This window comes from Carcharhinus amblyrhynchos, chromosome 23 (genome assembly GCF_965287045.1).
Source record: "Carcharhinus amblyrhynchos chromosome 23, sCarAmb.v2.hapA, whole genome shotgun sequence".
Taxonomy (NCBI): domain Eukaryota; kingdom Metazoa; phylum Chordata; class Chondrichthyes; order Carcharhiniformes; family Carcharhinidae; genus Carcharhinus; species Carcharhinus amblyrhynchos.
In genome coordinates this window covers 7002210-7290567 of record NC_137346.1, presented here as the reverse complement: position 1 = coordinate 7290567, position 288358 = coordinate 7002210, and the positions used below count along the sequence as shown (strand labels likewise).

General features: G+C 43.8%; 6 protein-coding genes, 6 non-coding genes and 1 pseudogene across 14 annotated transcripts in view; 10 read left to right on the top strand and 3 right to left on the bottom strand.

Annotated features, from left to right (window-relative positions):
• The window catches only part of ppm1e (protein phosphatase, Mg2+/Mn2+ dependent, 1E), a 92064-nt gene extending 85247 nt beyond the window's left edge, over positions 1 to 6817 (bottom strand). Inside the window, exon 1 of the mRNA XM_080210339.1 lies at positions 6568 to 6817. Coding sequence (XP_080066465.1) covers positions 6568 to 6749 — 182 coding nt within the window. The 5' untranslated portion in view covers positions 6750 to 6817. The remainder of the gene's footprint in view (positions 1 to 6567) is intronic.
• An 8617-nt stretch (positions 6818 to 15434) lies between these two features.
• On the bottom strand, positions 15435 to 45444 carry rad51c (RAD51 paralog C). The gene is made up of 9 exons (XM_080210810.1): positions 45275 to 45444; positions 39858 to 40116; positions 36648 to 36814; positions 31791 to 31924; positions 23307 to 23438; positions 22545 to 22611; positions 20460 to 20520; positions 18077 to 18137; positions 15435 to 17549 (listed from the first exon to the last, which is right to left on the bottom strand). The coding sequence occupies exons 1-9, from the start codon at positions 45390 to 45392 to the stop codon at positions 17442 to 17444; spliced, it is 1107 nt and encodes a 368-aa protein (XP_080066936.1). The 5' UTR covers positions 45393 to 45444; the 3' UTR covers positions 15435 to 17441.
• Positions 45445 to 62446: 17002 nt separating this feature from the next.
• trnah-gug (transfer RNA histidin (anticodon GUG)) lies at positions 62447 to 62518 on the top strand. The gene has a single exon. It is a non-coding gene; the product is annotated as a tRNA-His (tRNA).
• Positions 62519 to 76209: 13691 nt separating this feature from the next.
• Positions 76210 to 199910, top strand: tex14 (testis expressed 14, intercellular bridge forming factor). Its single transcript, XM_080211048.1, has 30 exons — positions 76210 to 76355; positions 76517 to 76629; positions 102207 to 102321; positions 103162 to 103327; positions 106368 to 106507; positions 110723 to 110804; positions 116292 to 116422; positions 117401 to 117514; positions 125933 to 126056; positions 127182 to 127360; positions 128665 to 128816; positions 130879 to 131069; positions 131402 to 131606; positions 138348 to 139600; positions 140338 to 140447; positions 143789 to 143940; positions 150630 to 150938; positions 152663 to 152775; positions 156172 to 156312; positions 157953 to 158052; positions 165708 to 165804; positions 168794 to 168886; positions 176680 to 176813; positions 178063 to 178271; positions 180946 to 181042; positions 190072 to 190272; positions 196633 to 196813; positions 197743 to 197862; positions 198593 to 198711; positions 199551 to 199910. The coding sequence occupies exons 1-30, from the start codon at positions 76210 to 76212 to the stop codon at positions 199706 to 199708; spliced, it is 5445 nt and encodes a 1814-aa protein (XP_080067174.1). The 3' UTR covers positions 199709 to 199910.
• Positions 77748 to 77966, top strand: LOC145357620 (small nucleolar RNA U3). Its single transcript, XR_013889317.1, has one exon. It is a non-coding gene; the product is annotated as a small nucleolar RNA U3 (small nucleolar RNA).
• Positions 78707 to 78923, top strand: LOC145357676 (small nucleolar RNA U3). The gene has a single exon (XR_013889359.1). It is a non-coding gene; the product is annotated as a small nucleolar RNA U3 (small nucleolar RNA).
• Positions 86526 to 86739, top strand: LOC145357624 (small nucleolar RNA U3). The gene has a single exon (XR_013889319.1). It is a non-coding gene; the product is annotated as a small nucleolar RNA U3 (small nucleolar RNA).
• On the top strand, positions 88554 to 88762 carry LOC145357623 (small nucleolar RNA U3). Its single transcript, XR_013889318.1, has one exon. It is a non-coding gene; the product is annotated as a small nucleolar RNA U3 (small nucleolar RNA).
• Positions 96389 to 96592, top strand: LOC145357622 (small nucleolar RNA U3; annotated as a pseudogene).
• On the top strand, positions 96754 to 96952 carry LOC145357668 (U2 spliceosomal RNA). Its single transcript, XR_013889355.1, has one exon. It is a non-coding gene; the product is annotated as a U2 spliceosomal RNA (small nuclear RNA).
• Positions 199911 to 199969: 59 nt separating the features above from the next.
• Positions 199970 to 237194, bottom strand: ska2 (spindle and kinetochore associated complex subunit 2). 3 transcript variants are annotated; one of them, XM_080210373.1, is made up of 8 exons: positions 237093 to 237132; positions 235317 to 235538; positions 209438 to 209527; positions 208251 to 208427; positions 207141 to 207233; positions 206376 to 206415; positions 204203 to 204332; positions 199970 to 202376 (listed from the first exon to the last, which is right to left on the bottom strand). In XM_080210373.1, exons 2-8 carry the CDS (start codon positions 235419 to 235421, stop codon positions 202244 to 202246), a joined length of 768 nt encoding a protein of 255 aa, XP_080066499.1. In that variant the 5' UTR covers positions 235422 to 235538; positions 237093 to 237132; the 3' UTR covers positions 199970 to 202243. The 3 variants fall into 3 exon arrangements, with proteins under 3 accessions (XP_080066499.1, XP_080066500.1, XP_080066501.1); XM_080210374.1 differs by having other exon boundaries at positions 207150 to 207233; XM_080210375.1 differs by lacking the exon at positions 235317 to 235538 and having other exon boundaries at positions 237093 to 237194.
• Positions 237195 to 239871: 2677 nt separating this feature from the next.
• Positions 239872 to 264094, top strand: prr11 (proline rich 11). Its single transcript, XM_080210849.1, has 10 exons — positions 239872 to 240023; positions 241625 to 241778; positions 244831 to 244962; positions 249997 to 250239; positions 252484 to 252582; positions 252658 to 252756; positions 254143 to 254249; positions 259159 to 259221; positions 261135 to 261228; positions 263980 to 264094. Exons 1-10 carry the CDS (start codon positions 239872 to 239874, stop codon positions 264049 to 264051), a joined length of 1215 nt encoding a protein of 404 aa, XP_080066975.1. The 3' UTR covers positions 264052 to 264094.
• Positions 264095 to 268960: 4866 nt separating this feature from the next.
• On the top strand, positions 268961 to 287084 carry smg8 (SMG8 nonsense mediated mRNA decay factor). Its single transcript, XM_080210546.1, has 4 exons — positions 268961 to 270795; positions 273848 to 273993; positions 278528 to 279412; positions 284599 to 287084. Exons 1-4 carry the CDS (start codon positions 269280 to 269282, stop codon positions 284794 to 284796), a joined length of 2745 nt encoding a protein of 914 aa, XP_080066672.1. The 5' UTR covers positions 268961 to 269279; the 3' UTR covers positions 284797 to 287084.
• The last annotated feature ends 1274 nt before the right edge of the window (positions 287085 to 288358 follow it).

Sequence of the window (288358 nt, the reverse complement as noted above, 5' to 3'; positions counted from 1 at the left end):
GCCCGTCAGCACCCCTCGCATGGCTCAGCCTCACACTGCCCTCTAGCACTCAGAGGGAGAAGTGCAGCAGGGTGCTGGCTGGGACACTACCAGATATATTAGGGAGGGGTATTGGAGGATGTTCCGAATGGGAATATACCCCAACATGAGATGAAATTTGTTACTTTGGAAAGGTAGGTGCTGTCCAAGAGGTGCACCGACATATCTGAAAAATATCACCGTGTGAATTTACAGAATCCCATCCAACAAGTGAAGGCGAGTCATGGCACTGAGAACAACTGATTGCTGAGTGAACAGCGTGTCCTTGAAGTCAGGGACAGCTCAGAGACAGATCATTTAGCCTGTCTGCTCTGTACCTGTGTTTATGCTCCATACCAACCTCCTTATTGTGTCCCGTTAGCAACAAGTCCCATTCTTTGCTTCATCCTGTGTTTATCCAATTTCCCCTAATGGATCACTCTTGCACAATCCCTAGTGGATCCTTTTTTGCACTTTTGCCAGAGTCCTTCTGCCTGTTTATAACATGGAGATCGCAGCAGCACGCTGTGTGAAACACTGCAGGGTCATATTGTTACACGTTGCACAATTATCAGGCAAACATACAAGTTAGGAGCAGGCTTAGGCCATTCAGCCCCTTGAGCTAGCTCCACATTCAATAAGGTCGATCCGATTGTGGCCTCAGTGGCACTTCCTTTCCCAGCCCTTTCACTCCCTGGTCAATCAAGAATCCCTCCCGTTCAGTTTTTTAAATATTCAGTGAACCTGCCTCCACCACTCTCTGGGGAGGACAATCCTGAGAAAAACTTCTTTTAAATGGGAGAAGTTCAACTCTGGCCTCGGGTCGCTGTCTGTGTGGAGTCTGCACATTCTCCCCGTGCCTGTGTGGGTTTCCTCCCGCAGTCCAAAGATGTGCGAGTTAGGTTTGTTGGCCGTGCTGAATTGCCCCATAATGTCAGGGGGATTAGCAGGGTAAATACATGGGGTTAGGGAGGTAAGGCCTGGGTGGGATTGTGGTTGGTGGAGACTCAATGGGCTGAGTGGCCTCCTTCTGCCCTGTAGGGTTTCTATGAAAGACCTGTTATTTTTAAGCTGTGTCCCCCTAGTTCTACTCATTCCCACGAGGGGAAAGACGTGTTCAGCATTCACCCAGCTCAAGTCAGGATTTTACAGGTTTCAATGAGATCGCCTCTCATTCTTCTAAACTCCAATGGAAACAGGCCCAGTCTGAACAAACTTTCCTCATCAGATATCCTCTTCAGTCAAATGAACCCAGACCTTAATTGAGCATTATCTTTGCACATTTTCATCTTATTTTTGTTTTTTTCTCGCTTTTGCTTTCACGTTCATCATTCTGCCATTCACACCTCCGTTTCCTCTCTCCAGGGAGAAGGCTGAGTGAGGTTTATAAAATTACACAGGGGTTTGTAAGGAGAGACAGAGAGATCATTTTTCCACGTGTGATTGGGGGAAGGGTGGGGAGGGAACCCAAACTAGGTAGCGGTATTATCACTGCATTAGTAACCCAGAGACCCTGGGTAGTGTTTCGGGGGTCTGGGTCTGAATCCCACCAGGACAAATGATGAAATTTGATTTCAATGAAAGTCTGGAATTAAGAGTCTAATAACGAACATGAAACCATTGTCGATTGTTGTAAAAACCCATCTGGTCCTTTAGGGAAGGAAATCTGCCGCCTTTACCCGGTCTGGTCTACATGTGACTCCAAAGCCACAGCAAAGTGGTTGACTCTCAACTGCCCTCAGGGATGGGCAATAAATGCTGACCCAGCCAACACCCACATCCCACGAACAAATAAATTTTAAAAAACTAGACATCCTCTGTTTCTTTCCTTGCGTCGCCATTCTCTTTGGTTCTGTACCACCAACTCTTTTGTTATTTAATGTGTTATTTATCTGAACTTGTATTTTAATTTCTCCTATCTTCCACAGACCTTTCCCTTTGCTTTTTCTGTAACACCACCTCCCCTCCACCACCCCACACCCCCCCAGCCCCCACCCAGAGATTGCTCGGAACTCAGTATATTTCTAACTCTTTGCAGTTCCGATGGTTTGGGTGGCACTATGGTTAGCACAACCAGGGCCCTGGGTTCAATTCCACCCGTGGGTCGCTGACTGTGTGGAGTTTGGACTCGAAACGTCAGCTCTTTTCTCTCCCTCCAAACGCTGCCAGACCTGCTGAGATTTTCCAGCGTTTTCTCTTTTGGTTTCAACTTAATGCGAGGTAGGTCCATTCAAAAGTCCGATGGCAGCAGGGAAGAAGCTGTTCTTCAGTCGGTTGCTACGTGACCTCAGAAGGTCATTGACTAAAACATTGACTCTGTTTCTCTGTCAACAGATGCTGCCTGAATTTCTGAGTATTTGCATCATTTTCTATTTTTCTTGTTCCAACAATGAACAGCTTCTTGGATTTCTGATCAGTATAAACTTTGATGGCCTGCTGAGTGTTTTAATACCAGAATAGTGCAGCACAGTGGTTCGATTCCCGGCCTCGGGTCACTGTCTGTGCGGAGTCTGCACATTCTCCCCATGTCTGCGTGGGTTTCCTCCAGTTTCTCCCCACAGTTCAAAGATGTGAAGATTACGTGCATTGGCCATGCTAAATTGCCCCTTAGTGTCAGGGGGACTAGCTGGGGAAATGCATGAGGTTGGAGGGATAGGGCTCGGGTGGGTTTGTGCAGTCTCAATGGGCTGAATGGCCTCTTTCTGCACTGTAGGGATTCTATGACTGTAGGGCAAAAGAGGCTCCTCGCAGCAAGCTGCCCACCTCGAGGACAGGGTCATACAGTTACCACAACACAACACCCTGGATGCTGGAAATACTCAGCAGGTCAGACAGCAACTGTGGAGAGAGAAACAGAGTTAGTGTTTCATCAGAACTGGAAGAAGGTCACAGACCTGAAACATTAACTCTTGTTTCTCTCTCCACAGACGCTGCCTGACCTGCTGAGTATCATTTCAGCATCATCCTGCTAAGGGATTCAGGGGACAGTTAAATTAAAGCCACCATCAGCCGTGACCTTACTCAAAGATGCAGCAGGCTTGATGGGCCAAATGGCCTTATTTAATTATTTGTTCAAGGGAGCTGGATTTATTGCCCATCTCTGAATGGCCATTTCAGAGGGGCACTTAAGACTCAACTACATTGCTGTGGATCTGGTGTCACATGTAGGCCAGACTGGGTAAGGACGGCAGATTTCCTTCCCTAAAGGAGCAAGATGGGTTTTTATGACAATCGATAATGGTTTTACAGTCATCATTAGACTTTTAATTCCAGCATTTTTTTTATTGAATTCAAATTTCACTGTGGCACAATGGTTAGTACTGCTGCCTCACAGCACCAGGGACCCGGTTTGATTCTGCCCTTGGGTCACATCTGCGTGGAGTTTGCAAATTCTCCTCGTTTGGATGGGTTTCCTCCCACAGTCCAAAGATGTGCAGATTAGATAGATTAGCCATGCTAAATTGCCTCTTAGTCAGGGGGATTAGCAGGGTAAATACATGGGGCTACGGGAATAGGGGCTGGGATTGTGGTTGATGCAGATTCTATTCACCAAAAGGCCTCCTTCTGCACTGTAGGGATTCTAGAATCCCTAAATGGCCATTTCAGAGGGGCATTTAAGAGTCAACCACATTGCTGTGGGTCTGGAGTCACACGCAGGCCAGACCAGGTAAGGATGGCAGATTTCCTTCCCTGAAGGAGCAAGATGGGTTTTTATGACAATCAAAAATGGTTTTGTGGTCATCATTAGATTTTTAATTCCAGCATTTTTAAAAAAACTGAATTCAAATTTCACCAGTGGGATTTGAACCCAGGTCCTGAGAGCATTGAATGGGGTCTCTGGATTACTAGCTCAATGACAATACCACTACACCACTGCCATCAGCTGCCCAGCTCCAGCTCCTATTTCTTATGTTCTGTGATACTCCTGAGAAAATAGGCTCTCAAAGATTGCCAAGGCTACAGTTGGTTACAGTAGAGAGATTGGTGTGGTGGCAATATCTACTCGACTAGTAATCCATGGCAACGGGTAGAATTTAAACTCAGTTAATAAATCTGGAATATAAAGCCAGTCTCAGTAATGGTGACCATGGCAACTATCATTGTACAAACCCGGCTGATTCATTCAATGTCTGTTAGGGAAGGAAATCTGCTGTCCTTACCCGGCCTGGCTCACACATGACTCCAGAGCCACAGCAACCAGACTAAATCTTAAATAGGAACCTTAAGCAGAATGGCACAATAGTTGGCACTGCTGCCTCTCAGCACCAGGGACCCGGGTTCGATTCTTGGCTTGGATCACTGTCTGTGTGGAGTCTACACGTTCTCCCCGTGTCTGCACGGGTTTCCTCTGGGTGTTGCGGTTTCCTCCCACGGTCCGAAAAATGTGCTGGTTAGGTGGCATTGGCTGTGCTAAATTCTCCCTCAGTGTACCCAAACAGGTGCCAGAGTGTGGTGACTAGGGGATTTTCACAGTAACTTCATTGCAGTGTTAATGTAAGCCTACTTGTGACACTGATAACTAAACTAAATGGCCGAGCGAGACACGAAGTTCTGGGGTTATGGGCAACAAATGTTGACCTTGAAGGAGGAAATAAAATCCTGAGCCTGGATTCAGGTCACTGCATTTTTAGTCCATAGTGATATATGATTTTCCATATGGAAGAGTGGCAGATCACTCTGCAGGTAAGACAGGTGTTGGGGCTATGTTTGGGAGGAAGGGAGACAGGGTGTGTGTGTATGAATATATAGAGAGATTGAAACTAGGGGGAAAGGGGTTGAGGGTCCAGGAATAACTATCAGTCCACACTGCCTCCAACACGGTGTCCCAAATTCCGAACCTGTAACTGTCCATTCTGACCTTTTACATCAATCAATAAATCCAGCCCCACTCTCAACAACCCTGTCTTCAAGGCGCTAATAACCGGGTCCCTGCAATTTCCTGTGTCACCTTCAAAATCATTTCCACACTTCTAACTTTTGGCGTGCCCTGTTTTTTTTTGAAAAAGATCCAAAATTTGAATTTAACAGAACAGGAGCTCGCAGAGCGAGGGGTTTGGCGATAAGAATTTGAAGGATTGGAATTAAGCGACTCGGAGGGCTGAGGCTGGGTGTTTCTGTTTTAAAAATTAAATGCAAAAAAAAGTCATTAAATTTGCATTTAAAAAGCAGCGATGGTGTTCTTTATTTCAAAATGGTAAATGAATTCGTTACCTGGCAGCCTGTCCAATCCTGCCCTCCCAGAGGGAGAGAGATTGATCTGAGACTGGGGAGGGAGGGTGCACACAGAACACAAGATAAACCCCTTAACCGGGGAGAAGAAATAGTGCCATCTGCGCCCTTCCCTTTGGGAGACATGGAGAGCAGGAATTCTCTGTCTCTGTCTCTCTCTAGGACAGAGGGGGGGGCAACAATCCCCAGGTAACCGGAGCCTGTAACCAATGCACCCCCTCCCTCCTCCAGGCCAAGTGCACGGGTACAGAACCGGTCAGGTTACAAACATTACTTATTCATTCCACTTTCTCGCCAGCGGACGTCCCTCCACTCTGTCAGACTGAGGGACTCAAGTACACAGGGAAACTTCGAGTGAAAGGGAGTTAACCACTGAGACATCTAATATATAAAAATAAAACAAAAGGAGAACCATTCTAACATTACACAAAAAAAAGGAAGAACAAATCAGATACCATGCCCCTCGCTGCCTTATTTTGCTTGAAAAGCCAACTGCACACATTGGATAAAAGCGACACATCTCCCCCCTTCCCCAGCACAGAGCAGGTTAGCTGAGCTGGAATTCTAACCGCACTGAAACACTGTACAAAGGAATAAGAACAGCCCAGAGAGAGAAATTCTACCATCCAACTTTCAGAACAGTAACCTGCAACTTTTCCTGTATCCTCACAGAGTTGCTGTGTGTGAGGGCTGGGGGGAGCTAGGTGGGAATTTAAAAAAAAAATAGCCTGGGGTTTCTGCTCAGCCCCGGGATGTCTTAGAGAGCTAAGAGTAGATTAATCGGTCATTTCTCCAGCTCAGGTCAGCCCTGATCCTTTCTGATCTAACACTCCAGATAAGCCTCGATAAATGCAGACAATGTCTTTACCCTGGCTTGTCTTTATTTCTTCCCCCCCCCCCTCCTCCTCTTTGCATCTGGCAACTTACAGACTCGTTTTTACAACCCTCTCCCATCCTTTTATACATGAAAGGACACGCGAGGCAGCTCTCAATGTCAAACTCCCCTGCCCATGACATCCAGTCCAGACTCTGTGAGGCTGCACATCACCCCTGGAAACAGATCATTTCAAAAAAAATAATAAGACCTTGGGATTTAAAAACAAAAAATTCTCAGGATGCTTCCATGTGTCTCTGTTAAGAGTCACCGATTTAAAGCTCCCAGTCACTCTGCTTCCCCACAGGAATAAAGACATCTCCAGCCCAGTCTGAGTGGGTTCTCAGCACTTTGCACCTTGCTCTGTCTGTCTGGTCACTTTGCTGAGGTTGACACTTGGTTTAGGCAGGGAGTGGGGGGAGAGAGAAGAAGCCCGGCTACTTAACTATCTGCAGAGATGCTGGAGGCACAGGTCCAGGCACTCGCCCTCCACCTCCTCCTCGGTGATGTGGTTGGAGACGGGCCGGAGGGGCAGCGGCTCCTCCTCGCCGAAGGGTCCCCGGAACTCCCGCAGCAGCAGCTCCAGGAAGCGGCGGAAGGCTTTCTCCTCGCTGGCCGAAGCTGCCATCCCCGCTTCGCATTCCCGGCCGGAGGAGCGGATCCGGAGCGGCAGACAGAGACGGAGAGAGCGAGCCGGGGCTGGGGAGGGAGGGAGGGAGGAGCAGCGCCGCCCGCTGCCAGCAGGGGGAGGGAGGGAGCCCGGCGGCGTGCGCGCCCCCGCGCACACAATGGGCGCGCGACACCCCCCCCAATCGCACCCGGGCACGCGCGGCGCCTCCCAATAATCCACCCCCTGCGCGCGCACGGGCTTTTATTACAGCGCGCGCGCATTGTTAGTGACATGCGCGTGCACTTATAATAAATGCGCGTTCGTGTGTTATTGATTTGCGCGTGCATGTAATCCTCTATTGATTTTAAAGTTTATTTATTGTTGTCACAAGTTGGCTTACATTAACACTGCAATGAAGTTACTGTGAGAATCCCCTAGTCGCCACACTCCGGCTCCTGTTCGGGTACACTGAAGGAGAATTTAGCACGGCCAATGCATCTAAACCAGCACATCTTTCCCACTATGGGAGGAAACCTGAGCACCCGGAAGAAATCCACGCAGACACGGGGAGAACGAGCAAACTCCACACAGACAGTGACCCAAACCGAGAATCGAACCCAGGTCCCTGGTGCTGTGAGGCAGCAGTGCTAATCACCGGATTGCAATGGTAGAGTTAGATGAGGGAAGTAGGAAGGGAACAGAAACACAGACTGATCGGACCGAATGGCCTTTTTCTGTGTCGCATATTCCATGTATTCCCACGTAGCACAATACAGGCATTCCCCACCCAACACGAAACCATGCGGTCTCCCGTAGGAGGAAATAAAAACAGGTAACAACCCAGGACCAATTGCCGGAAGAAAATCTGGGATCTTCCTCTCTGAGCCATCTAAACAATAAAGAGTGCACGTTATTTTTCATTGATGTGTGTGTGTGTGTGTACATTTGTTTTATTGATATGTGTGTGCCCATTGGGAGAAATGGAGAGTTTTTAAGGAGTTCCAGAGTTTAGCCCCCAGACAGCTGACAGATCATGATGACGGCCCAGTGCATACATGGAGTACCCACTGAGGGAAAAGGAGCAAACACATCTTTATATAACATCTGATCGCACCTTTAGGACATCACAACTAATGGATCACTCTTAATTATACTTAGGTGTCAGCCTTGACTCAGTTAGTCACACTCTCACTTCTGAGTCAGACGATTATGGATTCAGGCCCCACTCCCGCAGCCTCGAATCTAAGCAAACACTTTAGTTCAGTACTGAAGGAGTGCTGCATTGTTGGAGGTGCTGTCACTGAGTTATAAAAAGCCTTCATTAATAAAAGGGCAACTTGTGGGGGCGGCACAGTAGCTGTAGTCACAGCACCAAGAACCTGAATTCAATTCCAGCCTTGATTCACTGTCTGACCAGAGTCAGCACATTCCCCTCGTGTCTGTGTGGGTTTCCTCCGGGTGTTCCGGTTTCCTCCCAAAGATGTGTGGGTTCGGTTGATTGGCCATCCTAAATTGCACCTTAGCATCAAGGGATTAGCAGGAGTCATGGAGAGGGCCTGGGTGGGATCGTTGTTGGTGCAGGCTTGATGGGCTGAATGGCCTCCTTCTGCACTGTAGGATTCTATGATGCTATGAATCACAATCTCAGGATTTACAAAAAAACCCATCTTTATATCCCTTTTGAGGTATAGTCTCTGTTTGTAAAATGTCAGAAACGCAGTGACCAATGAGGACAGCAAGATCCCACAAACTGCAATAGACTTGTGAGACTTTTTGTTCCACAATGTGGGTTCATGGTTCATTGAGATAGGAGCTGAATTAGGCAGTCGGCCCATTGGATCCACTCCACCATTCGATCATGGCTGATGTGCTCTTCATCCCCATTTTCCTGCCTTCTCTCCATAACCTTTCAACCCATTACTGATTAAAAATCTGTGTAACTCCTTAAATTTACTCACTGTCCCAGCATCCACTGCACTTTCGGATAGTGAATTCCACAGATTCACAATCCTTTGGGAAAAGTAGTTTCTCTCAACTCTGTTTTAAATTTGCTCCCCCTTATCCTAAGACTTTAACCTCTCATCCTAGAATGCCCCTCAAGAGGAAGCATCCGCTCCACATCTACTTTATCCATACCTTTTATCATCTTACATACCTCAATTTGATCTCCTGTCTCCAGGGTTGAGAGGGAGATGTTAGCCCAGACACCAAAGAGATACTCACTAAGATAAAAGCAAAGTACTACAGATGCTGGAATCTGAAACAAAATCAGAAAATGCTGGAAAATCTCAGTAGGTCTGACAGCATCTGTGGAGAGAGAATAAACAAAGATCTGATGAAGGGTCATCTAAACTTGAAACTCTATTCTCTCCCCAAAGCTGCTGTCAGACCCGCTGAGATTTTCCAGCATTTTCTGTTTTTTGTTGTATGAAAATCCTTCTGCCTGGTTCAATGGTTCAGGGGTAGCATGGAGGCACATTGCTGCCTCACAGCACCAGGGCTCTGGGTTCGATTCCTGGCCTTAGGTGACTGTCTGTGCGGAGTTTGCACATTGAGGGGTGACTTGATAAAAGTCTACAAGATTATGAGGGAGATGGACAGAATGGATAGTTGGAAGCTTTTTCCCAGGGTGGAAGAGTCAATTACTAAGGGCGTAGGTTTAAAGTGCGAGGGACAAGGTTTAAAAGAGATAAATGAGGCAGATTTTTTTTTTACACAGAGTGGTAGGTGCCTGGAGCTTGTTGTCGGAGGAGGTAATGGAAGCGGATACAGCAGCGACTTTTAAGGGGCATCTTGACAAGTACATGAATGAGATGGGAATAGAGGGATATGGTCTCCGGAAGGGTAGGGGGTTTTAGTTAAGTTGGGCAGCATGATTGGTGCAGGGTTGGAGGGCCAAAGGGCCTGTTCCTGTACTGTAATTTTCTTTGATCTCCCAGTGTCAGCATGGATTTCCTCTGGGTGCTCCAGTTTCCTCCCACAGTCTAAAGGTGTGCAGGTTAGGTTGATTGGTTATGCTAAATTGTCCCTTAGTGTCAGAGGGACTAGCAGGGTAAATCTGTGGGGTTGTGGGGATAAGGCCTGGGTGGTATTGTTGTTGGTGTGGGCTCAATGGGACAAATGGCCTCCTTCTGCACTGTAGGGATTCTATGAGTGTCAAAGATCTCTTAGTACCTCATCCCTGTGGTGAACTGGCCACTGTTCTTCCTTCAAGCTCCATCTGGAATAGACTCACTTTGCACGGTATTGCCGGTACAGAATAGCTGTCCTGTTTGCCTGCACTGCAATAACCTCTGTAATGGCAACATGATGTTTCAAGGTATTTTCATCTTGTGGTTAAAAACACACCATGTTGAAATGTGATTGGCAGTTGCAGGTTTTGGATTCAACCCAGCTGTAACCTGTGGCGGTCAGGAGGAAGGCAGCTCCATGTGGGAACGTGAAAACTGAATGTAAACATTTGTTAAGGGTGTTGCAACGTGTTTCCAAATGCCTTCACGCCATTGTTTTACCACGGTTAATTGAAATAGTGGTAATTTGATCACAGTGAAATTGCCTGAGATATACTGATGACAGCCTGAATGGAGTCGGTGACTGTTAATCTTCAGTCAGCAAGGAGCTGTCTGCTCACGCAACCATTATTCTAACAGGGTCAGACCAGGGAGATTCAGAAAGGATGTTCCCAATGGTGGGGGAGTCCAGAACTAGGGAGTCATAGTTTGAGGATAAGGGGTAAACCTTTTAGAACTGAGGTGAGGAGAAATTTCTTCACTCAGAGGGTAATGAATGTGTGGAATTCACTACCACAGAAAGTAGCTGAGGCCAAAACATTGCGTGATTTCAAGAAGAAATTAGATATAGCTCTTGGGGCTAAAGGGATCTGGGGATTGGGGGGGGGGGGGGGGGGTAGCAGGATATTGAATCCTCGAAGGGCTGAATGGTCTACTCTGGCTTCTAGTTCTATGTTCCTATGTTAATTCCCTCATGAGGCTAAACAGTTTTAAAGTTTAGAGTCTATTTATTGTCACAAGTAGGCTTACACTGCAATCAAGTTACTGTGAAAATCCTTGAATTGCCACAGTCCGCCACCTGTTCAGGTGCACTGAGGGAGAATTTAGCACGGCCAGTGTACCTAACTAGCACATCTTTCCGACTGTGGGAGAAAACCGGAGTACCCAGAGGAAACCCACGCAGACACAGGGAGAACGTGCAGTTTCCATATAGACAGTGACCCAAGCTGGGAATCAAACCCAGGTCCCTGGTGCTGTGAGGCAGCAGTGCTAACCACTGTGCCAACCCAGGCAGAAGTGCAGCTATCGCCACACACAGTTTCTCTATAACAGTGACTGCGCCGAAAAATTGCTTAGCTGGCTGGAAAATGCTTCGGGAGATCCCTAAAGGTGCTATACAAATGCAATATCTTTTGTAATTAAAAGCACAAGATGGTGGAAATACTCTGCAAATCAGGCAGCTTGTGTGGAGAGACAAACAGAGTTAACACTTCAGGTCAATGATCCTTCACCAGATTACCATCTGTACCCTTACCTACACCCTCAAGCAACAATAACTGTTTATATCCGTGACAATATACAAAAAGCCAGAAAGGCACCCATCACCTGCTTCAAGCGAGTTTCAATTTTTCCTTCAGTGCTCCATATAATCTCCCATTCCACAAATAGTCCCCTCTTTTCCTTAGTCTATTTTTTACTTCCACACATGGCACAATCCAGCAATTGCACTGAACCACACAAGGTTCTGAATGAGCTTGATAAGGTGGGAGCTGAGAGATTGTATCCTTGGGCCAAGAAGCCTAAAACACTCGGGGGGATGGGGTATGGTCTCAGGATAAGGGGCCAATCATTTCAGGCTGAGATGAAATTATCTCACTCAAAGGGTTGTGAAGCTTACAATCTTTCTAATGCAGAAGGAGGCCATTTGGTCCATTGAGCCTACACCAACTCTCCAAAAGAGCTTCTTACCCAGACACCTTCCCCCATCCCCATAACCCTGCACATGTACCATGGCCAATCCCCCTAACCTGCACATCTATGGGAGAAAATCAGAACACCCGGAAGAAACCTATGAGGAGAACTCCACACAGTCACCCAAGGCCAAATCAAACGCACGTCCCTGGTGCTGTGAAATGCTCCGTCGTTAAATACATTTACGTCTGGGACATTTGTGGTGTCTCAGGGACAAGGGGAGCGGAGATGACATGATCACATTGAATAGCGGAGTGATCTCGATGGGTTATACAAAATCATTTAAACTAGAAGCAAGAGTAGGCCATTCGGCCCAGCTGTGCCATTCATTATGATCATGGCCAATCATCTAATTCAATGTCCGATTTACCCCTGCTCCTATTTCTTGTGTTCTTAGGGGAGGGAAAGAAGGACTTGCATTTATATAACATTTCCATGACCATCAGATGTCTCACTGTTTTACAGCCAATGAAGTACATTTTGATGTGAAGTGTAGTCACTGCTATAGTGGAGGAAACACAGAGGCCAATTTTCACACAGCAAATAAACAGCAATATGGTAATAACCAGACCATCTGTTTTTGAGATGTTGAGGGATAATTCCCCGCCTGCCAGGGCATATTTTATATATAACTAAACAGGGAGATTGGGTCCCTTTTGCAGTCCCCCCATGAAAAGCCAGCAGCTCCGATAGTGCAGAACTCCCTCCGTATCCCACCGGAGTGGCAGCCTCGATTTTTGTAGCATCTTTAATGGAGGAAAAAAGAACATTGAGGATTTTGGGGTGGCACGGTGGTTAGTACTGCTGCCTCTCAGTACTAGGAACCCAGGTTCGATTCCCGGCTTGGGTCACTGTCTGTGTGAAGTCTGCAAGCTCTCCCCGTGAGCGCATGGCTTTCCTCCGGGTACTCCAGTTTCCTCCCACACTCCAAAGGTGTGCGGGTTAGGTGGACTGGCCATGATAAGTTGCTCCATAGTTAGGGTAAATGAATGGGATTATGGGGAATGGGCCTGGTGGAATTGTGGTTGATGGGCCCAATGGCCTCCTTCAGCACTACAGGGATTCTTGATAAAGTGGTACCTTACTCCAGCTGATGTCTAATAAGTTGTGTGTTTAATTTTTGGGTACCATACTTCAGAAGGATATCAAGGAAGGTGTAGAGATTTACTATTATGGAATAACAAGAGTGAGGGACTTCATACAATCCTACAGTGCAGGAGGAGCCATTCACGCCATCAAGTCTTCACTGACCACAATCCCACCCAGTCCCAATCCCCATGCATTTACCCTAGCTAGTACTCCTGACACTAAGGGGCAATTTAGCATGGCCAATCAGCCTAACCCGCACATCTTTGGACTGTGGGAAGAAACCGGAGCACCCAAAGGAAACCCACACAGACACTGGGAGAACATACAAACTCCACACAGACAGTGACTCAAGGCTGGGACTTGAACCTGTTTTCCTGGTGCTGTGAGGCAACAGTGCTAACCACTGTGCCGTCCCAGAGTTCAGAGATTAAAGAAGCTGGGGTTGTTCTCCTTATACCTGACATTCAAAGGGAATTCAACAGATGTGTTCCAAGACTCTGTCATTATTCTGAAGAGCAAATGAGGAGAAACCAGCTCCATTCACAGGAGCGCTAGGAGACAGATTTAAGGGAATTGACAACAATGGTTAGCGCTGCTGCCTCGGTGCCAGGCACCCGAGTTCGATTCCCAACTCGGGTCACTGTCTATGTGGAGTTTGTACATTCTCCCGTGTCTGCGTGGGTTTCCTCCAGGTGCTCCGGTTTCTTCCCACAGGCTAGGTTATTTTGGCTATGCTAAATTCTCCATGTACCCAAACAGGTGCCAAATTGTGGCGACTAGGGGATTTTCACAGTAACTTCATTGCCATGGTAATATAAGCCTTACATATGACGAACAAAATAAAACAAAATAAATAAATAGGGCCAGAGGAGAAGAACTGGACAGTTTATTTCACACAATGGGTTGCTTTGCTCTGGATCGCATTATCTGCTGGAAGCAAACTCACTTTCCAAAAGGTAATTGGATAAATATTTGAAAAAGGAAACTTTTATGTTATGGGGAAGGTGTGGAGTGAATCGGATAACACTCTCAGGAAAAAAAAGGTCACGTACCAACCGACTCAAGAACAGCTTCTTCCCTGCTGCTGTCAGGCTTTTGAATGGAACTACCTTGCATTAAGTTGATCTTTCTGTACACTCTAGCTATGACTGTAACACTACATTCTGCAGTCCCTCTTTTCTTTCTCTATGAACAGCATGCTATGTATAGCACACAAGAAACATTACTTTTCACTGTGTGCTAATACATGTGACAATAATAAATCAAATCAAATATCAAAAGGTCAGTAGAGGACAGAATGGCTTCCATCTGTGCTATAAGATTCTACTACACAGCAGGCAGCAGCACATTCTTCAAGTACATTTGTTTCAAATAGCTTCAGGTTTATGACACAGCACTGATGACTAAGAGCGGATGTCGTGTTAGTTTTGATTTATTTTTCATGGATTCTTAAATCCAATTTGTTCAGGGTTGCACCACAGGCAAGGCTTCATCAACAGACTGCGTTCCACAGCTGCAGCATTTGTCTCTCTGCCTCGTGTCTGACACAGGTCCCATCTCCTGAAGCAAAGTTCAGGCCTTTTATTTTCCTCTCCTTCCAGCCAGCCAGGAACAGAGCAAACTGAGAGTGATCTTCATCATTGGCTCTGCATTTAGTCTTTAGTCTCGCAGCCAGTACACAGGACGAGGTGCGTTCTGTGAAAGCAGCGCTCTCGCCTGAGTCACCAAGCTCAGGGATCAAGCACCACTAGAGACTAGAGGACATACTCCATTCCATACTGGAGTGTTATCCTCTCAGAGATATTAATCCAAAACCCTGTCTGTGCGGTCAGGTGGATGTAAAAGATCCCACTGCACTGGTCAATGGAAGAGCGGGGGAGTTCTCCCAAGTGCCCTGAACCCTATTGACCTCGTAGACAACATAAAGTAATTAATCTAATCATCTATCTTGTTGTTGCTAATGGATGCTGTTATGTATCAGTCTCATTACAGCACTAAAACAGAGATAAAACATGGTTCTCTACCGGCTTTGGGATTTCTTTGGGGCAGCATGCTGCCACAGTGGTTAGCATTGCCAGGGATCTCGGTTCGATTCCCACCTCGGGTCACTGTCTATGTGGAGTCTGCACGTTCTCCCTGTGTCTGCGTGGGTTTCCTCCGGGTGCTCCAGTTTCCTCCCACAGTCCAAAAGTGCGTGGGTTAGTTTGATTGGACATGCTAAATTGGTCCTTAGTGTCCTGGGATGCTAGAGGGATTAGCTGGATAACTAAGCCGGGGTAGGGCCTGAGTGGGACTGTTGTCGGTGCAAACTCGATGGGCCGAATGGCCCACTTACTGTGCTGTTGGGTTTTTATGTTTGAGTTTGTCATAGGCGCTACCCAAATGAACGTTCTTTCCACATTTGAAACAGTCAGCTCCGCATTAGAGTCTAGCCTTTGAGGACTCTGCTATGGCCTTAGCGTGTGTATTATCCAGATTTTGGGAGGGATTTTTCCGGCCCGGGAACCGTAGCAGACGGGCGGGGGGAAACTGTGCAAAGGTCTGTTGACCTCGGATGGGATTCAGGCGAGTGTAGCGGGAAAATCCTACCCTCCACGTGTTGTCAGATGTGGACACACACACACACACACACACACACACACACACACACACAGTGACATTTAGAAATGGAATGGGTGGGAGAACCTGAGTGTTGAAACTGATCCGATTGGAGCAGAACATTCAACCCAGTGAGATTCCCTGACAGCAAGAGAGGGGGAAAGCAAGATACCGTACATGCTGGAAATTGGAAATCAGAACAAGAAATACTGGAGAAACCCAGCGGGTCTGGCAGCGTCTGTGGAGAGAGAAACAGTCAAAGGGGCGAATTCAACAGCCCCGTCCGCCAGGGGAATCGGAGTGGGTGAAAGGTAGACCGTGGAAAAGTAGGTCAACCTCAGGCGGGATTTTCCGGTTTCAGGGCTAGGGTGGCTGGAAAATCCCACCCAACGTTGAGTCCAATATGACTCCTCTTCAAAGCTGTGACATCCAGACTGGGAATGTGAACTCTGTTCCTCTCTCCCCAGATGCTGCCAGACCCGTCAAGCTTTCTCAGCTTTTCAGTTTCATAGCCCACGGATTTTACAACCTCAGGACGTTCCCAAAATACTTTACAGCCAATACTTTTGGAGTCGCTGTTATAATGCAAGCAAAGTGACAGCTAGCTCCCGTAAACCAGGTGAGAATGACCCAGATCAGGGACCTTCTAATCCAGCAGACAGGCCAGACGGTGGTGGGAATTTACCGGCACACCCGGCATTCACCACAGGTCTCGGGAAGGATTGTACGAACCTCAGGCGAACATGTTGGTAAAATTCTGCCCTGCGCCTCATCCAAAAGACAACACCTCCTACAGTGAAGCTCTCCCTCAGTACTGCACCGTGAACGTCAGCCTGGATTTTTGCCCAAGTCCCTGGACAAGTAATCAGAGTGATTGGATAAGTTTATATCAGGCTGGTAAAAGCAAAATACTGTGGACGCTGGAATCTGAAACAGAAAATGCTGGAAAATCTCAGTGGGGCTGACAACATAGAAAGATTTATAGAAACCTTACAATGCAGAAGGAGGCCATTCAGCCCATCAAGGCAGCACTCTCAACAATCTCACCCAGGCCCTATCCCTGTAACCCCACATATTTACCCCTCTAATCAACGCATCCTGGGACACTAAGGGTCAATTTAGCAAGGCTGATCTAACCTGCACGTCTTTGGACTGTGGGAGGAAACCGGAGCACCTGGAGGAAACCCACACAGACATGGGGAGAATGTGCAAACTCCACACTGACAAGCCAGGAATTGAACCCAGGTCTCTAGAACTGTGAGGCTGCAGTGCTAACTGCTGTGCCACCTACATCTGTGAGAAGAGAATAGAGTCAATGTTTCAAAAATAGATGACCCTTGAAGAGGGGGGAGGGGGTGAGAGGTCATGATGGGGAGGAGTAAAGGGGCTCTATTTTCTGCCCACAGGTGCTGTCAGACTTGCTGAGATTTTCCAGCATTTTCTGTTATGTTTATATCAGGCTGGGTGGGGGATTGATGGTTACAAATACTTTTACCTAAAATGAGGCAGGACAGGAGAAGAAATTGAACATTCATTGTGCAGAATATCAACAGTTAGAATCCAGCGAGTAACAAGTGTGAAAATTTCTCAGATTTGGTGAGGTTTAGGAATCAAGTATTACAGCCAATTACATCATTGTAACGACAAGTCCTTTCCAAACACAATAAAGGCCAGGGATGGGGTTGGAGACTGAAATGGTTCACAGATTAACTACTCTGAACAGGAACATCCTGGTTTCATTGCCATTCACTGATCCTCAACTCCCCCCAGCCACCCGGCTGAGATAGAGAACTCAGCGATGAAGCCACTGGGAGGTGGCTCCCAACTCCTTGGAAAAATCACTTTCGATTTTCCGTTCCAACTGGATTCCCATAACCTACTGGAAAATTATCAGAGTTCACAAGGACAGATCCAGTGGGAACCCAAATCCAGCCACACGATTGGATCATCCTGCATCCAATCATCAGCTTGCCATACTGAGTTTGCAATGGGTCTCTGATTGAAATGGGGCAACTTCCTGCCCCTCCTGCAGACCCCCCCCTCACTGTCCCTCTTCATCCTCCGTTCTCGGACGTTTGCGTGGATTGTCCCCAAATACGGGCGAGGTTGAAGGTGCATCTGAGGGTTGGACATCCCGAAAACCAAGAGACTGAAAACGAAGCAATGGGGAGAAGACAGCAGCGATTACATAAACTCAACAACAGGACTGAGCACCTTTAAACAACAAAAACTGGTTATCCAATCAACAGCACCTTCGGGATCATGTTCCATCTCTCTTTCCATCCACACTATCAACTTTCACCCTGTTGAGCCATCTCACCCCCTCTCTCTTCCCCTCATTGCAACTCTCAGCCCTCATCCCCTCCCCCCGACATCACAACCTCTCACCCATCTCCCCCATCGCAACCGCCTCCCTCCCAATTGCAACCACTCACTACCTACCCCCGACACCACAATCTCTCACCCCTTCCCCCACTCCCCCAATTTAAACCCATTACATTGACTAATCACTCCTCCAGCCACTAATACTACCCCGGAACTGGGAGTACTTGATGATGTTTGATGGACTGTTCTCCATCTCTCGGCACTGACACACCCGTGGCTAAATGTGCGTGAAAGAAAAATTAGAATCTAACGTTCTGATACAATTTTTTGAAATGCAGTCACAACACTCACGGTTATCTGGTACGGTACAGTCGCTTCTTTCTGACTTGGAGACTTGTAGAGGGAGGCAAACCTAGAGGGACGGAGGGAGAGAGAAGCTGGGAGAAAGGGCTTTGAAAATGCAGCTGATCACATGCCAGGCACATACACGTTACTAGTGAATGGGCAATGCCACAGTCCTGACCTCAGTAAGAAGGACTGGATGGGAGAGGCAGAACACTATGGTGGGTTTCATTCACACGCTCCCAGTCAACCCCCAGCCCCTGATTCCCTCCATGTTGGAGGCTAAAATCTTCTAATTTTCAACTTTTAATTTTGGAGGGAGCACTGACATCTCGGTGTCAAACAGTGAGCTGAAGAGAGTGGAACTTACAGCAAACAGAGTCCATTTAAACAGGGTCACTGTTTAACCACAGCAAAAAAAAAACAGCACGCAATCAGAACTACAGCAATGTCTCTCGATAAAGGCAGGGTGAATTCACTTGCAAAATGCAGTAGCTGGAAGATAGTTACACAGTACAAATTCAGTGTATGAAATCAAACCCAATCCCTCATAGCAAGTGATTGATGGGGATCATTCGGTCTCTGAATAGAATCGTAGAATCCCTACAGTGCAGAAGGAGGCCATTCAGCCCATCAAGCCTGCACTGACAACAATCCCACCAGGCCCTATCCCAGTAACCCCACACATTTACTCTGCTAATCCCCCTGACACTAAGGGACAATTGAGCATGGCTAATCAACCTAACCCACACATCCTTGGATTGTGGGAAGAAATCGGAGCACCTGGAGGAAACCCACAGACATGGGGAGAATGTGCAAACTTCGCACAGACAGTGACCCGAGGCCAGAATTGAACCTGGGTCCCTAGCACTGTGAGGCAGCAGTGCTAATCACTGTGCCACCTCGAGGTGGTCCCTTTATCTTTGACCGGAACAAATGGAGCTTTTAAGATCAAGATCAAGAGATTTTTAAAAAATTGGATGAAGGGAATCAAGGAGCCTTGAAGCAAAGGCAGCCTGGATTTGAGCTGCAGATCAGACATGTTCTAACTGAATGCAGAACAGGCTTGAGGGGCTGAATGGCCACCTCCTGTTCTGAAGCAATTAAATTCAGCCAAGTTAATTGATTTGAATATAAAAAGTGGGACCATCAGGATCTTTTGATTAATACACAGCTCTCTGCTCAAAATAATTTCAGTGGTGTACCAGTAACATCGGAGCCAAAGATAACCCCCGTCCCCTCCGCCACCACCACAAAACTGTCCAAACTGGGGTGGGTCAGTTGAAAATTTTAAAATGATAGATTTTTATTGGGTTGTAAGGGATACAGAATCAAGGTAACCAAATGGAATTAAGATACAAATCAAACTGAATAGCCTCCTCCCATTCCAATAGAATAAAAAGCATTGTGATGATAAACAGTTAGCTTCAAATCTAACTCTCATGGAGAGATCGCTTTCATAGAATAGAATTTCATAGAATCCATACAGTGCAGAAGGAGGCCATTTGGCCCATCAAGTCTGCATTGACCACAACTCCACCCAGGCCTTATCCCCATAACCTCATGCATTTACCCTATCTGGTGCCCCCTTACACTAAGGGGCAATTTAGCACAGCCAATCCACCTAACCCGCACATCTTTGGACTGTGGGAGGAAACCAGAGCACCTGGAGGAAATCCACGCAGACACAGGGAAAATGTGCAAATTCCACACACAGTGACCCAAGCCAGGACTCGAACCGGGTCCCTGGTGCTGTGAGGCAGCAGTGCTAACCACCATGCTGCCCACTGAGTAATGTCAGATACTCTATTTTTTCATGGGATGTGGGCATTGCTGGCAAGGCCAACATTTATTTCCCATCCCTAGCTGCCCTTGAACTCAGTGGCTTGTTGGGTCATTTCAGAGGGCAGTTAGTGGCGCTGGAGTCACCTGTAGGCCAGACCAGATAAGGATGGCAGACCTCCTTCCCTAAAGGAAGGACATTAGTGAACCAGATGGTGTCTTTACAACAATCAATGATAGTTTCACAGTCACCATTACTGAGACTGGATTTCAATTCCAGTTTTATTAACAGCACTGTGAGTGTACCTACACCACATGGACTGCTGCAATTCAAGAAGGCAACTCACCACCACCTTCTCGCCGGTAACTAGGAATGGGCAATAAATGCTGGCCTAGCCAGTGATGTGCGCCTCCCACAAATGAATGTAAAAATAGCCATTATTGAAAATATTCGCTGAGGCTTGACACTTAGATGTTGCGTGGTGCACTTGGGAGCTACAGTGTGATAAACCAAGGATGATAAATAATCTCCATCTACATTGTAGGAAATGGTTGCACATAACCTCTTAACCAGCTGCCCCCTGTACAACACAGACCTCTAACATCTTACCTCAGCTTGCCCTCCCAGCGGAGAATTAAGCGGATGGTGGCTGCATGACCCCAGCTTTCACCTGGTTCAAAACAAAAAACCATTTAGTTGTATTGACAACAGGAGAGACTCTCTCCACAACAGAGATACCAACCTTAGATTGCAGGACCTCTTTATTGAACACATTCATAAGTGTGATTGAGCTTCAGGTCACTTATCACTTTAAATCTTTCCCCCACTCCAACTCTGTCCTTGGCCTCTAACACTGTTCCATTGGGTCACTGTCTGTATGGAGTCTGCACTTTCTCCCCGTGTCTGTGTGTGTTTCCTTCGGCTGCTCCGCTTTTCTCCCTCACGCCAAAGATGTATGGGTTAGGTGGATTGGCTGTGCTAAATTGACTGTTAGTGTCCTGGGATGTGCAGGTCCGAGGGAAAGGGTTCCTTTGTATGAAAGGATGTTGCTTCCAGCAAGTGTAAATAAGCCATTTGAAATTTGGCAGATGGAATATAATGCAGGAAAATATGAAGTTATGCACTTCGGTAGGAAGAGGAAAGGAGCTATGTTATTTAAATGGAGAAAGACTGCAGAAAGCTGCGACTCAAGAGGGATCTGGAGGTCCTTGCGCATAAATCATTAACAGCCAGGTTGCAAGTTCAGTGGATAATAGGGAAGGCCAATGGAATGTTGGCCTTCATTTCAAAAGGAGTGGAGTGTAAAAATAGGGAAGTCTTGCAAAAACTATACAAGATTAAAGAGAGGGAAAACATTAGCAGGGTCAGCAGAAAAGGGCAAGGAGGGGGATCAATAGTTAGTACAGACATGGCCAAATGGCCACCTCTGTTGTACTGTGCTCTGATCAGCATCACCTGTGATGTGATGATTCTGGGCCTGTGTGTGTTTGAAAGAGATGTTCAAAAGCACGAGGGGTCTGGACAGAGCAGACAGGGAGAAACTATTCCCGCTCGTGAAAGGATTGGGAATGAGAGGGCACAGATTTAGAGTAATTAGCTAAAGGAGCAAAAACAACACGGGAAAAACACAATGTTCACACAGCAAGTGGTTCGAATCTGGAAGTGCTGTCTGAGGGAGGGGGGTGTGCGTTCAATCGAGGAATTCAAGAGAGAATTGGGCTGTGATCTAAGGAGGAAAGAAAGTGCAGGGCTATGGGGAGAAAGCAGGAGAATGGCATTAAGAGAATTGCTCATTGGGAGAGCCTGTGCTGACATGAGCTGAATGGCCACCTTCTGCACTTTAATAATTTGGTGACTGAAGAATAAATATTGGTTGGGGAACTGGGGAGAACTTCTTTTCTCTTCTTTGAAATAGTGCCATGGAATTTTGTCCTTCCACCCAAGGGGGAAATGAGACTCCATTCAATAACAGTACCTCTGACAGTACAACTCTCCCACAGTGCTGCATTGGAGCATCATCCTGGAATTTTGCACTCAAGCCCTGAAAACAGGACTTGAACTCAGAACCTTGTGACTCACGGACGAGAGTGCAACCATCTGAGACAGAGAAGAAGGAAAGACTGTTTCTCCTTAAATAAACCCACTTGCTAACTTTTACTGATGCACCACAGAAAGCATTCTTTTTGGTTGGATCACAGCTTGGTATGCTCAAGACTGCAAGGAACTACAAAGGGGTGTGAATGTAGCCCAATCCATCACGCAATCCAGCCTGCCATCCACTGACTCCGTCTACACTTCCCGCCGCCTCGGAAAAGCAGTCAGCATAATTACACACCCAGGGCATTTTCTCTTTCACCTTTTCCCATTGGGAAAAAGATACAAAAGTCTGAGGTCACGTACCAACCGACTCAAGAACAGCTTCTTCCCTGCTGCTGTCAGCCTTTTGAATGGGCCTAACTTGCATTAAGTTGCTCTTTCTCTGCACCCTACCTATGACTGAAACAATACCTTCTGCATTCTCTTGTTTCCTTCTCTATGAATGGTATGCTTTGTCTGTGTAGCATGCAAGAAACAATACTTATCACCATACGTTCATACATGTGACAATAATAAATCAAATCAAATGAAAACTACCCCAAGACTCAGCAATAGCAAGTAGCCGGGATAAAGTAAGCAGTGAATCTCAGCCCTCACCTAGTGCAGGGACCAGTGCGGACTGTGTATGTCCAAACCGGGTGGTCATTTGGTTGGTCAACACGACCTGAAAGAAGAGAGGCTCACTGTTAATGCTGATCCAGAACATCCAGAAAGTAGCAGTGTTTGTATCAGAGACAAACAACAGCCTTTAAAACCACTTTTGCCACTGGCATTAACAGGTCATTGGAACCCAATCATTAAATTACTGGTTATTCCATCAGACTAATGCCAAAGTCAACATTTTCACGTCAAAACACATCACTCACTGCGGAGAAGAGGAATGCAGAGTCCAGTTCCCAGGCTGAATGGGGCGGGGGGGGGGGGGGTTTGGAAACAGGGGCCAGCTTTTTATTTTTAAAGTTTATTTGTCAGTGCCACAGGTGAGCTTACATTAACACTGCAATGAAGTTGCTGTGAAAATCCCCTAGTCACCATTCTCTGGCACCTGTTCAGGTACACGGAGGAAGAATTTAGCATGGCTAATGCAACTAACCAGCACATCTTTCAGAGTGTGGGAGGAAACCGGAGCACCCGGAGGAAACGCACGCAGACATGGGGAGAATGTGCAGACTCAATACAGACAGTGACCTAAGCCAGGAATTGAACCTGGGTCCCTGGCACTATGAGGTTTACGTGATCATTCCCAGTCTGTGACGGCGGGAGGGTTAGAACAAAGAACAGCACAGCACAGCAAACAGGCCCTTCAGCCCGACAAGCCCGCACCGCCCATTTTAACACTCGAGGCTGGTTTGTACTTACCGCCACGCTGTGCTGGTTGGCCAAGCTGATGAGTTGCTGGGCCAGTCCGTTCAGCAGCCGTGTCCGCAGTGACAGGTCCTCCAGGCTGTGGCGGAATGGGAAGGCAATGCTGTCAATCACCACAATCCTCACCTGGGGAAAATAAAACACACAGGGAATGGACATCAGGTCAACAACAGCCAGGAAAAGAACAGTTTCCAATACCAACCCCCCCTCGAACACACTGAATCTGGGCTACAGCACCATAGGAGACAATCACCCTCCAGTGCTGTCTAAACCTCTCCAAGGCCTCCAATTTTTATTCATTTGTGGGACATGGGCATCGCCGGCCGGCCAGCATTTATTGCCCATCCCTAGTTGCCCGAGGAGAGCAGTTGAAAGCCAACCACATTGCTGTGGATCTGGAGTCACATGTAGGCCACACCGCTTGAGTACAGCACATTTCCTTCCCTAAAGGACATAGTGAACCAGATGGGTTGATTCACTTTGGTAAGAATAACAGGAGTACAGAATATAGGGCTAATGGAAGGACTCTTAGTAGTGTGGACGAGCAGAGGGATCTCAGGGTACATGTGCATAGCTCCCTGAAAGTTGGCACCCAGGTTGATAAGGTTGTTAAGAAGGTGTACGGTGTGTTAGCTTTTATGGGTATAGGGATTGAATTTCGGAGCCGTGAGGTCATGTTACAACTGTACAAAACTCTGGTGCGGCCGCACTTGGAGTACTGCGTACAGTTCTGGTCACCGCATTATGAGAAAGAAGTGGAGGCATTGGAAAGGGTGCAGAGGAGGTTTACCAGGATGTTGCCTGGTATGGTGGGAAGGTCTTATGAGGAAAGGCTGAGGGACTTGCGGTTATTTTCATTGGAGAGAAGAAGGTTACGAGGTGACCTGACTGAGGCATACAAGATGATCAAAGGATTGGATAGGGTGGACAGTGAGAGCCTTTTACCTCAGATGGTGATGGCTAACACAAGGGGACATAGCTTTAAATTAAGGGGTGGTAATTATAGGACAGATGTCAGAGGTAGGTTCTTTACTCAGAGGGTGGCAAGGTCGTGGAATGCCCTGCCTGCAGCAGTTGTGGAATCGCCAACTTTAAGGGCGTTCAAATGGTCAGTGGATAGGCATATGGATAACATTGGAATAGTTTAGGTTAGAGGGTCATTAGATTGGCCCTCGATGTTGCGCCAGCCAGTGGAACCAAAGGGCCTGTACTGCGCTGTAATGTTCTAACAATTGTTTCAGTAGATTCTTAATTCCAGATATTTTTTATTGAAATCGAATTCCATCATCTGCCGTGGTGGGATTCAAATCCAGGTCTCCAGAACATTAGCTGAGTTTCTGGATTAATAGTCTAGCAATAATACCACTAGGCCATCACCTCACCACAATTTCCCTGGGTCACTTCACTGTGGATCACCAACACTCTGCAGGATCACCACCCTGGAGGTCCCAGGAGTTGAAGAGTAACCTCCTGGACTCTCTCAATAGCAACCTCAGAGACACAATGATTATGGATCAACAAATCATTTCTGTGTCAGGATAATGTGTGACTTTCAGAGAATCCCTTCAGAAGGAGGCCATTCAGCCCATCAATTCTGCACCAACTCTCTGACAGAGTATTTTACCCAGGTCCTATTTCCCCAACTTATACCCATAACTATCCCTAACCCACCTAACCAGCACATCTTTGGAGTGTGGGAAGAGACCAGAGCACCCAGAGGAAACCCACATGGACATGGGGAGAATGTGCAAACAGCACCCAGATACCCAAGGCCGGAATTGAACCCAAGTCTTTGATGCTGTGAGGCTGGAGATAATATACATCTCTAACGCTCACTCCACTCACATTGTCTGTGCCACCATAGACCTGGAAGGGAATTTGCATTTTCCTCCAATTTGGGCCCTGTCATTCCTTCGCTCCCAAGACTGTGCGAAGTCTGGCGACTGTGCCTTCAACAGCCTGGGCCCCATATTCTGGAATTCCTTGCCTACGTTCCTCCAGCTTTGTCTCCTCCAGCCTTGACTGATAGCCAAGTTCCGCACACGTGAGGACGGCCTCAACCGGGATCTTGGGTTCACGTCAATGTTGTAGTAGAGAATTTCTTGTTTTCCGAGCTATGATATTAAAACTTAACAAAGTTTGCTTTGAAAGAAAACAACTAGCCTTTATTATCACAAAACTGCATGTAGTATATGGCAGAATCTTGGAAACAGAGAGCAGTCCCTACAAACTGCTGATTCTATCCCAAGACTGCGCCAACTACAAGGATCAGTTCAATAGTTACACCTTTTTCTTATCAGCTTACATGGCCTCAGAAGTTCAATTACTAATACAAGCAGTAGTACATCATTAATTGTATTATGATCCGGTGACCTCCAAGACCCCTCTGTCTCATCAATAATATCATTATCTTTTCCTTTGAAGGTACAGAAAGGTTCTGCGATCTCCAACCATATCTTGTTTTCTGATGTAATAGAAGGTTCTGTGACTGACCTTATCCTATTTTGCATATGTAGTCCCAGGGTATGTGGAGTCAACCGTATCAAGACAGACTGAGGTCAGGCATTTGGCCTTCTCTGGTGTTAGTCATGTCTTAGGCTATGTGAAGTCAGTTTTCCTCTGTACCAAATACTTGACCAATTTTCCCATCATGCAACTGTTTCATTCATACACTGTCACAGTCATACTATCTGTAACCCCCACAACTTGCCTGGACTTGCAAAATCTCACTAACTGTCCTGGCTGGAGACAATACACATCTCTAACACTCTCTCCACTCACATTGTCTGTACCTTTAAGACTTGATTACATGTAAAGACTTGCATTCCAATCATTATTTTGTAAATTGAGTTTGCGCCTTTATATGGTCTGTTTGTGAGCTTACCCGATGAAGGAGCAGTGCTCTGAAAGCTGGTGGCTTGTGCTACCAAATAAACCTGTTAGACTTTAACCTGGTGTTGTGAGACTTCTTACTGTGTTCCTCCTTCAAGATCCATCTCTGAGCAAGCTTTTGGTCATCTGTCCTCAATATCACTTTATCTGGCTGGGTATCAAACTCTGATAACACTTCTGTGAAGCTCCTTTTCCTGATGTTGAAGGTGCTACATAAATGCAATTTTCTTACTACTTAGAAAGGCGAAGGCAGGCATTTTTAACAGGCAACTCAAACATGAGATCATCACAACAGCACCAATTCCAACCCTATTCAACATGCACAGATATGAACATACAACTCAGGAACAGGAGTGGACTATATGACTGCTAGCCTGCTCTGCCATTTATCATAAACAACTATAGGATGCCTACAGTGCAGAAGAGGCCACTTGGCCCATCAAGTCTGCACCAAATCTGTCAGAGCACCTTATCCAGGCCCTCTCCCCTGCCCTTTCTCTGCGACCCCACACATTTACCATGACCAATCCATCTAACCTACTCATCTTGTGACGCTAAGGGGCAATTTAGCACAGCCAATCAATCTGCCCCGCAGATCTTTGGAGTATGGGAGGAAGCCCACACAGACATGGGGTGAAGGAGCAGACTCCACACAGACAGCGACCCAAGCCGGGAATTGAACCTGGGTCCTTGGCGCTGTGGGCCAGCAGTGCTGACCACTGTGCCACCTGGTGGATCCAATTGTGGCTTTATTGCTACTTTCCTGTTTACCATCACCCCCCCCATACCCTGTCAATCACAAATCTATGTATATTCAGGCTAACTGAATATTAACTGTGGGCAGCTAATGGACAAAACAGGGGATCTACTTGAGCCATTATGACTAAACTCAGCTTGAAGCTGTGGTTATTGGTTGTGCAGGTGTAAGCTTGTAATATGTAACGCTGTCAATAAATATGGAAGTGTGCAAAGATTGGCTCCTGATCTATCCTTCACCAGCTGTCTGTCTGGAAATGACAGCAATCCACTCACAGAATTACAGAGATGTTACAGCACAGAAGGAGGCCATTTGACTCATTGTGTCTGTACCAGCTGTCTGAAGAGTAATTCACCTCGTGCCATTCTCCTGCCCTCTCCCTGTAACCCCGCACATTCTCCCTCTTCAGATCCCAATTTTTTCCCCCTCCCAAATGCCTGGATTGAACCAGCCTCTGCCACACTCTTAGACAGTGCGCTCCAGACCTCAAGTCACTCGCTGCGTAAAAAGTATGTATTTTTTAAAATGATTAATTTGTGAGACATGGCCATTGCTGGCTGGGCCAGCATTTACTGTCCACCCCTTGTTGTCCTTGAGCTGAGCGTTTCGCTCGACTATTTCAGAGGGCAGTTGAGTCAACCACATTGCTGTGGCTCTGGAGTCACAAGTAGGCCAGGTCAGGTAAGGACGGCAGATTTCCTTCCCTAAAGTGAATCAGAAGGTGATAATGTGACTAATTGGAAGATGAGGTGCTGCTCCGGTCCAGTTTGCGTTGGGGCATCGTTGGAGCATCACAGCAGGCCAGGGACGGACATGTGAGCAAAGTGCTGAGTTAAGACGGAAAGTAACGGCAAGGTTGGGGTCAGAGCGAAAGTTTTCCGCAAAGTGGTCGCCCAGTCTGCATTTAGTCTCCCCGATGTATGGGAGGTGGTGGCATTGGGAGCAGTGAACACAACAGGCCAAAACTGGAGGAGGTGCAAGTGAATATACAAGATGTAATCCAACACATTTCTCCCTCTCTTTAGCTCTGAAAGGTTCCTACAGTCTTGGGATATTAACTCTGTTTCTGTCTCCACAGATGCTGCTGGGTTTTCTAGCATCTTCTGTTTTTATTTATTATTATTGAAATGCTCACTGCTGTGATAACTCAGATCAGCGTTGCTCTAACTTTATTTGGCAAACAGTGATGTAATTTTTAATCAGAAAAGCTCTCAGTATTATTCATCTCCAGCTCTCCAACTCAAACTAATCTTGGCTGCAGTTCATTGCTCCATCTAGTGGGCTTCCTGAGAAATTCAGAGTATTGTGCATAGTTTTGACCACAGAATCCCAACAGTGCAGAAGGAGGCCATTCAGCCCATCAAGTCTGCACCAACCACAATCCCACTCAGGCCCTATTCCTGTAACCCCACATATTTACCCTGTTAATCCCCTGACTCTGGGGTAGAATTTAGCATGGACAATCAACCTAACCCACAAATCTTTGGATTGTGGGAGGAAACCAGAGCACCCAGAGGAAACCCATGCAGACGTGGGAGAACGTGCAAACTCCAGAGAGTGACCCAAGGCTGGAATCGAACCCTGGCTCTCTGGCGCTGTGAGGCAGCAGTGCATTGGGAGTAGTGAATACAACAGACCTTCAACAGGTCATCTTACTTAAGGAAGGAGATAAATGTTTACGTTTATTTATTAGTCACAAGTAGATTCACCTTAACACCATACAGACAGTGACCCAAGCTGAGAATCGAACCCGGGTCCCTGACGCTGGGGGGCAGCAGTGCTAACCACTGTGCCACCAATGCTTGCTTTGGAGGCAGTCTAGAGAGGGTTCTTGGGCCGATTCCTGGGATGAAGGGGCTATTCTCATGAAGGGAGCAGGTTGGGTCTGTGCTCAATGGAGTTTAGAAGCAGGGAAGGATGATCTTATTGAAACATAAGATTCAGAGGATCCTGACAGGGTGGATACTGAGAGAATGCTCCTCGTGAGAACCAGGGGGCAGAGTTTCAGAATAAGAGAACAGGGGAGGAGGAGAAGGAATTTATTTGCCAGAGAATTGTTAGTCTGTGTGCTTCTCTCCCGCAGGAAGCAGTGTGGCTGGGACATTGGACATACTCGAGGCTGATTTCAGTTGATAAGGAGGATATACAAGCTGAACAGGCAAAAGGCTGAAATCCCAGTTAAAGCTACAATCACACACACACACACACACTCCTACAGTGCAGAAGAGGCCCTTCAGCCCATCTAGTCTGCACCAATGCATGGAAGACCCTGACCTGTCCACCCAATCCTACTTGCCAGCACTTAGTCCATAGCCTTGAATGTTGTGATCCACTAACTTTTCATCCAGGTACTTTTTAAAAGGATGTGAGGCATTCCGCCTCCACCACCTTCCCAGGCAGCGCATTCCAGACCACCACCCCCCTCTGGGTAGGAAGGTTTTTCCTCAAATCCCACCTAAACCTCCCACCCCTCACTTGTGTCCCCTCGTAACTGACCCTTCAACTAAAGGAAACAGCTGCTCCTTATCCACTCTGTCCACGCCGCTCAATCAGTTCGCCACCTCAGGCTTCTCTGCTCCAGAGAAAACAACCCAAGCCTACCCAACCTCTTCATAATCTAAATGTTCCATCCCAGGCAACATCCTGGTGAATCTCCTCTGCACCCCCTCCAATCAGACCAGCCATGAACTCACTGAATGGTGGAGCAGGCCTGAAGATTAGGACCCGTGCTCCTAACTCTTATATTCTTAATCCCCTGCTCCACCTGGAGCTGCCCAAAGCCTGATATCCGCTCACCTTTTCCTCATTTAGACCCCGACAGATCTTTCCAGCGCTTCCTATGGATTTCCCTTTAGGGGTCTTGTTTTTAATTGATACCATTGCATATTGGGATCCCTAAGTAGCAGGACACTATGGGTTGTTGGTGAAAGATTTGGGAATCTTTCAAAACATTAAAAACCAGTAAATGGGTGGGAAGGGGTTACTGAAAGATCAGCCTTGATTTGCAATGGGCCGAATTATAAAAGGGAGGGTCTGAGTCCATCTGGAGCGCTGAAACATCGGACGATTTATGACACAGGAGGTGACCATTCAGCCTCTCCTGCCCCCTGCTGGTTGGAAAGGAGTTATCCAGTCTTGTTCCACCTCTCAGTACTGGGTCCACAGCACCTCCTCCTCCAGATACCACGCTCTTAGAGCTGTGGTGGGCAATCTGTGGCCTGGAGGGGAAGGGGGGGTCACGCGTGGCCACACTCCACTGATTTCCATCCGTGTCGTTTTTTTCTTTCCCCCCTACCAGTCTGAATGAAGTGATTAGAACGTAAAGCAAGGGTGAGTGAAGTGAGCTGTGTGCTGATTGTTGTGCTCACAACATTGACTGTGAGAGCTGTGCACGACGGCATAATGGTTAGCACGGCTGTCTCACAGCACTGGAGACCTGGGTTCGATTCCCAGCTTGGATCACTGTCTGTGTGGAACCTGCACGTTCTCCCCGTATCCGCAGGGGTTTCCTCCGGGTGCCTCAGTTTCCTCCCACAATCCAAAAGATGTGGCAACTAGGGGAATTTCACTGTAACTTCATTGCAGTGTTAATGTAAGCCTTACTTGTGACTAATAAATAACCTTTACTCTGCGTCCAAAACATATATATTTATTTTGTTTTTATCATTTGAAGTTGACGATTCTATAACCTGAAGGTTTAAGCATTTTCTTTATAAGTTATGAAATATTTGGCATGTATTAAATGTATTTAATCTTATTCACGGGCTCATAGTTAATGAACAAGCCCAGTTTCAATCTTGCTGCCCACTGAGATGAAGGAGGGCCTCTCATACAGGCCAATCACCAGTCTAGGTTGCCCATCACTACCTTACAGGGTGTTGGTGACCGTGGACTTCCATTGGATTGGTCCATGATCATGTTTGGTGAGATGCTGCTGTGGGTTTTCTGTTGCCTTCCGCTGTACAGCTGACCAGAAAACTCCTACTCGTACTGTCAGGTGTATTGGGAGGATTTACAGGCTGAGAATCCAGCCGTTTGGCCACATTATGAACGCACCTTCCGCGCTCATCACGTTCCAGAGCAGGACTTAATCCCAAAGCTTCTGGCCCAGAGGTTGGCAGGTTACCCACTGCACCATCAGACCTCCCTGTTACAGCACCATGATGTATATTGAAGACAACTCTGTTCAGCTTTGGGGACCATTCTGGTGAATCTTTTGAGTTCTCTAAAGCATCCACATCCTTCCCGTGGAATGGATAATGTACTATGATTAAGGCTGAACCCAGTGTATTACACACAGGGTTATCATAACGGGTGCTGCAGGGAGTGAAATACAAATCCAACTTCTATTGAAAAGCTGGGCCAGCTGAAAAATAATTTCTTCTACATTTTCCTGAACTGTGTTTAAATTGGCCAATAATTGGCTTGCATAGAAGCCCCAAGGATGCTGTGTTCTATAGTGTACTCCCCGCTTAAGGGCTCACAACTTTCATTATTCCCTTAAAGGATGTCCTTTCCTTGGAGATTGAACGTTCTCCTAGCCTGCGATCTCCACCACCCTAGCCGATACACAAGGACAATTAATCAAATCAAAATTCCACCAGTTCCCCTCCAAATCATGCACCATCCTGACTGATGTCACCATCCCATCACTGCCGCTGGATCAAAATCTTGGAATCATTCTTCTAACTGCAGTGTGGGTGTACCTACACCACATGGGTTGCAGTGACTCGAGTTAATGGTTCACCGCCACCTTTGAGGGCCACCAGCCCAGTCTGAACTGAACAGAGGCGGAAAGGGTCAAAGCACAGGCCCGGGCCAAGACATACCTTACGATGTTCTGCTAGGAAGTCAGCCAGCAAGTGGGCCTGGGCCAGCAGCTCCACGTAGTCATGGCAACGGAAGTAGTAGATACGAGAAAGGATGCTAGAGACGGAGAAGGCCAGCGCTGCCTCAAGCTGAACTGCAAGAGAGATGGACAACCTTCAATGAGAGAGAGAGAGCGCGCAAGTGGGGGGGGGGGGGGGGGGGGGGTGGGCGGGCACGAGAGAGAGAGAGAGAGAGAGAGAGAGAGAGAGAGAGAGAGAGAGACGCAGGGGCAGAGACAAAGACAAAAGAGAGCAGGCATCAGAGAGAATTAGAAAATCACACACAGGAACAGGGAGAGGCCATTCAGTCCGACATTACCCCTCAATCTCCTAGCATGGATCTGACGGTGCTATTCCCTTGCTTATTTAAACTTTTCGAAACAAACTTATTAAATGAAAATAAAAAAGGAAAATTCACAAGCAAATGTCCAGCTTTGCTCAGAATGCCGAGTTATGTTGCATTTTGCTTCCAGGGTCTGTGCGTCACAACAGCATTTTAAACATTTATGCAGAATTCTTCACTTTCTATCTGGACTCCTCACACCAGAGCCATCGATTTTCCAATCAGCTCTGCCAATTGTCTTAATCATCTCAGTTCGATCACCCCTTAACCTTCAGTACTCATGGGAAAAGTCAGATTTCTTCAAATTAACAACTAAATGGCTGAGGAATTGCTGCTTGTGGCACCTGCTGTTTGTTAAGTCCCAAAACAGTCAGCAAGAAATGCAGATGTTGTCCTTGTCAATTAATCATTTTGAACCCAATATTATTCTTGCAATTGCCCCGTTACACCCCCTGCGGGGAGCGGGATGCACAGCGGGATAATTCAAATAAAGCTGCATCCCTGGCATGGAGCACCAGGTGAAGGGAGCTCCAGTCAGAATCTCCCATCCTGTGAACATCCCACTTATAGTCCCACAGGACAAGACTCCTCACCTGGAGAGTCGCGGTGGCAGTGGTGAGCACGGCCACCTCAGCACCAGGGACCCGCGCTGGTTAGGCACATTGGCCATGCTAAATTCTGCCTCAGTGTACCCGAACAGAGTACACTGACCAGGGAATTTTCACAGAAACTTCATGGCAGTGTTAATGTAAGCCTACTTGTGACTAATAAATAAACTGAATCATCAGCGCCCTCCTGGATCTCCTCGCTATACAAATGCAAGATTTTTTTCTGCCCCATTTCATAGATTCATGCAGCACAGAGGGAGGCCATTCAGCCCATTGTTGCCCATGTCAAATCTTTAAAAGAGCTACCTGATGAGTCTATTTAATGTTTTAAGTTTCCTTTGTGACTGATTTTTGGTTCGAGCTGTTCTCTCTTCTTTTGGGGAGCTGCCCCTTTTAATTTGTCCTTATGTTAATTTGAGTTAGTGTATTAAGTTGGTACCTTAAAAGACCTACCCAATTAATCATGTTACCTAAAGCATGGACAGTGACCAAATGTCCTTGGCTGTAAGACTGTATGAATCATTTTTCTTCTTTCTCCTCCCCTGCTGATGAAATGTCAGGCACCCACGCAGTGTACTCAAGAGGGTACGAATTCAGAACATAGGAAAGAGGGGCAGGAATCCAGCATTTGATGTCTCGAGTCTGTTCAGTTATTCAATTCTATCATGGTTAATCTTCTGATTCAACTACAGTTTTGCACATGCTCCCCATATCCCTTGGTTTCCTGAACGACTAAATATCTATTTATCGCAGTCTTAAATGTATTTCACAATGGAGCATCCACAATCCTCTGGGGTAGAAAATTCCAATGATTCCCAACTCTGAGTGAAGAAACTTCTCCTCATCCCAGTCTGAAATGATCTGCCCGTTATCCTGAGACTGCCCCACCTGTGTTTTACATTTCCCGGCCAGGGGAAGCAATCTCTACCCTCTCAAGCTCTTCAGAATCTACGAGTGGAACAGTGTCTCACAGCGCCAGGGTCCCTGGTTCAATTCCAGCCTCGGGTGACTGTGTGGAATCTGCACATTCTGCCCGTGTCTGCGTGGGTTTCCTCCAGGTGCTCCAGTTTCTTCCCACACTCCAAAGATGTGCAAGATGTCTAGATCACCAAAAACCTGTCCTGCACTCCCCCATGCCGACAGTATAGTTAAGAAAGCCCCACCAACGTCTCTACTTTCTCAGAAGACTAAGGAAATTTGGCATGTCAGCTATGACTCTCATGTACTTTTACAGATGCACCATAGAAAGCATTCTTTCTGGTTGTATCACAGCTTGGTATGGCTCCTGCTCCGCCCAAGACTGCAAGAAACTACAAAGGGCATGAATGTAGCCAAATCCATCAGACAAATCAGCCTCCCATCCATCGACACTACCTACACTTCCCGCTGCCTCGGAAAAGCAGCCAGCATAATTAAGGACCCCACGCAAACCAGGCATTCTGTCTTCCACTTTCTTCCATCAGGAAAAAAATACAAAAATCTGAGGTCAAGTACAAACCGACTCAAGAACAGTGTCTTCCCTGCTGCCAGACTTTTCAAAAGAACCTACCTTTCTCTGCACGCAAGCTATGATTGGACATTCTACAACCTCTCTTTTCTCTATGATTGGTACGCTTTGTCTGTATGGTGTTCCAGAAGCAATACTTCTCATAGAATCCTACAGTGCAAAAGGAGGCCATTCAGCCCATTGGGTCTGCACTGACCACAATCCCACCCAGGCCCTATCCCCATAATCCCATGCATTCACTCTGTCTAGTCCCCTCATACCAAGGGACAATTTAGCACGGTCAATCCAACTAACCCACATATCTTTGGACTGTGGGAGGAAAATGGAGCACTCAGAGGAAACCCATGCAGACATGGGGAGAACGTGAAAATTCCGCACAGACAGTGATCCAAGCCGGGAGTCAAACTCTGGACCCTGGTGCTGTGAGGCAGCAGTGCTAACCACTGTGCCACCATATCAATAACAAATCAAATCAAAAAAGGTTGGGTGGATTGGTCATGTTAAGTGTACAGGGGTGCGGGGATGGGCGGGCCTGGGTAAGATGTTAATTTGTATAGTTAGTGCAGAGTCGATGGGCCAAATGGCCTCCTTCTGCACTGTAGGGATTCTATGGTTGTTCAGTGTTAGCTCTCTAAACAAACAGTCTTTGATAATAGAAAATATCTTGGTGTCGTTGCCAAACCTCACCCGTTCTGCTTCTTAAACTGTCAATGTATTTCCCCTCCGCTACTCTCACTTCTCCCAGATGTTTTCACTTCTCTCTCTGAAGAAGTATGCGCTCAGAGATTTGATGTTGTCCCTTGGTAATGATCATCTGCTAAAGTTTTTCCCGTGCGTCTGCTTTCCGCAAAACCTCCTCATTAGTCATGTGTGTTGTCCAACTAAAATCAAGCCCCTCCCCACCACCCATTGCCTTTTATTTACCTTTTGGTGCCTTGCTCATAATTACCTTCGTCTTAACTGTGATACAGCTGTGACTTCCCCTCGTTTTGCATGATAATAGGAGCTGCATTTATATAGCATCTTTCACAACCCCAGAACATCCCAAGGAAGTAGGTCACATCCAATAAAGTATATTTCTTTAAACAGCGCGTCCACTTTATGCGTAGCGAGATCCAAATAAATACCAGATGGTGCGTTTTTGACCATGTTGCTATAAGATACCTATCGGTCCAGATCTTCACGCCTTTGCCTTGTATTATCATTTAGGATCTTTGACAGAGGATGGAGGAATGGGTCTCAGTTGACCATCTCAATTTAAAGACAGTGCAGCACTCCCTCAATACTGCAAAGGGAGCATCAGGCTAAATTTCACATCTCTATGATGGGAGACTTGAACCTATCAAAGATTATAGAATCCTTACAGTGCAGAAGGAGGCCATTCAGCCCATCGAGCCTACACCAACAACAATCCCATCCCGGCTCTATCCCTGTAACCTCACGTATTTACCCTGCAATTTAGCATGGCCAGTTAACCTACCCTTCACGTCTTTGGAGTGTCGGAGGAAAACTGGAGCACCCAGAGGACACAGACACGGAAAGAATGTGCAAACTCCATGCAGACAGTGACCCAAGGCCAGAATTGAACCCAGGTCCCTGTGAGGCAGCAGTGCTAGCCATTGTGTCGTTTTCTTGACTCAGAGGCGACAGTCATAGCCGTCAGTCTCAGGGGAAAGTCCAGCTCAGTCCTCACCAAGGCTGACAGAATCCCACTACATAGAGAGACACCATAGTTAAGAAAACCCACCAACGCCTCTACTTTCTCAGAAAACTAAGGAAATTTAGCATGTTAGCTATGCTTGCACCAACTTTTATAGATGCATCATAGAAAGCATTCTTTTTGGTTGTATCATAACTTGGTACGGCTCCTGCTCTGCCCAAGACTGCAAGGAACTACAAAAGTTGTGAATGTAGCCCAATCCATCACGCAAACCAGCCTCCCATTCATTGACTCTGTCCACACTTCCTGCTGCCTCAGCGAAGCAGAGAGCATGATTAAGGACCCCATGCACCCTGGATATTCTCCCTTCCGCCTCTTTCCGTTGGGAAAAAGATACAAAAGTCTGAGGTCACATACCAACCAACTCAAGAACAGCTTCGTCCCTGCTGCCGTCAGACTTTTGAATGGACCTATCCTGAACTAAGTCGCTCTTTCTATAGCTATGGCTGTAACACTACATTCTGCACTCTCTCCTTTCCTTTTCTACGAATGGTAGATTTAGTTAGTATAGCACGCAAGAAACAGTACTTTTCACTGTATGTTAATACATGTGACAATAATAAATCAAGTCAAAGAGAGCACCTCAGGCCCAACTCTTGATTTGCCTAATGAATAGTTGCAGCCTGCTGACCCGGCCTACCTTCATCCTGGCTGGCCTCAGCGATTAGGTGACAATGGTGCACGGCAGCATGAGCAACGTCCACGACTCGGTCCACGATAAAACTGCCCTCAGTGTCGATGTACACAGACTCACCGTCAAGGCCACCAAAGCACTCCGGGATTTGTGTGTCCACAACCAGCTGGATACTGGGCAACATGGAAAAATAAAACCAGGGCCTCGATTGATTGAGCAACTGTAAATACAGCGTTATGATCTCTGTAGAGATTGATAATGTTTTTAAAAAATTCAAACTCTAGCTAATAGCTGAATAAATGACATCAAAAATTTTGAAAAAATCTTTACTGTAACAAATGACTAATAAGCATGATTAACCAAACATCATTTTCTTTTTGCTGGCAACCTATACTGAATCAAGATTTTAAAAAAATTGTAACAAATAACTAAAAAGCACTATTAACAAAACTGCTTTTTTTTGCTGGCAATTTATACTTTAAATCAAAACTTTAAAAAAACTTTTGCTATAACAAAATGATTAAAAAACACCATTTTCTTCTTGTTGGCAACTTGTATTTTAATCCACAGAAATAAATGTTTCTTTATACTGATTCCACATCACGTGCCTCATGGAACTTGTAGTAAACATTTCACAGTTTCTCTCAGTTTCCGATGGATTGCTTGTTTTTTTACTTTCCCAGCCAGATCACTTCCAATCCCAGAACTGACTTCCACTCAGTTTTACACTGCAGATTCCTCTGCTGAGGAGCAGTGGAGGATCTTTAAGGAGATCTTTCTTGGTGCTCAGCAGAAATTTATTCCGATGGTTAAAAAGGACAGTAGGAGGAGAGGTAATAAGCCGTGGATAATGAAGGAGGTGAAGGAAAGTGTTAAATTAAAAGCGGAGGAATTTAGAGTAGCTAAGAGCAGTGGGCGAGAAGAGGATTGGGAAAGGTTTAAATGTCAACAAAGATTGACAAAAAAGTTGATAAAGGAGGGTAGAAGAAGCTATGAAGCTGGGCTAGCGCTTAATATAAAAAAGGATAGCAAGAGTTTTTATAAATATATAAAAAGGAAGAGGCTGGCTAGGGTGAACGTTGGTCCCTTAGAGGATGAGAAAGGGGACCTAGTGGTAGGGGATGGGGATATGGCTAAGGTCTTGAATAACTTTTTTGTTTCTGTCTTCACGGAGGAGGACGTGAATAATTTGCCGGGTGTTAGCGATGGAAAGGTGGTAGGACTGGAGGGTCTTAATGACATTACTGTTACTAGAGAGGTGGTGCTCGACAGACTGGAGGGGCTGATTGTGGACAAGTCCCCAGGACCGGATGGAATGCATCCGAGGGTTCTGAAAGAAATGGCGGAGGTGATAGTGGATGCCTTGGTGGTTATTTTCCAGACGTCGCTGGATTCCGGGGAAGTGCCGGAAGATTGGAAAACGGCTAATGTTACGCCGTTGTTTAAGAAGGGTGCCAGGCAAAAGGCGGGGAATTATAGGCCGGTTAGTTTAACGTCTGTGGTAGGTAAAATGTTAGAATCAGTCATTAAGGAGGAAATTGCGAGGCATCTTGAAGGGAATTGCTTGATAGGGCGGACGCAACACGGTTTCATTAAAGGGAAGTCGTGTCTGACAAATTTACTGGAGTTCTATGAGGATGTGTCTAGGGCGGTGGATAGAGGAGAGCCGGTGGATGTGGTCTTTCTGGATTTTCAGAAGGCGTTTGATAAGGTACCTCACAAGAGGTTACTGCAGAAGGTCAGAGGACATGGAGTTGGGGGTAGGGTGTTAGCGTGGATAGAGGATTGGTTGTCAAATAGGAGGCAGAGAGTGGGGGTCAATGGGTGCTATTCGGATTGGCGGTTGGTGACTAGTGGGGTGCCCCAGGGGTCGGTGCTGGGGCCTCAGCTATTTACCATTTATATAGATGATCTGGAGGAGGGAACCGAGTGTAGGGTGTCGAAATTTGCTGATGACACCAAGATTGGGGGAAAGGCAAATTGTGCGGAGGGTGTGGAAAGTCTGCAGAAGGATCTAGATAGGCTGGGCGAATGGGCCAGGAAATGGCAAATGGAATTTAATGTTGGCAAGTGTGAGGTGGTCCACTTTGGTAGGAAGAATGGTAGGAAGGACTATTACTTACGGGGCGAAAAACTGCAGCAGGCGACGGTGCAGAGGGACCTCGGGGTCCTTGTGCATGAGTCGCAAAAACCCAGCCTGCAGGTGCAGCAGGTGGTCGGGAAGGCGAATGGGATGCTGGCCTTCATAGCGAGGGCGATTGAATATAAAAGTAGGGAGGTCTTGCTGCAGCTGTATAGGGCATTGGTGAGGCCGCAGCTGGAGTACTGTGTGCAGTTTTGGGCGCCGCACCTGCGCAAGGATATTTTGGCCTTGGAGGGAGTGCAGAGGAGGTTTACTAGGCTGATTCCGGAGTTGAGCTATGAGGAGAGGCTGAATAAACTAGGCTTGTACTCGTTAGAGTTTAGAAGAATGAGGGGAGATCTCATTGAGACGTATAAGATGATGAATGGGATGGATAGGATAGAGGTGGAGAGACTCTTCCCGCTCAAAAAAGACAGTAGGACTAGGGGGCACAGCCTCAAGATAAAGGGGGGGCGGTTTAGAACGGAGTTGAGGAGGAACTTCTTCACTCAAAGGGTGGTGAATCTCTGGAATTCTCTGCCCGTTGAAGTGGTGGAGGCTGCCTCGCTAAATATTTTTAAGACGCGGGTTGATGGGTTTTTGATAAGAGAGGGGATTAAGGGTTATGGGGAGAGGGCGGGAAAGTGGAACTGAGCCACGACAGATCAGCCATGATCTTATTGAATGGCGGGGCAGGCTCGAAGGGCCAGATGGCCTACTCCTGCTCCTATTTCTTATGTTCTTATGTTCTCCTAGCTTCAACCGAGGTGAATCTTCCAGCCTCCCTTAAATTCTCACAAACTTGGTCTTTAATCTGTGTGACCTCTTGCCCACATTCTGCATGTTTAACAATAGAATCAGCATTTTCTAAGAGTTCAGGATTGCCTGAATTTGTCCCCTGCTTTCTACCTCCCAGACTGGTGGTGTAGATCGCAGAAGAGAAAAAAATTGCCAACTGTAATATTCATAGATTTATAAGAAAGCCTGTAACCTGATCTCACTTTTTAAATTTATTAAGTGGGCCTTCTGAGTCTCAGGTCTGGGACGTGGCCGCATTACTAGAATGGGGCTAACAAGTGGAGAGTGGGTCTTACCTTAGCTGGGTTTTCCCAACACCTGGAGCACCGCAGATTTCCACAATTTTGCCGATGGGCACCCCTCCTCCAAGGATTTCGTCCAGAGCGGAGCAGAAGGTGATAACAGAGCCTTGAGCGTGCTCCTGCTCCAGCAGTTCCAGGGCTGTGTACTTCCGAACAGGCGACAACCCCGCACTCTGTTGGGATTCCCCTCCGGAGGCCTCCCTCCGCACAATCTGTAGGACTTCCAATGCCTCCTCATTGGAGATGCCCAGCTCTAAATAGGGATGTAAAAGGATACACATTCAAACCATTAAAACAGGATTGATGTGAGGAAATGTCTTTCCCCATGTGAGGGGTGACTCTCATTGTGGAACAGGCTATAGAAGGCAACAATCCCGCAATCATACAATGCTGCATTCAGAGACGTTAAAACATTTCTGACGGATAAAGCAGATGGATAGATATCTTGCAATTTCAAGCGTTGATGCAGATTATTGCACATTTTCAGCTAGCACCAACATCGATTGCCCCAGAGACAATATCCTAACTTCCTTTTAAGGAAAATCTACCTGATGTTAAGAAAATTATTTATTAGTGCCGTAAGTAGGCTTACATTAACACTGCAATGAAGTTACTGTGAAAATCCCCTAGTCGCCACACTCTGGTGCCTGTTCAGATACACTGAGGGAGAATTTAGCATGGCCAATCCACCTAACCAGCACGTCTTCCGGATTGTGGGAGGAAACCGGACCAACCAGAGGAAACCCATGCAGGCACAGGGAGAATGTGCAAACCCAGCACAGACAGGGACCCAAAGCCTGAATTGTAGTTTCAAGTTTATTTGTTAGTATCACATTAGGCTTACATTCACACTGCGATGAAGTTATTGTGAAAATCGCTGAGTCGCCACACTCCAGTGTCTGTTCAGGTACACTGAAGGAGAATTTAGCACCTAACCAGCACGTCTTTCAGACTGTGGGAGGAAACCCATGTAGACCCAGGGAGAATGCGCAGACTCCGCACAGAGAGAGATTCAAGCTGGGAATTGAACCCGGGTCTCCAGCGCTGTGAAGCAGTAGTGCTAACTGATTTGATCAAAGCGTGGAAGATAAATCTATTCCTCTTTCCCTTTCCATCACTGTAGCTCCTCAGCCACTGGCCACCCTCCTGGGCCTGACCCAATGGATTCCTCATTCGTCATTGTGAATTCATCAGGCTCTGCGACCTGGGAAGGCATCACAAACTCACAAGCTCATCTTCACCCAACCTGCCAACAATCTACAGTCGGGGAGGGGGGGATGGTTTGGACTTACCTAAGTCCAAAGAGCTCAGCTGTGTGTCCACTGTAGGAAGATAATAGCCAATTATCCCGACTAAAACAACAACCTGTCTTTCTATAATAGAAGCAAAATACTGCAGGTGCTGGAATCTCAAACAAAAATAGAGAATGCTGGAAAATCTCAGCATCTGTAGGGAGGGTATTTTCCAGGCAAGCCAAGTAAACAAACTCAAATTACATTCAGACAAAGAAAAAGGGGGCGACTCTCCAAAAGGAGGGGGAATGGCCTGAACAGAAACAAAAAGTACAAAGGAAACTTAAGACAGGTCAAATCAAAATGTGATTGTCGGGGTCTATAAGGCACCTCAGCCCCTGCGGTGCCCAACGGACACGGAAGGCCTTGACTGTGCCCGTGGACACGGCGTGCTCCCTCTCCAGGGACACCTGGCCGCGAACGTAGGCGCAGTAGCGGGGCAGACAGTCGGGACAGACGGCCCCCCCGATCGCCCGCTGCCTGGACCTGCTGATGGCGCGTCTCGCCAGGCCCAGGTTCACGAGGAGATCGGCATCCTGACCCTCCCCTCTCCGCACTGGGTGTCCGTAGATAGAAACAATTAACATTTCAAGTTGTTTGATTATTTGTCAGAATGAAAAGAGAAAATGTAATGGATATTATACTGTATATGAGGGTAAATACACTATATGAGAGGGTAAAGACACTGGGTATTATACTGTATAAAAGCGTAAATGATCAGATATTATACTGTGTATGAAAGGTTAAATGTATTAGATATTATACTGTACAAGAGAAGATAAATGCACTGAATATTATTTTGTATGAGAGGGTAAACATATTGGATATTATGCTGTACAAGAGACAGTAAATACATTGGATGTTATACTGTATAAGAGAAGAGGTGGTGCGCGACAGACTGGAGGGGCTGATTGTGGACAAGTCCCCAGGACCGGATGGAATGCATCCGAGGGTTCTGAAAGAAATGGCGGAGGTTATAGCGGATGCCTTGGTGGTTATTTTCCAGACGTCGCTGGATTCCGGGGAAGTGCCGGAAGATTGGAAAACGGCTAATGTTACGCCGTTGTTTAAGAAGGGTGCCAGGCAAAAGGCGGGGAATTATAGGCCGGTTAGTTTAACGTCTGTGGTAGGTAAAATGTTAGAATCAGTCATTAAGGAGGAAATTGCGAGGCATCTTGAAGGGAATTGCTTGATAGGGCAGATGCAACACGGTTTCATTAAAGGGAAGTCGTGTCTGACAAATTTACTGGAGTTCTATGAGGATGTGTCTAGGGCGGTGGATAGAGGAGAGCCGGTGGATGTGGTCTTTCTGGATTTTCAGAAGGCGTTTGATAAGGTACCTCACAAGAGGTTACTGCAGAAGGTCAGAGGACATGGAGTTGGGGGTAGGGTGTTAGCGTGGATAGAGGATTGGTTGTCAAATAGGAGGCAGAGAGTGGGGGTCAATGGGTGCTATTCGGATTGGCGGTTGGTGACTAGTGGGGTGCCCCAGGGGTCGGTGCTGGGGCCTCAGCTATTTACCATTTATATAGATGATCTGGAGGAGGGAACCGAGTGCAGGGTGTCGAAATTTGCTGATGACACCAAGATTGGGGGAAAGGCAAATTGTGTGGAGGGTGTGGAGAGTCTGCAGAAGGATCTAGATAGGCTGGGCGAATGGGCCAGGAAATGGCAAATGGAATTTAATGTTGGCAAGTGTGAGGTGGTCCACTTTGGTAGGAATAATGGTAGGAAGGACTATTACTTACGTGGCGAAAAACTGCAGCAGGCGACGGTGCAGAGGGACCTCGGGGTCCTTGTGCATGAGTCGCAAAAACCCAGCCTGCAGGTGCAGCAGGTGGTCAGGAAGGCGAATGGGATGCTGGCCTTCATAGCGAGGGGGATTGAATATAAAAGTAGGGAGGTCTTGCTGCAGCTGTATAGGGCATTGGTGAGGCCGCAGCTGGAGTACTGTGTGCAGTTTTGGGCGCCGCACCTGCGCAAGGATATTTTGGCCTTGGAGGGAGTGCAGAGGAGGTTTACTAGGCTGATACCGGAGTTGAGGGGGTTGAGCTATGAGGAGAGGCTGAATAAACTAGGCTTGTACTCGTTAGAGTTTAGAAGAATGAGGGGAGATCTCATTGAGACGTATAAGATGATGAATGGGATGGATAGGATAGAGGTGGAGAGACTCTTCCCGCTCAAAAAAGACAGTAGGACTAGGGGGCACAGCCTCAAGATAAAGGGGGGGCGGTTTAGAACGGAGTTGAGGAGGAACTTCTTCACTCAAAGGGTGGTGAATCTCTGGAATTCTCTGCCCGTTGAAGTGGTGGAGGCTGCCTCGCTAAATATTTTTAAGACGCGGGTTGATGGGTTTTTGATAAGAGAGGGGATTAAGGGTTATGGGGAGAGGGCGGGAAAGTGGAACTGAGCCACGACAGATCAGCCATGATCTTATTGAATGGCGGGGCAGGCTCGAAGGGCCAGATGGCCTACTCCTGCTCCTATTTCTTATGTTCTTATGTTCTAAAATGTATTGGATATTACACTGTATAAAACAGGTGGAAGAGTGATTTTTGAGAACTGGGAGGGATTACAATGAAGATGCAGCAAGCTTAAAAACAAGAGACATGTTGTCCAGATGGGGAGGTGAGAGCCACTGCATTGAGGCACAAAGTGTATGGAATATTAAAAAAAAGGAATTGAGATAGAGGAGAAAGGTCAATTTCTAAAGTTGTTGAATTCTCCTGCTGCCTCGGCAAAGCATCCAGCATAATTAAGGATCCCATGTACTCCGGACACACTCTCTTCCACCTGTTTCGGTCAGGAAAACGATACAAAAGTTTCAGGTCACATACCAACTGACTCAAGGATAGCTTCTTCCCTGCTGCTGTCAGACTTTTGACTGAACCTGCCTTGCATTAAGTTGATCTTTCTCTGCACCCTAGCTATGACTGTAACACTACATTCTGCACTCTCTCACCTCCTTCTCTATGAACAGTATGTTTTGTCTGCATAGCGCACAAGAAGCAATACTTTTCACTCTATGTGTGACTTGTGATAATAATAAATCAAAGCTGAGTCCTGAATGCTGTAGATCGGAAGACGAGATGCTGTTTCTCCAGCTTCTGTTGGGTTTCACTAGAACATTGCAACAGGCCAAAGATGAACAAGTGGGTCTGAAAGCAATATGCATAATTGCAATAACAAACAACAGGAAGTTGGAGTCGTGCTTGTGGACCGAGTGATGATATTCCACACAGCTGTCATCCAGTCTGCGTTCAGTCTCCCCTTTGTAGAGGAGACCGCACTTGTAATTCTATAATGCCTTTAACAAAGGTGTTTCACAGGAGCGTTCTCATCCCAGGCCACATAAGGAGACATTAGGCCAGGTCACCAAATGCCTTGGGCAGCAAAGTAGGTAGAGAATTGGAGCAGTGTGGGGACAGTATTCCAGCAGTGCCCCATTGTGAGAGAGTTAGTTACAGTAGCAGCACCCCCTTGTCAGAGTGTTACAGTAGCAGCACCCCCTTGTCAGAGTGTTACAGTAGCAGCACCCCCTTGTCAGAGTGTTACAGTAGCAGCACCCCCTTGTCAGAGTGTTACAGTAGCAGCACCCCCTTGTCAGAGTGTTACAGTAGCAGCACCCCCTTGTCAGAGTGTTACAGTAGCAGCACCCCCTTGTCAGAGTGTTACAGTAGCAGCACCCTATTAGAGAACTGGGGCAGCACAGTGGCTCACCCTGTTGCCTCACAGTGCCAGGGACCTGGGTTCAAATCCCAGCTTGGGTCACTGTGCAGAATCTGCACATTCCCCACATGTCTCTGTGGTTTTCATCCAGGTGCTCCATTTGCTTCCACAATCCAAAGATGTGCAGGTTAGGTGGATTGGCTGCGCTAGATTGCCCCTTAAGTGTCAGGGGGACTATCTAGGGCAAACACATGGGGATAGGGCCTGGGTGGGACTGTGGTTGGTGCAGGCTCGATGGGCCGTATGGCCTCCTTCTGTACCGTAGGATTCTATGATCTATGGCGGTAGTGCCCTCTTTTGTCCGTGAGTTACGGTAGAGCCCTATATGGGGCATTGCGGCGGCTCCCGCTTTAGGGGCTTTACGGCTCCCTCCCCCCTCTCTCTCTTTACCTTTGCTGAGTTGAGTCGCTTTCAGGCCGCTCACATCCCCGGCGCTCTGGAAACCGCAGCCCAGCAGCTTGATCCTGATCCCGGGGGGCAGCGGGAAGCTGCCCAGGTCCCGCTGCATCTCCCCCGCCCGCGGGCCCTCAGCGGCCGGAGAGCCCGGGCCTCACGGCCAAACACCCTGACCGCAGGCCCCCGGAACCCCCCTCACTATCCTCCCTCACCCCTCACTATCCTCCCTCACCCCTCACTATCCTCCCTCATCCCTTACCCCTTACCCCTCCCTCAGGCAGAGATAAGCCGCACTCTGCGCCTCACTCCGCGCTCACACCCAAACTCCCGCCAGTTCTCCGCCGCCTGCAGCGCTCTTAAAGGCGCAGCACAGCAGCCACTTAAAGGGGCAGCACACAACCTAGGGGACAATTTTTTTTACTCCATTCTTAAAAGTTACAAAGTCAATGCTCAGAACGAACTGGGCAAAGCCCAAATCCATTCACAAAAGCAAAATTACTGCCGACACCGGAACCTGAAACAAAAGCAAGAAAATGCTGGAAAATCTCAGCAGGTCTGAAAACATCTCACGGAATCCCTACAATGCAAAAGGAGCCCATTGAGTCTGCACTGACCACAATCCCACCCAGCCCCTATCCCCACATGTTTTACCCTATTAATCCCTCTAACATATACATCCTGGGATACTAAGGGTTAATTTATCATGATCATTCCAGCTGATCTGCCTTTGAACTGTGGGGAGGAAACCAGAGAACGTGCAAACTCCACACAGTCAGTATCCCCCACTGAGAATTGAACCCAGGTCCCTGGAGCTGTGAGGCAGCCATGCTAACCACTCTGCCACCATGCCACCCATCTAAAACATTTCTTGTCCCAATGCAAAAACCCCTTCCCCTCCCCCACTGGGCCACCTGTCACTTGTTCTTAAGTTTTGTTTTCAGTCAGCATTGATCTTTATTCTCCCATTAACACGTTCTGATATCGTACCTTTATGTAACTACTAGCACCTTCTGCCATCAACACTTCATTATGGCCTACGCAGCTTTGTTGCAATCTCCCCTACCTCTTAACAATCACAGACCTCTTACTCTGCTCCACCCTCTCTTACACACTATATAATCTCTTTAATTCTGAAGAAGAGTCATGCAGACTCAAAATTTTAAGTCAATTTTCTGTCACCATAGATGCTGCCAGACCCACTGAGTTTTTCCAGCATTTTCTGTTTTTGTCCCTTTTGAATATCTCAATCATCCTTTCACGAAGCTCGTTCCAGACCCTAACCATCCCCTGGGTGAAAGCTCTGTTCCTCACATCATGACAGCTTTTGCCCATTACATTGAATCTATGCCTCTCATTCTTGATGTTCTCTTGAGAGGGAACAACTTCTCACAATTTACCCTGTCCATAACCCTCAGCATCTTAGAATCACAGAATCCCTACAGTACAGAAGGAAGCTCATCGAGTCTGTGTCAACCACAACCCACCCCAGGCCCTATTCCTGTAACCCTTATCCTGCTAAGCCCCCTGACACTAGGGTCAATTTAGCATGATCAGTCCACCTAACTCACACATCTTTGGAGTGTGAAAGGAAACTGGAGAATGCAGATGTAAGTGGACCTTTCTGAAGGTGTTCCCCTGGGGTGCTCTGTACTTGTTGAACCTCATTCAACCAATACATAGACTGCAAATTTAGGGGTAATTTAGCATGGCCAATCCATTTATCCTGCACATTTTTGGAGTGTGGGAGGAAACCAGAGCACCCAGAGGAAACCCATGCAGACACAGGGAGAATGTGCAAACTCCACACAGACAGTGACCCAAGGCTGGAATCGAATCCAGGTTTCTGACGGTGCTACCATGCTGCCCCTAATAGGTTGAATTGAATATAGATTGAATTCTTGATACTCTGAACTCAAGGGTGCTAACACTGAACCAAGTTGACACCACTAACATTGGTCACTGGATTCACTTAACAGCATTGTATGTTATTACAATTCCTGCCTCGGGTCAGTGTCTGTGTGGAGTTTGCACATTCTCCCCATGTCTGCATGGGTTTCCTCCAGGTGCTCCACTTTCCTCCCACACTCCAAAGATGTGCAGGTTAGGTGGATTGGTCACGCTAAATTGCCCTTTAGTACCAGGGGGATTAACAGGGTAAATACATGGGGTTACAGGGATAGGGAGGGATTGTTGTCGGTGTCGACTCGATGGGCCGAATGATCTCCTGCATTGTGGGATTCTACGATTCTGATTCTATTCTATTCTAAGGCTTGAACACAAATCCTATATTGACACTTCAGTGCAATACAGGAGCAGTGATGCATTGTCAAAGTGAGTATAAGAATTAGGAGTAGGAGTTGACCATTCAGCCCCTCCAGTCTGTTCTATCATTCAATGGCTGATCTTCTGCTTCCATTCTACTTTGCTGCCTGCTCCTCATATCCTTTGATTTTCTGAAAGACCAAATATCTCAGCCTCGGATATACACAGCAATGGAGCATCCACAGACCTCTGGGGTAGAGAATTCCAAAGCTTCCCATCCCTTTGAGTGAAGAAATGTCTCCTCCTAAATGTACGATCCCTTATCCTGAGACTATAGCCCCATGATCCAGATTCCCCAGCCAGGGGGAAAACGACAAAGCATAGAATACCTTGTTACCCAATATACTTAGCCTCTCATCATAGATCAATCCCTCTCATCCCAAGAAGTAACCTTGCACAGAGAAGAGATGCTAAACTGTCTGCCTCGCCATGTATTTTGCAGATGTTGTGACACTGTTTGAAGGAGAACAAGCTGTTTTTCCTGAATAAATTTATCTCTCAACCACCATGAGAGAGACAATGCGATTAATTGGGCATTGTCTAATTGCTGTTTGTGGGATCTTGCTGTGCAGAAATTGTGTGCGACATTTTCCTCAGCAGTAGCACATTTCTAGAGTATAAAAGATACTGAGGCTCTGATTGAATTTCAAGTTCAGTTTGAGGGTGAGATAGTTTGGCATAAGCCTAGTGTCTTAAACTTAAAACAAAAGCAATGACGAGATTATGAAGACAGAGTTAGCTACAGTGGAACGGGGAAATAGGTTCGAAGGTAAGATGGTACAGACCCCGTAGTAGATACTTAAGGAGCTATTTCATAATTTTAAACCAAGATATAAGGAAGCCTCTTCACATCTTTCCTTAGCATTGTAACTGTATATCATTATAACCCTCCATTCCCTTCTTCCTCTCATGCTTGTCCAGCTTCCTCTTAAATGCATCTAAACTGTTCATTTTGACCACTCCCTCCGATGACCAGCTCCACAACCTCACCACTCTGCCTGAAGAAGGCTTCTTCTGAATTCCCCGTTGGAGTATGGTGAAGTAGCAGTGCTTGAAGCAGCCGCAGGGGGTGCTGCCGGTGGAGGCGGGTTAAGTGGCAGAGCTTGAAGCAGCCGCAGGGGGTGCTGCAGGTGGAGGCTGGTTAAGTAGCAGTGCTTGAAGCAGCCGCAGGGGGTGCTGCCGGCGGAGGTTGGTTTAGAGGCAGCTGCCAGGGGAGCTGTAGCTGGAGGCTGGTTGAGGAGAAGTGCTGGAGGCGGGACTGCTGCTGGAGTATGGTTAAGGAGCAGTGCTGGAGGCAGCCGCAGAGGGAGCTGTTGCTGGAGACTGGTTAAGGAGACGTGCTGGAGGCAGCCGTAAGAGGGAGCTGCCACTCGAGGTGCCGGAACGCGTGTTCTTCTCCGACGACGCTAAACTTTCCACTAAATAACCCACGATATTGAGATTGAAATCCCTAAATTGTGGCCGCGGGTGAAAAGCGAAGAGAGAGGTAAACTGACACAGCTCAGCAAACTGTTTACCGGCATTCTCCAAAATCAAACACTTCCCAAAACCCCGACTGACCGTTAGAGATTCCCAACATGGCGGCGGGGGAGGGGGGTCATATTGAACAAAAAAAAAGGTGCAGCAGAGGAACAGGCCTTCCGCCTCTCCAAGCCTGTACCATTCATGATGCCCCATCTAAACTAAAGAAAAGACCCTCTGCCCTTACTCGGTCTCTATCCCTCTATTCCTTCCCTATTCATGTACCCATTCAGATGTCTCTTAAATGTTGCTACGGTGGAGTTCCACCACCTCCTCTGGCAGTGCGTTCCAGACAAGTTTAATCCAGACCAGTGCAAAGTGGTGCATTTTGGAGTTTCAGATTTAAGTGTAAATTGTAAATGGTAGGACCCATCAGAATATCAACGTATAGAGGGATCTGGGCATACAGGCCCACAGTTCTCTAGAAGTGGCAGCACAGGTGGCCAAGGTGATGAAGAAAGCACCTTCCCCCATACATCTCCCTTAGACTTTCCCCCTCTCACCTTGAACCTGTGGCCCCTTGTAATTGCCACTTCCACCCTTGGAACAAGTCTCTGACTATCCACCCTCCCATAATTTTGTAGACCTCTATCAGATCTCTCCTCAGTCCCTGTCTTTCCAGTGTAAACAATCCTAGTTTTTTTCAACCTCTTCTCATAGTCAACACCCTCAAAACCAGGCAACATCCTGGTGAACCCTCTTTGCAGTCTGTCCAAAGCTTTCACGTCCTTCTGGTAGTATGGTGACTAGAACTGCATGCAGTATTCAAAATGGGGCCTAACCAAGATTTTATATAGCTGCAACATAATTTGCAAACTCTAGTACTCAGTACTCCAGCTGATGAAGGCAAGTGTCCAGTTGCTTTCTTCATCAGCTTGATCACCTGTGTTGCCACTTTTAAAGAACTGTGGACCTGCACACCCAGATCCCTCTGTATGCTAATGTTCCTAAGGCTTCTGGCATTTACTGTATAATTCACACCAAAATTTGATCCTCCAAAATTTATCACTTTGCATTTGTCCAGATTAAACTTCATCTGTCATTCCTTGGAGGTCATGATGTAGAGATGCCGGTGTTGGACTAGGGTAAACACAATAAGAAGTCTCACAACACCAGGTTAAAATCCAGCCAGTTTATTTGATATCTTGTGGGATTACTATCAAATAAACTGGTTGGACTTTAACCTGATGTTGTGAGACTTCTTACTGTGTTTCTTGGAGGCCCAAGTCTCCAATTTAACTATTTTCTGTTGTATCCTCTGACAATCCCTGGCACTATCAGCAACCCCACCAAACTTTGTGTCTTCTGCAAACTTACTAATCAGACCACCTACATTTCCCTCCTGATCGTTTATATATCGCAAACAACAAAGGTCCCAGCACTGATCCCTGTGGAACACTAGTAGCTATAGATCACCATTCTGAAAACACCTTTCCACCACTACTCTCTGTCTTCTGTGACCAAGCCAGTTCTGAATCCATCTAGCCAGCCCACTCTGAATCCCAAGTGTTAGTTTTTGTACCAGTCTGCCAAGTGGGACCTTGTCAAACTCCTTACTATATAAACCATATAAACTACATCCACAGCCATTGCTTTGTCAATTTTCTTTGTCACCTCTTCAAAAGACTCAATCAAGTTGGTGAGACAGACCTTCCCTGTACAAAACCAGGCTGTCTGTTACTGTTTTCTCCCAAATGTGCATATATCCTGTCCCTCTATCTTCTCCAAAAGTTTCCCCACCAGTGACATGGTCCCACATGTCAGGCTCACCAGCCTATAATTTCCTGGATTATCCCTACTTTTCTTAAACAAGGGAACAACATTGGCTATTCTCCATTCTTCTGGAACATTGCTTGTGGTCAAAGAGGATGTGAAGAAATATTTTAAGGCTCCAGCTATTCTCTTGCCTCCTGCAGTAACCTGGGATAGATCCCATCCAGCCCTGGGGACCTGACTACCTAAATGCAATTTAGGATACCCAATACTTCCTCCTTTGATATATTGACATTCTCTAGAACGTTCACACACCTAGCACTGAACACAACATCCGTCATGTCCTTCTTGTTGAATACTGATACAAAGTACTCATTAAGGATCTTCCCCACTTCCTGTGGCTCCACACATAACTTCCCTCCATGGTCCTTGGTGAGCAGATTTGGGGTTATTTTGTGGGGGTTGGGGTGGGTGTGCATGGAAAGAGACCCTGGACTAGGAAATGGAGACCTGGGAAGGGCTGTGTTGTCTAGGTCAAGGTCAGGGTCGCAAGACTCTGAGGTGGGAGTGATGTGAATGATTTTGGAGAGGGGAGGAGATAAGCCAGGAGGGCAGAAGGATGGGTTAAGGGTTGGAGAAATCATTAAAAACTATTGTCAGTTCCTCCTTTGCAGGGCCTCAGTAGGTTTTGGGTTCTAGCCAATTTGTATCAGTCTCAGGTTCTTGATCTGGGTGTTCTGATGATTTTGGATTTCCCTCACAATGAGGTGCTGTGAAGAGCCTTAAAAAATCAGGCTCATGGCATTGAAACTGATAAGGATTGAATTATCAGGGCTGTGAGTTAGAGCTCTTCCACTCTGCATTCTGCTATTTAACACCCTTCAATACTGAATCATAGAATAGTTAGAACACCAAGGGAGGTCATTCAGCCCATTATGTCTGTGCCGACTCTCCACATATAAACATTAGGAATAGATCACTGGGCCCCTTGAACTTGCTGCACCATCCAATAAGATGATAGCTGATCTGTTTGTAACCTCCATGCTACACTTTCACTTACCCCTGACAACCTTCTGTAGAAGTGTCAATGGACTTGTGTTTCTCTCTCAGTAGGTGATGCCAGACCTGCTGAGTTTATCCAGCATTTTCTGTTTTTCTAACCTTTCACCCTCTTGCTTATCAATAATCTATCTAGCTCTGCCTTAAAGATATTCAAAGACTCTGCTGCCATTGCCTTTGAGGAAGAGAATTCCAAAAACGAGAAAAATCTGCTTTGTCTTAAATGGGTAATCTCTTATTTTTAAATAGTGGTCCTTGGTCCTACATTTAGCCACAAGAGGAAAGATCGTTTCTACATCCACCCTGTCAAGACTCTTTGCGATATTTTACAATCTAGTCACTTCTTATTCTCTAAACTCCCAATGGCTACAAGCACAAACTGTACGGACTTTCTACAATAAGTCTGGAGGCAGAAGTCCCTTCGCAAAAATCCCTTTATTTACAAACTCTAACAGCAATTCACAGAGTGCTAGCAGTTAGCCATCTAACTCTGGGGGTGCTAGAGGAACTGACACTCCCAGTTAAATGCAAGGCAAAGACTCCTTGATTGGCCCATCGATTGGATCCTTAATTATGGAGTTCATATTCCAATAGGCCAACCTCAATGGCCTGATTGAAGTCTTTACACTTTCCTCATAAGGCAACGTGCCTATTCCAGGTATTAAACTATTAAACTTCTCAACTGCTTCAACTCATTTACATCCTGCCTTAAATAAGGAGACTGATAGTGTACACAGTACTCCAGATGTGGTCTACCAACCACCTGCATAACTGAAGCGTAACCTCCTTAATTTTGAGCTCAATTCTCCTTGCAATAATTGATAACGTTCTAGTAGCTTTACTAATTATTCTTGTATTTGCATACTAACTTTGGTAATTTGTGCATTAGGACACTCAGATCCTCTGCATCTCAGACCTCTGCAATTTCTCATCATATAGATAATATATTTTTTATTCTTCCTGCCAAAATGGACATTTTCGTGTTTTCCCACATTTTCAATTTGTGAGATCTTTGCCCACTCACTTAACCTTATCTGTCTATATCCTTTAGTAACCTCCTTATGTCCTCTTCACAGCTTACCTTGTGTTACCAGCAAATATAGCAATCATACATTTGGTCCCTTCATCCAATCATTTATATAAAAAGTAAAATGTTGTGGCCCCAGCATCAATCCCTGTGGACACCACTTGTTGTATCGTGCCAACCAGAAAGAACTCCATTTATGTTTATTCATACATGTGTTTCTTATTAGCTAGTGTGTTCTTTGCTGTCGGGGAACACTTCAGTGGTCATGAGCATTTGGCGTCTGATCTTCGGATTAGCGTTCTCCAAGGCGGCCTTCACAACACATGAATGACAACGCCGAATTGCTGAGCAGAGACTGATAGCCAATTTCCGCACACATGAGAATGGCCTCAACCGGGATCTTGGGTTCCTGTCACACTATCTGTAACCCCCACAACTTGCCTGGGCTTACAGAATCTCACTAACTATCCTGGCTGGAGACAACACACATCTCTTTAACCTGTGCTTAACCCTCTCTCCACTCACATTGTCTGTACCTTTAAGACTTGATTACCTGTAAAGACTCGCATTCCAACCATTATCTTATAAATTGAGTTTGTGTCTATATATACCCTGTTTGCGAACACAACTGCTTACTCACCTGAACAAGGAGCGACACTCCAAAAACTTGTGCTACCAAATAAATCTATTGGACTTTAACCTGGTGCTGTGAGACTTCTTACTGTGCTTGCCCCAGTCCAACATTGGCATCTCCACATTCTATTAGCTAGCCAACTTTCTATCCATTCCAGCATGTTACTTTCTACATCATGAGCTTTTCTGCAATAACCTTTGATACAGAACCTTATCAAATGCATCCATCAGTTTCCCTTTACCCACAGTACATGTGACTCCTTCACATACCGCCAGTAAATTGACTAAACATGATTTCTCTTTCACAAAACCATGTTGGCTCAGCCTGATTGTTTTAAGCTTTACTAAACACCCAACCAGTGTGTCTTTAGCAATAGCCTCTAACATTTTCCTTATGACAGATGTTAAGCTAACTGGCCTGTAGTTTCCTGCCTTCTGTTTGCCTTCCTTTCTAAATAAAGGAGCTATTTTCCAATCTAATGGAACCTTCCCCAAACCTAGTGAGTTTTGGAAAATTAAAACTAATGCATCATTGGCCACTTTTAAGACACTGGAATGAAATCCATCAGGACCCATGGACTTGTCAGCTCACCATCCGAACAATAAGTACTACAGGATGAATGTAATTTTCCTGAGTTCCTCTCTCTCTCATTTCCTGATTTACAGCTATTTCTGGGATGTTACTTGTATCCTGTATAGTGAAGACTGACGCACGATACTGGTTCAACGTTCTGCCATCTCCTTATTTCCCATTATTAATTCCCAGAATGAAATTCCATAGGACCAATACTCACTTAGTTATTTTTTAAAATATCGATAGGAACTCTTACCATCTGTCTATACATTTCTAGCTAGCTTTCTCTTGCACTCTAATTTTCCCCTCTTCATTAATCTTTTAGTCATTCTTTGCTTTTTTTATATTCTGTCCAATCTTCTGACCTGCCATCTATCTTTGTGCAATTATAGGCTTTTTATTTAAATTTAATACTATTTTTAACTTGCATGACCAACTCAGTTCATCCAACTTGCCTTTTCTCTGTAACTCTTTTTTTCTGTTTGGATAACTATACATTTTCCTTTTGAAAGCCAGAGCTAAGTCTACCTCCATCACATTCTCAGGCATTGTATTCCAGATCGTAACCACTGTCATGATCCCAGTTGGTGATATAACTGGGTGGGAAGATCCCTGAATAGAACCCTGACTCAAAAAGACCTTTACTTTTTTTCAGAAAACATGGAGGAAGCATTATAGGACTGCTAATTTGTTTCAACAACATGAAAAAAAATTATTAAACATAAAAAGTTAAATTACGACACAATAGTCCTTTCCACCCCCTTTACTTTCACAAATACACACAGATTTTAAGGTTAATATAGATTACAAAATATATCTTAAGTTACATTAGCCTCAGCAACACAAAGTCCCTTTAAACACAGAAGTTAACAGCGGTCAAATACACTCTCTTTTCTTAAGCCAAATGAACTTCTATTGATTCCTCCTCAAAATCCCTCCAGATGATTGTCACATGAAAATTTCCAAATTCCACTCCCAAAAAAATACACAGTGAAATCTTCTTTAGCAACAATGCTTTCCATCAGCTGTTTGCATTCCAAACGTTTTCCGAATTGCTCTTTCAAACAAAGCTTTCGCTACACTTCTAAAAATAACCAGCATCTAGGTTTACAATTCTTCGCTCAGGATTTCTTTGTCTTGACTGTTCTATGAACAGTTCACAATAGTTTTAATTTTCGATTTCCACACTCTATTGAAATTGCATCAGACTTTTGGATTTACCTATGAAGTCTGCTTTCCTACTTAAACTCTGGTAATCTTGCTGTCTTTTTCACTCACAACACTTTGTCTGCTTTTCCTGTGAGTCTTCTTCTGAACAATATCTTGTTTAACTTCTGGGTCTCTGTTCCCTTAATTTCAGTCTTCCTAAGATATTGTTCCTGCCCCATTTCCCTGGTTATCTTGACTATATCTGATTCTTTGGGAAATTTGTCTCTTTGCAGCCTCCTTTGTCCTGTCCAGCTTATCTTTTTCTGGCAGAGGTGAGAGATGTTAACTCCACGGGATCCTATCTTCAATTTCAAATGAATTCAGTTAAAAACTAAAACTCAAGAATCTTCCAACCCTAAAAGAGCCCCCAGTTGCTAAGCAGCGGTCACATACTTCTGCTAGCATATTTACTTTTCACATTGTAACCTTCTCTAAGCACAATAGAAGCACAGGTAAGCAAACCGTCACATATACAAACACCTTTGTCCAGCATGAATCTTAACTACTCCTCCACAGAAATATTCAATCAAATCCACTTAAATCCCATAAAACTTTGTTTTCTTAACACCACTCCCTGCATAAAAGTGTTGTTCCTCATGTCACCATTGGTTATTTTGCTACTCAGTTTGAATTGGTGTTGTTGGGTTCTACACTCTTCCACTAAAGTTTGTCCAGGTCTTCATGATTTTGAACAACTCTATCAAATTGTCTCTCAACCTTCTCTTCAAGGAGAACAATCCCACCTTCTTCAGTTTATCCATGTAACTGAAATCCCTCACCCCTGTAATACTCATGATTCCTTTCTGCACTCTTTCTAAAGCCTTCATATCCTTCCTCAAGTGTGGTGCCCAGAATTGTACACAATACTCCAACTGAGGATGGAACAGTGCCCATTTTAACTTGCTTGTTTTTCATAGAGTCATGAAATCTCTACAGTGCAGGAAGAGGCATTCAGCCCATCAAGCCTGCATCAACAAAAAAACCACCCAGACCCTATCCCCCACATATTTACTCTTACAATCACTCTGGCACTAACGGGCAATTGAGCATGGCCAAACAACCTAACCCGCACATCTTTGGAGTGTGGGAGGAAAGCAGAGCACCCGGAGGAAACCCACAATGGCACAGAGGAAGATGTGTTACTGATCTACTTTCAATATTAAATACATCTATAAAGTAAAATGCTGTGCTTTTTTTATACTTTTGTATAAGAATTTGAGATTTCAGATATTACTGTGAACTAAGATTATACTGAGTTTCTACTTTTTGTTGACTTCTCTTAGGATGTCTCATCTGGTCCCGCTCCCTGTGCCCTGCCCTGTACAACTTGGCACAGTGAAAGCTGATACATCAGGGTCGCAGTTACATCAATTTGTTAGGGAGGGCAACCACACCAAAGTGAAAAAAGTTCTAAAGAAAGGTGGGAATCTTGCATTTGAGGAATCTGTATTAAGGTTAGGCTTGGACTTTGGATTTACTGTATAACTTTAGTGAATTTATTACTTTTATTAAGAAAGGCATAGACTTTCTCTGTAATTATGCTGTCTCTGTAATTATTTTCACATGTCCCCACACCTAACAGTGCTGAACAATTCGCATATAAAACAATGATCATGGAATCATAAAATACAATTTCACAAAAAAGCACTGTTTGCCCATTAAGTTGCACTAATGTTATTCTATTGTTAATTATTGTTAACTTGGTATGAAGTCATTTTACTCCTTGACCACAACCTTTAAAATTTCTCCTTGTCAAGCAGGAAAACTAGTTTCCTTTTGAAATAAATTCTGTGCTTCACCTCAATTATAGATGATGCAAAATAAAAGTTGATATGTTTTGTCAGTTATTTGTCCTTTGCAACATTTTAAGCAGTCAAGCTCCCTAGTAGTTTGTTGGTAAAGTCAGTGTAACTAAATTATACAGGCCCAAAAATTGTTGATTGAATCCTGTTTGATCTGAATTAACTGAGTGCAAAAGAGAGTATACAATTGACTTTGACACCCAGGGGTAGGGAGGGGGAAAATAAACAGGATCCCTGCTGTTGATTGCTACCTTGCTGGGAAGCAACACATTGCACACAAGTGGTTCCTTTAATCTGCTTCTGTTGGCATCACAAACTAACATCTATATTCCACCAACACTTGTTTTAGAATGTGGCTAATAATGTAATATTGATCAGGTAATATATTTTTGTGATTGAGGGATAGACATTGGCCAGGACACCAAGGATAGCTCTTTTTTGAAATAGCACCGTGGTATCTTTCACATGCACCTGAAGGGTAGCTGGAATCTTAGCTTAACATCTCATCCAAAAACAGCACTGCCAACAATGCAGTGCTCCCTCAAGTACTGCACTGGAGTGGCAGCTCCGATTTTATGTGTTGAGATTTCAACTAAGAACCTTGTGGTTCAGAGACAAGAGTGCTCCAACTGAGCCACACGTGACTAGAGGGAGCAAAACTTGAACTCCTCTTGGGAAGTAAGGAAGGACAGGTGACAGAAATGTTAGTGAGGGATCACTTTGGGGCCAGTGACCATGATTCTATTAGTTTTAAGATAACTGTGGAGAATGATAGGTCTGGCCCAAAATTCTAAATTGGGGCAAGGTCAGTTTTGATGATATCAGGCAAGAACTTCCAGAAGTTATTTGGGGGAGTCTGTGGGAAGGCAAAGGGACGCCTGATAAATGGTAGACTTTCACAACTGTATTAACTGGAATTCAGGATAAGCACATTCCCCTTAGAGTGAAGGGCAAGGCTGGTAGAAATAGGGAACTCTGGATGACTCGGGATATTGAGGCCTGGTCAAGAAGAAGAAGGAGGCACATGTCATGCATAGGCAGCTGGGATCAAGTGAATCCCTTCAAGAGTATGGGGGTCTGGAGTAGTGTTAAGAGAGAAATCAGGAGGGCAAAGAGGGGACATGAGATTATTTTGGCAGATAAGCCAAAGGAGAATCCAAATACATAAAGGCCAAAAGAGTAGGGAGAGAGTAGGGCTGCTTAAGAATCAACTAGATCATCTATGCAGATCCACAAGAGATGGGTGAGATCCTAAATGAATATTTCTCATCAGTATTTACTGTTGAGAAGAGCATGGATGTTCGGGAACTTGGGGAAATAAATAGTGATGTCTTAAGGAATGTACGTATTACAGGGAAGGACATGCTGGAAGTCTTAAAGCACATCAAGGTAGATAAATCCCCAGGACCTGATGAAGTGTATCCCAGGACACTGGGGGAGGCTGGGGAGGAAATTGTGGGTCCCCTGGCAGAAACATTTGAATCATCGATGGTCACAGATGAGGTGCCTGAAGATTGGAGGGTGGCAAATGTTATGCCTTTGTTTAAAAGGGGTTGCAGGAAAAAGCCTGGGAACTACAGGCCGGTGAGCCTCATGTCTGTGGTGGGTAAGTTGTTGGAAGGTATTTTGAGAGACAGGGTCTACAGACAATTAGAGACGCAAGGACTGATTAGCCACAGTCAGCATAGCTTTGTGAGTGGAAAATCGTATCTCAGAAATTTGATTGAGTTTTTTGAACAGGTAACCAAGAAGGTAGATGAGGGCAGTGCAGTTGACGTTGTCTACATGGACTTCAGCAAGACCTTTGACAAGTTACCGCATGATAGGTTGTTGCATAGGGTTAAATCTCACGGGATCCAGGGTGATATAGCTAAATGGATACAAAATTGGCTTGATGATAGAAACCAGAGCGTGGTTATGGAGGGTTGTTTTTCAAACTGGAGACCTGTGACCAGCGGTGTGCCTCAGGAATTGGTGCTGGGTCCACTATTATTTGTCATTTATATTAATGATTTGGATGAGAATATAGGAGACATGGTTAATAAGTTTGTAGATGACACCAAAATTGGTGGCATAGTGGACAGTGAAGAAGGTTGTCTCGGATTGCAACAGGATCTTAATCAATTGGGTCAGTGGGCTGATGAATGGCAGATGGAATTTAATTTAGATAAATGTGAGATGATACATTTTAGTAGATTGAATCAGGGAAGAACTTATTCAGTTAATGATAGGGCATTGAGGAGAGTTACAGAGCAAAGAGATCTAGTTCCTTGAAATTGGAGTCACAGTGGACAGGGTGGTGAAGAAGACATTCAGCGCGCTTGATTTTATTGGTCAGAACATTGAATACAGGAGTTGGGATATCTTGTTGAAGTTGTACAAGGGATTGGTAAGGCCATACTTGGAATACTGTGTACAGTTCTGGTCACGCTATTGTAGAAAGGATATTATTAAATTAGAAAGAGTGCAGAAAAGATTTACTAGGATGCTACCAGGACTTGATGGTTTGAGTTATAAGGAGAGGCTGGATAGACTGGGATTTTTTTCTCTGGAGCGTAGAAGGCTGAGGGGTGATCTTATAGAGGTCTATAAAACAATGAGAGGCATAGATCAGCTAGATAGTCAACATCTTTTCCGAAAGATAGGGGAATCTAAAACTAGAGGATATAGGATTAAGGTGAGAGGGGAGAGATACAAAAGGGCCCAGAGAGACAATTTTTTCTCACAGCGGGTGGTGAGTATCTGGAACAAGCAGCCAGAGGCAGTAGTAGATGCAGTTACAATTTTGTCTTTTGAAAAGCATTTAGATAGTTACATGGGTAAGATGGGTATAGAAAGATATGAGGCAAATGCGGCAATTGGGACTAGCTTAGGTGTTTGAAAAAAGGCGACATAGACAAGTTGAGCCAAAGGGTCTGTTTCCATGCTGTAAACCTCTGTGACTCTATGATGAGGCAAAGGAGTTCTGGGAAGGAGCATGGGATTTAGGTGGCTAAAGATACAGCTGTAAAAGTTGGGCACAAGGGTATGGGTGCTTAAAAGGCCAGAGAGAAATAGGAGGTTCAGGAATGTGATGGGTTGGGGGGTGAGGGTGTGTGGTTTGGTTATAGTGCAGGAAGAAATTACATGGAAAGGGAAAGGTGAGGGCATGCAGAATTTAAACATAAAAATGAACACTTAAATTGGTGGCATTAGAGCCAATATGGGAAAATGTGAAATTATCGAGGTTGGGAGGAGACAGATTAATGGCCATAATGACTCCACTTGACTAGAGAGTGAGTGTTTATGGACTGTGTCTGTGGAGCCATTGCAGCCACAAATGATCCCATTACTTCTAAATCTCAACAAGTGGCAATTGGAAGGTGTGCATTGACTTTAGGATCCAGCCATATATACAGTCAAAAATAGCATTGATCTATCTCCTTGAGACTTCGGCTGAGTGTCTCTTTTGAGTCAGTTTTATGGTCAGTAATAAACACATGGCTTTTGGAATCTGGGTCTAGGCTGTGTGAGTTCAGCTTGTTAATTAGCATCACACTGCCATGTTACAGATGGGGAACTGACTTTATTAAATTGCTGGTGTTATAGAGTGTTGTAATAAGCATCTTCCTATTTGAATGTATATATTGATGTCTTTAGCAGGAATGAGTATGAGTGAGCGGTATCATTGGTAGCGTGGGCTTCCATCGGTTTAGTCTTACCTTGAGGGACCTGTGTAACTAGCTGCCTCTAGCTCTGAGTCCATGCTGTACTGTATTTCGATGTCTTTATAAGTAAAAGAAGAATGAATCTCACAATGCATTTTTACTACCTTTTGTAGCCAAGTTACCATGGCTGGTTTCTCTCAGAATGAAATGTCTGTGTAGATAACCATTTTATTATAACTGTTTCCTGTAATATATATAATGTACTTATGCAGTTATACCATTGTAACAGAACTGACCCAAACAGCAGTAAAACAAGTTCTTCCAGTAACAGCAGCACCATCACTGATAAATAACAATACCTGCTTGAAATTGGAGTGCTGTTACTTATTGAACATAAGAACATAAGAAATAGGAATGATTTATTTAGCCCTTCTCTGACTGCTGCAGAATATTCACTTAATTGTTGTAATATCATGAATTAAGCAATATTGTTCAGTTTGATCTGAATTTCTAAACATTCTTAATAACATGCAACATTTGATTGTTTTTTTTCTCATTAAAGAGGCAGACAGTAAAGTCCCAGATTGAATCCTAGAGTATTACTCTAACCAATATTCTTGACTTAACTGGAAGTCTCTCTGAGCTCAATGAGTTGTACTGATCATGTTATATCGTAGGTTGTTCTAATGGCAATTTACAAAGCTGCCAGTTTATTACACTTTTATGTAAACGAATCCTTTCCTTATTTCGCGTACAATTTAGCAGCAACTCGTTTTTTCCAGTATACCAGCAGCCTTGGGCTCTGCTACTGAATACAAAACTGTGACAGCACCGGCAGGAAACCACTCCAACTTGGTCACAAAAGTACAATAAATTCTGAACAAGGAGGAGCCAAAGAGAAGGCAAGGATATTCATCCTGCCTGTTTGAGTGGGGTTATGATGTGGTATGCCGGCGTTGGACTGGCGTTGAGTGGGGTTACACAGAGCAAGGAGAAAATAAATTGTCAAATAATTAGAGGTTTCACTAAACTCGGTTTTTGAAAATTGTTCTAGTTAGAGGGTGACAATTTAAAGATGAAGTAATTTTCGGTGGGTCTGACATACAGGTTCTTGAAACATCTCAGGACATGTTTTAGTTTCATTAAGTTGAACATTTAAGCTCCCCAAAGCCATGATTGTGTGTTTCAATGTTTGCAATAATCCCATAAATCGAATGCTTAATTTTATTTCAGTGGGATGCAATCCCTTCAAGTGACAATTGCTTGCATGAATCGCCCAAGCTAAGCCTGTTTCGAACATGCATTGCTCTTAGCAGCGAGATCAGCAACACCGAATCTGACTTGCGTTTTGTTGCGAGTGCGGGATGACTGCATGACCCTGGAGAAAGTGTCTCAATCCGGCTGCTTACATTACCTCCCGCGTTTCTGTATTGCGGAGCAGCTCTCTGCAAAATGGAAACGATGTCTCATTCGGAAAGTGGCCATTTCAAACTAAATGCCAAAGCAGGAAGTTTCAGATGAGAATTCTGTCAACAACACTGAATTTTTATTGTTGGTTGGGCTGTGCTTAGGAAGGATATCACAATCACGTTATGAAACTTCCTGTTTGCTGTATTTGAGGCTGATTTTCAGCCGAGTGTCCAACGGCCCATGTAGCACGCCGTGATCGTATAGTGGTTAGTACTCTGCGTTGTGGCCGCAGCAACCTCGGTTCGAATCCGAGTCACGGCATTGCGGGTAAGCAATGACACGGCAATGGGTCTTTGTTTTATTTATTTGTCATTGAAGCATTAAATATTTCAATATTAAATTAGGTTTTCAATTCCAAGATTTATTGCAAACGTATTTAATTTATTACAGGCATAAAAATATGCCCAGGTTTGTTCCAGGGTGCGAGTATTCATTCTGCCTTTTAATTTCTGCTCCACTGCAAGACTTACCTAGTGCTGAGGTCTAATACTGTAGTAGTCATTATTTATGTCAGCATTGAACATAGGAGTTGAAAGCATTTGGTAAGATCGCGGCTGATCTGATTGTGGTCTCAACAGTATATTCCCAATACCTTAAAAATATTTAATATTTGTCCTAGGAAGGTATAATTTCTTCGATTGACGCCAATACCGTGATTTATACAGGTTTACCCAGACTTCCTGGCTGTTGTCCTCATTGCCTCATTTTCGCAAAAAATATACTTTATTGTTAAAATATCTGCAAGAACATTACACACATTTCAAAATGGCCATCACACAATCACTATGACTGGAAGATCTTAGACACTGCCCTTCCCCGATTGCACCTCAGCAGTGGATGCTGCAAGCTTTAGTGCACCACACCACGTAGTCCTGGACTTTGGAACATGCCAATCTGCCACATTTGGTCCGGGACAACTCCTTGCATTGGAAGACTGACAAGTTTCAGGCAAATTAAAAATCATCTTTCACTGAGTTGACGCTGTGTGTCTCTGGGAACAGCCCAGAGCAAGAGTCATGCGTCTTGGAGCTGATTGGGATGAACCTCAATAAAAATCACCTCATCTGTCTCCAGACTTTCTTTGCAAAGTCACATTCCACAAGGAGTTGGACAACAGTCTCTTCCCCACCACAGTCAGTCACCTTGAGGGCAACGTTCAGATGAGGTGAGACTCCAGGACCGAAATCCTCTGGTCATTCAAGCCCTGTTGCCACTGCCTGTGAGGAGGGAGAATTTGTCTCTCAACCAAATCTCTGTTCACTGCAGAGGGATGAGGGAATCCTGGCTCTGAATGAAGTCAGAGAATCTGGCCCTGGGTGTGTAGGAAGGATGTCTCAGGGAGGGCCTTTCTTATCACTAGCCAAGCTAGGTCTTGGTGCTTGTTTGAAAGTTCTGGCGATGAGACGTTCTGACAAGTGACTGTGACAGTCTGCTCAGGGAACCACCCGACAGGATCCACCATCTCTTTTCCCCAAAGGGCCTCTAACATTATATGCAGGTTACTGCCTGACAGACTGTCAAAAGATTATTGTTAAAACCTAGCATGCTTTAATTGCTCCTTCAGCTTCAATTATGACATCAGTTAAATTCCTTTCTTGCTTCATCTTAATTTATATCTCTGTTAGCATCTAAAGTGCTCTGGATTTGCTAGCCCTGCCTTTCCCCATCATGGGAATATAATGTTTTGCCTTTCACAACTTCCTTGTTTGGGTTTTTACTTAGCAGCACTTTGTACTTGGTGCCAACATTGCATGAGCTGCATTTGTTTATCCGCGTTTTCTACTCCTTGTCTCTTGATTCCACAGGGAGTCGGCAGCAATAATGCAGCAGAGACTGGAATTGGTTGCAACTGATGTGTAGCCCGAATGAAGGAATGAACCAGAATTGTCTGATTCTTGCTGCAATAATAGCTCTGTTCATTTTGAAATCTTCACCGATGTATTACTCAGAGGTTCTCCCAAAGTAGAGTAACTGTGCAAATCAATGCTGCCCTCGCATGGTTGGAACCTATATGATCAACATAAGGAAAAACTTTTTCATACAGAGGATGGTGAGAATCTGGAAAGCGCTGCCTAAAAGATTGGCAGAAAAGCATGATTAATATTCACAAATTCACTGTTTGTGAGATTTTGAAGGAATGTAACTCTTGTAAATGGCAGTACCATCACTGAATTATCTCATAGAATCTTGTGGTGCAGAAGGAGGCTATTCAGCCCATCGGGTCTGCACTGACCACAGTCCCACCTAGGCCCTACCTCCATAACCCCATGCACCTACCCTAGCTAGTCCCCCTGGTAATAAGGGGCAATTTAGCATGGCCAATCCACCTCACCCACACATTTTTGGACTGTGAGAGGAAACCGGGGCACCCAGAGGAAACGGGCAGCATGGTAGCACAGTGGTTAGGACTGTTGTTTCACAGCTCCAGAGACGTGGGTTCGATTCCTGGTTTAGGTCACTGTCTGTGTGGAATTTGCACATTCTCCTCGTGTCTGTATGGGTTTCCTCTGGGTGCTCCGGTTTCCTCCCACAGTCCAAAGATGTGCAGGTTAGGTTGATTGGCCATGCTAAAATTGCCCCTTAGTGTCCTGAGATGCGTGGATTAGCAGGTAAATATGTGGGGATAGGGCCTGGGTAGGATTGTGGTTGGTGCAAACTCGATGGGCCAAATGGCCTCTTTCTGCACTGTAGGGTTTCTATGATTCTACGAAACGCATACAGATATGAGGAGAACATGCAAACTCCACACAGACAGTGACCCAAGCTGGGAATCGAACTCAGCTAACCACTGTGCTGCCCAACTTTATAGTCCATTTGTCAGTTGCAGTCTTGTCTCCCAACCTTTGATTCTAATGTATCTGAGTAAGAATCATTCTTATCCCACTGAAATTATCATTTCCCTCCTCGGACTGTTGGGGAGGATCAAGTGTATGTCCTGAGTTGTGAGTTTTCATGGAGTGTTGCTGGATGTTGATGTGGATTTTTGAGTGACATGGACAATGAGAAAGACGGAGAAGAAAACAATATTTGAGCTCTCCTGCTCCTGGTGATTTTTCATGCTGGTTTAAATAGAAATTGATGCCCCATTTGTTGAACGTGGACTACAGAATTCTAGTCAAGGTCATCATCAATCGGGTTAAGTTTGCTTTGGATAGGTGATCCACCCTGATCAGACCTGTGCTGTACCAGGCAGGAAGATCTCTGACAGCCTCTCGCAACTCAGGGATATAATTTTCTAATTTGCAATGTAGGAGAGAGAAACACCTGCCTCATCAGCCTGGATTGGATCCGTGCTGGACCACACGATCCACCCTGACCAGTCCTACAGTCCCGGGCCGTTCAATCCACGACAACATCCATCTGGTCCAGGACCTGATCCATCATTCCCAGAGGGCTGGTCTGTTGAGCACCTTCTTGTCCTTAGATCAGGAGAAGGCGTTCGATAGAGTGGAGCACGAGTATTTACTTGGAACTCTGCGGGCATTCAGGTTTGGGACGCATTTCGTCGCCCGGATCCGACTACTGTACTCTGCCACTGAGTGTCTAATTAAGTTTAACGGGCCACTGAGGGCGCCCCTCCACTTTGAGAGAGGAGTACGGCAGAGTTGCCCCTTGTCCGGCCAGCTGTATTCCATATACGTGGAGCCATTCCTGCGCTTCTTGCAGAGGAGATTGTCGGGTTTGACTGCACGGCCTGGACTTAGGGGTCAACTTACACCGATGACATGCTCCTCATGTTCACTGACCCGGCTGACCTGCGGAGCATGCGAGAATGCCAGCGGTGTACTCCGCTGCATCCAGTCCAAAGATGTGCGGGCTAGGTTGATTGGCCATGCTAAGAAATTGCCCCTTAGTGTCCAGGGATGCGTAGGTTAGAGGGATTAGTGGGTATAATATGTAGGGATATGGGGGTAGGGCCTGGGTGGGATTGTGTTTGGTGCAGACTCAATAGGCTGAAGGGCCTGTTTCTGCACTGTAGGGTTCTATTATTCTATCCACTAGTCACCAACCGCCAATCCGAATAGCACCCATTAACCCCCACTCTCTGTCTCCTATTTGACAATCAATCCTCTATTCACGCTAACACCCTACCCCCAACTCCATGCCCCCTTACCTTCTGCAATAACCTCTTATGAGGTACCTTGTCAAACGCCTTCTGAAAATCAAGAAAGACCACATCCACCGGCTCTCCTCTATCCACCGCCCTAGACACATCCTCATAGAACTCCAATAAATTTGTCAGACACGACTTCCCCTTAACGAAACCTTGCTGCGTCTGCTCTATCAAGCAGTTCCCCTCAAGATGCCTCGCTATTTCCTCCTTGATGACGGATTCTAACATTTTACCCACAACAGACGTTAAACTAACCGGCCTATAATTCCCTGCCTTTTGCCTGGCACCCTTCTTAAACAACGGCGTAACATTAGCCGCTTTCCAATCTTCCGGCACTTCCCTGGAATCCAGCAATGTTTGGAAAATAACCACCAAGGCATCCACTATCACCTCCGCCATTTCTTTCAGAACCCTCGGATGCATTCCATCCAGTCCTGGGGACTTGTCCACAATCAGTCCCTCCAGTCTGTCGAGCACCGCCTCTCTAGTAACAATAATGTCATTGAGACCCTCCAGTCCTACCACCTTTCCTTTGCTAACATCCAGCAAATTATTCACGTCTTCCTCCGCGAAGACCGAAACAAAAAAGTTATTCAAGACCTCAGCCATTTCCCCATCCCCTACCACTAAGTATTACTTATGGGGCGAAAAACTGCAGCAGGCGACAGTGCAAAGGGACCTCGGGGTCCTTGTGCATGAGTCGCAAAAACCCAGCCTGCAGGTGCAGCAGGTGGTCAGGAAGGCAAATGGGATGTTGGCCTTCATAGCGAGGGGGATTGAATATAAAAGCAGGGAGGTCTTGCTGCAGCTGTATAGGGCATTGGTGAGGCCGCAGCTGGAGTACTGTGTGCAGTTTTGGTCGCCGTACTTACGCAAGGATATTTTGGCCTTGGAGGGAATGCAGAGGCGGTTTACTAGGCTGATACCGGAGTTGAGGGGGTTGAGCTATGAGGAGAGGCTGAATAAACTAGGCTTGTACTCGTTAGAGTTTAGAAGAATGAGGGGAGATCTCATTGAGACGTATAAGATGATGAATGGGATGGATAGGATAGAGGTGGAGAGGCTCTTCCCACTCAGAAAGGACAGTAGGACTAGGGGGCACAGCCTCAAGATAAAGGGGGGGGCGGTTTAGAATGGAGTTGAGGAGGAACTTCTTCACTCAAAGGGTGGTGAATCTCTGGAATTCTCTGTCCGTTGAGGTGGTGGAGGCTGCCTCGCTAAATATTTTTAAGACGCGGGTTGATGGGTTTTTGATAAGCGAGGGGGTTATGGGTTGTGGGGAGAGGGCGGGAATGTGGAACTGAGACATGACAGATCAGCCATGATCTTATTGAATGGCAGGGCAGGCTCGAAGGGCTGGATGGCCTACTCCTGCTCCTATTTCTTATGTTCTTATGTTCTTATGATCCTCTGCCAGGATGAACTGGGTCAAGTGTTCCGGTCTCCTGGCCGGTCCTTGGGAGAAGAACCCCCTTCCGGAAGAACTCAGGCCTTTCACCTGGAGCAGGACCAACCTCCTCTACCTGGGGGTCCATCTCTGCCCAGCCGAGGAATCCTGGCCAGAGAACTGGTGGGAGCTGAAGGCCAAAGTTTCCGCCCATCTAGGTCGCTGGACAGGACTGCTCCGAGTGCTGTCCTACAGGGCACGAGTTCTCGTCATAAACCAGCTGGTCACCCCCATGTTGTGATACCGGCTGGTCGCTTTGACCCCTCCCCCTGGCTTTGTCACAAACATGCACAAGACCCTCGTGCTGTTCTTATGAGACCGTCGACTGCACTGGGTCTCTGCCGAGGTTCTGCATCTCCCGCTTGAGGAGGGCGGCCAAGGTCTGGTGTGCCTCTGCATGCAGGTAGTGACCTTCTGCCTCCAGACCCTGCAGAGATACCTTTACATCGAGCCTCCTCCACGATGGCATGCCCAGGCGACGTATTTCTTCCGCCAGTTGCACAGCCTCAACTACAACGCGCAGCTCCTGCATATCAGTCTGGGGCGTATTCCGTCCTCGTTGTGGGAGTTGCCCATCTTTTACCAGGACCTTCTCACGATCTGGAACATGGTCGCCTCGCGATGCAGCTCTCCCCCATCAGGAGTAGTGGCTATTGTGCGAGAGTCGCTGCTCAGGAATCCGCACCTCCAGCTTTACAGTTTTAGGTGGCTGGCAGAATGGAGGGCTGTGGGTGCCGGGGTGACCAGGATCGGGGACGTGCTGGATGGAGGGGGAGCAGGCTGGAAGAGCCCCTATATGCTGGCTGAGCATGCGGGGGTGGCCGTCTGGCGCGTAGCCAAAGCCATCCAAGACCTTATGACGGTCGTGCTCGACCCTGAGTGCGCATGTGGGTCGAGGCGGCATATGCGTGCGGTGGGATCCTGTCCGACTGTTCCCCTGTTCGGACAGAATTCCACATTGGCCCGAAGTCTAGACGCCGCCACCCCCCCCCCGGGTCACAGCGGTGCCGTACAACCGTAGGTTTTTCCGGTTCACGGGCTCCTGAGACTGCCCTTTCTGTGGCCTCGTGGAGTCCGTGGACCATGTCTATGTTTCGTGTTATAGATTGCACACCCTTTTTGATTTTCTCAAACCCCTTTTATTGATGTTTTGTTTGCACTTCAGTCCCACGCTCCTGATCTACGAACACCTAGTGCAGAGAGGGGAGGGTCGGGATGCTGACCTCCTCATGAACCTGCTCCTGGGCCTGGCGAGACATGCCATCAATAGGTCCAGGCAGCGGGCGATCGGGGGGGCCGTCCATTCTGACTGTCTGCCGCTCTACTGCGGCTACGTTTATGGCCACGTGTCCCTGGAGAGGGAGCATGTGGTGTCCACGGGCACAGTTGACGCCTTCCACGCCCGCTGGGCACCGCAGGGGCTGAGGTGCGTTATGGACCCCGACAATCACATTTTGATTTGATGTGTCTTAAGTTTCCTTTGTACTGTTTTTGTTCAGGCTGTTCCCTTCCTTTTGGGGAGCTGCCGCTTTTACTTTGTCTTAATTTAATTTGAGTTTGTCTTCTTGGTTTGACCTAAAAGACCCTGGATCAGTAAAGCATATCCACTTTGTCAAGTGGATCTGCTCTCCAAAATGGGGTTTGGGGAGGGAATCCGCAATTGGATTCAGCTGCTCTACACAAACATCAGCAGCAGAGTTTTAATCAATGGGTGGGAATCAGAAAGCTTTCAGATCAAATCTGATGCCAGACAGGGCTGCCCTCTCTCTGTCCTTTTTGTGTGTTGCGAAGGACTTCTTGCCATGTAGATCAAGAAGGATTTGGGCATCAGTGGAGTGACAGTGTCAGGCAGTGAAGGGACACAGGTCAACGCCTCTCTACATGGACGACATCGCCATCTTCCGCTTGAATCTGATGTCAGTGCACAGGCTAATGAATTTCTGCAACCAGTTCAAACTGGCCTCGGGAGCCAAGGTAAATCATGGCAAGGGCAAGGCCATGTTCTTTTGAAACTGAACTGACCAATCCTTTGTTCCCTTCACCATCAGGTCAGATTACCTGAAGGGACTGGGGATATAGTTCGGAGCAGCTGGGCATGTCAAAAACTGGGAGGAGCATATTGGCAAGATAAAGCAGAAGCTGGGAATGTGGAGCAATGCTCCCTCTCCACTGTGGGTAAGAACTTGGTCGTCAGGTGTGAGGTACTCATGCTGTTGTTGTACGTGGTGCAAGTCTGACCCATTCCCTGATCCTGTGCTACAGCTGTTACCCAAGCCACCTTCATCTGGAGATCAAAGATAAATCGCGTCAGGAGGGACACCATGCACAAATATCTAGATAAGGGAGGGAGAAATGTACCCAACGTCACCCTCATCCTGGTAGTTAACTTTGCGTCTTGCTGCATCAAGCTGTGCATAGACCCTCGGTATGCAGAAACCAAATGTCACTATGTACTGAGGTCCCACCTGTCCCCACTGTTGTGAAGGATGGGTTTGGACACAGTGCTGCGGAACATTCCAAGTAGTTGGACCATGTCGCATAAACTGTTCCTCATAGAAAGTTTGTTCAGATGAACACCTTTGACCACAAGTCCATCAAGCAATGGGTTACACTTAATGTCCTTGAAGCCCTAAGGGAAAAGATGATGGATTATGTCACTTGGTTTCCCAAGCAAACTGTCAGCATCATCTGACAGAATGCCTCATCGCTAGAACTTTCAAATAAGCACCAAGATCTAGCTTGGCTGATGGTGCGAAGGGCACTCCTTTCAGATCCTTCGTTCGTACCAAAGTCTCTGCTCCACTGCATGCTGCCAACTCGGTGAAAGACGCTCTTTGATCTGCTTGAAACTTGTTGCTCTTCCAGTGCAAAGAATTGATCTCGACTGAGTGTTGCTGACGGGCACATACCAAGCTCCAGAACTATGTGCTGAGGGATGCACTCAAGCCTAGCGGTCCTGCTGCCAAGGCACAATGGGGAAAGGCCACTGTGTAAGGCCTTTAAGCTAACGTATGCTGAGTGGCTGATGACTGTGTAAAACCCCCTGGACAGTGTGCTTAATTCTAATTGTACGTAAGTATATTGAAGCACCTCAGAGTGCCACATGACGATGTATATAGTTCAATCAGAATTGTACTCTGTAATGAAAATATTGGCATTTTTGAAATGTTCTCATTACTGAGTTGAAGCATCTCAGCGTGCATCTTGATCTCTGAAGAAAATGTGAATCTCGCTGCACTTCCTGTTATCACAATCTGAAATGTCTTGTAATGTTTCTTTCAGATATTATGAATAAAGTATATTTTTGCAAAAAAAAAGTTGTTTTTTTCCTCAGTTAATTATTCTTACTCTGGATTATTCCTTGCCCTTTTGAGAATAACTGGAGACCTTTTCTTTAAACTCACGCCTCACAGAGAATGAGAAGTTTTTGGTTTTATTAATAGGTCTACTGGCAGGTCTCTGAATGGACAAGAAGTCAGTTAGTATGTTGGTCTTTATTGCAAAAGGATTTGTGTACTGGATTAAAGAATTCTTGCTGCCAGTATCTAGAGTCTTGGTAAGACCACTGTTAGATTATTGCACAGTTTTGATCTCCTTGCTTAAGGAGGGACATGCTTGGCATGGAGGGAGTGCAGCAAATGTTCACAGGTTGGATCCCTGGGATGGATTAGACATAATCTCATTGAAACATATAATATTCTTACACAGCTCAACAAGAAGGATGCAAGGTAGAACCAGAGGATACAGTCTCAGAATAAGAGGTAGGCTATTTAGGACTGTGATAAGGTGGAATTTCTTCACTCAGTGGTAAGTCTGTGAAATCTACCCCAGAGGGCTGTAGAGGCTCAGTTATTGAGTACATTCAAGACAGATTGATAGATATCAAGGGATATGGGCAGAGTGCAGGAAAGTAGCTCTTAGTTGGAAGATCAGCCATGATCTTTTGAATGGCAGAATAGGTTTGAGGGACTGAATAGCCCACTCTTGCTTCTAGTTCTTATGTTCCTATATGGAGTGTCCTACTGACTTTCCAATACCTTCCTGACTGGCTTCCCGTCTTCCACTCTGCATCACCTTGAGCACATCAAAAACTTTCCTAATTTGCAACAAGTCTCATTCAGCCCTGTGCCCACTGATTTATATTGATAATTGGTCCAGTTTTAATTATAAAATGAATATCCTTGTGTTGACAGGGGTTTCCTCTTGAGACAATGTATTGCTAAGCTTAAGCTAAATACAGAGACTCTGTAACTCAGTGTACTGATTTTAAGATGTGACTACTGACCAATCGATCGAATGGGAGAATGATATGAAGTAGCCCAGCACTCAAGGTATAGAATGTGGGTAGCCAGCATCGCTCTGAAAACAATGCCACCATGAGAGCAATTATACATTTTCAAAATCATATTTCCCACCTTTCTAATGGCCTAATCCAATAAACATTAATACAGTCTTGTCGTAAATATCACTGTCACTAACTCCAGCCAATAACAATATACATCCTGACCTCATGGGATCTGGTTTGTCCTTAATTATGGATGTTACCTCCCTTCTGTTGCCCAGTTACACAGGGTGCTGGACAGCGAGATGGGAGAATGATTCTCACAGACTCAAATCCATGTAACTCTCGTCTGACCCTGAGAAATTTCTTATGTCTGCCTTGTACCTGTGTTATCAGCTTGGAGTGTATAGTTGTATTCAACCAACTGGCATCGGTAGCTATCTTGTTCCCAACAACTGCTGATAAAGTGGCCGCATTCAGTAGAACCGTAGTCCCACAGAATGCAGGCCCTATCTGCTATCTCATCCTATCAAACCTTGCTGCTGGCTGAAGTTTTACAAAATGTACTCTAAAAGCAAACTGCATCCATGTTATAAATTTAAAATACCTGTTTTTTTCCCAAAAATATACTTTATTCATAAAAATCTCAAATAAACTATTGCAAATGTACATGACTTTGAATTGCAAACAGTGCAGAATCAAACCATTTTTACAGATTTATACAAATTACAGTCATTACATTTCAATACTTAAAGCTATATAGATGCCTCAATAAATTACTGTGTGCCGTTATTGCTCAGATTGGCACACAGTCACACAGATCGAGGGTATTCTGCAGCTCCCGGGCTCTCGGTCTGCCTCCGTTAAAAGGTCTTACAGTGTGGACTTTCCCCATTGTGCCTTCATGGCGGCTGCCCCAAGCTTCAGCGAGTCCCTCAGCACGTAGTCCTGGACCTTGGAATGTGCCAGTCTGCAACACTCGGTCGAGGACAGTTCTTTCAGCTGGAAGATCAGCAAGTTTCAGGCGGACCTTCACTGAGTTGATGACCTTCCAGCAGCAGTTGATATTTGTCTCGGTGTGCGTCCCCAGAAACAGCCCGTAGAGCACTGTGTCACCGAGCTGCTCGGGACGAACCTTGACAAATACCACTGCATCTCACTCCAGACCTTCTTTGCAAAGGCATATTCCACAAGGAGGTGCGCGACTGTCTCATCAGCCCTGCAGCTGCTTCGAGGGCAGCATGCGGTGCTGTTGAGACCTCGAACGTGCATAAAGGATCTGCCGGGGAGTGCCCTTCTCACCGCCAGGCAAGCCAGATCTTGGTGCTTGTTTGTCAGTTCTGGTGAGGAGGCATTCTGCCAGATGACACTGACCGTCTGCTCAGGGAACCATCCAACAGGATCCGTCATCTCCTTTTCTCTTAGGGCCCTAAGGATGTTACACACTGATCACTGCTTAATCACCATGTGGTCAAAGGTGTATTTGCAGAAAAATTTTTCCACGAAGGTCAGGTGCTGCAGTACAATCTAACTACTTGGAGTGTTCTACAGCAGTGTGACCAGACCCATCCTTCACAACGCTTGGGAGAAATACTTGTTATTCAGTTAGAGCTATCTTCTATAATGATAGCTTTTGTCAGCACTCTCTGTAGTCTAAGATCATTCACTCTTAAGTCAGTATTGTGTTAGTGTTTTTAAACCCATGATTATGTGTTTTCTATTAGCCTAATACAGCCCCCCTACATCATATTGGTCTTAATTGCATTAATTCATTTCTCCTCCAGCCTTAGAAACCACAGAGATTGCTGCACTTCTCCAATTCTTTTGAAATTCCCAATTTTGACTCCAGCCAATAACAATACACATCCTGACCTCATGGGATCTGATCTGTCCTTAATTATGGATGTTACCTCCCTCCCGTTGCCCAGTTACACAGGCCGCTGGACAGTGAGATGGAAGAATGATTCTCACAGACTCAAACCCACGTGACTGCCATTCACACCCATGCCTTCAGCTGCTCAGGTCTTAATCTCTGGATTTCCCTCCCTAAACCTCCCTGTCTGTCAACCTCATTTTAATCTTTTAAGACATTCCTTAAAGCTTACTTCTTTGACCAATCTTTTGGTGACTTGCCTGAATGTGTCTTGATGTCAAACTATGTTTGCTAACAATTCTGTGAAGAGTCTTGGAGTGTTTTAGTACAATATAAGGCTGCTATATAAATGCAAGTTGTTATTGGGAATAGAGAGAGTGAAAAAAGACAAAAGGGCATATGGGCAGTCATTTGGTTAGGTCTGCGAAAGAAATCCAACCTGGTAAGCCAATCTCAAAGCAGCAGCCAGTAAGAATCAGAAGTCAGACTGAGCTAATAGAGATCTGAGATGTATTTTCTGTTACTTTTCTTGCTCATGAGGAAGGTTCTGTAGTTGGTTGAATCAAGGCATCATGTCATCACACCAAAAATTCTTTAAAATCGCTAAAACAAAGCAGAATCAACAAATTATATTTCACCATATTTCATCAAAGGGCTTTAGTACACCTTTAAGGAGAATATAGATGATATGATTATCCAACTCAAATCACATTTACTCCCTTGGTACCTGTAGGGGGAGAGAGAAGCATTTAAGTTTCAGACCGATTATTCATATCCAGTCATTGACTGGAAACATTCCTCCAAATATCGGTAGGGTGAAACCATGATCAAGCAGGTGATGAGGCTGGCCCATTGCACTTTGGGCCTGCTGACACCTGAGATAGTGGTTTGCCCAGGTTAGGGTAGAATACTTCGATTACTTCAAGGTAGCCGCAAAGTTAAACTAATGTGTCATCTGATGCAATTTCTTACAGCCATCTCGGCCTTTTGGCTTTGGTGAAGCATTAGATCAAGCCCGGGAGAGGGTGCAATGCTTCATCTTGTCATTTGGATCTTGTTTGTCCCTCTCGTGGGGACCATGATTTGGATTCAGTTTAAATTTGAGTTTTTGGATGGAATAAAAATGTTAAAAATTCTCTCTCCTAGTGTTATCTTACACAGAGAGATCAAAAATATTGTGATTGTTCTCACGATGGCAGGGAAGATTTTGGGAATATTTAATACGTTCTTCAAAATTCTGAAAAATTTTGAAACAGTAAATAAGGCAAAACTATTTAAATTGGCAAATTGAATGGTGACTGGAAGCTGGGGTGAAGATGAGAATTTTTTTCAAGCAGTGAGTTATAATGAACTAGGATGTAATCCCTGAATGGCTAGGGGAAGTACCTTCAATAGTAACTTTTAAGAAATTAGTTTGGAAGCATTACTTCAATCATTTGGTTTATTTACAAAATTCAGCCATTTCAAGGATATATAAAAAAGTATTCTGTGAGTTAATCAATCTTAACTAAATTAAACAGATTTATTTTGTTTAATGTTCAAAATGTTCATAACATATAGGAGCAGAATTAGGCCATTTGGCCCATCGAGTCCACTCTGCCATTTGATCCTGGCTGATATGCTCCTCATCCCCATTTTCCTCCCTTCTCCCCAGAACCCTTCAATGCATTACCAATTAAAAATCTGTCTAACTCCTCCTTAAATTTACTCTCTATTCCAGTTTCCACCACACTTTGGTGGTGTTCTACAGATTCACAAATTCACAAATTCTACAGATTCACAATCCTTTGGGAGAAGTAGTTTCCCCTCAATTCTGTTTTAAATTTGCTAATGTTGACTTAGTTTATTGATCACGTCGTTGTTTGGTGTGCAGAACAGGAAATTCAATAATCAAACATAATATTTAATTTTACATTTTTTAAAAATATTGTGTTTAGTAAATGGGATGTAGTATATCTGGAATATTGGGTTAACTTTACTTTAGACAGCTGAGGGAATTTCAATACTTACTTACATTTCAATGTTTTTCCTGGCATCATTTTTATTCTACGTTCCTCTCCTGAGATAGTGATTAACATTGATTTGATTGATGGTTTTGTGATGCTCATGATGTGGACATGCGGGCGTTGGACTGGGGTAAGCACAGTAAGAAGACTCATAACACCAAGTTAAAGTCCAGCAGGTTTATTGGGTAGCACAATTTCGTAGAACTATTTATGATGTTCGGCAGCCTCCAATGTGGATCCTCAGTAATTGCTGTCTGGAGAGTTTGTGTGATGTAGCCACACGGCAGAGTGATAAGCGCAATAGGAGAACAGCTCCTGGAGAGCAGGAAAAGATTCGGGCTTCCTCTGCACAGAAACCAGATGCCGATAGTAATTGGTAACTGAATGCAAGCAGAGGGGGAACAGATAGCTGGTATATCCGGATCGTGTTAGAAGTGGCTACTGTTCAGTAACGTGAGATAATGTAGCTGGCATAACAACAGTAGACGTATAGTTAATTAATAACTTAGTTGGACGTATTGTTTCATTTGACGCCAGTTTTCGTCGCTGCATCTCCGTAGCCTATGTAGCACGCCGTGATCGTATAGTGGTTAGTACTCTGCGTTGTGGCCGCAGCAACCTCGGTTCGAATCCGAGTCACGGCATTGCGGGTAAGCAATGACACGGCAATAGGCTCTAACTTTTTTCATTAATACGAATCGCTAGCAGCATTTGCACACAATTTTAATTAATTCAAATTTAACTCCTTTCCTCTGTGGGCATGGGAGAGAAATCATCTTTCAAACAAATGCAAAATGACTTAGAATGTAAACGGGACATGCTGGAAGCTTTCTGTGACCGGACTTATTTTAACCAGTTTTCTCTCCACAGTCCAACCGCAATCTGTGGAGAGAAAAACAGTTCGTGTTAGGGGGTCACATAGGTTGCCAGACCCTCTGACTGTTTCCTGCAACTTATGCTTTAAATCATTCTTAAAATTCAGGTTCCAGGTAGGTTCAAAGCAACAATAGTAGAATGTGTGTGTTACATGCTGGCCCCACACTGAGCTAAAGTTCCTGTGTGCTGTCTGAGTAACATGCCTAGGTCGACATTCTGCGACGTTTAACTCACTTTATAAATGTCATTCAGGCAAATTTAGTGAAGTAATAATTTACTCATAATTCATTGAAATTTTTTATTGTGACCTTGCCAGGCGGTAGACTGAATTCCCAAATGTGTGGAAGCAGCCTAATTGTTGCACCTGACCTCCAGGAGGTAGGAAAGGGATGATTAATTCCTTAAATGGTCAAGCTATTAAAAGTGTTCCACGCTTTCACACTCAATTCACATCCTTCAGACAACATATTGTTGTGTGAAAATGAGAGTTAAGATCATTTTGCATTAGTTCATGTGCGATCGAGTGGGGTAAGACAGATTGTAAGAGCGCTCTTGGTGCTCTCCCCGAACTCTGAGGGCACTGCGTGTTTCCAATATGAAATGCCTCCAGCGATGGAGTGGTGATTGGGAGCATTCTCAGCTCCGCCCCCGCTCATACTCTCAGTTCTGATTGCACGAACAAAGTGTTATTCAGATTAGGAATTCAATTTCAATATTGTTTGTGTTTGTTTCTCGTCTCTTATACTCTTTTTGGTCCATCTCCTTGTGGAAAACTGTCACTGCAGATTAGATTGATTGAAAATCGTTAGATATAATATGGACAGGAATTAGACAGGCGCACTGTGATGTGCGTCTCTCGCATTGCCAAGCCAGATTGCGGCGCTTTATCAGTAAGACTATACTTTTAGGGATCATTTCTATAGTTTTTTCCTAGAGAAATGTTTGTCTAAATTGCTTGGTCTCATAAACCATGAGGAGGATTTATAGTGTTCTCTTCTGAGCAGGAAGCTGGTATTAAGTATTGCTTTTAGCAACTGCTTAATATCTTTGATGAGTGTTCCTTTTCTCTCTCTTGTAGAGTGATGGAGGAAGAGAACACAGTCTGAGTGGTTTGTGTATAAATTAACAATAGAAAAGTTGGGCTTTTTATTGGAGGTGTGTTGCCTCCTTTTGTAGTAATTTAGAATGACCCTACAGACAGAGGTCACTTGATCCATCAAGCTTGCAAGGGCAGCACAGCAGCAAGGACATGGCTTGGGTCGCTGTCTGTGTGGAGTTTGCACCTTCTCCATGTGTCTGGGTGGGTTTCCTCCGGGTGCTCCAATTTCCTCTGAAGGACGTGCTGGTTGGACGCAGTGGCCATGCTGGGTTCCCCCTCAGTTGTGCCTGGGTGCTCGACGGAGCATGGCAACTGGGGGATTTTCACAGTAACTTCATTGCAATTCAATCCTACTTGTGACACTAATAAATAAACTTGAAAATATATCCATGGACAGGGATTCTTTAAAAAAAGAGAGCATATGAGCGGTGTTGTCCTCAAACTGTCGCCAATATAGCTATGGTGTCGTGATTGGGAGCATTCTCAGCTGAACAGTACAGCTCCGCCCCACTCACACCCATAGTTCTGATTGCACGAACAAAGTGTTATTCAGATTAGGAATTCAATTTTAATATTGTTTGTGTTTGTTTCTCTTCTCTTATATTCTTTTTGGTCCATCCCCTTGTGGAAAACTGTGACTGCAGATTAGGTTGATTGAAAATCGTTGAGATATAATATGGACAGGAATTAGACAGGCGCACTGTGATGTGTGTCTCTGGCATTGCCAAGCCAGATTGTGGCACTTTATCAGTAAGACTATACTTTTAGGGATCATTTCTATAGTTTTTTCCTAGAGAAATGTTTGTCTAAATTGCTTGGTCTCATAAACCATGAGGAGGATTTATAGTGTTCTCTTCTGAGCAGGAAGCTGGTATTAAGTGTTGCTTTTAGCAACTGCTTAATGTCTTTGATGAGTGTTCCTTCTCTCTCTTGTAGAGTGATGGAGGAAGAGAACACAGTCTGAGTGGTTTGTGTATAAGTTAACAAAAGGAAGATTGATTTTGGTCTTTTGTGTGTGTGGGAAGTTATAGCACAGGAAGTGGTTGTGTCAGAGCTACTTCTGAAGCATATGTCTATTTTAATTGTGCTTTCCGGTATTTAGTCTGTAGCCTTGTATGCACTGGCTTTTCAAGTACTTAAAAGTAGTCAGGGTTCCAATTTGTTATTGTCATGTGTATTAGTATAGAGTGAAAAGTATTGTTTCTCATGCACTATACAGGCAGAGCATACCATTCATAGAGAAGGAAACCAGAGAGTGCAGAATGTAGTATTGCAATCATAGCCAGGGTGTAGAGAAAGATAAGCTTAGTGCGAGGCACAATCATTTCTATAGTGTTTTCCCAGAGAAATGTGTTTCTGAAGTGTGTGGTCTCCCAAACCATGAGGAGGATTTGTCGTGTTCTCTTCTGAGTGGTTTGTCTATAAATTAACAAAAGAAAGCTTATTGTAAACTCAAGTCTAAGCACACTAAGAGGTGTGGCCCATTATGTCTTTGCTAGCTCTTATATACCTATCCAAATTGGATTTTCCAGCTCTTTTGTTCCGCAATCTTGTATGTTGTGACATTTCAAAGCGCTATCTAAATGCTTCTTAACTGTTCAGAGGGTTCCCACCTCTGTCTCTCTTTCAGACTGAGTTCCAGATTCCCATCAACTTCTGGCTGAAAATTATTTTTCTTTAATCCCTCTAAATTTGCTGCCCTTTACCTTAAATCTATACTCCCTTGTTATTGACTTTCTCTACATTGGGGAAAAGTTCCTTCATGTCTAGCCACTCTGTGTCCATCATAATTTTGTACACTTCAGTCATGTCCACCTCAGTTTCCCTCGCTCTAAAGCAAACAACCCAGCCTAGCCAATCTCTCTTCATTGCTGAGATGTCCCAGCCCAGGCAACAACATCCTGGTGAATCTCCTCTGCACCCTCTCTGTGTAATTACATCTTTCCTATACTGCCAGTCTAATTATAGCCAGGTCATTGAGTGTCTTTAACACAGTAAGTGAGATTTTATAAGTTCAGGCAAGTTATACTGTCCTGTCTGGAGACAATACACATCTCTTTAGCCTGTGCCTGATGTGATCTGCACGCACATTGTCTGCATTTTTAAGACTTGAATGGCAGGTGAGCTGTAAAGACTCACATTCTAATCAGTATTCTGTAAACTACGTGTGCCTTTTATATGCTCTGTTTGAGACCAGAACTCTCCACTCACCTGACAAAGGGGCAAACCCCGAAAGCTTGTGGGTTTACTATCAAATAAACCAGTTGGACTTTAACCTGGTGTTGTGAGACTTCTTACTGTGTTCTAATCACAAACAGGGCATATAAAGACACAGACTCAATTTATAGAATAATGATTGGAATGCGAGTCTTTTCAGCTAATCAAGTCTTAAAGGTACAGACAATGTGATTGGAGAGAGCGTTAAGCACAGGTGTATTGTCTCTAGACAAGACAGTTAGTGAAATTATGCAAGTCCAGGCAAGTCGTCTGGGTTACAGGTAGTGTGACATGAACCCACGATCCCAGTTGAGGCCATCCTCATGTGTGCGGAACTTGGCTATCAGTCTCTGCTCAGCTGTCGTGTGTCATGAAGGCCGCCTTGGAAAACGCTTATCCGAAGATCAGAATCCCAATCAGAATGCCCGTGACCGCTGAAGTGTTCCCCAACAGGAAGAGAACAGTCTTGCCTGGTGATTGTCGAGCGGTGTTCATTCATATATTGTTGTAGCGTCTGCATGGTTTCTCCAATGTACCATGTCTCGGGACATTCTTTCCTGCAGTGTATCAGGTACACAACGTTGGCCAAGTTGCAAGAGTATGTACTGTGTAACTGGTGGATGGTATTCTCACATGAGATGGTGGCATCCGTGTTGATGATCTGGCACATTTACAGAGGTTGCTGTGATGGGGTTGTGTGGTGTTGTGGTCACTGTTCTCCTGAAGGGTGGGTAGTTTGCTGCAGACAATGATCTGTTTGAGATTGTGCAGTTGTTTGAAGGCAAGAAATGGGGGTGTGGGGATGGCCTTGGCAAGACGTTCGTCTTCATCTTGAACATCTCGCCAAGGCCATCCCCACTTCTTGCCTTCAAACAACCGCATAACCTCAAACAGACCATTGTCCTCTGTCTACCTTTTAGCCTTCCTACCCACTCTACTCAGGCCAAATCTGTCCTCATGCCAATGTAATTTCCTTTGTTTAATCCCAGAACCCTGGTATAGGACTCCACTTTCTCAACCGCAAACGGTATTTTGAATTCTGTAATGCTGTGGTCACTACTGCCTAGAGGATCCTTAACTATAAGGTCAGCAAATAATCCCTTCTCATTCCTCAATACCACATCCAGAGTAGTAGTGTATTTTTTTCCCTTAATTGTGCTAGCTGCTTTTCAGAGGCAGTGGGAAGTGTCACTGGGAGCTGGTGTGGGGAAATCCCTGATTCTGGGACTGCTGATCCACGTGGTTAGCAGGTACAGGTCAGTTTCAGGTCGGGTGTCTATTAAGGATCGCCAAATTTGTAAGAGATTGAATTAAAGGATGATGTTAAGTGCAGACCAGTGCTTGATGGACTTGTGGCCAATGGTGTTTTAGGGAAATTGTATAGAAACCCCTTGGTCTGTGTGATTCACATTGAATGCATGTAGTGAATATTACATGTATCACAATTGTATGGAAGTATTTCAGGATGCAACTTGATCTATAAGAGCATAAGAACATAAGAAATGTGAGCAGGAGTAGGCCATCTAGCCCTTCGAGCCTGCCCCGCCATTCAATAAGATCAAGGCTGATTTGTTTGCTGGAGCAGACGAGTGAAGGAGCAGAGAGAGAGCTAAGATTTTACCTGTTAAAAACCTGTTTAAAATAAGTTTAAAGCACTTTGTTCTTTGTAGAACTGTTTAAAGCATTTATTTATTGTATTTACTGCTTTAAGAATTCTGAGGGAGTGGTTAGAAGGCAGTTGTGGGCCATCAGCTTTAAATCAGTGCCACGTTTAAAAGGAGGCCTGGTGTAGACAGCGGGCAGCGTCTGAGCGGGCAGTGGAGTGAGTGGGAAGCAGAGTGAGCTATTAGGGCTTAATATCAAAAAGGGCTTGAAGGAAAAAAGGCCAGGTGAGTTCGTTTGAAAAACAAGGGAAAAAAAACAACAAAAAAATTTTTTTTCAAAACTACTACAGGGAATAATGGAGGGGCATGTGATGTGTGGTTTCTGTATGATGTGGGAACTGGTGGACCCCAGGGTCCATCCCAGTGACCATGTCTGCAGTAAGTGCAGGTTGCTGGAGGAGCTCCAGCTCAGGGTAAATGAGCTGGCCTCTGAGCTACAGATGCTGAGGCTCATCAGGGGGAGAGAGGGTGCCATTGTCAATGGGGTGCAAGTGACATCCACCCCCCCCTAGACTGGCTAACTCTAAGGGTCAGGGACAAGAGGGGGCTGCTGGGAGGAGGAAGGGGGGTGAGGAGCGGAGGCCTCAGCCTCTTAATCTGCATAACAGGTTTGAGGTTCTTGCTTCCAGGCTGGACGAGAACGAGGCAGGTGAGGTTGGTGAGCAAACTGCACACGGTACAGTGCTGCAGCAGGACATAGGCAAAGAGAGGGGGAAAAGGAACGTAGTAGTGATTGGGGATAGTGGGGTGAAGGGTATTGACACTGTCCTTTGTCACAATGACAAAGCGCACAGAAGGGTGTGTTGTCTGCCTGGTGCTCGGGTACGGGATGTCGCATCTGGGCTGCAGAGGAACCTGGAGTGGGAGGGTGAGAATCCGGTCGTTGTGGTACATGTGGGTGCCAGCGACGTAAGCAAAATGCAGACTGAGGATCTGGGGAGGGAGTATGAAAAGCTGGGAATGGAATTAAAAAGTAGAACCGACAAGGTGGTCATCTCTGGGCTACTACCTGAACTGAGTGCAGACGGGTGTAGGGTTGACAGGATTAAGGAAGTGAATGGGTGGCTCAGGGATTGGTGTGGGAGGAATGGGTTTGAATTTATGGGGCATTGGCACCAGTATTGGGGTAGGTGGGACCTGTTTGGGCGGGATGGGGTTGGTCTGAACCGTGCTGGGACCAGAGTGCTGGCGAATCGAGTAAAGAGGACTGTAGACAGGGCTTTAAACTAATTGGGGGGGGGGGGGGGGGGGGGGGGGGGGTGCGCGAGGGTAGGTGATGTTACGAGGTCTAAAGTTAAGGAGAGGGTACAGGTAAGGGAAGAGGCCGAGGATGTCCCAATAATAGAGGGAGTAGGGGGCGTGAGTATGGTTGGTGGCGTTACGGCAAATAGGGTCCAGGTGAAGGCTGGGATGAAAGCGCTTTATCTGAATGCACGAAGCATTCGGAATAAAGTGGATGAGCTGGTGGCGCAGATCGACACAAATGGATACGATCCGGTGGCCATTACAGAGACGTGGCTGCAGGGTGACAGGGACTGGGAGCTGAATGTACAGGGCTATCAAGTGTTTAGGAAGGATAGGCAGGAGGGAAAGGGGGGGGGGCGTAGCTCTGCTGATTAAGGATAGCATCACGGTGGTAGCAAGGGATGATATTGGAGCCAAGGAGCAGAGGGTGGAATCGTTGTGGGTGGAGATTAGGAACAGCAAAGGGAGGAAGACGCTGGTGGGTGTCATCTATAGGCCCCCGAATAATGATCTGGAGGTGGGGCGGGCTGTTAACGCGCAAATAAGTGCGGCGTGCAGGAATGGGACGGCCGTAGTTATGGGGGATTTCAATCTGCATATTGATTGGTCGACCCATGTTGGACGCGGGGGGCTTGAGGAAGAGTTCTTGGAATGCTGCCAGGATAGTTTCCTCGAACAGTGTGTGTTGGAGCCGACGAGGGAGCAAGCTATCTTGGATCTGGTGCTATGTAATGAGGCGGGTAGAATTAGGGACCTTGTGGTGAAGGATCCTCTTGGGGAGAGTGATCATTGTATGGTGGAGTTTCTGGTGCAGATGGAGGAGGAGAAAGTGGGTTCCCGGACACGCGTCCTCTGTTTGAATAGAGGGGAGTACGGTAGGATGAGAGAAGAATTGGCGAATGTGGATTGGGGGAGCGCGTTGGAGGGAGGGTCTGCTGAGGAGCAGTGGAGGATCTTTAAGGAGATCTTTCTTGGTGCTCAGCGGAAATTTATTCCGATGGTCAAAAAGGATAGTAGGAAGAGAGGTAATAAGCCGTGGATAACGAAGGAGGTGAAGGAAAGTGTTAAATTAAAAGCGGAGGAATTTAGAGTAGCTAAGAGTAGTGGGCGAGATCAGGATTGGGAGAAGTTTAAATGTCAACAAAGATTGACAAAGAAGTTGATAAAGAAGGATAGGAGAAACTATGAAGCTGGGCTAGCGCTCAATATAAAAAAGGATAGCAAGAGTTTTTATAAATATATAAAAAGGAAGAGGCTGGCTAGGGTGAACGTTGGTCCTTTAGAGGATGAGAAAGGGGACCTAGTGGTAGGGGATGAGGATATGGCTAAGGTATTGAATAACTTTTTTGTTTCTGTCTTCACGGAGGAGGACGTGAATAATTTGCCGGGTGTTAGCGATGGAAAGGTGGTAGGACTGGAGGGTCTTAATGACATTACTGTTACTAGAGAGGCGGTGCTCGACAGACTGGAGGGGCTGATTGTGGACAAGTCCCCAGGACCGGATGGAATGCTTCCGAGGGTTCTGAAAGAAATGGCGGAGGTGATAGTGGATGCCTTGGTGGTTATTTTCCAGACGTCGCTGGATTCCGGGGAAGTGCCGGATGATTGGAAAACGGCTAATGTTACGCCGTTGTTTAAGAAGGGTGCCAGGCAAAAGGCGGGGAATTATAGGCCGGTTAGTTTAACGTCTGTGGTGGGTAAAATGTTAGAATCTGTCATTAAGGAGGAAATTGCGAGGCATCTTGAAGGGAATTGCTTGATAGAGCAGACGCAGCACGGTTTCATTAAAGGGAAGTCGTGTCTGACAAATTTACTGGAGTTCTATGAGGATGTGTCTAGGGCGGTGGATAGAGGAGAGCCGGTGGATGTGGTCTTTCTAGATTTTCAGAAGGCGTTTGACAAAGTACCTCACAAGAGGTTATTGCAGAAGGTCGAGGGACATGGAGTTGGGGGGAGGGTGTTAGCGTGGATAGAGGATTGGTTGTCAAAGAGGAGGCAGAGAGTGGGGGTCAACGGGTGCTATTCGGATTGGCGGATGGTGACTAGTGGGGTGCCCCAGGGGTCGGTGCTGGGGCCTCAGCTTTTTACCATTTATATAGATGATCTGGAGGAGGGAACCGAATGTAGGGTGTCGAAATTTGCTGATGACACCAAGATAGGGGGAACGGCAAATTGTGCGGAGGGTGTGGAGAGTCTGCAGAAGGATCTAGATAGGCTGGGCGAATGGGCCAGGAAATGGCAAATGGAATTTAATGTTGGCAAGTGTGAGGTGGTCCACTTTGGTAGGAAGAATGGTAGGAAGGACTATTACTTACGGGGTGAAAAACTGCAGCAGGCGACGGTGCAGAGGGACCTCGGGGTCCTTGTGCATGAGTCGCAAAAACCCAGCTTGCAGGTGCAGCAGGTGGTCAGGAAGGCGAATGGGATGCTGGCCTTCATAGCGAGGGGGATTGAATATAAAAGTAGGGAGGTCTTGCTGCAGCTGTATAGGGCATTGGTGAGGCCGCAGCTGGAGTACTGTGTGCAGTTTTGGGCACCGCACCTGCGCAAAGATATTTTGGCCTTGGAGGGAGTGCAGAGGAGGTTTACTAGGTTGATACCGGAGTTGAGGGGGTTGAGCTATGAGGAGAGGCTGAATAAACTAGGCTTGTACTCGTTAGAGTTTAGAAGAATGAGGGGAGATCTCATTGAGACGTATAAGATGATGAATGGGATGGATAGGGTAGAGGTGGAGAGACTCTTCCCGCTCAAAAAAGACAATAGGACTAGGGGGCACAGCCTCAAGATAAAAGGGGGGCAGTTTAGAACGGAGTTGAGGAGGAACTTCTTCACTCAAAGGGTGGTGAATCTCTGGAATTCTCTGCCCGTTGAAGTGGTGGAGGCTGCCTCGCTAAATATTTTTAAGACGCAGGTTGATGGGTTTTTGATAAGAGAGGGGATTAAGGGTTATGGGGAGAAAGCGGGAAAGTGGAACTGAGCAGCGACAGATCAGCCATGATCTTATTGAATGGCGGGGCAGGCTCGAAGGGCTGGATGGCCTACTCCTGCTCCTATTTCTTATGTTCTTATGTTCTTATGAAGTGGATCAGTTCCACTTTCCCGCTTTCTCCCCATAACCCTTAATTCCCTTGTCTATCAGAAACCTATCTACCCGTGATTTAAATGTTCTGCTATCCTTCCTAAGTGGGAAGAATCTCTCTACCTTTACCTATCTATCCCCTTCATTATCTTATATGTCTCTATAAGATCCCCCCTCAGCCTTCTAAACTCCAACGAGTACAGACCGAGATCTATGTAGATAATTTAAATATCTCTGTACCATTTATAATCATTTTGAAATATCTTTAATGTTTTTTTGACAGTATTGAAGCGCCTGAATGCAACATGATGTATGTTGGGAACCTGAATATTATTGCACTTTGTGTGATGGTCATTTTGAAATGTTTGTAATATTCTTCCAGATATTTTCCGAATAAAGTGTATTTTTGCAAAAAAAAGTGTTTGGAGTGTGCAGTCTCATTAGCTGTGAGGAGGATTTATAGTGTTCTCTTCTGTGCAGGAAGCTAACATTGAGTGTTGCGTTTAGCAGCTGCTCTGTGTCATTGATGAGTGTTCTTTCCTCTGTTGTAGGGAGCTGGAGGAAGAGTTTTATAACTTGCTATTTGTTGTGTACTTGGTTGTCTGCCTTGTGGTATTATCAAAGTTTTTAACAAGGGTTTTTGTTACTGGCCATTTCTGAAAAATGTTATGCAGATAAAATTAACAGTGCCATTGAAATTAATGTGGAGGAATGAAAAGAAAGAGCGAATTTACTTTCATATTGGCACTGGCCATGATCGCTATTGCTGGTTTGGAACAGGTATACCTTCATGACATCAGGTCAAAAACTTTGTACAAATGTACTCTATACTCTCTTCCTATTGGCCTCAAAATAAGGGGGAGCAGATTTAGGTCTGAGTTGAAGAAGAATTTCTTCACCCAAAGGGTTGTCAATCCGTGGAATTCCCTGCTCAGTGAAGCAGTTGAAGCTACCTCATTGAATGTTTTTAAGGCAAGGACATAGATTTTTGAACAGTAAATGAATTAAGGGTTCTGGTGAGTGGGCGGGTAAGTGGAGCTGAATCCACAAAAAGATCAGCCATGATATTATTGAATGGTGGAGGGGGTTTGAGGGGCTGGATGGCCTACTCCTGCTCCTGGTTCTTATGTTCTAAATCAGCCTGTGACAACCCTGCAAGGAGTTTCTGTTTTTGTGAAAGTAGGATAGCTTAAAACAAAAGTTATCTTGATTCTTAGAGACCCAGTGCCAAAATGTGGAACAGTTTAATTTTTTTTCAAAAATGAACTTTATATAATTACAAAAATACGCACAGATCCAATACAAAAAAAGCAGTAGGTGTTCTATGCAGTTTATGAATACAGCTCCAGGCACCCTAAGATGCATTACGACAGTGATCACAATTCAAAAAATTACTTAATTGGCTGTAAAGTATTTTGAGATGACATGCTGTTATAAAAGGTGCTATCTAAATGCACGTTTTTCTTCTTTCATAGTGATGGCATTATCCCAAAATGTGCACTTTGCTCACTTTTACCAACCCAGCTCTTCAGGTATCTACAGTTGTATTTCCCCGTTATTATTTGACTTCTGATTGAGGAATAGAACAGGAAGAGGTCTCATGACAATTTTGTCAATGAGGCATATATTAAACTGATTGATATGCTTGCTGCTTAATGAAAATTTTTAACTTGTTGATGTTACTTTTGTGGGGAATTTTTTTAATATATTTGTTTGAATCAGAGAATCATAGAATGGTTACAAGCAGAGAAGGAGGACATGAGTGAATGAAATTTCACAAAGAAGCCTCGTGAATTGACTGATCAATTGCTGTTGCCATGACAAGTGTTGTGAATTTTATTTCATTTTCTAATTTAGTTTGCCTTTTCACAGGTCTGTGTTGGACCTCTGAAGAAACAATTCAGCTAGTATATTTTAAAATTCACCTAGTGTTTTGGATTAAAGTTATCAATTAAATACTAGACAGCAATATAAGCAATTAGAGACCCTGTCCTGCCTGATGTGCGGCTCTGACAAGGAGAATTAAGATTTAAGATCACAAAGTCCATAAGAAATAGGGACAGGAGTGGGCCGTTCAGCTCCTTGAGCCTGCTCCGCCATTCAGTCGGATCATGGCTGATCTACATTCCTCACATCCACTTTCCTGCCCTTTTCCCATTAGCCTTGATTCCCTTACTGATAAATAATCTATCTATCACAGCCTCAAATATACACAAGGACTGCTCCTCTGTGAAAAGGAGTTCCAAAGATTCAGATCCCTCTAAGAGAAGAAATTCCTCCTCATTGCAGTCTTAAATTGGTGCCTCTTTTTTCTACAACTATTCCTTCTGGTCCTGGACTCTCCCATGGGGGTAAACATCCTCTCAGCATTTACCCTGTCAAGCACAGTTGGCTCAGGCTATAGCTTTTGGGATTGCTTCTATGATTGTTTTCTTGGGAAATGTGTTTCTTGAGGGCTTGGTCTCATTAACATGAGAGGGACTGATGTGTTCTCTTCTGAGCAGGAAGCAGACAATTGCTTTAGGTAAATGCTCTCTACTGTTGATGAATGTTCTTTCTTTCTCTCGGAAGGAGTTGGAGAAAGAGGACACCATCTGAGTAGTTAGTCATTGAAACTCCTAAAATAATTTTCCTGTATGCTTTAATTGCTTTTAGTATGGGAAGTATGAAAGCAGGCTTTTTCCCAGGGAGGAGAAAGAGGATAGCTTTTGAGTGGTGTACGTTGTAATTGAAGTAGTGCTAATTTGGAGTCAAAGACCTTTGAACAGTAACTGAATGCTTCAATTGGCAATCTCTATCCAGTTTAACTAATGAATGTTTTTGCTTTGTCTTGCCTTTGTTTCCTACACCAATGTGCCATGAATTCAGATGAAAAACTTAATCATTGACAATAGTTTTGTTGTGAGGACATGAGTGAATGAAATTTCACAAAGAAGCCTCATGAATTGACTGATCAATTGCTGTTGCCATGACAAGTGTTCTGAATTTTATTTCATTTTCTAATTTAGTGTGCCTTTTCACAGGTCTGATGAATTACTTTCCAAACTAGGGGCCAGGCCTCACAAATAATATTATTCAATTCATTGTATCTGTGACCTATTTCCTCCTCTTTCAGACATCAAAGTCACTCTTTTCACTTCCTTAACATCTGCCATCATGCCTTTATCGTCTCATTTCCAGAATTCTCTTGAACTGTTTTTCCACTAAATGGTTGTTACAGCCAACATTAGAATCATAATCTGAAGGAGATTATTTGTCTCATTGTTCCTGTGTTGGCTCTTTGAAAGAGCTATCCAGTTGGTCCCCTTCCCTTGCCCTCTCCCCATAGCAACTTATACTCCTTCAACTATTTATCCAAGATTCTTTTGAAAGTTATTATTGAATCCACTTCACCATCATTTTAAGCAGTTTCGTAATTGTTTTTCCTTATTTAGTCTATCAAAACTCTTCATGATTTTGAACATTTCTAGCAAATTCCATTTATTCTTCTTTGGTCTAAGGAGAACAGCCTCACATTCTCAGCTCTCCACATAACTGAAGTCCTATTCCCATACCATCCTAGTAAATTTCCTCTGCACCCTCTGAGGCATTGACTTTTTTTCCACCAAAATATAATTTACATATAGGATAAAAATTCAACTTCTGTCCATATGGCATGTTCCCCTCCAACATACCCCAATACAATTGATATTTACTGTCTACACTGTATGTCAGACTTAACAGCTTCACGACAAAGAGATCTAAGAGTACATGTTCATAGCTCCTTGAAAGTGGAGTCACAGGTAGACAGAGTGGTGAAAAAGGCATTCAGCTTGGTTTCATCAATCAAAATGTTGAATACAGGAGTTGGGACATCTTGCTGAAGTTGTACAAGACATTGGTAAGGCCGCACTTGGAATACTGTGTGCAGGTCTGGTCACCCTATTATAGAAAGGATATTATTAAACTAGAAAGATTGCAGAAAAGATTTACTGGGATGCTACTGGGACTGGATGGTTTGAGTTATAAGGAGAGGCTGGATAGACTGGAACTTTTTTCTCTGGAGCATGGGAGGCTGAGGCATGATCTTATAGAGGTCTATAAAATAACGAGGGGCACAGATCAGCTAGGTAGTCAATTTCTTTTCCCAAAGGTAGGGGAGTCAAAAACGAGAGGGCATAGGTTTAAGCTGAGAGGGGAGAGATATAAAAGTGTCCAGAAGGGCAGTTTTTTCACACAGAGGGTGGTGAGTGTCTGAACAAGCTGCCACAGTTAGTTCTAGAGGCAGGTACAATTTTGTCTTCTAAAAAGTATTTCGATAGTTACATGGATAAAATGGGTATAGAGGGATATGGGCCAAATGTAGGCAATTGGGATTAGCTTATGGGTTTAAGAAAAAGGCGGCATTGACAAGTTGGGCCAAAGGTCCTGTTTCCATGCTGTAAACCTCTATGACGCTATGACTCTAGGCCAAAACATTTTAAATTGAATATTACAGAAAATGTAATGGGATTCAACTTTTCTTTGTACAGCACGTTCCACACTTAGGTACCACAATACAGTTTCAATACTTGTGATATTCATGATGTAAATTCCTTGTTTTATTGCATCCCTCAGGGATAGACACCAAGACAAACATCAGCTGCAGCTGGAGGATCCTCAGCTCAGTGAAAGATGCCCTTTGCTCAGCCCCAAACCTGTTGGTCTTCCAGTGCAAAGAATTGTTCCTAACCAAGTGTTGCAGACTGGCATTTGTGTCATTGGACTGCATTGAAAATTAACAACCATCTTCCGATTGCTAAGAAATCAGGGCTTGTTGAGTTCAATGAGTAACAACCAGTTGCTCTTATTGATGGTCACCAAGTGTTTGGAGTGTCTGGAGTCAAAGTGAACTTTAGTTGCTCTTGCTCCCCTCCATGTATTAATCAGTTACCATTTGTCTCTCTGCTTCATAAGTAAATGCACAATGCTGTTCTAACCTTGGTCCATTTGGTTCAATGCCACATGAATAGATTAGGCTCACAATACCTTTGTTTATTTCTCTTCAGCTTTTAAAAAAATGCAACTGTTCAAGCTTATTGAGAAATTTTTAAAAAATTGATGTCACTCTCACTTTCCTTCACAACAGGACCCAATGGGTGTTCGTTTCCAGAATCTTCTTAGAGCCCATGTTAATGAAGACTGAATCACCGCTGTACTTTTACCTTTGCTTTTCATTCTCTAAACAATGACATTAGATCAGAGCACAGCACACAAGAATCCTGATGTATGTGGATTATATGGTACTTGTGGGTGTTAAAAGGAATAACAAATTACAGGAACATGGTGAAGAAGTTCATAAAATGGTACAATAATAAACTCTACTGAATAATAAAAAGACAAAAGAACTAATTATAGACTATAGGTAGGGAAAAGCCAGTTAATGATATTGTTACCATGAAAAGTCATAATGAGAACATTGAAACAGTTACCAGCTACAAGTACCTAGGAATCAAAGTTGTGTGATGGGCTGGGGATTGTGATAGGGTGGAGTTCACTCAGTTCAACAATTCACACCAAATACAAAATAAATGAATGTTATTTAAAAATCTTGAGATTCTCAGCAAAACAGAAAAGGGAATAACACCTAGCTCTTTTTTGAGCCTAACTTTACACACAATATAGGCCAAATGGCCTACTCCTGCTTCTATTTTCTATGTATATTTCTATTTAAACCTGGATGGCTAATTTATTTCCCAGGGAAAATTCAAAACATATTCAATAGTGACAGTCTTTCAGTTAGGGCAAGGCAGAGGCGAGGTCAAAATACAGACGAAAAGGTCAGATTACTAGAGTGGGTTCTCATACAGGCCAAAGTTCAGTCCAAATCAAGATGTCTTACAGTCCAAGATCAGCAACAAAACACAATTATGCATACAGCAAATTCTACACTCGCCAAGGCACAATTCATGCCTTCATCAAAATAACCTCTACCTTTTTATAGGATTCAGTGCCCTGTTTGTACAGTCTAGCAAGACTACACAGTTATTCCTCGTTACATAAGAACATAAGAAATAGGAGCAGGAGTAGGCCATCTGGCCCTTCGAGCCTGCCCCGCCATTCAATAAGATCATGGCTGATCTGTCGTGGCTCAGTTCCACTTTCCCGCCCTCTCCCCATAACCCTTAATCCCCTCTCTTATCAAAAACCCATCAACCCGCTTCTTAAAAATATTTAGCGAGGCAGCCTCCACCACTTCAACGGGCAGAGAATTCCAGAGATTCACCACCCTTTGAGTGAAGAAGTTCCTCCTCAACTCCGTTCTAAACCGCCCCCCCCTTTATCTTGAGGCTGTGCCCCCTAGTCCTACTGTCTTTTTTGAGCGGGAAGAGTCTCTCCACCTCTATCCTATCCATCCCATTCATCATCTTATACGTCTCAATGAGATCTCCCCTCATTCTTCTAAACTCTAACGAGTACAAGCCTAGTTTATTCAGCCTCTCCTCATAGCTCAACCCCCTCAACTCCGGTATCAGCCTAGTAAACCTCCTCTGCACTCACTAATATCCAGTAGGGGTTTTCCATCAGTCTGCCACGTGACTTCTGGGTTGCCTTTCTGTAAGAAGTCGCACAACACCAGGTTAAAGTCCAACCGGTTTATTTGATAGTAAACCCACAAGCTTTCGAGGTTTGCCCCTTCGTCAGCTGAGTGGAAAGTTCTGGTCTCAAACAGAGCGTATAAAAGGCACACATAGTTTACAGAATACTGATTAGAATGCGAGTCTTTACAGCTAACCTGTTTTTCAAGTCTTAAAGATGCAGACAATATGAGTGGAGATAGCATTAGGCATAGGATAAAGATGCTATCTCCACTCACATTGTCTGTATCTTTAAGACTTGAATAGCAGGTTAGCTGTAAAGACTGGCATTCTAATCAGTATTCCACAAAGAGGTGTGCGACTATCTCATCAGTCCCGCAGCTGCTTCGAGGGCAGCACGCTGTGATGTTGAGACCTCGAGCATGCATGAAGGATCTGATGGGGAGTGCCCTTCTCACCACCAGCCAAGCCAGATCTTGGTACTAGTTTGTGAGTTCTGGTGATGAGGCATTCTGCCAGATGACACTGACAGTCTACTCAGTGAATCATCCCACAGAATCCGCCATCTCTTTTCTCTCAGGGCCTCGAGGACATTATGCACTGACCGCTGCTTGATTGCCATGTGGTCACAGGAGTGTTTGCGGAAAAATTTCTCCATGAAGGACAGGTGCTGCGGTACGGTCCAATTACTTGGAGCATTCCGCAGTGTTACCAGACCCATCTCCCGCAACACTTGGGAGAGGTAGAACCTCAAAAAGTAGTGGCACTTGCTGTTAGTGTACTGAAGATCTACGCAAAGCTTGATGCAGCTGCACACAAAGGTGGCCATCAGGATAAGGGCAGCGTTGGGAGCATTTTTTCCTTTGTTCTCTGGAGATTTGTGCATCGCTTCCCTCCAGATGCGATACATCTTTGATCTCCAGATAAATTTGAAGATGGCCTGGGTCACTGCTGCTGCACAGGATTTGGGGATAGGCCACACCTGCGCCACGTTCAACAACACAGACAGCACCTCGCATCGGATCACTAGGTTTTTTCTGGTGACACCGATTATTTTTGCAAAACAATGAGGAGATGTTACAGAGGTGGAAACAGGTTGTCTTACTGATGATACAGATATGTGGTTGGAAACTCATCTCGGGGTCATATATGACACCAAGTTTGCAGTCTGATTCACACTGACAAGAAGTTGGTTGCTGCATTTTGTGAAGAGTACATAATGACACAGTCTGCATGTTGTGAGTGACACATATGTTAAGTTTTGATTGGTGGATTGAATGTATTATGCCAATCAAACTTAACAAATGTAATGGCTTCAATGTTCCATTTTGAAAAATAATTTGTTTTTATATCTTAGGTGTATAATTGTAGATGAATTAATTAGCATGTCTTTCAGAATGTGGGAGGAAACCAGAGCACCCGGAGGAAACCTATGCAGACGGGGGAGAACGTGCAAACTCCACACAGACAGTGACCCAAACTGGGAATCGAACCCAGGTCCTGGTGCTGTGAGGAAGCTGTGCTAACCACTGTGCCACCTTCAGGACCTTGGGATTTACTCAAAAGGATTTTGATTTTCTGAGGTAGTATAATCATGCATGTCCTTTGGCTAGCGTATCTGAACACTGTTTCCTCCAATTCAGCGTATCACTAGTTCCTTATCACCATACTCTCCAATTTCTTAAGAGTATTCCCTACCAAGATGGCCACAGGCAAGATGTGGAGATACCGGCATTGGACTGGGGTAAACACAGTAAGAAGTCTCACAACACCAGGTTAAAGTCCAACCGGTTTATTTGATAGTAAACCCACAAGCTTTCGGGTTTTGCTCCTTTGGCAGATGAGTGGAGAGTTCTGGTCTCAAACAGAGCATATAAAGGGCACACACAGTTTACAGAATACTCATTAGAGTGCGAGTCTTTACAGCTAACCTGCTAGTCAAGTCTTAAAGGTACAGACAATGGAGTGGAGATAGCATCTTTATCCTATGCCTAATGCTATCTCCGCTCACATTGTCTGCATCTTTAAGACTTGAATAACAGGTTAGCTGTAAAGTCCCAAGCTTCAGCGCGTCCCTCAGCACATAGTCCTGGAAAGGCCACACTATAAGACCTGTTAACGGAGGCAGACCGAGGGCCCGGGAACTGCAGAATACCCTCGACCTGCGTAACTGTGTGCCAATCTGAGCAATAACGGCACACAGTAATTTATTGAGGCATGTATATAGTTTTAAGTATTGAAATGTAATGATTGTAAATTTGTATAAATTTGTAAAAATGTTTTGATTCTGCACTGTTTGTAATTCAAAGCCATGTATATTTGCAATAGTTTTGTTTTGAGAATTTTATGAATAAAGTATATTTTTGGAATTAAAAAAATGCTGTTGTATGTCAGGAATGCACACCAAGACAAATATCAACTGCTGCTGGAAGGTCATCAACTCGGTGAAGGACGCACTTTAGTCTGCCTGAAACTTGCTGATCTTCCAGCTGAAAGAACTGTCCTCGACCGAATGTTGCAGTCTAGCACATTCCAAGGTCCAGGACTACGTGCTGAGGGACGCGCTGAAGCTTGGAGCAGCAGCCGCAAAGGCACAAAGGGGAAAGGCCACACTGTAAGGCCTTTTAACGGAGGCAGACTGAGGGCCCGGGAACTGCAGAATACCCTTGGCCTGCGTAACTGTGTGCCAGTCTGAGCAATAATGGCACACAGTAATTTTTGAGGCATGTATATAGTTTTAAGTTTTGAAATGTTATGACTGTAATTTGTATAGAACTGTAAGAAGTTTTAATCCTGCGCTGTTTGCAATTCAAAGACACGTAGATTTGCAATGGTCTATTTAAGATTTTTATGAGTAAAGTATATTTTTGGAAAAAAGGTGGTTCGGGAAAGGCCACACTATAAGGCCTTTTAATGCAGGCAGACCAAGGGCCTGGGAACTGCAGAATACCCTCGGCCTGCGTAACTGTGTGCCAATCTGAGAAATAACGGCACACAGTAAATTTTGAGGCATGTATATAGTTTTAAGTTTTGAAATGTAATGACTGTAATTTGTATAGGGCTGTAAAAATGTTTTTATTCTGCACTGTTCGCCATTTATAGACATGTAGGTTTGCAATGGTTTAATTGAGATTTTTATGAATAAAGTAAGTTTTCCTAGAGAAATGCCTCAAATTTTACTGTGTGCTGTTATTTCTCAGATTGGCACACAGTTACGTAGGCCAAGGGTGTTTTGCAGTTCCCGGGCCCTCGGTCTGCCTCCATTAAAAGGCCTTATAGTGTGGCCTTTCCCCATTGTGCCTTTGCGGCGGCTGCCCCAAGCTTCAGCGCGTCCCTCAGCACGGAGTCCTTGACCTTGGAATGTGCCGGTCTGCAACACTCGGTCGAGGACAGTTCTTTCAACTGGAAGATCAGCAAGTTTCAGGCGGACTAAAGTGCATCCTTCACTGAGTTGTTGACCCTCCAGCAGCGGTTGATATTTGTCTTGGTGTGTGTCCCCGGAGACAGCCCGTAGAGCACAGAGTCCTTAGACACCGAGCTGCTTGGGACGAACCTCGACAAATACCACTGCATCTCACTCCAGACCTTCTTTGCAAAGGCACATTCTACAAAGAGGTGTGCGACCGTCTCGTCAGCCCTGCAGCCACTTCAAGGGCAGCGTGCGGTGATGTTGAGACCTCGAGCGTGCATAAAGGATCTGACGGGGTGTGTTTCTAAAGTGTGTGGTCTCACAATCCATGAGGAGGGTTAATAGTGTTCTCTTCTGAGCGGGAAGCTGGCATTGATTGCTGCTTTTAGCAACTGCTTAGTGTCATTGATGAGTGTTCCTTCTCTCTCTTGTAGAGAGCTGGAGGAAGAGAACACAGTCTGAGTGGTTTCTCTATAAATTAACAAAGGAAAGTTGAGTTTTATTTATGGGTTTTACTGGCTAGTGTTTGTTACCCATTCCTAGTTACCTGAGGACAGTTCAAAGCCAATTGCATTGCTGTGACTCTGGAGTCATCTGTAGGCCAATCAGGGAAGGATGGCAGATTTCCTTCGCTTCTCGGCCTCTTGGCTAAGATCAAGTGTAGTATTGACATGCTGTACTTGATTGAAGTCACTGTGTTGCACTTTAGCTTCATTTGAAGCAGTTTTTAAAAGCAGCATCTTGGCCTTTTGGCTAAGATGCAAATGAGATTAAGCCTTGGAAGAGGTGCAATTCCTACTCCAATCAGCTTGGATCATGTAGATCAAGCCCTGTCTTGTCAGCTTGGATTGGGAATGTCTCAACTTGTTGACACTCTGAGTTGGACTTGATTTGATTGAATTCGAATTAAAAAAACTGCTCAGAGTCATTGATGAGCGTTCCTTCTCTCTCTTGTAGAGAGCTGGAGGAAGAGAACACTGTCTGAGTGGTTTGTCTTTAAAATTTTGTTTTGTTGGGATACACTCAAAATGTTAACTCTGGCCTTCATTTTCATTCTATTCTTGCAAGTGGGATCTACTGATCATGACACATGCTGTGGGTGTCTTGGTATCAGGGGGTATATAGAATGGAAAACCTGGTTGACAGTGCTGGGATCAAATGATCCTGTTGCAAATGACTGAAGCCATAGAAGCCCAACAGTACAGATGGGGGCCATTCGGCCCATCAAGTCTGCATTGACTCTCCAAAAGAGCATCTTACCCAGGTCAGCACAGCCCTGCCCCATTCCCCTAACCCTCGCATTTACCATGGCTAATCCATCTAACCCACAATATATGATAGGATTTTTCAAAAATCTGGTAACAGCAAGGAAGAAGCTATTCATGAGTCTTGTTACGTGTCTTCAGGCTTTTGTATCTTTTTCCTGACGGAAGAAGGTGGAAGAGAGTATATTTGAGTTGTGGGGTCGTTGATTATGCTGTCTGCTTTCCAGAGGCAGCAGGAAGTATAGACAGAGTCTATTGGTGGGAGGCTGATTTGTGTGATGGACTGGGCTACATTTATAATCCTTTGTAGTTTCTTGCGGTCTTTGTCAGAGCAGGAGCCAAACCAAGCTGTTGTACAATTGGATTGGATACTGTCAGTGATGCATCTGTAAAAATTGGTGAGAGTTGTAGCGGACATGCCAAATTCTCTTAGCCTTCTGTGAAAGTAGAGGTGAACTTTCTTAACTATAACATTAGTGTGGAGGGACCAGGACAGGTTGTTTGTGATCTGAACATCTAGAAAATGATGCTCTTGACCATCTTCACTTCATCACCATTAATGTAGACAGGGGCATATCCTCCACTATGTTTCCTGAAGTCAGTGACCATCTGCTTCATTTTATTGACATTGAGGGAGAGAACACCTAGATAACAAGGACACCTATGTCAGACTCCTATTTATTGACTACAGCTCAGCCTTCAACACTATTATTTCCATGACACATCTCCAAACTCCGTGGCCTGGGCCTCACCATTTCTCTGCAATTGGATCCTGAACTTCTTAACTCACAGACCACAATCAGTAAGGATAGGCGACAACACCTCCTCCACGATCGTCCTCAACATTGGTGCTCCACAAGGTTGTGTTCACAGCCCCGTACTATACTCCTAATACACGTATGACTGTGCCGCCAAATTCCCCTCCAATCTGATTTTCAAGCTTGCTGACAACACCACTGTAGTGGGTCGAATCTCAAACAATGACGAGGCAGGAATGAGATAGAGAATCTGGTGAACTGGTGCGGCAACAATAATCACTCCCTCAATGTCACCAATACAAAGGAGATTGTCATCGACTTCAGGAAACATAAAGGAGAACATGCCTCTGTCTACATCAATGAGCACGAAGTAGAAAGGGTCGAGAGCTTCAAGTTTTTAGGTGTCTAGATCACCAACGACCTGTGCCCCCATGCCGACACTATAGTTAAGAAAGCCCACCAATGCCTCTACTTTCTCAGGAGACTAAGGAAATTTGACATGTCAGCTACGACCCTCGTCAACTTTTACAGATGCACCATAGAAAGCATTCTTTCTGGTTGTATCACTGCTTGGTATGGCTCCTGCTGTGCCCAAGACTGCAAAGAACCTGAAAAGGTTGTGAATGTAGCCCAATCCATCATGCTAACCAGCCTCCGATCTATTTACTCTTTCTACACTTTCCGCTGCCTCAGCAAAGCAGCCAGCATAATTAAGGACCCCACTCACCCTGGACATTCTCTCTTCCACTTCTTCCTTTCGGAAAAAGATACGAAAGTCTGAGGTCACGTACCAACCGATGCAAGAGCAGCTTCTTCCCTGCTGTTGTCAGACTTTTGAATGGACTTACCTTGCATAAGTTGATCTTTCTGTACACCGTAGCTATGACTGTAACACTGCATTCTGCACTCTCTCATTTCCTTCTCTTTGAATGGTATGTTCTGTCTGTGTAGCACACAAAAACAATACTTTTCACTGTATGTTAATACATGTGACAATAATACATCAAATCAAATCAAAGATTATTGCCATTGAACCAGTTCACCAGATTCTCTGTCTCTTCCTTGTATTCCATCTTGTCATTGTTTGAGATTTGACCCACTGTGGTAGTGTCATCAGTAAACTTGAAAATGGAGTTGGAGTAGAATTTAACCACACGGTTATTAGTGTATAAAAAGAGTATTTTAAGGGCTGAGGACACAGCCTTGCGGGGCACTGGTGTTGAGGATAATTGTTGAAGAGCTGTTGACACCTATCCTTGCTGCTTGCTGTTTATGGGTTAGGAAATCGAAGATCCAGTTACAGAATGAGGAGCTGAGCCTTGGGCCATGGAGTGTGGAGATGAGTTTTGTCAGAATAATGATGTTGAAGGCTGGGCTGTAATCAACACATAGGAATCTGATATAAGTGTCCTTGTTATTTAGGTGTTCCAGGGTTGAGCGCAGGGCCAGGGAGATGACATCTGCTGTGGACCTGTTGCAGTGATAAGTGAACTGTAAACAATCTGGAAGATTGGATTTGATGTGTGCCATGACTAATCTTCCGAAGCACTTCATAATGATGGGTGTCAGAGCCACCAGGCAGTGGCTATAAGATATGCTGCCTAGCTTTTCTTTGGTACTAGGATGATGGTCATTTTCTTGAAGCAGATAGGAACCTCAGCTTGAAGTAATGAGAGGTTAAAGATGTCTGTGAATACCCCACTAGTTGGTCTACACAGGATCTAACTGGTTGGCCATGGACACCATCCAAGCAGTCACATTCTGTGGGTTAACTTTCAAGAAGGCCATTCTGATGTCTGTGATGGTAACCCCAGACACCAGTGCAGTCAAGGATGTCAGAGCGGATAACAACATCTCACTGACCCTGAGCTCATAGAGTGCATTTAGTTCATCAGGGAGTGATGCATTGTTGTCAGCGATTCTAGTCATCATCACCTTGTAGCGTGCCGTATTGTGTGGAGCTTGCCACAATTGATGGGAGTCTGTGTGGCTAGCCTGGAACTCTAGCTTGCTCCAGTACTGTCTCTTGACATCTCTGATGGTTCTCTATAGATCATATCTGGATTTCAGAGTCACCTGACTTGAATGCTTCAGACTTGGATTTCAATAGGCTGTGGATATCCCTGTCATCCATGGTGTCCTGTTGGGAAACGCATGGATTAGCTTCTTTGGTACACAGTCTTCTACACATTTACTAATGAGGTCTATTACTGTAGTGGTGCACTCATTTAGGCTGGTTGCTGAATTCTTGAATATTGACCAGTTCACCAACTCTTAAGAGATCATCTGTTGCCTCAGATCAACATTGCATGACTTTCTTTCTCGGATTCTCCAGTTTCAGTTGTTGCTTAAAAGCCAGGAGCAAGAGTTCAGCCTTGTGGTCTGATTTGCCAAAGTGTGGACGAGGGATAGAGCGGTAGGCATATTTGATGTTTGTATAGCAGTGATGAAGGATGTTTGGGCCTCTGGTGTGAGAGGAGATGGATTGATGGTATCTTCGTAGGACACTCTTGAGACTCTCTAGGGCACTCTTGGGAGGAACTGGAGCACCCAAAGGAAACTCAGTCACACAAGGGGAGTAAGTACAAACTCCACACAGTCACCCTAACCCAGATCTCTACAGATACTGCCAGATATGCTGAGTTTAACCAGCACTTTCTGTTTTTATTTCATAACTGGTTCATTATAGGTGTACAGTATCCTGCACTTTTGCACCCAGCAGTAACAATAATAATAATGATTATACAGGACATAAATCTAGTCAGGGAACAATAATCTTTTTTCAAACATACATTTTCATTCATAAAATTTGTAAAACTGTTTTGCCATCTGACATGTTAATAGACAGCAGATCCTTTCATGTTGAGCTGTAAACAAGCCAAGTAAATTGCCCAGAAGTGAAGGATGGCCAGGTGAGCTGTGCTCAGCTGTGGAGCGCTATATTTGACCCCATAACACATGTCCCTCATAGAAACATCATCAACTGCAATTTACTCAAACAGCGGCATGTACGGAAGTCCTGTAGGAACAGGAAATGGTGGATCGTATCTAAAGACTGCCTTAACAAACTGTCAAAGTAACTTAGCATCCTGCCTTATCTCCAGAGTCATGGAACAATGTGGATGTGACATGGCTGATCCTTCGTGCGTGCTCGCGACTGGAACATGCGTGTGCAAAAAGTGTTTGGAGAGAGATGCGTGTTTCTTCACCAAAGTTCATTCAATACAACTATATGACACAAGGTTCCATGGAAGGTTCCAGGAATGCTAACCAAGAAAAACATGAATTGCCACTCAAAGGCTATCATAAAATTGACAAAAACAGCCTTTCTGCCTGCATTAAACTTACCAATTACTTAGAGCATGTAGCTGTCTAAGCATTATGACATACATTATAGATTTCATGTACAGTGAATTCTTCATCTCAGCCAGCCTTGTGGGCAAAGTGTGAGCAGGAGTTTAATCAGAGCATGAACTAACTTCTACAATTCTTACTTATTCCCTAGTTGCTGTTTTCTGAGCTTGTGTTGAATTGTTGTTTCTGTAGTGCAACTATCTACCAGTTGTTCAAAAGTGTCCATTCTGAAAGGTGCTGTTACATCCAATAGAATGGTATCTTCTAATAGTCAAGTACCGAGCATTATTGAAGGTGATTATTGATAAATCCTTCCTGTGACTGCTGTACAGTTGGACTTATAATGAGGGAAAAGAGTGCTTGTGGAAGACAGTGAACAACACTGCCACTGCCTGCGTATACATTGCCAAAACGAACATGGCACCTGATCAGGACCAATAATTTATTGATGTTTTAGTTGTTTTGTTGAATATATCTCACAATTTTCCCCATCTTTATTTCATTCTCTGGAAAATGGACAGCCTTTTTTAGGGGGTCAGTAGAGTGGGCTGTTGGCCATCTGATATCAATGATTGCGAATTATATTCTCTTATTGTCAGATTTGCAGATAATGTAGTACACAGTATTGCTCTGGAACTAAATTATAAATTAAGTGAAACTTCATAACAGTTTGGCATGGACTAATTTCAGTTTTGTGTTTCCAGGTGCTGCTGTAGACACTAGAAATAGCTTGGGACAGACTCCACTTTTTATAGCTGCATTGCTGGATCTTGTCAAAGTTGTTGATGTTTTATTGGAGTTTGGAGCAAACCCTAACCAGTAAGTATCTTAGCTGAGTGCTGCAAACATGAAAACAAAAGCACCCTTTTATTTGTACAGCAGTTTTAACATGGAAAATAATGTAAATGGCTTTAAAGAGCATGAGGACATGTACAAGGGAAAAGATGCTCAGATATAATGGGAGAGTTGGAAGAGGTAACTAGGCCTGGTCAAAAAGAGCGGTTTTGAGAGGATTTTTAATTGTGGAGAGAAATAAATTGAGAGGTAGAGGATGCTTGGGAGGGAATTCCAGACAGCAGGGCCACAGTGGCTGAAGTCTCAGCCCATCAAAAGCCAAGTGAGATGAGGAATGATTGATAAGGCCAGCTTTGGAGATTGAAGAGTGGAAGAGAGAGGGTGAAATGAGACCATGGAGGGATTTTGCAGATGAATATAAAGATTTTAAATTGTGTGCAGTGTGGGACAGGTGATCTGTGTAGGTTAGTAAGGGTAGGAGTGATGGGCAAGTGGACAGTTTTAGAGATTGCATGACCGGGCTACATGGAAAGCACTTTGAATGTTGCTGAATGAATTCATTACTTTGATTAGTTAATCTAAAGGAATTCGTTAATTTGATTGGTTAATCTAAAGGTGCCCATCCAGATTCAATCCTTAAAAAACAATGTATTGCTCAGTTAATGCATTCCAGATAAATGCTACTCAAGTTCAGTCAATTATTTAAGCAGATAACCAGTTTAAAAAAGCTCCAAGGCTGTTTAACAATCTGTTTTTGGATATTCAAGATCCTAATGGGGATTTACTAGCAACTTGACATTTGCTTTGGTGAACTAACACCTGTGGACTGATCTGTCTTTTTAAAAAATAATTCATTCTGTCTAGTCGTTGTGAAGATCGGAGTACTCCAGTGCATGCAGCAGCCTTTTCATGCAATCAGTGGATTCTCAGTAAATTACTGGATGCTGGGGGTGATCTACGTCTGAATGATAAAGATGGAAGAATACCTCGTACCTGGGCCAAGTCAGCCAGCAAGGAACACAGTGTTCGGGTATGAAGCAATAGAGCTGAATTTAACTGGTTTGTTGGTATTTAGGTAGTAGTTTAGAAGCACCTTTTGCAGTCCTTACCCACACAATGAGCCCTGTTCTTGGATCAGTTGATTGAGGTCCAGGGGCATTTTGCCACAGCAAGAGAACAGAAAGGTTAAGGAGTAATACAAGTTGTATATCACCTAACAGCCGGCTACATAGTAACGTTAGCAGAGACAAGGGCCAGAATTTTCAAGCTCTGATGTGCTGGGACCAACCTGGGGAAACTTGACAACCCAGCCAAACATTCACTGACTTTGGGTAGGACTGGCGATCACAGAGAGGGTGGGGCCAGAAAACCCCATCCAAGACTTCCTACTTGCCTGACCAGCGAATATTGGGTGGTATTGGAAAATGTGAGAGAGGTGAAAATATATTTTTTCAAAAGGGAATGATTTTTTTCTCCTTGCAAATTTCCTAACCGTGATTCCTGAGGGCAGCAAGTTATGCTGGGTGACCACTAATAGTTGCCCATGGATATTATTCATGTCTGAGACTTGACACTTAAAGCACATTTGTCAGCCTTGGCTCAGTGGTAGCACTCTCACTTCTAACTCAGAAGATTGTGGGTTCAAATATCACTCCATCAGCATAATCTGAATTGTTACTTTAGTATAATACTGGAAGTCCTGCATTGTCAAAAATACCATCTTTCAGATGAGGCATTAAACCAAGGTCCTACCTTTCCTCACAGGTGGACTTAAAAGATTCCATGGCAACATTTTAAGAAGACCAGTCCTGGTCAACATTTATCCCTCAACCAACATTGCTGAAAGAGATTATCTGGTCATTTATCACATTGTTGTTTGTGGGACCTTGCTGTCGCACATATTGGCTGTCACTTATGTCTGCATTATTACAACAATCTATACTTACTTCATAAGTATTTCCTTAACTGTGAAACATTTTTGGGCATTCTGAGATCATAACAGACAGGCCATAGCTTCCAGTTTGTTCCTTTTTTCTTCAATTATAGGGCCCTAACTTGCCCTCACGTGATGCCTGCAGATATTCATTTCCAATAAATGGTGATAAAGGGCAGGAACTTTGATTGGTGTTCCCTCCTTAACGTTGGCTTTGAATCTTATTGGAGTGCTATCATGCCTAGAGTAGCTAAATCAGAACACTATAAATTAGTACCTACAATCTTCCTGGCTGTTGTGGCTTAGCACTTAATAAATAGGAACTACTATCTAAACAAAACAAATGAAAATGAAACAAACTTCAATGAAACGGGCAGACAATTTCTGCTTCCCTGTTTTAGGTGTAGTTAGGAATCCAAATAATAATTTCTTTTTTAGATACAACGCCATTGATCGGTCAGGGTACTACATCTGGAGTTAAGAATCTACTGATGACCATGAAACCATTGTTGATTGTCGTAAAAACCCATCTCTTCCTTTAGGGAAGAAGATCTGCCGTCCCTTCCCTGGTCTGGCCTACATGTGACTCCAGAGCCACAGCAATGTGATTGACTCTCAGCTGCCCTCCAAGGACAACAAGGGATGGGCAGTAAATACTGGCCAGCCAGCAGCACCCATGTCCCACTAATGAATTTTTAAAAATTAGCATTGTAATAAAATGCTGATGCATGCTGAGGCATGTTCTCTGCCATCCTTTCAGTGGACTTATTCTGTAATGGGGAAGAGACAGTTGTCAGGTGAGATCATTTTTAGGTCGCTTGTGGAGCCTGCTAAGGATTGAGTAGTTAAATGCCTATATTTGTTGTTTTGCTTCCCGCACCTAGTGGTGCACAAGGCAGACATTCATCTGTTCCCATAGCAAAGTTGTTTTCCCTGGAACAGATCAGTAGCCTATCACTTGAAGCTTATAGCCTGATGAGCATGATTCTGCATCAAACAGAACTGATGATGAATCTCCCACTCTTATCATCTGTGATCCGTGTGTTGGAAGGACTTTGTAAGATGATACTTAACCAGTTGGCTGTGTAATGAACACACCTTCCTGTCCGGGATGAGACTCAAACTGGAGCTACTAGCTTAGAGGCAAGATGCTCTACCCACTGGCTACTGGCTTAGAGGCAAGAGGATCTACCCATTCTACCCACTACCCCATCCACCTGACGAAGGAAGAGCCAGTTCTGAAAACTAGTGGCATTTGCTACAATTAAACCTGTTGGACTTTAACCTGGTGTTCTGAGACTTCTTACTGTCACAGGACCTCCACATAGATGCCTATGAGCCCATATTAAATGATGTGACATGTTTTGATTTATTTTATTTCTGTGTTTTAAAGTCTAAGTTTTGTTCATGCAGCCTGATTGCACTTAAGATTTACACACTAGACTCAATTTAAAGTAGTCAAAGCTAAAAAACAGATATAATAATGACATTTTAAAAACTGGCATAACCATGCATTTTTAACTTAGAGGGAAATACAATTTTCCTCATCTCATTTGGGATTGAGTGAGAAAAATGTATTGCTGTCATGGGAGGATGTTTCCACTAGTAGTAAAAAATTGGAACCGGAGGGCACAATCTCAGGCTGAAGGGACGATCCTTTAAACAGAGATGAGGAGGAATTTCTTCAGCCAGAGAGTGGTGAAGCTGTGGAACTCTGTGCCGCAGAAGGCTATGGAGGCCAGGTCATTGAGTGTCTTTAAGACAGAGATGGATACGTTCTTGATTAATAAGGGGATCAGGAGTTGTGGGGGAAAGGCAGGAGAATGGGGATGAGAAAAATATCAGCCATGATTGAATGGCAGAGCAGACTTAATAGGCCAAGTGGCCTAATTCTGCTCCTATGTCTTATGGTCTGTCGAGGCTATGCTTAACTGATCTCTAGGCAGCCCAAGTAAATTCTACCTCCCTTCGCAGCTGTCTCTGTCTTAAGTGAAAACAGCAGCAATGATTTTTTTTGTATGTGATGATTGTATAAATAGTATTGTCTGAGGGCAGTATTGTAGTTACAAAGTATTCCACACGAGTTACTATTCTTTCTTATTAACTTGTAATTTTCTCAAATAATGCTGTATTGCAGATCCTGGAGTTCATGCAAAGGTGCGCTTCACACATGCAAGGGATCACCCAACAGGTTGGCTGTAGCAACTCACGTCAAGTTGGCTGTTCATCACAAGCCCTAATACGGAACCCTTCCATACTTCACAAAATCACCCCTGGGTGAGAGCTTTCTGCCTTTTCTAATTGTAAAATTTTAAACATGCCCAGCAGGCAGTGGTATACTGAATGACCAGGGAAAGCTGAAGTTGGTGATTTGTGTAATTTGAACAGAATGCCAGTTCACCAGCTTGATCAAACAGACACCAAGGTAGATTCTACAACTCAATGCATGGTCCTCATAAAAAAGAGGCAGCATGGTGGCACAGTGGTTAGCACGGCGCTGGGACCCAGGTTCAATTCCGGCTTTCGGTCACTGTCTGTGTGGCTGTGCACATTCTCCCAGTGACTATTTGGGTTTCCTCCGGGTGCTCCGGTTTCTTTCCACAGTCCAAAGATGTGCAGGTTAAGTGGAAAGGCCATGCTAAATTGACCTGGTGTCAGGGGGATTAGCAGGCTAAATGTTTGAGGTTACAGGAATAGGGCCCGGCTGGGATTGTGCTAGGTACAGACTCAATGGGCCAAATGGCCTCCTTCTGTACTGTAGGGATTCTATGAACATTCTAGAAACACACATTGGGATTGAGTTTTGCCTTCAGTTCAAGGGTAATAATCTGTCAGGTGGGGCATCCGATTCCCCTTATGGAACTTGTCTAATTTTCATTTGACTGAAATATGTAGAACGAAAATCAAGTGGACTCTAAAGCCATGCGATCATCTCCACCAGATTACTGTCCAGTAATCAACATCTGTAAGAAAAATCAAAAATTTCTGTTCATAAAGACTTATCCTCGCTTCACAGTTAGTGGATTACATTTTGAAGTGCAGTCACAGCTCTAATGCAAGTAAATACAACAGCTAATTTACACATAACAAGATATCACAAAGAACAAAGAGATAAATGAGCTGATAAGCTATTTTTGGAAGGATTTGTTTGTGGGATAAATATTGGCCAGGACAGCAGGCGTACTTCTTAGTTGATACCATTAGATATTTTATGTCCAACCATGAAGGTAAAATTAGTTTGATGTCTTTTTTTGAAGTTTATTGATTAGTCACAAATAGGCTTACATCAACACTGCAATGAAGTTACTTTGAAAAAGGAATTCACCTCTGACATTGCAGTATTCAATCAGTGTGGGCTGAAGTGTTAGCCTAGATTATGTACTCAGGCAGCATGGTGGCACAGTGGTTAACACTGCTGTCTCACAGCGCCAAGGACTAAATGTGATTCCCTGCTTGGGTTACTGTCTACACAGAGTCTGCACATTCTGCCTGTGTCTGCGTGGCTTTTCTTTGAATGCTTCGGTTTCCTCCCACAGTCTGAAAGATGTACTGGTTAGGTGCATTGACCATTCTAAATTCTCCCTCAGTGCACCCGAACAGGGGCTGGAGTGTGGCGGCTTGACTATTTTCACAGTAACTTCATCGTGATGTTAATGTAAGCTTACTTGTGACAATAATAAAATACACTTTAACTTTAAATAAATTCTAAACTTTACTCAAGTCCCAGAGTGTGACATCACCCACATGATGACTAAAGTTAAATTTTGACTGTATATTAGATATTAGAATACTCCTACAGATGGTTGTCATAGGGAAGATTTCTCATCTTAGAGAATGTTTATTTGCAGGGGAAGTCAAAAGTTAAGAGGTTTTTTTGGGAAAGGTTTGTTCCCAGTAGCTTCATTATATTTGAGTCTGTGCTGTGTGGTCTGATTGCTCATGCACCCATACATTGATATGGATTGATTGTTGCAGGAATAGAGTCAATATGTTAAAAGATGCCTTTTGGCCAGTCTGCTGGTTTTATTTTTGCAAAAATATACTTTATTCATAAAATCACAGAAAGACATAGTACAAAAAAATTTCAAATTGTTATAACAGTAAAGTACAGTGCTGTTCACATTTTCTCCAGAGGTCATGATACACTCCAAGGAACTTCAATTCATTAATGAGAATATTTCATTCATTTCAATTATTTAATTACAGACAGTACAATTCTTTTCAAACAATATACACTCTGCAGTGCTTCAATAGTTACATTTGGTTAGGATTAAGCACAGTCCGAAGGATCTTATCTGGTTACTAGCCCCTCATGAACATTGGCTGAAAGGACTTGCACAGTGGCCTTTCTCCATTGCGCCTTGGTGGCACCTATTCCAAGCCTGAGTGTATCCCTCAGCACGTAGTCCTGGACATTGGATTGTGCCAGTCTGCAACACTCAGTTGAGGACAGTTCTTTGCACTGGAAGATCAACAAGTTTCAGGCAGAACAAAGAGTGTCTTTCATTGATCCTCCAGCAGCAACTGATGTTTGTCTCCATGTTCATCCCTGGAAACAGCCCTAGAGCACAGAGCTGCTCAAAGATGAACATTGACAAATACCAATGCATGTCATTGCAAATTACCATTGCATTGCAATTACCATTGCAAATACTAATGCATCTAAGGCAATCGCATAGTGGTATTATCACTAACTATTAATCCAGAAACTAGCTAATGTTCTGGGGACCCGGTTTGAATCCCGCCATGACAGATGGTGGAATTTGAATTTTAAAAAAAGCCTGGAATTAAAAATCTACTGATGACCATGAAACCGCTGTTGATTGTCAGGGAAAACCCTAGATCACTAACATCCTTTGAGGAAGGAAATCTGCCATCCTTACCTCTCTGGCCTACATCTGACTCCAGAGCCACAGCAATGGGTCTGACTCTCAACTGCCCTCAGCTAACCAGGGATGGGCAATAAATGCTGGCCAGTCAGCAATTCTCATGTTCCATGATTGAATAAAAAAACCTCCCCAGACTTGTCTTTGCAAAAACCCAGTCCACTTTGTGAGGTGGCGCAGATGACTCAAAGAGAAGGAAATGAGACAGTGCAGAATGTGGTGTTATAGTCATAGCTAGGATGTAGACAAAGATCAACTTAATGCAAAGTAGGTCCTTTCAAAGTTGGATGGCAGCAGGGAAGAAGCTATTTTTGTGCCGGTTGGTACATGACCTCGGATGGGGTTGTTAGAGAGGAAGTTCCAAGATTTTGACCCAGCCACTGTGATGGTAAATGGCTTGAAGGGCAACTTTCAGAGGTGGTGTTCCCACGTGTCTGCTATCCTTGTACTTCTAAATTGTAAGGTTGTGAGTTTGGAAGTTGCTGCCTAAGGAGCCTTGGTGAGTTGCTGAAGTGCACCTTGTAGATGGTACACACTGCGAGAGAGTGAATGTTTGTGGATGGGGTGCCAATCAAGTGAGCTGTTTTGTCCTGGATGTTGTCAAGCTCTTGAGTGTTGTTGGAAGTGCACTCATCCAGACAAGTGGACAGTATTCCATCACACTCAGGATGATGATGAATAGGCTTTACGGAGTCAGGAAGTGAGATACTCACCACAGGATTCCTAGCCTCTGACTTGCTCTTGTAATCGTAGTTTTTATACAGTTTAGTTTCTGGTCATGTATGAGTTGCCTCCATCAGGCAAAAACTGAATAGTCATATGCTCACAACAGTTTAAGTAGTGCCTTTGTCAATATTGATGACAAATGTTTAGTGCCATTTGCAATATACAGGCAGTTGTCTGGTATAACTGCAGACAATGTAAGTGCCGCGGACAATATGTTATATTACTATGCAGTCCATCCCAGCTTTTATCCCTTTCCTCTGTTTAAGGCATTGATTCTTTGCTGTGGTCAGGTGGCTTTAACGGTAAATGCCGGAAAGCTGTGTGACTTTGGAGTCTTCACAACTAATTCTAATCCTGATGTCAACCTCTGGGCAGTTTTCAGAGACTGTACTGAAATATTGTGTGTTTACAACTCACCAATGCTCCTTTGTCTGCTTCTTCCAATCTTGTGACCTCTACTCCTAGAAGGACAAGGGCAGTGAGTGCGTGGAAACACCACCACTTGCAAATTCCCCTCCAAGCCACACACCATTCTAACTTGGAACTATATTGCCGTTCCTTCATTGTCAGTCGTTCAAAGTTCTGGAACTCCCTTCCTAACAGCATTGTGGATGTATCTACATTCCATGGACTGCAGTAGCTCAAGGCTGTTGCTCACCACCATCTTCTCGAGGGCAATTAGGGGTGGGCAATAAATATTGGCCCAGCCAGCGACACCCACATCTTGTAAACAAATAAAAAAAAAACGTATGGTGGGATGCTTGCTACACTTCTAAGAATAAAACATTTATATTTACTTCTTAAAATAATGGTTTACATTATAATGCATGATTTTATATTGTTGTTCACATGTAATATATTTATCCTGTCTGTTTTTAAGGAACAAAGATGTGGAGTTTCTCAGCATCCCTAAAGCCAAAAGTATTTCATCACAAAGTGTTCAATGCTTTGGATTTGGGAAGGTAACCTAGTGACATGGGCTGAAGTGTTTAAAATAGAGTATATAAACATTCACAACATTTGCATCAAAATTTTCACTTTACAAAACCATTTTTTTTGTCACCTCTTTGATATATCCAGTAGCAAACATAAGATAAACTAGTACAAGAGCAAAATACCACAGATTCTGATCAACTGAAAAAAAGCCCAGAAAATGCTGGCAATACTCAGCACATCTGGCGATATCTAATGTAGAGAGAAATGTTGGTGACATTTTGTCAGAAATCAGGAACTGATAAGTCTGAAGTAAGTAGAGGGATGAAACAAAACATCTGTGATAGGATGGAAGAGCAGTCGGTTCAATGATAAAAGGGTTATGGTGCAGGGCACTTATTACTTGTCCCATTACTACTCCATTTTGCTTGCACTTTCAACCCTTTTAATCTCTTCTGTTTTCTGCCCTATCACAGATCTTCCCATATATTTTTCCCCACTTCGCCATTACAGTTCCTGTACTCCTAAAATCTCTGACTTTTCCCGGTTCTGATTGGCTGGAAACACTGGACAGAATTTACCAATGATGGTGGAGACCTATCCACTGACTAGAAAGCTATTAGCTACACTACCACAACCAGTTTTGGGCGACCCGAGTGGAACTTAGCCTAATCAGACACTTACCTAACCAAAATCAGGACTACCATTGAATTAATCACAATGCAGGGCAGATATGCTGTCCCAAAGAGATGTCAGCTGATTGCTCTCTGGTACCAGCAGCACCAGTGGTAGTAGTGGTCACTGATGGTACTGCACTCGGGCGTTCACAGGGCATGACGAGTTTTTTTAAAATTTTATTTATTAGTCACAAGTAAGGCTTACATTATTACTGCAATGAAGTTACTGTGAAATTCCCCTAGTCGCCATACGTTAATGGTCAATGCACCTAACCAGCACATCTTTCAGACTGTGGGAGCAAACCGGAGCACCCGGAGCAAACCCACACAGACACGGGGAGAATGTGCAAACTCCACACAGACAGTGACACAAGCTGAGAATTGAATCCAGGTCCCTGGCACTGTGAGACGGCAGTGCTAACCACTGTGCCACCCACTTAATCCTGGAGAGAGCTAAGTGGGAATATCAGAGGTCAGAATTTTTTTCTAAGTGTCACCTTGTGCGGGAAAAGCCAAGGGCAGCCCGGCTGGTGGCATTGGTGGGTTTTGCTACCATATTTTTAGCCACTTTTAAAAAATCTCACGGCTTTCATGCTATCTCCATGGAGGGTGGACTCTGATTCGCCATCAGCTGAACACCTCAATCAACAGGATGCTCCATTTAAAGGCAACCCCAAGGTTCCCAAGCCACTCGTTCAAAGCCCAACCCTGTCAATGGCCACTAAAAAGTCTGTTCCAAGATTCTCGGAGAGCTCCCTCACCAGATTGCTGGATGCCACGGAAAGAGACACAGCACATCTTGTGTTGCCTCCCCCTCTGAGAAGGGAGGAGAACCTTGAGCAAGGTCACCAACTCCGTACGGGAGGTAGTGTCAGTATAGGTAAACTCCAGCTCATTGCAGAGGAGGACCAGCATCCAGTGCCTCAAAAAGATGAATCATCTCCTCTGTTCTGCCAGAGTAAGTTGTTTTTCTCCTCTGTTGCACTCACACACCCATCACACATCCGCAGTGAGTTCACTCACTGCCACCATAAGGAGCAGCACCACTCACCCTCCCAAACAGACCTTCATCACTTCACTGCTTCCACTCACCAGCCACACACGCCAGACATCCTTACCATCTGCCCCGGCATACAGCCTACTTATACTCTTACCATCTCTTTTCTTGCAGGACAAGCAGGCTCACGGCAAAAAAACAAGATCTCAGGGGTGGAGGGATGCCTAAGTTAAAAATCCTCTCTCACTTTGAGGAGAGAATCCTCCAGCTGAACAGGGAGGAGGAGAACTGTTCCTTCGCAAGGGCACTGTGGGCACCAAAAAACCAAGTGAGGACCCACAACACCGCCATCCGTCACAGCAGCCTTACGTCAGTCTTGTCTCTTGTATCCTTTTGCCCTTGCTATGCACTAATGTCATCTCCCTTCTCTTGCAGCCACAGCAGGAGAACAGCCAAGCATTGGAGCCCACCCTAGACACAAGCACTGATGAATTCTCTGAAGTGCAGATTGAAGAAGCAGACAGCTTTCACCCAGACCCTCCAACACTATAGAGGCACACACTTCAGTGGGACTTAATAGTAGAGAGACCTCAGGGTCATAATCTGAGGAGTACCTCACACTCTCTGATCCACAGCAGGTAGGAGCAGGGACGTCCCAGGAAGCCAGTACTCGGAGGATTGCTGGAGGCTAGGACTCTGCTGAGCCCCAATCAGCTATCGTGCCCCTGGACTCAGCCATGCCTCAGTTGCTGGAGTTGCAAAGGCAAAATCAGGAAGGGTGTCACCTACAAAGGCCAAATGGAGGAGCCCAAATGCCTTCTGTCCAAAGATATCATGTCAGCACTCCAAGGCAGTTAGGTCAACATTATGAGAGTGGCTGCTTCAGTGGAGACCTTGGTACAGAACAAGTGCCCTGCGCTGGTGAAAGGATGAGCTCCATGGGGTATACTGTGCACTCCATGACTCCCCTCTTCCTGTGACCTGTACTCCAAACCTACAGGCTGAGGAGGGTGGCACCATTGCACAGCAGCACCCCAAAATCAGCTTGGGGCCTCTAGGTGTTAGCCCTCTAGAGGATGCCCGCCATGGTCATCACAGGCAACACGTCAGGCAGCAGGCTGCCTCCAACTCTGCTGTGGATCTTGGGGATACACCAAGCTGCAGGAATAGAAAAGTTAAGGAAGTCTACTTACATAGTGTGGGCATGGATGTTAGGCACTTGTAGATAGTGACCATCTATGTAAGTCATCAGCCATCTCTGTTAATGCAATAGATCTCAATTTTTACAATCTCTCTGTTTGCTGCTCCCATAAAGTTCCTACATAAAGTGCCATGGAAGCAGCTGTGTCCACCTTTCACTGAAAGGCTGGATTCTTATCCAGAACCTCCTCCATCTGCTCTCTGCAAGGCCGGCAGCTTATTGGTTGGGTTTCTTCACAGTGGTGAATAATCATGCCAATGTCTCCCTGGTAATGAGGAGCTCCTCCACAATGGTCAGGGTTACCACTCAACCCAATCATTGTTACTCTCAGCACATAGAACCAGCTACTAGACTCTTATAAAAAGTGTGCATCTGCCTGCACTGACACTGAGCCTCAGGGGCACCCCTCACTAAGGATGAGCTCAGACCAGAGCAGTGAGACTGTCTGTATAACATCACCCTGATATTTCCTTGGTCACTGAGAGTTCATGAGTTGCTTTCAGCCAGACAGGAGTCAGACATTCTTTAAGGAACAATGCACTGTCTCCGCTGCAAGTCATCATCATCCTACTGCAATGTAGCAACCATGGACAACCACTCCCTCCTCATGACATGAACCATATCAGTGAGGATGTTCACTGCCAGCAGCCAAATGGGAATGGGTATCAGCTCAGTGTACTCACAGAATAAGGAGGTCTGCACGCAAAGAGTTAACTGCTGATTGGTAATCAGTGACACTCACAGACATTAGTGTTGAGTAGGTGGCTATAATTGGCTCAACTGTCAAAGTGAAAGAATGTTAAAATGTGGTGCTGCAATAGTCTGATAGGGGGGTGCCTTATCAACGCTCTTAATCACATTCTGGGTTTAATGTTTTAAGTTTAATTTGTGGTTTGCTTTTCATTTCAAACAGTATCCCTTTAAGGAACTGCCCCTTAATTTGTCCCTCAGTTGATTTGAATTAGTTTAATTGGTTATTTGATTTATTCAAAAATAGGAATAATCTGGGAGGCAAAAGTATGCTCACCGATGTCATGCTTCTCTATTAATTAGCTCAACATACTCCGTCATGAACTCACAGGCATCAGTGGCTTCTTTCCCCTCTCATCGTTGAATTCTTCCCCCCTTTCAGGGTCCAGGTCATTCCCCTACTCCAGAATAGGCTATTACCCCTCTGCCAAACCCCTCTCCCCAATCACAGCTGATGCACTTTCCTCTCCCCAACATGTGCCTCCTCCTGCCTGGTGCACCCCCAAAAGCATGAGGCCCATCGCTGGCCTCTCGAGTAGCCCAAGCAGTTGTGGCCTTGTGAGGACTCCAATCTCCCCAATAACACTTCATACCATTATATCAGATAGTAAAGGCCTCCTGTCATACAGATGTCCTGCCCTACACATATAGCCAATTAATTAAATAGAAACATTGGAAATAGGAGCAGGAGGAGGCCATTTGGCTTTCAAGTCTGCCCCACCTTTCATTATGATCATGGCTGATCATCTACCTCAGTAGTCTGATCCTGCCTCCCCCATATGCTTTGATCCCCTTCGCCTTAAGTGCTATATCGAACTGCTTCTTGAAAACATTCAGGGGTTGCCCTTACCATTGTGCCCCACCAGCCAATGAGCAGGGCAAGCCGATAAGATCACAAGAGAGCTGACAAATCAGGTCACGCCCAATTTCTTCCTTCTCACAATCTTACCAGCATGGATATCTGACGCTATTAGCCTCGCGGCCAAAAAGGGTGCAGCTGGAGATGCATTCCAGACTTACAGAATGTATCCCCAAAACACTAATTAAAATACTTATAATCCCAGGTAGAAGTAATTAGGTTCATTCTGCTTGCGTGTGATCACCTAACAATGGCCTGTAAGTGACAAGCATTGCAGAGGATCTGGAGATTTCTCTGATCACTTTATTATTAGCATTGACAACAAAAGGCGGTGCAGTAGCGCAGTAATTAGCACTGCAGTCTCACAGCACTAGGGCCCTGGGTTCGATTCCTGGCTTGGGTCACTGTCAGTGTGGAGTCTGCACGTTTTCCCTGTGTCTGTGCGCTCCAGTTTCCCCCCACAGTCCAAAGACGTGCTGGTTAGGTGCATTAGCCATGCTAACTTCTCTTTCATTGTACCTGAACAGGCGCTGGAGTGTGGCAACTAGGGGATATTCACAGAAACTTCATTACAGTGTTAATGTAAGCCTGCTTGTGACTAATGAACTTTAAGGGGAAGGCTGCTCCTAGTGATAGTGTTAGTAGCTTCATAAACAAGGTGGGAGGGTTTTCCCTATTTTACTGAAATCCCAACCATGTTTGTGATGAACTGATGTGGGATTCAGTTTTTAGGCACTAATAGACAACATTTGCTCTCTTTTTTTTATACTGCAGCGGAAAACAGCCTTGTTTAATATCAAAGAATTTTGAATAGTTAATTACTGCCATTCCCCCTCACCAACGATATGAGATGAAAAGGAACAAAGGAATAAAAAGATTAAGTATCTTTTAAAAACTGAGAAAATGACATCAAATGTTTTTTTCTAGTGTCAGAGTGAGAGAGATCCCTTGAAGTCTTTTAAGAAACAAGCCTTTCCTTGAAATATCTTTAGATGCAAACTATTTCCTTGTCTTACATATTCATATTTGCAGTTCTGTGTGCATGGACCAGCACAGTTGGCTTATCTTGCTTCCATCCCAATTGTTAATGAGAAGGAACTGGTGCAGGCAGATGATGAACCTACTTTCTCGTATGCAAATGGCCCTTACACAACAATGACCAAGTAAGCATTTGCAGTATAATATCTTTTTGCATTTCTATGTCAAATGCATTGTGAACATCAGGATGCTCTGTGTACTGTTTATATTGTGCTCTGTGATAAATCAGAAGGATCTATCTGCAGTGTATACCAATGAGTACTGTTGAAGCTATTCTGCACCTGGAGAGCAATGTTCAGGTAAAAATATGTCTTCTTTGGAGGTGTGTGCAATCTGCAACTGAATCCAATATAATCATGATCCAGGCATTGAACTTCTCTCCAGCTCTCTCCTTCCTCCAAGTAGAGCTGGAGCTGACTCATTTTATTATTGGAGATGTCTTTCGCTGGAGGGTTCAGGCTCTGTTGGCTGATACTTACTTGTACTTACTAAACTGTCAATTCTCTTTCACTGCTAATTTGTATTTTATTGTTTTTAGTATTTCAGTGAATTGTATTGTGTAATTTTTGTTGCTGTGACATTAGCCTTTTGGCCAGGTCATTATAGTAAATGAGAATTGGTTCTCAATTGACTAACCTAGCTCAATAAAAATTAAATAAAGAAAATAAATTTGAAGATGCTGACTCCTCACTGGAGTATTGTCCCCCTTAAGGTAGTTGCCCATTGGTACCTTGCACAGTGATAATTCTTTATGCTTGAGTCTGGACACAGTGCTTATTTGGCTGCATGAAAGTGACATCTGAGCTTAATGTTGTCCTCGGGGACATTCAAGAATGCACTTCCACCAGAGCTCACTGAATAGCAAACAGGAGAAACCCTGGCCAATTTATACATCTTTGACATACTTAATCCAGCTGTAGTTACTTACAATGTGCTAGTTTACTTATTCATCTCAACACTGAGACTGTCCTGTTCTATAACTTTTTGAATGGCCAGGCAGACCTGTGTTCATGAATTTACAGCTGTAAAAGAAGTCATAATCTTCATGCAAACCAGCTTTGTGTTGCTTAGTTGTAATACACATAATATCATTTCTGATTCAGTTTAACATGGAATGGAATTCGGGTCACAGTGAGACACATGAAACCGCCTACACATCAAAACTGCAGCAAACGATTATCTGCTGATTTACTGATTGCAGAGCAAGAATACAACAGGTAGGCAAATAAAGACAACAGCTTTATACATGTTATATGGTCTGTAACTAGTCCTTTCCACCTGGAACTTTAATATTGTTTCAGGCCATTGATACCATTCCTTGATCAAACATATCCCCTCGCTACAGAACAGAGAGTATGACACAGGGCATGTCAGAGAATGTGAAGCATGCACAGGTCAAAGGTTGTGATGCATAAAATAACACATAGACTATTTGTCTCTGCACTGAGCTGAGAGATTAGCCTCTGAAAACCAGTTGGCTAGACCAGATAACAGAAGCAGGAACTAGGAGCAGGATTCAAAGCTTTCCCTGCGGGAGCCTACCTTCTGATATTGTAGGTAGTTAAAATGCTAAGTGTTCTTGTGATGTTTTAAGCTTTTTAATCTATCTGTCATCCATAAACACTAACTTGAACCATCTTAGCAGAGGAAGAGTTTTCAGGGAGTGGACTACATGTGTTCATATGCTTGATCGTTTTCAGTTTAAAGTTTGATAATAGACACACAATAGTATGCCTGGCAGAAAGCAGAGGGTAATGGGATTTTTTCTGATTGGTAGGATGTGAGGAGTAGTGTTCCAAGAGGGATCTGTGCTGGGGTTTCAGCTTTTTACAATTTATATCAATGACTTAGATGAGGGTAGCAAAGGCATGGTGGTTAAATTTGCAGATGACACAAAGATAGGTAGGGAAGTATTTTGTGGAGAGAACATAAGGAGGATGCACATGATACAGATGGGTCAAGTGAGTGGGCAAACATCTGGCAGATGAAATGTGGGGAAACAGTGCAAAGAGTTGTAAACGAGTGTTGCAGAATGACACATTCCAAAGCCCAGGACCCCATGCTGAGGGATGCACAAAACTGGCTGTTACATCCACCTCTGTGGGACTGGATTGACCCAGACCTGCTAGAAATATACAAGAGTGTGCTTTTAACTGGGAGCATGTCAGAATCCATGAGGAAAGGCATCATTACCCTCATCTACAAGCTGAAGGGGGATAGGGAAGAAAATAGAAATTGGCAACCCATTTCACTGCTGAATGTGGACTATAAGCTCACAGATTCGTAGTGGTGAAGCACATAAAAAGCCTTTTGGCGCATTGAATCTGTACTGACAATAACTACACTAAAGGTGTGCTACTCCCATTTTCCTGCACTTGTCCCATTTGCATGAGTGTTATAATATTTCAACTGCTCATCCAAATATTTTTTAAAGGTTGTAAGGTGGGAGTTAGAAAGCTTTCCAATTAAATCTGGAGGCAGGCAGAGCTGCCCTCATGTGTTATGGGAAGGTTTTGCTTGGTTCATCTGGAATGATTTGAGCATAAAAGGATACCAGGTGGTGGAGGCACTCAAGTCAAAACCCCACTGTAGATGGAAAACGTCATCATCTGCTGCTTGGATCCGATGTCGGTACACGGGCTGATCAACATCTGCGACCAGTTCAAACTGTCTTGGGCTCCAACATAAATTGTCGCAACAGCAAGACTTTGAGAACTGAGCTGATTGATCCTGTGTCCCTTTCACTATCAGGTCAGTTGGCCTGAAGATGCTCCGGATATGTTTCAGATGGACCAGACTGGAAGGACCAAGTTGATGTAATGAACCAAAAGTTGGGTATGTGAGACCAATGCTCCCTCTCCATTGCAGATAAGAACCTAGTCATCAGATGTGAGGCACTCTCAGCGTTACTGTACATAGTGCACTCCAGACTATTCCACACTCCTACGCTGCAGCAATCTCCCAAGGCATTTTCTGCTTCATCTGGGGGTCAACAATGGACCGCAATGTATAAACATCTAGATAAAGGGGGAAATATTAACCTCTAGATAAAGGGGGAACTATAAAGGGGCCCAATATTGCCCTTATTCTGATGGTCACCTTTGTGTGTGGCTATATCAAGCTGTGCGTAGTAGATCCTCATTTCAGAAAGACCAAGTGTCACTACTTGCTAAGGTTCTACTTGTTCCTAGTGTTGTGATGGATGGTTCTGGTTATGCTGCCTCAGAACACTGCCAAGTACTTCAATTGTGTTGTTTTAACTGTCCCTTGTGGACAGCTTTATGCAGAGCCATCACGCAGTGCTCTCCACATAACATCCTTGAGGCCCTACAGGTGGATCCTGTCTGAGCAGACAGTCAGATACATTTAACAGAATGTCTCATCACCAAAACTTTCAGACAAGGACCAAGACCTAGTTTGGCTGGTGGTGAGAAAGACAGTCTCTGTCAGATCCTTCTTACACAGCCAGAGTCTCACCTCAACAGCAAGTTGCCCTCAAGGTGACTGTGGTGGGGAAGAGACTGTTGTCCATCCCCTTGTGGAATGTGCCTTTGCAAAGAAGGTCTGGATGGTCATTTTGGACTGTTTGTAATGTTCCTGAAGATATTTTATGAATAAAATATAATTTTATACAGTCTGGTTTGTCTATAAATCAGCAAACGGGAGTATGAGCTTTTGATCATGGAGTTTTATTAATTGGCATTGTTGGCTGGGCTGGCCAGCATTTATTGATGTGAAGATGCCGGCGTTGGACTGAGGTAAACACAGGAAGAAGTCTCACAACACCAGGTTAAAGTCCAACAGGTTCATTTGGTATCAAAAGCCACTAGCTTTCAGAGCACTGCTCTTTTGTCAGGCAAGTGGGAGTTTTGTTCTCACAAAAACACAAACTGAATTTACAAAATAATGATTGGAATGCAAGTCTTTACTTTAATCAAGTCTTAAAGGTACAGACAATGTGAGTGAAGAGAGGGTTAAGCACAGGTTAAAGAGTTGTGTATTGTCTCCAGCCGGGACAGTTAGTGAGATTTTGCCAGCCCAGGCAAGTCATAGGGGTTACAGATAGTGTGACATGAGCCCAAGATCCCAGTTGAGGCTGTCCTCGTGTGCAGAACTTGACTATTAGTCTCTGCTCAGCGACTCTGTATTGTGTGTCATGAAGGCGGCCTTGGAGAACGCTTACCCAAAGATCAGAGGCCCATGACTGCTGAAGTATTTCCCAACAGGAAGAGAACATGGGCGGCATGGTAGCACAGTGGTTAGCACTACTGCTTCACAGTTCCGGGGACCTGAATTCGATTCCTGGCTTGGGTCACTGTCTGTGTGGAGTTTGCACATTTTCCTCATGTCTGCATGGGTTTCCTCCAGGGGTTCCAGTTTCCTCCCACAGTCCAAAGATGTGCAGATTAGATTGATTGGCCATGCTAAAATTGACTTTAGTGTCCTGAGATGCGTAGGTTAGAGGGATTAGTGGGTAAATATGTAGGGATAGGGGGTAGGGCCTGGGTGGGGTGAAGATGCAGACTCAATGGGCTGAATGGCCTCTTTCTGTACTGTACTGTAGCGTTTCTGTGATTCTATGAACACTCTTGCCTGGTGATTGTCAAGTGGTGTTCATTCATCCATTGTTGTAGCATCTGCATGGTCTCCCCAATGTACCATGCCTCAGGACATCCTTTCTTGCAGCATATCAGGTCGACAACATTGGCCGAGTTAAAGAGTATGTACCATATACCTGCTGGATGGTGTTCTCACGTGAGATGATAGCATCTGTGTCGATGATCCGGCATATTTGCAAAGGTTGTTGTTGCAGCATTGTGTGGTGTTGTGGTCACTGTTCTCCTGAAGGCTGGGTAGTTTGCTGCAGACAATGGTCTGTTTGAGGTTGTGCGGTTGTTTGAAGACAAAAAATGGGGGTGTGGGGATGGCCTTGGCAAGATGTTTGTCTTCATCAATGACATGTTGAAGGCTGTGGAGAAGATGTCGTAACTTCTCTGCTCTGGAGAAGTACTGGACAATGAAAAGTATTCTGTCTGCCATGTCCTCTGTTTGTCTTCCGAGGAGGCCGGTGCGGTTTTTCGCTGTGGCGCTTCAGAACTGTCAATCGATGAGACAAGCACCATATCCTGTTCTTATGAGGGCATCTTTCAGCGTCTGGAGGTGGCTGTTGCGATCCTCATCTGAACCTGAGTATACCTCCCCAAAGCATATCCAGCATGTAGATGTGCGATATTCTGTCAAATGCCTTCTCCTGGGCTAGGCTGATGAGGCAGGTGTCCACCTCCTGTCCTGCATATAGGTGATTGTATCCCTGAGTAGTGTGAGGCTATCAGAGATCTTCCTGCCGGGTACAGCACAGGTTTCATCAGGGTGGATCACCGATCCCAGAGCAGACTTGACCCGGTTGACAATGACCTTGGCTAGAATTTTGTAATCCACATTCAACAGTGAAATGAGCTGCCAATTTCTAATTTCTTCCCTTTTCCCCTTGTGCTTATAGATGAGGGTAATGATGCCTTTCCTCATGGATTCTGGCATGCTGCCTTCCAAAAGCATACTTTCATATACTCACAGTAGGTCCGGGCCCATCAAATCCCACAGCGCTGAGTAAAACTCAGCCGGTAAGCTGTCGCTTCCGGGAGCTTTACTCTTCTGAAAGAACTCTGCAGCCTTTGTCAGCTCATCCAGAGATACTGGTCTGTCCACGCTCTCCCGCTTGCCATCGTCTGAGACCCGCATGATAGACAACAGGAAACCTGGGAGGCTTCAGGTCATATACTCTGGCATCGAAGGATTTGTAGGTCCTCAGAATGTCAGACTGCGATGACTTTCCAGAGCCATCTTCCTCCTTCAGGCTGCTGATCACAGGTTTCTCTTTGCATCTTCTGGAAGAAGAAACGCAAGCATGTTTCATCCTGCTCCACGGAGCGGTCCCTGGATCGGAAGATGACCTTGGAGGCCTCTGAGACAAAGGGTGAGGGTTTCTGGCTCTTCACCTCCTTGAGATCCTCCTTGACATCAACCCCCGTCAACTGCAGTTGGAGCATATTCTGCATGCTTTTCCTCCCCCCCCCTTTATGAATGAAGAACCTTTTGATGTTTCCCTTAATCGTTTCCCACCAGAATGACGGAGATTCAAAGAAAGGTTTCATAGTTCTCCGACCCTGGTAATCTTTTTTGAGTACCTCGAGGTTTTCTGGGGTCAACGGTTCTACATTTAGCTACCAGGAACCCCTGCCCACTTTCTGGTTTCCTCTAGGTGACAGTGGGCCAGTAGGGGTTACTGGTCAGAGAGCACCGGCTTGACATCAGTGGACCTGACCTTGAGCACACAGGACAGAAACAGGAAATCAATTCTGGAGCGGCCAGACCCGTCTGGCCGCAACCACGTGCATCTTCAGGGTTGCTGAAGACATCGTGCAGCTTGGCATCTTGAACTGTTTCCAGCAGGAGTCTGGATGCAGCATCCAGTTTACTGTTGGCCCGGTTAGGTGGCCCAGCCATGATACAGTTAAAGTCCCTGCCCAGAATGATTGGCCTGGAGGTGGTGAGCAGCAGGGGCAGCTGATGAAAGACTGCCAGCGACCACTCTTGACAGCAGGGGCATCCACATTGATCAGTCTGAGAGGGCAATTTTTGTACATGACATCTGCTATGAGGGGGTGTCCTCCTACCAGCTCCTTAACTTCGGAGATGGTGAAGTTGCTTCCTCACCTCAGAATGCCTACACCAAAGGAATGGCAGTTGTTTCCTGCGTGACCAGTTGGATGGTCCATGGGACCATACACTCGACTGGTGCCTGTAACTGCTGAGGTGAGGCATTCCACACTCCTGCAGGAACAGCAGGTCGGCCTTGACATTGGCTAGGTAGGTTAGGTTGGCCACACATCTCAAAATGTCTTTAATACTTTGCACATTAATAAATGCAAATTTTAATGACATTTTGAAAGTTTAAAAGGTTTGACAGTTCTTCAGTGTCCGGAGTCTTTCAGTCAGCACGCTTGTTGCTGCATGCCTGTAGTGCTGACAAAGTTCTGCAGGGATACAGGCCTGAAGTAGCAGTCCCACATTGCCTCAGGTCCCTGACTGCGACTGGGTTAGACCGGCAGTGTTCTGTAGCCCTCAGTTAATGCTGGGGTTGCAGGATGGTCTTTGCCTTGGATGTTGCTGCTGTTGTCGGTGTCCTCATTTCTGTTTCTTGGGTCAGGAGAGCCTTGGTTGCCCTGCCGCTTCCGTTGGCTGGATGTTCCCTGACTGTTTCGTTGTGGGTGGTCTGCAGTGGCTGTGGTTCCCATGCCGTTTTTGTGCTGCGCCTCATGGTGTTTCGTCGGCTGCCAGCTTGTTTTTTCCTTCTGTGGAGACCACTGGAGGCTGTAGTTGCGGGCGATTTCCTTTTCCGGTTCTTTATCCTTGACATTGCATTCTGCCAGCGCCCCTCAAGATTTCCGCTCTCCTGCTGCATGGGCTGTACACCCTCTGCTGGGGGTACGAATGTATCATCCTGCTCTGCTGGGGCATCCACCTTTGCTTCGGAAGCTTTCCCTGTGCCAGCTTCTTGTGCGGTGGAGTTCTTGTTCTTGGAGAAGACTTTGGGAGGAGGCTCACTTCTGGATTGGGATTGCCTCATGGAGAGGGTGCTGTTTGAGTGCTGCGTATTTAAAGCAGCAGATTTCTACGGTGTGGCAGAGTTTCCTTTGCACCGGCGTTTCTCGCTCTGCCACCGGTGATCTGTCATATATTACTTTTCGTTTGGGACAGACCTTATAAACACGGCCAGCCTCCCCACACATGTTGCAGCATTTGCTTCCTTACAGTCATTTGTCGAGTGTCCCTCCTGCAAACAGTTTATGCAAAAGGTGATGCTGCGGCTTGCAGCAAAATAGCCGGTTTTCCTGCAGATGTGGCACACTCATGGCTGCCCCATATAGAAGAAGAAGCTTCAAATCCCTCCAATGGCAAAATTGGAGGGGCAGGTGCAGAAGGCCTCCATAGGGGTCAGTCTCCAGGGTGATTTTCTCCTGTCTTTTTCATGTCCAGATACCAGATTTATCCATCACATCCATGCTCTCTCCATTCACCTCCTGAGAGCACATCCACCACAGGGACGTAGGGATTATACATTTGGAACGTGATAACCCAGTTCCGTTGCGATGGCATTGTGAACAGAGGCTCCGCCGTCAGGATGGAAAGGGGCCCCGGTTGCCTTTTTCCTTCAAAACAGTCAGGATCTTGATGCATCCGGGCAGGCTTTTGAAGCTGACATCAACAAACGGCTGGTTGCTGTACCCCACCACACCGTAGAAGTCTGCTGCTTTAAATCCGCAGCACTCGAACAGCACCCTCTTCATGAGGCAATCCCAATCCACAGGCTAATCAAATTGTGAAAAAAGGTTTGATAATGGTATGGTAGCTACTGATCGTTTTAAAATTCCAGATTATGAATACACAACACAATTAGGTTTACAAAGACAAGTACATTTATTAAAGACATCAGTTGCTTGCTTACCTACTTTCAGTAAATAAACAACGATTAAGGATCCTGGCATATTATCACAACCTTTTGCTTTTCATGCAGGTATATAAGTAAACTTATAAATTTTAGGAATTTGAAACTATGCAGATGATAAATATATCTAATTATTTTGATCAATTAATCCCTCCCAATGTGTATATCCTGGCTGCAACATGCCAGAATTCATCAATCTTTGTATAAGTTAGAAATTATTTGAAATTAAACTCTATCTAAATTGTTTAGATCAAATGAGGAACATTCCAGAACTATCATTAAATAATAGCATGTATTTCTGTTTTATTTAGATAAAGAAGATATAGATGGAATGGTCAAATGGGCTGATAAATGGCAGCTGGAATTTAACCCCGAAAAGTGTGAGGTGATACGTTTTGGAAGGAGTAATTTGACAAGGAAGCATTCAATGAATGCGGGATACTGGGAAGTTCTGTGGAACAAAGGAACTTTGGCATGTTTGTCCACAGATCTCCGAAGGTTGAAGGTCATGTTAGTAGGGTGGTGAAAAAGGCATATGGGGCACTTGCCTTTATCAATCGAGGCATGGATTACAAAAGCAGGGAAGTTATGTTGGAGTCGTATAAAACTTTGATGATATTACAGCTAGAATACTGTGTGCAGTTCTGGTTGCCACGTTATAGGAAGGATGTGATTGCACTTGGAGACAGTGCAGAGGAGATTCACCAGGATGCTGCCTGGGATGGAACATTTAAGTTATGAAGAGAGGTTGGGTAGGCTTGGGTTGGTTTTCCATGGAGCAGAGATGACTATGGGGAACCTGATCGAAGTGTACAAGATTATGAGGGGCATGAATAGAGTGGATAAGACAGCAACTGTTATCCTGAGTTGATGGCTCAGTCATGAGGGGACATCGGTTCAAAGTAGGTCAGGGGCAGGAGGTTTAGGGAAGCTGTGAGGAAAAGCTTTTTTACCCAGAGGTTGGAATGCTCTACTTGGGATGGTGGTAGAGGTGGGTTGCCTCACATCCTGTAAAATTACCTGGATAGCACATTTTCAATCCTGCCTTGTTTCCACCAAATGGGTTAAATTGAAATGACCTGATCAGTTGTTTTAACAACCAATATCTACATTCTGTTATGTCTCACAGTCAACTTCGGCACCCTAACTTCCTGCTGCTGATGGCTGTGTGCCAGATGTCTGATTTGGATCAGATCCATTTAGTGTATGAGAGAATTAACCTTGGCTCCCTTTATGGTGTATTGCATGAGAGGGTAAGTTCGTGTTTAAATATAATTTAGATCTTTCAGTGGCTATTGTGTGCTATGTTAGATACTATTGGCTGAATAGACAACCTCTGGAAATAAATAATGTTATGTATAGTAACATAATTTGACTATATAACTCGGACTAAAATCTTCTAATTGCATTTATTACGAGATGGAAAAATATAGAAACAAAATAATGAATCAGATTAAGTATTAGAGAGTATTTCACTCAACTTGGTATGTTCTGTTCTAAAGTATTTCAATTTATGATGTTTTTCAGCTAAACTCAGTCATCTTTGAACATGGTTGGTCTAGATAGGGCAACGTGATCGGCACAGGCTTGGAGGGCCACAGGGCCTGTTTTTGTGTTGTACTGTTCTTTGTTCTTTGTTTGTTCTGAGAGCAAGATGTGAAACTTCACTTATTAATTTACATAGTAGTGTAGCAAAAGACCAAACTGCAAAATAATATGCTTTTATATAATCCCTTTTATTACAATAATAGGTATTCTACATAGGTAAAAATTGTCCTAGTGTTAGTAGAATGTCAAATTATAGCAGCAATAACTTTCATTTTAAGCATTTCAGCTCCTAAGAAAAGTTATAAATTCATATAAAAACATTTAAGTATAACATTCCTAATGAATTGAAACTGGACAGGTCTTAGGTGCATTCTGATGTAATATTTAACAGTTGTCAATATGTTCTGATGCGTTCACAGTGAAATGTGTCAGTCCCAGGATTTAATAGTCATCTTACATGTGAAAGGGAAATACTATATTCAGAATGAATAGTTATTCCAGATGGAATAATAGCTAACATATTATCCAATGCTATATTCAACCAGACGGCAGTAGGTTGTAGACTTGATCCCTGGTCTGTGCTGGGACAGTAATGGAGGCAGCACAAATAGCCTCAGTGGTGCCAAGATTATTAGAACTGTATGAGTCAACACTTCCAGCAGAGGAAAATAAAATGTAGAAGATGATTTGTTTTAAAACCCAAACAGCAGGTTGGTGTTGAGCATCATTATTTGGGATGGGATATTAATGTTGGTTCTGCCATTTGTGAGCAAGGAGTTTATACTGGATGTTAGTGGATAATTTATTTTATATTACTGTTTGTCTTTCAGCGTTCAGAATTTCCTGTCTTACTGGTGGAGACAATTGTATGCATGCTGCTGCAGATTACTGATGCTGTCCTTTACCTTCACTCACGAGGTTACATCCATCGAGTTATCACCTCTCATGCTGTGCAGCTTGTTTTGCCTGGTGTTGCCAAATTAAGCAACTTTGAGTTCATGGTTCAAAGGTACACATCGACTGATTTCCAATAGCTCTTATTCCCGGAGGACAGTGTCTTCCTCTATAATTCACCATCGAAATTAATCCAGTAGCCCATGAGGTCCACTGACAGAAGTCTATTATCCTTGATCTACAATAAGATGGAAAAAGATATCGTAGTCACTGTGAATAGGGAGAGAGAGGAGAATAGAGAGGTTGGCATGTAGAGTGATATGTATGGTTCAGAAGGAATGTTTTGACAATTTTTTTTATTTCAAAAATATACTTTATTCATAAATATCCTGAAATAAACCATTGCAAAACAACATTTCCAATAATTACAGACAATGCAAAAAAAATCAGTCATATTTACAATACTTTACAGTGCTCTGTTCCAAGATTACAGTTCAATTGAAAGCAAAGAGAGAGGTGGCAAGATGGAGAGACTTGTGCTTGAACTCCAGTGGTTTAAAACTATGAACACTCTTGAAATCAAGTTGTGGAAACCTCTATTGTTTGAGTAAGACAAAGGGCAAAGCATCTGTTGGTTTTCTATGGTACTGCAGTCAGTGGGCAGTCACTGTCGGTTTTATTAGATATTACATGAAGAGAAACATTTAAGATGTGATGGTGAGACCTCTGTTGGTGTTATGAGCGTTGCAGCTAAACACTGATATTAGAATTTAAAATAATTCAGACAGTGAGATCTCTGTTGTCTGCTTGACGTACTGCCATCTCTCTGTGTCATGATTCTATCAGTTCATTTATCTATCTGAGAGTCTGATAAGTAACGTAAGGTTGTCATGCCTTAAAATTATACCAAAAAATAATTAGATTCCCCTGTTCCACACTGTCTGTTCTCAGCTGCTGCTGTGCCTGGTCTCAGCCAGCATGGAATTACTCCAAGTTTTGCTGCTCCCTGGCCAATTCTCCACTTCTCTGACTCATTACTGGCCTGACCCATATCCATCTTTATGCTGCCTTTGATATTTCTGTCCAGTCTTATCCAGAATTAACCCTCCCCTAAACCTTATGTTATGCTTCCCTGTCTAATCTCTGAGATCCTGCCATTCAGCCAAGGGAGAAATTTTAAGTGGAGAATTAAACTTTAAATTTAAGAGTAAAGTTTAATCTTAAAATACAATCACAGTCTAAATGGCAAATGGGGATGGCCAGTAAATGCTGGTCTTGCTGTTGATGCTCACATCCCATGAACGAATAGGAAAAGTAGATTCTCTAAGTATTAGGGTTTAATAAAACTCAAAACACCTTAATCAAATTTAATTCAGAAATGCATGAATGTAATTATAGTTTTTTCCAATACTTCCACAGCATTGATGGAGGTGTGCACAGCAATCTCTCCCGATTCCCTATACCTCCGCAGTTTTACAACTGGCTAGCACCAGAGGTAATTCGGGATAAACCTGCCACTATCAAGTCAGATGTCTACAGCATTTGTACTCTTATTCAGGAACTGTTTACAGGTATAGTTCACAGTTAAAGTGTGTAGGATGAATTTTAATAGGCTCTTATGGAGCATAGTCACTGGCATGGACCTGTTGATTTGATTTGATTTGATTTATTATTGTTACATGTATTAACATACTGTGAAAAGTATTGTTTCTTGCGCTATACAAACAAAGCATACCGTTCATAGAGAGGGAGAGGAGACAGTTGAGAATGTAGTGTTACAGTCATAGTTAGCATGTAGAAAAAGATCAACTTAATGCAAGGTAAGTCCATTCAAAGGTCTGATGGCAGCAGGGAAGAAGCTGTTCTTGGGTTAGTTAGTACATGTCGTCAGACTTTTGAAGGTGGAAGGGAGAATGTCCGGGTGCATGGGGTCCCCGATGATGCTGGCTGTTTTTCCAAGGCAGAGGGAACTGCAGTCAGTGGATGGGAGGCTGGTTTGCATGATGGATTGGGCTTCATTCAAGACAGTTTGTAGTTTTTTTTGTGGTCTTGGACAGAGCCTGAGCCATACTGAGCTATGATACAACCAGAAAGGTTGCTTTCTATTGTGCATCTGTAAACGCTGGTGAGAGTCGAAGTGGACAAGCCAAATTTCCTTAGTCCCCTGAGAAAGTCGAGGCGTTGATGGGCTTTCTTAACTATAGTGTCGGCATGGAAGGACCAGGACAAGTTGATGATCTGAACGCCTAGAAAGTTGAAGCTCTCGACCATTTCCACTTTGTCCCAGTTGATGTAGACAGGGGCATATCCTGCACTACACTTCCTGAAGTCGATGACTGTCTCCTTTGTTTTATTGGCATTGAGGGAGAGGTTATTGTCATCGCACTAGTTTACCAGATTCTATTTCCTGTACTCCATCTCATCATTATTTGAGATCTGACCCAGCATGGTGGTGCCATCAGCAAACTGGAGGGGAATTTGGCCACACAGTCATAGGTGTATAATATAGTAGAGGGCTGAGGACACAGCTTTGTGGGGCACCAGTGTTGCATTGGTGTTTCTGTAGTGTAATTATTTTGCAATGTGCATAACTTAAAGATCCATGTAGAATTTTATTGCCAAAGTGTTATAACTTTGGCAATAAAATTCTACATGGAATTTTTAATAATATCAAAGTGACTAAAATCATAAAATTTTTGCATTCACTCCCATTGTTTGAGTTATTTATGTTTGTTCATGATAATGACAAGGTTTCAGTAAGTGCAAATGTAAAGGCACATCACCTTGCAGTTCCAATGTATTGTGTTATTGTGTGGAACAATACAGGTCCGTGCTTGCAATTCCCCGTTTGTGTTTTCCAGTGTTGAGCAATGGCTGAGAACTTCTTTGCCAGTCAGGTCATTTTCTACAATGTCAGCTGCAGGAAGCACAGACACAGACACACACGCACACACACACACACACACCCCTGCCCCCTGACTCAGCATTACTCCCTGCATATTTTGTGAAGCACACCACTAGTACTGTCATTTCCCAGGAAGTTCTGGTGTAGGAGGGGGGAATTCCGACTGGATTTCATCCCCAACTCCTTAATTGCACTATTCCAACCATTTTGCTGTTCATGTGGACATAGACTCAAATTTTCTTTATGGATGGCAAGGTGGCACAGTGATTAGCACTGCTGCCTCACAGTACTAGGGACCAGGGTTCAATTCTGACCTCAGGTCACTAAAATGGAGTCTGCACATTCTCCCCATGTCTGTGTGGGTGTTCCAGTTTCATTCCACAGTCAAAGATGTGTGGGTTAGGTTGGTTGGTCATGCTAAGTGTCAGAGGGATTATGGGATAAATATGTGGGGTTATGGGTGATAACGCCTGGGTGGGGTTGATGGTCTGTTCTGTCGGGATTTTATGATTCTATGACTCTGAAATCTTCACGCTGGGACTATCACTTGCACGTGTTAAAGCAAGGATGGAGTAACATGCAGTACAGCTGTCACTATTTCATTTTGATTCAATGTAGCTGTTAAAATGTGTGGCATTGTGGGCAATGTTTATCTAATGAACTTATTTATTTATTAATTCAGTTTGTGATATACGGTCAAGTTTCTCATTGATGAACATTCCACGCAGATGCAGTTCCTTGGGAAGATCTGGATGGATTTGCACTGAAGGAATTAATAGCAGCTGGACGCTATTTAACTGTGGATGAACAAGTTCCTAAGCCGTACTACGACATAGTGCGAACTGGGATTCAACCAAAGCCTCAGAATCGGACGATGAACCTTCAAGATATTCGCTTTATTCTCCGGAATGACATCAAGGTGTGTAGTTCTTTTAGTGAAAATTCCAACCCATGAACGTTTCCAGTGGGAATGGGGAATAACTCCTAGTTCTAGTCCTGAAAATGTAATTGAAAACTTAATACACCATAACAGTAAGTCTGAACCTGATGGCGTAGTTGAAACAGAGTTCCTGTGACATTAAATAGACTCCTTTTCTTGACTTTTGAGGGCACTTTTATAAAGACCATTTGTGCTGCACTTCACATTAATTTGATATCAGTTATATATATCACATTGAAAAGTCTAAAAACGATAGACAGTTCAGGTGAATTATTTGGATGATATATTGGTTACTTCTCTCTTATTAACAGGATATAATTAGCAACCAACAGAAACATAGTTTTGAGAATATCCAGTCTGAATTGGGGAGTGTTTACGATGATATCAGCACATCTGTGGTGGCCAGCGCCGACAGCATAAACTTAAGGAGAGAGCAGGAACAACTTCAGGAGGAAAAGGCCAGCAAAGGGAGAAAACCTGAGTACTTAAAAGAAGCCCAAATCACAAGTGAGAAAGGTATGAAAGTTATAGTAATGAAGAATAGTTATGTCAAAGTTTGTACATCAAATTATGTCATTTTCTAACCCTCCTTTGCCAACTTCTCAAATATTTTTATAGATTTTGTCCCCCCAACATTCTCCCATCTAAACACTGTTATCAGTGGCTCTGTACTCCAAGTCATGAGCATGTAATCTAGGCTAATCTGGGAAGCACAGTGACACAGTGGTTAGCACTACTGCCTCACAACTCCAGGGATCTAGGTTTGATTTCCAGCTTGGGTCATTGTCTGTGTGGAATCTGCACATTCTCCTCATGCCTATGTGGGTTTCCTCCAGGTGCTCTGGTTTCTTCCCACAGTCTGAAAGACATGCTGGTTAGGTGTATTGACCATGCTAAATTCTCCCTTAGTATACCCGAACAGGTGTTGGATTGTGGAACTAGGGGATTTTCACAGTAACTTCATTGCAGCGTTAATGTAAGCCTACTTGTGACACTAATAAATAAACTATGTTGACAATTCCACACAGGATTGAGGAGAAACCATCTGCCTGTTTCGGTAGTTCAGATGAACACCAGGTTGCCAGGGCACTAGGCAAAAAGCAGAGAGTTCCCTTGGCTCAGTGTTCATCTCATAATCATCAAATATCCATCTGATTGCTGTTAGTGGGATTGGTTTTGAGCCAGTTAGCTGCACTTTAAAGTGATTCACTGTGAAGCACTTTGGTGGTAAGTCTTTTAGTGCTAAAATATAGTTAGATAAATGTTCTTGTTCTCTCATTGCAAAAAAAAAAGTTGGCTGATCTTTTATGCACGCTCGAGGTCTCAACAGCACTGCATATTGCCCTCGAAGCGGCTGCGGGGGTGACGAGATGGTCGCACACTTCCTTGTGGAATGTGCCTTTGCAAAGAAGGTCTGGAGTGAGATGCAGTGGTATTTGTCGAGGTTCGTCCCGAGCAGCTCAGTGATGCAGGACTCTGTGCTCTACGGGCTGTTTCCGGGGACGCACACCGAGACAAATATCAATTGCTGCTGGAAGGTCATCAACTCGGTGAAGAACGCACTTTGGTCCGCCCGAAACTTGCTGATCTTCCAGCTGAAAGAACTGTCCTCGACCGAGTGTTGCAGACTGGCACATTCCAAGGTCCAGGACTACGTGCTGAGGGACGCGCTGAAGCTTGGGGCAGCCGCCGCAAATGCACAATGGGGAAAGTCCACACTGTAAGGCCTTTTAACAGAGGCCCGGGAACTGCAGAATACCCTCGATCTGCGTAACTGTGTGCCAATCTGAGCAATAACAGCACACAGTAATCTATTGAGGCATGTATATAGTTTTAGGTATTGAAATGTAATGATTGTAATTCGTATAAATCTGTAAAAATGGTTTGATTCTGCATTGTTTGCAATTCAAAGCCCTGTACATTTGCAATAGTTTATTTGAGATTTTTATGAATAAAGTATATTTTTGGAAAAAAAAGTTGGCGTTGCCAAAGTGCTTATCTGGCAGGGATGAAACCCTGAATGATGAAGGTGGTTTGCCCAGGACATTGATCATGCTTCCCTCGGCATTTATGTAAGTGTTGATTTCTCGAGGTTTCATTTCTTTAGCTGGGGAGTTTCAGCAGAGGTTTTGTCCTCTTGCTCTTTGGTGTTAGACTCTCTTCAGTTGTTGTTTGTTCTCCTTGAAGGGACTCCAGTGCCTGACATCAGGAACTTGGAGGTGATGGCTGCAATCAGTTGGACCCCAAGCCTGGTGGGTATATAACATTGTTAGGATCGTGGTGAAAGACAGCAAAGGAGGTGCATGCATTGACCATGTCTTCTCCATTAAGAGAATCCTCTTGATTTCTGTGGATTAGAAGCTGCTGATGTCTGCTTTCTGCAGAACTTCCCCAGCCTTGGATACTTTGATGTGACTTTCAAGAAAGCTGCTGCCTGTATAAAGTTCCTGAAAATTTTCAAGGAGAAGAGAGACCTGAGAATCCTCAAAGTAGAACCCCTCTTTACTCTGCCGTCACAACAGCACCATGTGGTACAGTACACCTTTACAACCCCTATATTCCGATTGTGGATCTGCTTACCTTCCTCGCCAGGTACACTAATAAGTTTGGCAACTGCACCGTATTAAGGATATCATTGGGATCTGGACCAGCAAGGGACAGGCCGAGGTGACACTCAAGACTCCCTTCCTCACGTTCCACTGGCCTGGGTATTCTGCTGCTGGGAGGTGGGAGGGCATTCTCACGCACACCCATTCTCACCCATGCCCCTTCTCACTCACACCCATTCTCACCCATACCCATTCACACCCGCATCCATTCTCACTCTCACCATTCATTCATGGAACATGGGCAATGCTGGCTGGCCAGCATCTATTGCCCATCCCTAGTTGCCCTTGGACCGAGTGGCTTGCTAGGCCATTTCAGAGAGCAATTAAGAGGGATTCTATGATCCTGAATTGCCATTTCAGAGAGGCATTTAAGAGTCAACCACATTACTGTGGCTCTGGAGGCACACGTTGGCCAGATCGGATAAGTTCGGCAGATTTCCTTCCCTAAACGGCATCAGTAAACCAGATGGGTTTTTCCGAAAATCGGCAATGGTTTCATGGTCATCAGTGGTTCTTAATTCCAGATTTTTTTTATTGAATGCAAATTCCCCCATCTGTCATGTCGGGATTTGAACCCGGATCCTCAGAATATTAGCTGAGTTTCTGGATTAATAGTCCAGCGATAATACCAGTGGACCATCACCTCACGCACACTCTCTGTCTCACCCTCATCTACTTTCACCCACTTTCTCCTCTCTGGCCACCCAGTTTGGGCTCCTCTCAGTGCCCCCAGGTCCTAGCTGTACTTGGGGTGCCTGGCCCAGCTCTTCTTGGTTCCCCTGCAGCCCGGCTCATTTCCCAACCGCACCCCCTGGCCCCGGCTCATTTCGGGTCCCGGCCAGAACAACATGGAACCCCAGAAGGAGACCCGTGGAACACCAGGCTTCTGCAAAACTCAGTTTGGGAGCCCAACTCTAGATAAAGGGAGAAGAAATGTGTCCAACATCTCTCTAATCCTGATAGCAACCTTTGTGTGCAGCTGCATCAAACTGTGTGTAGATCCTTACTATGCAAACATGATATGTCACTTGGTGCTGAGTTACAACCTGTTCCCAGTGATGGCCAGGCTGCTGCTTAACACTCCAAGTAATAGACCATGCTATACCACCTCTCCCTTGTGGAACAGTTTATGCAGAGGAACGCTTTTGAGCACATCCATCAAGATGTCGTCTGTACGTAATGTCCTAGAGGGAAAAGGAGATGGTGGATCTTGTCAAATGGTTCCCAGAGCAGGCTGTCAGCCTTATCTGACAGGGTAACTCATCCTGAGGACTTCTAAACAAACATCAAGAGCTAGCTTGGCTGGTGGCGAGAAAGGCATTCAACGTCAGGTCCTGCCTACACACCTGGAATCTCACTCCATCCACACGTTGCCCTCGGGGTGACTGGTGGGGAAGAGACCATTGTGGAATGTGCCTTTGCAAAGAAAGTCTGGAGAGAGATCAGATAGTTTTCGTCAAGGTACATCCCAAACAACTCCATAACACAGGAATCTGTGCTCTGCGGGCTGTTCCCAGGGATGCACACTGAGATAAACACTGGGTTCAATTCCTGGCTTGGGTCACTGTCTTTGTGGAGTTTGCACATTCTCCCTGTATCTGTGTGGGTTTTCTCCGGGTTCTCCGGTTTCCTCCCACAGTCCAAAGCTGTGCAGGTTAGGTGCATTGGCCGTGCGAAATTCCCTCTCAATGTTACCCAAACAGGTACTGGAGTATGGTGACTAGGGGATTTTCATAGTAACTTCATTGCAGTGTTAATGTAAGCCTATTTGTAACTAATAAATAAACTAAACTAAACTAAAATATCAGCTGCAGCTGGAAGATCATCAACTGGGCGACTCATACAAATCATAGAAACCCTACGGTACAGAAAGAGGTCATTCAGCCCATCGAGTCTGCACTGACCACAATCCCACCCAGGCCCAACCCTAAATCCCTACATATTTTACCCACTAATCCCTCTAACCTATGCATCTCAGGACACTAGAATCATAGAAATCCACAGTGCAGAAAGAGGCCATTCGGCCCATCGAGTCTGCACCAACCACAACCCCACTCAGGTCCTATCCGCACATCCCTACATATTTACCCATTAATCCCTCTAACCTATGCATCCTGGGACACTAAAGGGCAATTTTAGCATAACCAATCAACCTAACCCACACATCTTTGGACTGTGGGAGGAAACCGGAACACCCGGAGGAAACCCACACAGACATGTAGAGAAAGAAGCTCTGCTCGAAACTTGCTAGTCTCCCAGTGTAAGGAGTTGTCCCTGATTGAGTGCTGCACACTGGCACATCCCAAACCCCAGGACTACATGCTGGGGGATGCTCTAAGATTTGGGGCAGCTGTGCAGAGGCGCAATGGGGGAAAAACGTTGTCTAATACCTGTCATCCATTGTGAACCAAGGGAGCAGAACCCCCTCCAGCTGTATGACTCACCTTGAAGATATGCAGTGAATATTACATGTATCACAATTGCGCCTCAGAGTACAACCTGATCTCTGTGGACAAAAATACCATTGCACCATTTTGAAATGTCTGTAATGTTTCTTTGATTGTATTGAAGTCCTTCAGGGTGTAACATTTTATATGTAAAGAACCTGATTTTATTGGACTTTTGAGATGGCCATTTTGAAATGTTTGCAATGTTCTTTCAGATATTTTGCAAAATAAAAGTTGGAGTATGGTTCCACAGGTGTCAACAGTCCTCCACTGTCTCTCTCCAAGTTTGTGAACATCGCTATTATTGCAGTCTGAAGTACGTCAAAGCCTAACGCAATCCTGTCAGGCGTGTCCCAATGGAAGCAGTCTCACCTCTGAGTCAGAAGATTGTGCTTTCAAATCGATCAAATCACATCTAAATCAAACCCAGGTTTGAGTGTGCAATCCAGGCTCAGATTCCAGTGCAGTATTGAGGGGCACTATCTTTGAAATGAGAGCTTGAAACAATGCCGCGCCCACCTTCTCGATGAACAAAAGAGATTCACGACACTATTTTGTGGAAAAGCAGAGAATTTTCCCCAAAGGCCTGACCATATAAAATCCTTCAACCAACGTCACATTGCTGCTTGTGATACTTTGCTGTCTGCAAACTGGCTGCTGCATTTCCTATATTACAGGACCGCACTTCCAAAGTATTTCATTGGCTGTGAAATGCTTTGTGACAACAGGTGGTCACAAAAAGCATGATGTAAATGCAAGCCTTTCTTTTATTTAAATATATTTAATCGACTATAAAGAACTTTGGGACACCCTGAGTTAGTGAAAGGTGCAGTACAAATATAGCTCTTTCCTTCTTTCAGCTCTTGACATCTACTGACGTACATTTCCAGCAGGAGTCACTGGACAGAGTTCTGCATCAGAAGCCCAGGAATATGAAAATGATCCAGACTGTTTTCACCTCCCCAGTTGGAGGACTGAGACCATTGCAGTGAGCAAACCACTGACTCAGTTGAGATCAGCTGATTCAGTACACATGCTGAATCAAATCTGAGATATTCTGCTTTACAAAGTATAACGTTAATTTGTAAGAGCATGGTAAGGACTTTGTAAGGGCAACCCATGGCACAGTGGTTAGCACTGGTGTCTCACAGCATCAGGAACCCAGGTTTGATTCCGGCCTTGAAGAACTGTGTAGAATTTTCACATTCTCCCTGTGACTGCGTGGGTTTCCTCCGGGTGCTCCGATTTCCTCCCACAGTCCAGAGATATGTAGGTTAGGTGGATTGGCCATGCTAACTTGCTCTTTTGTAGCCAAGATGTGCAGGGTAGGTGAATTGACCATGCTAAATTGTCCCTTTGTAGCCAAGATGTGCAGGTTAGGTGGATTAACCATGGCAAATGTGTGGGATTACAGGGATTGGGATTGGACCTGGGAAAGATGCTATTTTGAAGAGTCACTGCAGGCTCGATGGGTCAAATGGCCTCCTTCTACGTTATAGGGATTCTATGATCCTTCTTTGACTAGCAAGTATTGATTGTAAAATGCTAATTTTAAACATTAGACTGTAAAATCTAATACAAAACTGTTAAGGTTGTTGCATATGGGATTTGAAAAAGCAGTCGCTGAGACAATGAATTGGAAATCTCCTATGAACACATTCTTGACAGACTGAGAAATTTCAATGTGTGGGAGGTATGTTGTGGGGGAGCTGGGATTAATGACATTCAAGCTTTAATAAGGTCTTCTGGAGTTTGCTTGACTGATTCCCTTAGGTGAATGGAGAGGAACCTCAGATTTTTGATTAAGCCTCAGCTATTCACCTTTCCCAGGACACTGGTCAAGGGGTGGGTGCTTTGGGGGGACACTGTACAATATTACAGTGGGAGGGGGGACACCATTTTTTTTCATTCCCTTTTCTTATATTTACAATTGTGCCTGGGCTACCGTACAGCACTGTCTAATAGCCTGTGTTGGGAAGCTCCATGTTCAATGGTGGTGTAATGCCCCCTTTGGTGGTTGTACAGCTGCGGCACAGGATGCACATGTGAAAGTTGACCATTTAGCTAGCGTATCAGTGGCAAATGGGTATTCCTGAGCTTTGACTTCAGCCAGCAGTAATTGCCTCTAGCAGACAAGGGTGTGGTGAAGGAAGAAGAAAGGAAATGGCAAGTCCAATTTTATTTTATCTTTTATTTTGCAGAATGTTCTTATTATAACTTGGGACATAGGACTAGTTTCAGTCCAACGAAAGAGAGTGAAGCAGTCAACAAAGTCAGAAGTTTGAATCTGAACTCTGAACCATCGCAACAGATTACAGTTCTGTATGATTGCTGGAAAACAGAGGAGAATCACCCTGAGGCCACTACAGGGTCCAGAATTCAGGCAAAGGTTTACGACAAAGATAAACTTGGCAATGGCCCGCAGAACAGAATTCAACAGTACTATGACACTGTGTCAGTTAAAACCCAACCCGCCAAACATGATACAGATGCCCTGGAACAATTATATGAACTAGATCTTGCGTTAGAACAAGAAATGTACAATACTTCTGACAATCAACTAACAGATGATGATTTAGAGACCGGGTTATTATACTACAATAACAAACCATATAGCACAGAGAATTCTGAGGGAGATAGCAGTGTGTGCTTGGAAACAGCCACAGAATACGGATCAGATGTGGAAGATGAACAGAGTGATGGGACTACAAGTGAGTTTCAGAATTGGTCAGGTGAGGAAGATTTAGCCCATGACCAAGAGAAACAGGCACTGAACAGCAGAGAACTGGACGAAGCAACAAATACTGTGATTAGTATGTCAATCCAGCACTCAATCAGCAGTTGTGCAATCAACATTCAGACATCAAAACACCTAGTGCAACAAGCGTTCGGTGCCCTTGATCACATTGAAAGGGGATACAACCCTGAAGTAAGCATGATACAGAAAGCAACAGAAGAGGTTCGGTTGCACAATGTACCACAGTTGGAGATGGCACCCCACAATAAGCTGTCAGGCTTTGATGAAGTGGACTATCAGAGGAAGAGTGAAAATGGGAACAAAAGAAGTAAACCATGTGGTGAAAGTCACCTTGTGACCCCCATAGCTGTGGCTCCTCCAAGATGCTATCTGCTTCCAGTGTATGAAGTGGTAAGGAGTCAAGGAACTGAGCCTGAGGGATGCATTCAACCAGTATCTGAAGTTCTGAGATGGACTCAAGGTGACCATATGCCTGTAGTGAAAGATTATAGTTCTGATGTTCTGAAGACTTCAGATACTTTTGCTGATGGGACAGAAACTACCTGTTTACTGAGGAAGCAAGTGAATGATGAAGAGTCTGATAACAACTCTGCATTTGATAAAAGATTTACCTCCATACCAGAACACACAGGTACATTGGCAGCCAAGAGTAAGAAGAAAATGAATGTATTTGCTCACCGTCAGGACACTTATCCAGTAAGTTCCTAAAGTAATACATTATATCCTATCATTTATGAGATTTACAATATATACATCATATTTTAGGTGAAATGTTCTTTATTGATTTATCTATAGAGAAAATAAAGGCCTTGTGGTATCCAGAAACTCAACTAATGTTCTGGTGACCCAGGTTCAAATTCCACCACAGCAGATGATGAAATTTGAATTCAATAAAAAATACCTGGAATTAAGAATCTACTGATGACTGTGAAACCATTGTCGATTGTCGGAAAAATCCATCTGGTTCACTAATGTCCTTCAGTGTAGGAAATCTGCCGTCCTTACCCAGTCTGGTCTACAAGTGACTCCAGGGCCGTAGCAATATGGTTGACTCTCAATTGCCCTCAGACAACTAGGGTTGGGCAATAAATGCTGATCAGCCAGCAACTCCCATGTTTCACAAATGAATACAAAAAATCAGACTGCGTGATTTTGCTCCCTGTCATGGGTAGGGTGATGTGGAGATGCTGGCGTTGGACTGGGATAAACACAGTAAGAAGTCTGATAACACCAGGTATAAGTCCAACCGATGTTTACTATCAAATAAATCGGTTGGACTTAAACCTGGTGTTGTCAGACTTCTTAATGGGTAGGGTGAGCAGCACAGCTTTAAATCGGTGGTAAAATGTAGGGAAATTATTTGTGGAAGCAACTTGTGGTATGTTAAAATATGTAATAGCAAATTTATAAATACACTTTCTTTCTTGCTGCAGGCTCATAAAGGACGCATGTCAAAGAGAGTCTCAGCAGAAGGCATCCAGCAAGACTATAGAAAGCAGTGCATGTACCTGTCAGGCAATAGAAAAATCCGCATTACCCAAAGGTAAATTTTCTATGTAGTTTGTCTTTCCGATTATGTGTAATTACAGCACAGTTATCAATGAGCAGCATATGTGTTTTTTTTGTGTATGCTAACACTTTTAAGTAACACACTGTTCCATTATTTGATGCTTATTATCCCAGCGATTATTTTGTCCACCAGCAGGAATGGAAAAATAAATTAATTGGATTATCTCTTGGCCCAAGTTAGCAACGTTTGCTAGACTCTCTATCCAGAATGGTAATTTTGGGTCAGAAGGACTCATGTCCCACTCCAGATGGTTGAGCACATAATCCAAGCTGACACTCCAACAAAGTACTGAAGAGGACTGCACTGTTACAGGTGCCACCTTTCAGAAGAGATATTAAATAGGATCCCCTCCCACCAACCCAGGTCTCTCAGCTGAATTTAAAACGTCCCATGGCACTATTCAGAAGATGTGTGAATGAGCTATCCATGTTGCCCTGCCAATATTTATCCTACAACCAGCATCACTAAAAACAGATTGTTTTATGAAAATCACTTTGCTGTTTGTTGAAGATTGCTGAATGTAAATTAACTGCTGTGTTCCTTGGATTATATTATGTTTCTACTGTTATCATCTGGCAGGCTGTAAGTGTCATGCAAACCGAATCCCAAAGGGAAATTTAGCAAGCTACCACAACTCTTTCTATTTGTATTGTATTACCAGAAGATATGTGTACTGAGATTAGGAGCCACAAATTCTAGTAACGCTTCTGGAAGTTTTAAATATTAAAATAAAACATTTACTAACAAAACAAAAGAAAACTTAAACACACAAGATTACATTTACACAGTTAAAATTAATCTTACAGATCATTCCCCAAAAAAGATTCTTACTTGGTTAGACTCACAAATAGGCAACAGCCCTTATAGATATTTAATCTATAAAATTTCCAGTAATATTAGTACAACTCATACTCCATTGTTGCTGTAGGGAATGGATGTCACAGGGATTCTCCCTTTCTCTCCCACTCAGCAGTAGAAACTTCACACTTTAAAGCATAACCCTACTTTCTGGAAAAATAATGGACACTTTTCTGGGTTGACTGAAGACTGCTTCACTTTGCTTCTTTTCACAGCTCTCTCCCAGCACAGAGCACACTTCAACACAGCTCCCAACCTCTCTTCAAATAGGTTTTGTTCGCTTTCATCTTTTCCTATTGTCCTTATCCTTCTTTGAAAGTTACCTTTCCCAGATAAGAAAATACTTTGTGTTCTCCTGTTGGCCACCACTTTCAGGTAAAATGACATTTAATAAGTTTGCTTATTTATTTATGACCTTTTCCCAGTTCTAAACTTCTTTTACTTCCCTGTGAAATTTAACAACTGAAGATAACAAGCCTTCTTTATCTTCTAACGCAAATCTCTACCCATGTTTTATTTACCTGTAGAACAATCAACTTGGCTCTCCTCACTTCAAGTACCTGTCATTCACACCTAGACCCTTTCGTGTTCTAAACCTTGTGGCCCAACTGGCTTCAGTTTTATTAAATTATTCGCATTAACACACATATACACACATAGCCCCACAATCCTGTTTCATAGAATATCACAGTAGACCCCAGATGTATTAAAAAATAAAACCATCTTCTTAATACTATGCTTCAAAAGTACTTCATTGACTGTAAAGTGCTATGGGATGTCCTGAGGTTGTGAAAGTTGCTATATAAATCCAAGCTTTTCTTTCACACCTCACATAAATGCAGAGTCTTTAATCTAAACTGTCGGTTCTGGGGTAAGGCTGCAGCTTTTTCCAATATGACATTCAGTTAAAGTCCTCACTTATCAATTTGGAAAATTTTAGAAAAAAAGACTTGAGTTTCTTTAACACTTTGCATGACCACCAGATGCCTCAAAGCACTTTAAAGACAATGGAGCACAGAGTTCAGTCCGCCTAGTTCAAGGCATGACAGATTTCTATGATTTAAGCTGGTGCACTGCAAATTGACCATACTGACCTCTCTGCCTTGCTAATTCATTCTTCTGTTAACCTAGTTATACATCAGAGCTGAGTAGAAACTTCTCTTGGTAAACCATTAGAAGAATTCAAGGAAAATCATACCTCTTTTTTGATCTGGCCAACTTTTCTTTCCCAACCAAGGGGCACTATATGCCAGTTGTCATTATCACTTCTGTCTGTGGACCTTTAAAGGTGCCAAATGGCTGATGCTTTTGCTTCCTGAATTACATTAATTGCACTTGTTCATTGTGCATGAGATGTTTTTAAATGTTGCGAGATATGGGCCTGTAACCTCCTCAGAGTGGCAGTCTCTGTCAGGTTGCTGCAGTCTGAATGAACCTACCTTTGCTGGGATTTCAAAATACCTGTTTCACCCAATCTTCCTCACTCAGGCTGGGTGAAGTTAACAATTTGAGGTGCTTCTGTCGGATGGTTCTCAGCCCAGCGCTGTTGTCAAGAGGAAATTAGCAATTCTGGGCTTTTGCTATATCAGCCCTTACGTGATAACTTCCTTGAAGGATTCCCCAGCACATCATTGGGATACCCCCCCCCCAGATGTGATGCTGAGGAACCAGGAAGTTACAGGCCATGACATATTATATATATTATGTTTTGACCGGTAGTACTATTGTGATAAAAGATGATAAGATGCCACACTGGCTTTTGAACCAACTCAATTTAGATTTATTTAAGAGCTGTTGCCATATTGAAATCCAACAAGGAAGAAAAATTTGTAAGTGCCTCTGGTCGTGTCACAGCACGTCAAGTGACTAATCACACCAAAATGCGTTGCTTCACAATCCACAACAGTTACCTCAAAGAAAATATGATTTTCAGTGCTTTAAGAAACAACTTGCATTTATATTAGGACTCCCCATAATCACTGGATGTTCCAAACCACTTCACAATCAATTAAATATTTTTGATCTGTTGCAATACTGGGAAGTTTATACACAACCCCTAGATCCTGTAAAAACCATTCGTGGCAATGGACCTTTGATACTTACCTGAAAGAGCGAACAGGGCCAAATTTGAAAATCTCATTCCACAGATTGCACCTCCTTCAAACAGTGCAGCACTGCCTTGGAATTAGATTGAAGTGTTAATCTAGATCATACGCTAAAATCACTGAACTGGAGCTTGACACTATGGCTTTCTAACTTAGAGGCTACCATTGAGCCAAAGCTGATAAATGAACTGCAAATTGCTTTATGAGGTAATAAATATTAAGATCTGTTGGATATTTATCATATCTGTTTGTCATAGCTTACAGATATGATAGACAAACCTACTAAACCTTATGTAACTATTGTTTTAATACTGTACTAACCTCAAATATGTTTTCATTTCATTTGTGCAGCTGCAACTTTGTACCAGAGGGAGTGAAAGTGAGACAGAAGAAAACCTCTAAAGTTTCTCCATTAGCCAGCAGAGTAAACACACGGCATCACAACTATGTCAAAAAAGCAAATTTAAAATCGGAACAAACACTTGGGACCAACAATTGGACTAGTAAGGAAACAGGCTCAGATCTCTGAAACAAAGGGCAGGATTTTCTGGCCGTGCTCACCACAAAGCCGGAAAATCCCGCCTGAGAGCAATAGAACTTTGCATCGTCCGCTCCCCGCCAGCTATAAGCAGGATGGAAAAATTTCCCCCCAAAAAGTTAGTTCTGTCAGAAGACAGGATGTAAAAGATCTCAGAGCACTGTTTCAGAGAGAAGAGGGAGTTATCTCCAGTATCCTGGCCATTATTTATCCCAGAATCCACATCATTAAATGTAGATTATCTGGTTTATCATGCTATTGTTTGTGAGAGCTTGCTGTGTACAAATTGATTGCCACATTTTCCACATTACAGCATTGCTACACTTCAGGAATACTTCATTGACTGTAAAGCACTTTGAAATATTCTGAGGCTGTGAGAGCCACTATATAAATGCATTTTCTTTTCTTATCTGCTGCGGGGAGAGCTCAAAAGTAGAATTTACTTCAGTAGTGCTGGGAAAGTTGATTCAGAAGCAAAATACTTCTAAATATTTAAAAGGAAAAGGTGCATCTGCAGTATTTTAACTTCAGAAAAGTCAATTATTCTCATACAAGAAGTAGGAGCAAGAGTAAACCATGTGGCCGTTGAGCTATTCTGCCATTCAATACAACCATGGCTGTCCTTGGGTTTCAACTCATTCCCTGTCCATTCCCTATAGCTATGGCCCGGTAGCACAGCTGTTAGCGCTGCTGTCTCACAGTGTCAGGGACCCAGGTTTGATTCCCGGCTTGGGTCTCTGTGTAGAGTTTGCACATTTTCTCTGTGTCTGCTGTGTGTTTCCTCTGGATGCTTCAGTTTCCTCCCACAGTCCAAAGGTGTGCAGGTTAAGTAGATTGGCCATGCTAAATTGCCCCTTAGTGTCAGGGGGATTAGCTAGGGTAAATGTGTGGGGATAAGGCCTCGGTGGGATTGTGGTCAGTGCAGACATGATGGGCCAAATGGTCTCCTTCCGCATTGTGAGGATTCTATGATATCCCTTGATTCCCTGAGAGACCAAAGACGCAATCTTACAAAAAGAAATTCTAAGTGCCAAACAGAAAATGGGGGAGTTTATGACATGACTTTTGGATGAATTTGAAATGCAATCTTATGGCACTATCACATTTGTGAGCAGAAGTGCAATTCTCACCAGTTTAGGGGGTTTAGCGGAGCTTAAACTTGCCTGTGAAGGCAGCTGCAGACTACTTGGGGCACTATTTCACAGGTGCCCTGCTATCCCAGTGGACTGGGAGACAGCCTGCCCCCACCGCCCCCCCCGCCACCTCATCCCCTACACGACATAACCACCACCCCTCCCAACCGTGCACCCCCCCACCCGCCCCCAACTCATTGGCAGCAGTGTAAACACTCCCCACCCAGTGGTGGCCAGCATCAAGATTATCCCGATGAGTCCCCCAACACGACTCCCTCCGCAGCCCACCCTGCATGCTCCCCTCCAACCTTTGCTGGTCTATTCCCCCCATGCCGATCACTTCCCTTGCATACCTATACGCCACCCCCCCGCCGCCCCCCCCCCCCCCACCCCCCCCACCGCCAACCGCGTTGTATAGCCTCCCCCCCCCCCAACCAATCATCCTGCCTTGCATACCCCCGGCAGAGTACCCTCCTGCCCTGCAAAGCTCTTCCATTGGCTCTCCCCTGCTGAGATCCTCCCATTCCTCACTCCCCATGTCATTGTCCCATGCCAAAGGCTCCATCCCCACTTAGGCCCCACCCTGTTGGCACTGCCCCAGCACAGTTATGGTGCCCGGTGGGCAGTGCCCAATGGGTAGTGCCAGGGTTCGAGGTGGGCAATGCCAGGCCATGTCCCCAACACTCAGGGGCCTTAATGGCCTCCAATCCCCCTGGCGAAGCCATCACATCTGGTCTCTACTGGTGGAGACCAGCTGTGATTCTCACTGACAAGAGAACCATCTGGCGAGGAGATAAGTATAGGCAAGGCCAGACGAAGCACCCATTGACCCCCACTCTCTGCCTCCTATTTGACAACCAATCCTCTATCCATGCTAACACCCTACCCCCAACTCCATGTCCCCTGACCTTCTGCAATAACCTCTTATGAGGTACCTTGTCAAACGCCTTCTGAAAATCAAGAAAGACCACACCCACCGGCTCTCCTCTATCCACCGCCCTAGACACATCCTCATAGAACTCCAGTAAATTTGTCAGACACGACTTCCCTTTAACAAAACTGTGCTGCGTCTGCTCTATCAAGCAATTCCCCTCAAGATGCCTCGCTATTTCCCCCTTGATGACAGATTCTAACATTTTACCTACAACAGACGTTAAACTAACCGGCCTATAATTCCGTGCCTTTTGCCTGGCACCCTTCTTAAACAACGGCGTAACATTAGCCATTTTCCAATCTTCCGGCACTTCCCCGGAATCCAGCAACATCTGGAAAACAAATGGATATGATCTGGTGGGCATTACAGAGACGTGGCTGCAAGGTGACAGGAACTGGGAGCTGAATGTCCAGGGGTATCAAGTGTTTAGGAAGGATAGGCGGGAGGAAAAAGTGGGGGGCGTAGCTCTGCTGATTAAGGATAGCATCAGGGTGGTAGCAAGGGATGATATTGGAGCCAAGGAGCAGAAAGTGGAATCGTTGTGGGTGGAGATTAGGAACAGCAAAGGGAGGAAGACACTGGTCGGTGTCGTCTATAGGCCCCCGAATAATGATCTGGAGGTGGGGCGGGCTGTTAACGGGCAAATAAGTGCGGCGTGCAGGAATGGGACGGCTGTAGTCATGGGGGATTTCAATCTGCATATTGATTGGTCGACCCATGTTGGACGCGGTGGGCTCAAGGAGGAGTTCTTGGAATGCTGCCGGGATAGTTTCCTTGAACAGTGTGTGTTGGAGCCGACGAGGGAGCGAGCTATCTTGGATCTGGTGTTATGTAATGAGGCGGGTAGAATTAGGGATCTTGCGGTGAAGGATCCCCTTGGGGAGAGTGATCATTGTATGGTGGAGTTTCTGGTGCAGATGGAGGAGGAGAAAGTGGGTTCCCGGACGCGCGTCCTTTGTTTGAACAGAGGGGAGTACGGTAGGATGAGAGAAGAATTGGCGAATGTGGACTGGGGGAGCGCGTTGGAAGGTAGGTCTGCTGAGGAGCAGTGGAGGATCTTCAAGGAGATCTTTCTTGGTAATGTCATTAAGACCCTCCAGTCCTACCACCTTTCCATCTCTAACTCCCGGCAAATTATTCACGTCCTCCTCCGTGAAGACAGACACAAAAAAGTTATTCAAGACCTCAGCCATATCCCCATCCCCTACCACTAAGTCCCCCTTCTCATCCTCTAAGGGACCAATGTTCACCCTAGCCAGCCTCTTCCTTTTTATATATTTATAAAAACTCTTGCTATCCTTTTTTATATTAAGCGCTAGCCCAGCTTCATAGTTTCTCCTACCCTTCTTTATCAACTTCTTTGTCAATCTTTGTTGACATTTAAACCTCTCCCAATCCTCTTCTTGCCCACTACTCTTAGCTACTCTAAACGCCTCCGCTTTTAATTTAACACTTTCCTTCACCTCCTTCATTATCCACGGCTTATTACCTCTCCTCCTACTGTCCTTTTTGACCATCGGAATAAATTTCTGCTGAGCACCAAGAAAGATCTCCTTAAAGATCCTCCACTGCTCCTCAGCAGACCTACCTTCCAACGTGCTCCGCCAGTCCACATTCGCCAATTCTTCTCTCATCCTACCGTACTCCCCTCTGTTCAAACAAAGGACGCGCGTCCGGGAACCCACTTTCTCCCCCTCCATCTGCACCAGAAACTCCACCATACAATGATCACTCTCCCCAAGGGGATCCTTCACCACAAGGTCCCTAATTCTACCCGCCTCATTACATAACACCAGATCCAAGATAGCTCGCTCCCTTGTCGGCTCCAACACACACTGTTCAAGGAAACTATCCCGGCAGCATTCCAAGAACTCCTCCTCGAGCCCACCGCGTCCAACATGGGTCGACCAATCAATATGCAGATTGAAATCCCCCATGAAAACGGCTAATGTTACGCCGTTGTTTAAGAAGGGTGCCAGGCAAAAGGCAGGGAATTATAGGCCGGTTAGTTTAACGTCTGTTGTAGGTAAAATGTTAGAATCCGTCATCAAGGGGGAAATAGCAAGGCATCTTGAGGGGAATTGCTTGATAGACCAGACGCAGCACGGTTTTGTTAAAGGGAAGTCGTGTCTGACAAATTTACTGGAGTGCTATGAGGATGTGTCTAGGGCGGTGGATAGAGGAGAGCCGGTGGATGTGGTCTTTCTTGATTTTCAGAAGGCGTTTGACAAGGTACCTCACAAGAGGTTATTGCAGAAGGTCAGGGGACATGGAGTTGGGGGTAGGGTGTTAGCGTGGATAGAGGATTGGTTGTCAAATAGGAGGCAGAGAGTGGGGGTCAATGGGTGCTATTCGGATTGGCGGATGGTGACTAGTGGAGTGCCCCAGGGGTCGGTGCTGGGGCCTCAGCTATTTACCATGTATATAGATGATCTGGAGGAGGGAACCGAGTGTATGGTGTCAAAATTTGCTGATGACACCAAGATTGGTGGAACGGCAAATTGTGCGGAGGGTGTGGAGAGTCTGCAGAAGGATCTAGATAGGCTGGGCGAATGGGCCAGGAACTGGCAAATGGAATTTAATGTTGGCAAGTGTGAGGTGGTCCACTTTGGTAGGAAGAATGGTAGGAAGGATTATTACTTACGTGGCGAAAAACTGCAGCAGGCGACGGTGCAGAGGGACCTCGGGGTCCTTGTGCATGAGTCGCAAAAACCCAGCTTGTAGGTGCAGCAGGTGGTCAGGAAGGCGAATGGGATGCTGGCCTTCATAGCGAGGGGGATTGAATATAAAAGTAGGGAGGTCTTGCTGCGGCTGTATAGGGCATTGGTGAGGCCGCAGCTGGAGTACTGTGTGCAGTTTTGGGCGCCGTACTTACGCAAGGATATTTTGGCCTTGGAGGGAGTGCAGAGGAGGTTTACTAGGCTGATGCCGGAGTTGAGGGGGTTGAGCTATGAGGAGAGGCTGAATAAACTAGGCTTGTACTCGTTAGAGTTTAGAAGAATGAGGGGAGATCTCATTGAGACGTATAAGATGATGAATGGGATGGCTAGGATAGAGGTGGAGAGACTCTTCCTGCTCAGAAAGGACAGTAGGACTAGGGGGCACAGCCTCAAGATAAAGGGGGGGTGGTTTAGAACGGAGTTGAGGAGGAACTTATTCACTCAAAGGGTGGTGAATCTCTGGAATTCTCTGCCCGTTGAAGTGGTGGAGGCTACCTCGCTAAATATTTTTAAGATGCGGGTTGATGGGTTTTTGATAAGAGAGGGGATTAAGGGTTATGGGGAGAGGGCGGGAATGTGGAACTGAGCCACGACAGATCAGCCATGATCTTATTGAATGGCGGGGCCGGCTCGAAGGGCTAGTTGGCCTACTCCTGCTCCTATTTCTTATGTTTACGCAGATTGGCTTTGCACCCTTTTTGAAGCTGATCCCACGAGCAAAACATTGCCGGTAATTTTGGGGAGGCAATTCTCCCAAAAGTGCTGAATTGGCAAGAAAACTGGTCTGGATCATGACTGTGTTTTCAGTGCAACTTCACACTCGAATCCCCCCACTCTGTGCACTGCAGAGGTCACAATCGTGAATCTCATTAAAAACTCGGGAGGGTGCAGGCTGTTTTCATGCCGGAGTCTGACAGTTCTGGAACTCTGCGCATGCGCAATAGTCCCGATCTGTCAGTCTACCTGCAGGACCCTTGTAATGCTGCCCCTCTAGTTCCTCCACAGCACCATCGCAGCCCCCACGACAATTCCCGGGCCAGCCCCAACCCCTGTTGTCCAGGGCGCCCCGATGTCCAGCCCCTGCATCCTGCAGTGGCAATCCACTCACCCCAGCAGACATCCTTCCCCCGCTGAGCACCCCACGGGGGCAGATGCCTGCCCCCAGCCCAGTAGACAGGCCCCTCTGGTAGACCACCACTCCCCCAGCCTGGCCCCTGGCCTCCCTCCAGCCCAGACTGATCCTCATGCAGAGTGGCAGTGGGACCCCCCCCCCCCCCCCATCAATCACCCCTAGGCTCCACTTTGGCATTGCCAGAGAGCACAGGCTGGCACTGCCAGGGTGCCCATGACCAGACCCCCCCCCCCCCAACCCAGGGACCCCGATTGCACCCCTCTATCACTGGTGGGGTCTCTCCCTGAACATGGGGAGGTACTCCAAACTCCACCAGAGTGAAGTACTCCTGGTGGGGTGGGAGATGCTATTGGGCCTGGCAAGTCCCATGCCAGGCCCAATAGTCACATGTAAAATAGACTTAAAGTACATTAAAAACTGATTTCCAGCACGTTCCCTACTGCGACTGTTCTCTGGCTCTGGGAGGTGCGCATGCATCGGGAACACATGCATATCCCGTGAAATGGCTGACACGCAATTCTCCCAACCAGATGTGCCAGAAAATTTGCAGGTTGCAATGGGAGAATCTCCCCCCGCTGTGTGTGTGGCATGAAAAGGGATGCGAACCTGATTTTCACTCCACATGCAATCTTACCGGCTCGCTGTACCCTAAGTGTCACAGTGTGGTAGGAGAAGAATGATAGTCTGTTTAATAATTCTGTATTTAAAATTCATGGTCTAGTTCTATTTTTGTAGATGAAGTGACAGCAATGATTGAAAAGATGGCATCTGGATGCCTACCGGCTGCACAAGGGGAGCCAGAGAAGAATGATAGCTCGCGCACAGATGAAGAGGAGTTGTTCCGCCGCTTTGCAAAACTGCCGTGGCAAAATAAGGAACATCATCAGCCCTACAGCAGACAGCATGGGAACAGCAAAGAGAGAAAGAGTCTAGAGCTGCACCACCAACAGATGCAGTGCAGCTCACGCAAGAATACTCCTGAGAAAACACTGGTTGAGAGCGACAGCAGCGTAGATGTGGAGGAAATGTTTCAGAGTTTGGCAGGTGAGGTGCTTAACGAAGAATTCCCGTTAATCCTTTTGATAATGTGAGGGAGAGTGTCCGATTTGTCATTGAATCGCCGTGTAATGTAACAGAGACTTGTTGAGTTAGAACGTGGGATTGCCAAGTTTGAGATATTTTCCCCCTGAATTTTCAAATGTTGTTATTATGTTTTGTTAGTTATTTAAGCTGTGCAAATTCAGCATGCAATCCAGCAGTCCTTGTCCTAATGCAGCAAGACCTGGACAAAAAGACAGGTGTGGGCTGTCGAGCAACAAGTAACGTTCGTGTTATACAAGTGCCCAGCAATGACTATTTCCAGTAAGATGGTATTACCATCGCTGAATCCTCCAATTAGTATCCTGGGGGTTACTATTGACCTGAAATGGAACTGAACTAGCCATATAAAATCTGTGGATGCAAATGCAAGTCAGAAGCTGAGAATCATGTGGCTAGTGACTCACTTGCTGACTCCCCCGTGCTGTCTACAATCTTCAAGGCGAAAGTCAAGAGTATGATGTATGAGTGCAGCTCCAACAACACTCAAGAAGCTCAACACCATCCAATACAAAGCAGTCAGTTTGATTGGCACCCCTTCCACAAACGTTCATTCCTCCAGCACTAATGCACAGTGGCAGCAGTGTATACCATTTACAAGATGCACTGTAAGGATTTACCAGAGTTCTTTAGGCAGCACTTTCCAAACCCATAACCACTACTATTTAGAAGAACAGAGATATGAGAATACCATTATCTGGAAGCTCCCCTCAAGCGACTCACTATCCGGATTTGGAAATATATCACCATTCCTTGAACATCGTTGGATCAGAGTCCTGGAACTTGCTCCCGAGAAGCACTATGGATGTTCCTACACCACATGGACTGCAGCGATTCAAGAAGGCAGTTATAAACTCACAGGTATTTACAGAATGGACACAGGCACTTTGGCCCAACCTGTCCATGCCACCCAGTTTTTACCACTAAGCTAGTCCTAATTGCCTGCATTTGACCCATATCTCTCTATATGCGTCTTACCCATGTAACTGTCTAAATGCTTTTGAAAAGACAAAATTTTACCTGCTTCTACCTCTACCTCTGTCCACAGTCCATGTGGTGTAGGTACATCCATAGTGCTTCTAGGCAGCAAGTTCCAAAATTTTACCTGCCTCTACTTCCACCTCTGGCAGCTTGTTCCAGACACTCATCTCCCTCCAAGTGAAAAAATTGCCCCTCTGAGCCCTTTTGTATTTCTTCCCTCTCACCTTAAACCTATGCCCTCTAGTTTTAGACTCCCCTACCTTTGGGAAAAGATGTTGACTATCTACCTTTTCTATGCCCCTTTTTATTCTATAGACTTCTATAAGATCACCTATAAGCTTCCTACGCTCCATCACTTTCTCAAGGGCAATTAGGGATGGGCAATAAATATTGGCCAGCCAACAACACCCATGTCCCATAAATGAATAAATCAAAAGAAAATCATAAACTTAGATTTATAGAGTATTCAGTGAATGGATGGGGATCTGTCACAGTGGTTTTGGTGTGACCGGCTACAGCGATTTTTATTTTAAAAATGTGATTGAAGAGAAAGCTGAAACTGGGAAGAAATGTTTTGCGTAATGTGTTTGGCGATTAATGAAAAGTGTAACAAGAGCAGAAAATAACCAGCCAGAAAGGAGAAAAGATTCACATCTCTTCACTTGAGATAATTTACTGTTATGTCTTAGGACAGAGTGAATCTTTTGATAACCAGTTGTCAGGATACAGCGAGGAAGAGATAGAAGTCACGAACCTGGACAAAACATTCATCACAAGGCGAGTTCAAAAAAAAGCTCAAAAGGTGTGTTATAATTCTGGGTACTTTTATAAAACCTTTATACAGCAATTTCTGTGAATTGTTTTTGTCCGTTGTGTTCGGAAAAATTTGTCCACAATTATCAACAGTAGGCCAGTTTGGGATTGTCTACAATAAAAACAGAAGATGTTGCAAATACTCAGCAAGTCTGGCAGCATCAGAGAGGGAGAAACAGAGTTACCGGCCAGGATTTTACCGGCTCGCCCTGTCAGTGATGGACAGAGCGAGCTGGTAAAAATCACCTGAGAGCCGAGAAATCAGGATCACGCCCCATTTCTTGACTCTCGCAATTTTACAAGAGTCAGATTTCTAGCAGGGTCAGCCTTTCACCAGAAATAGGCGAGAGGCTGAATAATTTATTCAAATGTATTTCACAGAGCATCATAGAATCTACAGCATGGAGACAGGCCCTTCAGCCCAAATTGGTCCACGCCAACCAAAATGCCCATCTAAGCTGACCCAATTTGCCTGTATTTGGCCCATATCCCTCTAACCCTTTCCTATCTATGCATCTGTCCAAATGCCTTTTAAATGTTTTCAATGTCCCTGCCTCATTCACTTCCTCCAGCAGCTAGATAACCATTACCCTCTGCTTCCTGCCATCAGCCCAATTGTACATCAAATTTGCCAGCTCTCCCTGGATTCCATGTGATCTAACCTTCCACAGCAGCCTACCAAGTGGAACTTTATCAAAGGCCTTACCGGAGTCCATTTCGACTACTTCTACCACCCTGCCCTCAGCAACCTTCCTGGTCACTTCATCAAAGAACTATTTTAAATGTTAATTTACCTCTGTTTGGTGAGCCCAATGCTCAGTTGTCCAGGCTCGCTTGCCTAAAGGTCTCACTGGGAGAGGTTCTCTTTGGAGAGGAAAACACCTACTCCCCATGAACAGGGAACAATTGTGTTGGCCTTGCCAGTAGGACCAGGGGCCATTGAGGCTCCCCAGGGTGGCAAAGGGCAAGGGGGGGTTTGCCCCTTGGGCAGTGCCACCCTGGCAGCTTGGCACTGTTGGCCTGGCACCTTGGTACTCCCAGCCTGGCACCTTTGTAATGCCCATTGGGCACCTTGGCATTGTCAGGGGTAGTGCCAGGGTGTGGGACCTTTGGGGGTAGGGCTATGGGGCAGGGGGAGATGTATGAGTTAGGTTGATTGGCCATGTTAAATTGCCCCTTAGTGTCAGGGGGACTAGCAGGTTATTGCATAGGGTTACAGGGATAGGGCTAGATGGGATTGTTGACGGTGCAGGCTCAATGGGCTGAATGGTCTCCTTCCACATTGTAGGGATTCTGTGATGAATATATGTTGAATGGGTCACACCATTCCGTTGCATATACATTTGAAAACCCCAGTGCCAGTTTGTAAGACAAAATCCACTTTGAAGGCAGTTCTATTTGAATGCAGTAGATGCTTATTGGTGGTGCTCTAGTAGGGTATTTCAGTCACATCACATTAATCTGCTAAAACTGGGTTGTAAGAAAAGGTTGAGCCGTCATGCAGTTGCAGGCTGTGACCATGAAGCGTCACTGTGAGGTAGTCAATAAGTTTCCAAGCCTCTTTATTACTAACTAGCAAGCAATTTGTTATAGCTGATAAAAGGAGGTATGTATAAACGTTTAAGTAAATTTAAAGCTGTTTTTTGATGTCAAAGAACAAAATCAGCCCGGGAAACAGGCCCTTCGGCCCAATGAGCCCGCGCCGCCATCTCAACACCACCAGTCCACCTCTCTACCCATGACCCCTATCTAATGTTTTATGGCCATCCAGATTGAGGGAAACTGATTTAGAGACAATTTATTCCTGCCAATCAGCCTAACAGCACATCTTTGGGGTGTGGGAGGAAACCGGAGCACCCGGAGAAACCCACGCAAGCACGAGGAGAATGCGCAAACTCCCACAGACACCAGCCCAAATCCATGTGTCTGCACAGCAATCAGCGATAGTCACTGAGCTGTCGTCTTGCCCAGTATCTTGTCCAGTTTAGGCACACACTAACGACATGAAGCACTAGGCCAATCTTGAACAACCAAGAGCAGCCCCAGTACGACCCATCGCGTGTATGCCCCTCGTTGGACACGAGGTGGACTGACTTAAAACCTGTGAATGAAAAGAGAAAAAACATTATTATCATACTATACCCATTTACATTACCAGGGACACCCCAATGCTAATGACCCTTATTTAAAAGGTTCTCCTATATCCACCCATCTCCAACTCAGTCATGTGCCTGTCTAAGTTACTCTTAAAGGACTCTAGCGTGTTTGCCTCCACCACCTTACTTGGCAGAGCACTCCATACCCCCACTACCCTCTGTGTGAAAAACCTCCCTCTAATATCTGTGTTGTACTGCTCCCCCCTCACCTTAAGTCCATGGCCCCTTGTCCTACGTGTCTCTATTATAGGAAATAGCTTACATCTGTTTACTCTATCTATACCCTTCATAATCTTATATACCTCTATTAGATCCCCCCTCAGTCGACGTCTTTCAAGGGAAAAGAGCCCCAATTTCTTCAGTCTTTCCTCATACCCCAGTCCTTCCATACCAGGCAACATCCTGGTAAACCTCCTCTGCACTCTCTCCAGAGTCTCCACGTCCTTCCGGTAGTAAGGCGACCAGAACTGGACGCAGTACTCCAAATGCGGCCTAACCAACGTTCTGTACAACTGCAACATTAGACTCCAGCTCTTATATTCTATACCCCTTCCTATAAAGGCTAACATACCATAGGCTTTCTTCACCACACTCTCCACTTGTCCTGCTCCCTGGCAGCTCTACTGGACTACCTCACCACAGGCTGAAGTGGCCTTTCTTTAAAGAGATAAAAGAAAGAGATAGAAAAGAAAGCCCATAGGCAGCTCTGCGAACCCAGAGTCCATTTTGCATGGCTGACAACCAGAACTGTTGCCTTTGCAACTCGTGTTATCATGTCCCTGCTCAGTTACACACCAATTTCCCTGTCTGTGACGACTATCATGATTTCTGGTACACTTAGCAATGGTGTTCACTCTGATTTCCCAAAATCTGACCCTCTACCAGTGTCCACTTATATACTTCGAGCATTAATAATATTTGGATAGACATTAAGAGCAACAACTGCAGCTAATTCCTACCTCCCAGCAGACGTGAGGTCAGTTGTAGCTCGACTATTGGCACCATGACTGAGGTTGAGCCTTGGACGTTCCTCATCTGCATGGCTCAGCTACAATCTGAATCACCCTGAACTATCAGGAGAGCCTGCGGTCCTACTTCAGAATATTATGAAATGCTTCATCAATAACCCAGGATGAGCTGTTTAGAAGGAATAATTGTTTCCTCATTCTTAACTGTGTATGTTGCTCAGATGTTGCGTGAATTACTTTGGTCCAATGTTATGTCCTCAGGAGAAGGTGCAACATTCTTCAATATCAGATTCATCCCTCAGTGTGTCTGATGAATTTTTCACTCCCAATCCTGAAATGATCTCCGATGGTTCTGAAACTTCGACTAATGCAGACCTCAACTCGAATCAACTTACCAAAGAGGTAAAATGGAACTAACCCTCCAGGATTTATCAATTCTACAATGCTCCTCTGAATTGCCTTTCATTTTCCTTAGAACCTTTTGGTGGACTATTTTACTCACTCGTTACTTTCCCCTCTTTCCTCATTGTGATGAAATCTGGGATGAGGAGTTTCAGTTATCCAGAGAGACTAGAGAAGCTGGAATAAAGAGAGAATACTGCAGATGCTGAAAATCTGAGCTATAAATGGAAAATGTGGAGAGAGAAACAAAGTTAATGTTTCAGATCAGTAGTCTTTAATCAAAAATGGGAAATGTTAGTATGGGCGGAATTTTCCTTGTCCTGCCCCCAACGGGAATTGTAGCAGGCGAGGCCAGACCCTGTCAAGGTCCATTGACCTCAGGTGGGAATTTCTGTCCTTGGAGAGAGTGTGGCTGGAAAATCCCATCTTATGTGTTTTATGTTAAAAGCTGTTAACTCTCTAACTTCTTCCAATTCTGATAAAAAACGTGAAATGTTAACTCTGTTTCTCTCGCCACAGATACTACCAGACCTGCTGGGTGTTCCCAGTTACTTTTTGTTTTATACTGGAGAAGGTGGGCTGTTCTCTTTAGAGCAAAGGCTTTTAAAGAAGATTTAATCGATGTGTTCAAAATTCTGAGAGGGTTTGTTAGAGCAGATAAAGCAAAACTGTTTCCACTGGCAGGAGGATTGATACAGCAAGAAGTCTCACAACACCAGGTTAAAGTCCAACAGGTTTATTTGGTAGCACAAGCCACTGGCTTTCAGAGCGCTGTCCCTTCATCAGGTAAGTGGGCCACTCACCAGGTTAAAGTCCAACGGGTTTATTTGGTAGCACAAGCCACTAGCTTTCGAAGCGCTGCCCCTTCATCAGATAAGTGGGCCACTCACCTGATGATGGGGCAGTGCTCCAAAAGCTAGTGGCTTGTGCTACTAAATAAACCTGTTGGACTTTAACCTGGTGTTGTGAGACTTCACACTGTGTTTACCCCAGTCCAACGTTGGCACCTCCACATCGAGGGTTGATAATCAGAGGACACAGAGTTAAATAATTGACGAAAGAACCATAGGAAAATTAGGGTTTTTATTAAAAAGTGAGTTGTTATGATGTGGAAAGGGCAGTGGAAACAGATTCAATAGTAACTTTCAAAAGGGAATTGGATCAGTACTTGAAACAGGAGAATTTACAGGCCAACGGAGAAGAGGGCGAATGGGAAGTTAGACTTGGCGTGCCTTTAATTCTGACCTGCTCTTTCCCAAAAACTCTAACCTTCTTCTTCCTACATTTTGGCAGATGACTTTATGTCCAAAATGTGGTATTACCTGATCACTTCTTGATTTACCTACTTTCCTATGACCTGATCAACCGTGATAGTGTCTTGCACTAGACCTTTGACCTTTCAATAGAATTCCCTATTAAGAATAAAAGATAATGAAAGGTGTTAAGCAAACTCCAAATGTCATTGGTTAAAAAAACAGTTTTAGAACTATTTAGCATCAAAATGTAATGATCTGAAGCATTGATGAGAGGACTATGGTGACCTTTTACTCCAGGACAATGTGCCAACATGAAAGCAGGAATGACATGTTTTAGATAGCAAGCACAATTGCTGTGAAAATACATTTTAATTGTTTTTGTAGTCCACTAGTTTTGAAGAGGAATTAGGACTTACCAGAGCGATTTATCAAAAAAGGGCAGGTTGTTTGAGAAGCTCCAGCAGTTCCGACACTGATGATGTGGGTAAGTACTTCAGCAGTGGGTCAACAAGGAAAAGCCAGTTGTACTGGATAATGTTGCATTCATCACTGGTAGATATTTTGCCCCTTTTGGGAATGAACAGCTTTCTCAGCTTTGTTCTGTGAGTTATGAATAAAGGATACAATATATGTACAGATGTGATTTGATTTGATTTATTATTGTCACGTTTATTAGCATAAAGTGTGCGTTACACAAACAAAAAATACCATTCCTAGAGAAGGAAACAAGAGAATGGAGAATGTAATGTTACAGTCATAGCTAGGATGTAGAGAAAGATCAACTTAACGCAAGGTGAGTCCATTCAAAAGTCTGATGGCAGCAGGGAAGAAGCTGTTCTTGAGTCAGTTGATATGTGACCTCAGACCTTTGTATCTTTTTCCCAAAGGAAGAAGGTGGAAGAGAGAGTGTCTGGGAGCTTGGGGTCCTTAATCGTGCTGGTTGCTTTGCCAAGGCAATGAGAAGTGTAGACATAGTCAATGGATGGGAGGCTGGTTTGCGTGATGGATTGGGCTACATTCATGATCTTATGTTGTTCCTTGCAGTCTTGGGCAGAGCAGGAGCCATACCAAGCTGTGATACAACCTGAAAAAATGCTTTCTATTATGCATCTGTAAAAGTTGGTGAGAGTCGTAGCTGACATGCCAAATTTCCTTTGTTTTCTGGGAAAGTCGCCTGAGATGTGCTTGCTCCCATTGGCAAATAGCTTGAAATTCTTAGAGCCATTCTAATCAAATCTGAATAATGATGTGATTAACTAGCCAGAGACAGCTTAACACCTGTTTGTGTTCTCTTATAAGCCCTTAGATCACACAAGTATTGCTTGTGTCCAACCCTGCTTGATAAGGCTTACTGTCATTTTATTTATTTATTTTTATCAGAATATACTGCAAAGCACTTGGCGCAGTATTAAAACCAAGAACAGCAACAACACCAAACAATATACATACATACTGTTTCTGACAAGTCTTCTAAAAGTCACTGCATTTTCAGCTTTCAGAATAAACAAGCAAAAACATTCCAAGCATCAACAATTTTATGTGAAAAGAAAATGCAAATATCAAGACATGAACTAAATTTCTGGAGTTTGTACTGATGTCCACAAACAATAATTTTTCAGGCTTAGAGGTAGGTGTGCAGGTTAGGTGGATTGGCGATACTAAATTGCCCCTTTGTATCCCAGAAAGTATAGATTATGGGCATTAGCCATGTTAAATGTGTGGGGTTATGGGGATAGGGCAGGGAAGAGGCACTGGGTAAGATACTGAGTCAGTGAGATAGTGCGTTCTCGATGGGTCAAATGGCCCCTTCTGCACTGTAGAGATTGTATGATAATTCTATTCTATGATAGTAAAGCCATGTATCAATTTATAAACTTAAATTAAAGATTGTAATCCAAGAATTCTTAAACACTCTTCATAAAATATTCTGCTCATACTTTCCGTTTTCCTGGTAACATATCTTTGCACTCTCTTTATCAGTTGTCTATCTCCCTGAAAGTGTGGGGTGGAACTCTGACAAAGAAATTCTAATTGGAGAATTTGCATGAAAACTGGAGTAATTCACACCGGTTTTTTCAGTGGGAGTTCAGAGAAGAATCTCCCACACGCTATGCACTGCAGAGGCCACCACGTGCATATCACTAAATTTCAGGAGGTGGGGCCTATTCCCACTGGAGAGGTTGAAATCAGCATGCAGAGCGAGCCACTGCACATGCACCCGTCTGTCAGAGCTGAGATCGGCACATGTGCAGTGGCCCTTCACTGACAGCCTCCCGATGCTGGCCAGCCCTGCGATCTCCGCAATGCCGGCTCTCCGCCCAATCCCCATTGCTTGATTGCTGGTCTCCTGACAATTCCTGGGCCCAGTCTTGACCCTGCCACTCCCCAGCCTGCTGCAATCTCCAGCCCACTACCCCACCCCCCCAAACCCCAACAGTGCTGACCCCCCAGCAGACTGACCACTCCCTTTCCCCCCAACTCTCCCTCCTCCCTGGCTAACCCTCAAGCCTGCCCCGATCGCTGACCTCCCTCCTTCCCCCACAGATTCTAACTGCAGAGTGGCAGTGGGATTTCCCACGTCCGCTGATCGCAATCTAGGACCTGCCCCATTGGGCCCTGCCCCCATAGGTTCTGAATCATATAACCCGTCCCTCGGCATTGCCCCTTATCCCTTGGGCAGTGCCAAGATGCCCCTGGAACATTATGTGGATGAGCCTACGAGGGGAGAGGCTGTACTTGACCTGGTACTGGCGAATGAACCAGGGCAGGTGATGGATCTCTCGGTAGGGGAGCATCTTGGGAATGGTGACCATAATTCTATCTCCTTCACAATTGCATTGGAACAAGATAGGATCAGGCAGGCTAGGAAGGTGTTTGTCTGGAGTAAGGGGAGATACGAAGAAGTCAGGAAGTTACTTGGACAAATAAACTGGAAGGAGGCGTTCTTAGGGAAAAGTACCGAAGGAAGGTGGCGGATATTCAAGGAATGTTTGTCTGGAGCTATGCATGACAACGTTCCGATGAGACAAGGGGGTTTTGGTAGGTCGAGGGAACCGTGGTGCATGAAGGCTGTGTTGAACCTAGTCAGGAGGAAAGGGAAGGTGTACAAAAGGTTCAGGGAACTCGGAGAGGTTAAGGATCTTGAGGAGTATAAGGACTGTAGAAAGGAGCTTAAAAGGGAAATTAGGAGAGCCAGAAGGGGTCATGAGAAGACCTTGGCGGGTAAGATTAAGGAGAATCCCAAGGCCTTTTATAAATATGTGAAAGGTAAAAGGATGAGAAGAGAAGGGATAGGACCTATAAAAGGTGAAGGGGGTAAGGTCTGTGTGGAACCAGAAGAAATGGCAGAGGTGCTTAATGAGTACTTTGCCTCAGTATTCACGGTGGAAGCTGATCTGGGAGATTTTGCCACGGATTTGCAGCAGATGGAAAAGATTGAGTTTGTGGATATTAAGGTGGAGGATGTGTTAGAACTTTTGAATTCTATCAAGATTGATAAGTCACCAGGACCAGATGGGATATACCCCAGGATACTGTGGGAGGCGAGGGAAGTGATTGCAGAGCCCCTGGCGATGATCTTTGCGTCGTCAATGGAGACGGGAGAGGTTCCGGAAGATTGGAGGATTGCGGATGTAGTCCCTATTTTCAAGAAAGGGAACAGAGATAGCCCGGGAAATTACCGACCGGTGAGTCTGACCTCAGTGGTTGGTAAGCTGATGGAAAGGCTTCTGAGGGACAAGATTTACGACCATTTGGAGAGGTTTGACATGATCAGGAATAGTCAGCATGGATTTGTCAAGGGCAGGTCGTGCCTTACGAGCCTAGTTGAGTTCTTCGATAATGTGACTGAACACATTGACGAAGGAAGTGCCGTGGACGTGATGTACATGGACTTCAGCAAGGTGTTTGATAAGGTCCCCCATGCAAGACTTCTTGAGAAGGTGAGAGGGCATGGGATCCGAGGGCCTTTGGCCTTGTGGATCAAGAACTGGCTTGCCTGCAGAAGGCAGAGAGTGGTTGTGGATGGGTCTTTTTCTGAATGGAGGTCAGTCACCAGTGGAGTGCCCCAGGGATCTGTTCTAGGACCCTTGCTGTTTGTCATTTTCATAAATGACCTGGATGAGGAAGTGGAAGGATGGGTAAGTAAGTTCGCTGATGACACGAAGGTCGGTGGTGTTGTGGATGGTCTGGAAGGATGGCAAAAGTTGCAGCAGGACATAAATAGGATGCAGGACTGGGCGGAGAAGTGGCAGATGGACTTCAACGCGGATAAATGCGTAGTCGTCCATTTTGGCAGAACCAACGGGATGAACGAGTACACTATCAAGGGCAGGAGTCTTGGTAGTGTTGAGGAGCAGAAGGATCTTGGGGTCCGGGTCCACAGGACTCTTAAATCGGCCTTGCAGGTGGAAGAGGTGGTCAAGAAGGCGTATGGTGTACTGGCCTTCATAAATCGAGGGATTGAGTTTAGGAGTCGGGAGGTAATGCTGCAACTTTATAAGACCCTTGTCAGGCCTCATTTGGAGTACTGTGCGCAGTTCTGGTCGCCTCACTATAGGAAAGACATAGAAGCTATTGAAAGGGTACAGAGGAGATTTACAAGGATGTTGCCTAGACTGGGAGGCATGCCTTATGAAGTTAGGTTGAGGGAACTGGGTCTCTTTTCCCTGGAGAGACGTAGGTTGAGAGGCGACCTGATAGAGGTTTATAAAATGTTGAGAGGAGTAGATAGGGTGGATTCTCAGAGGCTATTTCCCCGGGTTGAAATGGTCGCTACGAGAGGACACAGGTTTAAGGTGCGGGGAGGAAAGTACAGAAGTGATGTTAGGGGTAAGTTTTTCACTCAGAGGGTGGGGAGTGAATGGAATCGGCTGCCGTCAGTGGTGGTGGAGGCGAACTCGCTGGGGTCTTTTAACATAGAACATAGAACACTACAGCACAAACAGGCCCTTCGGCCCACAAGTTGCGCCGACCACATCACCTACCAACCTACAGACCTATCTATAACCCTCAATCTCATTAAACCCCATATACTCATCCAGAAGTCTTTTAAAAGACTTCTGGATGAGTATATGGGGTTTTATGGGATTGGGGGTTATAGATAGGTGTTGATGTGATCGGCGCAACTCGTGGGCCGAAGGGCCTGTTTGTGCTGTAGTGTTCTATGTTCTATGTTCTATTGGCACTGCAAATTAGGTAATGTTGGGGGCACAGCCAGGATGCCAGTGCCCAGGAGGCAGCCCCCTGCCGCCCAGCCCTCTGGGGCCCCAATTACCCCACCTTCACTCCAGAGGGGTTGGGCTGCTAGTTCCCTGGAAGTGGGGAGCTAATGTGAGCCCCGCTTCTGGCGGCAGGTGGAGAGCTTAGTAGGCCTGGAGACTTCAGTCCCAATTCCTGGCACTGAGAAAATGCTGCTGGAAATCCGGCACTAAGAAATGCTATCACGGTGGGAACACGTGCAAATCCCATGCATTGTCCACAGCAAGATTTTTCCGGCAGCTGTGCTAAAATATTTAGTGCAGCAGGATGGGAGAATCACCTCTGTGAATTCTAAGCTGGATAAATGCTCCAGCTGCTTATAGAGTTTGAGAAAAACGCTGTCATCTCAACTCGAACAGGATGCATTCAGCGCTTGTCAAATACTTTTTGCTCACTTTACTTCCTGAGCCACATGATTTATAACCTTCAGATTACTTGTAATAATCACACCTAAATCCTTTTCATTGGTTGAATGTGCTAAAGGTTGACGATCAGTATGTTATTGTGAATTCGGATTATTGTGGCCGAAATGGAGAACTGAACATTTTTGCAACATTAAAGTCACCACTCCTTGGACCACTACACCATACTCGAAAGTTCACTCTGAAGAAGTGAGTTTGAGAATCCTGGATTATTTTTCTTCATTTCCTAATAAATTCTAATGTTATCTGCACATTTTGAATCTCTACTAGGCTGAATTAGGCGATCAGTGTCATTAATATAAGCCACAAATAAAAGGGGCCCTAAGACACTTCCTTGAGGGACTCTGAGAAATCATGGGGCGATTCTCCATAAAAAATCCAAAGTGTCAAATTCCAATATAAACTGGAGTAAATTCTGCTGGATTTTTGAGCAGGAGTTTCAAACTGAATCTCCCACACTCTGAGCACTGCAGACTGCACTAGTGTGAATCACGCAAAATATCAGAGGGCAGTGCCTGTTGCCACCCATGAGGCCAGTAGTATAGCACTGAGCGGGCCACTGCATATGCACCAACCTGTCAGCACTGAGAATGGCGCATGCGCAATAGCCCCACACTGCCGGCCTCCCGATCGCTGGCCAGCTCAATCACTGGCCAGCTCCGTGACCCATGCATCACTACCTCTCCAATTCCCTCATTGCCCAATCACTGGTCTCGCGGACGTTCCGAGCCAGCCTTGACACTTCTCCCCTCCCCCCATCCCAATCTCACCCCCCCATCTCCAAAGTTGACTGAGTTGATTAACCTCCAAGAACTACAAACCCTTCCAACCAGTGAAGAGTTTCCCCCTGATTCCCATTGACCTCGGCTTTGCTGGGGCTCCTTGATTTCACACTCGGTCAAATGCAGCCTTGATGTTAGGGACAATCACTCACTTCCAGCTCTATTTTTCATGCTTGGGCCAAAGCTGTAATGAGGCCAGGAGCCGAGAGAACCTGGCAGATCCCAAACTGAGCAACAATGAGCAGCTTATTGTTGTTTTATTGTTGAGTTGTCAGAAACCCCTATCATCACTTTGTTGAGGATTAAGAGTGGACTGATGGGTAATTGGCTGGGTTGGATTTATCTTGCTTTTTGTGGACAGGATGTACATGGCAAATTTCCACACTGTCAGGAAAATGCAGTGTGGTAGCTGTACTGGAAGAGTTTGGTTAGCGGCACAATTCGTTCTGGAGCACAAGCTTATAGTACTATTGCTAGAATATTGTCAGGGTCTGTAACATTTGCAATGTCCCATTCAGACAGCTATTTGCAATGTCCAGTTCAGACAGCCATTTATTGATATTACGTGGAGTGGATCAATTTGACTGAATTCTGGCATCTGTGATGCTGGGGACCTCTGGAAGAGGCCAAGATGGATCATCCACTCGCATCTCTGGCTGAAGATGGTTCCAAATGCTTCAGACTTTGTTTTGCATTGATGTGCTGGACTCCCCCATCATCAAGGATTGGGATATTTGTGGAGCCTCCTTCTGTTAGTTGTGTAATTGTCTGCCACCATTCAAGACTGAACCAACAATGGTTTTGTAGTCACCATTACTGAGACTAGCTTTTAATGGCAGATTTGTTAATTGAGTTTTACTTTCACCAGCTGCCATGGTGGGATTTGAATCCATTTACCCAGAGTGTTAGCCACGGGATTACTAGTCCAGTGACATTACCACAATGCCATAACCACCCCAAATGCAACATTAATTAATTTGTTTTTTTGCATGCTTTATGCTGGCCTTTTAAATTAACTCAGGTGGAGGGAATTACCATTTACTCTAGGGTGTGGTCCTACTAGCAATGACAGCCTTTCTATACCACACCCAGGTGAGAGTTTCAGCATGGAGCTTGTGTCAGTTATTTTATCACAGGGTGGAGGCATCACAGCTAAGCCTGGTTCTGTCATCTGATGTTGGCCCACGTGCACTGCCTAGCAGTCAGATGCAGGAACACTGACTGATTTACCCCTCCTGGGAGGGGCTGCTGGTAATTGCAATGATCCAGTCTCCCCCTGCCACCCCCCCCCCCCCCCCCCCCCCCCCAAGCTCAGGCGGGAGACGGAACTTGGGACCTTCCTGATCCAGATGGCTGAGTCACCAGGGAAGGTTAAAAATGCTTCTTAGAAATCGTGTAATTACTGCCACTTTGTGAATAACCACAGTTAAACATTTATTAAATCATAAGAGCAAGTAGGTTCAGCTCATCAAAGTGCTTCACCCCACAAATTACTTTGAAGAGAAAAGTGACTACTAAGTAAATAAGTGCAGAGGCAAGGCAACATGAGCTTCCAGCACGTGGGATTTCAAAGGGAACATTCCAGGAATTAGTAGGAGGGTGAAAAGCAGAAAATGGAAAGTGAAACAAGTTTTCTCCTTAATCACAACATAAATTATGTTTGTCTGTCTTGTCAGTAGAAGGAAAAAAAGTGTTGCATAAAGCACCGGTGCGAAGGAGCAGGGATGGAGAACAGAGCAGAGTCAGCAAACTCCGCTGTACGCCATCACCTGGGTAAAGAGTTACATGTATAAAGATTTACTCTTATTTTATTCAGAGGAATGTATCAAAGTTTGCTAGAGCCTAAATCTGTGTCTTCTATATATATCTCCAAAGCTTCCTGTACAGACAACAGCCACTGTCCTCTAATTGTTGAGAGGTGCTTCCTCTGATCTTTATCAGGCTGCATTCTGCTTTCTGATCCCACCCAATGTAAAAAAAAACACGTTTCCCTTTCCTTTCTGTGAAGAGGGACTGATTGTGACTAAAGGTGGTGTTCACTTTTCTTGCCCGGCAATACGCAGTTGTCTGAACTGCCAGCATTTTTCACCTGCCTATTGTGCAAAGCCGAGTAGCCTTTTTCTTTACTGTGTTTTTTATTTGGCGTTTTACACAGAACCATTCTTTACATGTCTGCAACCTTTAAAAGATTATTTTTCTTCCTCACACAGGACACTCTCAACTTGTTACTGTGTCTAAAATACCATGCGTCTGATATGTTGCTGCGACATTGGGCAACGAGAAAGGGAGGTCTTGCCAAACTATATGTGATAATACAGCTTTTAGAGTGCCAGAAATGGATCATCAGACTGTGAATGTCTGATAGCTGTAACAATATTCCAACATTTTTATTAGTTTTGTACAAATAACAATTTTGAAAATTTCTCAGGAAATTTGGAACTAATCCTCAGTCATGGCAAGATCTTTGCTTATCTCATATCTTTGCTTGCTCAAAAGAAACAGCACTGAAGATGCACAATTGTTTTAATAATGCAAAGTTTGGTGTTTTCTGAACTCTTGCTCCTTTTCATAAACTTGAGCACACAATCCATCTGATCTTCTGACCATTTAGAATAAGATCATGCGCTGAGTTTCCAATATGTGTCCTTAGTGTATGTAAAACAAAAGGGCAAATTTGGAAAATCAGTCCTTTGATTGCTTGCCTGACGTGATCAAATGGAAGATGCTCTACCTGGTCTGAAACTTGCCATCTAACTTGCTATTAAGGTAGCACGGTAGCACAGTGGTTAATACGGTTGCTTCACTGTGCCAGGGACCCGGCTTAGGTCACTATCTGTGTGGAGTTTGCACATTCTCCCCATGTCTGCATGGGTTTCTTCCGGGTGCTCTGGTTTCCTCCCACAGTCTGAAAGACATGCTGGTTAAGTGCATTGACCTGAAAAGGTGCCAGACTATGGCGACTAGGAAAGTTTCACGGTAACTTCATTGCGGTGTTAACGTAAGCTTTACTTGTGACTAATAAGTAAATTACTGTAACTTTATCTTCCAGTGTAAAGAGCTGTCAACAGCCAAGTGTTGCAGACTGGCACATTCCAAGGTTCGGGACTCTCTTCTGATGCATTTAAACCTGGGGTAGCAGCCACATAGGAGAAAGGCCACTGTCTAAGGTTTTTCAGCCATAGTGCACTGAGGGCTGTATCCCATGTAAAACCTCTCAGGTTTGACATGAAATGTATATTTGGCCTTAACTTCTGAGTGCCAGTGTGTCCAATTGGGTAGTAAGCCAAAGATGCACAGGAGAATCCCTTTCAGCTCCCCGTTAAGGATCATATGGCAATTGCCCAGAAGTGCAAACATCCCCTTGGCAATTGCCCTGCACTGGGAACCATCCAAAAACTGTGATTTAAATCACAAACTTCCAGTGGTTCTACTTGAGTTACATCAATAGTTACCCAGAAAATGCTAGAAGAGTTAAAACCACTTCTAGCTTCTGGGTAACTATTGCACAGACCCACACCAACCCATCACGAGATTCCTCCCACACTCATAAACCTCACAGCTGGGTCCACATGGCCAATCCCTCCTTGGGATCTTTCTCCACCCAAACCCACCTCCCCAATTCCCTCCCACTACGGGATTCTCCCAGGCCCAATCCCCCCTTGGTGTCCTCCTCCCACCTCCTCCACGATATTTCCCCACACCCCAATACACCAGAGACCTCCATCCATCCCCACCAACGACCCAACCCTCTCCCCCCCACCATCAAGATCACCTAGGGGAACTCTTCCCCATCGCTGTCAGGCCCAACTCTCACTTCCATCATCCCATTGAGGCCTGACCTGACGTGGCCTGACATCCCTCTTTCCCCATGTCAAACCTGACCCCCTTGAGGTTCAAAAAAACACTCCCAATACCCAAAGCCCCTAACCACCCAGAGTCTCCACCCAACCTCCTCAGAAATGCCCAACCCCCCCACACCCCAGCCTCCCCTCACCTCTCACCCCTTCTCCAAAACCTATATCCTATCCATGGACTCTTTCTCTGACATAAGTTCCCTGGACTTTTAAACTCACCTGCTTTGTGGTAGCTAATGCCTTGAAACGGGGACCTGGCTTCCTTCCTTTCGGCATTGTTTCACTCGATGCTGAACCCTGGGGACTTGCTGCACCACTCCGACACTCATATACACTCATATGCTCACACTCAAACACACACACATTCACAACACACACACTCACACTCACTCACACACAGACACAATCACACTCAAACACTCAGACGCTCACATTCTGACACACACTCTCACATTCAAACACTCGCACACACACTCACTCATACTGATTCACACTCACATGCACACACACTCACTCAAACTCACACTCATTCACACACACTCACACTTACACACATTCACTCACACTCACTCATTCACATTCACACATTTACTCACACACACCCTCTGACACTCAGTCACATTCACTCACACACACATGCAGAGTTGAAAGGTCAGATGAGACAGGATTTCAGGTAAGAAACTGATTGGCACTCCAAGAATGTTCAGCTTGTAAACATAACCTGTATGTACAGAGGGGCAATTCAGAGTGCCACATGCCGTGTGGAAAGAAACTTCAGACAATGTTAAATTTGAATTCCTATGAAATGTATCATTATAAATGTTATGAATAATATGCATTTTTGGGGAAACCCAGTTTTTTGATTTTATCCAGGGGTGTAGCACTGATTGTTTTAACTTCTTTTACAGTGTCGTTCAAGCAGCAGAAATTGAAATAATCACAGACTTAAATCTCAGTCAGTCAGTGCAAACGTCAAAAGATGCTCGACGTAAAGATGAGATGTAAGCAGTTATTTATTCTGAGAGAGCGGTTTTCCAATTTAAGTGGATATGTACAGGATTAATCAATCCATCTATCACTGTGATATTTTAAAAGAGGAGCTGCAGACCACACAAGAGCTTTTATTGGAGACAGTGGGGGACCATGTTGCTCTTACCTTCAATAAGATTGACTGTAAGCTCGGCCTGACTGCTGCCGTCATCAGTACATCATGTGATCAAATTTTTCAAGGGACCATATCCCACTTAGGGCCAAACATGAATCCACAACACTTTTCTTCCCCTTTTACATCAGATGTTCCTGTAACGAAACATGGTAAATTTACAATATTTACAAATTTGCAGACAGAACAGTCCAACAACAGTCAGTAAGTTCGACAGTACGGAGGATGTCAATTTCAATGTGATTGTCAGTGAACCTCACGGATGGCACAGTGCCACAGTGGTTAGCACTGCTGCCTCATAGTGCCAGGGACCTGGATTCAATTCTGACCTTGGTTATCTGCGCGGAGTTTGCACATTTTCCTCGTGTCTGTATGGATTTCCTCCAGAGGCTCTGGTTTCCTCCCATAGTCCAAAGTTGTGTGGGTTAGGTGGATTGCCCATGCTAATTTGCCCTTTAGTGTCAGGGGGACTAACTAGAGTAAATGCATGGGTTATGGGGATAGGACCTGGGTGAGTGTGCGGTCAAGTTGATGGACCAAATGGCCTCTTTCTGCATTGTAAGGTTTTATGCTGCTATGATTTGCTTTTTATGTTGACTGCAATCTCTGGTGTTTTCATTTGAATCTGGACAAAACTGTAAAATCCTGCCCAAGGTCAACAGATCTTTCCATGGTCCACCCTCATCCGCTCCGATTTCTGTGGTGGGCCGGCCTGAAAAATTCCAGCTGTTGTCTCCACCAGAGCCGATATAGAAGTTGCAGGTTGACTCAGTGTTGAAATGTCCTCAACTTATAGAAGAATAGAATAATAGAATCCCTTTGGTGCAGAAGGAGGCTATTTGGCCCATCAAGTGGCACTGACTCTCTGAAAGAGCATCTTACCCAGGTGCACCCCCCATGGTTAATCCAACTAATCCACACATCTTTGGACAATAAGGGGCAATTTAGCATGGCCAATCCACTTACCCTTTAGACTGTGGGAGGAAACCGGAGCATCCGGGGGAAACCCATGCAGACACAGGAAAACGTGCAAACTCCATACAGACAGACTCCCAAGACCATAATTGCACCTGAGTTCTTGGAGCTGTGAGGCAGCAGTGCTAACCACTGTGCCACCGTGCCGCCCCACTTCTCAACAATTTCCCTTGTTGTAGGCAGCTTCAGCAAACAAATGCTACGCGTAATATACATTTTACCATGAGTAATGCTGGAGGACTTTGGGTTGTCGAATGTGTCATATTCCTGTATGTCATCAGGAATTGGCTAAGTCATTTTGACAGTGGACCTTGCTCACGAATCACTTTGAATGAATGCTTCATTGTCTGGACAAACTTTTCAGCCTGCTCATTTGTGCAGAATGATAAGGTGCAGATCAGATGTGTTGGATTCTGTTCTTTGAATTGTTCTGTGAATTACTGTGAAACAAACTATGGCCCATAGTCACTAACAAGTTGTTCAGGATCCTCAAATCTTGCAAAAATCTCACCCAGTCTCTCTATTGTTCTCCTCGAGGACATAATCTTCAAAATTTTCTAGTTTATTTACTAATGTAAGTAGGCTTACATTAGCACTGCAAATAAATTATTGTGAAAATTTCAGACCATTTTGTCTGCCACAATGAGGAACATAAGACATTTGAACAATCTAGCATAATCAAGGTGGACTCTTTGCCATGGCCTTTCTGGCCATTCCAATGGATGTAATGATACTAGGGGCCAGCAAGTTTTGAACTTTTACAGACGTCAAACACATCCCACCTTCTTCTGATTTTGCCATCGAGTCTTGCCTTTTTGTTCCTTTAGGCTATTGGTTGGGCCTATATAAGTTTTCGAGCCTGCTTTTTCCGACATGAGGTTCATTTTGGCCCGGTTTGTCTTGATCCTCTCTAGCCAGGTTCTTCCTATTAAGGCTGGATAGTTACCTCTAATGACGTGCAGGAGCAAGTCTTCAGTCTGTTTGTTTAGCCACACATTTACATTGGAATGGCTCCCCAGATGAACCACTTCTCTGGTAATAGGTTGTAGTCTTAACTTTGAGGATTTCAAGGTGATGTGTTGTAGTTTCTTTTGGTGCAGAGTTTCCGGTACCATTGACACAGCAGCTCCAATGTCCACCTCCATTTTGACCAGTTGTCAGTGCAGTAAGGGTGTGACCCAGTAATGATTGACTGCACCAGCAATTGCCAATACATGCAATAATAATTCGTATTCTGACATGATTCTGGTCCCTTTTTGTTTAGTGTGGAGACTTTTCCACTTGATTCACTAAGACCATGCATTTTTATAGTTCTTGTTTGAAACTTGTTTCTTTCTCTAACACACCCATTCAGTGCACCCCTTTTATCACAATGTCTTCATTTTGCATCCACATTCCAGCAATCTGTTGCTGTATATCCAGTTTTTGCACATTGGTGGCAAATTTGAGCCTGTATCTGTGTTCAAGTCTCAGCTGATATCTTATACACATCAATGCTCGAGCCTAATTACTGGGCATCTTTAGTTGCTCATTCCTCTGAGATCACACCTTTTATAGCCTTCTTTAGGTCTAAGTTGCTTTCTGTTAGCAGCCTTTTCTGGATAGCTTCACTTTTTAATTCACAAATCTGTCTCTAATCCTGTCATTCAAGACATCTCCAAATTCAAAGAATTCAGCTCATTTCTTTAAAGTTGCTACGAATTGTGCGATTGATTCATCTTCTTGCTGGTTATGTGAATTAAACTTTAATCTCTCGGCAATGACCAAGGGTTTAGGGGAGATGTGACCCTGCAGTATCTCCACAATCTCACTATAAGTTTTTGAGCCTGTTTTTTCTGGTTGCACCTGACTCTGCAGGAGGTTAAAGGTTTTCCCCCTCATTGTGTTCAGGGAGGTCAGGACTTCTATATCCACCAAACTTTTGTTCACCTGGACAAACTATTTCAGTCTTTCAGTGTGTGAGCTCCAGCGGTTGGTGCTTTCATCATAGAGCCCCATAGTGCCAAAAACTCCTGCTATTTTTACTTTGGGAAGGTTTATATAAGTACTAATGTGTCATAGCATTTTAAAACTATCTGACTTTATTTTTCTTTCAAATAAGATAACCTTGAGCTCACCTGTTCCTTCCCTTAACTCTCAATTCATTGTTGCATTTCTTGCTACTCACAGTAGAGAGAGCAGAATATTCCGAGCAGAACACATGGCAGTAATTTTGATGCTGTTTTCTTTCAAAATCTTTGTTTAAATGCCAATTTCCTCGATGGTTGCTGCTGTTATTCGGCACCCCTCTGTTATCAGCTTTGGTGTAACGACATTTTTATCTTCTTAATTCTTTTTTTGAAAGGCTGCAGCATTTATCAATGATTTTTCTTACTTCACTGGATGTCTGCAGTTTTTTTTGAGTGTTTGCAGTGTGGATTCAGTCACCTCATCGCCAGTTTTCTTTGTGGTATTTTAAAATAGAAGTTGCAGACCTCAAAGGTATGAAACAAACAAGTGCTTTTATTGGGGACAGTATTGTCCGAATAGACCCTTAAATTAGAGTAGACCTAACTCAACTGCTGATGACATATTTACCCTGCTAATCCCCATGGAACTAAGGAGCAATTTAGCATCACCAATCCATCTAACCTGCACATTCTTGGAGTGTGGGAGGAAGCAGACAGGAGGAGAACATCACATGATCAAACTCTTAAAGGGACTTAGTCCCAACTAGGGAAAAACATGAATGCGCAACAACTAACTGTATAGTTAGGCCACTAGAAAGACTCCCACCCAATTTCACATTTTCCTACCGAGAACTGTTAGCTTCTTTGAAACAAACTGAAAGCCAGAATCTTACTTGTGGTGTAACTGATTCCTTTACAACCAACTGTGTGACCTGTTGTCTTTGAACAGAAGAATTCTATTGGTCAAATTATAACTTTCCTACTAATTACTCATAAAAATTATTAAGGACGTAAGTAATATGAATAAGAATGGGCCTTCGGGTCCCTAGAGCCTGTTCCGCCTTTTATGGGTGGCTTTCTCAACTCCACTTACCCATTCTGTCCCATATCCCTTGATTCCTTTAGTGTTCCTAATGTTGCTTTGCAACCTTTGCTACAATGAACAAAGATAATCTTGACGTTCTGAACATATCCACGTAATTTCATCCTCCTTCGGAATTAAAGCAGCATTTGAATTTATGATTTCTTTAAAAGAGCAAAACAGTTTGTTGATTTTATCTCATGAGCAGCATTTTTCCTTTGATGGCATTCCAGGATCTTCACTGCTGCTGGGTCAAAATCCTGGCACTCCTTCCCTAACAGCACTGTGATTGTACCTACCCCACATGGGCTGCAGCGATTCAAGAAGGCAGCTCACTGCCACCTTTGCAAGGGCAATTAGGGATGGACAATAAATGCTGGCTGAGCCAGTGACACTGACATGCCACGAATTCATTAAAAAAGTATTGGTCGTTCAAGTTCTTTTGTACACTGAGCACAACATATGAAACAGTCGTCTCCTCCAAGATACACATTGTCATATTTGTAACCTCTGTTTCTCTATTGTTAGATGCATATCTGTCTGAAGTGTTGTAAGGTTTGAGTGTACCTCACTACATCAAAAGTCTGACAAAAGTGAAGTAATAGGGGCAGCATGGTGACACAGTGGTTAGCACTGCTGACACAGCGCCAGGGACCTGTGTTCACTTCCACCCTCGGGTGGCTGCATGGAGTTTGCATCTTCTCCCCATGTCTGCGAGTCTTAGGTTGCACTCCCTTTTTGTTTACCTGAAGAACCTTTTATTGATGTTTTGTTTGCACTTCAGCCCCATGCTCCTGATCCTTAGACACCTGGTGAGGAGAGGGGTGTGTCGGGATGGCAACCTCCTTGTGAACCTGCTCCTGGGCCTGGCAAGATGAGCTATCAACAGGTCCAAGCAGTGGGCAATCGACGGGGTCGCCCATCCTGACTGTCTGCCCCTCTACCATGGCTATATTCACAGCCAGGTATCCCTGGGGAGGGAGCATGCAGTGTCTGCAGGCGCAGTTGACGCCTTCCACACTTGCTGGGCACCACAGGGGTTGGGGTGTATTATAAACACTGAAAATCACATTGTGATTTCATGTTTTAAGTTTCCTTTTGACTTTTTTTTTGTCCGGGCTGTTCCCCCTCCTTTTGGGGAGCTGCCCCTTTCTAATTTGTCCCTAAGTTAATTTGAATTTGTTTATCTGGCTGGGGAGAAAAAGAGTTCCCCGTGTTTGCGTGGGTTTCCTCCGGGTACTTCAGTTTCCTCCCACAGTCCAAAGATGTGTAGGTCAGGTTGATTAGCCATGCTAAATTGCCATTTTGTGTTATGGGGATTAGCAGAGTAAATATATGTGGTTACAAGGATGGGGTGTGATTGTTGTTGGTGCAGACTCAATGGGCCAAATGACCTCCTTCTGCACTGTAGGGATTCTATGAATTTGTCTTCAACTGATTATTCACTGGATTCCTTCTTGCTGGTCACAGTACACACAAAGATTAAGATTAGAAAACGTTAGCTAATTCGTCAAACTGCAGGCGGTACATGTAACAGTCAGTAAGCTGTAGGTATTTAAATGTGTTTGTAGTTTGCTCTGGTGGAATGAAAATTGCTTTCATAAGTTAATATCTGGAAGTACAAAACCTGCATCTCTATTCTATCCAGAACAGTCTCCCTGGTGTTAATTTTCTGAAGTCATGTGTGTTTAGTTAGAAGGGCCCAGAAATTCCCGGAACAAGCCAATGCCCAACGTATTTAGCAAGCTTTAAATGGCTGACCACCCCATGTCCTTTGGAGAAATAGAGAAATATAATTGCTTTTCATTCTGGAAATCTTCAGAGCAGCTTGAAGCTATGTTGTGAGCTGCTTTGTGTCAGCTAACCAATCAGCCAGAAGCCATCAGAGCTGCAAGGCTAATCAGAGGCTCCATGGTAACAGATAGCCATGTAGAATGTAAGTCACCATGTTTCAAAGGCAAGTTTCATGTTCGCACAGCAGAAGCATCTTCATTGCTTTTGATACAAAAATGAGAATGATGAAGTGTGTAATTACTGTAAACCCCAGCTCTGTGTGATAACATACCCTTTGAGACTGGGTTTCCGTAATCTAATGCAAGACTGCATTCAATCAAACAGGGATGTTGTTAATCCTTCAGAACATCACACTAGGTTCGAGAAAAGATGTGTTTTCAGATCAATCGATAGGTCCACTGCTGAAAGGAAGGAACTTGATTTAAATAGCACTTCTCATGATCTCAGGATGTCACAGCCAATGAAGTACTTATGAATTGCAGCTATGGTTGTGATGTAGGAAATGCAGCAACTGCTTTGTGAACAGCAAGCTTTGACAACAGCAACTTGCATCTTTGTGGCATCTTTAATGTAGTGAACCACCCCAAGGTGCTCACAGTGTTATTATGAAGTAGAATGCGACACCAAGTAAGCATGAGATATCAGGCAGATAACCCAATACTTGGTCAAAGATATAGGACACGAGGAAGATCTTAAAGTATAGAGAGGTAGTGATGGGAAATTCCAAAGCTTAGGGCCTAGGCAGCTGAAGGCAATGTTGCCAATGTTGGATTGATTAAGATCAGGATGCTCAAGAGGCCAGAATTAGACGACCGCAGATATCACATGAGGCGTGGGCTAGATGGAGGTACAGAGATTTGAGGTGGCACAAACGGCAATGAGAAATGACAAGGTAATTTCTCTTGGTGAGTGCTGGTTAGGTGCATTGGCCATGCTAAGTTCTCTTTCAGTGTATCTGGGTGGCATGGTGGCGCAGTGGTTAGCACTGCTGTCTCACAGTGCTAGGGACCCAGGTTTGATTCCCGGCTTGGGTCACTGTCTGTGTAGAGTTTGCACATTCTCCCTGTGTCTGCGTGAGTTTCTCCAGGTGCTCCAGCTTTTTCCCACACTCCAAAGATGTGCAGGTTAGGTTGATTGGCCATGCTAAATTGACACTAGTGTCAGGGGGATTAGCAGGGTAAATACCTGAGGTTACAGGGAAAGGGCCTGTGGAATTATGGTTGGTGCAGACTCGATGGGCTGAATGGCCTCCTACATTGCGGAATTCTATAAACAGGTGCTGGAGTGTGGCGACTAGGGGATTTTCACAGTAACTTTATTGCAACATTAATGTGGGCCCACTTGTGACACTAATAAATAAACTTTAAATTTTTAATCAAGGGTAAATGTTTTCAGGGACTTTTGGAGAACTCATTTGTTTATCTTCATAAGGTATTGTGGGATTTTTTATATTCTCCTAAGGGGTCCACCATGCTTTAACAACTCAACTGAGTGGCAGCATTTCTGAGGAGATTATATGCTGAGATCTCAGTTTAAACCCACAACATCCTGACTTAGAGGCAAGAGTGCAGGCCACTGAGTCACACAACTGACAATAATTAAAGTGACAGTTACGAAAATGCCGTCGTTCTAACTGTGCCTGGCCACGTTTGCTGCATTTCCTACTCATTGAAATAGGAACTCCATTTCATGGGACATAAACCCACCAGCAAAGTATCAGTGAATATGTCAACACCATCTTCACTGTAAGTAACATCCCAACACTAAAATTCATTTTTTGTGCTCTTAGAATAACCCTCTTTTACATCTTTCATTCCCTCCCTCATTCCCTAGATCGTTTTCTGATATCCAGGACATTTCCTGTATTCCATGTGTTGGACATTTCACTAACCAGCTTCTGCTATCAAAAACACCTGTATCAACACTCGCTCCTATTGATAACAGTACTCCATATTCGCTCAGCACAGGTATGTAGCATACGTAAGGAGCTGTAAAAAGCAATTACTTGCTGCAGTTCTTTTACATTTATAGCAAACAAACTTGATATCACAGAGCCTAACATATATCATCACACCATGCAGAAGAGTAGCAGGAATCAATATCGACACACTTGCCTACATGGGAAGGGTGCTGGTGTGGTTGAGCACAGTGTTATGTATTAGAAAGAAAAATATATTAGAAGGACAAAAATTTATTTGTGATGAAGATTTCTGGACTATTACAAGACAGGTGTGGTGCAACTATGTTCATCATTTACCCACTCTAAGTATCTAAAAGATCCATCTGATAGTAATACACAGGCATAACTGCATGTGTTACCTAATAGATTAGCAAGAAGGGCAAAAGAATCTTCCTCCTTTGGTTGATGGGTCCTTCGCATTAGGAAACAGTGGCGATATGTTATGCTCAAGGAAGTGCTTTGTATGAAAAATGCAAAGTGCGTTGATGTGCATGAAGTGTACATTTGTTACGCAATATATTATACCCAGCATGGAAGTGTGCGAATATTATAATCATGTTTAACATTCACATCACTAAAAGTGATGAAGAGAGCCTGGTAAGACATGGCACAATATAAATGTTTTCTGTTCAATGACTTTACGTATGGCTATAAATCACGAAGAGCATGATTCTGTTGTATGCTACCATTAGAGTGTTGAACAAAGTAAATACTCCTACCTCTAGAGCCCACTGTACACATTTACATGTACACACTTGCACTCTTGTCAGGAACATTCTCCAATGACTAAAAAATGGAATTTGAAATTTTCTATATAAAGAGAATTGCAAATTTTTGGAATGGCGTGGAGGTTCATCAGCATATACACTGCGAAAAGATATAACACTTCATTGCAGTACTGAGGGAGCTCCGCACTGTCACAGATACAGTCTCTCAGATGAGATATTAAACTGGAGACATGTCATTGGCATTATTTGAAGAACATGGGAGTTCTCCCTGGTCTCACTTGTTCTTCAACTAACTGATCTGGTTATTTTTCACTGCTGTTGTTGAACCTTACAATGAGCAAATTCATTGATGCATTTTCCTATCTTTCCAGTGACTACATTTAAGGTACATTATTGTTGTAAAGGGGCTGTTATATGCATGACTAGATCTTGAAATGATTTGCACAAATGCTTAAGGAGCAATTGGATAATTATTGAAGTATTTATTTTAATTGTATAAAATATTTAAATTAATGTGCTCTAATCTAGGGAAGAGTGTTTCCTCAGGTCAAAGGCAGCATCATACTGGATTTGAACCAACAGTGCTACAGACTAAGATTTTAGAGACTTCTCTGTGGCCCAGCCCCAATTCAAGTGGAATATCCCCTGGGACATTTGCGACAGCTTGCGATGAGACCAACAAAGTGCAAACCCCAATCACTGCACCTGAATGTCAGTCCACAAGAATAGCTGGATCTGTGAGTACTTTTTGCTTCTTCACTAATAACAGTATATAATCTCTATGTTTCTTTTTTTTACTGTTCCTTTACATATTAAGCTAAATTGCCTATCTTTCCCTTCACCCAGACAAGCTGCTTGCAAACCCCCAGCAAATCATGGGTGGCACAGTGGTTAGCGCTGCTGCCTCCAGCACCAAGGACCCTGGGTTCAATTCCAGTATTGGGGCACTGTCTGTGTGGAGTTTGCACGTTCTCCCCCTGTCTGTGTGCATTTCCTCCGGGTACTCCGGTTTCCTTCCACAGTCTAAAGATGCGCAGGTTAGGTGGATTGGCCGCTTAGTGTTTCAAAATGTATAAGTTAGGAGGATTTGTGGAGTAAATGGGGTTTTAGGTATACAGCTGGAAAGATGCTCTGTCAGAGAGTCGATGCAGACTCGATGGACCTAATGGCCTCCTTCTGCACTGCAGGGATTCTATGATTCTTAATCTAACTTGGCAACATGGATCCTGATGGTTCCTCCTACATCCCTCACACTCCACAGTGAGAAAATGTTAGGCTTCTTGTGGGATGAGGAACTCAGTGAAGCCGGCAGTGAGCCTATGACTTTCCACTTAGATATACATATTATAGACAGAGATTTTCAAAATATACTGAAACATTTCTAATCTGTTCAAATAGCTTTATAGCAGTGTAGGACCTAAAATTTAATGTGCCAGACCATCAGATTACTGTACTTTGTTCTCCCTAATGCCTGTCGATTAATAAGCATAAAGAAACTTAAAAAATAATGGCTTAGTGATTAAATCCATTGCATGTGTCCAGGTCAGGGTTTGATTTCTACTCTGCACTGTTATCTAATGTTAATTGGAGCATATCAATTAGAGAAACCGGGATTATTCTCCTTGGGTCAGAAAAGGTTAAGGGGAGGTTTAATAGTTTTCAAAATTATGGAGGATTGTGATCGCATGAATAAGGAGAAAATGTTTCTACTGGTAGAACAATTGATAACCAGGGGACACTGATTTAATATAACTGATAGAAGGACCAAGGGAGAAATGAAGAGAAATGTATTGCTCTATGATTTATTATGAATTGAAAAGCGCTGTGTGAAAAGGTGGCAGAAGATGATGCATTAGTAACTTTAAAAGGGAAATTGGTTAAATACTTTAAAAAGGAAAAGCTTTGCATTGGAGAAAGAGCAGGGGAGTGGAGCTAATTGGATAACTCTTTCAAAGAGCTGGGAAAAGCACAATGGACCTTCTGTGCTGTACAGTTCTATAAAGTGATGTGGCAGAGATCCAGAACCCATTGATCCATAGCTCAGCATGGGTCATTGCTTTCAGTGAAACCAAGAGAGAATTGGAAAAGACAGATCTGTTTTGTATCATTAAATAATCAGAACCAAACATGAGGATGTGTGATTACAGCTTTGAAAAGGAAATTCACTGCTCATGTTCAGCTCTTACAGGATTTAAGTATCTTTACAATTGGCCTCAGCAACATTCTGTAGCAGGGAGTTGGGATCAAGTATCAAACTAACGTGATCTAGTACGTGACTTCCAGTGATTAGTTACAGATCAGTGGGAATAAGTCTGGTGCCCTGAATCCAAGGTAGTTGGAAACTTGAATCTTGGTACAAAGTTTAAGCTTAGCTTCTTCAGACCACCTCATATTAAATTCCAACCTACACTGTCTTACAACAGTACTTTCTCACACAGGGAATTTGCTCCCTTGCAATAACATAAACAGCCACTTTAAATGTAGTTCATTAACCACTGCACCGAAGATAACAGGCCAGGGAAAGCAAGCCCTCTTCTGTCCCTTTTCTTTTAAAAAGATTCTTGGTCATGTATAAATAATATAGCTGTTAAGACACGGTGCAGTGATACTGTGATGAGTGAATAAAGATTCCTGTGGTATCTACAGTGAATTTTATTAATCAAGTAAATGACAGTAAATCTAAGCTTCCTTTTTGTAACTGAGGAACTTAACTAAAGGGTCATTGTCCCAGGAAGAGACAATTAACTTGTTTTATTGTGTTCTCAAGAATTTTAATGAAGCTTTTATTCATATTGGTGTGGGTACATAAATTTATATATTCTAAGGTACTATACATCTAGAACAGTATTTGATATCATTGATCCCCAGAACATATCGAAAGCTAACTCTAGTCCCAGTCTGTATTTGAGATCTCAGCTGATTTAGAAACTGATATGTCCTCACAACAACTACTGCAGATGTCCCTTAAACTTGTCTCTTTGTTCTACTGTCTCCTTTGGTTCAATGTTAATTTTTCTCATACTATATTGCTGTGGCTTGGGATGTTTTCCCATGTGAATGGCATTATGGAAATGAAAATTGTTTGTTACTGGCAGGATTCATTATATTGAACAAAAGTAGAAAATGCTGGAAAATCTCAACAGGTCGGACAGCCTCTGTGGAGAGAGAATAGAGCCAGTGTTTTGAGTCTGGGTGACCCTTCATCGGAGATCTGATCTCGAAATTTTGGCTCTATTCTCCATACAGGCTGTCAGACCTGAAGAGCATTTTCTGTTTTTGTTTCAGATTCCATCAGCCGCAGCATTTTGCTTTCAGCTTTTATCATTATATGGTAACAGCCTTCAGGTATAAAACTGCCCGTGGCTACGTTCTTGGTATAATTTTATCAAACAGATGTCCTTCTGATTTCAGATGGCCCTGTCAACGTTTGTTGTCATTAATGCCCCATTGGTACCGATCAGCGAACAGCCGTGCACAATTCCTCCCAGTGTCTCTGCCCAGCTGACAGGTAAAATTTCTCTTCAGAAGTTAAGCTTAGTCTCAACAATTAAACAGAGGAAAGTCTAGGGGAGCACTTTCTGTTTAGAGCTGCAATGAAACCTTTTCACCAGGGATTGCATTGCAGCAATGAATGAATTGTACATTATATTGCACAGTGCAATTATGGCCTGGATCAGGTAGAACCATCATTGTCCGTCTGTGCAGCTTCCATCTGGTGAGTAGCATTTTGGAATAACGCTTGATTAATATTTTGTTGCAATCTCATTCATAATTCATATATTTTAGACTACAGGTATTAGTTTTAAGAATTAAAATTTTAGGTATAGATAAATGGCAGGATCTTGTTAAGAGATTGATAAGCATCTCAAGTGAATGCAGTTTAAACAAGTTTGGCATTAAGTACAGTTTAAAAACTAACCTGTGGTTATCTTACAAGATGTGGTTATCTTACAAGATCAGAGGTAGAAGTATAAAACTTGAACAATTAATGACCTATTTCTGGGCATGTAATGAAACCAGAAGGTCTAACTTCCAGAGGGTCATAAAATTCCATAAATTATTCATATTAAAATGACCTCAAAGAGTCTGATGAGATTGGCCTCTTTGAATATGAGTTCCCTGATGGATGTAATGATTGCCTGCCCAATTAGGGAGTCTAACCTGTACATACATATATTAAAAAAATACATATATATCAAGGGGTGTCATATCTACTGACACTCCAGATTCTGACTTTGTCCCTGAAGCCCTCTTAGGAGCGGAGGTAAGTTTGTAAATAAAGGGAATCTGGTGAAGGGCCACCAGCCTCTGAGGAGTTATTTCACATATAGGCTAAAAAATCAAAGAGTTGTATTGAAGGTAAAATAATTTCTCCTGACTCTGCCTGCAGTGGACCTTGATTTGTCTTACCCCAAATTTTCATTTTTACATTACTATAGAAACTTCTATAGTCCATTTCTATGTTTTTTTGGTAGATTGTGTTCATATTCTATTCTCCCTTTATCAGTTTCTTGGTCCACCTTTGATGTATTTTAAAAACCTCCCAATCCTCAGGTTTATTACTATTTCTGGTAATTTTATAGGCCTTTTAATCTTATACAACGCTCAACTTCTTTTGTTAGCAGTGTTGACTGATTTTTCTTTTTGGGTTTTCTGCCTTGAAGGGATGAATAGTTGTGTAAACTGTGTAATAATTCTTCAAAGACTATCTATTGCCTGTGTACCGTCATAGCCTTTAATGTACTTTATAATGCACCTCATCCAATTCGCCTCTCCTACCCTCACAAATGCCTTTGTTCAAATGTAATATCCTGATTTCAGATTGATCTATCTCACTTTCAACTATAAAGTAAAATTCTAGAGGATTTTCACAGTAACTTCATTGCAATGTTAGTGTAAGCCTACTTGTGACTGATAAATAAACTTTACTTTTACTTTTAATTCAATAATATTATGATCACTCATCCCTAAAGATTCTTTTACAACATTATATATTTTGTTACACAATTCTAGATCTAAAGGAATCTGTTTTCTAATTGATTCCTCATCACACTGCTCTATAAAACCATTCCTAACACACTCCAGCCTGGTCTACCCAGTCTACGTACATGAAAGTCACCCATACAGTTACCATACTGCCCATGCTACATACTTCTCTAATATCCTGATTAATAACATGCCCCATACTCCAACTACTGGTTGGTGGCCCATAAATAACTCCTACCGATGTTTGGTGCCTCTTGCAGTTACTTAACTCCATCCAAACAGACCCACATTATGTTTCTCCAATCTGAGAAACTCCCTCATGAATATACTGATTCTATCCCTTACTATCAGTATAGCAATTTGCTTGTCCTTCCTAAATGTTGAATATCCTTGAATATTCCGTTCCCTGCCTTGATCACCCTGCAGCCATGTTTCCGTAATGGCAATCAGATCATGCCATCTATTTGTGACTTGTTATAAATGTTGCATCCATTCAGATACAGTGTCCTTAACTTCGTATTTTTGACATTATTCTGCACTCTGAGCTTAGTTGATGCTCACCTTTGTAATGCCTGTCTTCCTATTACACTTACCACTTTTCTACTTCCCATTACCAGCATTACTTCCTTCCTGGAGTCATAATTACTATCAGAGACATGCCTGTTTGATCCCCTGACTGTGGATTCTATTATTACTATTGCTCTGCTTCCTTCCCTCCTGTGCAGCTGAGTCACCTGTATCCCAAATGGAAGGCCAATTAACAAGCAAGGTAGACTCAGGGCACTCCTGCACTACCAGCCTGGTTCTCTTACGCTGCTTTGCAGCCACCCATTCCCCCTCTGTCTGGAAGCTCCTAACCTGCAATGTGACTAGCTCAGCATGGCTTGGAAAGTTCTGGGAAGTTAGTCTAGTATCTGCCAGCAACCAAAACAAGGAGTGGAGGCATCCACAATCGTGAACTTTAAAGTTGCATCGCCTGGAGGAGGGAATCGAGTGTATGGTGTCGAAATTTGCTGATGACACCAAGATTGGTGGAATGGCATATTGCGCGGAGGGTGTGGAGAGTCTGCAGAAGGATCTAGATAGGCTGGGCGAATGGGCCAGGAAATGGCAAATGGAATTTAATGTTGGCAAGTGCGAGGTGGTCCACTTTGGTAGGAAGAATGGTAGGAAGGACTATTACTTACGTGGCGAAAAACTGCAGCAGGCGACGGTGCAGAGGGACCTCGGGGTCCTTGTGCATGAGTCACAAAAACCCAGCCTGTAGGTGCGGCAGGTGGTCAGGAAGGCTAATGGGATGCTGGCCTTCATAGCGAGGGGGATTGAATATAAAAGTAGGGAGGTCTTGCTGCAGCTGTATAGGGCATTGGTGAGGCCGCAGCTGGAGTACTGTGTGCAGTTTTGGTCGCCGCACTTACGCAAGGATATTTTGGCCTTGGAGGGAGTGCAGAGGAGGTTTACTAGGCTGATACTGGAGTTGAGGGGGTTGAGCTATGAGGAGAGGCTGAATAAACTAGGCTTGTACTCGTTAGAGTTTAGAAGAATGAGGGGAGATCTCATTGAGACATATAAGATGATGAATGGGATGGATAGGATAGAGGTGGAGAGACTCTTCCCGCTCAAGCTGGGCTAGCACTTAATATAAAAAAGGATAGCAAGAGTTTTTATAAATATATAAAAAGGAAGAGGCTGGCTAGGGTGAACGTTGGTCCTTTAGAGGATGAGAAAGGGGACCTAGTGGTAGGGGATGGGGAAATGGCTAAGGTCTTGAATAACTTTTTTGTTTCTGTCTTCATGGAGGAGGACGTGAATAATTTGCCGGGTGTTAGCGATGGAAAGGTGGTAGGACTGGAGGGTCTTAATGACATTACTGTTACTAGAGAGGTGGTGCTCGACAGACTGGAGGGGCTGATTGTGGACAAGTCGCCAGGACCGGATGGAATGCATCCGAGGGTTCTGAAAGAAATGGCGGAGGTTATAGTGGATGCCTTGGTGGTTATTTTCCAGACGTCGCTGGATTCCGGGGAAGTGCCGGAAGATTGGAAAACGGCTAATGTTACGCCGTTGTTTAAGAAGGGTGCCAGGCAAAAGGCGGGGAATTATAGGCCGGTCAGTTTAACGTCTGTGGTAGGTAAAATGTTAGAATCCGTCATTAAGGAGGAAATTGCGAGGCATCTTGAAGGGAATTGCTTGATAGGGCAGACGCAACACGGTTTCATTAAAGGGAAGTCGTGTCTGACAAATTTACTGGAGTTCTATGAGGATGTGTCTAGGGCAGTGGATAGAGGAGAGCCGGTGGATGTGGTCTTTCTGGATTTTCAGAAGGCGTTTGACAAGGTACCTCACAAGAGGTTTTTGCAGAAGGTCAGGGGACATGGAGTTGGGGGTAGGGTGTTAGCGTGGATAGAGGATTGGTTGTCAAATAGGAGGCAGAGAGTGGGGGTCAATGGGTGCTATTCGGATTGGCGGTTGGTGACTAGTGGGGTGCCCCAGGGGTCGGTGCTGGGGCCTCAGCTATTTACCATTTATATAGATGATCTGGAGGAGGGAACCGAGTGCAGGGTGTCGAAATTTGCTGATGACACCAAGATTGGGGGAAAGGCAAATTGTGTGGAGGGTGTGGAGAGTCTGCAGAAGGATCTAGATAGGCTGGGTGAATGGGCCAGGAAATGGCAAATGGAATTTAATGTTGGCAAGTGTGAGGTGGTCCACTTTGGTAGGAAGAATGGTAGGAAGGACTATTACTTACGTGGCGAAAAACTGCAACAGGTGACGGTGCAGAGGGACCTCGGGGTCCTTGTGCATGAGTCGCAAAAACCCAGCTTGCAGGTGCAGCAGGTGGTCAGGAAGGCGAATGGGATGCTGGCCTTCATAGCGAGGGGGATTGAATATAAAAGTAGGGAGGTCTTGCTGCAGCTGTATAGGGCATTGGCGAGGCCGCAGCTGGAGTACTGTGTGCAGTTTTGGGCGCCGCACCTGCGCAAGGATATTTTGGCCCTGGAGGGAGTGCAGAGGAGGTTTACTAGGCTGATACCGGAGTTGAGGGGATTGAGCTATGAGGAGAGGCTGAATAAACTAGGCTTGTACTCGTTAGAGTTTAGAAGAATGAGGGGAGATCTCATTGAGACGTATAAGATGATGAATGGGATGGATAGGATAGAGGTGGAAAGACTCTTCCCGCTCAAAAAAGACAGTAGGACTAGGGGGCACAGCCTCAAGATAAGGGGGAGGCGGTTTAGAACGGAGTTGAGGAGGAACTTCTTCACTCAAAGGGTGGTGAATCTCTGGAATTCTCTGCCCGTTGAAGTGGTGGAGGCTGCCTCGCTAAATATTTTTAAGAAGCGGGTTGATGGGTTCTTGATAAGAGAGGGGATTAAGGGTTATGGGGAGAGGGCGGGAAAGTGGAACTGAGCCACGACAGATCAGCCATGATCTTATTGAATGGCGGGGCAGGCTCGAAGGGCTAGATGGCCTACTCCTGCTCCTATTTCTTATGTTCTTATGTTCAGAAAGGACAGTAGGACTAGGGGGCACAGCCTCAAGATAAAGGGGGGGAGCGGTTTAGAATGGAGTTGAGGAGGAACTTCTTCACTCAAAGGGTGGTGAATCTCTGGAATTCTCTGCCTGTTGAAGTGGTGGAGGCTGCCTCGCTAAATATTTTTAAGACGCAGGTTGATGGGTTTTTGATAAGCGAGGGGATTAAGGGTTATGGGGAGAGGGCAGGAATGTGGAACTGAGCCACGACAGATCAGCCATGATCTTATTGAATGACGGGGCAGGCTCGAAGGGCTAGATGGCCTACTCCTGCTCCTATTTCTTATGTTCTTATGTTCTTAAAAACGTACAGAAAAAACCCATAGAATCTTAGTATGGAGAATAGCTGGAACACTGAGTAAAGAATGTATGATTTGATTTGATTTATTATTGCCACATGTATTAGCATTCTGTGAAAAGTATTGTTTCTTCCACGATACAGAGAAAGCATACTGTTCATAGAGAAGAAAAGGAGAGGGTGCAGAATGTAGTGTTACAGTCGTAGCTAGGGTTCAGAGAAAGATCAGCTTAATGCAAGGTAGGTCCATTTAAAAATCTGATGGCAGCAAGGACGAAGCTTTCTCAAGTTGGTTGGTAACGTGACCTCAGACTTCTGTATCTTTTTCCCTACTGAAGAAAGTGGAAGAGAGAATGTCTGGGGTGCGTGGGGTCCTTAATTATGCTGGCTGCTTTGCCAAGGCAGCGGGAAGTGTAAACAGAGTCAATAGTTGGGAGGCTGGTTTGCATGATGGATTGGACTACAGTCACGACCTTTTGCAATTTCTTGCGCTCTTGGACAGAGCAGGAGCCATACCAAACTGTGATACAATCAGAAAGAATGCTTTCTATGGTGCATCTGTAAAAGTTGGTGAGAATTGTAGCTAAGGTGCCAAATTTCCTAAGTCTTCTGAGAAAGTACAGGCATTGGTGTGTTTTCTTAACTATAGTGTCGGCATGGGAAGACCAGGACAGGTTATTGGTGATCTGGACACCTAAAAACTCTCGACTCTTCATATATTCTGGCGGATTGTGGCTTTGCGTTGCTCCAGAAAAGATGAATGAACTTTCAAGATTGTGTAAGAAAAAGAAATTCCCAGGGGAAGTAAAAAGTAAAACTGAGTTTATAGCAAAAGTCTTGAGAAGCAGTAACATTAAGGTTGTGGTACTTGCCTTATTTAGATACTATAAAGTTTGTTTTTTGGTTTAAAAGTGTGAATTCTATGGAGTAGTGTTTGTCATTTAATCACTGGATGTTCAGATTTCTTAAAATGCTGACAGTCCCTAACAGGATCAGAACAATTGGAAGTATTTTGCCGTTGGAACAACAGCAGAAGTGAAAGAGATTTCAACACTAGGGCTGGGTTTGGAAATCCCTTGCTGATTGAGAATGAGAGAGCACAAATTTAAAGTAATTGGCAAAAAAAGCAAAAGCAACATTTGGAAAAACTTGTTTCACGTACAAGTGGTTGGGGGTCTGCCTGAGAGTCTGGCAGAGGCCGGTTCAGTTGATGCAGTCAGTAGGGAATTAGACTGTTAACAGAAAAGGCAGAATGTGTAGGGTTACAGGGAGGAAGTTTGTGAATGACATTGTGTCATTCAGGAGGCCAATGCACACACTGTGGGCTGAATGGCCTCTTTCTGCACTCAAACCATTTACTGGTTAACTTCCTTTTCCTCTGCCTATCAGTGAGCAATTATTAAAAGCTGCTGTCCTGTAAGCAGTTTCATAGTGAGTTACTGAGGAGATATTAAAGTGTGGTTACAAACAGAAACTGCTCAGCATGTCAGAAGGCACTGTGGAGAGAAATACTAAGCATTTCTTGTTGATCTTTTCTCAGAATAATGTCCCTGCTTGCCTGCTCCAGCTGAATATTAAAAACTCCATGGCACCATTCAGAGAAGACCAGGGAAATTCTCATTGTCCAGACCACTGTCCATTCAACCCCACACCACAAAAAGAACAAAGAACTGTACAGCACAGAAACAGGCCCTTCGGATCAACCAAGCCTGTGCTGACACATGATGCCTTTCTAAACTAAAGGCCTTTTGCCTCTACACAGTTCATATTCCTCTATTCCCTGCCTATTTATGTATCTATCAAGATGCCTCTTAAATGGTTCTATTGTATCTGCTTCTACTGTCTCCTCTGGCAGCTCATTCCAGGCACTTACCACCCTCTGCGTAAAAAAACTTGCCTTTCATGTCTTCTTTAAACTTTTCCTTTTTACCTTAAACCTGTGTCCTCCGGTAATTAACATTTCTGCCCTGGGAAAAAGACTCCCACTGTCCATTCTATCCATACCTCTCATAATTTTGTAAATTTCTATCGGGTTGTCCCTCAGCCTCTGACATTCAAGTGAAAACAGATTTTTTTTCAAAAAAAATAAACTTTATTCATAACATTTGTAAAAGTACATAACACTGCAATTAAGACATGAAATGCAACTTCTTTTAACCCTGAGGCTCCTCCCTACAATTCCAATGTGTATTTACAACATTTCAGATGAAATACATAGCCCACAAGATTTTACAGGGGCCCCAGCCTTTCAGTGTATTAGGGCAAGGGCCTTACACAGGTGGCATTCCAGTTGCCCTCAGGCACTGTGCCACTGGAGATCCCGGCTTCTGACTTCACCACTTCCTCATCCTGGCCTGTGACAGCGTCTGTGAAAAGAAAAACGATTCAGGGACATTCACAACTCTTCTTCCGGAGGAGCTCCTTGATCTCTCGTGGTGGCTGCCCCAAGCTTGAGAGCGTCCCTCATCACAGAGCCCTTGAAATGTGTCAGTTGTCGACAGCTCTTTTCACCGGAATACCAACTTGGTGAAAGATGGTTTTTGGAAATTGAGAGCAAATGAACTGGTCAGTTATTTCCCTGGCATTTGCTGAACCTTGCTATGAGCCGTTTAGTGACATGGTAACAGCCTTCTTTACCCTGGGAATATGCTGTAGTATCCAAGTCTTCCTGCGATCACCAGGCTTCAGATCTGTTCCCAGGCCAGTGTGAAATACTGTCTTCCTGTGCAGTGAGTTGGCTTGCTGAAAAACACAACAGGCCCCATCTGGTAACATCCATCAATAGAGTGGAAAGTGACTTTGCGGACTAGGGGGAGGGGGATCTGTGAGGACACTCCAATAACAATACTTCTGGGTAGTTAACACACAACACACACACATATACAGGGCAGGGAAGTGGAATATTCTGAACAGATGTGCTTCCTCAGAGACTTTCCTTCCTTTTGAATTGAAATCTTAAGTTGCGGTAATACTCGGAGATATTTATATCAATACTGTCTATAACAGTATAAGCATTATTTAACTTGTTCAAACTTTAGCAAGAAAAACTCTATATTTGTATTGGAGTGTGAATTTAAATGATGCAAAGGCCTTCTAACGGAGGCAGACCGAGGGCCCGGGAACTGCAGAATACCCTCGACCTGCGTAACTGTGTGCCAATCTGAGAAATAACGGCACTCAGTAATTATTGAGGCATGTATATAGTCTTAAGTATTGAAATGTTGTGACTGTAATTTGTATAGAACTGTAAAAATGTTTTAATTCTGCATTGTTTGCAATTCAAAGACATGTAGATTTGCAATGGTTTATTTGAGATTTTTATGAATAAAGTATATTTTTGGAAAAAAAAGTGCAGCTGTCAGACACTCACAGTCTATTCTATCAAAGGCCAATTGGTTTAACTCTGGAGAGAACACAAACCAGACAGCCAGCAGTGAATCAGTCGTCAACTAAACATCCTGTCATACTTCCTTCTTCAACAATGTGGAAGAATGGGAAGGTGAAGCAGATGTTTAATGGATGATCCGTGCTCTGTTGTTCACCTCTCCCAAAGTTAAATTGCAGCCCCCCGCCCCCAGCACTGCGTTCAATCAGCAGCAAGGCTGCAGCCAGATACGGCTGGGGCTTTTGCCCAGAATGCTCACAGTTACCCTGTACACTGAATCCCCTCCTCTGGAAGAAGAGTTGTGAATGTCCCTGAAACATTTTTCTTTTCACAGACACTGTCACAGGCCAGGGTGAGGAAGTGGTGAAGTCAGAAGCCGGGATCTCCGGTGGCACAGTGTCTGAGGGGCAGATTCCTGCTGTGGCAGTGGGTGGCAGTGCCAGCTGTGACAGCCAGTGCTCCACACTGGTCGGCAAAGCTGGTGAAGAGACAAATGGAATGCCTGCAATCTGGGACAAGAACAAGCAAAATCAAGGTAACTAACTGCTGTGAAAGCTTGTTTCAGCTAAAACACATCCATCATGTCTCAATCAGTAAGTGAACAGCCTGTCTGATCAGAACCCCCTCTTCTGACTTAATTATCTACTCCCCACTAACATCATGGCAGCAGTGTGTACTGTCTGTAGCACGCTGCAGCAACTTGCCATGGCAAGTCGTTTGTGCCTATATATGGGCTGTTTGTGAACCCAACTCTTCACTCACCTGATGAAGGGGCAGCGCTCCGAAAGCTCGTGCCACCAAATAAACTGTTGTGTGACTTCTTACTGTGCCCACCCCAGTCCAACACCGCATCATCCTTCCAAACTCACAGCTTCCATCACTTAGAAAGACAAAGGCAGCAAGTTCATGGGAACAACCCCACTTCTGAATCACACACCATCCTGATTTGCTATTTCTTCATCATCAAAATCCTGGGACTCCCATCTTAATCCCACATCCCAAAAATGAATTAAATAAAAGGTGTTGTGGTTCTGAGTTGCACAGTTCAGGCGGGTCACAGGTTTGATCATAAGTATATTCTGAGTTAGCTAATCTTATGATGTAGAGATGCTGGCGTTGGACTGGGGTAAACACAGTAAGAAGTCTCACAACACCAGTTAAAGTCCAACCAGTTTATTTGATAGTAATCCCACAAGCTTTTGGAAACGGTGTTCCTTCGTCAGGTGTGTGGAAGGTTCTGATCAGAGAAGGGCGTATAAAGTCACACACAGGTTACAGAATACTGATTAGAATGCAAGTCTTTACAGCTAACCTGCTATTCAAGTCTTAAAGATGCAGACAGTGTGAGTGGAGATAGCTGGTTGGACTTAAACCTGGTGTTGTGAGACTTCTTACTTAGCTAATCTCAGCCAGGGAGTGAGTAGCAGTACTTGTTTAAATTCAGTCCTGGGATATAGGCACAGCAGTTATTGCCCATCCCTGGGAGCATTAAGAGTCAACCACATTGCTGTGGCTCTGGAGTCACATGTCAGCCAGACCAGGTAAGGATGGCAGATTTCCTTCCCGTAAGGACATTACTGAACTAGATGGGTTTTTACGAACATCAACAATGATTTTATGGTAATCATCAGACCTTGAATTCCAGATTTTTCATTGAATTCAAATCCCACCATCTGTCGTGCTGGAATTCGAACCCAGGTCCCTGGAGCATTACCCTGGGTCTCTGGAGTACTAGCCCAGCAACAATGCCATTGCACCACCACCTCCCCTTAACCAGTCACTGCACTAGGATTCCCAATCCTGATTGCTATCCATTAACTCCTACTCCACACAAGAAGGATTGGCTTAGCTGCTGATGTTTTTCTACATTCAAATAGCCCTGAGACATTCACTGTCTAGGCCTACACGGGAAGAATGGTGAGTAACTGAGGTACAGGAGGGTGACAGGGATCTGTGGAGAGGTTGTGTGGAGGGGAGGGTCCTCAAACCTTAGCTCCCAGAATTTTGCTTCTGCAGATCCCAAGTTCCTGACATCAGTGTAAAGGAAGTTTCCCAAGGGGTAGGCTAGGATTGGAATCCCATCCATCACCTCAAATTCCTGAGAAGAGCACAGGCAGTGGTGGACGTAAAATTAAAAAGTAGCCACAAGAATTACTTGAATTTTATAACACAGGTGAGAGAGCTATCCCACTTATTCACATTTCCTTGCTTTTCTCCATATCCTTTTAATTTTTACATTTTCACACATTTATCCATTTGTGGGCGGCGCGGTAGCACAGTGGTTAGCACTGCTCCCTCACAGTGTCAGGGGACCCAGGTTCAATTCCCAGCTTGGGTCACTGTCTGCAGAGTTTGCACGTTCTCCCTGTGTCTGTGCAAGTTTGCTCCAGGTGCTGTGGTTTCCTCCCACAGTCTGAAAAATGTGCTGGTTCGGTACACTGCCCATGTTAAATTCTCCCTCACTGTACCCAAACAGGCACCAGAGTGTGGCAACTAGGAGAATTTCACAGTAACTTCATTGCAGTGTGAATGTAAGCCTACTTGTGACTAATAACTAAACTTTTTTTTTCTGTTTTAAAAGCTATAGCAATTTCTGCCTTCGCTGCTGTTTCTGGTTGAATTCCACCTTCTAACAACCCATCCGTCAATAGAAATTCTCATCTCTCTCTTTCTTCTTTAGCAGAGTTTTAAATTTAAACTCCTCACCAGCTGACTGACCAGTGGGAATAGCTTGTCCCAGTTCGTTCAACTTGAACACCTCCATCAGATTTCCCCTGAACTAAAACATATTCCTGCCATAAACCAAGACAAACTGCCTTTGTACCTGCAGTAGATGCAAGTGATGGTTCAATGGACTGGAAATGCACATTGTGCACATTTTATCTCCATTAATAACTACCATTTTTCAAGGGGTGGGTATAAATTAATGCAAAGTAGTTTGGGGGATTATAAAAGTGAATTTTTTAAAATCCATTTCCTACTCTGAAATTTGAGATCTTTTTCCAGGTTGATGGGTCTGTAAAAACTAATTCTATCCTGGTCTTGATGGTATAAACCCCCCTCCCACTGCCTCAGAACCCTCTGCTCTTCATTGCTGCTAATTTGGTCCCAAGGTCACATTAGAAAACCTGTAGCAGAATGAAAGATCAAGACTGCCACCACAAGGCACGTAGGGGTACTGCAGGATTTAGCAACATGCACAATTTACAAATCTCAGTTTTTTGTTCGTTAAAATCATAGAATCCCTACAATGCAGAAGGAGGCTATTCGGCCCATCAGGTCTGCACCAACTATTACCCTGGCTCACCTGTAACTTCACTAACCTTATGGGCAATTTAGCACGGACAATCAACATAATCTGCACATCTGTTGATTGCGGGAGGAAACCAGAGCACCTGGAGGAAACCCATGCAGACACAGGGAGAATGTGCAGACTCCACACAAATGTCATGGCAGACAGATATCATGGTGGTTGCTACAGAGGAGCAGTTCTATTTTGATCTTGAGATTAATCATAGAATCCCTACAGTGCAGAAGGTGATCATTTGACCCATCAAATCTGCACCTACAACAATCCCACCCAGGCCCTATTCCCATAACCCCATATATTTACCCTGGCTAGTCCCCCTGACACTAAGGGGCAATTTAGCCTGGCCAGTGCACCTAACCAGCACATCTTTGGAGCGTCAGAAGAAACTGGAGCACCCAGAGGGAACCCACGCGGACACAGGGAAAATGTGCAAACTCCACACAAACGGTGACCCAAGCCAGGAATTGAACACAGGTCCCTGGCGCTGTGAAGCAGCAGTGCTGACCATTGTACCACCATGCCGCCAAATAATCCCATCAATGGCTTTAGCAGAGGCAGTATGAATGGTAGTGATGCCACCGGGACTGGACCTCTCAGGGCAGCAGTTCAGTAAGTGGGCGATGGACTGACCTGGGTGGCCACAGTCACAGTGAAGTGTAACTCTTTTTCTAAATGCAACAGGCTGCTGCATTGTCCTGAGCATATCCTCAAGTAGTGGAGGGCTGTCTGGATTGTCCATGGAAGGTTGCATCTCAGTACTTCACCGTTTGGGTCAGTTACCAGGTTCACCAGTGAGCAGGAGATGTGTTATTGAGAGGCAGGGCTGTTGCCTGTTAATCGAGGGAGTGTGTTCCTGTAGACACTCTAGGATTTCAGACATGTGCATGGAGGTCCCATGTCAGTGGGAGAACTTTTTTTTAAGCTGTCAGCTAACGAGATGGTGGCATAGTGGTATTGTTGCTGGACTAGTAATCTGGAGACCCAGCGTCAGACCCACTGGGACCCAGGTTCAAATCCCAACATGGCAAATGGTGATATTTGAACTCAGTAAAAAAATCTGGAATTAAAAGTCCAATGATGACTATGAAACCATTGTCAATTGTCATAAAAACCCATCTAATGCCCACTAGGGAGGGAAATCTGCCATTCTTACCTGGTCTTGCTTACACGTGACTCAATGTGGTTGACTCTTAATGCTCCCAGGGATGGGTAATAAATGCTGGCCCAGCCAGCGATGCCCACATTCTATGAACAAATAAAAAAAATATTTATTTTGGTCCAATTCAGCCATAATGCTGTTAAAAGCATTTTATGCTTTTATGCTGTGGTCGGTGCAGATTCGATGGGCCACATGGCCTCTTTCTGCACTGTAGGGTTTCTATGATTAAAAAGTTCTCATCAGTAGCACGCTGTGGAGGGATAGTAAAGATAGTCGGATATTTCACTGCACCAACCCTCCCATCATGATGTGAAGATGCTGGCATTGGACTGGGGTAAACACAGTAAGAAGTCTCACAACACCAGGTTAAAGTCCAACCAGTTTATTTGATAGTAAACCCACAAGCTTTCGGAAAGCTGTTCCTTCGTCAGATGTGTGGAAGGTTCTGATCAGAGAAGGGCATATAAAGGCACACAGTTTACAGAATACTGAATAGAATGCGAGTCTTTACAGCTAACCTGCTTTTCAAGTCTTAAAGATGCAGACAATTGTCAGTGCTCCACTCACATTGTCTGCATCTTTAAGACTTGAAGCAGGTTAGCTGTAAAGACTCGTATTCTAATCAGTATTCTGTAAACTGTGTGCCTTTATATGCACTTCTCTGATCAGAACCTTCCACACCTGATAAAGGAACAGTGTTTCCGAAAGCTTGTGGGTTTACTATCAAATAAACTGGTTGGACTTTAACCTGGTGTTGTGAGACTTCTTACCAATCCTCCTGTGGCAGTGCAATGGGGTAGAATTCTTGTCCACCCCTCACCATCGTTTATAAGGAGCACTTAATGTAGAGAAAGGTCCTTCAAATTGGCACACATTCAAAAATAGATACCAAGATTATTAGGTGTAACTAAAAACCTGTTCAAAGTATTGGTTTTAAGGAGAAGAAAAGGTAGCGAGGCAAAGAGGCTCAGGGTGAAACTCGAGATCTTACAGGTTAAAGGTACATCCCTCAATAATGGGGTACAGGAGGTAGGTGAATTCACTAGAGTTATAGGAATGTAGCGATCACCACGGATTGCAGGGCTGGAGGACGTTGCAGACGCAGGAAGCAGCAGAGCTTGTAAGGATTCAAAAGCAGATGTTGAACATTTTAAAACTAAGGCTTTGCTAAAGTAGGAGGAGGCCACCATTAGTGAGGACTGAGGGGAAGGGTGGACATGATGGGGCAAATTAACATTTTAGATGATCTGAATTTTATGGAAGGTGGGAGGCCAGCCAGGAAAGCTTTGAGTACTCGAGTTTGGAAGTAACTAAAGTGTGGACGAGAATCATAATCTTTGTCCTCATTTACAGACCCATCAATGGCCATAGATCACTTCAGTCCTCCATCCCTGGAGCCCATTCTGTGTGTTGCATCTTCTAATGCAAGTTCCAGTACCATCATGCTTACAATCTAAAGATCTTTCTTAAATCTCTTTGCCTTCATAATTGTCTCCTTTATAAAGCAAACACTAAACCCATTTCTTCCACCGCATCTCCAGTTATCAACCATCTCCTCCCGCCGCCCCTTTCCAATCACTACACCCATGAAACTCTTGAGGATAGTAAATTAGAGAGGGTGGAGAGCTTTCAAGTTTTAGGCATCCACATCACCAAGAACCTGTCCTCACCAACACTATAGTTAGAAAGTCCACCAACACCTCCGCTTTCTCAGGAGGCTAAGGAAATTTGGCATGTCCACTACATAACTCTTAATTTTTACAGATGCACCATAGAAAGCATCCTTTCCAGCTGTATCACAGTTTGATACGGCTCCTACTCTGATCAAGACTGCAAGGAACGACAAAGGGTTGTGAACATAGTCCAGTCTATCACACAAATCAGCCTCCCATCCATTGACTCCAACACTTCCTGCTGCTGCGGGAATGCAGCCAGCATAATTAAGGACCTCATGGACCCTGGACATTCTCACTTCCACCTTCTTCCGTCAGGCAAGATACAAAAGACCAAAGACACGTCCCAAGAACAGCTACTTCCCTGCTATCATGACTTTTGAATGGATCTACCTTGCATTAAGTTGATCTTTTTCCACACCCTACCTGTAACTGCAACACTATACCCTGCACCCTCTCCTTTCCTTCTGCCCTATATGCTCTATGAAGGGTATGCTTTGTCTATATAGTATGTCAGAAACAAAACTTTTCATTGTATCCCAATACAGGTAATAATCAATCAAATCAAAACTAGAAAATATACCATCAGCCAGTGCTGATGGTATATTTCCATAGCTTTTTAATCTTCAGTTTCTAACATTTGTAAGTTTTAGATCATTTCCTTGATAACATGTAAATGTAAGATGACTCCTAAGAGTTAAAAAAAAGCCCTTGTTTTTAATAAGACTCTAAGACCAGGCTTGTTTTCAGCAGAAAAAGTGAAACAGATGCCAGAGGGAATAACGTCAGGGGACATTGCTCAGGAGACTGCAGGGGGTCAGAGAGACGACAAGATTGCACCAAAGAGGGAACAGGAAGTAAACCAAGGAACGTCAGAACATCCCAGTGACTGGGAAAGGTGCAGCATGCAACTATCCATGGAACAAACTGAGAGGTAGAGAGACAAAACAAACTAATACCCTATGGTTAGCTTCATGGCTATCTAATAATTCCATTAACAAGAATTTTCTTTTAAAAGTTCTTAGCATTTGACTGTTAACAGTAGACATTAGAAATCCTGACAGTGCAAATAGAATGTCACTAACAGATGGTGGCCAAGGTGCTATCTGCTAGTCACTCCTGAATCTCAGTGATTCAATATTGATGTGCAGTACTGCTCAGAAAATAATCTCATGTAGTCCAATCTGTCTTGGGAATTCAGCTTCTTTGCAAATTTGGCATGATTGAGAACCAATTAACCTTGCCAATGTACAAGTAGTTTTGTTACCTGTTCTCATTATCCCTGTTGTAGCTCCCCCCCACCCTGCACATCACCTTATCAAAGGCCTGTTTGATTCCCAAGATTCACTTCTCTTTTATATTAAAAACTATTTTCTGCAATTAATTTAGTTCCAAGAGAAGCTTCACTTGTTGGAGGCGGGATCCTTTTGTGCTGAAAGTGAGATGTGAAGTGTAGGAAACAGGACATCTTGTACCCAGTACGGTACAGTATCAGCGTTCTTCACTGCCAATTCTATGGGTCGGAGCAGAGTAAAATCTCCCATCTGTTCTGTCCCAGCAATCTGCATTAACCTGAGTGCCCAACATTGTACAAGTATGTATTTTCCACTTTCCAAATCAGCATCTGTGTGGTATCTCTGACAAGTCCACACTTTGTCAAACTGAGTGGTTTGGCAAACCACTCAAGAGTGGTTTTCCTAAAATCATTCCACTTAAAGCTCATCATACTCGGCAGTTTTCAACCCATCAATGTGGCTGAATTTAATTACAATTACACAATTAATTTTAATAGGACCATCCCAATCAAGATTGTTCAGAACTATTAACATTCAGTGTTAAGTAAAAACAGTGCTTTCCTTTAAGAGCTCACTCGACACTGGATAGTGCTCTAGAGGAGATGTTGGAATTGCAAGATCAGCCAAAGGAAAAAGTAACCAAGACGTGGACAAGTGGAAACAATGCAGATGGAGGAGAGGCATTAAGGTTAGAGCAGCTTCATTCATTAATGAGACATACAAATTTCTCATTACACCCCCCCCATCATTTCCAGGGTGGGGGGGTTTGGTTCTCAGTATGAACAATATCAGTGAGGTTACAATAATTGTCATCTTGAGTGTTAGTGAATTGACAGCCCAATTTGCATGCCTATTTTTTAAATTAATGGAGAAAAGTACAAACCAGGACACACTTGGACTCTAGCCTTTATCATCCCAGGGATGGAGGATCACACTTGGGCTGATTCCACACGAGGCTAAAATCCAATCAATCATTCTAACCTCTGGAACAGAAGTGGTTTCACTGGAAGTTCATAATCATACTTTCATTCAGGTCTAGAAGGTCCTTTTGGTGCAGTAATATTGCAACAGTTAACAGTACAATTGCATTGTGTATCAAGCTTGAGCACCCTTGGGGTTGAAAGGCCTGATGACTGAAAGCTGTGCTACTGATAGGTGGTGGGATGGATGGGCATTAGACAGGAGTCAAAAGAGCAGTGTGCATGACAGAACGTAGCAATGGAAAAGATTGCAGATAGAATGTAGAGATTTAAGAGGTAACATGGAGGAAATAGCTGCAAAACCACTTAATGACAGCAATTCTTAACCCGGTTTCTTTCTTGATGATCTGGATTAATAATGTATATATCAGCATTTGGATTTTTTAGTTTCAATCCATGTCCCTGTACATTGGATGTTTATAAAATTGTGACTGACAGTGTTTCACAGAAAGAAGAATGCAATGGGAAACAAACCAATATTCCAACTGTACAGGGAAAATCGATGGAAGCCTCAGACAGCGGAATGTCAGGAACCAGTGCTTCCATCGCTCTTGCAAGTAAGAACTCAATAGAATTGGAAGACTCAGTTGTGACCACAATTATCTTTTAAGAATTAAGCAATTGAAGAAAGATCAGATTTTTAAAATAAATTTAAAAAGAAAATATTGGCAACCAAAGATAGGGATAGCCATAATGACAATAAAACAAGAATATAAATCCATTTCACAGCAGGGTAGTTAAAGCATTTTAAAAAGTTCATTGTTGGTAGTTAATCAGCAACTAGTATAAATCAAGCATGATAAATACTTGGAATGCCAGCACATTGTGGCCATGTTACTGGACTAGTAATCCAGGGACCTGGACTAATTAGCCGGAGGCAAGTTCAAATCCTACAAAAGCTGATTTAAAAATGGTGACCTAGAAAATCTGTTTGATCGCCAAGTTCCTTTAGGGAAGGAAATCTACTACCTCATCCTCCAGTCTGACCTACATGTGACTTACACCCACAGCAATGTGGACTCTGCCCTCTGAAAAGGCCTAGCAAGCCACTCAGTTAAAGATAACAAAATGCTGGCCTTATGTCTAGAGAATGATTTTAAAAGTGCAGAATTTACCATTATTAATAAGTGACCTAATTCTCATTCTTCCTAAGTAAAAAGGCTTGAGTGCTAAACTAGCATTTAATAACGTCACTTCCAGAATATTACACTTTTATAATCTTCAAGACTACATAGTGTGGAATTGAATGCTTGATAAACTTACCCTGCTCAGTGTGAAGGTGGGTCATTGATAAAATTCAGTTGAGGTTGTTGCACCGGCAGCCATGTGCAATTTGAATTGTGCACAAGCCCGAAGCTTAATTTGTCAACTGCTATTTATTTCCCTGTATCTTCAGGTAGCCTTAGTGAGGAGAGTTCCAACAGAAACCAGATCCAGAGAGCAAACTGGAACCAGCCTCACAGGTATGGCTTGCTGCCAAAAAGCAACAAGTTGTTTCAAGGTATGGGGTGTGATGCCTCTATCTTCAGTCTTTATCTTCATGGCTTCCATTAGCAGGTGAAGTGTCTACACATGTCAAAATGCAAATCTGTCACCCAGTTGAACATCTTCAACTTACTTATTGCAAAACTTTCCATCACAGCAAAGAGTTCTTATATCCAGAGTGTAACTGCTGTTTTTTGTAGGTTTAAACGATCTGCAGGTACAGTAGTTATTACCAAACATAGCATTGAAGACAGGGAATGTTACCCTGTGTAAATCGCAATAGAATTGCAGTCATACCTACAGCAACACAAACAATAAAATAGCCATACCTCATATCCTTTTTAATTTTATTAAGGAAAACATCTACCGCAAAAGTATTATGATAAACAATTATTAGTACACTGGAAATTAAATAAAAGTACAAATGAGCAGATGGAGCCAGGGAAAAGAGTTAACATAAGAGTACATTAAATCTGGACATTATCAAACACACCAGTTTCACAGTGATTCCATAAGGGGAACAAGTACCAAGCACTACATCACTGGGACTTAGTTTAATGCAATATTCCACTTGTGATTTCTTTTGTCAGAGTCATCATCTTGGAATAAACCAGCAATTGATGTTAAATTCTACAAGCAAAGGAATTGCTGCTCAAGAAAATATATGGCTATGGATTCTGTATTGCCCAAATCCTTTTGTAAAACGTTTTTCAATTATTACACAAATATAATAAATGTAATACGATTGCATTTAAACATGCTGCTTGCATGGTCCAGATCATGAATGGCAAAAGTTTGTTAAACTTGATCAGAAATCAGCACATTCAATGTGGAATGTAGATAACTATGTCATGTGCAGTGTGGCTTCATCAATTTGCAGGTGAAGCTGATGTAACAGGACTTTGAGTAACAGGGATTAGATCAGATAGATACAGAAAACTTCTCTCTCACGGAGAATAAAGTTAGGAATGAAAATGGGAAGTACTCTTTCCTTTCCTCATCCACTGCCCAATCATACCCCGGAATGAACCTACATTCCCTCCATTAGTGGTAGTATCCTAGATGTCTCTCTGAACAATACACAAAATGAAGTCGCAGCCTGCAGAAGCTACTCAAGAAACTATTGATGAGAATGGACAGAAGAATGGAGAGAACACAAGGACACAAAAGTTTAATAGACAATTAAATAATGATGAGAAAAATAAGGATAAAGTGAAATATGGATTTCACTGGAATCTGGCAACTGATTCCATCAAGGAAATGCTGAACTCTACATAACACCATCCCATCTGTTTGTCAGGTATAAGATGGGGAATGATCTCTAACTGAATTGTGGCTGTATATCAAATCCCATCACTATATCTCTCACCACTACTCTTCCCCCACTTCACTACAAGCTAAAAACAAACATGGTTGAAAATTGGGTCAACAATACAGGAAGAACTTTTCCATTACCACTGATCTGTAATTCATTCAACCTGGGACAGCCAAACACATTTAATTCCCCAGTGCAGCCATCCCTAACCAAGGGAAAAAACCCATTACAACCTCATTTCACTTTATTCAACATCAAAAATTGACAAGTCTAACTCACCACAAAATATCCTTTCTTCAAAATGCTCATTATCTTATTCATTTGTCCATGCAATTATCCCAAAATCAGTACAGTCCAAAGAATATGCTCGCCACAGAAGCAGAAAAGTAAAACTTAGCAAATCTTGTGCTCATTTTCTCTGTGGATTTCAGGAAAATTAGATTTAAGAAGCTTCAATTCAGGTTCCACATTTGCTTCAGTTTCTTCAGCTCCGTCCAGACCAGGCAAAAAAACAATGGAAGCAGAAATTAGAATGGGAATCTATGAATTAGAAAATGAGAAATCCAAAATATACAATCTCCCCACACACCAAAATTCCCAAACCAAATGGCGATTGGATGAGGAGGACCATTGTTGCATCTACTAATGGGATTTTAACATCTGAAGAAAGTTACTCCCAATGGCAATGGTAGAAACTTTCTGAAAGGGTTTTGTAAGCACTATGAAGCTGAGAGCTGCTCAAAGGGAAACAGTTTCCATGGCCTGTGTAAAAGCACTTTCTGCAGCATGGTCCAGATCCAACATGTCTGAGTTTGGGTAGAGTGGACAAACCCACATTCCACCACTTTGCACTGCAACTCATTTGACGGAGAGCAACATCATCCATCTTCATCAACTGTTTACACTCCCATAAATTCAGATTCCAGGGTCCAACAACACTGAAAAGCCTGGCACATGATTTTGCTGCTGAATTATCCAGTCTCAACAGTTGAGCCCTGCACACTAGGAAGACCAGCTCCTTACGCCCAGTAGGGAGGTCATTCATCTGTAAACAGCATTCTATACCTTGATGCTTGACTTCTGATAGTAAAGCATCTCACAGCTGCAGTTTCTGGATCGCTTCCTCCCTATTTTTAATTTACTGGTCCAAAGATTCTTGGAAGTTGCACCTTAATGCATGGAAAGGCTTCCAAACCAGACAGAATTACAGGAAAGGGAGTTTCTCCCCTCTTGAATTTACACAGGGTCCAAGTGGGAGAGTTTTCTCTGCTAGAAGATGCACTCTAGAGTTAGGACGTTGCAGAGAGCCGAACTCGGCCCTTTTTGTCCAGTTGAAGGATTTCAAGAGCTTTCAATGTTTTCAGCTTGGATTCGGTTGCTTTCATGTTCAACTTGTTCATCTGCATCACACTCAGTGCAGAACTGAAGGAAACAAAAAGAAATTTATAACAGCAAAGGCAAGTAGTCAATTAAAGTTTTGACTTCATAGTTTTCCCTTAAATCCTTGAAGGCATTAAATAACAAAAAAGACAGACAAGAAGCTGCATGCCTACCTAATTATTGTAACTCAGGCAGAAGGTAAATACTTCCAATCTAACCACAGGAATGTTATATATAGAAATCATGAATAGATTGATCTCCTTGAGCCCTCAAATGCTTTTGGTTAGAGAGGAATAACAATTTTCATCTGCACAATATAGGCTATTTCCTCCCAAGGATATCAGATTAAACTCAGTGACAGTACAAGTTTGGAAAAAATCTCTAGTTCTGGATTTTATTCTTGCTATCAAATTCTTGCACAGTGCAGAGGAGGTTTACTAGGCTGATACCGGAGTTGAGGGGGTTGAGCTATGAGGAGAGGCTGAATAAACTAGGCTTGTACTCGTTAGAGTTTAGAAGAATGAGGGGAGATCTCATTGAGACGTATAAGATGATGAATGGGATGGATAGGATAGAGGTGGAGAGACTCTTCCCGCTCAAAAAAGACAGTAGGACTAGGGGGCACAGCCTCAAGATAAAAGGGGGGGGGGGGGGCAGTTTAGAACAGAGTTGAGGAGGAACTTCTTCACTCAAAGCGTGGTGAATCTCTGGAATTCTCTGCCCGTTGAAGTGGTGGAGGCTGCCTTGCTAAATATTTTTAAGACGCGGGTTGATGGGTTTTTGATAAGAGAGGGGATTAAGGGTTATGGGGAGAGGGCGGGAAAGTGGAACTGAGCCACGACAGATCAGCCATGATCTTATTGAATGGTGGGGCAGGCTCGAAGGGCTAGATGGCCTACTCCTGCTCCTATTTCTTATGTTCTTAAGAGTCTACTAAAAGTAACAAAAGGCATCAATGTGTGAACTCAATGGTGAACTCCATTCCTCACTCCAGTTGGCAGGTTGGAGGTATCGAAAACACACAATACTAACAGTAGAAATATCTATAGACTGATAGTGCTTTTACGAATGAATATGAAACTGCAACCCCCCCAGCCCCCAATCCAAATTACCAAGCTCTCTGCTGAGAATGCTTTGTTGGAAGGAATGAAGCAGTGCAGCAGAAACCTGGCTGCTAGTCAAATACACCCTGGCACCAACAGCATAATAGCTGCAGACAGTTTCAGATTAGTGTACCCTGACTGGAGGATAACACGATGACAAATCATATTAAGTGACTGAATTAAGAATAAAGTTTAGATGTTTGTTTTTCCCTAGACCACTAAATCAAATTGGCGCTGTAAACTGTACTTGTTCATTGAAAAGATTCAAGAATTAATTCATTACTGTCAGTTTAACAGGTTTGATTAGAGCAAAATCAAAAATGAAAACAGGCAGCTATTACAAACTTTTATCTTAAGAAAGCAACTAATCCAACCAAGCACCAGTCATAAGCTGACTAAAACTCCCAAAAAAAACTAAAAAGACTAAAACAAGTTATGGTATAGACATCAGGAGAAATACAATCTCAACTACTGGGATAAAAATCAGCAATAGCCAATGTCAGATGGAGATAGAATAATTAGAAGCAACCTATTAAAAATACCAACATTACAGATTGCTAATTTTATTGCCTTAGCAGTTTCTATATCTCTTAATTCAGAGACACCTGAACACCTGTTTAATCCAGCTGCAAATATAGTTAACTCGGAGCATCCGCACCCCTCACAGGAACATACTTCAAGGATACAATCCTTCCAGTGCACTATTCTGAAAGTTCTAACCACGAGATTACAAATTTCAGCCAAGTTCATTCAATGCATCCTCACCTATTTTTGTTCTTTATGAAGTGGTCAAAGAGCTGCTGATAAAATGTGTTCAAGTCGGCAAGTTTCACAGTCAACCTCACACTTTTCGGTACCGACAGGAACATCTTCTCAGTAATCGGTTCAAACTCAGCTGAAATACAAGTGACTTGGTTCACATTTTATTAAACACAGCAGCTGACTGGACATTCCTGAAGCACCAGAGGAATTTACAGCCACTGAGATTGAGGTCAAATTGTCAGTGGTATACTGTACAAACGTTTGATGCATTTGTCGAATATTCCATGATTTGTTGAATAATACAGCCTTTCAAACAAACACAAGGTATAAGCTTTTAGTCGCTAATTTGTAGACTTTTGAAAATTTTAAGCCAGGTGTTTCCCTGCAAGGGGGAGGTGAGGGGAAAGAGACATCAGATCACATTCCCAAACCGCCCACCAAGAATGGAGAAATGTGAACAGGACAGGGAGAAATACACAGTGTTTTATAATTCCAAAGCCTTTCTAATATGGAGCAGCAAGAGTTGAATGCTGGGGCAGAATGTCAAAAATCAGCATTTAACTCTACTCCAAATTTACAGTGACAGGTTAATCAGAAAGTAAAGCATTAAAAGGCTGGTTGCAAAGCGAGTCAGAACACAGAAGTCACATGGAGGAACTGAGTTACATAATGCCACTCAGATTTCAAACAAAGTCCACAGGTCTGTACCTGGCCATGCTCTTATCTCAGCCAAGCCAGGCAGGTAACTGAGGAAGAGAATCTCATTTCACTCAACCAAGTATAACTCAGGACACTGGGGAAAAGGAAGGGCGACTTGTTCTATGTGGAGCAAAGAATACATTTTACAGTGCAAATAGCTTAAGCCAGAAGCATCAACATGGGTTGGGAACACTCAGAACCAGAAGGTTTGACTTGAGCACAGGAGTTTCTGCAGTGTGACAGTCAGATTGCTGCATTCGTGTATTAAGTTTGTTGGGGGCTGGGAGGGGGGTGCAAACCTGCCTGTTCCTGTTGTCCATGACATTATTCAAAAGCTCTCCGACTATCCTGCCCAACATCCACCCTTCAATCAATAATAACAGCTCATTCAGTTGCTGTGAGGGAGAATTTACTATAGGGCGACACAGTCGCACAGTGTTTAATATTGCTGCTTCACAGCTCCAGTGACCTAGGTTCAATTCCCGGGTTGGGTCACTGTCTGTGCGGAGTTTGCACGTTGTCCCCACGTCTGCATGGGTTTCCTCTGCGTGCTCCCACAGCCAAATATGTGCGAGTTAGATGGATTGGCCACACTAAATTGCCCCTTAGTGTCCCAGGATGTGTAGGTTAGAGGGATTAGTGGGGTAAGTCTGTGGGGTTATGGGGATAGGACCTGGGTGGGATTGTGGGCGGTATAGACTCAATTGGCTGAATGGCCTCCTTCTACACTGTAGGGATTCTATGATATGAAAACCAGCCATTAAATGTGGTTACATAAAGTGTTTGGAATGACTCAAATGAAGTATGATGGGCACTGCATATACTGGAGATTTCTTTTACAAAATCCACAAAAGATATTCCAAGTGTGCCAAGCTTCAGTGAACTAAATTGTTTGATTTACTATTTCACATCTGAGCAATTGTGAATTTTGATACATTTATTAAGGAACATCAGGCAGCAACTTATTCTAAATTCCAGCGTTAAGGCGATAAATAAAAATAGAAAGATGACCAACAAAATTCTTCTTTCTCCACCTTGATTTTTTTTATTCATGGCTTTTGCTCCAAGTTATTTTTTGCATGGAGAGGTGCCAAGAATGTCTAATACCCTTAGCCAACACTCTCCCTTGGCACTCAGGCTAGTCACATTCCATTCGTGTAGTACTCATTAACTGCATAACTGGAGGAGATAAATCAAGGTTTGGCTCCCCGGATTCTGGGAATGACTGAGCCACATTGATCTGGTTTGATCTCCGGTCACTGCTGAATTTGTGGATCTCAGAAGTCCAAGCATTTCGAGATTGGTGACAGGGACACAGAGCAGAGAAGGCCACCTCAGCACTCTGGCTCCCTAATTGCTGCTCACTGGCCACTATTGGAAGTTAGGGGAAAATAATGGGCTCAGTTGTGAGCTTTTCATAAACGCACAGATCGGAAACTGTTCAACTCGCACATTCATAATCCATCTGTGCACCTACCTTCTTCCTGCTGTGGTACTGGAGGCTCTCCACAAGGCTCCTATCAAAAAACAAATAAGTGAAAGGATCAATCGACTCATCATAACACACCTACCGGAGTCAGAGCTTTCAGAATGGTGGACATACCACAGGCAACTTCCCATAAGTTAGTTGAGTGACAATGCCCCAAGAAAACTTGCACCCACTCAGCCATTCATTTTCCCTTTTTAAAATTAGCATATTGCATTTTAGTGCTGTAGTGGAGAAATATTTTATTTAGCTAACTTTCCCCACTGCCCCGTTTTCAACTGTTTCTCAATTAAACATTAATGTGATATCAGCAAATATTGGATGCAAGTCAATGGTCTGGAAAGAGTTATATACCAGTTCTCTTCATCTCTCCTTTGAAAGAATGGAAGAATGAGAGAGGAGGCATATAGCCTCACTCAGGAATACTCATATGACAGGAACTGATCAGTGGTTCTGAACGTTAAGAGCACAATATCCAACGTCAGTCTGAGCCAATTACAGGTAGAGTGTTAATTACCAAGTGCCTAATCTCAGCCACACCATATTGGGAGCAGAGAACAAGGTGGTGAGCTGAAAAAAAATGTTGAAGTGAACTGCAATCAAAACACTTGCAATAACAGTATCATTTGAATGGTCTTATTTAAAGATTAATTTTAAAATTAATGATGGATGATAAAATCCATCTTCAATTCTATTGATACAAAACATCAGTTGACTCTAAGTGAGAGAAGTGAATGCAATTAAGAATGGCCTTACACAATTTACCTTACTGGGTCCTGCTTCAGTCAGAGTTTCAGATTTCGTAATCTTCTGCATTGCCCACTGCTCATCCTCAGTCAGTGGAGAAGACTGGAGAAAACAATTAAAATAATTAATGAAGTAGAATCATTCAGTGCACGAGAGTTGTTCCTGGTTTCACTCCAGGGCAAACTTGCAGCACAGAGCAAGGTAAACACATCAGCACTCTCAGAAAAAACTCACAAACCTGGGCCTTGCTTTCAGTTTGTCTTCCTCGAGCTAACACTTCAAATTGCTGACTAACATGCACATTTCCAACATGAGAAATATCTCAAGTCGTCCTTTCAGAACTAATGTGAAGAGACCTCTCAAAAACATTATGGGCTTCTGACACAGACCATTCAACTAAACTATCCCAGCATTTCTTTAAGATTGCAGCTTTCTGTCATTTATAACTTTTTGCATCCATTGTTCTCAAACTCACCAAAAGCAAATGAAACATTTCCCCCCCACTTTGCACTCAGGAATAATCCTAACCAGGAACTCAGACAGTGCTAAACTCTCAGTAACATTTGGAGTTGAGCTTCAGACAAGTTTTTGAAAGTGCTCAGTTCACCCAAGTCCCTCAGAAATTCTACTGACACAGCTAAAGCAAACTGCAACGTGGTTGGTTGGAGATCCAATCGTGTGCAGAATTATAAATTCCCTTCACAGTCAACCCAAGCCAATCTCTGCATACCTTCTAAAAAGGTGGTGTGGGCAACTGAAGTTTATATGGAAAGTGAGGGAAGGAAGGAGTGGGAGCCAGCCAAACAGAACAGTCCAATTTTCCACTTCCTGGCCCAGGACAAAGATACCAATTAAAAGGGTACCACCTGAACTGATTACAGCAACTAACTCAGCAAAGACTGGAACTTGGTCCAAGCCGGTTCCTTATTCGCTTCATAGAATAGACACTAAGCCAATTAAAAACACCACATACAAAAAATAAACCATGGCATTATTCAATAATACACTCCTCTTTCAGTGACATCATAGCAATGTTTAATAAAAGGAGCAAAGCCATTTTATAAATTTGCCCTCTAAGGATTAAGCTCGCCTCACAAGATGGTGATTGCAAAGATTTACCTCGAGATCGCTCTGCTCCTGCAGTTTCTGGACCAACTGCAACGTGGTAGCAAGTTGTGAACGGATGAAATCCACAGCTTCTTTTTGTTCACTGGCAATTTGATCTGCTTCCAGTGATAACTCACGATAACGGGACTTTATTACTCTCAGCTGCTCCAGCAGTTTTATTGGATTATCCTAAAGCACAGGCAGAAAATGGAGAGCTCTAATGTACAGAGACTGCAAGCCAAAGTGGTGTTGAATTAACCAATCCCATATATATACACACATAGACCTTAAAATTTAAGTTTATTTATTAGTGTCATAAGTAGGCTTACAATGACATCGCAATGAAGTTACTGTGAAAATCCTCTAGTCGCCACATTCCGGCACCTGTTCAGATACACAGAGGGAGAATTTAGCGTGGCCAACGCACATAACCAGCACATTTTTCGGACCTTGGGAAGGAACCAGAGCACCTGGAGGAAACCCACACAGACGCCGGGAGAATGTACAAACTCCACACAGACAGCAATCCAAGTTGAAAATTGAATCCATGTCCCTGGTGCTGAGGCAGCAGTGCCACCCCCTCTGCTGGTGGGTTAGACATGATTCAGTGTACAAAACAACAGGGAGAAAAATATCCAAGGTGATGCAAACTGATAAGATCAGGTAACTACGAAGGATTCATGCTCTAGAGTAGTTCCTGCTTCAGTAAAACCCAGTCAGATACGCAGCAACATTTGTCCCAACTGTGAGTCTCATCATTGCCATTCTTCACTACAGAAGATTATCACTGGATATTACATGGTTGAAAAGCAGCAAAACAAAGTGATCTGCCCTAGTCATTTGCTGACAAGTCAACAAACAGACTAGTTAAATCGGTTTTGAAAATGTATAAATTGCATAACTACCATGACTACTCAAAGACATTTTAGAATTAGCTTCTTGTCACAATGTACATTAGTATTCCGAAAGTAGGTTTTTAACTAAGTCTTCCATGTAAACTTTGCAATTCATTAAAAAATGTAAATGAAGTAACTGACATTCCTGTTTAAGAAATGGTAATAACCAATTTTTCATTCCAATGACAAGCCAGTCCTGATAATGTCCTGCAGAAATAAAAGTTAATCATAGCAACAAGATGGAAGTATAAATTAATCAAATCCAAGTTTTCCCCACAATCAATGTTCTGATAAAACATGTACCTGTGTCGGTGTGTTCTGAGGAAGGTTTTTCACTATTTCAAACTCTAGTTTGTGCTCGATATAATCCAGGTCAGATTCTGCCTTCTGAAACTAAATTGAAGGAAGTAAAGGGTTAAGCAGACTACTTTTTTTCTGTCAAAAGATTATATCACTGCTCAGTATCTCCACCATCACTCCCTCCAGGAATTCTAACACTGGGCCAGCAAGAGTTCACACCCACCAGTGCCAATCCTTGAACTCCAGGCCAATGACTATTATCAGAATTACAGAGAGGGGATGTTAAATCACAAGTTTTCAAATCATGTTACATTGTGCCCCTGAAGCTGACTATACTCAAGTTTAATGAGTGGGCATCAACTCCAATCATACAACTGCTTATTTCTTCAATCAATCCAGTCCAGTTTGTTTATAAAGCAAATCTGAATGACAAGGCCAGAGTAAACCATCAAATTCTAGAATGTCTGGAATTACAAAGAAGCACAAAACATCTGTAACAGGAATGAAGCTGTGGAGCAGTGGCGACGGAGCGAGTCTTTTAAACTGGACCCATCCTGGTGCAGCTCAGACATAGCTTACCCAACAGCCATTGCTGTTCTGTAGCCCAGTTTGCATTCACCTACCCTCGCTCTACTCTACCCTACAGTCCCTCCAACATCTATATCCCATCTTGCTCTACTCTCTATCCTACAGTCTCTCCAACATCTATATCCCATCTTGCTCTACTCTCTACCCTAATCTCTCCAGCATCTCTGTCTCCCTATCCATGTGCAGCAGTAGAAAAACCAGCATTTTAAAGAATTGTCGTCCTCATGAGAGCAGTGGTTCCCAAGCTGTTTTGAATAACCCTCTCTCAACTGAACTAGTAACTCACCTGAGCCCCACCCACCTCATTTAATACTGTACATTATATACTGTAAATGTGAAAGTGCATGCAAAGCATTTTAATACCCTTTTAAATAAACAGATTTGTTCATAGCAACAAGATGGAGGCATCAGTTTAAAAATTTAGAAACTCTTTTCTGAACAGGGCTAAACTCACGTGAGCATCACCATGTACCTGGCCTTCTTGCGGCTTTCAGCGCTCCTCCATGTGTGCTCCCCTGGAGATGATGCAGCCAGACAACTCTGCACTGCACACGTGATGACCACTCATTGACTCTTACGCACACCAGCAGATCTTTACTGACCCCCAGAAATCTATGGACCCCACTGCTCCAGGGAGGAGTGATTAGTGAAATCAGATGTTTAATTCCTGTGTCAGATGGTGGGGTGGGTGCTGGGGTGGCAGAGGTGCAGTGCTGTGGGGCAGGGGTGGGTGGCATGAGGTTATTGTATTCACATTATCAAATCAAAATGAACAAAAGTTTTAAAAATGTATTACTTCAGTACAAAACTTCAATTAATAACAAGTTAAACTGAAAAGTTGCAGAATTTGCTGAGATCATTAGCCAAAGCGCAGTTTAATCAGGAGTTAGTGGTAAAACATGTTGGTGCCTGCCAGCCACATATTTCTACTGCGTAAAAGTCTCAAAAGCCAAATTGCCTGGAGGGGATTCACAGAAGTGCAGATATTTGGTTAATCTGCCAGCTGTTACACAAGAGACAGGCTGAAATGCCCTTAGGAAAACTCACAAAACTCACTGTACGCTGAACACCTGGTTTTGGGCTTAAAACCACTCAGCGCCCCGATCCCAGGTGTGTAATTCCCAGGTGTGTAATTCTAAGTCGAACTGTGAATTGTACACTCCCTCGAGCACGGCAATAACAAGTACATTCCATTTTCACTGTATAAAATTTGTTACCGCAACACAAGAACCATGCTGAAATTCTGGAACACTCCTTTCCTTTCCTTCACGGGTCGGGGCTCAAGCACTATTTAGTCAGGATAAGAGGCCCTGCTCCTCCACTAAAGAGACCACTGCTGCAAATAGAGAAACTACTTCTATTTTTAAAACCGCTCACCACAGGACACCCAGATTGCACCACTGTCATAATGTTGGGAGCATGAGCCAATCCACACACTGCAAAAGCCACCAAACAAAGTGACCAGGGCTAGAATCAAAGTGATGCTGATTGATGGATAATTATTGGCAGAGAAGCAGGGATCACTTCCAAGCATATCTTTGAAATAACACCATAGGATCTTTTATATCACTCAACTGAGGCAGACAGAGTTTCAAAGGCAGCACAGTGACAATGTAGCAATTGTAAAGGAATCTCTAAATTTGTGCTCTAGAATGCCTCGAGTCCACAGCCTTCTGACTAAGGCAAGAGTGCAACCAATCAGACCACAGCTATCACTAGGATTAGATTCACATGGTCAACAGCTTGCCCATATTGACCAAACCTGTACATAAACGGGGGAAAAGAGACAAGATGGCAAATGTCACACCTTCAGAGAAAGGCTGTGTGTGCGCGCTCTCCAATTCTGTAATTTCTACCTGAAAGTCAAGTTGGTGGGGAAGTTACAATGTCTCCACTACCTCTTGCCAACATTAGCAGGAGAGACTAGGATCCAAAATGAGGAGCAATTTCTTAGAACTGAGAGGGGTCGAATCACAAAAAGATAGAAAAGTCTGAGATCATGTACCAACCAGCTCAAAAACAGCTTCTTCCCTGATGCTTTCAGACTTTTTTGAATAGACCTACCTCGCATTAAGTTGATCTTTTTCTACACCCTAGCAGTAATGTAACAATACATTCTGCACTCTCTCCTTTCCTTCTCTATGAACAGTACGCTTTGTCTGTATAGTGCGCAAAAAACAATACTTTTCACTAAATGCTAATAGATGTGACAATAATAAACCAAATCAAATCACTGGTGAGGATAGTAGAGTCATGTAAGAATTGCCCATTGCCTTTTCTAAAGCCCATTAATAGGTCAGTTGGGTTTTTAAGACAATGCAAAACAGCCACAATCAGATTTATTGCCACTATCTTTGTAATTCCAGACATTTCAACTGGAATTCCAAATTTCGCACTGCTACGTTTGGATTTAGAGGAGGAGGAATTTCTTCAGCCAGAGGGTGGTGAATCTGTGGAACTCATTGCCATAGAAGGCAATGGAAGCCAGGTCATTGAGTGTATTTAAAACAGAGATAGATTCGGCTCCTGATTGGTCAGGTGATCAAAGGATACAGGGAGAAGGTGGGAGAATAGGGTTCAGAAACTTATCAACCACAATTGAATGACAGAGCAGACTTGATGGGCTGAATGGCCTAATTCTACTCCTTTATCTTATGAACATTCATGGGGGGGGGGGGGGGCGGGGGGGAGAGAACTTGAACACCCGCGTGCCAAAATTGAGTTGCTGCTTGATAAAACCACAGGCGTATAATATTTTATTAGCATTTTCTCCTGCTTTCTTTCTTGCCTGCACCATTACCTTGCACTGATAGATGATTTATTTTAAGGAACATGGAGTTTTCCTTTATACTTAACATGAAGAAATTGTTCAAAAGGTACCAACCTCACTGAGAAGGGAATATTTCCCATTTTAAGACATTGTGTTAATATTAAATGTTTTATGGAAGAACTCGATTCAGAAGGCAATGAGACATTGCAGTGTTCACATCACCAACGGAAATTGCACTGTGTCAGATATTACCAGAAATTTTCTTCTATAATTTGAATTTATGAACAAAAAGCCAGTCGTGGAAAAAGAGGCACACACAGAGTAGCTCAAAATTAAAACTCCAGCCTGTTATGCATATGCTTGGGGCATTCCAATGAAGGAATCGAGAATGAAATTAAAACCATTCTCTCTTTAAGAGCTGAGATTTCTCCCTCCTCCAGACAGAAAAAGGAAAATACATTTGCAAACCATCTACCAGCAACATATGGGTCATGGGGTAATATAGGTTATTTCGGGCATAGTTTTGGATGTTCATAGCAGTAACCTTTGCTCTTGATAATGTTAGAGTGTGTGTGGAAATCACTGATCCAGGTTCCAGCGAGACTGGGTGTCAGCAACACAACAGCAGGCAACCCATTCAATTCACCTCTTCCACCCAAAAATGGCAGCAGTGTGCACCCTATCTATCCAGGCACACTGACCTTTCTAATGCCCCAGGGTGCTGGGCTTTCAATTGAAAATAATTGCCAAAAATCACCACTGTCAAAAAATCATATTCTTCAAGTAGGCCCACACATTTACAAACATTTCAGAAAATATCATACCTTAAACTCAGTACACAAGTGTCTTGGCTCTCTCAATCATCTGCTTCAAGCCATGTTTTAGTATCTTTTGAATGGCAGATTAACTGGAGATACTGTCTACCCTCACATGTAAAAATAAGATCCAATGGCATTATGTGAAGGGGAGGTTAGAAGTTCTCTCAATGTAGAAGTCAAAATTCATGCCTCAAGGAAATTCATCTAAAACAAATTATCTGTCCGTTTATCTCATTCTGGAACCTTGAATACAGACTGGTGCCCATGTTTCCCCTCAAACAGTGCGGAGGGTGTGGAGAGTCTGCAGAAGGATCTAGATAGGCTGGGCGAATGGGCCAGGAAATGGCAAATGGAATTTAATGTTGGCAAGTGTGAGGTGGTCCACTTTGGAAGGAATAATGGTAGGAAGGACTATTACTTACGGGGCGAAAAACTGCAGCAGGCGACGGTGCAGAGGGACCTCGGGGTCCTTGTGCATGAGTCGCAAAAACCCAGCTTGCAGGTGCAGCAGGTGGTCAGGAAGGCGAATGGGATGCTGGCCTTCATAGCGAGGGGGATTGAATATAAAAGTAGGGAGGTCTTGCTGCAGCTGTATAGGGCATTGGTGAGGCCGCAGCTGGAGTACTGTGTGCAGTTTTGGGCGCCGCACCTGCACAAAGATATTTTAGCCTTGGAGGGAGTGCAGAGGAGGTTTACTAGGCTGATACCGGAGTTGAGGGGGTTGAGCTATGAGGAGAGGCTGAATAAACTAGGCTTGTACTCGTTAGAGTTTAGAAGAATGAGGGGAGGTCTCATTGAGACGTATAAGATGATGAATGGGATGGATAGGATAGAGGTGGAGAGACTCTTCCCGCTCAGAAAGGACAGCAGGACTAGGGGGCACAGCCTCAAGATAAAGGGGGGGGCGGTTTAGAACGGAGTTGAGGAGGAACTTCTTCACTCAAAGGGTGGTGAATCTCTGGAATTCTCTGCCCGTTGATTGGTGGAGGCTGCCTCGCTAAATATTTTTAAGACGCGGGTTGATGGGTTTTTGATAAGAGAGGGAATTAAGGGTTATGGGGAGAGGGTGGGAAGGTGGAACTGAGCCGCGACAGATCAGCCATGATCTTATTGAATGGCGGGGCAGGCTCAAAGGGCTGGATGGCCTACTCCTCCTCCTATTTCTTATGTTCTTATGTACAATTAACCCAGATTATGTTATCGGGTCCTGCAGTAGGTCATGAACAAACTTCTAACTGAGGAAAGGAAGCTTTTTTAAAATTTATTCGTGCGACATGGGCATCGCTGGCTGGCCAGCATTTATTGCCCATCGTTAGCTGCCCTCTACCAACCTAGATGAAACTCTGTTTTCTTAATACAAAGAACATTTCTCCCACATGAGCATGAGTCACGGTGGAAGTGCAAACCAATGCTACAAAGAGCTTTTAGCTAAAGAAACTTTAAATTTAGAAAAAAATAATTGACTGTGTAGTGTTTCCAGATATCCCAAGGACATGAAAGACTCTATATTATGGATAAAGGTAAAAACGGCTGAAAAAAGTAACATATTGGACCGTTAGCCAAAGGCCAACAATAGGAGAGCATCTGGGGCACTGAACTACACTCCCAGATCCGGGGAATAAAGCGACCGCTTAGAATACAACTACAAAGGTTTCAGCTGATTTGTCAACCCGCTAGCTGATGAAGCTACTGTTCCCAGGTCCTGATCAAAAAGGAACACCCACTTTGACCAACCTTGCAAACCAGTCATCCGAAACCACAAAGCCTCTATTTTAAAATAATCAATCACATGAGGCGAGAAAAACCTTGTCCTAGAAGTTTGAGGAATTAGAGCATTGGTTCTGATTAGTAATAAATTTCTGTAGACTCTGGTAAATCTGGTTCCAGCATCTGAAATATGCGTCTCCCTATACCACCTCCTGCAAGAACAGCAAACAACACCGTTCTTCAATCAAAGCCATTTGTGATACTCTTCTTGGGATCCGCACAATGCACAATATAAATTATTCAGAGGCGTTCAATTATTCAAAAAGAATGCAGCCAGTGCTTTTAGAAAAGCAAATGCTTCCTTACTTTGGGTTGATCCAATTATAGTTTGTAACTGAAAACTATCACTTGCAACAATACAGGGGAGATAATGGAAAACGAGTTTGGTTTGCCCACGTATATACATAGCATTAGGTTGGCATGGGATCAGAGTGACTGATGGCATTGGGAAGCCATTGTTTTGACAAGGTTTTAACTATTTCTCAAACAATTCATTTTTTTTTACATTACTGTAATGCAGTTTACTTCCAGATATCCTAGAGCACTAGCAAAAAAAGCAAATGTTAGTTTCAAATACCCATTCCTTCTAATATTACTGCCTTCAACGAACCAGCTGAACAAGTGTTATGCCAAATATATACACAAGCCGTTAATTACCTAAGCAGACACTGGATCTAATACAAGTCTCATACAGGGGAAACTCAGTATCAGCTCCTTGACTGTGTACTTTTCTTGGTTAATAAATTACAGAAATCTAACATGACATGGTGCTTCTATGCTTCACTGGGCCTGTTAGAGGAGGTCTACTCAACATGCACAATTGCACAACTCATGTTCCCAGGTTGAAGAGTATGTGTCGTGCAATATTTGGTGACACTCCGACACTTCTGCTGAATAATTCAAAACAGAAATTCAGGACTTAATACCTCCACCCATCTTCAGGGTGACAAATGTCTTACCACATTCATACCAAAGCCTCTCTCCTCTAAGCCAGAAGGTCATTTGAAGGGGCAGTCTTTGGGACAGGACTAAGAGCTATGGTGTTTGAAGGACAGTTTTTCAAATAAGATAGTGACCAAAGGTTCTGTTGTTTATCCTCTTGTGCGCATAAGAGATCCTATGCCCTGTCCCATGTCCTGGCCAACATTTATCCCTCGACCAACGTCAGTACATTATTATCGGGTCATTATCTCATTGCTGTTTGTGCGAGCTTGCAATGAGCAAATTGGTTGCTCGCATTTCCTAGATTAGAACCCAAACAACACTTAAAAAGTATTTCATTTGGTTTAAAGCACTGTGAGATATCTTGAGCTTTTAAAAGGCTCTGTGATATCTTGAGCTTTTGAAAGGCTCTGTGAGATATCTTGAGCTTTTGAAAGGCTCTGTGAGATATCTTGAGCTTTTGAAAGGCTCTGTGAGATATCTTGAGCTTTTGAAAGGCTCTGTGAGATATCTTGGGCTTTTGAAAGGCTCTGTGAGATATCTTGAGCTTTTGAAAGGCTCTCTACATTTCTAAATTTATGCCCAGTTAGTGACAGGCAACAACAAAGAAGCTGGGAATTTTCTGTTCGCTACAGAGACGCCCCAGGGCTCAATTTGCAATGTGAACTAAGTTAATTAATTACAGCAGTTCTTGTAAAAAGGCAGTGCAGGTCCTTAAGAGGAAGGGAGGCTCACACAAGAATATTTGAACTGTCAGATTGAAAAAATAGAACTGGACTCCGGTGCGACTTTCCTCATGGACAAGATCCCTTCAAATAAAACCTTTCTAGGCTCACACAATGAATTTGGTGAAGTTACAGAAGACAGCTGGCAGGGCTTTAAGTGAAGCTTACGACTTGTACAGATAAGCCAGCCCCTATCTTTACTCAATCTTCCTCATACATAATCTTGGCACAGACTACAAGAGATCAGAGGCTGGGAATTCTGTAGTAACTCACCTAATGACTCCCCAAAGTCTGTCCAATATCTACAAGGCACAAGTCAGGAGTGTGATGGAATACTTGCCACTAAATGCAGCTCGAACAGTCAAGAAGCTGAACATCATCCAGGACAACACCATCCACCTTCAACAGTAACACTCCTCTACTACCAATACACACTGCTGCCAAGGTGCACCATCTACAGGAAGCACTGCAGCAACTCATCAAGGCTGCTTTTGACAACATCTTCCAAACCCAGAATCTCTACCACCTAGAAGGACAAGGGCAGTAGATGTATGGGAACAACATCGCCTGCAAGTTCCCCTCCAAGGTCCATACCATACCAATTTGAAACTATAATCGTCGTTCCTGCATTGTCACTGGGTCAAAATCCTGTAGTTCCCTTCCTAATAGTACTGTGGTGTACTTGCACCAGATGGGCTGCAACGGTTTAAGGTTGCAGCTCACCACCACCTTCAAAGACAATTAGGAATGGCCAATAAATACTGGGCCTTGCCAGTAATGCTCACAATCCACAAAAGAATTTTAAAAACCTTTCCATTGCAACACCTACATAAATCAGAGAGAGATCCGGATCAAAGCTAAAGATCTACAGGGTACACTTACTCAAATTTTTGGTAGGGTTGAAGCTACTGGCAACTTCAATTTAACAACGTGACAATAAAAATGACCAGTTTAGTTAGTGTTGCACATCTTCCCTCTTTCTCCTTCCACCTCCAGAAAAATAAACATTTACATATTTTCATCAGAATTTTGCACAATTTTGTTAATGTGAAAACTGAAGCTTTCCACTCAAGTGATGGGCTTTAAGCCAGGCCGCTGTAATTCCCAAACACTGAAACCCTATAAGCAATATTGCACTACTCACAGCTATCTACAAAGCAGAGGCAATATCGATAGGGTCCCAGTACCTGAGCATCAAAATTAACCTCTCATTTCTTAAGCAAATGTTACAGTCACAATGTGCTTTTAAAAAGGTGAGTGCAGACAGGGACAAGTCTAAAAAGGAAAAACAAACGTACTTTAAGATGATGTTCCTTCACTGTCAGGATGACAACATTACATGTACAATGTGAATGACCCATTCCTATTTAGAAGGATTGGACGAGTTTTCTTGCAAGTTCCCACAGATAGTAAAGGGAGCAAATCTGGTAAATTACAGATTATCAATACCACATGGAATATTATTAATCCAATCATTTTTAGAATGTAGTCAGCCACCAGGAAAGTTTTGGTGGTCAATTAGCTCCAACTGATCAAGGTGTTATCATCAGGAATACAACAGGAAGCATCTTGTACTATGCTTTGGTTTAAGTGGGGCAATGCCTGGATCTGCTCAGAGGTGAGTGGTCAGCACCCCTCTATAAACTGTTGCTTCCTTTGAAATTTGACACCATATCGATCCTGATGAGTGCAAGATGAAAAGCTTCAACAACAAACCTTCCTTGGCAGAAATATTCAAGCTCAGACATTAGTAAATCTCAGAATATCTCACCACCCTTAACTAAATCAAGCACTGCCAAATAAGATTTCTATACTTATTACACTACAGAATACTGGAAATATGTTAATAGCTTTAAAAACTGCTGCAAAGGTCAGTTGTGAAGAAGTACTGAAAGACTAGAGAGTTTGCATTATTTAAAATGGGAAAGGGCAAGTCTCAAGTGGGCAAAGGATGATGGCAAAAAAAGGCACTGACGGATAATTGGAAACTGTCAGAAATTAGACAAGGTGAAGCTTTACCCTAAGCCTCAAGTTATAACTGAACTTTGAAATGCTCAACATGGACAATGGCTGATCAACGTCAATCACCTGGATGAACACATAAAATACTAAAGCACAAGGACAATCAATGCTCAGGGAGGGGTTACAGTTCTCATGCAGGAAGAGAATTAACTGGAGGGAGAGGAATGACAGAATATCAAGTTACAGCAAGATAATCTGGACACCAGCCAGGAATTTACTAAAGTCGAGGCTATACAATACCACTGGTGGCCAGAAAAAATTTCTGAAAACCCAAGTTTTTTTTGTATTTAAATAGTACCTTTCATAAACTCAGGATGTTCAAAACACTTTACAATTAATTAAGTATTCTGAAATACAGTCATAGTAATGTCAGGAGTGAAGTGACTTCAAAACATTTTGATTTGGTGGATTGTCTCTTTAATATTCTAAACGGTAAGATAATGCCCAGTGTTTGAACTTAATAAGCACCAACTGGAATAGCATCTGCCATTTCATACCACTAAAAATAACATGGTATCTGTTCTCACCAAACCAGAATGTGTATGATGGGTGTGAGAAATAAAACCAAAACCGCTACCAAGTTCAACCCAAAAGAAAGGATGTGTTACTGCTGATTTTTAATTACAGCACCAAACTCTACCAGTATTCAGCCTCACTGAAAGGGGATTGGGAGTGTAAAGTTATAGTTTACATTTGCCACATCACAGTTCAACAGCTTCAGGGGTGCAAAAAATTTCCAAAACATTAAGTTAAATAACAATAACAAAATCATAAGTTAAATAATGGCACAGTGGTTAGCACTACTGCCTCACAGCACCAAGGCCCTGGTTCAATTCCTGGCTTGGGTCACTGTCTGTGGAGTTTGCACATTCTCCCCATGTCTGCATGGGTTTCCCTCTGGGTGCTCTCGTTTCCTCCCACTGTCAGAAAGACATGCTGGTTCACTGAGGGAGAATTTAGCATGGCCAATGCACCTGAACAGGTGCCAGAGTATGGGGACTAGGGGAATTTCACAGAAACTTCATTGTAGACTGTCATCCTCATCATTTGCCTTCCCACCTATTTTTGCATCATTCACAAACTTGGCAATAGTACAGTCACTAATTTCGGTTTTCACAGTGACTTAATTGCAATGTTAATGTAAGCCTACTTGTGACACTAATAAAAACTTAAACTTGTGGCCCCAGCACTGATCCCAGTGGCACTCCACTAATTACAGGCTGCTCCTCGGGCATACTACGGTTGAAGGGCATCAATCCAGAATGTCCTGTGTGTCTTTGCAGAGGCTGCACCAAGCTTTAGTGCCCTCATCACATGGCCCCGGACCAGTCTGCAACATCTAATGAAATACAACCCTCTGTAATGGAAGACCAGCATGTTTAGACTCAACCAAAGAGCATCTTTCACTGGGCTGACAGTCCACCAGCAGCAGCTGATGTTAATCAGTGTGCATGCCTGGGAACAACTTTAGAGCAGAACCCTGCATGACTGCATCAAAACCACTGCATCTCTTGCCAGATCTCCTTTAAAAGGCACAGGAGATGGATGAAGGTGCCTTCCTCTGTCTTGAGGGCAGCACGTTGAGGTGCAGAGACTCCAGGTGTGTAAAAAGATATATCAAAGGGCCCTTTCTCACCAGTCAAGCCTGACGCCGGTTTGAAAGCAACTGAGACACTCTGCCAAGTGAGTGAATCTGCTTACTGAACATCCAATCTCCATTTCCCACAAGGCCTTAAGGACATTACACATGGACCATTGCCTGATGGACCTTTGATCAATGGTGCTTTTCTGCATAAACTTTCTGGTGGTTCAGCATGGTCCAACTGAACAAAGTGCTCCACAGTAATTTGGTTAGACCCATCCTACGCAACACAGGAACAGATGGAGTCTCAGTACAGTGATAAAGTGCAAGGCACTGATATGGAGTGAGCAGGTGTTGGACAGCAAACAAGCAACGCTGCTCCAATAGCAGAATTACAACTGAACGTTTGAGGTAACTCAGTGCAGTATAGTCTCCTTGACAAACACAGGCTCCTGGCATCACCAGAGCCCAAGGAATGCAGGATTCAATTTTCCACTTTTATTCCAAGTATTATTAATTTATAACTTGCTGACAAGGATGGGGAGTGCAGTCTTTTTTTTAAATCTGACAGCTGCACAAGTGTTCTGTTCTCTGTGATCCTGCCTTCTTCCTGAAGACCTGGAAATGCATTTTCTTCCCCCACAAGCACCCCCGTAATCGGTTATCTCAACATTGCAAACTGAACACTGCAGCCTCCTGGTGGTAAATGGAAAATTCCCAGTATCTTTGTTGCTGACTGTCTCAAAATAAGACAAATGTATAATCAAATGAGAGAAGAAATTAAAGGAAAACAATTCACTGCTGAGAGTTGTTTATAGGCCCCTGACGGTAGGACTGAGTATAAATTGAGAAATAATGGAGACTTGTATGCAAGATCCCACAAAAATCATGGGAAATTTTAATCCAACTTTGTAGTCAATACCAACTGGAGGATAAGTTCACCTGGGGCAGTTTTTAAGAACAATATATTCTGAAACCAATCAATCAGACAACAGGTTATTTGAGATATGAAAACGTGCAATGAGAAGGGACTTATGACCTCACTGTAAAGAATCACCTAGGCAAGAATGATCATAACATGATGAATTTCACATTCAGTTTGAGGATGAAAAATTTGGGTCTGAAACTAGTGTTTTAAATACTTCAATAAGGATACAAAACCAGGGTCGGCTAAAGTGGGCTCAAAAAATAGGTATAGGAGCAGTGGCAGCCATTTATGGAGATACATCATAACACTCATTCCATTGAGAAAAAAAGATGCTATGGAAAGGCTGTGCCATTGTGACTAAGTTCAGAATGTTATCAAATTGAAAGAAAAGATGTACGATGCTGTAAGATTAATGGCAGCCTAGAGGATTGGGAAAATGTATGAAAACCAGCAAAGGACAACTTAAAAAAGAGGGAGAAACTGAAATATGAGAGAAAGCGAGTAAGAAATATAAAGGGGGATGCTAAAGTGAGCATTGGTCCCATTAGGGACTAGGGAATATTATTTTTTGAAAAAGTCCCCACTGTGTACTCAGATAATGCATTCTTTAAAAAAAAGACATTGCAATTCTAAATTATTGGGTTAGTTTTGGTTATTTATAGAACATAGAACACTGCAACACAAACAGGCCCTTCGGCCCACAAGTTGCGCTGATCATATCCCTACCTACCAGGCCTATCTATAACCCTCAATCCCATTAAATCCCATGTACTCACCCAGAAGTCTCTTAAAAGACTCCAACAACTTCACCACCACCACCACCGACAGCAGCCAATTCCACTCACCCACCACCTTCTGAGTGAAAAACTTACCCCTGACAAACTCAATTAGCAAACTCAATTTCAAACGCGAGTGGCACAGATAGCCAAGTTCTGCACATATGAGGACAGCCTCAACCACAATCTTGCGTTCAAATCACACTATCTGCAACCCCCACAACTTGCCTAGGCTTGCAAAATCTCACTAACTGTCCTGACTGGAGACAACACACATCTCGTTAACCTGTGCTTAACCCTCTCTCCACTCACATTGCCTGCATCTTTAAGACTTGTTAACCTGGAATGACTCACATTTCAAACATTATCTTGTCAACTGAGTTTGTATCTTTATGTGTCCTGTTTGTGAACACAAGTTCTCACTCACCTGAAGAAGGAGCTTGAGACTCCGAAAGCTACTGCTGCCAAATAAACCAGTTGGACATTAACATGGTGTTGTGAGACTTCTTACTGTGCTCACTCCAGTCCAATGCGGGCATCTCCACATCACAGAACACAAGTACCAGGGTTACTTTCAACAGTGGGAGAAAGCCTCAGGGTTCAGAGAATAGCGAGTGTCCATAGTACCCAGTAAGTTTGCTGCTGTCCCAATTGGATCGTTAAAGCTCACTGAGTCCTCTCTCAGCAGGAAGGTTGCTAATCTATACACCAGACAAGGAAAATTCAAACTAAGGCCAGCACAAAGGAAAAAGCCAAGCCGCCTGCCTTAATGACTATTGTCCGGTGACACCGATATCCAATATTATGAAATGCATCAAAAGGATAGTCATGGCATGAATCAGTTGCGGCCTCCCAGATTGCCCAGATCCACCACAGGTCATCTACCTCCACAACAGGTCCACAGACACCATCTCCCTGACCCTACAGTGAACCCTGGAACACAGACTCGTGTTTAGCGACTGCAGCTCAGCCTTCAACAACGTCCTTCCAATGAAACTCATGTTGAAAATCCGTGGCCCGGGGTTCAGCTGCTGCCACTGCAATTGGATCCTGAATTTGCTAACCCACAGACAGCAAAAAATAAGGACAGTCAATAACACTTCCTCTACTAACATTCTCTGCAGAGGTTATTATTGTACCTGATCAAAACTATTCTATTGGATGCAACTGTCAATAGAACCAACAACTGAATTTTTGGTTTTAAAAAAAGCCAGTCTGAAGCTTGGTCTTAAGTTATAGTGGTTTTGTGATGCCCTTAAATACCCGGCTGCCAGAGTAATAAAACTACCAGTTTCCTGAGCACACAAATAACAAAGATTTACTGTACTGTACTGTGGAAAATTTGGGCGGCATGGTGGCACAGCTGCCTTACTGTGCCAGGGACCCGGGGTCGATTCCCAACTCAGGTCATTGTCTACCTGGAGTCTGCACGTTCTGCCCAGGTTTCCTCCAGATGTTTCAGTTTCCTCCCACAGTCTAAAAGATGTGCTGGTTAGGTGCACTGGCCATATTAAATTCTTCCTCAGTGTTCCCAAATAGGTGCTGAAGTGTGGTGACTAGGGGATTTTCACACTAACTTCACTGCAGTGTTAATGTAAGCCTACCTGTCACATTAATACATACACTTGAAAAACTTCATGTGACTAAAGGCTGACAAGTCCCTGGACCAGACAGCCTTCATTCTATGGTGTTAAAAGGAATGAGAGGCTGCACAGATAGTGAATACGTTAGTTGCAATCTTCGAAAATTCCCTAGATTCTGGAAAGGTCCCAACGAACTGGAAAACTGCAAAGGTAACACCTATAATCAAGAAGGGCGGGGAAACAAAACTGGAATCAAAAGGCCGGTTGGAAAATCATAGAATCCACAGTTGAGGAGGTAAGAATTAGGACATTTTTAAAACTTATGATACAATCAGACAAAGTCAACATGGTTATGTGAAAAGGGAAATAATGTATGAAAAATTTATTAGAATTCTTTGAAGATGGGTGCATTAAGAAGAACCAGTTCTGTAGTGCATTTGCACTCCCAAAAGGCATTTAATAAGGTGCCACATACAAGATTATTGCACAAGGGGTGATATATGAGCATGAATAAAGGATTGACTAACAAAGAGGAACGGTAAATGGGTCATTTTCAAGTTAGTAAACTGTAACCAGTGTGATGCCTCAGGGTTTGGTGCTTAACTATGATCTATATTAATTACTGGGATGAAGGGAAGAGAGTAGTGCAGTAAAAATTTACCAATAACAGTTGGCAGGAGGATACAAAGAGCCTACAAAGTGATGTAGACAAGTGAGTGAGCAAAAAAATTTGCAAATTGAGTACAATGTGGAAAAATGTGAACTTGTCCATTTTGGCTGGAAGGATAAAAAGGCAGAATATTATTTAAATCAGGACACTGCAGTAAAGAAATTTCTGTGACTTTGCAAATGAATCACAAATTAGCATGCATATATGGCAAGTAATTAGGAGGCAAATGAAATATTGGCCTCTTTGCAAAGGGTGAAGTATTGAAGTCTCGCTAGAACTGTACAGGGCACTGTTGAGGCCACACACCCAGAGTACTGTATACAGCTTGATATACTTGCATTGGAAGCAGTTGAGAGAAGCCTCACTAGGTTGATTCTCAAGACAAAGAGCTTTTCTTATAAGGAAATGTTGAACAGATTGGGCCTATATTACAAGAATTATTGAAACATACAAAATTGAGGGGGCACGACAGGGTAGATTGGAGACTGTTTCCTCTCACAAGGGAAATCTAGAAGTTGCTTTAAAAAAAAACTCCATGGAAACAGTGGAGGAGGAATTTCTTCAGAGCGTCATGAGTCTTTGAAATTCTCTGTGCTAGAGAGCAGTGGAGGATGGAACACCAAATATGTTCAAGGCTTAACTCCTATTGATTTTTCATCAATAGGAGGTAAGGGTAATGGGGACAGGCAGAAAAGTGGAGTTAAAGCACAATCCAATCAACTGCCATCTTTGTTAATGGCAGAGCAGACTTCTTATTCTGGTCAACACAGTAGAGGCACAAAGTACATCTATAGATCTGTGGCGTCATTCTCAAAGTCCTCTGAATTAGTTGCTATACTGACACAAAAGAGTACAGTTCATGGTCCAGTACAGATTGTCCATTGTTACTAGCAGACAGACTAGCAAATCTGCCGCTGCAAAGATTACCCATTGCTCAATCTTGCTCTGTTGCTTATATTTAAGCAGAGCAATCTGTTAGCATATGGTAGTCTTAAAATTATATAAAGGCTACAAGCTATATTGATGAGAAGATACCAAAAGCATTAAACACTTTTCTTTCAAGAACAGCAGTATTATATTTTTATCTCTAGAGTGACAGTCAAGCTAACCAGAGAGGAAAAAGCCAGAAAAAAAAGACATTACACAGATTTAGCCATTACACGTTCTTTACGTACAGGTCATTTCACTAAAGTATACATTTCATATTTGAATAAAAATCACTGCTCTTTCATAAAAAGGAAAACACTGAACTAACCAGTGTCAAAGATTCCCTCAAAAATCCAAATAAAGAACAAAGCTATCAGATTGTAGCTGTATTTGGTGATCTAGGCTGCGACAATGAACACCAAAATGATGGCGCAGTGAGCTATTGTGTACAGAAAGCATGCATGACATTTAGTGCATCAGCTCAAACTGCCTTATGAAAATAGGTGTGTTACAGGATAACTGCAACAGCATGGGTAGCCATGCTGTTAAATTTGAAGAATCCAGTCGGAAATCTTTTGAGTTTCTGATTTTAACCAGTTATGCGGCAATATCCAGAGAGAAGAGAATTTTTATTAAATGGGACATACAGGAGATTGGATCAGTGGATACAGGCAAATAATTTTTGACCCAAAGAAATGTATGAAATAGGCCAGCTGATAAGTCTAACTAGTCTCAGAGACAAAAGGTACAGAGTGCAACTTTTACATCAATCAGCATACACTCAAATAAACAGACTACAAAATACCACACAATATATCTATTAAAAAATGAAGCTGAAACACAGAACAAACTTTTGTGGAAACAGATATGCTTTCGCCACCAAGAAAAGGGTAAAAACATAGAAGCCCCTCTCCCATAAGTTTATTTATTGCAATAAACAAGGTTAGGTGAGGGAACCAAATAGCAACATTATGCACAGGTTTAATATTTATGTTTAGTGAATCAGTCATGAGTGCATTAAACTTAGGGCTGAACATGCAGATTAAGGAGGATAGAAATATTTTTTACAAAATGGTTATTAGGATATGGAATGTTTTATCAAAGTGACATTAGAAACCAATCTTTTGGACAATAAAAAAATGAATAAAAAGCTTGCTGAAAATATTATTCCACTGTCCCTTTAAACAATAAAGGATATAGAATACTGCTTTCCAATTACAAACATAAAACAGCAATTTCACCCTATGGTTGAAATCAGTATCCTACAGTTTATATGCCACAATGTTTAAACTTTATTTAAAAATTTGTATGGGGTTTTGTAGGCAAGGAAATGCTATTTCATAAAATTTGGACCTTTTCAATATGTGTGTACCCTATAGTTGTGTAGCAACTATCTCAGAAACACATTACAAGGTTGCAACATTTCTCTTTATCAACCCCCTCATTCTTCATTAAAGGGCAGAAAGCTAAGTTTGAGCAACTGCTAATAATTCAGAATAATTTTGCTCTGAAAGTGAGCATAAGGTTGATATAGGAAGTTAGATTTATAAGCACGTTCTTCTGATGAGACAGAGCACAATATTTGCAGAGAGGAGGGAGCTGTTGCTGGCTGTGCTATACTCAAAAATGCCAAGGCATTTCCACAGCACATTTCAGGACATATCAAAACATCTTTCAGCCAATTTTTGAAGTGCAGTCACAATTGTAAATAGGAAGGATATCAGTCAATTTACAGACAGAAAATTCCACAAATAGCAGTAAAATAATGAGCAAGTTTCTTTTTAAAGTGATGCAGGTGAGACTAACCATTGGATTATCTTGTTGCTGAATCCTGTGAAGAGAACAGCGGTCTCAAAGTAACAAATACAAACATGTCGCTAATTCTATAGAATCATAGAATGAACAGTGCATGAGGCCAAAAGGCCCATCGTGCCTTTGGTTAATGAATCCCACTCTGCTGTGCTTTCCTTAGCCCAGTAACTTTCACCTCTTCACATTTTTAAAATTAAAATTCTCTTTAAGTTTTCATTCACCACCCAGCCAATCAGTGTGTTTGACCCTTTCATGCACTGATTAATTACTGAGGAACACATATCTGGTTTGAGTAAGCCTTGAACAGTGCCGAAAACTTCCATACCCCCTCATGGCTAGAATGTTCTAATGTTGCTAAGAGTGAATGGAGTTTTGGCTGGAACACCAAATTGTCCATTTATTCTCGCAATGGATCACACCACAGATGACACCAACGAATTCCCCCCAGTGCTTCTGTGATCAAAGAAATACATCAGATGGAAATCCAGATCTCAGGTATTAAAACAGGTAGAAAAACATTTGCAAAAGCTCAACTCCTGGTCAGGAATCCCACTACCCGAATTACTACCCATTATGAAATTATTTTTCACTGATCACTTAAAAGCTATTGAACCCATTTCTGTTCAGGATTGCAAATACCCATTAAATCCAATTAAATTGTTGGAGATCACAGATTTAATTACATCAGAAGGACTCGCTGCTACACAAAAGTTACAGCTTCACTACAATTACAGATGGAACGGCACCAAAATTGTCCTGTACACTTCAGTTGCAGTCAAAGCACCAGGTAGGTAATTTTACCATTTAGCACATCCAAAGCGTACAAATTTAAAAAACTGATTCTCTCCCCCACAAAGAAGAAACCCATCTCCACGTTATTATAAAGTGATAAAAAAAACTTAAAGAATCAAAAAGATTACCACTCCACCATTATTTACCAGTGCAACATACAGTACAATTTGGCCAATGATTTATTTTACACACTTATTACAGGTGCATGTTTCCTTACGGTATTCACATCACTGCACTCTGGAAGAAAAAGCACCCAATAGCCATTAAGTTTTAACAGAGATCTACTTTTTGCATAGCATTCTTAATAAAGTTCACACCGTTCCATTTCTGCACTTAACCATGCAGAATTCCAAGTGCTCTTCCCAGTATTTGAAAGACAGAAACAAAATCAAAAATAGCATTTTTGTTGTTTTTCCACATTCCCACCTTTAGCAAAATGAGTGACAACACATGGTCCCAGACTAGATAATTTACATAAAAACACAAAACTCCGACTAGTAAATTATCCATGATGCTGCCAGTGATCAGTTGATGACTTCAAATCCTCTGCCAGGTGATCTGAACTACCTTCAGATGCTTTGACAATACTATTGCACTGCTAGCTGTGAAACACAGTAGTGCAATAAAGTCAGAGCATCCGTCAGTAGCAAGTCTGAAAAAGTCTGCAGAACTTTCCCTACCCCAATGAATTGACCTGTAAAGCAAACAACTTAAAATGCTAAATCATTTCACATATAGTAACGACTTCAAGTACCTTCGTTGACAAAAAGCATTATTTCTAGATATGATTTCTTTAACATTTAAAACATGATAATCACTCAATCATTCTTCCTAAAGTTAAGTTTTAAGTATCTAGTTTAAAAGTAGTGTCGTCTACTTAAAAAATAATCTTCACTGCGAAACATAATTCAAATCTCAAAATTACTGTTCATTGCCAGAATATCTCCAACATCCTATGTGTTAGGAGGTGGTCATCAGATAGTTAAGATTTCTAGAAAGGATCTAATTAGACATTCAAGTCGAGAAAGGAAAGCTTTTTGCTGTCGCATTAATCCAAGACTAATTATACACTTTCGCTGTTCATGTACTACTTGACAAAAACAGAAATTTAAATTTATGAATTAGATTACCATCAACATGAAGTAACTGAGGGCCATTACTTTCTGTCTTACATAACGAATTTCTCCTCAGCTGCTGAACAAGATTAAGAACAGTATAACCTCAGCTGCCAGCTAAATGCACAAAATGAGTGAAATATATTGTTCCGGTAGCAAAATGTATAGCTGAGGATTTCCACATGAGCTCCCATTGGTGTTCTGATCCGGAGTCATTCTAATTCCTTTTCTATGCTTTACTCAAGTTTTACTAGTAGGAACATTTTTTATACCAGCTTTTTACTTTGTGCTTTGTTCCATTAAACTGGATGAAACTTTACACCATACTTTTGCATTTCATTCAAGCTAAACTGCAAATATCTTTCACTAGTGAAGATGTTTTCAGAATCACAATTGATAGGAGGCTGCCATTCAGCCCCAACACCTATACCTGGCTCTCTGAATGCCTTGATTGAAGCAACTTTCACTAGACTTTTGGACAGATCCAAACCAAGAAAATCCTGCTCCCGGCTTGTAACCCTATGTGCAGAATCAGCTGGACAATGCTCTGAACACAAATCCAACCCATCAGTGGATGGCTGATATTTTAGAACGCCACAGAAAGGAACTTGTGGCCCAAACTGAACATACTGTCTGGAATTATGACGTAGTATAAATCCAGGGATTCACATCTGCCGGACTCAGTTCTATAACACAAAACTTCAATACATTGGAAAATCACTTAGCAAAAAGGATACTGTTGTATAACTTTTGTTGTGCTGAATGCAGATAATCTTCCCAAACAAGGGGAAGCGATGACCAGTATTATTACTAGACTATTAATCTAGACACTCAGCTAATGCTCTGGGGACCTGGGTTTGAATCCCGCCACAGCAGATGGTAGAATTTGGATTCAATAAAAAAACTGGAACTAAGAGTCCATTGATGACCATGACACCATTGTCGATTGTCGGAAAAACCCATCTGGTTCACTAATATCCTTTAAGGAAGGTAAACTGCCATCCTTACCTAGTCTGGGACATGGTTGACTGACAACTAGGGATGGGCAATAAACGCTGATCAGCCAGTGACACCCATGTCCCACATACGAATTAAAAAACAGAATCCCTACAGTGCAGAAACAGGTCATTCAGCCCATCAGGTCTGTGCCATCCCTCCAACAGATCATCCCATCCAACCCTATCCCCATAACCCAACTTAGTTAACCCCCGCCTAACCACATTAAGGGGCAATTTAGCATGGCCAATCCACCTAACCTGTACATCTTTGGACTGTGGGAGGAAACCAGAGCAAAACCACACAGACACAGGGAGAACGTGCAAACTCCACACAAACATCCAAGGCCAAAACTGAACCCAGGTCCCTGGCGCCAAGCAAAAGCAGTGTTAACTACTGCATCACCATACCACCCTCAGAGCAATGTCTTGATTTCTTGCATGGATTCTCATTCTTAATAATCCATAGCATCACACGTTCAAACATTTGTTTTTAAATAAAAACTAATCGATGCTGAAGTTTCAAAAACGTAGATTAATAATTGATTTCTAGTACCAAACTTTTTCCTAAAACTATTTCACCAGGAAAATGGAACCAATATTCATTAGTTCCAACTTACCCACCAACATTTCCAGTGTTGAATCACCTGCTCTTCTGCAAGCAAGTCCTTTTGGATGGGGACGGGAAAGATGCCAAACTGTAGCCCCCCTGTCTGCAACATTGAATTGGTCGCCAGCCAATGCCCTTTTAATATTGCACTGCTTTTTTTCTGTTATCACTAGTAGTACAACATAAAAAGGGCACTGGACGAACGGACAAAGGGCATCAGGTTCGACGGGGGAGAATTTCCACTGGACATCACAAACATCAAAGCTGGAAAATAAATCGACTTTAACCTGGTAAAACTTTGAGCCATTTGGGATGGGGGAGCAAAACTCTGAGATATCTTCAAGTGCCAGCAAAGCACTATAGAACAGAGCCACAATTGCAGCCCCTTCACAGTACTCTGTATGCATCCCTTACTTGTGTGGAAGAACTTATTTTTAATTTTGAAAAGCACACACACAAACCAAGACAGAAGACAAAAAAACCTAGGCATACCAAAAAAAACGCTAAACATAAAGTTAGCACATGCAAACTTAATAAAATGCTCTTCTGATTGTATTTTAAACTTTATCTTTAATTTCTTAAAAGGTGCTTAGTTTCATAAGCATGCCTCTCATTCATATTGCCTATTATTTGTTTGACAGCAACCATCAACAGACTACATGACTAGAAGGAGCATCGTTCCACCCTCCCGCATGGCCCGGTCCTGGTCTAGAATCTCTGAATCTTCTGCAGCACCCTCCATAGCCATCTTAGCTGTAACAGGGTAACTCAGCACAGGGATCAAACACACCAGGAAGATCCCATGCCTGACTCAGCTCCTTGTTTGGAAAGATTAGCCAAATCATTAATGGAGATAAATATTTTGGACATCTCGACAGATATATTGAGGCATTACATTGTTCCTTCGTCATAATCACAAATCTTATAGCATTTGTACTTTTTTTGTGCATATTATACTCTCAATGAATTAAATCCATTAAGTAATGTTACATAACATACCTACTATCTTATATTAGAATGTAGAGGGAAAACCACAAGTATAGCACACAATTTAAAAAAGACCATTGAAAACCATTTACCCTTTCCACACAGCATACGGTCCAATGTATATTTTAACTATGGCAGCAGAATTCATCATTAACTTCGACCCAGTGATCCAAAACAGGTGGTCTATTAATGCTTCACTGATCATGAGTCAGCAATACATTTCTTTATAAAAAGCCTGTTTAAAAAAACACATTGATCTAGGGATATAGGCCAGTACGTGGAGAGAACTTTCCCACTCGCTGAATAGTTCCCTGGGAGCTTTTGCCACAAGGCAACAAGGCCACAGCCAAACAATTAGCAAGTCAACACTGGATGTATCAATTTCTGATGAAAGTATCAATAATCAAAATCTTGGCATTATTTACTGTTTTCAGAATTCTAAAGAATTCAGTGGCCTTTAGCCAAAGTTGTGTTTACACTCAAAACATGAAAGGTCTCACTCTGTCTTTCAACCCAAAAGTCATTGGAAAGCAATGTTAGAAAGGAACTACAATTGTCTTTCAGGACATTAGCATTAAGGGGAGGATTGTACCATTTCAAATAGATTAAACAGGATTAAAAAAAGGAAAAGGTTATCTTATTTTTAAATGGATCTTAGGCTGTTGCTATAAGCGCAAGAATCTTGGTCTCACACTGATCTGCATTTTTTTAATTTTTCCTTTTAATCTCACCTCACGTAACTACAGTTGAGGTTCAGGTTATGAATTATCATTCCCACCCATGCTGTGCATCTAAAGATCCTATTGCTCGTCCTACATACAAATCAAGCAATGGGCTTTTCCTATCTAGAGAGTGAACAGTTTCAAATGGAAATGGTTAGTTGCAGTGTTAGAGGGCATTTTGCTCCTGGGTCCTGACATCTATTGCACTGGGTGTGTATTTTTAAATAAGATTTTCCTCAAAATCAAGAAACATTCGACAAAGCTGCTGAAGCAACAATTAAATTTTATAGCCATTTCTCATTACAGTTTTCATTTAACAAATTCATTAAAGCACTTTACAGGGCAGTTTTTAATAAAACAACGTCCTAACAACTTAAAGCTCTTGCAATATTTTACCAATGAATAACTAAAATAGAAATTCCAATTAAGTGAAAATAATCAAGAATTTCCCTGTTGAAATGCATGCTCCAAAAAAAATTAATGCAACACTACAATATTGCAAATCCATGCTTTCAAAATTCAATGAAACAACATTTCAGACTTCTACAAATACATTTTCAAAAACACACCAACTCTGCAAGCCCTTTATTGGTATTAATTAAAAAGACAAAGTCTGTAGGTAATTGCCCCATGAAGGCAAGGAATAGACATCAGGAGCTGTGCATTGGCTTATTTTCCTCTCTAGTAGAGCTACCTGTGTCCCAGGATTGATTCTCGGTCCCCCCCGCCCCATTTCTCATCTACATGCTGCAAACCTCAGTGATGGCATCCAAAAGCCCAACATCAGCTTTCACAAGCATGCTGATGATGTTCTACATCACCACACTATTCTCAACTTCTCCACTGTCTCCAGATATCAGATTGTTTATAGGGCATCCAGTATTGGATGACTAGATATTTCCACCACTTAATTATCAGAAAGATTGAAGCCATTGCTTTTGGTCCCTGCCACAAACTACAACCCCCCTCCTGACAACTTGGGAGGGCAAACCTGACTGCACCCTTTGTTCTAGTTTCAGCATTCGGGCTACCCATTTTTACCTGAGCCTCCTGACTAACCCGCCTTAACTCACCAACTATTGAAATCATCGTCCATGCCTTTTATTAACCCTGAGAATTAACAATTCCAGCACACTCCGGGTTAGCCCCCCACATTCTACCCTCAAACTCAAGGTTATGCAAATTTCTGCTCCTGATCACACTAAGTCCCATTCACCCAACAAACCCACAGTGTGCTGGTTCACACTGGCTCTCATTTAACCCATTCTTCAATTTTAAAATGCTCATCCTTATTTTTTTCAAAATCCTACATGACCTCCGCATTTCCTCCCTGTAATCACCTCAAGAACACCTTGTTCTTCTATAGCATGGTTCACACCGATCAGATGCCTCAAAAGCATATTTACAGCCAAGTAGCATTTTTGGACATCAAAGTCCCAAACAGCAATGTGGTGATGACCAGTTAAGATGTTTTGCTAACGTTAATTGAGAAATAAATACTGACCACAAAATCAGGAATAAGTTTCCACTCTTTTTCAAGATGAGGTGTCACGTGACACCAGGTTATAGTCCAACAGGTTTATTTGAAATCACAAGCTTTCAGGACGCTGCTCCTTTGCCAGGTGAAGAAGAGCGAAGGACACAATGAACATAACGAAGGAGCTGCGCTCCAAAAACTTGTGATTTCAAATAAACTTGTTGGATTATAACCTGGTGTTGTGTGACCTCTGATCTTGTTCATCCCAGTCCAACATCAACATCTCCACATCATGGCCATCTTCTTCAAAACAGTGCATACTTTGATTTAATATTTCACCCAAAAGATGCATAACTGCACTCGTTTAATCTTGGACATCCCTGATTTCATTTCTAATTTGTATCAATGCCTTCAGCTGCCTAGGCACCAAGCCCCAGGCCCCAGAATTTCTTCACCATATCTCTCCACCTATCTTTCCCTCCTTTAAGATCCTCTTTAAAACATATCTCATTGACCAAGCTTTTGGTCCTTTACTCTAAAATTGTCATACATGGTTCAGTGTCAAATTCTGACTTATAATGCTCCCATGAGGCATCACAGAACATTACAGTAAACGCACAAACTGTTGTGATAATCTATAAAGGGAGGAGCCAAAGTAGAAGTTCATCCATTTCTACAAGTAGCACTTCTTCAAAACAAGCACATCACCCCAGCTAGATATTGCCAATCTGCAAAAGCATCATGCATTTATGTACAGCCATTTTTAACCTTGAAACTACAGTTTACAAGGTCCAAAGCAAAGAACACGTTAATATTAATTTTTGCAAAACATGCAAGTTTTCCTCAACAAAGAACTTAAATGAACATTCCTCCAAACCTGCATCTCCCCCCAACCCGTACAACAGGCAGTGGCTCTTACTTGTACCTTTCCCTCTTCCCCCACCGAACGCACAATTTGATCTCAACAGTATTAATCAAAAAAGCGAATAAAGAACCACAGACCTCATAGCTTCAACCACAATTGCAAAATTAATGCCCAAGATGTCGCAGTTTCAGCTCTGCTCAAAACAGCTGTTGAATATGGCATATATTTATATATATGAGACCCAACAGACTTGAAAGTAGAATCAAACGGAATCAATGGTCTGAGCACTGCACAACTGAAGAATGTTTGACAAGGAACACCATCAAACTTGGTGTGGATACCTGGATAGGACATACTGTATAGTTCGGGCAATGTCAGCAGTGGGTCTAAATGTAAGGATCTGCCTTACCTTACAAGTCAAGTATACCCCCTCCCCCTTGTCCCCAAACTTCTGATGGTGTTGTTTTGTGAATTGTGAAGCCAAAGAGGACAACAAGACGAGCCAACATTGCATTTGTCCAAAACTGATGGCTCCACTCAAGCTCCTGAAGTTCAAATGTTTCACGCCTCATGTAACTGGGTGAAGAAAATGGTTGAACTGTTGGTGCAGTGCAGGAGGATGGGTAACTGGCTGAAAAAAAACGGTCAAGTTATTGGTGCAGTTCCAGAGGGATGGGTAACTGGGTGAAGAAAATGGTGAATCATTGGTGCAGTTCAGAGGAATGGGTACAATTGATTCAATGGAAGGAGAAAAAGAGTTGCAGGTAGTGAAATGCTGTTTAAATCACACAAGCACTACAATCTGGTCTCAGGGTGTGCACACACACTATGGGGAGGGGTGAAGGAGGAGAACTGCTGTTGGACCAATAAGACACACACTCTTTTGTTAATATAAAAGCAAAATACTGTGGACACTGGAATCTGAAACAGAAAATGCTGGAAAATCTCAGCAGGTCTGACAGCATCTGTGGAGAGAGAATACAGCCAACGTTTCAAATCTGGATGACCCTTCACTAAAGCCAAGACTTGAGACATTGGCTCTGTTCTTTCTCCATGCAACGCAGCAGTTAGCATTGCGCCAGGGACCTGGGTTCAATTCCCTGCTTGGGTCACTGTCTGTGTGGACTTTACACATTCTCCCCGGTCTACATGGGTTTCCTCCGGTTGCTCTGATTTCCTCCCACAGTACTGGTTAGGTGCACTGGCCGCACTAAATTCTCCCTCAGTGTACTCGAACAGGCGGAGTGTGGCAACTAGGGGATTTTCAAGGTAACTTCATTGCAGTGTGAACGTAAGCCTACTTGTGACACTGATAAAAAAAAACGCTGCCAGACTTGCTGAGTTTTTTTTCAGCATTTTCCTATTCTGGTCACTCTTTCTTTAATCAGTTTTGTGAACAAAAAGAATGAAAAGTGTAGCAAATCCCCAAAACAAAGGTGGGGAAAGGAGGCAAGCTGAGGAAATGATTAACGTGGTGGACATTTTAAATGCAGAAGGCGGAGGTTGTGACGGAAAATGCTGGAGAACCTGGGATTGTGAGGCGAAAGCTGTCAACTGGAGGCGATGGGCGGAGAGCGGGAGGGGAGCGCGCCTGCCGGGGATCGGCTGGGGGCGCGCACGTCGCGACGTGGCCCCACCCCCTCCCTCGCGAACCCCACAGCAGCTGCTTCCGCCCCTCCCCTCCCGTCACGGCCAGCAGCGTGCGCGCGCCCGCGCGACGGAGGCGGCGGCGAGCTAAAGAGACGGGCGCGAGCATCGATCAGCGCCGGGAACGCCCCAGCCTCCCCCTCCCCCTCCCCACCCGCACCATTCACCTCAGAATCGTACCCGAACCCGCAATCAAACTCCCCCCCTCAGAGACACACACAGAGGGTATTCCGCTCGATAAAGGAGACAGGGAAGCTCGAAGCTGCCGCTCTCCGGCGGTGCTGGGGAGGGAGAGAGAAAAAAAATCCCCGCTCCCGCCATTTTCGCAGCCAGTTACCCGGATGCAAATCAGGACGGGGCTTTCAAACAAATTAAAGTTTTAACCGAAAAAACCGCCGATCGCGTGCGCGCGGCATTTTTTAAACTTTTTTCCCGCGACCACCAGGTTTTACTCTACCCAACGCGATAGGTTTCTCCCCTTACAAACCCGTCTCCACCGTCAAATAATTTTTTAAATTTTTTTTTAAAAACCTCTTACCATCGCTTCCAGCTTGTTGACCGCGGCCTCCATATTGAATAGTTTACATTCCGAAGGCAAACCGATAAAGGCCCCTGCCCTCGGATGAGACAGCGGCGCTGATTGGACGCTCGCTGCAACGGATCGGCGTTCCCATTGGATCCGGTGGTGACTCTCCCTCTGATTGGAACAACTGTCCACCCTTCACGGCTGTTTGTCAGGGAGCGTCCGATTGGACAGCAGCGGCACGTAGGTCGCCATTTGATTGGACAGTAGGAATACGGGCGATGTACCATTGGACTAAACGGGGCGGAGGCGCGGCCTCGGATTGGCTGTCAGCGCAGCGGGCTCAATGAAGCCAGGGATTGGCTGCTAGCGGGTGGAGTGCGGCCTGTGATTGGCTGTTAGCGCAGCGGGCTCAGTGTGGACAGCGATTGGCTGCCAGCGGGCAGAATGCGGCCTGTGATTGGTTACCAGCGGGCAGAATGCGGCGCCTGATTGGCTGCCAGCAAGCTGAGTGCGGCCCATGATTGGTTCCAGCGGATTTGACGTCAGGGAGCCCAACACGATTGGTGGAGAGTGTCAGCCAATTGAGCAGCTCGAGCGAGCTTTTTAAATTTAAATCTCGCCGCCGTTAGAGCTCTATTAGTCAGTCAGGCTGCATCAGTTGAGGTAGGTTCATTAATATCCAGCATCCAGTCGCTTCTTTACAAGGAAAATGCTTTAGCATCAATACCTTTTGAGTAACAGATTACTAACCGTCCCACAGCCCAAGTTGCTGTCAGTTTGCTCCTGACCTTCCGGCTTCTCGCTATCTTTATCTGCTGTACCACATGGGCACCTTTGGTTACTCCCGTCTGTCACCTAAATGGGGCTTAACACTCTCTTTATCTTGCTTTTCAATGTTATAGGATTGTGAATTCAAGTCTAGAGAATTGAACACGTAATCAGTCTAGGCTGATGTCCCACCACACCACTGAGGGTGTGCTGCATGGTCGGAGGTACTCCCTACCAGATGAGGAGTTAAACCAAATTCTTTTCAGGCATATGTTGGATCCCTTAGCATTATTTTGAAGACGAACGTGAGAGTTAAACTCCAAGGACCCGGACGATATTTATCCCGCAACTACTCTTTTGGGTGCTGTGCCCAAGAGGGCGTTGGCAATCATGGCCACCCATTGGATTAGTCTATCATTTTAAGCTTGGCCAAATATTGTGGGGGGTTTTTTTTTGTCACGAGTAGGCTTACACTAATAGTGTAGTGAAGCTACTGTGAAAATCTCCCAGTCGTCACACTCTGGAACCTGTTTGGGTACACTGAGGGAGAATTTAGCATAGCTGATGCACCTAACCGGCATATCTTCTGGAGTGTTGGAGGAAGCCCATGCAGACATGGGGAGAATGTGCAGACTCCTCACAGACAGTGACCTAAGCCAGAAATTCAACCAGGGCCCCTGGTGCTGTGAGGCAGCAGTGTTAACCACTGTGCTGCCCCTGTTTGCTGTTGCCTTCTGCAGTACGGCTCTCCAGGAAACTCTCCTGCTCCTACTACTAACTTGCCGTTTGGTGTGTTCGGAGGGTTTGTGGGTTGAGAATCTGTCTCCATGGCAATGAACACGTTTCACTGAACCTGGAGCCTCTGCCCCAGATATAGGGATGTTACCATTGGCCTCCTTGCATCCTTCAATTAATATCTGATTAATTGGTCATTAGCATATTGCTAGTGGTGTGAGTTTACCGAGACAAATTATTCAGACTATATACTAGTAAGTAATTTTCTGTCACCACAATCAACAGCTGATACTGTTCTTAATTCTTTTAAGATTGTTTGTTTATAAGGTTATTTTATTCACAAATTCATAGTTTTAAAAAGTCAAAACATGTTGTAATTCAAGGTTAGCTCTTTTTATTTTGGTTTTTTTCCTTTTGATACATAAATTCAATATATGTGCATGCATATCTACATATTGTATAAATTATACATTCTACCAGAGATAAGTATTAGGTTTATGAATGTTGCATTTTCATTTTACATCTCCCAATGGTTTCAATGTTGGACAAATTTTATTAAAAAGCCTCTGCAGCCTTTTTAAAAATAAAGCTTTCTGATGCTCAGTCCTGAACTCTGGAATTCCTTCCCGAATCCCTCTGCCACTCGAGCTCTCTCTAGTCCACCCAGTCCAACACCAGCATCTCCACAACTTATTTTAAGTGTGAGTTGAGTATTAGTCACAACAATTTTTAAAAATAATTTGGTAATAGAACAACGTAATCCCACTGACGTGGCCTGTCGCTCCTGTGCAGTTCCCGATGGCCTGTTTCAACACACCATGACAGTGGTTATAGATGTTGTGAAGAGGCAAGGTATCTCAATCTCAAATAGAGTAGTTCGAATCCAGCCACCACAGAAGGTTGAATTCAATTTTAAAAAAATCAGGAATTAAGAATCTCCTGATGACCATGAAACTATTGTTGATTGTTTGGGGGGGGAAACCCATCTGGTTCACGAATTCCCTTTTAGGGAAGGAAATCTGCTGTCCTTACCTAGTCTGGTTTGCATGTGATTCTAGAGCTACAGTGATGTGGTCGACTCTCAATTGCCCTCCATGGCCAACTAGGGCCAGTCAGCGATGCCCATGTCCCACAAATGAATAAAAAAAACTACATTCTGCACCCCCTCCTTTCCTTCTCCCCTTTGTACTCTATGAACAGTATGCTTTGTCTGCATAGCAAACAATACACTGTATCCCAATACATGTGACAATAAATCAAAGCAACCGATAACTTTTCTCCAACAGTTATGCCCGTGTTGAGTCAGCGTCGCAGGAAATGGAAGATCATGAAAAAACGGCAAGCAATGGAAAGGGAGTGGAACGATAGGAAGCGACGCTCACTGGCAAAAAGCAAAAGGAATGTGTGCAAGGCAAAGCCAATTATTGCTGAAACAGCAAGGTGAGCAATTCTATGACTGATCTTAATAAGCAAGACTTGATTGTGAAGGTGGTGTGGATAATTTAAACATCATACTATAAGTAAAGGAGATTAATCTTCTTTCCTGCCTACTCCCCTACCCCAAAAGAAATGTGAAGAATTGAATTGGTTTGAAAAACATTGAATGTCACTGAGTAGATTATTGCTAAGCAAGTGCTGCCAGATGGTACGGTCAATGATGCAGTCCATCATTTTGCTGATGATTGAGAATAGACTGATGGAGCAGCAATTGACCAGGTTGGATTTGTCCTGCTTTCTGTGAATGAAACGTATCTAGGTAGCTCTCCACCATGCTGGGTAGATGCTGGTGTTGTGGCTACACTGGAACAGCTTGGCTCTTTGGTGATGTACTGCAGCTGATTGTGGACCACAAGTCTTCAGTATTATTGCTGGCGTGCTATCAGGCCCCATAGCTTTTGCAGTATCATGTGGAGTGAATCGAATTGGCTGCAGACTGACATGATGCTGGGAACCTCTGGAGGAGATCAAGATGGATCTTTCACTTGGCAATTCAGGCTGAAGATGATTGAAAATGCTTCAGCCTTTTGTTTGCAGTGATGTACTTGGCTCCCCTGTCATTGAGGATGGCGATGTCTGTTGTTTAATTGTCATGAATGGTTGTGGCAGGACATGACCTTGGATGAGATTCATTGATTGTGGGATTGCTTAACTCCACCTATGGCTTGCTGCTTTAGCTGTTGAGCATGCAAGTAATCCTGTGTTGTAGCTTCACCAGGTTGATACCTTATTTATAGGTATGCATAGTAGATGGTAACCAGTAGGAGGTTTCCTTGCCCGTATTTGACCTACTGCCCTAAGACTTTATGGGGTCCAGCGTAAATTTTGAGGGCTCCCAGGCCACCTCTCTCCGAATTGTATACTACCATGTCACCACTTCTGGTGGGGCAGGATATATCTAGTAATGGTGGTATCTGGAACATTGTAAGGTATGATTCCCTCTGTATGACTGTCAGGCTGTTGCTTCGCCAGTGGGACAACTCTTCCAATTTTGGCACAAGACCCCAGACGCTAGTAAGAAGGACTTTGCAGGGTTGACAGGATTGGGTTTGCTGTTGCCATTTCCAATGCCTAGGTAGATGCCGGGTGATCCATCTGGTTTCATTCCTTTTTGTCAATGACTGCACTGTTGGATGAGGCACCAATCCAATTCCCATTTGACCCTTGACTGGATGTTAAGGATGATCCCATGGCATAATTTAAAGAACAGAAGGGAAATTCTCCCAGTATTCTGGCTATCATCTGTCCCTCAATGAACATCACTAAAAATAAATTCTGATCATTCATCTTGTTACTCTTTCTGGGCTGCCTCTGTGCACCAATTGGCTACTGCATTTCCTATATTACAATAGTAACAATGTGATTCACTTGTTTTGGGTTCATTCTGTCCTAATGTCATTGAATTTTGTCTGATGGTATGTAGCATTTCACAAGACTAGCCTGCTATTTAATACAAAAAAATGTAATATTAAATGTTTGTTTCTGCTTCATGGATCATTTGGAGGATTCAAATTTGCTTACATTTCTTTTTGTCTGACTTCCAGAAACAAGGAAACACCAGTGCCCGTTAGCAATTCCTCCCAGCATGACTCTGTTCCCATCAGACCCACTGCTTTATTGAATGTGAAGAACATGCTAAATCCTCTTAAGGCTACAATTTCCTCCTTGTACAGCTGGTGGCTGAACAGCATTGGACAGGTATTATTGCAAGTCAGACCTTCTTGAATTCACGTACTAAAAGTTCTTTGATGTTCTCCAGCCAGTTGTGTAATTATCCAACAAATTGAAAGCATTAACTATCATTCTCACCTTTGTCAAATTTATCAAATTTCCATTTTAGAATTGTTCAGCCAGCTTTTTGGTTCCTGGTACACTAGAATCTGGGAGTAAAAGAATCATTGCTAACATTTTGCTTCAAAATTACTCATTGCTCATTTTGAAGGGTAACGTCAGCTACCTCTCTCTCCCAAGTGGGTTTTGATGTACATGTTAACAGTGAGTGTAAACAGACTGTTTGACTCTGGGGGAAGAATGTGCTAAAACACAGATTCATCAATTTATTTATCTCCAGGTTTAGCCTCTGCCTATCCCTGCCCGACTTCGACGCTGTTCAGTTTCCATGGCTTGCTAACCAGGACTTCGTGTGAGCCAGTACCAAATCCATTGGTGAATAAGTAAAAGTTTCTTCAGTGCTTGATTCTGACAGCACACTGTTCCTTCCTGTGGGGCAGCATGGTGACACAGTGGTTAGCACTGCTGCCTCACAGTGCCAGGGACTTGGGTTCAATCCTGGCTTCAGCCATTGCCTGTGCGGAGTCTGCATGTTCTCACTGTGACTGCCTTCCTCCCACAGTCCGAAAAACATGCTGGTTAGGTGCATTGGCCATGCTAAATTCCCCCTCAGTGTACCTGAACAGGTGCCGGAATGTGGCGACTAGGGGATTTTCACCGTAACTTCATTGCAGTGTTAATGTGAGCCTACTTGTGACATTAAATAAACTTTTTAAAAAAACTTCTTCCATCTCCCTCTGCATTCCAAACCCGTTTCTTTTTAAACATGCAGAGTACGCACCTCTCAAAATTGTTTCTCCTAAATCCAAGCAGGTATATTATCTCTTCCGCCAGTGGCACAGTCTGAATTATGACATGCAGCTCCTGCATATCAATCTGGGGCGTGTTTCAACCTTTTGCAGGAGTTGCCCGCCTTTTACCAGGACCACCTCGCTGTCTGGGACACGGCTGCCTCGCGACGCAGCTCTTCCCCATCAGGAGTAGTGGCTCTCGTGCGAGAGCTGCTGCTCAGTAATCTGCTCCTCCAGCCCTATGACTTCAGGTGGCAGGCGGAGAGGGGTCTGTGGACACTGGGGTGACCAGGATTGGGAACATGCTGAATAGCAGAGGGGTGAGCTGGATGAACCCCCGCGTGCGGGCTGAGTGCGTGGGAGTACCCGTCCGACACATGGCCAAAGCCATCAAAGACCTAAGGATGGTCGTGCTTGGCCCTGAAAGTGCAGGCGGTCTTGAGGTGGCGCAGGAATTCCACATTGGCCTAAAGCCCCACTCCCTCTCCTCGGGTCAGGTGCCCCACAGCATGTGCCGCCTCACGGAAATGTCCTCCCTGCCTTTGTCCACTGCGCAGAGGCATTTCCTGTATGGGCTGCTGCTACACAACTTCCACTACCGCGTCCTCGTCTGTCGCCCAGATACGCCTTGGCGGGTCTTGTTGCCATCAAGCGGCGGAGATCCCCAGTGGAGGTCCCTCTATGGAGGGATCTTCCCCAATTACATCGGGGACCTGGGTGGAGGGTGATGCATGCAGCAGTTCTGCACAATCATAGGATTCACTGGTTCACGGGCTCTGAAGCTTATCCCTTTTGTGGCCTTGTGGAGTCTGTGGACCATGTCTGTTTTGTGTCTTAGATTGCACTCCCTTTTTGTTTTCCTGAAGAACCTTTTATTAATATTTTGTTTGCACATCAGTCCCACGTTCCTGATCTATGGACACCTGGTGTGGAGAGGACCTGGTCGGGATGGCAACCTCCTCTTGAACCTGCTCCTAGGCCTGGCAAAACGTGCAATTTACTGGTCCAGGCAGTAGGCACTCGAGGAGGCCATACATCCTGACTGTCTGGCCCTCTACCGCAGCTCGTGGCCAGGTGTCCCTGCAGACAGAGCATGCAGTGTCCACGGGCGCAGTTGATGCCTTCCGTGCCTGTTGGGCACCGCAGGGACTGGGATGCATTATCAGCCCTAATAATCACATTATCATTTGAAGTTTTCAAGTTTCCTTTGTGCTTTGATTTTGTTCAGGCTGTTCCCCCTCTTGGGGAGCTGCCCCTTTACTTTGTCCTGATTTAACTTGACTTTGTTTATTTGGTTTGACCTAAAAGAGGCTAAGCAGGTACATTCTGAATCTTGTACATTCTAGCCTTTATTTTAAAGTCGCACAAAGATACAGCAGAAAACATACAGGAGGCGAGTAGAGATTTTGGGAATGCAAGTGCATGAGAGTAGAGATGGAAGAGCCGTGTTAGATAACTGGTCCATGCGATACCGATATTTATTTTTTATTCACAAATAACAAGAAACATATTGGGCAATCAATTTGTCCTCATTTAATCATTTGTACATGAGATATACCTTTCCTCATTCAACCCATCCAAAAAAATGTTTTCTTGGATTGCAGCCAAGTTCCTCATCCTCCTGAACTTGCTTGGCCAAGATTCAATCCATTCCTTTACAGAAGAGGAATTTAATCAGTTTTGCCCTAAGATGCTTATGAAACTATGATGGCAGTAATAAATCCCTCATTGTCTCTTTTTTTTGCTTTCTTCCACCATCCCCACCTCCCTGATTTTTTTTGTCAGGTTAAGTTCTGATGACTTGAGTGCCTTGTACTAATTTTTGATGTGCAATGATGAATGTTGTCACACACGCAAATACATGCACATGTACATGCATGCATACACATATAAGTACACATCAAGCAGTAATCCAGGCTGTATTTGTTCACCTCATCTTGCCAACCACACCCCAAACACCCCTCTTCCCCACACACATACCCCCCCCACCCACCCCTAAGTTACAACAATGAGCCTGGTGTATTGCCCTCTCCACCATATGTATGGAGACTTAACTCTGCACCATTTTGGTCTGTTGCTCAGCTGTCTGCTGCCTTCATGAAATGAACCAGAAAACTGAGGCACTCGAATCTTATTGCTTTACCAATGATTTTATTTTCTGTTTGCAGGGTTTTGAAGCACTGAAGGACATGCTATTTCCTTCTCGTGTTTACTTGAAGGAGCTGAGTGCACTGCGGCAACAAATTGAAAGATTTGAAATGGAACTAACACAACTGCGTAAAATCTTCAATGTAAACCTGGTAAATAGATTACCTCAATCAAGATGTGTTTCTTTTGCGTACTGTATCCATGTCAAAACAGTATAAAATGCTTATTTGCTACATATTGGAATTCTTACATTGGGCAAAATGACATGAATGATTTGACGGGCACCATCTAAATTTATTAGACTGAGTAGAAAATTTCCACAAATAGGATTGCCAGTACTTCTGTGCTAAGTAATCGATGGCTCCTAATATTGAGAACATCAGGCGGCCACAGAATAGCTTTTGCTATAGAAACCAGTAACATGGTGTAAAGATTCGGAAATGCACTTCACAAAATCTTCCAATGTCAACAGGACCAAAAACTATTTTCAAGGAAGTTGTGATTGAAAGTTCTTGGCAACTCATTTTTAAAATTGTCAAGAAATGTGATTACTACTATTAGGGGCTTATTAGAAATACATTAGATATGTATTTTTCCGATGGATAATAATTGGGCACATTCAATGTTTTCGGACCAGGAAACTGGACAATATAATTAGTTACATAATTGGAAACCAGACCAGGTAGGTAGGTCTAATTGGACGTGTGAGCAGTAGCAGATATTTGCTGTTCTTGTACAATATTTGTATATAAATGATCTGCCTTAAAATATAGTTGAAAAATACAGTTTGTTAGCAGATGGGCCAAATTAAATGAGAAAGGAAGGTTTTTATTAGAATCAAATAGTTTTTAATTGAATGCAAAGACTTGAGAAAGTGGGAACATGAATTGCAGATTAGATCCAAATGCCAAAAAATACAAGGATACCAGCGTGAAAGTGGACGCAAAATGATTTGGGGAGATAAGTAATATTCTTTTCAGTTGTATTTGTGCTTGTGAAAAGATAGAGGCAGCAGGAAGAATCTGGAGTGAGGTGATGAGTTTAATCTATCACAATTTAAGGGATAAATTTTTTTAAGAGAATGTGATCCACTTTTTAGGAAATGGACAAGAAGGAATAACCAGAATGTGTGAACTAGACCTCTGGCTTAGCTGCATCCTTTATCCTCAACTACTGATTCTGGAGTAGACCACCACCTAGTGGAGTAAATAGCAGGACAGGCAGGTGGATACATGCCTCGTCAGCCTCGACCAGGAGAAGACGTTTGACAAAATATTGCACATCTACATGATGGATGTGCTCTCCAAAATAGGCTTTGGGGAGGGAATCAGCAATTGGATCTGGCTGCTCTACACAGACATCAGTAGCACAGTTTCAGTCAATGGGTAGGAATCAGATAGCTTTCAAATCAGGTCTGGAGTCAGACAGGGCTGCTCTCTCTCCGTCCTTTTTGCGTGTTGCATTGAAGCCCTTGCCGAGGCCCTCAGAAGCGACCCAGGCATCAAAGGGGTGACAATCCCAGGCAGCGGAGGCACGCAGGTCAAAACCTCCCTGTACATGGATGATGTGGCTTTCTTCTGCTTGGACCCCTCGTCTGTTCGCAGGCTCCTCCAGGTCTGCGAGCAGTTCGAGCTGGCCTCGGGAGCCAATGTCAACCAGGGTAAGAGTAAGGCCACGTTCTTTGGGAACTGGGCTGACAAATCCTTTGTCCCCTTCACCGTCAGGGCAAATTACCTGAAGGTGCTGGGGATATGGTTTGGAGCGGCAGGGGCATGCGCCAAAAACTGGGACAAGCGCATGGCGAAAGCCAGGCAGAAACTGGGCTTGTGAGAGCAATGCTCCCTCTCCGTGACAGGAAAAAAAACCTGGTGATCCGGTGTGAGGTGCTGCCCGTGTTGGTGTATGTGGTGCAGGTGTGGCCTATCCCCAAATCCTGCGCTGCAGCAGTGACGCGGACCATCTTCAAGTCCATCTGGAGATCAAAGATGGATCTCATCCAGAGGGAGGCGATGCACAAATCTCCAGAGAATGGAGGGAAAATCGTTCCCAATGCCGCCCTCATCCTGATGGCCACCTTTGTGTGCGGCTGCATCAAGCTGTGTGTAGATCCTCGGTACACTAACAGCAAGGGCCAGTACTTTTTGAGACTCTACCTGTCCCAAGTGTTGCGGAGGACAGGTCTGGCCACACTGCCGTGGAATGCTCCAAGTAGTTGGACCATACCGCAGCACCTGTCCTTTGTGGAGAAATTTTTCTGCAAACACACCTTTGACCACATGGCGATTAAGCAGTGGTCAGTGCGTAACGTCCTTGGGGCCCTGAGAGAAAAGGGGATGGTTCCCTGAGCAGACTGTCAGTGTCATCTGGCAGAATGCTTCATCACCAGAACTTACAAACAAGCACCAACATCTGGCTTGGCTGGTGGTGAGAAGGGCACTCCCCGTTAGATCCTTCATGCGTGCTCGAGGTCTCAACAGCACCGCGTGCTGCCCTCGAAGCAGCTGCAGGGCTGACAAGACAGTCACACACCTCCTTGTGGAATGTGCCTTTTGTAAAGAAGGTCTGGAGTGAGATTCAGTGGTATTTGTCAAGCTTTGTCCTGAGCAGCTCGGTGACGCAGGACTGTGCTCTACAGGCTGTTTCTGGGGACGCGCACCAAGACATATCTGCTGGAAGGTCATCAGCTTGGTGAAGGACGCACTTTGGTCTGCCTGAAACTTGCTGATCTTCCAGCTGAAAGAACTGTCCTCAACTGAGTGTTGCAGACTAGCACATTCCAAGGTCCAGGACTATGTGCTAAGGGATGCGCTGAAGCTTGGGGCAGCTGGCGCAATGGGGAAAGGCAACGGAGGCAGACTGAGGGCCCGGGAACTGCAGGATACCCTCGACCTGTGTAACTGTGTGCCAATCTGAGCAATAACAGCACACAGTAAAATTTGAGGCATGTATATACATTTAAGTATTGAAATGAAATAACTAATTTGTATAGAACTGTGAAAATGTTTTATTCTGCACTGTTTGCAATTTATAGCCATGTAGACTTGCAATGTTTTAATTGAAATTTTTATGAATAAAGTATATTTCTGGGGAAAAAAAGTACTGTCAGCCTTTAGAACATAAGAACATAAGAAATAGGAGCAGGAGTAGGCCATCTAGCCCTTCGAGCCTGCCCCACCATTCAATAAGATCATGGCTGATCTGAAGTGGATCAGTTCCACTTTCCCGCTTTCTCCCCATAACCCTTAATTCCCTTGTCTGTCAAAAACCTATCTACCCGTGACTTAAATATATTTAGCGAGGTAGCCTCCACCACTTCAACGGGCAGAGAATTCCAGAGATTCACCACCCTTTGAGTGAAGAAGTTCCTCCTCAGCTCCGTTCTAAACTGCCCCCCCTGCTTATCTTGAGGCTGTGCCCTCTAGTCCTGCTGTCCTTTCTGAGCGGGAAGAATCTCCCTCCACCTCTACCCTATCCATCCCCTTCATTATCTTATACATCTCTATAAGATCCCCCTCATCCTTCTAAACTCCAAAGAGTACAGACCCAGTCTATTTAGTCTCTCTTCATAGTCTAACCCCCTCATCTCCAGTATCAGCCTAGTGAACTTTCTCTGCACTCTCTCCAAGGCCAAAATATCCTTGCACAAGTGTGGTGACTAAAACTGCATACAGTACTCCAGCTGCAGCCTCACCAGTGCCCTGTACAGTTACAGCAAGACCTCCCTGCTTTTATATTCTATCCCCCTCGCTATAAAGGCCAGCATCCCATTTGCCTTCTTGATCACCACCTGCAGACTGGACTTTGGGCTAAGATCAAGTGTAGTATTGATATGCTGTACTTGGTTGAAGTCATTAGGTTACATTTCGAAGCAATTTTTAAAAGTGGCATCTCGGCCTTTTGGCTAAGATGCAAACGAGATCAAGCCTTGGTGGAGTAGGCATAGCTCCTCCTATCAGCTTGGATCATGTAGATCAAGCCCAGGACAGGAGGTGAGAGCCCTGTCTTGTCAGCTTGGATCGGGAATGTCTCAGCTTGTTGAGACTCTGAATTGGACTTGATTGGACTGAATTGGAATAAAAAATTACCTGTTATGAGGTTGTTTAATTTCTCCTCTGACCGGCATGTGGCCAACCCACATCTAGTGAAGAGAATGCTCTTGCCTTTTGAAGTAGATGTTTTGTGTTATTGGTTTATAGATGTTGGATAATGTTCTGAACTCTCCATTACCAGGATTGCACAAGTCCATTGAATGATTAATTAGAACAGGTTCAAGTAAACTCTCAGGAGATGACTTGGGTTTGAATTAGTTACTTTGCATCAGTATTCCCTACGGAAGGTGATGCTAAATTATTGATCTGCTTAGTAAGGTTGATGGTAGAATTGAAGTGAATACGGACATGATATAGGCTGGAGTAAGGGGTGCTCAAAATTGGTCCTTACTGAGCTACCTTGGATAAATACAAAGAAAGGGAGCCTGCAGTTTAAGCATCTTGGTAATATATTTAATTACTCATTAGGGTTTGTGATTGTTTCCATGGACTGGTGGAAGGCTCTGGAAGAGTATCACACTTCTTCACGATCTGTAATCAATGATCAGGGTGCTATTATTCAAAAAATATAGTAGCCAAACTCAGGAATTACATATCCATTGTCATAACTTAAAGTAATTGTTGGACAGGATTATCACAGATTCCCTGTGACCACCTCAAATGTAAATGAGTTATTAGGTACACTCAACTTGACTTCTGAGGGGGTATGGGATGCAAAAAGATGGAGTTCTGTGGAATGAGTGTGTCGATTGCACTAATTATAGTGTCACTTACAGAGTCAGTGACAAACATGTATGTATATCCCAGGCAGCATTGTGAACTCAAATCAACATTGAATCCAAAGAGATTTGGGATGCACATCACTGTAAAAGTGACACCATGACTTAGTTCTCCAAACTGTAAGCTTCCCTTTCTCCATGATAGTCTTGTGTGGATTCCACTTTGCGCAATAGAAAAAATCCTTCATCTGTTTTGGAATTATCTGCACCAAATATGTAAATTTGATAGAAGTATAATTGGACATAAGATGGACGAATTCACTGCTTTACGCAATAGAGCTAAACTTTTTGTATTCTTGTGTATTTATGGGAATTTCTGTTCACTTTTGCCCACTGTTCTTGAATTCTCTTTTTACAGGAGTCTAATGTAAAAGCTGCTGACACGTGTTCCTGTCGAAAGTATATTGACTTCTCCCCAAGCCCTGCAAAAATACCAGTATGGCCAGTGCAGCCAATCATTAGTCGTCCAACACTGCTGGAACAATTTGAGGCCCTTCCTCCCCCACCTCCACCACCCCCTCCTCCATTGCCTCCTTCCTCTGTGTTTGTACAGAAACCTCTGCAGATTCAGCGAAAGACTAAGAGTGAAAACTCTTTGCAAGTAAGTGCATGCCAAGATGTGGAATGTTAGTTTATGAAAAAAACATAAAATGTAATTTGCACTCTTGTTAATGTACGTTTGCAATTGTCAAGAAATGTCAATTTTGTTTTCAAATTATTCTACAATACTTGTACAACTAATGAGAGACTTGAGGTTTGTTTACTCTAAATCTTTGGGGCAGATCTCAATGGGTTTAGATGACTGCATAAATTAATTGTGTGAATGAAATCTTGCGTACAGGTTGGAGAGACAGTCTCCCCGAGGCTTGTACTCTGATAAATTCACATGAGTGTAAATTTTGACCCTGTTGGTATTTTTGAGTCTGTTTGGGGGTCCGAACCTCCGGATGACCATTCGGAGCAGTAACAAAGGGAGTGTTAATATTTGGTGGTTTATCTTATGGATGAGATATTGAACTGAGCCCCTATCCACTTGCAAAATATCCAATGGCATCATTTGTAGACAGGGGAGTTCCCATTATTTCCTGGCCAATGTTCATCCACGTTCAAGGGCATCAGGTACATTGGAGCACCACCACCTGCAAGTTCCACTCCAAGCCACTCAACATCCTGATTTGGAAATATATCACTGTTCCTTTGTAGTCACTGGATCAAAATCTTGGAATTCCCTCCTAGCGACATTGTGGGTCAGAACATGGATTGCGGTGATTCAAGAAGGCAGCTCACCACCACCTTCTCAAGGACAACTAGGGATGGGCAATAAATGCTGGCTAGCCAGCGATGCCCATGAACAAATTTTTCAAAATCTTGTTCCATTCCCAACCAAAGTTGGCTGAAATAAAAAAAAAAGATAGCATTTCTCATCAGCTTTTTCAGGAAGAATCCTGGAAAGTTTCTCTGGGGCAGATTAGCATGCCATTCCCTGCTGATGCACTGTGCAGCAGAGTCATCGCAAAATAGGAGCCAGGATGGAACAACAAAAACTTGGGAGACTAACTCGGAGCTTCAGGGAATTATGGGTTGCTTGTCCTGAGTAAGTTGTCACTGCAGATATTATGTGGGCAGTTTTCAAAGGAAAAGTTCAATTTCTGCCTTCACTTCATCCTTAAAAAAAAGTCACTTTTTTCTTGTACACCCTTCATGGGCCAGCATTTATTGCCCTTGAGAAGGTGGAGGTAAGCTGCCTTCTTGAACTGCTGGAGTCCCTGTGGTGTAGGTATACCTACAGTACTGTTAGGGAGGGAATTCCAGCATTTTGCCCCAGTGAGTGAAGAACAGCATTACCAAGTCAGGATGGTAGGTGGCTTGGAGGGGAATTTCAGCTGATGCTGTTCCCAGATATCTGCATTCCTTGTCCTTTTTTTGGTGGTAGTCATGGGTTTGGAAGGTTTGGTGAGTTCCTGCAGTGCAGCTTGTAGCTGATGCACACCGCTGTCGCTGCTCCAGTCTTGAAAGCAATGACTAATTGTGATTGGAATGCCAATCAAGTGGGCTGCTTTGTCCTGGGTGGTGTCGAGCTTCATGGGTGTTGTGGAGGCAAATGGACAGTATTCCATCACGCTCGTGGCTTGTGCCTTGTAGATGGTGGACAGGATTTGGAAAGTCAGGACCTGCTCTTGTAGCCACAGTGTTTATATAGAAACATAGAAGATAGGGGCAGGAGGAGGCCTTTCAACCTTTCAAGCCTGCTCCACCTTTCATCATGATCATAGCTGATCGTCTAACTCAATAGTTTAATCCTAATGTTGGCTGGTCCAATTTAGTTTCTGGTCAATAGTAACTCCTAGGATTTTGATGTGGAGAGTCAGTGATGGTAACGCCAAGGGGTAATGTGTCAGATTTTCTCCTGTTGGAGATAGTCATTGCTTGGCACGTGTTTGGCATGAATGTTACTCGTCAGCCTGGATGTTGTTGAGGTCTTGCTGCATTTGGACATGGATTGCTTCAGTACCTGCAGAATTGTGAATAGTGCTGAATATTGTGCCATCATCAGTGAAGGAAAATCATTATGAAGGAGCTGGAGGTAGTTGGCATGGGACCCAATTCATCTACTTCTGATTGTCATTATCATTCATCAAAGCTAAAATTTACTCCAGCATAGACAAAGGAGCTGGAATAGGCCATTCAGCCATTCAATCTTGTCCACTACTAGTTTTGTAGCCAATAAATCTGATTTCTGTAAGCGTTTATCCATGACAGTATTGGGCATAATTTTAATCATTTCTGAATAAAACAATGATATAAATTACAGACACTTTATTGCTGGCTCTTATTTCATTCACAGACTCTCTCTGAGGAAACTGGCAAGCTGCCATCCATAACTATGAAAGATTTACTTAAAGTAAAATTGAAGAAGACTGCAGACAGATTTGAAAAAAGAAAGGTTAGTGTTATTAATATAAGGCTATTTGTTTTATTAGTACAGACTGTGCTTTATAACATTCTCTGGCATTCACAGGCAGTTCCTGAGAAGATGGATGGACCATTACCTGTGACAGTAAAGGATTTACTCAAGGTGAAACTGAGAAAGACCCAGACCAAATTCAAAGAACCAGAGGTGAGCACTATACGCACCTTTTATTTCAGGCAAATCTTTCTTGAATTCTCAGATAGACATTTGAAGGTCAGGAAAGTTGTCATGAGTGAATTAGTCTCATTGTTGCATTGCTCGTATCAAACACACAATATTCACAAGTTCTAACTAATAGTTTTAAACCACAAAAATGGACAGATAATAACACTGATCTTCTAGTTAGCCATGTCATGAAAAGAATGTTATTTAATTTGATAAATCTTTTCGCTTCAGAATTGTGTTGTCTCTCTTTTATTGTTAAACTGTTACACAATCAACATTCTGAGGGTTAACATTGATCAGAAAATGAATTGGACTAGCCATTCAAATTCTTCTGGTACAGGAGCAGATCAGATGCTGGGAATACTGTGTGGCAAGTAACTCCCCACCTGACTCCTCGAAAGCTATCCACAAGTTAGGAGTGTGAGGGACTACTCTCTCCTCTTGCCTGGATGAATGCACCCCCAACAACATAAAAACACAGAAGATAGGAGCAAGAGGAGACCATTTGGCCCTTTGAGCCTGCTCTGCCGTTCATTAACATCATGGCTGATCATCCAACTCAATAGCCTAATCCTGCTTTCTCCCCATAACCTTTGATCCCATTTGCCCCAAGTGCGATATCCAGCCACCTCTTGAATGCATTCAATGTTTTGGCATTAACTACTTCCTGTGGTAATGAATTCCACGGGCTCACCACTCATTGGGTGAAGAAATAGCTCCTCACCTCTGTCCTAAATTGTCTACCCTGAATCCTCAGAATATAATCCCTGATTCTGGACTCCCCCACCATTGGGAACATCCTCCCTGCATCTATCCTGTCTAGACCTGTTAGAATTTTATGTCATTCTAAGCTTAACATTATTCAGGACAAAACAGCCCATTGATTTCTTTCACTCCATTCATTTCCTCCACCACTGAGGTAGAGAGGAGGCAATTCACTAAGGCTGCTTTGAGAACATCTTCCAAACCTGTGATCTCTACCACCTCAAAGAACAAGGGTGGCAGATGCATGGGGGACACCACCACCTGGAGGTTTCCCTTCCAAGGCATTCAACATTCTGGCTTGGAACAAAATCATTGTTCCTTCCCTGCAGGGTCAAAATCCTGGAATTCCCTTCCTAACAGCATGGTGGGTGTACCTACACTACTTGGATTGCAGTGGCTCGAGAAAAACAGCTCACCACTTTCTCAAGGCAATTAGCAACAGCCAATAAATACTGGCATAGTCAGCAACACCCACAACCCATGGAAGAACAAATGTCTACAGATATTACCAACCATATGTATCTGGAAATTCAGTTGTGTTGACATTAGTGTCATTCTTGACTATTATTGACCAAATTACAATGATTTATATTTTGTTCACAGATGAAAACACCAGAGGAAAAAAGATGTCCTTTAATCACAGTTTCTGATCTTCAAGCCTTTAATTTGCGGGCAAAAGCTAACCAACTGCCGAGACCAGCAAAAATTATGTAAGTCTGAGATTCTTAACTATGATCATGTAAACTCTAAACAGTACGTTGAAATTAATATATTGCAGATTAATTTTTAACTGTACATACTGTTTGTTGTAAGCACTGGGAACTCATTTTAAGTTACTTATGGATAAAAGTGGTCCTTGGAGAAGATTCTTAGCAACAGAATTTACTCACATTTTGAAAAATATGGACTTATTAGCAGTAGTATGGATTTGTGGGGAGGGGGAGGTCATTGCTCTTAAACTTGATGAGTTTGTGAGGAAGCGACGAAGATGATTGAGGACAGTGTGTTGAATGTTGTCTACACTGCCTTGAGCAAGACCTTTGACTTGGTCCCTCATGGCAGGCTGATTCAGAAGGTGAAGTCACATGGGATCTGCGGTGAGCTGATAAGATGGATATAGAACTGGCTTGGCCATAGAAGACAGAGTAGCGGTGGAAGAGTGTTTTTCTGACTGGAGATCTGTGTTCAGTGATGTTTGTCAGGAATCAGTGCTTGGACTCCTATTGTTTGTGATACATATGAATGATTTGGAGAAGAATGTAAGTGATCTGATTAGTAACTTTGCAGATGATACAAGGATTGGGGGGAGCTGTGGATGGTGGGGAGGATTGCCAGAGGATACAGCAGGATATAGATTGGCTGGAGATTTGGGTGGAGAAATGACAGATGGAATTTAATCTGGATAAATGTGAGGTCATGCATTTTAGAACCTCTGATACAAGAGGGAAGTGTACAGTTAATACCAGAACCCTTAGAAGCATTAACATACAGAGGCCACATTTGGAATATTGTGTACAGTTCTGGTTGCCACACTACCAGAAGAATGTAGAGACTTTAGAGAGGGTATAGAAAAGGTTTACCAGGATGTTGGTTGGTTTGGAGGTTTTTTTTGCAGAGGATTGTAAATGCCTGGAATGCGCTGCTGGAGGAGGTGATAAGCAGATACAATAGGAACGTTTAATTGACATCTTGACAGATATATGGATAAGGAGGCTACAGACCTCTTAGAGGCAAAGGCTTTAGAAAGGTGTCATATGCTGGCACAGGCTTGGGCTAAAGGGCCTGTTCCTGTGCAGTATTGTTCTTTGTTCTCTTTGTTAAAATGTTCTTAATGCTGGATTTGGACAGCATGGTGACAATGCTTAACACTGCTGCCTCATAGAACCAGGAACCTGGGTTCGATTCTTAGCTTGGGTGACTGACTGCCTGTGTGGTGTTTGCATGTTCTCCCTGTATCTGCCTGGGTTTGCTCAGGATTCCTCCTACAGTCTGAATGATGTGCTAGTTAGGTGCATAGCCACGTTAAATTCTCCCTCTGTGTACCCGAACAGGTGCCAGAGTGTGGCGACCAGGTGATTTTCACAAACTTCATTGCAGTGTTAATGTAAGCCTATATGTGACACTAATGAATAAACTTTAAAGGTGCAGGTTTAATGACTGAGGATTTCCTATCACCTGACATGTTTGTTAGAGTTTGATTATATATTTATATAGTCCAGGGCAATAGAAATGTTTTGTATCCTAGTTTGACTTTTCCTATTCCCAAATTCCCATTTGAATTTTAAGCCATTCTCAAATTCATTTTGGTATGTAAATAGTATTACTTCTTGGTGTACTTTTCATCTGCCGGAACATGAAGTGATCTCCATTTCCTCATTAACACATTATTCTTAATGTTACTGCATTCTGGAATGTAATCTGCTTCAGGTTCCTGCTGCTATAAATCCACTAACTTCTTCAATTAACCCAAGTGCCTCAGCTTCATCCTCTTCAACCTTCTGAATAGTTTCCCAAAAATTATATCCTGCCAACTAATTTCAACATCCTTCCCCCTATCTTTTAGATTCTTCCTCTTCCTATTTAAATACGGGCAACTGTGACCTCACACAATCTGGAAATAATCCAGGATGTACTTTCTGTAAAACCTCTGTCTCGACATGCTGCTCTCTACTGCAATAGGCATATTCCGTATATCATTCCGTAGAATAAATTTGAGCCACTGCAATGGGCAATTGCTCTACTGCCTCCACAATCGCACGTTTTCAAATCACTTTTAAAATTTGCTTTATACAATGAAATAGGCTTGACTCCTCATGAATTCCACTCTGCAATAACCCTTCTGGACAATAGATGGCACCATTCCAAAAAAAAGGACTGGCTAGCCCCTGTGCCCCTTAAGATCTTTGCATATTTTCCCCTCTATGTAAACATGATATACATTCCCTTTGCACATACAATCTCTAAACATCTCTGTAACCTGCCCATTAGAGTTCCTTGGGTTAGTTGTGAACACACACTCACTTCTCTAGCTAACACAGATTCTTCCTGCTCTGCCTATTCAAAAGCTAGTGGGCTCTCTTGCATCTGGATTTCTGAGCCCACGGTACTCTTACTTACAGGACTCTCAAGTTCCTATCATTGCAATCCAGCCTCTCAATTTCAAGTTGTATGTCCAGCCTTGTTAACAATGGTAACATATCAGTTCCTTCCTTCAACTCTACTTTTCACCTTTCCATCTTTAGTAGACTGGTGACCTTCAGCCTGCTCCTTATTCCTAACACTTTTACTATCATTAGGTTTTCTATATCAGCAATTTCCTTGCTGATTTCCAAATGACTCTTTTCATACACTCAACCATTCATGTGAAATATCGTGTGTATCAGCTAAAACAGCAGCTTCCCCAATCTTTTCACTTCATCCTTCACCTAATTATGTCTTAATGTTTACTGAAGAGCTATTTCTAAATTCCTCCATAATCATAACCTCTTGTATTTTCAAGTTGAATTTCAATGCCCTGAAATGTTGATCCTAGATTACTTTTTCTTTTGCAAACTCTACAAAAGCTTGATTAGATCTCTTTCCTTATGGTCCTAAATTGATTGGTAAATGGGACACATTCATTAAGCATTTAATGTCTTCTTTACTATCTTGTAATCTGCACATCAGAGAATGTGTATGCAATGCTCTCATTGGCTTGCATGCACATTAATTGCAGTACCTGACAACATTGGTAACATTAGAGTCCAAGCATTTCTGGGCCTATTCAATTTCATTGCTATATCTTTTCAAATGAGGTGAAATAGCTACACTAGATTCAGTGGAGTGGCACAGTGGTTAGCACAGCTACCTCACAGCACTAGGGACCTTGATTCCCAACTTGGGTCACTGTGTGTGGAGTCTGCACGTTCTCTCTGTATCTGCGTGGATTTCCTCCAGATGCTCTGATTTTCCCCCACAAAGATGTGCAGGTTAGGTGGATTGTCCATGCTAAATTGCCCTAATGTCAGGGGACTAGTTGAGGTTGGGGTCTGGGTGGGATTGTTTTTGCAGGCTCAAATGGCCTCTTTCTGCATTGCAGGAATTCTATGACTTCCAAATTTAAATGCTGGGCATGGATTTTAAGTATTCCATTACATCTCAAATCTACACATTATTGTATCTTGTCACAAAATTCCACTTTTTATTTCCACCTGCACTTTATCTGCTAACTCTCTCAACTTCATTATAATTAAGATTTCAAATACTCCATAGTCATATTTTCCACTCCCAGAAAGATCTTAGCAATTGCAAAAGCTGTTTGCGGTCCAAACACTTTAAAATCCCTCAACACAAAACTCCTAAATTCGGTGTTCTTCTCATACTCATCCCTGGGATTCACAAACTCCAAACCGATTGAGGGATTTTAATAATGCCACTAAGAGCCCCCAGATTTATTCCAAGCACGGCAGATGTTAATTTCTGAGCCAACCAAATCCCAGTGGAAACTTATTTTGCCACTTTTTGTATTCCAAAAACCCACTTGGGAGAACCCCAGTCACACTTTGACATTTCAAAAATTAAAAGTAAAAGGTGGATTAACAAGAAGGAAAGAAAGTTTCAATGCACAATATTTGTTAAAATTCATCTTACAAACCGTCCCTCCAAAAGATTCCCTACTTGATCAAATCCACAAGTCTTCCAGGAAAACACTCCCTTTATAGAAATTTAACCATGAAATTCCAGTAATATTATCTCCAGCAAAGCTGCTGTCACTTTAAGGGTGTACCACATCCTCTCAAACTAACTTCCACTCTGCTGTGGAAATCCAAGAAACCTTCAGAAACCAGACCTTTTTTTTTGCAGCCTAAAATTTTTCTGCCTCGTCTGAATGGTTAATTCAAACTACACCTCCTCCCAGCTCAGTATTCCTGGAGATCTTCCTCACGCAGTCAACCTTTAAGCTCTCCACAGTAACTCCGAAATGCCATTCTGTTACACCTTTCATCCTGGGTTCCATTGCTCTCGCACCTATTTGAAACTGAAAGCCTTTCATCCTTCCCCTTCGTCAATTAAATGTAATATAACCTCTTCTGTTTACCCGTGGAAATCCTATAAGATGCAAAATGTTTCATGTCCCCTCTGAGTTCCCTTGGATATTAAAACAAATTTAACTTATCTGAAATGTAAATATCAAATCCATCCTATTTACTAACACCTCACACCTACATAATATTGTATCTTGTTACGAATGCATAAACCTAACATCTCTATCCTTTTATATCTTAACCTCCAAGACAGTAATCTCTTGTAATCTTTTCCTCTATTCGCACTAACTAGAACAATGCTTTTACCAATTGCTTTGGTCCAATTAAAATCCATTTCCATTTTTCAAAGTAAATAAGGTGGACACTATTCGTGGTCTTCCTTTTGATGATTTGAACTTTTCTGCAGTTGCTGCTAATTAGGAATCAAATTGACAGCCAAGGTTCAAATCTTAGCAGCAGAATGTGGAATGTCCTATGTTTCTGAAAATGCTAGCTGTTTAATTATGGTGTCTGCATAATGCACAAAGTTTATGCAAATCTGAAGGTGGTACCTAACTGGAGAAATGGCTAACTGTAACTTGGCTTTTGCTCTTAGAACCACTCCAAATAAACCTGTGGTGGACCTTCGGCAGCGTCTAAAGAAAGTAGCAATAGAAAGGTAATATTAACAAATGGAGGTAATTTGCATAATTAAATACTAATTGTTTTATAATCAGCCATATCCATGTCAATCTGTCACATCTAACTTCATTAGTAGGGTAATGAAGTGACTTCTGTTTTGTTTGTTCTAAGTACACCTCACGGACTCAGCAGAAGGGGCTGCAATGATTTCGTGCCAGAGTACCCTAATGCACTGCTCTGTGGTAGCAGTTGACTAATACCTTGGAATATTACCTTCCCTTTCTTATCTCCTCATCCCTGAGGTGTTTACTCCTCCTTGGAGTATAGTTCCAATTAACCACCGGAGGCTGCCTCGCTAAATATTTTTAAGACGCGGATTGATGGGTTTTTGATAAGAGAGGGGATTAAGGGTTATGGGGAGAGGGCGGGAAAGTGGAACTGAGCCACGACAGATCAGCCATGATCTTATTGAATGGCGGGGCAGGCTCGAAGGGCTAGATGGCCTACTCCTGCTCCTATTTCTTATGTTCTTATGTTCTTAAGTGATTTGAGATGGTGCATGTTGTTGAGCTGTTAGACTGCAGTTAAACATCGCTGTCCAGTCTGAATTTGTTTACCTTGAAATGCTACAGGAGTACTTTTCAGTCGGGTGTCACAGGTAATTATTGAGGGGAAACTTGCATGATTCTCTTCTTTAAGGAGAGAATTCTACCTCCACCAGAAAAACTAACGTTCTTGCTTGAGTAAGCTGGCCAGCTTATAGAATCATAGAATCCTACAGTGCCGAAGGAGCCCATTCAGTCCATCCCATATAACATGAGATTCTTTGTCTCTGGCATACCAATACATCTTTTTACTACTTGAACCATGAGGTTTCCCCTTAACTGCAGTTACTTTCATCTCTCTAGGCAGATTTTCCCTTCTATTTCTTTTTTTCTGCCCCCCTTCCCAGCCCAAACCATCCTTCCTGAGTGACAAGATTCTAATGCAATTTGTCTTGTAAGGATCAAGTCTTGCTCATGCTGAAGAAGGCAAGCTTCATTCAGCATTTTCTAGTGGCTAAACAGAAGCAAAGGATTATGCTGTACATTTATATTGCTGCAGAGGATGAATCACTTGTTAAAAGGTGCAGCAGGTGGTCAGGAAGGCAAATGGGATGCTGGCCTTCATAGCGAGGGGGATTGAATATAAAAGTAGGGAGGTCTTGCTGCAGCTGTATAGGGCACTGGTGAAGCCGCAGCTGGAGTAGTGTGTGCAGTTTTGGTCGCCACACTTACACAAGGATATTTTGGCCTTGGAGGGAGTGCAGAGGAGGTTTACTAGGCTGATTCCGGAGTTGAGGGGGTTGAACTATGAGGAGAGGCTGAATAAACTAGGCTTGTACTCGTTAGAGTTTAGAAGAATGAGGGGAGATCTCATTGAGACTATAAGATGATGAATGGGATGGATAGGATAGAGGTGAAGAGGCTCTTCCCGCTCAGAAAGGACAGTAGGACTAGAGGCACAGCCTCAAGATGAAGGGGGGGGGGGGGGCAGTTTAGAACGGAGTTGAGGAGGAACTTCTTCACTCAAAGGGTGGTGAATCTCTGGAATTCTCTGCCCGTTGAAGTGGTGGAGGCTGCCTCGCTAAATATTTTTAAGACGCGGGTTGATGGGTTTTTGATAGGCAAGGGGATTAAGGATTATGGGGAGAGGGCGGGGATGTGGAACTGAGCCACTTCATATCAGCCATGATCTTATTGAATGGCGGGGCAGGCTCGAGGGGCTAGATGGCCTACTCCTGCTCCTATTTCTTATGTTCTTATGTTATGTTCTTATGTAAAACTGTTGTGCGAAGCCTGGGATTAATTTGAACTTTGACAGAATTAGCTTTTCTGATGAGGGCTAATGGCTTGTATTTTGGGACAGTATTGAATACAATTGCTTACCCTATGAAATATTTGGATGCAGGAGCCCTGGTGGAACACCTCTCTATAAGGAGAACAGGGACACTGGCACAGGACTGACACCAGTTGTGACACAAGCGCTAAAACGGAAATTTGAGGTACTTTAGCTGGAGGCAATCAACTGGTTTGTAATGTTCCCTCTCTAGCCCCTTGGATAAGTTACTTTGCAATACTTAACCATTGCAAAATGTTCTTTCTCTCCAGAATAGAGAAAAGTATTTGCTTTTCCTTTCAGCTGTGGGACTAAATCTTGGGATACAGTTCCATGATTGCTCGCTAGTCTCCTCGCAAGTAGCCATGCTTGTGTACAAGGCTAGCGGGTCTCTTACTGGGGCATTTGAGATGAGCCAAATACAAGACCACTTCTTCACTTAACCAGATGTTGCTGGTCACTGACCAGACTCTTTAGTTTGCCCAGCATCAGCATAATTGATCTGCCACAGAAAATATTAAATTTAAGGAAAAGAATAGTTGGAATCTACTTACTCAGAAGCCTTTGTCTGTATGGCTCAAATTTCAATGCCCCAACCAGCTCAACCAAATGTCTCCAAACTAGGGGGGGTTGTTGGGAGAATGGGCTTGCACGCATTCATTGGATATCTCTGAGTAATGGGTGCAAGATGTACTTTCTCCACTAATGGCGCTGTAGCACTGCCTGCAAGTCTTTCAGGCTGATTCCACCTTATTCAAACTGCTACAATACCAATTTACAAAACATTTAGTTTTCAGCTTACAGAAAGAAAGCTATTTCCCACTTTTGAGTACTCCTGTGCAGAATAAATCTTTTTTTTTTTGGAAATGTTCTTGATTCTTTGGAGTCCGTGCTGCTGTAGAGAAATAAGTGGAAGCAAGTTGTTGCCTTATCTCAATCCACCCTGCAACTCTGCCTGAAGATCTGTTAAAGGTTCTTTGCCCCAAGCTCTGCAGCACTATGGATTGTCCTTTAGTTTTGTCCCTGCAGTAAAACCTGCTTGAAGCCCTGGGTGCCCTGATGCTCAGAATTAGAAATAAATAAACTTCCTTTCAAAAATACTTTGCTCAGTCTTCTGCCCTTTTCTGGAAAATTAATTTTGCTCTTTTAGGATTCTGTTTTGCTGCTTGCATGACAGTAAATTGAGAAACAATCAAATAACTTCCTTCCTAATAGTATACTGGGGTACCTACCACATTGAAGAGGATCAAGAAGGCAGCTTAGCACCTTCTAGAAGGCAATTCAGGATGATGGAGGGAATAGCATTGTAGTATTATCACTGGACTAATAATCTAGTGACCAAGGTCACTGTAAGGACCCAGGTTCAGATCCCACCATGGCAGATGTTGAAATTTGAATTCAATGAAAATATGGAATTAAATTCCAACAATGACTATGAAACAATTGTTGATTGATGTAAAAAATCTATCTGGTTCACTAATGACCTTTAGGGAAGAAAATCTGCCATCCTTGCCTCATTTGGCCTATGAACACTTAAAAGCCCTCTGAAATAGCAAGTGTAAAGGACCAGATTTGAAACTCCAAGGTATATTATGAAGTTAGCCAGACCCCCAATTATTTTTGATTTTTTGCGTTAGTGTGAGCATAAGGTGTTTTGCTCCAGATGTGATTCTATTGACCCACTAGGAAGCTTTTATTAAAACAAACTTTATTTAACAACACATTTAAAATTGTAACAAAGAAGTAGCATAATTTTTACCAATTGAAATACTTAAACATGACAAGATATAATTCTTAACTGCTAATTTCTATTGATTCCAAGTTAAGCAATTTCCCACAGATATAAATTTCTCTTCAGAATCAGTTAGCAAGCCACAAAGGCTTGTGTGAATTCCCTGTCCTCTAACCTTTTAACTTGTATGGACAGAGAGAGACACCTGTCTACTGGCTGTCAGACAGATGATTCCAGAGAAAAACCTGTCTTCACACAGCAGAATTCCAGTGAGGGAGAAAATACCTTTTGCAGACTTCTGGAGGGAGAGTTATTTTGTAGCACATCCCCAGACTTCAATTTCCAGAAAAAGCTACTGCTCTTTTCAGATTCAAACAGGTAGCTGCAGTTTTTTCTCTCTCCCTGTCTCTCTCTTTCTCGCTCTCTCTCTGTAAGCCTAGCTCCACCCACATACACTTCTCTTATGAAGTTAGCCTACAGCCCCAACTATTTTTTATTTTGGCAGTAGTGCATAAGGTGTTTTGCTCCAGGTGTGATTCTATTGACCCACTAGGAAGCTTTTATTAAAATGAACTTTATTTAACAACACATATAACTTGTAACAAAAAGAATTTGCATAACTTTTACCAATTGAAATACCTAAACATGACAAGGTATAAATCTTAACTGCTAATTTCTATTGATTCCAATTTTGAGCAAAATCCCCACAGATGAACATAATCAAACCTTATTCTGAAAACCCCAGGGGACAACCCTAACATTAATACATTAGCCCAAATTAAAACAAGCACTCCAATAATTAGGAGCGATTAACTTTCTGCAGAATCAGCAGATGGACTGCTGACTGTAGACAGTTCAGCATTGTTGTCAATATAAGACTGTCGCTTTGGAAGAAATATAATGCAAATACATTTCTTAAAGGCACAGTATTGTTACAGGGCTATTGGGAATAGCCAGCAATGCCCGCATCCCATGAATAAAAAAATGCTGGCTTAGCTAGCGAAGCCAAATCCCATGAAAGAATTTAAAAGCTGTCAGCATTTGAGGGTTTCCTCTCATCTCTTGAGCAAAAAAAATGTTTGGGAACTTCTGATCGAGACTAAAAGAAAGGTAGAAAGTCATACTATTTCTAACAGATGCTTTGAAATATCTGCTTTTCAGTGGAAGTTTTCTACTCTATTTCAGATGGCTCATCCCAAAAGTCCTCCTTGCTGCCTTTCTCCGAACACTAGCTTTGATGATCAAGTTGCAAGCTAATTCTCTTTCAGCAATATGTTTGGAGCTTTAAAATTGAAAAGTGTTAATGTTTTTATTTATGGATGAATGGGTCCTAGCTGAAGGTGAATATACTGTGCTTTCCATTCGATTCCGTCACTTTTCACGTTTGGCCAATATAGCCAGGATGTGTGATGTTGTTGGACTCTAACTGGTGCTGTTAACCTAATTGCATTGTGTGCACTGGTCAGAGTGTGACTTTGCAAGCTCAAGACAGGGAAAAAGGATTAAGCCAACTTAAACCACAAGGCAAATAATCAGGTTCTTCCATTATTTCTTTGTGGTAAGTAGCTCTATTTTAGCATTGAATCTACATTTATACTGTAACAATTAATTGCCTGATTTGTGATACTGTTTACACGGCTGTTTTGACTTTTTAAACTGCAGTTTAAGAATGCAAAAGTAGCTCTCTTTTACCCATTTTCTCGAGCTATGTGTTCTCTGTTTTTAAATTAACAAGTCCCTACATTTATTCAATAATCAACTCATTCCCATGACCATTTTAGAGTGGGAGGGGGCACAGGAGATACCATTCTGGAAATGACTGACTTCAGCTGTAGCCTATTTCCCTTGAGTTTGATTTGTGCAATTTATTGGAGTCATAAAATTGTGCTGCTTGATCAAAACCTGATTGGGACACAGCAGTACAGATTATCAATAAACCAACTGAATATAAACTCCAAATCCTCTTGTGTATGGTGTTTTATAACACTGTAGGTGTTATAAAAATCTTCATGACTTGCACTGGCAGCTAATAAATTGTTTTGTCACCTCTTATGTGGTGGGAATGAAATCTGGATCACAGTTTTTTTATTAGTTACTAGTTCAGGGCTAATTGCAACACATCTAGAGAGAGCATTTTACATTTATTATAATAAAAACAACGTAAATACATTGGTTTCTCTGCACTTCACCTTTGTACAAAGTATGTTTATAGCATGTTTACAGTAACCAAACTATTTACATGATGCAATTGGAAGATCTGGATATGCAGCTTTACTCTCTTCAGTTGATGAAAAACAAACTTCTACCCAAAATATTTAACATTGGGGCGTAATATGGACATGCAGGAATTCTCTTTTGCTGTCTCACTGTCTTTCTGCTCTCTGCAGAACCCTGCCCTGACTTGTCAAGTTGCTATGGTTTACAACTGGTGGAAATTCATACTTCTATTTCAAAAAATACTCCTGTAGAAATGTAACCTCCACTTGGGGATGGAATGTTCACTTCCCTGGTGACCCGCTCTTTCTGATGCAAGTTGTCTACTTGTGTGAAGCAGTTCTGAGCTGCTGTAGGCAGCTATGAATGTGCTTTTTAGAAAAGCGAATACTGTTTACAAACCTTCACTTTTATCATTGTTTTTTTAATGGGTAGGATAAATTATTGCTATTCGAAAGTAGTAGTCAGTTTAGTGTTAAATGATTTCTCGAATGTATATGTTATGACTACTACTGCCTTTCCCAGTGCTGGGAAATGTGTGATTTGGCTGTCTGGGTGGACATTGTTCTTTTATTACACGACAAAATGGCTACAAATTGGAAATCTGAACAAGTGCTTGATCTGCGCACATCCGGTTCAAGGGTGGGTGCTTGCACAATCCTGTCATCCTAAAAACATTAAGCATTACATGCAAGCCCAGCTCCAGAAAGTGCTGTGCGAGGGCTGAACCAGAGGGCTGGGGAAACGACCAATGTGTTGTTTCCAGATATCAATTGCCTGCAACACTGCCTTGCATTTTACAGGAGTATATTCTGACAGCTGCTTGGAAAACTGAAAAAAATCTCTGAAAACCTCTGCCCACATTAATATTGAAATTGTGTTTAAAATCCTGTGTTTCTATCCAATAGCATGAAACTGGTGTTATATTTGTTTGTATTGCTTGCTTTGTTACTGAACAAAATGTCTTCAACTGGCAAACAAAAGATTCTGTTTCATCACCACCTGAGATCCTTAACTGTGTGGCCATGAAGATAGAACATTTTGGAAGAATTCCTGGGGATTTCATTACTTAAGTCTCAAAACTACGGAGTGCCACTTAATATAAAGGAACTTCAGGGTATTTAATTTATCCAAAACACTCCTTAAAATGGGAGAAATTTTTTTTCTCTCTCATCTCAGTTTGAGTGCGAGGTCATTGGATTTAACCCTTCACTCTTTGATCAATGGATGGGTGCAACCCTGTGTATCATGGATGTCAGTTAACTGAAAACAGTGGGTGGGTTTGACTACTGACCTGTAGATGCCACATTGTAGGGAGAAGAGCAAGAGACGGTCAAGCTGTACTTTTTAAAATTATATAATGGGGCATTTTGAACAAAGGTCCTTAAGGAAGACATACAAAAAATGATTTTGCAATGACTTTGACTAAATTTAGCAATTTGTCAATGTAAATTTGGGGCTTTTGAACATCAATAAAGTTATTGCAAAATTAACCAAGTAAAATGAAGTTTCAAAGGTTGCACTAGTCCCATAGGTCAAAATGTCAAGTTTTTTAAATCAATTTTTAACTTTTGTAAAATACCTTGTGTTGACTGTCTTTTTTAATTCCTTTCTGTGAAGGTGCATTCTGAGTCTTGGCTGTACCGTTCCAGTGCATCAAATGCTTTTATGTTTTTATTTAATAAACAGTCAAATAAACAATTGTGTTGTAAATCGGTTCTTGATAAATGTGGAGCTAATGTTTTTATCACCAGTTTTGAAAGGAAACCACAATACCGTCAATGGAGGAAGCACCAATTAGTTAAATGTTTTTCCTCTGTGAACTCAGACTAAGGACTTATGACATGGGAACATGAACATAAAGGTGCTGGCCATCCTGGTTTCTGGCAGGTTTACAGATTGAACCTGTTTCCATTATCCTTTCAGTAGTACTGCCTTGTCTTCATTATTTATTCTGGACTCATTGAATTGAACAACGTTGCACCCCAGAGTCCCAGGTTCATACTTGAGCCCTGCATTCAAATCCCATGGCAGCTGCTGGAATTTAAATTTGATCAATAACATTTTTGAATTGGAAGTGTAATAGTGACCATAAAACTACCTGTCCATTAGAGAAGGAAACCTACCATCCTTGTCTGACCTATATTCCATGGGAATGACATAATGGTTATCACTGCTGCTTCAACAGTGCCAGGGACCCAGGTTCAATTTTCCAGCTTGGGTCATTCTGGAGTCTGCACATTCTCCCCATGTCTGTGTGGGTTTTCTCCAGGTGCTCCAGTTTCCTCAAGATGTGTGGGTTTGGTGAATTGACTATGCTAACTTGACCCTTGTCAATAGTAAAGTAAATATGTAGGATTACAGGAATATGGGTGGGATTGTGGTTGGTGTGATGGGCTGAATGGCCTCCTTCTGCACTGTAGGGATTCTATGATTCTAAAATTGCCCCTTAATGTTAGGGGTACTAGTTAGGGTAAATGCATGGGGAAAGGGCTTGCGGGGTGGGGGGGGGGCGGTGGTGGGATTGTGGTCAATGCAAACTGTATGGGCTTACTGGCCTCTTTCTGCACTGTAGGATTCTGTGAGAAGTCTGACAACACCAGGTTTAAGTCCAACCGATTTATTTGATTCTGTGAGTCCATAGAAATGTTGTTAGCTCTTAAATGTTGCAGCATGCATGAAATTTCTCAAGGTATTTTGAGGAGGAGAAACCAAGCCTGTGAATCCTCGCAGCAAAACTGGTTTATTTTGCTATCACAGTGGAAATGGGTTGTACGTCTCTACAATCCCCACTTTCTGGCCTGATTATGCTTACCTTCACCTGGTACTTCAAGGTTGGGAATTGCTATCAGGTCAAGGATACATTGGCGATTTGAAGCAACAAGTGGCAGATCAAGGTGACTCTAAAGACGGATGACTTAATCCTCCACCGTCCCTCCAGCTTCACTATCAGCCTTAAGCTAGGGCTAGATCCGTCAAAAAGCTGGCGCAAAGGGCAGAATGGTCTCATTGTGATGTTGGATTCTATGGTTCGAAGATGTTGTCAGTATATAGCAACGAAAATAAGATGCTCGTAAATAATTGAATGGTATGTACGGTTAATCTTGTTGCAGGCAAATAGTAATCTGTTGATTTTGCAGACATTTGGGTTTTCCCTCAATTCAGTTTTTTAAACAAAAAACAAAGTAGCATATAGAAAGAATGGCCAAAGGTGAAATCGCGGAGTACGATCAGTGACTGCAAAACCATACCCAGCAGAAATAGATGGCAGCAGGAGGAGGGGAGAAAAGCAACAAAAGAAAACGCATACTTTATACCCTTGTTTTGTTCTGTTCCCCTCTGGGAAATCATCTATTAGTTTTCTGGAGAATATTTGTAAAGGTTTGTACGATTGGGTTTCTAACCTAAATAATAATACTTGAATCGAAATTATGCAATATGCTAATTGCGTTCGTTCCAAAGGAGCTGCACTTTGCAATACAGCCTTGAAGAGCTTTTGCACATGAATAATTCATGTTCATAGCGTCTATTATAGATATGGTAATCAGCCAGCTTTCCAACCATCACGCTACAAAGATGTGACATTTCAGCTGCCCTCTCGAATTGTAATTCCCCTCCCCCACCCCCCCGCAGTAAGTAAGGCTGGTGTGCTAGGTTTTACGTATCCACTTGCCTTTTCTGGTTAAGTGTGGATTTTGCTTCGGCCATTGTTTCTGGCTAACGACCCTCTGCAAAAAAAGGGAACAATGGGACGAAGTGGAGTTGACTTTCAATGATTTCCATTTTAAGAGAATCCTTTTACAGGGCGCAGGGAATTTTTATTTAAGACAGTTGCCTTTTAACAGAGCTGTTAGCATCTTCCCCCCCAGTGTTAAGAGTAAGACTCGTGATCAGGGATAATGACGTTTGGGACCCACTTATTATGAGTAATTTCACGCCCAATGCTTGACTTTGCCAGCGATGTCCCTGTAATTTTTAAAAAATATATATACTAAAAATGTTTCAGTTGGCAAATGCATTTTGTAGTTTGGTGCCGAGAGAGCTGGAAGCACGATTATTACAGAAAGGAAGGGAAAAGATGGGAAGGGAAGCGATGGTTTAACTTTTATTCTGCAATTTGTAAAGCAGATATGAAGTTCTGGGTTTTCATTCAAACTGTGGTCCTTTCGGTTTCCGGCCGGATGGGATGAATGGCCGGACTCGCTGCTAGGAACGGTTGTGGGCGCAGCGGGTTCTCCATCGGACGGGATTGAGGACGGACAGCGAGCAAGATGGCGGCGGCCAGGGCGCTGAGGGCTGTGTTGGCCTCGGACGGGGAGGAAGTGGCCTGGAAGGATGAGGAGATGTGTGTGGTGGGTATATTCGGCAAGACCTCGGAGCTGAGCGCCCAGAAACACGCCATCGTCAACACGCTGTGCGACAAGCCGGTCTTCCCCTTGTACCCGGGGCTGCAGGCCGGCGGCCATCAGCAGGGCAACAACCTGCTGCAGTGTTACTACAACCAGGACAGCAAAGTGCTCTACCTGCTCCTCACCGCCGTCTGCGACAACCAGCAGCTGCTGCAGGCCTGCAGGGCCTTGGCTGACGATGTTTCCCACGCCGAGGCTCATGAGTTCTGGAAGAGGGAGGAGAAGCTCCACTGTATTCATCTTCTGTACCTGTTCTCCGTCTCCCACATCCTCCTGCTGGTCCACCCCACCTGCTCCTTCGACATCACTTACGACCGTCTCTTCAGAGCCCTGGACACCCTCCGGCAAAAGGTCCTGCCCTACCTGAAGAACGCGATTAAGGATTGCCCGGTAGGCAAGGAATGGAGATTGAACTGTAGACCCTGCCCCCCGAGACTCCTCTTTATTTTCCAGCTGAATGGAGCCTTGAAAGTCGAGCCTAAGTGTCTCGACCCCTCAAATCTGGATAAGCCCAAGAAGCATTCCCCTAAAAGGAGGCTCCAACACGCCCTGGAGGATCAAATCTACAGGATTTTCAGGAAGAGCAGGGTGTTGACAAACCAGAGTATTAACTGTCTGTTCACTGTCCCTGCCAACCAGGCATTTGTTTATGTGCTGGCAGGACAGGGAGACGACCCGATCAGTATGCTGATCGGGCAGCTGAGAAACACCTGTGCCATCCGGGAGCATGAGTCCCTCCCGCTGCCGGGGTCACGGCGCTATCAGATGATGAGACATGTCCGCCAGCCATCCTTCATACTGGAAAGCAGCGTCAACAGTTCCAGTGGCCAGCTGGTGGATTGCACCATGAAGGAGTTCCTATGGCAACATGTGGAGCTGGTTCTGACCAAAAAAGGATTTGAGGATAGCGTAGGGAGGAACCCACAGCCATCACACTTTGAACTTCCAGCCTATAAAAACTGGCTCACAGTGGCCTCAAAACTCTACGATGTGATGATAAGCGGGAAGGATGAAGATCTCGGATTTTTTGCTGGGGATCTCTCCTCCAAGATACAGATTCAGCTGAAAGGGCTGGAAGGATTTTTGGATGCAGATAATAAGTTTTCAGAAAACCGTTGCCAAAAGGCCCTGCCTCTGGCTCACAGCGCCTACCAGTCCAATCTGCCTCACCATTACACCACAACTGTTCACAAGAACCAACTGGCACAGGCCCTGCGTGTCTACAGTCAGCATGCCCGCGGGCCAGCCTTCCAGAAATATGCCATGCAGCTGCACGAAGATTGCTACAAGTTCTGGAGTAACGGCCACCAGTTGTGTGAAGAGAGGAGCTTAACGGATCAACACTGCGTTCACAAATTCCACCTGCTGCCTAAACCAGGTGAGTAGAAACTTTCATCTTGGTAGTGGGAGGGAAGAGGCTAGAAAATCCAATTAATACAAAACAACCCACCCAGTTGTGGCAGAGTGATTGGCTTGGCATTACCCTGTAATGTTGATACTGATATTTATGAGAGTCGAAGGAAGTTTGCATACAGCAGGAAACCATAATCTGATTTTTTTTTTAATTGATGTTGGGATTTGTGGCAACTATAGTAAGGACATTACAGTCAAATACTTTGTGCATTGATTCAGCTTCATGCTGAGAATTTAGAAATTCTTGTTGAAGCGAAATAATTCTATCATTGCTATAAATTGGCTTTGCTTCTTTTGTATAGCTGTATGAATAAGACAGCCCAAATCAGCAAAAATCTTGACTTTCAATTGCAGCAGTGGAGAGATGGATAACAATGTACCACATCATTATTAAAGTGCTTTGTGCACTGTGAAATGTGGTGTATTACATCCAATATGTTTAACCAAGTTTTACTTAAATAAGAAGGCTGTTTAGTTTTAGTATTTCTACAGCAGGGGTTCTAACACAAGATTAGTGATGAATGAATTACAAGGAGTAACACTGAATTTAATAACTCTGATTATTTGTGGGCTCATGCCCAGAAAGAAAATAAGCATAAAACTGGCATTCTGTCCTTAATGCCCAACTGTTAACAAAGTCTTTCAAGGAACAGAACTTGCTCTCCTCCCCTTTAAGTTGCTGCAATATCATGCATCTTAAAATCCACTGCTTGGCCTCATACGCTGCAACACTTAGGGGTAGGCAGAAATAAAGGTTTGGCAGCACTCAACAGAAAAATACAGCGGTAATGTACAATATAATATTTAAGCATTGAACATAGTGTTCCTGATAATATTTATATGGTTCAGGAGTCAGATGAGTCATGTATGCATTATTATTAACATTAATTATAGAGTAGAAGGTGTTGATATCTCATCGTCCATACAAGGGAAACCAATTTCCAGAATCGTGGAAGTTTTGTGAACCTCTGGTTGACTGGGAGGGCAGAGGCTGAACGCTCATCTAGTCATTAAAGCTGAGCAGCAGAAGACTGAGCATAGGGATTGACCAGTAGAAGTTGAAGACAAATGAACAGTACAGGAATAAGAAGAAGCACCAGAGCTAAATCAAATTGGCAGCAAAACTAGGACCTTAGAGAGGCTGAGACCCAGGAGACCACCCGTCCCACAAAGCGGAAATCCCAGAAACTCTCGCCTGCTTCCTTTATACCAGGTATTTCTCACAAAAAGTTTTTCTTGAACCTTTGAGGGATTTGGGAGGGCAGAGCTATGGAGCAAGACATTGCAGTGCTGACATCTTGCATCACAGTCTAGGCAGTGATTCCCTGAACGAGTGAGTCACCAATCTTAGTCATGGAGAGTTAAGGATTAAGAACTATGGACGTTCACTTGAGGACAAGGTGGATGGTCCCTCTGTACCACTTGCTTGCACCAACTATTAGCTGAATAACACTGGCAAATTTATTTGAAAACTGCTCACACAATGGTGCAATAGCAGAATATTGCTGGAAATCTGAAATGTACTCAGCATGTCGGCAGCACCTATGGGGAGAGAGAAAAACAGAGTTAATATTTCCAGTCAATGAGCTTTCATCGGAACAGTGGTGAGTCTCTGCTGGCAATTTGTTTTATTCCCTCCTTTGTAAAAACTTGTTATTCTGTTGGTGAGAGACCAGGAGATATCCTCTCATTGTCCAAGGCTAATGGTGAACCAACATTACAGGCTGCCTGTTCAGCATGGAACTTCCAGATGTTCCAAAAGCCCCATTTTCTGTTTCCAGAGGTTCCAGAGTGCATTAGAATCTTAGACTGAATCATAGAATCCCTACAGTGCAGAAGGAGGCCATTCAGCCCATCGAGTCTGCACCGATCACAATCCCACCTTGGCCCTATACCCCCTAACTAATCCCCCTGACACTAACAGGCAATTTAGCATGGCCAATCAATCTAACCTGCACATCTTTGGACTGTGGGGAAAAAAACTGGAGCACCCGGAGGAAACCCACACAGACACTGGGAGAACATGCAGACTCCTCACACGCAGTTACCCAAGCCGGGAATTGAACTTGGGTCCCTGGTGCTGTGAGGCAGCCATGCTAACCACTGCCATTGTGCTGCCCTTAGCAAGAACTTGCATTTATATATCACCTTTAACATTGGAAAAAACCCCAAGACACTTCAGAAGAGCAATTGTCAATTTTAGGGAATAATTTAAAGACCAGTGGCTTCGTCCAGCCCGAGTCCAAATCCATTAACCTAGACAATGTTACCAACAAACAAAATAGTTTGCCAGTCATCTATATATAGAATCCTAGAATAATGCAGCATAGAAGGAGGCCTTTCAGCCCATTGTACATGTGGCTGCTTCCTTGATAGGGTATCTAATTAACTGCACACTCTATAGCTATCCCAGTAAATTATTTTCCTTCAAATATTTATCCAATTCCTCTTTGAATGCTGTCGGACTTGCTGCCTCCACCCTTTCAGACAACACTTTCCAGATCTCTCTCTCCTGCTGTGTTTAAAGAGAGGTTTCTTCATGTCTCCCCTGATTTTATTTTCCTTTAATCTGTGCTTTCCGAACCAGCTGCCACCAGGAATGGTTTCTCAGCCCTTCATGATTCTGAATCGTCCTCAGTTAAATCTCCCCTTAACCTTCTCTGCTCTAAGGTGAACAAACCCAGTTTTTGCCGTCTCTCCACATAACTGAAGTCCTCCAGCCCCAGTTCTAGTACCCTTTTGTTGCAGTGTCTGGGATGTTGCTGGCTCTGAGTGGGATTGACATTTGCTGACCTTGTAGTTTTTGCTCCTTGAAAGTAATTATCTTCAAAGCCTTTTAGACATTTTGACTTGGTGTGATGCAACATTAGTTGACTGTTCATTAACTGAGCCTGGTTGTATGTCTCCTTCTCCCTTTATGGACTGTGGATCGCATTGTGGCAATAATGAAATATCTAATGGTACTTGAATGCACCTTCTTTTTCTGTGTGTCTGTGCGTCTGCCTCTCTCTTTGCAGGAGAAAAACCAGAACCTGACCGGAACCCACCTGTGCTGTATCACAACAGCCGCGCTCGCTCCACCAGCTCCTGTAACTGCGGTCGCAGACAAGCCCCTCGAGACGATCCTTTTGACATCAAGTCTGGCAATTATGACTTCTATCAGGTATGGCAGGTAGTTGTACATGTTACAGATAGACCTAAATATGGAGAAAGTTATCTTTGTAATTACTACATCACTTTCTTTGCAGTTGCAGTGAGTGGAAATTAATGGAGGGATGTTTTAGTGATTGGGACTGCTGTTTTTGAGCTGTGCTTCATGCTTGATGTGTACTTGCTACAGAAAGACAAGATAAATGAAAGAGGGTCTTGTATTTGTACGTTGCCTTTCTACAACCTCAGGACATCCTAACTTGTTAAATTGCCAGCAAAGTGCTTTTGAAGTGACATCAATGTTTTATTGCGGGAAACACTACAGCCATTCTCTATTTTGCTTCATTCAGGTGGCACGGTGACACAGTGGTTAGCACTGCTGCCAGCGTTCGATTCCTGGCTTGGGTCACTGTCTGGAGTTTGCATGTTCTCCACATATCTGCGTTGGTTTCCTCCGGGTGCTCTGGTTTCCTCCCACAGTCCAAAGATGTGTGGGTTAGATGGATTAGCCATGCTAAATTGCCCCTTAATGTCAGGGGGCTAGCTAGGATAAATGCATGGAGTTATGGGAATAGGGCCTGGGTGGGATTGTGGTCAATGCTGACTCAATGGGCTGAATGGCCACCTCCTGCACTAAAAAAAAGGTGTTGAGTGTCTGCCAGAGGTTTTAGTGGGGGCGGATATAATTTGGCCTTTTAAAAAGCGTTTAGACAGTTATGTGGGTAAGATGGGTATAAAGGGATATGGGCCAAACACAGGCAATTGGGACTAGCTTAGTTGTTGAAACAACAGGTGAAATGGACAGGTTGGGCCAAAGAGCCTGTTTTCATGCTGTAAACCTCTTGACTCTATGCGTGCACAGTAAAGTCCCACAAACAGCGACAAATTCACGTGTAATGTGTTTTCGAGGGCTATTGGTTGAGGGATGAATATTGGCCGAGTCACTGGGGAGAGCTCCACTTTGAACAATGCAGTCTTTTGCATCCAGTTCATTCGAAAGATGTAACCTGTGACAGTACAGCGCTCTCTCAGGACTGCAGTGGAATATAGTCGGAATTGTGTGCTCAGATTCTGGAGCGCAACTTGAACCCATGATCTTCTTACTCAGCTGCAGGCAAGTTGACCACCGTTGCACCAGGGATGATACCTTGATCGTGGCTGACATCTTCATGCAGTACTGGGGTTGCTGCACTGTCTGAGCTGCTGATTGTCAGAGATCTTATGGCAAGGCCCCTTCTCCCTGTTCAGAGAGCACAGTTGAATGTTAAAGATCTTGTGGTAACCTACAAAGAAGTGTACCCTTAGCCATCATTTATTCCACCATCATACAAGCATCATAGAAGGAAGTCATTCATCCCATTGAGTCTGCAGTTATGCTTACCCACGCTCTATCTCTGTAATCCCTCATATTTACCCTGATAATCCCCCTAACGTATCGACCTTGGGATACTAAGGGGCAATTCAGCATGCCCAATCCACCTAACCTGCACATCTTTGGGCTGTGGGAGGAAATCGGAGCACATGGAGGAAACCCACGCAGATGTGGGGAGAACGTGCAGACTTCACACAGACAGTGACCCAAGGCCAAAGTGAACCCAGGTCCCTGGCGCTGCGCAGCACTGTGCCACCATGCCACCCTTACCTTGAAGCATGTAAGATTCTGTGAGGTTAGGGTACTGAGGGGCTGTCTTCACCAATCTCAAAGCAAAGGAAAGTCTCAGGATAAGAGGCAGCCATTTTGGGCTGAAAGAAGAAATTCCTTTATCCTGGGCATTGTGAATGTTTGCAGTTTTATACCGTAGAGAACATTGGTTGCTCAGTGATTGAGTGTGTTCAAGGATTAGATCAATCAAATGTTTTGCACTCATTGAAGGGCAATGCGTTTCTATTCCAGTGAGTCAGGAGGTGAAGAATACAACTGGACCCTAATCCTTTCACATTTATAAGCTTGTATTTACAGGAAGTACACTTTACAACCATGTATCTCCAATCCCAACAAACATAGTTTCCATCTTCCTTATATGGAAGTCTAATTGAATCCCCAGTAATACCCACTACCTGAATATGGTCAATATGCAATTAATATTGGGAGCAAAGGTGAAAGTGAAGTACTTTTTCCGTATGTGGGACATGGGCGTTGCTGGCTGGCTAGCATTTATTGATGTAGAGATGCTGGCGTTGGACTGGGGTAAACACAGTAAGAAGTCTCACAACACCAGGTTAAAGTCCAACCAGTTTATTTGACAGTAAACCCACAAGCTTTTGGAAACTGTGTTCTATAGCAGGTTAGCTGTAAAAACTTGCATTCTAATCAGTATTCTGTAAACTGTGTGTGACTTTATATGCCCTTCACTGATCAGAACCTTCCACACACCTGATGAAGGAACACCATTTCTGAAAGCTTGTGGGTTTACTTTCAAGTAAACTGGCTGGACTTTAACCTGGTGTTGTGAGACTTCTTACAGCATTTATTGCCCATTCCTAGTTGTCCTCAGCACTCACTACTGTTGTATATTGAGAGTGGTTGACTCTCAACTGTATATTCAGAGTAGTTAGTGATGCTGCCTCACAGCGCCAGGGACTTGGGTTCCAGCCTCGGATCACTGCCTGTGTGGAGTTCACACGTTCTCCCCATGTCTGCGTGGGTTTCCTCCAGGTACTCCAGTTTCCTCTCAAAAACATGCTGGTTAGGTTGATTGGCCATGCTAAAATGGTGTCGGGGGATTAGTTGGGTAAATATGAGGGGTTACAGGAATAGGGCCTGAGTGAGATTGTGATAGGTGCAGATTCAATAGGCCAAATGGCCTCCTTCTGCACTGTAGGGTTTCGATGATTCACATTGCTGTGTGGCTCTGGAGTCACATGTAGGCCAGACTGGGTATGGACAACAGATTTCCTTCCCTAAAGGATATAAGGGAAGGAAAGTTGAGGTTAAGGATCAGGAGTAATCTTGTTGAATGTGAATGGGGTTCAAAGGGCTGAGTGGCCTACTTTTGCTCCTATTTTTAATGACCATCATCTCATTGTGTGTGCAATGGTCACATTTACTCTCATTAGAGTAACTTGCACAATGTGATTATCTCAACGTGAAGCATTCTGCCAAGAGTTACAATAAATTGTTCTAAAAATGTAAGAGTTTTTCCCGAAAACATGTCACATTTGAGTCATACAGAGCATGTACCATAGAGAGAAAGTTAATTTATATTCTTCACTTAGAAATATGTATTTAAACTGCTCTGAGATGGAGAAGATAATTTTTCAAAACCTCTGTCAAATCACTTTGTCTTTCCTGCTCTGGTGCAAACAGTCCCAATATTTCCTGTTGCTCTTAACTATCGCTTCATGTCCCTGTTATTATCCAGGTGAATCTAACAGGATTTAATCTTAATTTTTCTCTATATGATTATTCTATCCGCTATGACTTGCATTTATGTGGTGTCTTTAACATATCACAGTACAAACTCTGTTCAAGCCAGATGCGATCTTCACCATAGAATCCCTTTAGTGCAGAAGGAGGCCATTCGGTCCATCGAGTCTGCACCAATAACAATCCTACCTAGGCTTTATCCCCGTAACCCCACATATTTACACCACTAATCCCTCTAATCTATCCATCTTGGGACACTAAAGGGCAAGATACCGTGGCTGACGCACCTGACCTGCACATCTTTGGACTATGGGAGGAAACCGGAGCACCCGGAGGAAACCCACGCAGACACAGGGAGAAAGTGCAAACTCCGCACAGACAGTGACTGAGATATTGGGACAGCTGATCAAAAGTTTTTCAAAGAGGTCGCTTTTAAGGAGCGTATTAAAGGAGGCCAGAGGTGTAGAGAGGGAACTCTGGAGCGTGAAGCCCCATCAGCTGACAGCACAACCATCAATGATGGATCAGTTAAAATTGGGGGTGCACAAGAGGCCAAGCAGTAGCACTGTAGCACAGTGGTTAGCACTGCTACTTCATAGCAGCAGGGACCCAGGTTCAATTCTTGGCTTGGGTCACTGTCTGTGTGGAATTTGCACGTTCTCCCTGTGTCTGTGTGGGTTTCCTCCCACGTTCTGAAACTATGTTTGTTGGATTTGGAGGTACATGGTTGAAACCACGTGCTGGTTAGGTGCACTGGCCTGCTAAATTCTCCTTCGGTGTATTCGAACAGGCTCCAGAGTGTGGCGACTGGGGGATTTTCACAGTAACTTCATTGCAGTGTTAATGTAAGCCTACTTGTGACAGTAATAAATAAACTTTAGAATTGGTGGAGCACAGAGATCTCTGAGGGCTGTGGGGTTAGAGAAGATGACAGAACTAGGAAGGGACAAGGCCATGGAGGGATTTGAAAGCAAGGGTGAGAATTTTAAATTTGAGGCATTGCCAGAATGCGAACCAGTGGAGATCAGTGAGCAGAGGGAAGAGTGGACAGGAGTTGGAATGAATTAGGTCACGGGCGGCAGAGATTTGGATGAAAGCATTGCGGAATGTACACCGATACTTGATGTGGGAAAGTCGTAAATTGCATCGTCTGACTTTCTGTTTTAATATATTTTTGTAGCTTCAAGAGGAGAAATGCTGTGGGAAGCTTGAGCACTTCTATTTCCCCGTGTTCCAACCGAGTACTCCTGACCCGGCTCCAGCCAAGAACGATTCGATCGTATCGTCACTGCCCCCGCAGGAGGGCGAAGGAGAGAAAATGAAAGATAAAGAGGCTCAGACTCAAGGGGAAAGCACCAGCCTCAGTCTGGCACTCAGTCTTGGACAATCCACGGACAGCCTGGGTACGTTTCCCCCTGACCCCCACGCAGGGGGAGACAATCCGGATGCCCACGGCCAGGGAGGGGACGCCAAACCGGAAAAGAGGCCTAGCCTGGTGGATCGGCAAGTGTCCACAGTGGAATACCTTCCCGGCATGTTAAACTCCAGCTGTCCTAAGGGACTTTTGCCCAAATTTTCCAGTTGGTCCTTTGTCAAACTGGGGCCTTCTAAAGCCTACAACTTTCACAGGGGCCTGGACCAGAGCGGCTTCATCCCTGGGACCAACTACCTGATGCCTTGGGACATAGTCATCAAGACCAGGTCTGAGGACGAAGTGGACATGGACAGTAACTCCTGGCCGGCCCCCAACAAATCCGTGCCAACCAAGCGGGCCGGCACGGTGATTGGCCGAGGGAGGCGGCGGGATGACATTGCACGGGCCTTCGTTGGTTTTGAATATGAGGATTCGCGGGGCCGTCGGTTCATGTGCTCGGGGCCAGAGAAGATCATGAAGATAATGGGAAGCGGGCCAAAAGAGTCTGCCATCAAAGCCCTCTCCTCTGACATGCCCCTGTACATCCTGTCGCCGTCCCAAGGCCGGGGCCTGAAGCCGCACTATGCCCAGCTCACAAGGCTGTTTATTGTGGCTCCTGATGCCCCATTACAGATCGTACTCACACCACAGGTAAGATTCCAGCGCCAACAATGTTTGTCCTCCAGGCTTGTCAAAGCAGCAATCTCAATCTGTAATCTAGAGTAATAAAAACAGCAAAGTGATTTGAAGGAGTAAATTCAATTGAGGGGCTTGAGATGATCTATTGAGTCATGAAGATGGAATTTTGTTTTGAAGGGTTAGATCAGGTGAAACCACTCCCTGTTCTGTTTCTAACCTCTACTTGTTTCAGTTTTTGTGCTGTTGTCAGTGTAGACACTGAGTGGCCTTTTGTCCTTGATTTATTTTTATTGCTTCTAATGAGGAACATAATAAATTGCAGACACAGGCTGGATAGACTGGGATTTTTTCCTCTGGAGTGTAGGAGGCTGAGGGGGTGATCTTATAGAGGTCTATAAAATAATGAGGGGCATAGATCAGCTAGATAGTCAATATCTTTTCCGAAAGGTAGGGGAGTCTAAAACTGGAGGACATAGGTTTAAGGTGAGAGGGGAGAGATACAAAAAGATCCGTAGGGGCACTTTTTTCACACAGAGGATGGTGAGTGTCTAGAACAAGCTTCCAGAGACAGTAGTAGAGGTGGGTACAATTTTGTCTTAAAAAGCATTTAGACAGTTACATGGGTAAGATGGGTATAGAGGGATATGGGACAAACGCAGGCAATTGAGACTAGCTTAGGGGTTTAAAAAAAAGGGTGGTATGGACAAGTTGGGCCGAAGGGCCTGTTTCCATGCTGTAAACCTCTATGACAGTTTCATCACTCATTGCTGGGCTTTCAAAAGGGCATCATGTTGATTGTGTGAAATTTACTTATTTGTGTCTGTTTCAGCTGTCAAATACACCCAGCAGGAGTTATCAGATGTGACCTTCTAAATCTGCCTTTTCCCTGTAGAGAGGATTTTGAGCAACGTGCAACCATAAAGCTGTAGTGAAAGCATGTCACCTACATGTAAAGATGCTTTGTTTTTTAAGTTTATTTATTTATCGTTACAAGTAGGAGGTTGCAGTGAGGTTCCTGTGAAAATCCCTGAGTCACCACACTTTGGTGCCTGTTCGGATGCATTGAGAGAGAATTTAGCATGGCCAATGCGCCGAACCAGCACGTCTTTCTGATTGTGGGAGGAAACCTGAGCACCCGGAGGAAACCCACACAGACACAGGGAGAATGTGCAGACTCAGCTCAGACAGTGACTCAAGCTGGGAATCGAACCCGGGTCCCTGGCCTTGTGAGGCAGCAATGTTAACCACTGTGCTATGATTTGAGCTGATGTTTTAAGAGTGCTACCCAAATATACGGACAGAAATATTGACTTAAATGCCATAGTTATAGCACTATTAAACTGCCAACAGTAAGTTACTGAGCATTGTTGTTTTAAAATGTATATGGTGATAGAATTGGTAGAGAAATTTGAATCACGCTGTAGATGGACCTTGTGCCCAGAGTTTCCAACTGCAAATACGTGAATGGAAATGTTAAAATAGCAATTATCAACATAAATCGTGGCATGAAACATGACCAAGAATTGTGATAACAGGTTGTGCTCGTGCTGCATACAATGTTTAATAACACTGTGATACCTGTGACCCAGAAACAGTACAGTGAGGAAATTTGTTATTTGTTTAAGAAGTCTATGGATTCTTAATTTTTTTTATAATGTTTGAAAAAAGACTTTTTAAGAGTTTGCATCAAGATTATAAAGGGATCAATTGAAATTTTCTTGGATTGTAAAATATACTGGTCCATGTGACCTAGCAGTAAAAACAGGAAGTAAACTGGGACTAAAGGACGTGCGGCCAGTCACAAAGGAAGGCTGCAGCAGAGGCAAGAACAGGAAAGGCACATTTACAAGTGTGTATGTAATACAGTTATACAGGACGGAATGCCAAAGAGAAGTGCTTAGAGCCATGATTGTGGGCTGGGCAATTTAACTGCTGCTTGGTTTTGCCAGAGCCAACCAGAGCGCTTAACGGGGTTTATTAAAAGGGTTGGGTGAAGGAGTTTCTGGGGAACCTGAGCTATCCATGCTGTTGTGAGCCAAGCTAAGGAGGTTCTGCAGCAGTGTGCCCTTGGATCCAAGTAGGCTGCCAGTAAAGAAGCCTCAAAGGCTGAATGATTTGAGTGGGGAAGTGAGCGATCCTGCATACCAGAGGCTGGGTTAGCAAACTTTGAGACTGTATGTGGTGCCACATGTTTGCGGGGAATAATGTCAGATCTTGAGCTTGTATAAGATATGTCTTTGTTGTGTTGACTGATGTGAAATTTACCTTTTTTATTTGAAGTTTAATTCCACAGAATCTGTATAGAATCCCTACAGTGCAAAAGGAGGCCTCTTGGCCCATTGAGTCACCACTGACTCCCCGACAGAGCATCTTACCCAGTCTCCGTCCCCCTACACCATGCATTTATCCTGCTAATCCCCCTAACCTACACATCCTGGAACACTAAGGGGCAATTTCCCATGGCCAGTCAACCTAATGTGCATATCTTTGGAGTGTGGGAGGAAATTGGAGCACCCAATGCAGGCACGGGGAGAACTCCACAAAGTCACCCAAGGCTGGAATCGAACCCGGGTCCCTGGCACTGTGAGGCACCAGTGCTAGTCACTGTGCCCCTCTATTTGCCTGTCAATTCATATTTACTTTGCATTGGATCCGATTCTTAAGTTAAAAACTGCAAAAAAGTGGAACCTTGCTGGTAATTTGAGGTACAGTGTGAAGAAATGTGGATGAATGAAGGTTTTGAAATACGTAAGTAATGGCCATCATTATTTAAAATCACAGTGAGGCGGTAGAAATAAGAGCTGTGACTATAATGAAATCGTTAATTCCTCTGCCAAAAGGGATTAACATTTGTGAAATTGTTGCAGCATGTTTATTGTGAAAAAATCTGCAGTTGATTAAATGACCCACATTGATATTATTCAAAATATACAAAATTCTAGACAAGGTTGATGCAGGAAGCATATTTTGATTTGATTTATTATTGTCACGTGTATTAGTATCCAGTGAAAAGTATTGTTTCTTCTGTGCTGCACAGTCAAAACATACCGTACTTAGAGAAGGAAACGAGAGAGTGCAGAATGTAGTGTTACAGTCATAGCTAGAGTGAAGGGAAAGATCAAGTTAATGCAAGGTAGGTCCATTCAAAAGTCTGACAGTGGCAGGGAAGAAGCTGTGTTGGTTGGTGCATGACCTCAGACTTTTGTATCTTTTTCCCGATGGAAGAAGGTGGAAGAGAGAATGTCCAAGGTCTATAAGCCGGAGAGAGAGTCTCCAGCAGAATGAGAGGTAGGCCATTTAGGGTTCAGATGAGGAGGAATTTTTTCACTCATGGTGGTGAATCCTTGGAATTCTCTGTCCCAAAGGGCAGTGGAAGCTTAGTCATTGAGCATGTTAAGATAAAGATGGATAGATTTCTAGATATTAAAGGTATCAGGGGATATGTGGATACTGTGGGGAATGGCACTGAGGTACAGGATTTGGTGGAATAACAGAGCAGGCTCGAGGAGCCAAATGGTCTACTCCAGCTCCTGTTTCTTTTGTTCTCATTTGTATCCCCTTTAAAATTGTCTGTGGGGAAACCTGATCCAGACCCAGTCCCAAGATTTGAGGCCATAATCTGGGCTGATGCTCGAGTGCAGGACTGCGGGTGATCTGCGCAGTCAGAGGTGCTGGCTTTTAGACGTTTTTGTTTAATCCAAAGGCTCCATCTTTCCTCTCAGGGGCCAAAAGATCCCATATTTGTGGAGGAGCTGGGGAGTTTGAGCCAGTGTTCTAGCTCAATATTTATCCAACTAACCACAGAAACAGATAATCTGGCCATTTATCTGACTTACTGACTGTGGGACCTTGTGGTATATAAATTGGCTGATGGATGAATGCCAGTCTTAACGGCATCAGAAGGAAAACCTGAGGAGACTTTGACAAGATGTATCATGTTAGTGGTGTCTCTGGAAGTATTTGTGAATTAAAGCACATTCGTTCTGATGGGTGGAGGGCAGTGGCTGAACTAGATGAAGAGAAAGAGTTTGGAGAGAGGTGAGATCCCTCTTCCAGTGTCGTTCTCCCTCCTCCTCCTCCTCCTCCTCCTCCTCCTCCTCCTCCTCCTCCTCCTCCTCCTCCTCCTCCTCCTCCTCCTCCTCCTCCTCCCACATTCCCCTGCGTGCTCCAAAACCCAGGGCTGCACAAAAGGGCATTGGAAGCAGGTTCAATAATACCAATCAAAAGGGAATTGATACTTAAAAGGTTGGCAGGAGGGTGGGGAGCTGGCACAGCCATGACAGGCCAAATGGCCGCCTCTTCTACTGTACAAAGCTTTTCACCACCGTCTGAGAGGGCAAATAGGGGTCCATGGTTCATTGCATCCTTCAAAATAAAAAGTCCAGCAATGCCTCTACTTTCTCAGAAGACTAAAGAAATTTGGCATGTCTGCTACAACTCTCGCCAACTTTTACAGATGCCCCATAGAAAGCATTCTTTCTGGTTGTATCACAGTTTGGTATGGGCTCCTGCTCTGCCCAAGACCACAAGACACTACAAAAAGTTGTGACTGTAGCCCAATCCATCACACGAACCAGCCTCCCATTCATTGACTCTGTCTACATTCCCCATTGCTTCAGCAAAGCAGCCAGCATAATTTAAGGACCCCATGCGCCCCTGACATTCTCTGTCCCCCCTTCTTCCTTTGGGAAAAAGATACAAAAGTCTGAAGTCACATATCAACCGACTCAAGAACAGCTTCTTCCCTGCTGCTGTCAGACTTTTGTATGGACTTACTTTGCGTTAAGTTGATCTTTCTCTACACCCTAGCTATGACTGTAACACTACATTCTGCACTCTCTTGTTTCCATCTCTACAAACGGTATGCTTTGTCTGTATGGTGCGCAAGGAACAATACTTTTCACTGTATGTTAATACATGTGACAATAATAAATCAAAAAAGCTGTGCCTCCAGTCATGTTGTGCTCCCTTGGCACTAGAGTGGCGATGTCAGCCTGAATAATGTGCTTAAGCCTCTGCGTAAGGATCTGAAAGCCACCCCTCTCTGAGGGTATTTGCCCACTGAGCTGTGGGTTTGCTGTTGACTGGCTTTACAGAGTGTCCATCCTATGAAACATTTGCAGTGTGTGTGGTTTATTTTTAAGTGCAAGAACATGGTGTTTTTTTGGTCTAAGTTTGAATATCTCTTTGCCTTGCAGGTTCAGCCTGGGCCCCCACCCTGCCCCGTCTTCTATCCCGAGAGGCAGGAAATACCTGTTCCGCCGGATGGCCTCTGGGTGCTCCGCTTCCCCTATGCCTATGTCACGGACCGTGGACCCTGCTTCCCCCCAAAGGAAAATCAGCCACTAATGAGTTACCGGGTTCTGCGGGGGATCCTTAAGGCCATCCCACAGTGATGCTGCTTTCCCGACTGTGTGATGCTCAGTTTCCTGGAAACGAATCCTTCCTCCCTCCGCCTTTAAAGCCAGAACGAGATGGGAAGGAAGGACCAACATTTCGGATTGCACTGGATGTTCCCGGCGCCGTGAATCCCCTCCTCGCCTCTAACAGGCCAGGCATGTCTGCAGATCTAGTCAGCCACAAGCAGACTTGCTTTATTTTAACTGAGAGGGCTAAAGACTTCAATCAAAACTGACTCCATAGGCACTTGCCATTACAGTATTTGTCATGTTCTGATAGCGTGTACCCTGGTGAAATGTTTCCGTCAAGCCTCTGCACGAGTTGCATGGGGGGGAAATCCACGCTGTTTTTTTTTAGCTTTTCCAGTCAAGTGCCGCCTTCCTGTCATGTGTTTGTAAAGCCATGTGAATACTCGGGACCCCTGTTGTGACACTGTGGTTGCTGATGCAGTGAAGTGTTTGTGCCTCATAAGGGATACCTCAGTGATTCAGAAGAAGGCTCGAGGTTTCAGTACAGGGTTCCAATGCCTACATACCAGTCCTACCACCGAGTAACCACATCCAAACACTGAGCTGCACTCTGCCCTCCAGTGACAGCTCCCCATCACCCTTTAGATTCTCGGTAACCCTTTACCTGGGTATGTAAAAGTGGGTTTGAGTGACTGTGAATACTTGAATTGAATTGGTAGCCTCTAACTGCTGCTGGGAGTTACTAGAAGCAGTTTTGTCAGCAGTCCGATCGGATGTGTCCTAACTGTTTAAGAAGTGGTGGGTAGGAAAGAGTTAAGTGTTGTTACGGTGTTTTTCTTGTATTAGTTTTGGACCCGAGTCCATGCGGATATTAGCTCAGATAGGTACAATAAATGGTGTTTGAATGTTTGCACTCTGATAGCTGTTAGTTCAATAGTCCAGCAGCAAACATCTGTCCCTTGGAGTTTGGAGTATCTTTGCTTCCAGCTGTTGCTGGAGAGTCTGATGATGCAGTGTTCACTGTTCTTTCTCATGAAAGTAAAGTGGGTGGTTAACAGTGCAGCCCACTGTAGTGCCAAATCAGACAGGACAGGAAGTCTCAGGCTTAACCTCCTAGTCTTTGTTGAGTTAATAACAATTCAGCAAACACTGCATTCTGCCCTGCTGAGTGAGGAAGTTGTGGGAGGCCAGAGTTCCCATTTTTGACTGATATCTGCAAGTTGTGTTGGGAAAATGAATTGAGAGTAGAATTGGCCTCGGTTGTGCTGCTCCCCATGGACAAATAGCCTCGCTGTCTGGCCTGACACATGAACAGTGACTCAATCTGTCAGTGGAGCAGTATTCCAGCGCAAGTTTGGAGAGGAAAGGATAAAATTGGAAGAGAGAAATGGAGTTGGAATCAGTCCCAGCAAAGGCCTAATATTCAAATTGTTAATTAGATATTTCTTTTTCTTATATGTATTCCTAAAATGTAACACCGTCTCCTTCAGTTGCATGAAATCAGAGTACTTTGGGGCAGAGTTCTTCAGGTTGACAGTGACTGGCTCCGCCACCATGGCTGCTAGCTTTCCCCCCCACCCCAGATAAAGCTGTGACGGGTAACTACTGCAGAACGGCAACTCAAAATGTTTGTTCTGGGTGGGGCTTCTGATTAGTGAGATGAACTGCAGTCTGTGTCAGACGGGAAATGTTCAGGTGCTTGCTTCAGTCACAACTCAGTCAATAACGGGCAACGCTAACTCATTTACTAACCGCTGCCATGAATTGCAGAGCCGGTCTTCTCCGTGCAGGCGGTTGGAGCTTGTTGTGGAAAAAGTGTCCCTAATTTAAGAAGCCCAGCCTTGGTGGCCTAGGGCACAAGATGATTAAAAAAAAATGGCCAATCTGGTGTGTAGCAAGCATGACACTCCTTTCACTCCTCTAAGGTGTGTGGAGTCAGCGTCTAAACTTAAAATTTGTCAGCTAAGTTATGAGGCAAAGTTTATCTCTTGTCTCTCAAAAGAGACTGCTTGGAGTGAGTTTTACCTTTGAGTTTATGGTGGGGATTTCAGTCGAGTGAGTTGCTTTTGAGGCCGAGAGAGAGACGGACTGAATCTGGCAGCAGTTGTATGTGGAAGGAAGTTGGTCTGTCGGGGAGGGTGTTGAGAGTGTTTGGTACTGGAAGTGTTGATCACTGCCTGAAATGACGTTAGACGTGCAAAGTTCTTGGAGTTGAAAATCCAATGTCAACATAAACTCTTAATGGGTATAAAATGCACCTCATGGCTTACGGTACCAATTCTCACTTTACAACACCCCAAATTAAAGTATAATTGCAAAAATCTACAAGTACAGTTTTTATTCAATTTAATCTTCTTCCAGATTCATCTGACTAACCAGTTGCTGAACCTGAGATTGAATGAAGAGTATTTTTTATGTACATGGAATGCAGACATCATTGACTAGGCCAGCATTTATTACCCATCTTTAATTGCCCTTGCTACAGTTTAAAGTTATTATTTAGTAGTCAAGAGGAGGCTTACATTAGTAGGCACCAGTTTCCTCCCACAGTTCAAAGACGTGCTGGTTGGATGCATTGACGACTAGGGAATTTTCACAGTACCTTCATTGCAGCGTGAATATAAGCCTACTTCTGACTAATAAATAAACTTTTACTTTAAACATTAACACTGCAATGAAGTTACTGTGAAAGTCTCCTAGTCGCCACTCCGGCACCTGTTTGGGTACACTGAGGGAGAATTTAGCACAGCCAGTGCGCCCTAACCAGCATGTCTTTTGGACTGTTGGAGGAAACTGGAGCACCCAGGGAAGAACGTGCAAACTCTACACAGACGGTGACCCAAGCCGGGAATCGAACCCGGGTCCCTGGTGCTGTGAGGCAGCAGTGCTTCCCACTGTGCTTGTCCTGAAATTGCGAAGTTGATGAGTCACCTTGAACCGCTATAGTCCATGTCATATAGGTACACCCCCCGTGCAAGTTAGGAGGGAGTTCCAGGGATTTTGACCCAGTGACAGTGAAGGCATGGCAATATATTTGTTTCCAAGTCAGAATGGTGAGTGACTTGGAGGAGAGGTGGTGCTGCTGTGCACAGTGGTGGAAGTTGGCGTTGCCTCCTGAGAAATGCCCAGCGGGGTGAAGTGCTGAATCCATACAAATCAGAAAATCCATCTTAGCCCAAATTTGCTAACCTTGTGTGAGTGAGAGTGGTAAACATTGAAAATTCATGAATATAATCCAGCTATGGAATGGATTGTTCCGCATTTTGAAATTACATAGTTTACAATCAATGTGGATTATAATTAGGATTCTCCATTCCAACCTCCGTAATATCCCTAGTGTCTGCCCTTCTCAGCCATCTCTGCTTTCGATTACTTAAAGACATACCTATTCCAGTGTTCTCCTCATAGAATCCCTACAATGCAGAAGGAGGCCATTTGGCCCATGGAGTCTGCACCAATGACAATCCCACCCAGGCCCTATCCCCTTAACCCCACACGTTTACTCTGCTAATCCCTCTAACCAAGCATCCTGGAACACACAGCGATAATTTAGCACAGCCAGTGCACCTATCCCACACATCTTTGGAAT

What these genes read in the sequence shown, in the direction of transcription:
- rad51c (XM_080210810.1), bottom strand. Translation starts at nt 45,392, where the DNA reads ATGCAGCGGGACCTGGGCAGCTTCCCGCTGCCCCCCGGGATCAGGATC. An exon ending in AGCGACTCAACTCAGCAAAG is followed by an intron (nt 40,117 to 45,274) that starts GTAAAGAGAGAG and finishes ATCCCTATTTAG; the next exon opens with AGCTGGGCATCTCCAATGAG. An exon ending in CGCTGGGAGGGCAAGCTGAG is followed by an intron (nt 18,138 to 20,459) that starts GTAAGATGTTAG and finishes CCGTCCCTCTAG; the next exon opens with GTTTGCCTCCCTCTACAAGT.
- tex14 (XM_080211048.1), top strand. Translation starts at nt 76,210, where the DNA reads ATGTGGATCCTCAGTAATTGCTGTCTGGAGAGTTTGTGTGATGTAGCC. An exon ending in ATGGTGTATTGCATGAGAGG is followed by an intron (nt 126,057 to 127,181) that starts GTAAGTTCGTGT and finishes TTTGTCTTTCAG; the next exon opens with CGTTCAGAATTTCCTGTCTT. An exon ending in CCACAAGAATAGCTGGATCT is followed by an intron (nt 178,272 to 180,945) that starts GTGAGTACTTTT and finishes TTCTGATTTCAG; the next exon opens with ATGGCCCTGTCAACGTTTGT.
- ska2 (XM_080210373.1), bottom strand. Translation starts at nt 235,421, where the DNA reads ATGCAATGTTGGCTCGTCTTGTTGTCCTCTTTGGCTTCACAATTCACA. An exon ending in AGGAGCAGAGCGATCTCGAG is followed by an intron (nt 207,234 to 208,250) that starts GTAAATCTTTGC and finishes TGTTTTCTCCAG; the next exon opens with TCTTCTCCACTGACTGAGGA. An exon ending in GACCCAGTAAGGTAAATTGT is followed by an intron (nt 206,416 to 207,140) that starts GTAAGGCCATTC and finishes GTTTTTTGATAG; the next exon opens with GAGCCTTGTGGAGAGCCTCC.
- prr11 (XM_080210849.1), top strand. Translation starts at nt 239,872, where the DNA reads ATGCCCGTGTTGAGTCAGCGTCGCAGGAAATGGAAGATCATGAAAAAA. An exon ending in ACAGATTTGAAAAAAGAAAG is followed by an intron (nt 252,583 to 252,657) that starts GTTAGTGTTATT and finishes TGGCATTCACAG; the next exon opens with GCAGTTCCTGAGAAGATGGA. An exon ending in CCGAGACCAGCAAAAATTAT is followed by an intron (nt 254,250 to 259,158) that starts GTAAGTCTGAGA and finishes TTTTGCTCTTAG; the next exon opens with AACCACTCCAAATAAACCTG.
- smg8 (XM_080210546.1), top strand. Translation starts at nt 269,280, where the DNA reads ATGGCGGCGGCCAGGGCGCTGAGGGCTGTGTTGGCCTCGGACGGGGAG. An exon ending in CCACCTGCTGCCTAAACCAG is followed by an intron (nt 270,796 to 273,847) that starts GTGAGTAGAAAC and finishes CTCTCTTTGCAG; the next exon opens with GAGAAAAACCAGAACCTGAC. An exon ending in AGATCGTACTCACACCACAG is followed by an intron (nt 279,413 to 284,598) that starts GTAAGATTCCAG and finishes TTTGCCTTGCAG; the next exon opens with GTTCAGCCTGGGCCCCCACC.